This window comes from Muntiacus reevesi, chromosome 4 (genome assembly GCF_963930625.1).
Source record: "Muntiacus reevesi chromosome 4, mMunRee1.1, whole genome shotgun sequence".
Taxonomy (NCBI): Eukaryota; Metazoa; Chordata; class Mammalia; order Artiodactyla; family Cervidae; genus Muntiacus; species Muntiacus reevesi.
Window position 1 is genome coordinate 148,124,018 of NC_089252.1, and position 286,289 is coordinate 148,410,306.

General features: G+C 44.8%; 8 protein-coding genes and 1 pseudogene across 17 annotated transcripts; 5 read left to right on the top strand and 4 right to left on the bottom strand.

The window, feature by feature from the left end:
• Positions 1–3,205: 3,205 nt before the first annotated feature.
• On the top strand, positions 3,206–9,670 carry LOC136166268 (olfactory receptor 10AD1-like). Its single transcript, XM_065932349.1, has 2 exons — positions 3,206–3,336; positions 8,704–9,670. Exons 1-2 carry the CDS (start codon positions 3,332–3,334, stop codon positions 9,668–9,670), a joined length of 972 nt encoding a protein of 323 aa, XP_065788421.1. The 5' UTR covers positions 3,206–3,331.
• Positions 9,671–28,572: 18,902 nt separating this feature from the next.
• LOC136166373 (olfactory receptor 10AD1-like) lies at positions 28,573–31,326 on the top strand. The gene is made up of 2 exons (XM_065932508.1): positions 28,573–28,577; positions 30,360–31,326. The coding sequence occupies exons 1-2, from the start codon at positions 28,573–28,575 to the stop codon at positions 31,324–31,326; spliced, it is 972 nt and encodes a 323-aa protein (XP_065788580.1).
• A 12,131-nt stretch (positions 31,327–43,457) lies between these two features.
• On the bottom strand, positions 43,458–45,613 carry CCDC184 (coiled-coil domain containing 184). The gene has a single exon (XM_065932152.1). It carries the CDS (start codon positions 45,203–45,205, stop codon positions 44,618–44,620), a length of 588 nt encoding a protein of 195 aa, XP_065788224.1. The 5' UTR covers positions 45,206–45,613; the 3' UTR covers positions 43,458–44,617.
• A 12,096-nt stretch (positions 45,614–57,709) lies between these two features.
• Positions 57,710–72,667, bottom strand: LOC136167570 (ERO1-like protein alpha; annotated as a pseudogene).
• Positions 72,668–72,800: 133 nt separating this feature from the next.
• On the top strand, positions 72,801–80,955 carry ASB8 (ankyrin repeat and SOCS box containing 8). Of its 5 annotated transcripts, none has more exons than XM_065934539.1 (4): positions 72,801–72,902; positions 75,637–75,796; positions 77,243–77,347; positions 79,165–80,955. In XM_065934539.1, exons 2-4 carry the CDS (start codon positions 75,668–75,670, stop codon positions 79,795–79,797), a joined length of 867 nt encoding a protein of 288 aa, XP_065790611.1. In that variant the 5' UTR covers positions 72,801–72,902; positions 75,637–75,667; the 3' UTR covers positions 79,798–80,955. The 5 variants fall into 5 exon arrangements, with proteins under 5 accessions (XP_065790611.1, XP_065790612.1, XP_065790614.1 ...); XM_065934540.1 differs by having other exon boundaries at positions 72,806–72,902; positions 75,633–75,796; XM_065934541.1 differs by lacking the exon at positions 72,801–72,902 and adding an exon at positions 73,712–73,785.
• A 1,125-nt stretch (positions 80,956–82,080) lies between these two features.
• Positions 82,081–123,994, bottom strand: PFKM (phosphofructokinase, muscle). 2 transcript variants are annotated; one of them, XM_065934532.1, is made up of 24 exons: positions 123,898–123,994; positions 123,175–123,297; positions 103,227–103,319; positions 96,388–96,461; positions 95,528–95,605; positions 93,718–93,907; positions 93,331–93,496; positions 92,598–92,642; positions 92,065–92,173; positions 91,856–91,951; positions 91,530–91,622; positions 90,862–90,987; positions 89,697–89,761; positions 89,071–89,134; positions 88,183–88,332; positions 87,045–87,115; positions 86,676–86,763; positions 86,431–86,583; positions 85,784–85,948; positions 84,787–84,848; positions 84,446–84,557; positions 83,048–83,147; positions 82,863–82,968; positions 82,081–82,621 (listed from the first exon to the last, which is right to left on the bottom strand). In XM_065934532.1, exons 1-24 carry the CDS (start codon positions 123,977–123,979, stop codon positions 82,477–82,479), a joined length of 2,556 nt encoding a protein of 851 aa, XP_065790604.1. In that variant the 5' UTR covers positions 123,980–123,994; the 3' UTR covers positions 82,081–82,476. The 2 variants fall into 2 exon arrangements, with proteins under 2 accessions (XP_065790604.1, XP_065790605.1); XM_065934533.1 differs by lacking the exons at positions 123,175–123,297; positions 123,898–123,994 and adding an exon at positions 106,415–106,516.
• A 1,328-nt stretch (positions 123,995–125,322) lies between these two features.
• Positions 125,323–175,706, top strand: SENP1 (SUMO specific peptidase 1). Of its 4 annotated transcripts, none has more exons than XM_065934534.1 (19): positions 125,323–125,903; positions 129,801–129,848; positions 131,703–131,833; positions 133,207–133,291; positions 134,139–134,180; positions 138,294–138,453; positions 143,356–143,527; positions 150,171–150,274; positions 150,357–150,643; positions 152,046–152,100; positions 156,486–156,524; positions 157,488–157,572; positions 157,794–157,949; positions 158,937–159,068; positions 169,581–169,784; positions 171,052–171,131; positions 171,956–172,040; positions 172,554–172,649; positions 173,568–175,706. In XM_065934534.1, exons 1-19 carry the CDS (start codon positions 125,867–125,869, stop codon positions 173,628–173,630), a joined length of 2,061 nt encoding a protein of 686 aa, XP_065790606.1. In that variant the 5' UTR covers positions 125,323–125,866; the 3' UTR covers positions 173,631–175,706. The 4 variants fall into 4 exon arrangements, with proteins under 4 accessions (XP_065790606.1, XP_065790609.1, XP_065790607.1 ...); XM_065934537.1 differs by having other exon boundaries at positions 125,323–125,863; positions 173,568–175,705; XM_065934538.1 differs by lacking the exon at positions 125,323–125,903 and adding an exon at positions 126,520–126,537 and having other exon boundaries at positions 173,568–175,705.
• Positions 175,707–217,158: 41,452 nt separating this feature from the next.
• On the top strand, positions 217,159–247,305 carry COL2A1 (collagen type II alpha 1 chain). The gene is made up of 54 exons (XM_065932153.1): positions 217,159–217,324; positions 221,440–221,646; positions 223,123–223,139; positions 223,347–223,379; positions 223,481–223,513; positions 223,614–223,667; positions 223,814–223,915; positions 224,891–224,968; positions 225,600–225,644; positions 225,751–225,804; positions 226,228–226,281; positions 227,013–227,066; positions 227,466–227,519; positions 227,650–227,703; positions 227,988–228,032; positions 228,579–228,632; positions 231,051–231,095; positions 231,578–231,631; positions 233,064–233,162; positions 233,446–233,490; positions 233,581–233,679; positions 233,855–233,908; positions 234,228–234,335; positions 234,934–234,987; positions 235,069–235,167; positions 235,289–235,342; positions 235,784–235,882; positions 236,273–236,326; positions 236,694–236,747; positions 237,049–237,102; positions 237,277–237,330; positions 237,560–237,604; positions 237,810–237,908; positions 238,089–238,196; positions 238,495–238,548; positions 238,827–238,880; positions 239,261–239,314; positions 239,648–239,701; positions 239,944–240,051; positions 240,566–240,619; positions 241,025–241,078; positions 241,712–241,873; positions 242,116–242,223; positions 242,415–242,522; positions 242,789–242,842; positions 242,969–243,076; positions 243,301–243,354; positions 243,521–243,628; positions 243,913–243,966; positions 244,415–244,522; positions 244,872–245,160; positions 245,578–245,765; positions 246,086–246,328; positions 246,790–247,305. Exons 1-54 carry the CDS (start codon positions 217,240–217,242, stop codon positions 246,934–246,936), a joined length of 4,464 nt encoding a protein of 1,487 aa, XP_065788225.1. The 5' UTR covers positions 217,159–217,239; the 3' UTR covers positions 246,937–247,305.
• Positions 247,306–251,793: 4,488 nt separating this feature from the next.
• TMEM106C (transmembrane protein 106C) lies at positions 251,794–257,325 on the bottom strand. Of its 2 annotated transcripts, none has more exons than XM_065932156.1 (8): positions 257,231–257,325; positions 256,428–256,639; positions 255,252–255,315; positions 254,589–254,748; positions 254,359–254,499; positions 253,877–253,926; positions 253,337–253,390; positions 251,794–252,487 (listed from the first exon to the last, which is right to left on the bottom strand). In XM_065932156.1, the coding sequence occupies exons 2-8, from the start codon at positions 256,609–256,611 to the stop codon at positions 252,391–252,393; spliced, it is 750 nt and encodes a 249-aa protein (XP_065788228.1). In that variant the 5' UTR covers positions 256,612–256,639; positions 257,231–257,325; the 3' UTR covers positions 251,794–252,390. The 2 variants fall into 2 exon arrangements, with proteins under 2 accessions (XP_065788228.1, XP_065788226.1); XM_065932154.1 differs by having other exon boundaries at positions 257,125–257,259.
• Between the last annotated feature and the right edge of the window lie 28,964 nt (positions 257,326–286,289).

Sequence of the window (286,289 nt, forward strand, 5' to 3'; positions counted from 1 at the left end):
TCTCTTAATCTCTTGGTGTTTTGATAAACTCTTTAAAATAAATTTCATATATTGTTGCCTCTTATATTTGCTTTTTTTTTAGTTCTACCAGTTTTCCATTTGATGTAGTCCAATCTATCTTTCTCTTCATGACTTCTAGTGTGACTTAGGTAAAGCCTGAATTCCTATCAGAACATACTGCTGTGGAGTGACAAGTGTGGAGTCTTGGGACTGGGACAGGCTAGAGGCTTCTAATAAACTAACTAACTCTATTAGTTATTGATAAGAATAGGCACAGTGCAGGAAGATCTTCTGATTATTTTTCCCTGAGAAGTTTATATCTTGAGTTTCATGTGAGATGTCCTTTGGAGGAAAGACTGTGGCTTAATAAAACACATCTGTGTGAGCCAGAAGGCTGGTGATTTATCACCTTTGGCACAGATGTGCCCCTTCATTGAAAATTCAATTCTATTTTCTTCCATTCTTTCTGTGGGCTTTTGAAATATATTCAAAATTTTATACAACTATAGTTAAATTATGGTGTGAAGCTTCCTTAAAGCAAACTAAATAAAAAATTAATTAACATTCCTCAGTTCGCCTCCCTTGCCCTCAAGTTTCTCTCTTTCGTTCTTGGAAAGCAGAAGGATCAATGAAATAGTGAAGAAATATTCAGCATTATCATGTTGGTTTCTCTAATTTGTCTCTTTTTCTCTCATTGCACGCTCTCATTTCCTGAGTAATACATATTTTTTTTTATTTAAAATTAAGGTAGGAGGATACATAGATCAATTGGAATTTAAAACTCCTTGAAATGTTCAAAAGAAAGTTAAAATGCAAATTTTTCAGACTAAAATAACCAACTTAATTATGTATTAAATATTTCAAATTTGATAAATAGGAATTTCAGGTAAATTTCAATTAGTGGGTTACATAGATAGAAACTGATCAACAAAAATCACATTGTTTAAATATTCATTTACTTGTTCAAAAACCATTATTCAAAAGTATACTTTGTGCTCGAGAACCAATAGATATTTTTGTCCCACTATTACGATTCTACAGTTATTTTCCTCTCACTGTGTGGCCTTCTGATTGAGTCTATGTTAGTGAATAAAAGCATTTAAATCAGAATTATACCAGCACCATTGAATTATTGATATGACTTAATCTTAATAAATTCATTAATCCAAATTAATTCCTTGATCAGTTTTCTAGTATAGTACTTAAAATATTTCCAGTTTTGTCATGTGAATAAAAATACTGAAGTTATTTTGATCCAGACTAATTTATTTATGTTTAACTTATCAATATACTTCTATCAGTTCTTTTGTTCAAATCAATTTTATCATAATAGCTTCTGCTTCTATGAGATTTGTTTTGTGGGCCTTATTTTTATCCAGTCCCATTTTCCCAAGTCAAAATTTATAGATCTAAATCTTGTTGCATATAGTTTTACCTATTTTCAGCTTTATTTGTAGTGATTATTTCAATCAGTTATATTTAGTATTTGTTTCTTAGTTAATCTATGATAAAGATTGTCAGATATATCAGTATTGGTCTATTGCCAGAATTATCTGTTATAAAGCTAATTTAATTCTTCTGAGTATTTGGAGGGCCTTGTATTAACTGCCCACAACACTTGTGGCTCAAAGAGCAAATAATGGGATCAAAACAGCTTACTTCTAAGAAGAAATTAAGTGATTTTTCATTAAAAGAAAAGGACAGGAGAGATGATAGGTTATTGGGGAAGGCTTTGCTGAGGAGGCAGTGTATAATTTGCATCACAAAAGATAAGAAAGAATTCACCAGATGCCAATAGGAATAAAGGACAGTAACATAAAAAACGACCAGCATGTGTGAAAGTGTGGATGCCAGGACTGGAGTGTGTGCATGGTAGGCACCAAACAAAAACTGAATGAACAAATAAATGGATTTGTATATGGTAAATAGTAAATGGAGTGGGGGGTGCATAAAGCCAGTAGAGGAGGTTGAAAAGAGGGAACAAAAGGCTAATTGGATATGGAGAGGACTGAGAGTGGCTGTATCTAAATACTATTAACACACAAGCAAACACAGAAGGAAGCACAGGCTCCAGTCCACTGTGCTTTTGGACCATTTTGACCTGAAATGAGACCTGATGCACTGAAATCTGTCCTATTTGCAATGAATACAGAAAAGATCTTTCATTACGCCTTGGTCACTTTATGCTTTCAACTAGCCTCCAACTAATAAAAATAAATGAGGGAAAAAAGTAAATAAAAATTAAAAGCAAAAAAAAAAATTTTTTTTTAAATACTAAAACATTCCTTTAGTCTAACTTCATACTCTTGTTGCACTTACCTCTATTTTCTATTGTTCTGTCTTATGATCATTAGAGAGGAGCTCTTTACTATATTTGAATAGGGGTATCTCCCAGAATATTCCTTCTTAACCTCTTTAGTCTTTATTTTCAGTGTTTTGATTCAGCACCCTCCACAATATATTCTTTGTTTCAGGGATGATCTCATCAGTCTGTTCACCAGGGGTATTAAAAATATAAAGTGTATGTGCTTCTTTAGTTCTTATACTTGTCTCCAAGCCTCCAATCAATGTCTTCTTTAGTTGCTTCTTTTCTTATTTCTGGAAACTTTAAAGATAATGAGGAGATAAGGATAGCAAGGCATTATAAAAGGGCCTGTAAATATTTAACCTAAGAAAAAAGGCTAAAATGGCTAATCAATAGATCCAAATCTTAAAGAGAATTCTTCCTTCATAATATATTGTTTTTATTAGGGATTAATTTCAAAGAAGGAAGCCTATAACCATAATGAAATATGAATTATAACATATGTGTGTGTACATGGGTGTGTGTGTGTGTATTCCTGACCAAAATGTGACATTAAGTAATTGTATAACCTACAGGAGGTAGTGATATCTCTGCCCTAAGCAGCTTGGGAGAAAGTTATTCTAAGGACTTAAAAGGCCTGGTCTGAATCTCATTACTTTTATTTGCTAGACATATGATCCTGGGCAAGTTACTTTAGCTCTCTGAGCCTCAGTTTTCCTCCTCTGTAAAACGGAGATAGTACCTATTAAGAGTTAAACGGAATAATATACATGAATATGCTTTGTAAACTAGAAATTAGTATAAGTGAGTAAAGACACTTTATCTGAGTTGACATTCATCTGGAATGATTTGAGAAATTTCATGTAAGGGATCGTATAAGCTAACGGGGTACTGTTTCTTCCAGAGAGGACCCCAAGTTCCAATGTCCTGCCTAGGCTAGCTCATCCACAGCCTCCATGAGACTGTCCTTCTTACCTGTTGAAATGGTTTGGTGACAAACAGACCATTTCTAACTATAGCAACAAAATGAGGTAAGACATAACTTCTACAAGATTTTCTCATTTTTTATTTTTTCTATGTACCATAATATGCATAACCGGTGCCCAACTGAGGGATATTTAAGTTATTTCTACAGCAAAGATGAACAGTAAGGTCAAAAGTGTTTCCTGTACCCTTATCCTATCCCCTCCTAGGTAGAAAATCTGACCTCCCTGTAGGCCGAGGCAGAAACACAAAGAAAAAGGAAGGAATGCACCTAATCCTAAAAGTCTTCACCAATGCTAACAATACACCTGCAAATGATAATTCTGCCCTTCATTTTCATTCCAGTGGTATGCTCGACCCAGTTGGTACCAGCTCTGAAGAACCAATTATTAAATTTTGAAGCATTTTAAGAACTGATTGTTAAACATGGCCATTTTAACATATTATAACAAAGCATTAAATATATTATAACACAAAGGTAATAGATACTAAAAATTCATTACTTCCTAATTTTTTCACTATATTTTACTATTATCTATCCTCTCAAGGTCATGTATTTACATCTGTTGTATCTATAGGGTTGGAAAAGCATACAACAGTAATGTAACGTGCATCCCTTCCTAACTCCATGTTTAGCGGTATCACATTTCTAGCAAAGTAGGTCATATGGGAATATTAACACTATGGAAATTAGCAAATGTTACAAATCAGGTGTCCCTAGCAGAGCCATCTGTTAAACATGTACCAACATACTACCTCTTGAACTCATTTTTCAGATACTTTGGCTAGTAATTATAGGGCATCCAAAACCCTGAAGCTGTGGGGGTAGTTGACAGTGCACCTTTTGGAATCAGACTCTCGGATTTTAATTCAAGTGTCTGCATGATATTGGGCAAATTGCTCACCTTTTCTGTGTGTTTGTAAAATAAGGATGAAAGAAAGACTATCTATTCCATGTATGGTTTTGAATCTTTAAAAACTTACTATTACACATCAGAACAAATAGTACATAATGCATAGTGTGTATCATAATTATTTTAATTTAGATAAATTTTTAAATTATGACATGGAAACCTCTTTCAAGTACTGCTTTACTAAGAAATTTTAACAATCAGATATCACTATTGAATTTTTTTTTTTAAACATTTATTTTTATTTATTTGGCTGCACAGAGCTTTAGTTGTGGCGTGTGGGATCTAGTTCCCTGACCAAGGATCGAACCCAGGCCCCCTGTATCAGGAGCGCAGAGTCTTAGCCACTGGACCACCAGGAAATTCCCATCACTATTGAATTTTATCAAACATCTCATTTAGAATTTAGAATATTCTCACCTTTGACATATTACTATGGTAGTTAGAGTACTAGAATTCCTAATATAAGCAGAACCTTAAATCACTGGAATGGATTTCACTTGATCATGACGTATTTTTCTTTGACTGCACTGATGAATTCCATTTGCTAAGATTTTACTTTGCCTGACTCATCATTATTAATAAACTGTCTTAGTTATAAGTTTCTTTTGTATATTTCTCAGATTTTGGATTCAATGGTTTGATGACTTTGTAAAAGTAGTCAGGAGCCCATTATTTTTTCTATCATAAACTATCAAAAATATTTGATTGTTGCAAAATTAGAAAGAACTCAGGAAACTATCAGGGTCTAGAGCCATTTGGGGCTTAGCTCTTTGTCAATTTTCTCTGTTTTAGAAGTTCTCAAACTTGACTGAAACATTGGAGCCACCTGGGAAGTTTTAAAAACACTGATGACTGAATCCCTGTGCTTACATTGTTTTAAGTATGTCTGGTTTGCCACATAGGCACAGCAACATCACAGCAACATTTCAAAACTCTTCAAGAGATTATAATGTGAAGCCAAAATTCAGAACTGCTTCATTTCATTAAGTTTAGTTTGGTTTGGTTTAGTTTAGTTTGGTTTCTATATTTTTTTCAGTGAATTTTATTGATTTATATTAACATTTACCTGGAAAGTTATCTTTTCCTCCAGACCTTCAAACCTGATGGTCATAGGCAAAATACTGTGGCATAATTATTTTTGTTTCCTTTGTGGCTGTGATTATTAAAACTTTTTGTTTATAACTTGTGTATTGTGCTTTCTTCCTTCCATCTCATTTTTGTTGTTCTTATTATGTAAATAATAGTTTGTCTATTTTATTTACTTTCAGAGGACCAATTTCTTTGAAATTATTTATCTTTGAGTTTATTAATTACTTTTTTCTGTTTTTGCATTCAATTATTTCTTCTTTGATCTTTCCATATATTTCCTTTTGGTCTTGCTTATGTTAATTTTATCTGCTTCTAACCCCTTGAGCTATTTCACTTCATTTATCTTTATTTCTTATTCTTAATGCAAGTATTTCAGGCTATTAACTTTTCCTTTAACAAATACCTGTGTATATATTTATTGATATATGCTTCCGTTTATTATTATTATTAATTTTTTAGATAGTCTGTAATTAATCTTTTGATTTCCTGTTTGATCTATCTAAAAGTTGTTTTCAGAGGGCTTTTTATTTTTCAATGTTTACTAGATGGAGTGTTTTTCATAATCATGCCTGGTTTTATTGTTGTTACAAAATCTCTCCTGATTTAGTTGCAAAATTCTTCTAAAACATCCACTATCTTAATTGAACATGTGTAACAGCAGGCGCTTAAAGAAAATAACTCATATAATAAGTTTAATAAACAGAAAAGCAAGTGGCACCAGCTGCCCTTCCATCCCAGGCAGGTTGATCTCTTAGTCTGAGTCTTCTAATTGGGAGGGAAGTACTTGAGACTCAACCCACCAGAATCCCTGGTGTGTGATCAGGAATAAGGCCTTTTTCTCATTGCCTCCCTTCCATGCTCCTGTCGATTGGAGGCAAGTCCACTCTACAATCATAAGATTATGCAAGAGTCAGCAAACCTTTTCTGTAAAGGACCAGATAGTAAACATTTTAGCCTCCATGCATTGATTTACTAGTATTGCATGGAACATATTCGTAATAAAAAATTATTCTTTGATTATCTGAAAAATCATATTTAACTGGGCATCTAATATTTTTATTTGCTAAATCTGACAATCATATTTGCATGCTAAATGGTCTCTGGCAAATATTCAGCTCTGCCTTTGTAGTGGAAAAACAATCACAGACAATACATAAGCAGATTAGTGTGCTGTGTTCCAATTAAATTTTATTTATAAAAATAAACAATGGACTATATTTGTCTTGAGGGCTATACTTAGTCTTCACCTGCATTAAAATAGTAGTTTTTCAACATTTAATGTACATCGGAATCACGTGGAAGGCTTGTTAAAAGACTGATTGCTAGACTCCATCCCCGGGGTTTATGACTCTGTAGATCTGGAGTGAGGCCCAATATAATTTCTATGAAGTTCCCAGGTGATGCTTCTGCTGCTGCTGGTCTGCGGACCACACTTTGAGTACTACCACATTAGAAGAAATACCTACTGCCTTTTTATTCATAAAACCCACTCAGTAGAACATCGGCTTATTTATTATTATTCATTCAAAGACTTCACCAGTCTTACCAGACGAAAAAAAAAAATAAGTGGTGAAATATCCTCATGGCCACATCTTCCTAACATACATAGTATATTCCGGTTAATTTTAAAAAGTCACTCCCTCTCAGAACAGGATTAGGAGAAAGGTACCACTTTGAATCCACACAGCCCCTCACCAAGGTACATGGCTTGGTTAAGCCGAGCAAAGGCTGGACTTCAGCAGCCACTATGACCTTCAGGAGCCTTTGGGCAGTGCACAAATGGTACAATACTCCTGACAGCCCTGCTGATCAGAAGAATGCTATCCACAATTTATCAAAACAATACCCTCTATATATTCAGTAAGAGTTTACTTCTTTTCTTGAAGTTTAAAAAAAAATGAGCAAGCAATATTCCTTTTTTTTCCCACTTGAATTTGACAGGCTTTTTTTCAGCTTTATTGAGGTATAATTGAAAAAAATTATATGATATTTAAAGTGTGCAATGTAATGATAAGCAGTATTCTTAAAGAAAATCCCATACACTAGCTGACACTTGTACTCTTTTTCTCTCATCAAGGGGAGAAAATAAATAAATTTTAAGAAATCTCCTCTATGTGGAAATTTAAGAAGAATTTTAATGCCTAATTTTAGTGTGGTCAATATGATCTGAACTTTTTTGGACCTTGGGAATTCATTTAAGATTTTTTTATACTGTAATGTACCAATAATATGTTGCAAGTGTTTCATGACCCTTCCAAAGGGTACATTCCCTGTATGGAGGCAATAGAGTTTGAAATATATCTGCTTATAAATGTTTGGTTTTTATTAATATTGTCCATATGTTATATGGATTCTCTATGAGCTCACTTATCCCCCTGATTTAATGACTTGGGATATAGTATAATATCCATGGGGTCAGGGAGGAAATTCTCTGCATGATTTTATATCCTTGGCACCCAGCTCAGTATATGGAACACACTAGGCATGCATTTATTAAATGAATAAATCATTTTTGACTGTAAAGTGGAGTGGAGTGCAGTTGTTCCCAGTTCTGCATTCAAATGAGAATGAATTTTTATCCTTTTTACTTCCTCCCTATTGCATTGCATTCCCCAACCTGGAATCAGTTGTAATTACTGCATTTCTTCTTGAAAATATACTCTCCCTCAGTTAAATTCCTATGGAAGTTTCCACTCAGCCTTGTTTTGGTCTTCAAAGCTTTTGAAATATAAATATAAAAAAAAAAAACTACTGAAAAGACATGAACTAAAATATAGATTGTGGTTTCCCTCTGGTTGACTCTTTTTATTTATTTAGCTTTTACTTTTTTGGTATTTTCCAGATGTTCCACAAGGAGCAGGCATTGGTGGTATACTTAAAAGAACAAAGAAAATTTGTAATAAGAAATAGCAGTCATTTTTTTCTCTAGTATTTCTACTCTCTGGTTTGAGTTCTACTCATTGAGGTTACATAGAAAAAGTAAATTCTCTCTTCTAGATGAAAAACCTATTAACATTTAAAAAGGACCTCTTAGAGTTTCCCTAAGACTTCCCTTTAAAGTTTCCTTTAAAAGTTTGTCACGTGGTTTCTAGATCTTCACCACCTTTTTTGTCTGAACATAATCCCTTTGGTGGATAATCATTTAAAATAGAGGTCCAGAACTGGATATGGTATTTCAAGTACAGCCTGATTCATAGAAAAGGATAATAGAATCTCCCTTGGTTATAATGTGGTTCCATTATCGCAGCCTGCAATAAAACTAGTATTTTCAGTGCCCATGACAGTGCTGACTCACGTGTAGTTTACTGAAATTCCCATATCTTTCACTCATTTTCCCTTAATCTATTTTTATACAAGTGGGAAATACCTATACCCTCGTATCTTATCTGTGCTCTATCTTCCCTTCTCAAGCAGGCCCCAGATGGTAGACACAAGGAATGGCAGCACCGTGACTGAGTTTGTCCTTGTGGGCTTTGAGCAGAGCTCCCCATCCACTCAGGCATTGCTCTTTGCTCTCTTCCTAGCCCTCTACAGCCTGGCCATGGCCATGAACGGCCTCATCATCTTCATCACCTGGACAGACCCCAGACTCAACAGCCCCATGTACTTCTTCCTTGGCCACCTGTCCTTCCTGGATGTCTGCTTCATCACCACCACCATCCCGCAGATGCTGGTCCACTTAGTGATAAAGAATCACACCCTCACCTTTGCCTCCTGCTTAACCCAGATGTATCTGGTCTTTGGCGTGGGTGTGGCTGAGTGCATCCTCCTGGCTTTCATGGCCTATGACCGTTATGTTGCCATCTGCCACCCACTGACCTATGCCCAGGTCATGAGCCGGCAGGTCTGTGTGAGACTGGTGAGTACAGCCTGGTTCTTTGGGCTGATCAATGGCATCCTGCTTGACTACATGACATTTCGTGGTCCCTTCTGCAGAGACAACCACATAGAAAACTTCTTCTGTGAGGCCCCCATAGTGATTGCTCTCTCCTGTGGAGACCCCCAGTTTAGCCTGAGAGTCATCTTTGCCGATGCCATTGTGGTGCTGCTCAGCCCCATGGCGCTCATCGTCATCTCCTATGCCCGCATCCTGGCCTCCATCCTGGGCAAGGCCTTCTCCTCTAGCCGGGGGAAGACCTTCTCTACTTGTGCCTCTCATCTGACCGTGGTCATCTTTTTCTACACCTCAGCCATGTTCTCTTACATGAACCCCCGCAGCACACATGGTCCTGACAAAGACAAGCCTTTCTCCCTCCTCTACACCATCATCACGCCCATGTGCAACCCCATCATCTACAGTTTCCGAAACAAAGAAATGAAAGGGGCCATGGTGAGGGCCCTTGGGAGAAGCAGTCTTTCCCGGGCAGAGTCTGTGTAGTCAGAAGGGGCAGCTACTTCCCCTGACTTACCCTCCTGCAGCCCAAAGAAGTGGGAGATTCACGAGCTGACAAGCTCCAGGAAGGAGTACCCATGGCTTCCTTTCTGCTAGAATAAGACCTGAAAGATCCTGTTGTTGTTGTTCAGTTGCTAAGTTGTGTCTGACTCTTGGTGACCCCGTGGACTGCTGCACACAAGGCTTCCCTATCCTTCTCTATCTCCCAGAGTTTGCTCAAACTCATGTCCATTAAGTCAGTGATGCTATCTAACCATCTCATCCTCTGCCAACCCCTTCTCCTCTTGTTCTCAATCTTTCCCAGCATCAGGGTCTTTTCCAATGAGTCAGCTCTTCAAACCAAGTATTGGAACTTCAGTTTCAGCATCAGTCCTTCCAATGGATATTCGGGGTTGATTTCCTTTAGGATTAATTGGTTTGATCTCCTTGCTGTCCAAGGGACTCTCAAGAATCTTCTCTAGCACCACAGTCTTTACGGAAGATACTGGTGATGTTTAATAATGCTCATCTAATTTCCCTTCCACCAAATTTCTCTTAGTTATACATTTTCATGATTGGAGGGGCAAGTGTAATAAAATGGAGGAGTGTATTCCAAAATTTGGGGGAAAGTAATATGATCCTCTAGAGAAATTCAGCAAAGAGGATGACAAGTTCATTCTTTCCAGAGCATTTCTTCTTTCCAGGGCAAAGTCAACTGGTAGGAACCTTAAGATTGAGAAAGGAGCAGTTTGAGAGCCATGAGGGAAACAAAGGGATGTGGAACATAGGAAAAAAGCAATGAGTAGGAGAAATATGCTGTAAGGTGTGTGACACCATCCCTCTGTGCTTGCCTCAAAATTCTCCATGAAATTTGTCTCCCTACATAAGAACTGGTTAATAGGATTACTTCTCAGAGGCAGCAAGAGGAGGAGCTGTATGTCAAATACATGTGGATCATTGATGGAAAGGTGGAAGAACAGAAGCAAGAGCAAAAGTCTCTGGAGAGCACTTACTTCCCTAGGTTGTAAACTGGGGGTGGGAAATCTCCTAGAAATCTCCTAGAAATCTCCTAGGATCAAGAAAGCTTTGAGTGACATCTGCATTGCACATCTGCAAGAATATATAAAAGCACTTTGACCTATTTACATATTTATTTGCTACAACTTGTAAATTTTGACACTAACCTGGATACAGTTTAAGGGCATCCTTTTTTTCATGAAGATTCCTATCTCTTGCTTTACCTATAATATACTACATTTCCTGAAACTATACTTACAGTTCCATCTTCTGTCTTCTCCATCACTATTTCGTTTCTGAAAATCTAGAGCAGAGGTTCTAAGTAGGAATGATTTTCTCCCCAGGGGTATTTAGCAATATCTGAAGATATTTTTCTGGTTGTCGCTACTGGAGGAAAGAATATGGTACTGGCATCTAGTAGGTATAGAGACCAGAGATGCTGCTGAACATTCCATAATACAAAGGAAATCCCCTAAAATAAAGAATTGTATGACCCAAGATGTCAATAATGTCAAGGAGAGACAAGGTATTAAAACGGCAGAATCATAAAAATGATGAGAGCTATTGATATGGGGAGGGAAAAGATAGGAGGAAACCAAGGAGAATCTGGAATACAGAATTCTATCTGCAAAGTCATTTTCTGCTGGACTATGGGCAGGATTTCTGCCGACACTGCCATGGCAACAATCTATGTAAGTAGTTTTAATAAAAAACCTTCCCTAAAACCTCTTTGTTTGTCTCTATTTGAACTTGCTCTTACTCCCACCAAGTTTTTTTTTTTCAAGTTATAGGAATTTTCTAGCCAGTCATGCCCTTCTGTCTATCACTAGTCTGGATTCCTACTTAAATTCTACCCTTTTCCTCTGTTACTTCCAACCAAAATTCATCCACCCAATGTCCATCCTTCCCTTGTTCCCACCAATCTCACATTTTTGCTTAGCTCAGTCCCACCACTCATCACTTCTGCTTGTTTACAGTGGGACTCTTACAATGCCATTTAGTGAAATGTGTGGAAACCATGTAACCTATAATGAAAATACTACCTATAATTTCAATACTTTTTCTCATCCACTTTACCGATCTCCTCCTTTTACCATTGTTTATATTTCCCCACCCATATGCTCCACCCATCCTGAAGGGTACACTCTACCTTTTATGTGTGCTAGACAATTTTTTTTTTTTTTTGCCCCTCTAAAACTAAGTGCATACTTTCTCCCCTGATCTGTGTCCTGATAGACAGACTTTTGTTGACTGTATTCATTACCTTCTAAGCTCTGTTTGGGTTCAACTAATAAGAGTTAGTAAGAGTAGAAGAAAGCAGGAAGAGAGTGGGTGTGTTTATTTTCCTGTCTCCTTCCCTGATGTTCCAGAGCCCCTATCAAGTGGCCTTCTTTCACAGCTCCTTTCCCTGTTCCTGTAAGGTAGTACCTGGTCCTGCTCTTGACAGCCTAGGGTGCTTTTCCATCCCTCTTTGACTCCTGCATCTTTATAATTCCCCTTATTGGTCCCGTTTAAGTATGCCAATTATTTCCTTCCGCTGCACCCACTAGGGCTTCCCAGGTAGAACAAGTAGTGAAGAATTTGCCTGCCAGTGCAGGAGATGAAGAGACACAGGTTTGTACCTGGATCAGGAAGATCCCCTAGAATAGGAAATGGCACCCCACTCCAGTATTCTTGCCTGGAAAATTCCATGAGTGGAGGAGGCTGACAGGCTACAGTCCATGTGGCTGAAAAGTTGGACCTGACTGAGTGCCTGACTCACACCCACTGGCTGAATAACAGGTACCTAGTACAAAAACAAATGGAAAATTTCTCAAAATAGCCCATATGTTGGTCCATAAACAAACCTTAAAACATTTCAAAGGTAAGGAATCACACAGACCGAGTTCTCTAATCATAATGCAGTTAAAAGTTAGCAATCAGTATCAAAAAGATAACTCGAAAGAAACTCATATGTTTGGAAATTGAGAAATATAATTCTAATTAAGAATTAGTCTAATTAGTCTAATTAATTATGTCTATTCTTACATGGAAGGAGTATGGGGCTCAGAAGTTGTCACTTCCACCTTCATCAGTGAAAAACAAAAACGAATGAACAAACTGAAAATCAACACTTCTTAGGTTCATCAGAGAATTGAAGTCACAGGGCAAACCACCACTCCAAAAACAGGGAGACAGGTGAACACAGAGAATCACAGCTTCCTTAGGAGCAGAAGCTGCAGCTAGAGCCTGGTCAGAACACTTGAAGGAAAATTGACTAGTTATTGAGACTGAGCATGGGTTGGCTTCATAGAAAAACACTCCTGGAGGCTCATCCTTAGGGAAGCCTTCATAGTTTAATGAGTTTTACTTGCAGCATCCCCACCAGATTCTCATGATGAAGATCAGGGGAAAAAAAAAAATCCTCTTATGCTTCAGCAGTGGGAAGGGAAAATAACCATTCTGAAATAAGCTCAGACAGCTGTGTTCTCCTTAACAGACTGTCCTTAAGGAAAACTACCTTATGAGAACCTAACCCATCTGGGGAAGGATCCAGAAAAAAAGAAAATGCAAGACGTACTTGCAAAGGTCACAGCACAAGGACACAGGCTCACTAGAAAACCAAGACCTAATCATAGGACCACAGAATGCTTCCACTCCCCCACCACTCACCACCACATCAATAGGACCTGAGGATTTCAAGAATTACACCTGAAAGACCTACAATCTTCAGTCCCTATTTAGGAAGGAGTCTCTAAGAAACAAAAAGATAACAGAGGAGATGAAAACAAGGATACTAGAGGAAATTTTAGCCTCTGGCACCACAGCTACAGCAAACATAAACACTGCCTAACACCTAGCAAGATCAATATAAAACCTCTACTAAAGGCCTATTTATCTGAGTTCTTTTACCTGATACCTCACGTTTGGTTTTCTAACAAAAGAGCCAATTATGGTAAGCCCCCAAATCGTGATGAATCTACATACAAATTTGTGGAATGTAGCTAGAGCAGCACTTTCTTATATTAGAAGAAAAAATAAAAGTTAAAATCTAATAAATTAAACTACTAATTTAATCACATGTTAATAGATAATGCAAGAAAAGCAAGAGAAAATGTATATAATAGATTTATCAGTAATGCCGTCCAGCCATCTCATCCTCTGATGCCCTCTTCTCTTTCTGCCCTCAACCTTTCCCAGCATCAGGGACTTTTCCAATGAGTCGTCTGTTCACATCAGATGACCAAAATACTGGCGGCACTTCAGCTTCAGCATCAGTGCTTCTAGTGAATATTCTGGGTTGATCTCACTTAAGATTCACTGGTTTGATCTCCTTGCTGGCCAAGGGACTTTCACAAGTCTTCTCCAGCACCACAGTTCAAAACCCTCAATTCTTTGGCATTCTGCCTTCTTTACAATCCAGCTCTCACAACCATACATGACCACTGGGAAGACCATAGCCTTGACTTTCCAGACCATTGTCGGCAGATTAATACCTCAGTTTTTCAACACACTGTCTAGGTTTGTCATCGCTTTTCTGCCAAGAAGTAATCGTCTTCCAATTTCATGGTTGCAGTCACCGTCCGCAGTAATTCTGGAGTCCAAGAAGAGGAAATCTGTCACTACTTCCACCTTTTCCCCTTCAATCTGCCATGCAGTAATGGGGCCAGATGCCATGATCTTAGTTTTTCTAATATTTAGTCTTAAGCCAGCTCTTTCACTCTCCTCCCTCACCCTCATCAAGAGGCTCTTTAGTTCCTCTTGGCTTTCTGCCATTCGAGTGGTATCATCTGCATATCTGAGGCTGTTAATGTTTCTCCTACCTGTCTTGATTCCAGCTTGTAATTCATCCAGCCCAGCATTTCTCACGATGTGCTCATGAAGGGGGAATCAGCTATACACATACATAAATCCACTCTTTTGTAGATTCCCTTCCCATCTCGGTCACCAGAGAGAACTGAGTAGAGTTCCCTGTGCTATATAGTAGGTTCTCATTAGTTATCTATTGTATTTTATATATAGGAGGGTATTGATGTCAATTCCAATCTCCCAATTGACAATGTGGTTTTTATCAATTTAAGTTTGTGTTACCCTGCACTGAGCAAATCTATCTACACCTTTTTTCCAATATCATTTGCTTATATCACATTATCGTAATCCTTGCAATATTTCAAACTTTTAGTTAGTATTATATTTGTTATGGTGATCTGTGACCAGTGATCACTGATGTTACCATGATGACTTACTGAAGACTCAGATGATGGTTAGCATTTTTTAGCAATAAAGTGTATTTAATTGAATAGGTACATTGTATTTTATTTTATTTTTTTTTAATGTTGAATAGGTACATTGTATTTTAGATGTAATGTTATTGCACACTTTATAGTATAGTGTAAAGATAACTTTTATATGCACCAGGAAAACCAAAAAATTTGTGTGACATGCATTCTTGCAATACTCACTTTATTTTGGTGGTTCGGAACAGAATCCATAATATTATGGAGGTTTGCCTATATAATAGAAAAGAGGGAAAGACCTCAAAAAAATGAAAATAGAACTATCATATGACTCAGCAATTACACTCAGGTATATGTCTAAAAGAAAGGAAAACACTAATTCAAAAAGATATATGCTTCCCAATGTTAATAGCAGCATTATTTACGATAACCAAGATATGAAAACAACCTAAGTGTCCATCAACAGATGAATGGATAAAGAAGATGTGGTACATTTATATACAGCAGACTACTATTCAGGCATTTAAAAAAAAGAATGAAATTTTGCTATTTGCAACAACATTGATGGACTTGGAGGGTATTATGCTAAGTGAAATGAGTTGGACAGACAAAATACATACTCTGATATGACTTACACGTGGAATCTAAAAAATAAACTAGTGAATATATCAAAAAGGAGGGAAAATTTGATACCAATACTTGACAAAGACAAAATAAGCTAATATCACTTATGAATAGAGTTGTAAAATTTCTAAACAGAATTGTCTCCCTACGTATTAAAAATATAATACCTTGTATCATGAACAAACTTGAGTCTATCCCAGGACATTCAAAATTTATTTAACTCAGAAAATGAATTAATGTAAATCAATACATTAATAGACAAATGGAGAAAAGTCACATGATAGTAGATGCAGAAAAGGCATCTAGTTTACTGAAAATTCATACCTGTTTATAATTAAAAAAAAAAAAAACTCTCAGCCAAGCAGGGATAGATATGTACTTCCTTAACCAATAAAGTGATCACATACCAAATCTCTGCAAGCATCACCCTTAATAGGGAAACATTAAAATTACTTTTAGATTATAAGCAAACCTAGGGTAACCATTATCCCTACTTTTATTCAAAGTTGTAGTGAAGATCCTGTTGTTGTTGTGCAGTTGCTCACTCCTGTGACTCTTTGTGACCCCATGGATTGCAGCACGCCAGGCTTCCCTGTCCTTCACTGTCTCCCAGAGTTTGCTCAAACTCATGTCCATTGAATTAGTGATACCATCCAACCATCTCATCCTCGGTCATTCCCTTCTCCTCCTGCCTTCAATCTTTCCCAGCATGAGCATCTTCTCCAATGAGTCAGCTCTTAGCATCAGGTGGCCAAAGTTTTGGAGCTTCAGCTTCAGCATCAGTCCTTCCAATGAATATTCAGGGTTGATTTCCTAGATTTAAGATCCTATATAATACAATAAAGCAAGGGAAGTAGATAAACTGTATAAGAACTAAAAACAAAAATGCAAAACTGTACTTAGGGATGGCATGATTGTCTTCATAGAAAAACTTTAAAAAGTATAGATAATTTATTTAAATTAATAGAATTAAACAAGTTTATTAGATGCAAAAATCAAATTGCATTTTTATATTCCAGCAAATAAAATAGAAAAATAAATTTTAAGACCATCTTAAATAATGTCCAAAATATAAAATATATGGGAATAACCATAATGAAATAGGGCAGTCCTTCATGGAAAGATGCACATAAATTATGGAATGTCACTAGGAAAAATGTAAATAAACAGAAATACATAAACATGTAACATAACATCAATAGATACACATTTTTTCCTAACGACTCTTGAAGTTATACCACTTTTGGACAGCTTTTCTTGGTATAATTTCACTCACATTTGAATTGAGCATCATGTTTGGGTTAGAATTGTGCTAATAAAAATGCTATGGACCAGAGATTATAAGGAAGTGAGGAGACCAGTGAGCTTCTTTCTTACCATATCAATGAATGATGTAGAAATAGGTGCTGTAAAAGAGCTTGACAAATTCACTTTTTTTCAGAAGTTGAGTGGATATCTGAAAGATCATAAAAAATCTTTGTTGCAAAGGTCACTTTCCTGAAGCTTAACTTCTGTGGATTATGTTTCAAAAGCACACTTTCCTCCAAAGCCATTTATGTTACAAAAATGCCTAAATTGTAATAGATTTTGTAAGATGCACACTTGGAGATGGCGGTGGAGGTTTCTGTTATACGATGAGACTGTGGGTGAAACCACCCTGCACAATTAGAGTTAGATGCTAAGTCTCATAGATGCTTAGACTCACTCTAGAGTCAGGACACAAGCAGCATAAACTTCAACTTTAAAGGAACTCATGCACTCCAAGTAGAAAAAAGATCTACAGAGGACTGAAGGAGTAAGAGAATTACTGAAGTTCTTTGACTTATGCAGACTCTAATTCAATGTCAAGCAAGATTTGGGGGAACAGTGGGTAAATTAGGGGAAAGAAGGTTATTTGAGATTTGAAGAATAGAATTGTGATAATAAAGAGGTAGAGGATGGCGGCTAGGAAGGGAGCATGTTATCAATGATGTATGCTCCATCAGGGAGTGCTTTTCTTTCTTTTTTTGAGGGGGGGGGGGAGTGCTTTTGACTGTTTACCACACTATCAGCAGCATTTAATAAGGTAACTGTTTCACGTGTGTATTCAGCTGATCTTTATTGTTGGGTTGAACACAGTGAACATAGTATAATGATATGAAGAAAAATATTGAATTGGGGGCACAAGGAGTGATATTTAAGTCATAAGAAACCCTAATTAGAAAGTTAATTCAAACTAAAACTGTACAATAGGTGCTCAAGAGTTAAACGCTCTAAGATTTGAAGCTGAGGACATGAGGATAATGACACTTGCCAGGCCCCCTTAAATATCAGCTCATCTCATAAACAGAACAGAAACCCTGAAACTATTCTAGACCTTCCAGGCCACTTGCCATGGCAATAGCCTCACAAGGATATGAGACTATCCCCAGGGATCCAGTTAAAATGGTAAGACTTCAAGATGAGATAGTTGGCCTTATTACATTTGGCTCCGAACAGTGACCAGGCTCATGCCTGCCTCTGTGTGTGCCTGTGAGTGTGTATGTGTGTGTGTCCACGAAGCCCATACTCCCTACCCTATAAATGGCCAGCTAGTTGCAGCAGAATTCACTGGACCGTCACTTGATGTCTGTGGATCCCTCCTCTGGGCCTGAGATCAGCACAGGAAGTGTTATCACCAGGGTATGCCAAAGTCAAGGGAGAAGGTCAGTAAACGTGCTCACTTCTTCAGTGAAAACTGACCCTGACTCTAATTATCCATCAGAGACAAACAACACTCTCTCCCTCAGTGACCACTTGTGTTTAGATCACACCAGAATTCTGCACACAGTGGCCATGGAGGAGATGTCACAGATCTTAACTCCATTAACTTCCACCTTGCTCCTTTCTCTCTCTCTAGACACTTAACTCTATCTCTACTTTTCCAACTCTCTCCAGCTAGTCTGTTCTCTGAATCTCTCCTCTAAGTTTACATCAGGCTCTCAAAGACAGCCAACCAGGACTCCCAGCTCTGGCTAAAGGGCAAATGGCTTGGGTGTGTCTGATGGGGCCCTTCTGGTTAGCAAAGACCTGTCTGTCACCATTTGCTGCAGAGGAGGAGATCATATAATCTCTAGGGTTACTTTTCCTCATTTCTTTTTTTTTTTTTTAACTTCCCTCTTCACATTTGTGCATATTGGTGTCTTCTATTTATCTTACATTTTTCTTTCTTATTCTCTGGAAAAGGAAAGGCTTTTGATTCTAAATGATTCTCTTTTAGAAATTATATAAAAGCTGAGGTTCACATTTTTTGCAAATGTCTTAAGCAAAATTAAGAGAAAATGGGACTTAAATACATCATGGGGGAAACCTGAGTTAAATGGACAGGACAGGAAGAAGCAGGAACCAGTAGGATGGATTATAAAGTGTGGGTGAGATCCTTTTCTCCAGGTTTCTGCAGGGCCAGTTTGGCTTCTTAGTGGGATGCTGGCCAAGTGTTTACAGTATTCCTTTTACATGTGAAATGAAACCACAGGGAGAGGGAGAGAAAACAGAACTCACAGTTATGTGTATTTATTGTCCAGTCTGTGCCAGCACTAATTATATGTTATTTTAGTTAATCCTCATTTTATAGGAAACAAAATTGAGAATCAGCTAGCCAACTGCACATTATAGTAAGCAACAATAATGTCAAGTCTGAATTTCTGATATGCCTGCCTCTAAAGTCCTTTTGCTCTACCCTGTGCCTCACTGCCTCCCATAAAGTGATGAGATTAGATTCCAGGCAAGGTTTTTTGCTTTGTTTTCTGTTTATGAATTTATTTTTGGCTGTGCTGGGTCTGTTGCTGCGTGGGCTTTTCTCTAGTGGTGATCAGTAAGCTTCTCATTATGGTGGCTTCTCTAGTTGCAGCGTATAGGCTCTAGGGCATGCAGGGCTCAGTAGCTAGGGCATGGGGCTCAGTAGTTGCAGCTCTAGGGCACAAGCTCAATAGTGAAGGTGCATGGACTTAGTTGCTCTGCGTCATGTGAGATCCCAGATTAGGGATCGAGCCTGTGTCTCCTGCATTGGCAGGAGGATTCTTTACCACTGAGCCACCAAGGAAGACTTCAGGCAAAGTTTTTTCATCTCTAAATATGTAACTGTTCACCCCTTAAAATCATTTTATTTCTTAGTCTAAGAATCTCTCTGGGTTTCAACTTTATCCTCTCCTACTCTGTCGGTACATATATTGCTCTCCTCCTTGTGCACTCTCTCTCATTATCCCTCACTTTTTCTTCCTCTTTATTCTCTTCTCAAAGCTAATTAGAGTCACTGCAAATTTTTTCTTCACACACGTTAAGTAGCAAAATAACTTAATGACATGGAATAGCTAAAGTTGTCTAATCCACTGATGTTCAATAATTCTCCTTGATTTCTAAGTTCTTCCTGTTTCATATTCATTTGTCTTTAGACTTATACACAGTCCCTGAATGTTCAGAGAAATATCATTATGGATACTTTATGTATATTTTCCTGTCTCTTTTCCTTGATTGTCTAGTTGTTTTACTCTTTAAGTCTCTGTATTGAAGGAAGGAAGCAACAAGTCTAGAGTGGCTTCATTATAGCTTCTAATGGAATAGTGAATTCACTTTAGGACTCAGCTGGAGAACAATTAGGGATGATGGAGGGAAATCAAGTCTCACAAGATGGGGGCACTATCTAAAGTTACAATCTCAGCTATAAAGTGAAATGAAGGTTATTGTCAGCATTTTCATCATTTATGGTGGCCCTCATTAGTGCTGATCAACACGAATGGTCTTCTGGTAGAGTTTGTGACCTGCACTGATCATTTGACATCACAGGGATCTGGGTCATCACAGGCATCTGAAATGCCCTGCCATAGCACATTTATAACATTGGTCCAGGCCAGACCATTACCAAGGGATCCAGGTACTTCAGAGATCCTGTTTCAGAAAGATATAGAAAAGTTGAAGTGGATCCAGTATCAAGAAGAAGGATGAAGCAAAAAGAAAGCAGAAGACTGAGACAGTCAAGAGAATTTAGAATATTTCTACAATTTAACTCAATTGGATCTCTGTGGCAAGCCAGTTATTGGCAAGGCCCTCTGAGGAGCAAAAAGACTATTCAATGTCCATCTTGCTTAAGAAAAGGGAAATAGGAAGAAACTTAAAATAGAAAAGAGGGGGGAAACAGGTAAACCTTTAGAAACACTTCTAAGTAAATCTGTAAGACTTTGGGATGGGTCGCTAAACTGTAACAGAGTTATCAGCACAGACCTCCAGGGACTCACACTAAAGACTAGTGGTCCTTCCTTAAAAGTCATTTACATCTGTCCTCAGAATACCTCGATCCATATGCTTTTGTCTGGATGCATATGCTTTTCCCTACACAACTTTGTTAGGTAATGGCAAAAATTTATTTCCTATTGTCTCCCAATATGATTCCTAAATTCCTCAAAATTGATGTAGTTGTGTTAGTGAAAACCATGGAGTTCACCTCATATTTTAAAATCTTTAAAAATGCCATAATTCCAGGGCATTCGAATAATATGTGAAACCAGCAGGGAAAACAGTTCTTCTTTTCCGACCATTTAAGGACTTAGTAAGGGCCTGGCCTGTCTTTCTAATGACAGGTTAGTGCGATAGAATGCAGGGTCAAGATCTGCAGAACAGGGGCTCTGCTCTTACAAGGCCTTTCTAGTTCTTTTTGTACCTAGTGAACAGACCCACTGTAGTTTCCTCTCCCTCTGACATTCCTGCTGTGAGACACCACCCAATTGGGTACAACTATTTTGTTCTTTCCCTGTACAGATAGGCAACAAAATCTTCCAAACAACCCGTAATTGTGCATTCCCTCTGATCTCCAGCTGTGGATGATGGCGGTCTCACTAACAAGGATTTCTGTAAATCCTGGTTGCCCTTCTATTTTAACAGGGCTAATTCTTCCCATGGGCAGAGGAGCCTGGCAGGCTATACAGTCCATGGGGTCTCAAAAGAGTCAGACATGACTAAGCAACTAAACAATAACAACACAACAATTCAGGACTCATCCCTCGTTTTCTGGGGCTTGTCATCCTGTCTATATTTTTGAATGATGAATGGCCCTATATTGCATCTTTTAATCTGCTTTCTAAATTCTGTTAGTTTTACTATTCAGTATAATGGTATATGTTCTCTCATTCTTAGTTAACAAAGAGAAATTGATTGGCCACTTTAGGGTGAACTACACATTCTCTGAGCTGGAATTAGGAGGGTGGATGCCTTTGCCTTCTTCCTGCAGGCTGCCTTTGATCTAATCTTATTTGATTAGGAGAATTTTCAAAGATGGAAGAAGGAATACAAGCCTTATAAATCCTAAGAGCTGGCTTTTAGTTCCCAGTCTTGAGAAGCAAGAGAAATCTTCACTCAATCTTCAGATAAGCCCCAATTAGTTTACACTTCTTATTGTATATAATTGACTTCTAAATTATTGTGTATTGGCCATCATGGAATGGTTACCTCCAACTCATTCACACATTGTCAAATTGGCAGCAGGAATTTCTATCTTCCCTAACAAAGACTGAAGAGAAACTGCCTTATATCACAAAATGACATGTCCACTAAAAATTCAATTTACTAAAAGAACATCTTTTTGTGGCTATTTTCCACCTCTTAAGGTCTCCTCAAGTTTAGATGTAATTTCAGCATTATACCTGATGTGAAACATTTAAAAGTTAACTCAGGTTCTCAGGTTCTCACTTATAGTGACTATTTTTTCTTACCAAGGATGCCTTTCTCCACAAACAACCTTCTCTAATCTGTCAGTTGTTGGTAAATATTTTTCTTGCATCTGATATTTTTCCTTCTTATGCACACTTTCCTGAGTATTTTATGATTTCATTACTCTTCAGATCCCCCAGTATTTTATTGAAGCTTGATTAGAGCTCTTAACCATATGATATGATATTTAATTTATAAAATATGCCTGTCCTTAACTGTACTGTATACTCTACCAGAACTTAACAGTGCTTAAAAAGTACATTTTTTTTTTCATTTTTTCATTTATTTTTATTCGTTGGAGGCTAATTACTTTACAATATTGTAGTGGTTTTTGCCATGCATTGACATGAATCAGCTCAGGGCTGGTGCACTGGGAAGACCTAAAAAATACATTTTTAATATGCAGATTCAGTTTTTAAAAGATTTGAGGAACTCTGAGGACTGTTGTTCAGTCACTCAGTTGTGTCCGACTCTTTGCGACCCCATGGACTGCAGCACGCCAGGGTTCCCTGTCCATCACCAACTCTTGGAGTTTACTCAAACTCATGTTCATTCAGTCAGTGATGCAATCCAACCCTCTCATCCTCTGTCATCCCCTTCTCCTCCTGCCTTCAATCTTTCCCAGAATCAGGGTCTTTTCAAATGAGTCAGTTCTTCACATCAGGTGACCAAAGTATTGGAGTTTCAGCTCAGCATCAGTCCTTCCAATGAATATTTAGGACTGATTTCTTTTGGGATGGACTGGTTGGATCTCTCTGCAGTCTAAGGGACTTTCAAGAGTCCTCTCCAACACCACAATTCAAAAGCATCAATTCTTTAGCTCTCAGCTTTCTTTATAGTCCAACTCCCACATCCATAATGACTACTGGAAAAACCATAGCTTTGACCAGACGGACCTTTGTGGGCTAAGTAATGTCTCTGCTTTTTAATATGCTGTTTAGGTTGGTCATAACTTTTCTTCCAAGGAGCAAGAATCTTTTAATTTCATGGCTGCAGTCACCATCTGCAGTGATTTTGGAGCCCAAAAAGTAAAGTCTGTCACTGTTTCCATTGTTTCCCTATCTATTTGTCATGAAGTGATGGGATCAGATGCCATGATCTTAGTTTTCTGAATGCTGAGCTTTAGGCCAACTTTTTCACTCTCCTCTTTCACTTTCATCAAGAGGCTCTTCAGTTCTTCTTCACTTTCTGTCATGAGGGTGGTGTCATCTGCGTGTCTGAGGTTATTGATATTTCTCCTAGCAATCTTGATTCCAGCTTGTGCTTCATCCAGTCCAGCATTTTTCATGATGTGCTCTGCATATAAGTTAAATAAGCAGGTGACGATATACAGCCTTGATGTACTCCTTTCCCAATTTGGGAAGTCTGTTGTTCCATGTCCAGTTCTAACTGTTGCTTTTTGACCTGCATACAGAGGTCTCAGGAGGCAGGTCAGTTGGTCTGGTATTCCCATCTCTTTAAGAATTTAGTGATCACCACAGTTTGTTGTGATCCACACAGTCAAAATCTTTGCCATAGTCAATAAAGCAGAAGTAGATATTTTTCTGGAACTCTTTCTCTTTTTTGATGATCCAACATGAGGATTACAGACATTTAAAAATATAAATGTCCTATTAATATTTTTCATTTATGCAGTGACCTGCAAAAGGAAACAGTAAATTAAAATTTGTTGAGCACTTTCCTATTGCAGATATTCTATGTGGTTTGTGTGTATATTTTTATATAAATTATATATTTTTGATTGAATAATTTTCTCCTAATCTTCACAACTGTACAAATATAGTTTTCTTCATTTTGCAGATGAGAAAACAGGTTTCTAGGAGTTAATTTTTAAAGTTTTGTCATGGACAACATTAAATAATGTAGAAAGTTGGAATTCAGATGGTCATTTATTCTATTATCTGTTCAACATACATATATTGAACAACTGCTATGTGTTAGGCAGTGTCCCAGGAAACAAGAATGTAAAATCTCTGGAGTTAAGGAATTCAAGAACAAATGCAATTTCAAATAAGCTGATGTGGGAAGAGTTACTGATGACTTCACTATTGCTGCAAGAGTTGAGACTGGTCTAGTTGGAGCAGTTTGTCAAATGGAGAAATATATATGACGACTGAATTCCAAAAGAGCACTAGTAGAGTCTTGGAGGCTTAAGAAATGACAGTGTATTTGGGAAACAAAAGTTGTAGCTGGGGTATAGAGTGTTCTGTAGGGGAGCAGGGGAAGACAACAGTATTTAATTGCTGAGCAGGTAAAGAATCCACCTACAGTGAAGGAGACACAGGAGATGCAGGTTAAATCCCTGGGCCAGGGAAGATCCCTTGGAGGAGGAAATGGCAAACCACTCCAGTATTCTTGCCTGGAAAATTCCATGGACAGAGGACTCACAACGACTCAGACATGACTGAGCACATGGCATGAAAATGGCAATATAATATGGAGGTTAGAAAGAGGGGATGGAAAATGACTTCATGGTTTCTGAACTATGGGGTTCAGTTAATAGTTAACTAAGGAGGAGATTAAGACAAAGAGCCATGGATGCTCCTGGGGCACTGATAACTGTGCAGACTTCTCTCTGTTCTTATCTTTCACTAGACCAAATCTAAACCAGACTTCCACAGAAAAATTCTCAAAACACTGCAGAACAACTGCTTAAATGTCCTTGTGGGACAGGAAGTTCCTCTGGCTACCATTTCTGGTTTTCCTAACCTTAAAAGAAATTGAAAACCACTGCCCATCATAGCAGTGGGCTTCCCTGATAGCTCAGTTGGTAAAGAATCCACCTGCAATGCAGGAGACCCCAGTTCAATTCCTGGGTTGGGAAGATCCCCTGGAGAAGAGATAGACTACCCACTCCAGTATTCTTGGGCTTCCTTTGTGGCTCAGTTGGTAAAGAATCCACCTGCAATGCAGGAGACCTAGGTTTGATCCCTGGGTTGGGAAGATCCTCTGGAGAAGGGAGGGGCTACCTACTCCAGAGAATTCCACTCCTAGAGAATTCCACGGACTGTATAGTCCACGGGGTCACAAAAAGTCAGACACGACTAAACCACTTTCACTTCAGTTCACTTCACCATAGCAGTATTCCCCAGGATGGGCCTCTTTAAGTGCCTAGAAGCTCCATTTTAGTGGTGGTGTTTTTTTTTTTTCTTCATCACCTCCTTCCAATTTCATTCCCAATTAAAAAAAAAAAAAAAAGTTAGTATTCCCTCAGGTTAAGTTCTGGTTACTCATGGCCAGAGGCACCGCCTCCCTGGTGATTCAGAATGTCATCTTTTGAACCTAGGTCATTAATATTGCTATTCAGTTACTTATTGCACTCTCCCCGCCATCCCAACTCAGCTCTCTGTATTCTTGGGTCAGTGTATTCTCCTTTTAATTGTGATGGAAAGGTTGGAGTATAGATGTGGAGAAAATCAACAAGGAGGCTTCTTGGCTACTTTAGGCATTGAGGGTTTTGTAGGCTTTAAGCTACTGAGTAGCCCAGGGGAAAAAAAACACTTACCAAGTAGTCCTCCTCAAACATGAGACCTAGTGTTCCTCAACACAGAGTTGGGAGCCAAAACCCCAGATAATATGAACTGCCTGGACTTCTTTGTGATATCTTGGGGGTAGCTATAATCTCAAGAGGTCATTGGCAGTGGAATTGGATGCTCAACCATCATTCAGCCACTCTCCACAGGAGACACTTTTGGGGAAACAAACAATTTTGCAAGATAAAAGAGTATGTTCATATTCGGCTTAAAGAAGACAAGTCTACAGGACTTTAGTGACTTGAAATCTCTAAATCACAAGTTTATACCCTTTGTGAGTTCCAGCTGCTTTTGATTAAACTGTGGACATTTCAAGCAAATAGCTCTGACACACACGGTACTTCCTATAACATTTCAGAGATGCATGGACATTCTGAAACATCTATTGATTCCCCTGGGTCCATGAATCCAAGTATGAATATATTTACCTTAACAGTTTTCAACCAGAAGACATTTTTCTGCTTTAAGGTCACAAAATGAGTATTTAATCCAAAAAGCAAAGAACTACAGTATACAGAAGAGGGACCAGGCTTCAAGCTGTGTAAGATCTGAAATTACTAGAGACATTTAAAGCAAACCTGCAAAAAACAGAGGCTGAAGCTTTCTAAGAGAAGAACTTAACATGATTTTAAACAAGGCTGGTGAATTCCTTTACAACATGAGTGAAGCAACCTCATCCCTAAAACAAACATGCTCTACAGAATAAGTACGCAATACAATGCTCTATTATATTTTCTTTCCTGTAGTTATAAAATGAAAGGAAGGCAACAGAAACATACTGGCTTAATCGTTCCATTATTCAAAAGTGTCCTGGCCCCTCTGCAAAAATGACAGGAATCAGAGTCTTACTTTATAATGAGACATTTTCCCACCAGTCTAGTCTACAGTAGCACGCTTTGTTCACTGTGCTCCTGTGGTCATGGAAGGTAGACATCTCTCAATTCACCAGCACTGTTCTTTGAGAATTCAACATATGTGTTTATCAACAGAATTCCTCTCTCTCGGGATTTGCCAAACACCACTGCGGCTCACTTTCTTTTTGTTATAACCACAGCTCTATCATACTTCTTTGTTTATACTTTAATTCCATGTATGTGATAATATTACTAATAACTGGGACTTTGATGGGGTCCAATAAATAACACTACTCCTTCCTTTACTTCTTAATCAATTGAGAAATATGGTGGCACCTGTATATGGAGGGTAAAATATCAACTTTATTAATACCAATACAGAAATTTGAGTAATTGAACTTACTGATGCAGAAACACAGAGTTAGACAAACTTATTTCCTTGTTGCTGGCAGCTACAACAACACTGCCTCCCCAAACAGAGGTGGAGCCTGCCCTTAAGAAGGTTACTTACTCCAAAGGGGGAGTCTAGAGAAAAGAGACAGACACATGTGCTCGGCTTTCCTTCTAAAATCAGATAACCACTCCATCTCCCCTCCATGAGATGGTGTGAATGAAGGAAGAGGGAAGGGCCAGGGGTATGTTGCTATAATAGTTTCATCCATGTGGAAGGAAACATCAGGAATATGGAAGTTGTTATTCCTCACACACCCCTAACTATGCCTAACATTGCGTTCTCCTGTCCCATTAAGTCATTGTTTAACCAGGGATAGTGGTGTATTAAGACAATCCCATTTCTACCTTCATGTGGCTGCTCCTCTGATGCAGGGTCTTCAATGAGATTAAATCACATCATTAAATTACAATAATAAACTTGAGGTTTAAATGTGATGGTGAGTGTAAACTATTTTATAAACCATTGTTAATTTAAATGAGATTACAGATCTCCAGTCTTTACATAAGAAACCCAAGGAATTATGAGTGGTTATTTAATCTCTACACACTTGGCAAAAGAAAATCCCACGATCCTCTTCTGGTTTAACAAAGAAATCTCACAAGTATGTGTATGTTTTAGAAAACAAAGAGATACCGATCTATATATTACCATGGCCATAAATAAGACCTACCAAAATCAAAATTACATTTTAGAGGTTCAAGATTAGCTTTACAGCACATAGCAAAAATTTCTGATGTCCAGTCTTAGAAAATTCTTTGCCAGAAATATTTTCAAGGACATCTTTTATGTTATAGAATAATATGAGCTTATTTGAAGCTAAAGGAGAATTTAGCTTTATTTTTCTGCTGGTATTTCTTCAACTATTAATAGTTATAAGAAAATGTGATTTCAAATCAAGGTGCTAGAATTCAGTTAGTTATCACAGACAAAATTAAAAATCCTAAGTAAAAATAAACACTATAAAAAAAGTGAGAACAATATAAGCTTACTAATAAGTGGAATACATGAAATGTAAAGTTCCTCACCTATTCTACAAAGTGCAGTACACACATAACTTAGTGCCTGCATGCTAAGTTGCTTCAGTCGTGTCTAACTCTTTGCAATCCTATGGACTTAGCCTTCCAAGCTCCTCTGTCCATGGGATTCACCAGGGAAGAATACTGGACTGAATTGCCATACCCTCCTCCAGGGGATCTTCCCAACCCAGGGATCGAACCTGCGTCTCTTTTGTCTCCTGCATTGGCAGGTGGGTTCTCTACCACTAGCCCCACCTGGGAAGTCTACATAACTTAGGAATATTATTTAAATAAACATTCATCATCCATGGTATAGATGACAGAGAACTAACAAGGCCATCACACAAAACTTCTCTTCCAGAGTGGCCCACCAGGTCAGACCATCCTCTCTGGACAAGTTCTTCAAACACCATGAGTTTCTCTGTTATTTGTCACAGTAATTCAATGACAAACATCATTACCAGCCAAGCAACAGAATGAGGTAGGATGTGATTTTCAAGATATTACTGTCCCATTTGCTTATACAATTGTTTGATTGGTTAACTCCTGATTAACTCTTGTAGTTAACAAGACACCAGGTATCACAGAATATTCTTTCTAACGAACAAGCCACAAATAAACATTTGTACTCTTACAAATCATAATGATTCCATAGGTTGAATTTCAGTTTCTTATTGTCTGAAGTGTAGCTCACTTACTTCACTTGCCCAGACTCTGACCTCAGTTTCAACAAGTCCACTGCACCCAGGATTCAAAGCCACTTCTTGGATTAAACAGTTCTTTCTGCCCCTCCCTACTCATTCTGGGCCCCCAAGAGAGGAATTTTCAGGGGATCACTCAAAGCAGCTATGATGAGAATGGCCTACTGCCCAAACACTGCCTGGACCTGTCAGGAAACAACTACAGGGATTCCAAGCTAAAAAAAGTGGCAGTAATGGCATTGGTATGTTTTAAAGTTAAATTAGGTAACTGAAAGATTTAAAGACGCGGAGAGCAGAGAGGAGTTCAACCAGAGGTAGCTCAATGACAGACACCCACCACCAGAGATGAGGAAGGGAGAGCAAAAAGAAGAGAGAAATGGAAGTAAGTGGAAAACCATGGGAAAGACAAAAAGAGAGGAGAAATGGAGTGTATAAAAAGGAAAGGAAGAAGACAAAATGAAGAAGAGTGACTGGCAGAACTGAATGTTGAGAACAAATACACTGTCTATAAAAATCTGAAAGTGAAAGATCTGTCCGATATATCCTAACTCCAAAACAGGATGAAAAATAGGAGATATTTAATATGAACATAATGACTTCCTAAAAACTGCAGTGAGAATAGAGCGTGAGAATTCTGGGTGCTCGTTCTCTGATGACAGAGAAAAGAACAAGATTCACTCTCTATTGGTAAAGGGACAGCTGGAAGGTGTCTGAACGTCTATCCAAAACGACTGAATTTGTGCCCTGTGCAGAACTTCCCTGTTCTCAAGGGGATGGTTGAATCCTTTTACCCAGTTATGTATTGCCCTAAATTCCCACCCCAGCAGGAAAACTGTCTCCTATGAGGAAGCACGCCAGAGCTCACCACCAGGCCCATCTCCAGCATGCCTGGCGTGGGTGGTTAATGCTGCAGCAGCAACCACTGGGAACCTGAAACTGGAAAGAAGTAGGATGATTGGGAAGAGCTGAGTATGATGTTTCAAGTTATGCTAATCATTCTCATCTAAGGGATAATCCTGAGAGCTGGCCTATTTTTATTTTCTCTAAAAATTCAACCCATTCATTGTTTTAAATAGATACTATACTTGAGCTTTTTCCTTTCCTAGAAAAATACATCTTCAAATGTCTCTCAAGTGCATCTTCAATATGATCTATGAACTAACAGCTACCATTCCCTCCTCTGAAATACTCCACTCCTCTGTTTGGCATGGGTTCTAACAAACTATCTTGTTTTTTCACCTCAATTTGATTAAAGGCTAACCCTTCCACATTGAAGATATTGGAACAGATACTTGACTTGAGCCTGAGTAAATTAGAATAAAGTATAACCACCCCTGTCTTAATTTTTGATATTATGATTCCATAGATGCACCTATGGTGACCCTGGCATTTTCACTGCCCTTTAACACTGCCAATTACATAATGTTTACTTAAGTTACAAAACATTCATCCATCTTTTATGTTACATCCACTAATACTAGGTGGGTTTTTGTACTCAAGTGAGTACCTTGCACTACTCTACAGCTGTCTCTCTTGTGCTTTCTCTGTCCCTCCTCCTCAAGTGGATCCAAACCAGTGGACCTAAGGAATGGCAGCACCGTGACTGAATTTATCCTCGTGGGCTTTGAGCAGAGCTCCCCATCCACTCGGGCATTGCTCTTTGCCCTCTTCCTAGCCCTCTACAGCCTGGCCATGGCCATGAACGGCCTCATCATCTTCATCACCTGGACAGACCCCAGGCTCAACAGCCCCATGTACTTCTTCCTTGGCCACCTGTCCTTCCTGGATGTCTGCTTCATCACCACCACCATCCCGCAGATGCTGGTCCACCTGATAGTGAAGAACCACATTGTCTCCTTTGTCTCTTGCATGACCCAGATGTACTTGGTCTTCTGCGTGGGTGTGGCTGAGTGCATCCTCTTGGCTTTCATGGCCTATGACCGTTATGTTGCTATCTGCCACCCACTTAGCTATGCCCACATCATGAGCCGGCAGGTCTGTGTGAGACTGGTGAGTATTGCCTGGTTCTTTGGGCTGATCAATGGCATCATGCTTGAGTATATGTCATTCCGGAATCCCTTCTGCAGAGACAACCACATAGAAAACTTCTTCTGTGAGGCCCCCATAGTGATTGCTCTCTCCTGTGGAGACCCCCAGTTTAGCCTGAGAGTCATCTTTGCTGATGCCATTGTGGTGCTGCTCAGCCCCATGGCGCTCATCGTCATCTCCTATGCCCGCATCCTGGCCTCCATCCTGGGCAGGAACTCCTCTTCTGGTCGGAGCAAGACCTTCTCTACTTGTGCCTCTCATCTGACCGTGGTCATCTTTTTCTACACCTCAGCCATGTTCTCTTACATGAACCCCCGTAGCACACACGGTCCTGACAAAGACAAGCCTTTCTCCCTCCTCTACACCATCATCACCCCCATGTGCAACCCCATCATCTACAGTTTCCGAAACAAAGAAATGAAGGGAGCAATGGTGAGGGCCCTTGGGAGGAGCAGCCTTTCCCAGGCAGAGCCTGTCTAGTGGGGAGATGCCTGGAGAGGTAGCTTCCTCCTCCAGTCCTGAGAGTTGGATAACTTTCCTGTGCTGAGAGGTTCCAGGAAAGAGCATTCATAGGTTTCTTTGCACCAGCATCAGGCCTGGAAGATCCTATTAATGTCTAATGCTCATCTGTCTGATGTACCTTTAAGCACTGTGTTCTCTTTCCTCTTTCAGGAGAGACTTAGAGACCTTCCTGAGTAATTTTCTTCTAAGTTGTCATAACAGGATCTATAAGTACACTTAATTCCATTTCATTTTCTTTGTATAGCACTTCTATATGCTCTTCCCAGTCTGAGTTCTGCCTAGACATTTAGGAGTAAACTTTTTCTTTCAACTTAAGCTGTTTTTCTTTCTCACATTTCATTCTCACTTCCTGAATCTTCCCTCATCCAGTCTGCTTCTATATGAGAAACAGTAGAGGAAGAAAAAAGAAAAAGGTTATTAGGGAGCAGTTGACATCAAAAAAGTTAGAGAAAAGAAGAAAAAGAAAAACTAGGCATCATCAGTCTGAACTTTATCGTGTTTGCCTCCACTAGCCAATGAGGGAGAATGTGCAGCTGCATTTGGTGTTATGTTTACGCTTCTGTGTGTTAGGGAAGGGCAAGCAGGAGAGGCCGGGTATCAAATCTCCTCTTCCTCAGTCCTTTAGTTTCCCTAAGTACATGACTATTTGATATTGCTCTTTAGATTCAAGTATTGGTTTGGCCAAAAAGTTTGTTCAGGTTTTTCCATTATGGAAAGACCTGAATGAACATTTTTTGGCCAACCCAATACTAAGTACCTCTACCAAGCTTCTCAGACTACCAGTTTCCTTCCCTGTTACCCATACTCCTAAACAACTCCCCTTTCCCTACTGCCTATTTTTCTCAACCATCTTTCTTTTCATTCCAATTCAGTACTATTCCACCTTATTTCCTTATGGTAAGTGGGTCCACTCCATTCCTGATATATTGTCTCCACACTACCCCCACCACTGCAGATGGCTTGCTTAATTTGCAACCCTTCCTCTCTTGGCTTAGCTTCTCTTCTTCATGAAACCCAGTGTCCCTTGAAAGGGCATAATATTCTCAGCTGTTCTCTTTCTTTGCAAATTGCATCCTCCTCATACACCTTTCATAACAGATAGGAAAGAACGGGGCATAGGCCTGTGCTTTGTTTTCTAATGCTACTTCCTTGAGATGAAAGCACCTCACTTGGGATGCCCTCAAATAGATATAGTGATACAACCCTTTTCACATCCTGACATCACATACTAACTACCCTTCACCCCACAAAGCTCTACTCCTCTGAGTCCAACTGGTGAATATCTAGATAACAGAGAACACGTGAGCTGCACTACTCAGTCAGCAAGAAAGGAGCACCACTGTCATCAAGAAGAAACAATAAACACAGGACCTAAACATTTACATTATCAAAGAAAAACTACACCAAGGCAAGGTGAAGAAGGCAAGAAAGACTTTCTTTAAAGCTACTGCAGTAGGAAGGAGACTAATTCAAGACTGGTCAAACAAGTGGCTGGGGAGTATGAGCTGCAGTCTGGGGATCTTAGGCCTGTGAGTGGCAAGTGCTCTTACCCAGAGTACTTTGGAATGACAGACAGCGCTCACAACAATTAAGCACTTCGGTTTTAACAGATTTAAACTTCACAAAACCCTTTAATAGTACTACCTCCATTTTGGGAAGCAAAACTGAGGACCATAGAAGTTAATTTGCTCAAATTCACTGCGCATTTCAAAAGGCTTAGTTTTTCCCAACTGGTCAGCACTACCCGAGCACGCACTCCTTAAGAGGTAATCAAATAACTATCCCCAAGAATGGGGCAATCTTTATCTTGAGGAAGTGATACTAAAATTATGCCTCAAAAAATAAGTAGTGAATTAAAATCAACCCTGAATATTCATTGAAAGGGCTGTTGCTGAAACTGTGGGCCACCTGTTGCGGAGAGCAGACGACCTGGAAAAGACCCTGATGCTGGGAAACACTAAGGGCAAAGAGTGCAGCAGAGGATGAGATGGTTATAGCATCACGGACTCAATGGACATGAATTTGAAAAAACTCCAGGAGATACTGGAGGAGAGGGGAGCTTGGCGTTCTACTGTCCATGGGGTAGCAGAGTCCTCACAATTTGGCGACTTAACAACAAAGTGAATTAACAGACAGAAAATGGGTGTGGCACTGCCACGGACTTAGAATTCCAGGAAAAAAGAACTCCCTGATTCGTCATTAAAATGGTTCGTTCAACGTGTATGACAACAGGCCAGTGTGGCCAGGAATGTTGAAAAATCAGGCTGCGTGACCTGGAACTGTCTTCTCTAAGCAAAGCACTTTCTGGTTCAAGGTTCCGAGGTCCAAAGAGCCCCAGCCTCAAACGGGAACCTAGGCATGGTGGGGAGCTGGCCTTTAGCGGAAGAGAAGCCGCCGCCCTGGCCGCGTTTCCCCCGCCACAGTCTCTGCCCTGGTCCCCGGTGGCATAAGAAGAGCCTCTGGGTCCGCGAAAACTCCTGTAAATGCATTAACTAAAAGTCATCCCGAAATGCGCATCCCTACTCATCTTCCAATGCGAAGCCACTAGTCGCCGGACCGCACGACCACGCTCTAAGGTTACCACACCCCGGCCCAGGGACCGTGGGAGGGAAAGCCAGGAATTCTACCCAGAGTCCTGGCTCAGCCTGCCCTCAGCTGTAGCCCGGCCCCAGGTTCCTTTCATCTAAAGTCGGCGCCATGTTTCCCAGCCCGCTTTGGCGCCGCACCACTAAACTACCCAGCAGGCCTTGGGGCCCTGACCCGATTGCAGCCGCCGGAAGGGGTGGGCGTGGCCCGCGCTACGAACCTGCGGCCAATCAACTTTCCCCAGCCTGTTAGATCGCCGCTATAGCAACCAGTGAGCGCCTTCCCCTTAGCCTCCCCTCCGGGGCTGGAGAGCCCGAACCACACCACTCTGGGAGATTCCAGCTTTTCCGGGAGACTCCGCAGCCGCCCACCCGCGCTAGTGACGCGGGCCTCAGGCTTGGGATACCCTCCCAGCTGAGTGCCCTTGTTGAAATGCCACGCCCCTTTGACGAAGGATGAGATGGGATGGGGGCGGAGCAAGGCTAGAGGCTGGCTTGAGTAGATCTTCGCGTATCACGTGCAGTTACCTTAGCTCCCATCCTTCTCCGCGGATCTGTAACCTCGTTCTTTCCAGGCGTCATCGCCCGTTTCAGAGAGTTGCATAACTGTTGCGTTCTTCTTCCTCCTTTGGACAACGGCAGTGTTCTCTGAGCTTCCTTACCTCACTTTTCAGTTACAGGTTCCAGGAAACCTTCCTTGCTCCCTTGACCCTTCTGGGTTCACTGGACTTTCTTTACGGTCCTTTCATGTTTTTTTTCCTGACCCTGTACTGTAATTTACTTTTCTGTCTTCCCCACTAGTCTGAGATTCATTTTTGAGTTCATAGCACATTGCCTGACTATAGGTGGTGCTATAGGTCTGGTTCCTCGGTGAAATCTTAAGCAGATTCCTGATATATTAACCAAATAAAAGCAAAGCTGTACTGATAGGAGTAGAGTGTCAGTGTCCAAAGCCCTGGACCTTCAAGGAAAATCCAAAGGCACCATAATTAGTGACTTAAAGTAATCAGTTTAGTATATATGGCTGATCCAGGACATGGAAATTAAACATACCTAGAGCCTCCCAGAACACCCTTAAAAATCTCATTTTAGGATTTCAGATCTGATTACACGTGTTTATTTTTATTTTCCAGTCTAAAGACCTAGATAGCTATTTCTCTCTTCAGTTTAATTTCTGACCCTCTTCACCCAGCTCTGGGCTTTGAGGCTAAGCTGTATGGACCACATCAACAGATTCCCTTACCTCTGACTTTATTGGATTCAGCCAATGATAGCCATTCCCTTCTTCAGGGGATTTTCCCTACTCACGGATGGAACTGGAGTCTCATGTATCTCCTGCATTGGCAGACAGGTTCTTTACCAGCTGAACCACTGAGGAAGACGTGTCTAGTGTTTAGAATTGTGTTTAAATATGCCCTCGGAAAATATTTTGTAAGCATGTATTCTTAAATGTACTCCAAAGCTACTGTTGTATGTCTCATTCTGTGCCTTACTTTTTCACTGAGCACCGTTTTTCATCTCCCTCCATGCTACCAGGGGCTAGCATTTAATCTGTTGCTTCAGTTTGATGCCTGCTATTCCATGATGTGCAGTATTCACTCACAATGTTGTATCTATCCATGTCTCCACCGATGAACACCCACGTTGCCCCCAACTCCACTCCACTACAAATAACCTGCTAAGAGCATTTTCCTGTTAGTCCCCTACTGGACTTGTAAGGAATCTGTTTTATATTTCTTAGGAGAGGAATTGCTGGCCATATTCGTCTATTTAATGTATCCAAGTTATACCAATTTGCTTTCCAGAAGTGATGAGACCAGTCTTGCAGCAGTGCAAGTTTCTACATTTCTACATTCTGACATTAGTAATTATATGGATTCCTGATTTTTGCTCTTTTGACAGATGTGAACTGATATTGTTGCTTTAATTTGTATTTGATTACTAATGATTTTGATCAAATTTCCATATCCATGTTAGTGTTTTCTGTTCTGTAAATTGCCTGTTGATATTATTTGAACCTTTTTTTCCCTATCAGGTTACTGTCTTTTTCCTCTTCCTTTGCAGGAGTTCCATATATATTCTAGGATGATATTACATCTTTGTTGGTTTTAGACAAAGCACATATTTTCTTCATTTTACCTTCTGCCTACTGTCTTTGTCCATAGTGCCCTTTATAGAACATAAATCTTTAATTGTTTTGTAATCAAATTCCTCAGTTTTTGCCATATGGTTTGTGCTTTTGAAAGCATTGACATATGTGGACTACTTAGTTATGCCTCCTCTGTGCCTGGCATCTCTAAATCTGAGTTCACTGGAGGCATCTCTGTAATCCTTACACCAACTCCTCTTCATTGGACTCCAGAATATTTGCATTGACTGAGTTTTATTCTTAAGAGAATCACATGTTCCTTTAGCCTTGTCTCCCATATAATCTCAGGTTATGAAAATTGTATCATTTAACTATTTGAAGTTAAGCTTCCCGTAATCCTGGACACACATCTCACCTTACCTCCTTGGCTACCAGGGAGAACTAAAATGGCCTAGTACTGTCTTTCAAGATTTCTTTCACTCTCATTCCACTTGATGAAATTCATCTTTTGGGGTCAAAATTAGACCTTGAGTTGCAAACTCTTCCCTGCCATCCTCTTCCTTATGAAAGATGCTATTACACTAAATCAACATACCCCTCAGTCCTGGATTTTGGCTTTATGCCGGTTTCAGGATTTGTTCCTGGAACCTATAATCCAGTTTATCTGTTTTGACAGGCTCCAGCACATTATTTCAATGATATTACTTACTTTCTTCTCCTTTATCTTCACCTAAATAATTCCTTTCTTCTTTCCACTCTCAAAGACAGAAAATCCCATAAAAGACTCTATTTTCTTGATGTAAAATACTACTTTGACTTTCTCTCATTTCTTTTGTTTTTATTCCTCCTACTTACTCCTTTAAATCTCTTTTTTTCTTTCCTTCCTTCCCTCCCCTCCTTTCCATTCTGAATTTTACAAATACTGAGGGCCAGGGCTGGCTTTCTGTAGATCATAGCAAAGAAGCTACTTCTGTCTCAGAAGCAAGTTCCCCACAAATATGTGGTATGTGTCACTTGACTGGCCATTCCTTTCCAGTTGTACCTCAGAACCCAGTTCTGTTTCTTCAGAACAATGAACTGCACCTTTCTTCACTGCCATGGTCCAGGCATAGAAAGCTTGGTTGACCTCATCCTACCAAGTTTCTTTATGTACATGACATTTTATTTTCCTCACTGTGTAAAAATTCAAGTTATATTTTATATTACTTGTACTTTGAGCACTGATGTAGAGGCTATATGTACTTTTTTGTCCAACCCTTTTCTACTTACTTTTTCAAGAGAATTATGGGATGCCACCTCAGCTACTGCTTTTCTTCCAGTGTTATATTTGATGTCCTCTGTTCACATAAAATTTTGTGAACATTTTTTTCACTGTTTTCTCCATTTTATCTTGTCATCCCCTCCCACCCATCGACTCCCAACACACACACACACACACACACACACACACAAACACACACACACACTCCATTCCCATTTTGAAACCGAAGTGCTCTTAATTCAGTTAACATTGCTCATAGAAAAAATTTTCTGAAAAACACTCTATTCCAATTCAAGAACATATCATTCCCTCATCTTTAGGCTGTGAGCAAGGTAAGGACATGGACCTTGACTTCTTGGAGCCTGCCCCTGTGCCTGTCACTTTCCATGAGACAAGGTAGGCAATTGGTAAATACTTGCGGGTAGATTGACTCAGTCATGGTCCCCTTCTTGGATGTATTTTTCCATCATCCTGATAAAAATTATTTACTCAAAAATGAATTTTGAATTTCCCTTTTTATTCTCAAAGTAAACTCCAAGTCACCATAAGCTTCGCTTAGCATATTGTAGCTACTTAGAGCAGAGTAAGATGCAGAACCATTTAATAAGGGGAAAAACCCTGATTTCAGACAAACATGGTTCTGGTTGTAATGCTGTCATTGATTGTGCAAGTTTGCACATGTCATTCCATCTAATACTTTAGTTATAACCAATGATATAATGTTTATTCACTATAAACCCTCTTAAAAGGATAAGATACATTTTTATGAAGTAGTTGAGATAGAAATAAGGTAAATTCCCCTGACCAAAAGGTCTCAGTGTGAGAGAAACTATTTTATAAGCAAAAGAATTTGCTTGTTTTTCTGTAAGAATAACAGGCAGGAGTGGGAAGACAGCAAGAGAAGGATAGGGTGGAGGAGTCTGTGAAAGGCATAAACTCTTCAGTGGGCACTTTCCTTGTGATCTCTCTCCTATTCTTGCATGTGTGTGAATGTGTGTGTGTGTGTGTGTGTGTGTGTATTCAAGTTTACAGTAAAATTTTTATATGCCTAGTAAGATCATATTTCTTGTTGAAATTTCTAGTGAAAGTGCTGTTTTATGTGGCCCGTAATTGATAAGGAGGCAGCTTGCATGATTTTGGGTGTGTGGATGCAGAGGGAAGGAGAAGCACAATAGACCATAAAACATGCAGAAACTGTATTGCATGCTGTGGAATTCCCAGATTTTGGAATTGGAATTTGGGCCAGATTTAATCAGATTACTAAGAGATATGAGTAGTCTCTTCAGACATAAGGAGTTATACATAAAGTGGCAATATGATCATCACTAAGGTTTCTTTCAGCAATAACATTTTGAAGACTCTAAGAAATAGTGACCTTTTTCTCAGCTCTAAAATCCTGTAATTTTCCATTTGTCTATTTAAGACACTTTTAGACACTTTAGTGATATTAAAAAGTTCATTTTCTAAATAAGCTCTTTAAATAAGAAACTATAAAATATGTGATAAGAAAGCATGGTGATAGTTGAATTGGCAGTATTTTCTCTATAATGACATGACACACAATCAGTACTGCCTTAAAGTCAACATAATAAGATTCAGCAACTATAAAAATTAGAAGGCAGTTCCAGCTCTAAAGACATTCATAATTTGGAAGGGGGAATAACAAGCATAAAGAACAGTAGAAGTTAGGGAAAATAGAGTAACTGTCCCTCAAAGAGGTATAAACAAAAAGATTTGTATGTTTAAGAAAGAAAGAGATCACATTAGAAAAGGCCGTATGGAAGAAGTAGCCTTTGAGAAGGGCCTCAAAAAACTGATAGGATTCCAACTGGCAGAGATAAGATGGAGTAGGAATAATAGCAAAAAAATTAGCTTCAGGAATATGGGCATTTCTAGAGAATGATGAATAACACATTCTGATTCAAGTGTTTATTAACCCTTTCTGGCTTTAAGAATTTTATGGAAGCTATGAACCCAATTCCTAGAAATAAAAGCACAAATTTCATAATCAAAAAGTTTTTGCATACTCTTTCTGGAGATTCCTATTACAGGTAGCATAAGGGAGAGGAGAGGAAAGCAGCCTTGCAGTACATCCCATGAGAGCTGGTGCAGGTAATCAAGGCTGCAGAATTTCCTTTTCTGAAGAAGAAATTTGGACCTGGCTGCATTTGGGAAGAATGGTAAAAGAAATAGAATCAATATTCAGGGGGACACAGGGATACGTCTAGGTTACTCATCCAGAGATTAAAAGAGCTGTGATATCTTAGGGAATCATTTCTAGCTGACTGCATGATACAGGTTTGCGGCTGATGTCATGGGGTCTAGAAAAGGTACCTGGGAAATGAAATGTTTGGGTTTAAAAGTATGCCAGGACCTGATTGGGGAGTTTGACTACCCCCCCCCCCCGCCCTGTATTTTATGCTTAATTCAGGAAATAATGGGACATGATGCAGATTTTTGAGGAGAATGAACATTCACAGCTGTGGTTTAGGAAAATGAATATTTAGAGCTTTGGTTTAGGAAAATCAATCTTAAGGGTTATGGGTGTGTGGGAGGCCAAGGCCATTTAGGAGTTCATTGCAGTTGGCTTTTATACCCTTTAAATACATCCTATTTATTCAGTTCCCTTTCTGTCCTCACCACCCACTATTTGGCAGAGCCAGGACTTCAGTAAGCATTTCGTGGTGCTTGCTGAATTGAAAATCGTAAATTTACTTTGAGGGTCCCCTTGTAATGTCCCTATTACTCACCAGATGGCACCATTACGGCATTACTTATAGAGCAGGCTTCAGTCTAAAGCACAGTGCTTCCAAGCAGAAACTATATTTCTTTGAGGGAATTCACCTTGGGACAATCTAGAGGTGAGGGGCAGGGGGGTGACTGTGGAGTGGATGGTAGCTGGAATGAAAAATTCAAGAATTCTCTTTCTACACTGTAAATCAACTAAACCTCAACTTTTAAAAATATTCCTCTTGTACTTTTACATATCATTTCTTATTGTAACAGAGTATCTTGGCTGAATTTCTATTCCTAGGCATATAGATGGCGAAAGATGCTTAGAAAAACCTGCCTTTTCAAAGATGCAGTTTTCTGTCTTGTAAGAAGTATTAGACTCAAATATATCTGGGAAAGAACTGTCCCTTAGTTCTGGGAATAGTTCTATGTGAGCCATTTTGTTATACATATCAAGCTGAGACCATACTCTGGTGAAATTGAGGCCACCTAAAACTGTATATTTATGTTGCAAGCCAGTTTGCTTCTTAGAAAAATAATGATTTCTCTAGAACAGATTTTAGTTGCACCATGCTAAACTTACAGTTTATTTCTATAAAGTTGTATGTTTTCATTTTGAGATTCAGAGCTAACCCTGAGAGATTTCCTACCGTGAGATAGGAGTGCCAGAAAGAGAAAGAATTGTGATTACTTACAGGCAGCTTTGCGGTGAGCTCAGACCTGAAGTGCAGCACAGAGCTATAGGGATGGGGGGACCGTCACCTCACTGGCACACATCAGCAGTGCTCTGACAAACTCCCAAGTACTCAAAGACTTGGATGTGATGGTAGACAAGATTCTTAGCACATTCTAATGGGTGTCAGTATAATTTGAATTTGTTGAATAAGTGGTGTGTAATCAGATTTATGGAGACTTCAGTTCAGTATAGGAAATACTCTAGAGGCCCCAGGAGGCAAAGGTGTATCAGTTCAGGCAGGGTCATTCCTTCTTTGGTATTTTTCAAATTTAAAAGCCTCATTACCATTTATTAATAGTTAAGTGGTCCTTACCTTTTTACTTAATTCTTACGGTTTTAGAATTAAATTGAAATAATAGATCTCTCTAGAGACTATACAGACGCGGTTTTGCATCCAATTTCAAGGGGTTGTGGCCCCCTGAAATTCAACAGTGACCCCATGCACGAGTCCCAGGTTAGAAATCTCACGTGAAACTGATTCATCAGATGCATTATAAAGAAGAAATGCCAGAGGAAAGTGGGGAGTCTGAAGAAGGGAGGAAGGAGGTGGGAGAGAAACCTGTGCTGTGTCCCTCTTCGATGCTGGTGCAGGTCACTGGAGACAATTGAAGAATTGCTTTTTCTGGGGAGATTTTTACCTATTTGGACTTGAGAGGAATCGCTAGAGACATTCTGGGGGCCCTGAGCTAAGGGACTGATGACACATTTTGGAGAGTAGGCATAGGAAGAATTGAATTGGCATCAAGGGTTAAAGGGCTCAACCAGACCATTCTACAGGTGCTGAAGGGTAAGCTGCCTTGAGATTCACGTCATACTCTGCAGAATCTGAGCTACAGGCAACAGGGGAGAGGCATAAGAATGGGGCTGTGTCAGGGAATATCTGGGAACATCAGCTCCTGCCTCTAAAGAAGCATGTGCAGAAGGCCATCTTCTCTGTGCCATTATTGTATTATCACCCACTAGACTCTGAAAGGTCACTAACCAAAACCAGATCAGGAATTACTTGTTCCAACTGAGAAGATAAAAACCGAGTAAAACTAACATTACTTCCTTTTCAGGACTCTTAAGACTCTTGACTGAGGACATAAAGGATTCTCTTCTCTGAAGATGAAATAATAGAGCAACTAATGGAGTGGGTTCCCATCTAGGGTTAACTCAGAAGACCTGGTTAAAGTCCTGGTTATGCAAAGTACTAGCTGTATGACCTTGACTAAGTCTTGGAGTCTATTTCTGGAACTGTTAAGTGAAAATAATAATAGTGCCTACTTCATATGGTCATTGGGATATAAAATTGGGCACAATGTCTGGCACAGAGTAAGTGTTCAATATATGATGGCTATCATTGTTTTTGGTGCTGAATGCTGGAACTGTAACAGAAAACTATCTTCCAGTCCTCAGGGACACTTCCTCACTAATATAGCTGCCCACTTTAGCTGCCCTCTCTAAGGCCCCAGCACATATTCCCTAACCACTGCACAACTCAAGCCACCCTCTGGTCATCTTATGTGTACAAAAGTCGGCTTTAGACCTTTTTGACCCATAATTACATGACATTTATGAAGAAAGTCCATGTCAGCTTGGGAATCTCATCATCTCCTTGACTGCCGTGAATGATAAGAGTTCTTTAGGTAGGGAAGGATTATATTAAACAAGAACTTCTAGAACCTTCCCTAAATAACTGTGTTTTCCCAGAGGAGCCAGTCAACACACCATCACCCCCTATCCCAAGAGAGCTATAAGAAAACTAACATTTGCACAAGATTTCTCAGGTGTCTTATTTTTCTCAATTTTTGTCCCCATTTTACACAGACAGAACTGAGTCTCAAGCAGTCATTTACTGTTGGATCTGAGATTCATTGCCAGTGCTCTTTCCACATCTTTGTAGCAACCAGCCACAGAAACACACATACACACATACATATACACATACCTACACGCATACATACACACATATGTAGGTGCAAGCATACACACACACACACACACACACACACACACACACACAGAGCACCCCAGCTCATTATTCTCCCAAATTTTGTTTAGAGCAGCCTTAGGAAGGCTCCAGTGCCCAAAGGAGCAGACTAGAGCTGGTGTCAGGCTAAGCCCCGGGGCGGGGAACACCTTACCGGCATTCTCCACTAAAGGCCTGAGGCAGTTTTTGTGGTTTCCCTTGTGATGTGTCACTCTACTGCCAGAGATCCCAGGCAACCCCTCCTGAACAATGCCCCCTCCCTACCCCTCCCATGGAACAGGAGTCATGCCTACCATGCCAGGACTCCAGTTTGGAAATCATCTCCTGGGAACCAGGTGCTCCACTGAAAAGAAGTCTCCTGCACATCTGGAGTGCTGGCTACTAAAAAACTCTTGTTTGGGAAATCTCAACATGTACCCACTCCTTCCTCAGTCCAGCTTGAGGTCAAGGTCCAGGATGGAAGTGACAGCAGGTAGAGACGGCAATGCATATCCCACTCAAGGCAGGGACAGTCAACTCCTTGGAACCAGAGGCGAGAAGAGAGGGGAGGCATGGTCCCTGCAGTTCTCACTAAGCCTGTGTCCATGCAGTGGGTCCAGAAGCCGCACCCTGCCATTGCCTTAGTACCAGTCAGCAAGGAGGGGAGATGACGCCTCTTTATTAAGGTTCACACCAAGGAAAGCATTGAGAAGGGATACATGGAGGAAGAGGAAGGGCACACAAAGTCACCACTTGCGGAGGTGGGAGGGAGGCATATCAGTTAGGAACCTCAGGACAGCTGCATGCTTCATGCCCTGGTTGTGGGGGGGCAGAGGAGAGGGGAAAGCGTCATGAGAGCCTGGGGCTCACAGAAGGTCTGAAGCCCCCTGAACCTAACACCAGAGCCACAAGCCCTGCCCCTCAGGGCTCACACACTACTACACAGGTCAACACACATAACGCACACAAGACATTATGGAGGCAACACCGAGAGTCAGCGGGCAGGGAAGTATTGACAGGAAAAGGAACTGAAGTTAAGCAGGTATAGCCAGGAGAGAGACAGTTTTTGGCTGCGGCCCCCAAGAGTCCCTCAAATGTCCCCTAAATCTGGGCTGTTGCTGAGCAACCCCCCCCCCCAAGTCTCTGCCTGTGAACTGGGCTCTTTGTTCTCTAAGCCCCAGTGAGTGGATAAAGCAATCCCAGATGAAGTCAGTGACAAGGCAGGATCCGCTCTGCATGCAAAATCCTAGAGGTTGAGCTATAAAGTCTTCATGCACATTCAGAGCCAGCTCCTCCCAGCCCAGGGGCCCTCGGAACCCCATTCACCCAGATTCCTAGGGCTGCAGTTCCCTCCTCAAGCTTCTTTTACCAATCAGCAGCCGCAGAGGTCTGTGAGGGGGAGAGGCTTCTGCAGAACGCTGAATAGCTTGGATTTCATCAGAAGGGTAAATTTTTCTGTTGCCAGAACAGAATACCCCCAATTCCTTAATTTCTAGGTAAATCGTTAGAGATTATTTGCCATAGTCCTAGATAAGTCCTTTTTCAGAATAGAAAAAGCAGAATTTTATTTACACAAGTCAGGGGTTCTCCTGTTGGCTGGGGCGGGGGAAAGGGCAGGGTAGGGGATTGGATGGGAGTCCAGAGGTGGGCGCTTCCTCTCCCGGACGGAACCTCACCTTTCCGCAGTTTGCTACTTCTCGCTTGGTGAGGCAGAAAGAATTCTTGATGCTCCCAAAGTCCTTCACCCTATAAATGCTTCCTCAAGGAAGTCTCTTCTGCCTGACCCACAAGAGCCCCGGTCGGAGTGAAGCACGCTGCATCGCGCCGTTCAGTCTCCTCATGCACTCGGAAACCCAAAGTCAGCCAGGGAAAGTAGTGCCCCCTCGGAGTCCCCTCACAGAGAGGCCTCGCCCTCCAGCTGCAGCAGGGTAATGTCGGGCAGATCGAGGGGCTCCACAAGTGGCCCGTCCCCCCCCAGGAGGCCAGCACAGGGGCTCTCCGGGCGCTCACAGTGACTAGTGGGTGTGGCGGAGCTGGGCATCTCCTTTTCTTCTTCATCGTCGTCCTCCTCGTCCTCTGGATCGCGACCCAGCAAACCGCTGTCCCCGATCCCAGGCGAAGGGGTCTCCGGATCTCGGCGGGCGCCCGGGAAGCTCCCCTTGCTGCCGACCACGCCCAGGCCACCCTGGCGGGGCGCGGTGGTCATAATCTGGCACATGGAGACGATGGCTCGCTGGTTGGCGCACACGTCGTCCGAGAGCACCTGGATGTGCGAGGCCTGCTCGTCCAGGGCCCCCCGCATGGCCCTCACGTCCTCAAACAGGGCCTGCAGCTGGGCCTTCAGGTGCTCCATCAGTTCCTTCATGCCGCCGTTGTACTCGCCGGAGATCACGTCCCCCACGGCGGGCACGGTGGACACCTCCAGAGGGGCCGGCATATCGCCGCCGTCCTTGGTCATGATCTCCAGCAGACCTTCCTCCATTGAATGGCAGAAGCGGGCGGTGGCGGCTCGGGGTCCGGTCCAGCCCGGCCTCGGGGTGGGGGAAGGTACGGGGAGGGAGAGAGGTGCCCGGAGGGGGTGGGAGGAGCCGAGGGAAGAGGAGGCTCCAGACAGGGGTGGAGAGGTGAGTCCCGGGCGGGGGATGCGGGCAGAATCTAGGGAGGCCGGGAAGAGCCGGCGGAACAAGGACCGGGTTACAGTCCCAGGGCCGGCGTCTCTCGGGCTCGCCCCGGGGCGAAAGCGCCCTGCCCTGCCTCGACTCCTGAATTGCACCCGTGTCAGCGCCGCCCTCTGGGCGCCAAGAGCGTCAAGTGCCCGCCGGTTCCCTGGGTCACAGGAGCGCTCGCCCAGGTTGAGGCCGAGGCCAGGAGCGGGTCGACCTCGGGACTCCCCTCGGCCGTTAACGGGCAGCACCCGCGAGTGTGGTTGGAAGTGACAGGGGCGGGTCTCCCAGCGGCGCCACGGATGCTCCTCTGTTTCCAAGGCGACGCACTGCACGTAACTGACGTGTGTCTCCATGGCAACCAGGAAGTGGAGCAGAAAAGGGAGGACGGCTGGGAAGCTGCAGTGAGGCTCTGGATTCTGAGCTTGCGGGTGGAGCGGGAGGGGAGGGGACGCTGCAGTGGCCTCAGCTGAGACTGAAAGAGCGTGTGGCCGCAATGTTTAATAGGGAAGCATGAGAGAGCAGTTTGCTGCATAAATACCCAGGTCGGGGAGACATCGTCCCTCCCCTAGTCTGGGTGGTAGACACCGAGCGAGACTACCCTGGAAGGGTTTTCACCTGCCCGCAATCCTTTCCCTGAGAATGGCTTTACAGCCGAGTGCTGCTTCTCTGTCCTCCTGCAGGAAAGCAGAGAGGGTAGAGAGGCCGATGCTGTTACCCAGACTTGAGCTGGGTGCGCCGGCGCCCTGGAGCCGGCCCCGCCCGGCCTTAGCGGTGCAGAGGCGCAGGAGGGCACTACGGAGGTTTCCGTCACTCCCTTCTGCTGCTGCAGTAAATCAGCCCTCGCTGTAGTATCGAAGCCGAGAAAAGATGGAATTCCCTCCCATATGAGACCCAATCGCTTCTACCCAGGGCACTGGGGGTTCTTTCAGGACGGTGAGGCAAAGTGCTTCAGTTTTGAGAAAGAAAGCTCCGTAAGAATAGAGATGTTTGTCTCCTCCGTGTCCTTCAGCACGGAATCCCCAGCACTTAAAATAGAACCTGGCGCATAGTTAAGTAAATGCTCAGTACATTTGTTGAATGAATGTTTTAACAAGAACCACTGTGTCCCATTCCCTTGTCCAGAGCTCTCCAGTTCACAGGTAGTGGATTTTAGGAGACATGAATTCAATTTTGTTTCGGCCATTTATTAGTTCAGAGACCTTTAATAAATCGTTTTTCTCATCTGTTAGTGAATCGGACTGGATAATTTTTGGTAATATCATATCTAACTTTGAGTAACACTGCGTCCGCTCACAGTTGAAAGGGTAAACTGTCGACAATGTGTGGAACGGATGGCGGGAAGGCCCGGCGGTGTGGGGGATTATGTAAGGGTAATTCCCTGTCCTCAGGCCCGGCATTTAGGTACAGACAGGCGCTGAATGTCTCAACTTTTGTGACAACTCCTTTCTCTTTTTGAGGAGTGGAGGGGGAAAGGAGGAGGAGGAAGAAAAGTTGAATTTAATATATTTACAGATGACTTCAGATTGAAAAGCAAACAATACCTGGGCAGCAGCATACTAATAATGACCTTAATAAATTGGAGAAGCCAAGTGATCAGAAACCAAAAATGAAGTTCACAAGAAGAAATAAATCTGGGGAAGAGAAATGATGTAACACTTCAAGATGGGGAAGAGCTGGGTTTGGGTGAGTGTTTTGTATACTAGTGGTTCAGTGATAGCGGATGGGTTACTTTGAGGTTTCCCTTGTTGCATACGCCAGTGATGAGGGGTGGGGCTGGCCCAGAGAAACTTTGCTGGCACTAAAGAACTTATTGACTTATTCCTTGTCTTACTGCTATTGTCAGTCTTGTCTTACTGCTATTAAAATAGAAATAAGTAAAAAAAAAAAAAAAAAAAAGGAATAAGTGGGCAAGTATCCTAAAGAGTAGAATGTTTAATCTAAGGCATTGTTAGTATAATAAAGTATTATACAATCCTTAAAAATTCGATATTCCAAAACAAATGTATGAACAAATTTTAAAAACCTATTTATGTTCTATATATTGTATTTTCTATGATTCAGTCTTATTTGCTTGCTCATTCTGTCTTTCCTTCATCCCACAAACTTATGACTCTCACCTTGGTTATCATCCCCACCTCTACCATGTACCCACAGGTTATTCTTAAAGCCGAGGAGAAGACAGAAACGCTTTTCCTTGGTTTCCCTAAGCACAGCCAAAGTGCACTGGTATCCGCAAAAACAGACTTTACCAAAAAGGAACTGTAGGAAAGTTAGAAATATACAAGACATACAAAAACAAAAACTGAGCTTACACAGCATGAGTTTCTGATCATACTATAGCAAGCATATTCTTAGAGCTTATGGGTTCAACCCTGCTTAACCTTACATTAAACACAGTCCCCATACAGTAGTCACTCTGCTGCTGCTGCTGCTGCTGCTGCTGCTGCTGCTAAGTCGCTTCAGTCGTGTCCAACTCTGTGTGACCCCATAGACAGAAGCCCACCAGGCTCCCCCATCCCTGTGGTTCTCCAGGCAAGAACACTGGAGTGGGTTGCTATTTCCTTCTCCAATGCATGAAAGTGAAAAGTGAAAGTGAAGTCGCTCAATCGTCTCTGACTCTTAGCGACCTCTTGGACTGCAGCCTACCAGGCTCCTCTGTTCATGGGATTTTTTCCAGGCAAGAGTACTGGAGCGGGGTGCCATTGCCTTCTCCGATTAGTGGCTCAGTCATGTCCAACTCTTTGCGACCCCATGGACTATAGCCTGCCAGGTTCCTCTGTTTATGGAATTCTCCAGGCAAAAATACTGGAGTGGGTTGCCATTTCCTTCTCCAGGGTTCAACCCTGCTGTTCATCTTTCCATGGAGGCCTTTGCTATAGTCAGAAGAAAAAAAAACTGGCATGATTTTCAAATTTTTGCCTAGATCTATTGCTTCACATCTCTTGACCAGCACTTCACATAGATGATTTCACCTTGCTAGCTCCCTCACTCTTCAGAGAGGTCCTTGCCTTCTACCTACAAAGACTAAGCCTGTCCCTAATACAGAGCTTTGTACATTAGCCTTAACCTTACATTAAACACAGTCCCCATACAGTAGGACCTGGGTTATGCCATCATACAAGGCCCTTTACCACTATTGTTGAGGATACCATGTATGTCAAGGCTTTCAGCATAAGATTACATCATGTTGCCCAGAGATGCTGGCATGAGGTCTGCTGAGAGTTCGGGGGGTCTGAGCCTAGAGGGAGGGGAAATTATTGGAGAAGCACGAAAGAACATGGGAAACAGTGCAGAGATCAAGGGATGTGGCTGATCCAGTCAAGTTCCAGGTCAGATATTTGAGAGCCAAGGGTAGGGTGGGGGGGTCTGGGGGTGTGGACTAGTCACAGGACTTGAAAATACAAGGAGACAATTGGTGCCTCAGATTCAGAACCAGATAATTTTAGGAATTCTGTGGGGAGTTGACCTAAGGGGACATAGGAGAAGGGTCTAGTCTCAGAAAAGCAAGGGGACAGATGCAGAGAGTGGAGCAGAGCCTCAGTCAGCTGGCTGGGTTACGGAACTGAGCTCTCTGGAAGTCAGTGTCCTGGGGTTTGTTGAGTGAGTCCATCCCCAAGCTGAATGGGTACTCTGGCCACATCATTAGAGTATTCACACACAGCAAGAAAACAATAACCCTTGTGCACGCTTCTCTGCTTCCTGCCTTTTTCTTGTCCTCTGGGAATCAGCTTAGCTGTTCTATTTCTTCATCCCAATCTCATCAGACTATAGGGGGGAAGAGACTCCATGCTGCATCAGTAAAGGTCTCCAGCAGGTACACCTAGTTCCAAGCCTTGAATTCTCACTATACCTGTGATTCTTAGTAGTCTATGCCATTTTCCTCTGTCTGCTGTCTTGTGTATCTCCAGTCTTTATTTTATATAACTTGTGTACTTTTTGCACTATAAATCCAGCTATTGTAATGAAGCTGCTGGCTTGACTCAGATCTAGAATGATGGCCAAAGTCAAGGAACAGCTGACTGCTGAACCACAGGTCTGCAATCCCAGACAGTGCTCCCCAAATGTAAATTTTATGGAGCTGAGTTGCCCTGCAGCCCATCTCAGCATGATACCACATCCAAAAGAAACACATCTAATAACCAAAAAGAATTAAAAAGCAATTGAGATTTTTATTATGGTCTCTGGAAAAACTCTAAAGGGGTTTACATTCTTAGCACAGAGCAAAACATCTTCTCTTCCCTCCTGCTCTATTCATCTTGGTCACATGACTGTAGCGGCTGCTACCCTTCTCTCTCCTTTCTCCCCAAACACCTCCAAACTTCCACTCAAGCCCAGCTCTTGCTTTTTCACTCCCCTGCCCCTTTACTTCTTGAGAGTATTCCTTTTCTCTTCTGCAAGAAGAAGTTCCTTGTCCTTTTCAGCTCTTTTGATTCTGTCTCTCAATCCCCCGTTCTGCACAGGTACCAGCAGCCCCAGCTGTCAATGACAGGGGTCTCCTTCCAAGAGGATAAGAAAGATCAAGAGACTGAGAATACTCACACTGTTGTGGATTTTGTCTGTCACATAGACTAAATTTTCCCAGCATAAGAGAGTGGTTTGCCTGGTGTTACAGCCAACATGCTTTGCTCATCTCCTCCACACTTGTACAGAGAAATGGGCATGATCATTTGCAAGAATCCTAAACTATATGAACCTCTGACTGAAGGGAGTGGGGTCCAGCTGTTCCCACTCTCTGATGTCTCTACTGTCACAGACATGGTCATAAGGTGACATACACAGATACACACAGTCACACTAAAGGCCTGAGCTAGACTTTCAGTTGCTTGCTTTGAGGCTTCAAACTAATTTTAGGAATCCCAAAAGTCACCCTTCCCCATTTCCTTCTCACCTGTATTAACTTTACTCAGAGCAAAATTTCCAGGGGAACTTTCTAAATTCTCACACAGTTTGCAGCACCACTGAAAATAACCTGTCATTTCAATTAAACCCTGCTTGGCTGGTTTTCTTCATTGTCCACTGCAACAGCTTCTCTTGTATCAACACTTGCCAAAGCTTTTTCCCCTTTTGGTGCATGTTTAGTTATTTATACTGTACCATGCTAGACATGACTAGTTCTAGTCCAGATGTCACTGGACAATTAGCCATAGATACAGACATTCCAAGATGACCTCTGATGCAGGGTCTCATGTACCCTCCTCATGCATCCTCTCCATGTATCTTTTACCCCCAGAAAGTTGCCCATAGCTTAGGGCCTGGTTTGTCCCCAAGTCAGTATCCTTATCAGGCATGAATAAAATTGCATCACCTGAGAACACCCACAGTTTCTGGTGCCATGGTGCAATTTTTCTTGGCAAATTGCCTCTCCCAGAATATCAATCAAATTTGGAGGAAGTTATGTCCAAGTGTCTGGACAGGGTATACGGACTGTGGTGTGTCTACCTCTGACTTCTCTTCCATTTAAAGAATTCTTAGAAATTGACCTATGCAAACTTCCAGGTCCCTTCTCACCTGTCATATCCTAAGAAAGTCTGTAGACAATATATCCAAAAATGATCAGGTCTCACTCTTACTAATGCCTCTACTTATGCTCTCTCCAGACTTCTCAGAAACTCTAAAAGTACAATTGAAAGTGGTTCCTACCACTTCCCTTTTGCTTTGAGGTGGTTTTCCCAGGGCCAACAAGGCACGCCAGCTGCACTGGTAGAGCGCCCACTGAGAGGGTGCACTATGGTTCTATTCAACACACACAACTACACTAGTACTGGTGATTGTATCATGAACAGGGTCCCCCAAATGTAATCCACATCTTCAGAGGACCACAGTGGTGCTGCACCTTAGGCAGAAGTGATGAGGAGGGCCCTTTCTCCAACTTTTTCACTGAGGCCCTGAAGCCCCTGGTTTAAGAAGTCTTACAGGAAATCAGCTCTGTCTTCTGTGGTCAACTACACACTCACAGTTTATAGACGCAATGCCTGTTTTGTTTGTTTCAAGGCATAAGGATCCCCTTCACGCTAGAACTCTCTAGTCCCTCTGCTTTATACATCTCCACAGCCATTAACATCTGTGATACTGTATTTTTACTTGTTTGTTTATTTATATATTTATTTATTGTCTTTCACCTCCCACTAGGTGTGAAGTGAAAGATCCCTAAACATCCATTAGGGCAGAGGTTTGGTTTTGCTCACTGCCTGGTACCTGGGAGGTGCCCAATAAATATTTGTTGAACAGATGAATGGATGAATCCATACCAAGAAAAATAAACATCTCCCTTAAGGACATCTAGCCTGCAGAGCTCCAACTCTGCCTTATCTTAGAGAGCAGGTTATCTTTGGTTTCAGCCATCTACTTCTATGATCTATGGCTTATGGTCACACAATTCAATGGCCCTTTTAGTGGCTTTCCTTGAATAAAGGAATACTTACTACAAGACACATGGAAGTCCCCACCTCTTGCAAAACAGAAAAGTACTTGTAACTTTGACATAAGAATTACCATATAGCCAGCCACCCACTGGAATCCCCAGTGGCATATTCCGCCACCATCCCCATCAGAGTGTCAAAGGTTGGGGCCAAGTTTTAGTCCAGTGTCAAGGTCAGAGGAGTGCATGCTCTCCCCTCCCCTCAAATGTTTGAGAATGGAATGCTGCCAAGCCTGCATCCTGTATGTCACAGAGAAGTCCTGAATTATACTCTTATTCTACTAGAGACAGGCTTCAAAAAAGTACCCTGCCACTGGTTTTAGGATTGGTAGCTAACTGACAAAGGATATTATGAATAGAAAGATTACTATGCTGTAAAGTTAGGGTCTCTCTTCCCTTTGAGTTCCTGAGCTGATAGACTAGTAATTTAGTGTAGTGTTAGACCAGGGTACTTGATACTATTTTTAAAATGAGGTCTTTTTGTCCTCTGCTTATCCCTTCCTTACGTATAAAAACAAAACAAAACAAACAAAAACTCTCCACATTGATCAAATATATAAGAGAAGAGATATGAAGATCAGTTTTTCCAGGATAGTAAAATCAAATTAAAAACCAAACATCAAACATAGATCAGAAAAGCAATATTCCAGGAATTGAGGTTAGTCTTCAATCAATATTAGTAGGACAATTTCAATAAGAACTTGCTATTCTCAACAGTGTTGTCTAGGTCTCTAAGAAGCAGAGGGCAATTTCACTGGTAATTGCCCAGATCAAATGCATTAATCTGGAACTCATTTCCCCTCAGAGGGTGATCCTGAATCACATATCTAATCTCCCGTTCATCCCCTCTCATCTATCACCATATCACACACACTTTCAGGTGCCTCATATTTTATTAAAAATCAATTCCTGCTTACCAGGGACATTAGTGGCTTTTGCTTCTCAACAGAACAATGAGTACCATCTGAGACACTTGCAGGTATGAAAGACAATAAACTTCCCACAATTTTACATTATTAGATCATTGAAATCACTGGCATTTCGATTGTAATGATATCTCTGGGACGTAAGGTCTCTCTGCTTCGTGCTTGTGGATTTTTATTAGTGTTTCGGGGACATTCTTTTCATAAAAAAAGTAATTAAGGAGACAGGTTCTAAGGAGATGGAGATGGAGCATGGAATGATACCAGGGCTATAATTTGAGTCTAAGGTCTAAGGGAATAAAGGAAATAATCAACAGAGATGAGAGAGAAGGAAAAGCTAGAAGGAGATCCTCAATAAATTTAAAACTCTGAAACCAGCACAGAGGATAGAGGGCAGCATCACCCCCTGATTCTACTATGAGGACAAGAAGCAGAATGAAGCATTTAAGCAAACTTTTTAGAGTACTTCTTGAGAGTGCCAGATAGTGAGAGAAAGGAGCTTGAATTTCCTTTCTAGGAAGACTTGAAAACTGGGAGAGTCTTATTTGTCTGAGTTTAGCTTGGAAAGAAATAGGTTTATTTACCCTTGAGACCAGCCCTGTGATATTTTGGCACCCCATTGCCCACATTTGAACCACAAACCCAAAGAGTTCTGAAGTGACTGTGTATATTTCAAAACAAGAAGATGTTTAGTAATCTCTGATCCCATAGACCCTTCTCTAGTCCATTTTCTCCTCCGCTTTTCAATAGGCAGTGGCATCATTCAGGCCCTGGTTATCTCACTCCTGGAGGAATGTGAAAGTTCCATTTTCAGTCTTTCCTCTGGCCCTCCCTTCTTGCACATCACAGCATTTAGAGAAATCTACTTTAAATTCAAGTTTGAGCCTTTTTCACAGTTTAAATATTCCCAAGACTTCCCATAGCTTCCAGCCTCATTATTTCCCACTCCTTTCTGCCTCACAGCTTGCCTTCTAGATGCACATACACCTAGCGCGCTTTTATTCCTCCCTACCTCATTCATGCTGTTCTCTAAGTTTTCTCATCTTTTTTTCTCTTTCCTTTTCCTTTGGGCCTTTATTAATTGTGAAAATATAATGCAAATATATAAAAGTAAATAAACATAACACATAAAATTTAGTGAATAAAGGCAATAAATGCATAATCACTCTCCCCAGGTCAGGAAATAAGAGTATTGCAGTCATCTTTCCTCCCCGCCCCAGTGTACCTCACTGCTATGCTGGAGTCAAAGCTTTCCCTCCTGTGGGAAACCACTATCTTGATTGCCATGATAATAATTGTCTTGCTTTTCTCTGTAGTTTATCACATATTTATACATTGCTAAACAATATAGTGTAATTTTGCCTGTTTTTGAACATTATATGGATGGAATCACAATGAATTTATTCATTCACTTGAACTTTATATGAATGGAACCATACATTTTATTGTTTTGTGTCTTGCTTCTTTTTCACAACATTATATTTGTCAAAGTCATCAGCATTTTGGGGATACCTGTGCTTTGTTTATATTTGTTGTTCTACTGTATTCCACTGCATGAATATACTGCAGGTTATTTATCTATATTCTACTGCTATGTTCTACTATTGGTAGACATTTCAGTTGTTTTAAAATTTAGGCTATTACTGAGTGAATATTTTAGTACATATCTTGTGGTGCATATAAAAAAAATTTTTATAAAGTGTATGCATACAGATGGACTTGCTGAATCATAAGATATGAGCTTCACTCTATTAGAAAATATCAAATTGTTTTCAAAAGCAGTTATAATAATTTACACTCCACTAGCAGGATTAAAGATCCCATTACTCCACATTCTCTCCAACATTTGGTATTGTCAGACTTTTAATTATAAATTTCTCTCTGATATTGTAATCCGAAGTGTCTAGACAGTGCCTGGCTCATAGTATGCATGCATTAAATATTTGTTGAATAAACTAGTATTTCTTAATTTCCAAATATAGGAATTTTGTGGTTATCTTTTTATTAATAGCTTAACTCCATTGTAGTTAAAGAACCTTTCCTGTTCAATATCAATCTTTGGAAATTTGTTGGAATTTGTCTAATAGACAAGTTGTTTGTAATTGTTATATATATGCATCAAGGAAGAATATATGTTTTGCATTTGTTGGATGCAAAGTTTAGAGACATCCATTATTATAAAATTTAAAATAAATTTATAAAATGTTTATTAAAATTTTTATACCCTAAGTGATTTTTCTATACATACTACAAATTACTAAAAAGAGGTTTTTATAATCTTCCACTATGTTTGTGAATTTATCCTTCTGATAAATTTTTTGTAGTTCTGATAATTTTTGCTTTATATATTCTAGTGCTGTGCTGTAAGTGTAATTTAAAATTTAAAATTATCATATTTTCCTGGTGACTTGAACAGTTTTCATTATTGGGCAGTTTTCTTATTCACCAGTAATGTTTTTGCCTTAAAGTGACGATATGAATATAGTTATACCAGCTTTCTTTTGAATGGGGTTCATAATTTCTCCTTTTTCATTTCTTTAGTTTCAGCTTCCAAAGTTTTAAGTGTATTTCTGATAGCTAGCATATTTTGTTTTGTTTTGCTTTTTGTCCATTTTGTCAGCTTTTTCTTTTATCTAGCTCATTTAGTGCAGTTATATTTAGTATTAGTAATTTGGATTTAAACCAAATTTGTGGATATATCGATTTCTCATTTCTGTTGGGTTTTGCTTCCTATATTTTGAAGTTATTTTATTAGATGTTTAACAGTTTAGGATTGTTATGTCCTTTTGCTGAATTGATCACTAAAATCATTACGAAATGGCCTTTCTTTATTTCTAATAAAATTCATCTCTCTTTACTTAGTTCAATATTCAAGGAGCCACTTCAGCTTTTCTTTTTAGTGTTTGCATGCTATATACTTTCCATTTTTTTCTTTTGTCATGTCTGTGCCTTTACATTTTATGTAGCTTTCTTATAGACAGAATGTACTTGAGTTTTACTTTTTATCCAACCTGACCATCTCTACCCTTTAATTGGAATGTTTAGATCATTTATACTTATTATAACTGTTAATAGGTTGGGTTTCAATCTATCATTTGCTGTTTTGTTTTCTATTTGTCTTATCTTTTCTTTGTTTCTTTTTTCTTATTTCCATTCCAATGTTTAGACTAAGCGAACCTTAAAATTATTTTTTTTACCTTGGGTTTTGGCTTTTTAGTTCTTGCTTTTCTCTTTGTTTTGTTTTGTTGTTAATGCTTTAGAGCAGTTCTTTTCCAATAGAATTTTCTGTGAAGATAGAATTCTATATCTGCATTGTCCAGTATGGTAACCACTAGCCAGATATGACTATTCAAGACTTAAAGTATAGTTAGTATGACTAAAAAACTGAGTTTTAAATTATTATTAATTTTAACAGCCACGTGTGGCAAGCAGCTGTTGTATTAGACTTGTCATTCAAGAGTTTACAATATACATCCTTAACTTGTCACAATGTAAGAACCTTACAATGACAAACTTTCATTTTCTCCTTTTCGGTTTTGTTGTCACACAACAAAATATATGTATATCACTTCTATATAAGTTAAATACCTGAATGCACTTTATTTTTACTTTAATCATTTACCTCCTTAAGAGATAAAATTTGGATTTTACCTAGTATTTATCAATTTTTGCATGGTCTATTTCTTTGTGTTGATCCGAATTTTCATGTTATTTTTTTTCTGCTTGATGAACTTCATTTAGCATTCCATCTGTTTGTTTAAAATGGTCTTTGTTTCATCTTTAAGTGTGAAAGATATTTTCTCTGGGTAAAAATTCTGGGTTGACCCTTGTCTTCACCTTGCATAGCTTTTTAAAGAACTCTGTGGTTGCTATTTCCTTTGTTCTTCTGTAGTTGGGGGATGGCAAACTTTCATGTAAAGTTTCAGGTAGTCTTTTAGGTTTTTGCAAGCCATATAGTCTCTCTTGAAACTACTCAACTCTGTCATTGTAGAACAGAAGCAACCATAGTGAATATATAAATGAGTGCAATGGGGCTATATTCCAACTAAACTTTGTTTACAGAAACAAGAGGTGAATCAGATTTGACCCATGGCCATGGTTTGCCAATCCCTGCTCAGTATGTAATTTGTCTCTGGAAGATCTTTATCTTTGGTTTTTCGCAGTTTGATTATGATGTACCTTGGCCTTGTTTTCTTTAAGCTTATTATGCCTGACTTTCATTGACCTTTCAAATTTTGAATTTTTTAGCCATTATTTCTTTAAATATCTGTATAGTTCCTAGCTCTTCTGGGGCTTCCCAGGTGGTGCTAGTGATAAAGAACTCAGCTGCCAATGCAGGAGACATAAGAGATGCGAGTTCAATCCCTGGGTTGGGAAGATCCCCTGGAGAAGGGCATGGCAACTCCATATATTCTTGCCTGGAGAATCCCAGGGACAGAGGAGCCTGGCAGGCTACAGTCCATAGTGTTGCAAAGAGTCAAACATGACTGAAGTCACAACATGCATGCACAGCTCTTCTGAAACTTCAGTTACATGTATGTTAAACTTCTTGATATGTCTCACAGATCACTTTTGCTCTGATACTTTCTTTTTCAGTATTTTTTTCCTCTGCTCCATTTTGAATAGTTTCTATCTCTATGTCTTTAAGTTCTCTAATCTTTTCTTCTGTAGCCCATAATTTGTTGTATTTCCCTCATGAAATTTTAAATTTTTATTCATTTTAAAAATTTTATAATCTTCATTTTATTCAACATTAAACTTTAAAATGTGTGCTAAATTATCAAAATATTACTTTGACTCACAATAATATTATACATATTTAAACTCAGCACAATTACAAAATAAAACTGTTTACTTAAACAATAGGATTCTCCTCTAATAAAAATAACTTTAAATAAAAGGCTCAACTTCAAACTTTCATTGCTGTTTCACTCTTTGGCCCCCATTGTCCAGAAACAGGCATATTTCAACTCATTTCTTTAATGGATATTTTGCAACAACTTTCTGAAGTTTTCCAGTTCTTTCATACCTGTAGAAATTCTTCCAAATGCATTAGACAATGATACTATTTTCTGTCAATTTGGATGAATTTCATGCATGTTTCCACTTTCTGGTGTATTTGCTATCAATGTCTTTCAAAACAAGATCTTTAAGGCAGTGCCCAAACCCTGAGTCTGAATATTTTCCACAGTCAACATTTAAACCATCCAACACAATCCATAATTTTGGAAACATTTCTAAACTGTGTCCTAAAATGTGCCTATAATTAGCTTGCTTCTTTTTTTAATTCCAATCCAATAAAATGAATTCCATAAAAATGTAAAAAATTTTTTACATTATTAATTATTTCCAAGACTAATTTTTGAACCTTGTTGTCTGAGACTTAAACTTCATTTTCAGTGAATATGTGGAAATCTGGGAGCCCAGAGGATAGAAGCATTTTAGATAATGGCCTTAATTCTTTTAAGTAAGGAAAATACATGATCTTAGGCCTTCTTGTCCTTCAGTCAAAATTCCATCAAGCCCACTGGTGAAATTCTGCAATGTGTGTCCCCACTTTCCAAACAGCTATCTTGTAAAAGCTCTCTCACACTCAAACACACATGATTGCTTGCGTGTCCAGATGTGTCTGAAGTACACCACTATTTTACACAAAGACCTTCTAGCCATCTGTGAAGAATGTTCTCTTCACGTTTTCCTTGACTATAGGCCAAAATATTTAAGTATCTTTTATTGACTGTGACTTTATTTTCTTTATAAACAATGATATTCCCTATCTTCCCAGCATCTGGTCCCTTCTCACTGTGTAATGTTTAGGATTAAGAACAATCTACATATTCAGTGCCAACCTATCATATTCAGTTAATATGTCATCAGCTTCACAGAGGCTGTCTGAGGAATCATCATACTTGATCCACTGAAGAACAGTTTTATGTGTTTCCTCTCTTACAGATTCACCCCAGACTCTGTGTTACTCAGCTTGTTCATAGCTTCAGTGAGCTTTTTGGCTTCTTCAGAATACCTGTATCTTGTGGATTTAATTTAACTTTAATTAAAACACTAAAATTTTAACATTTAATTTAACATTTGTATTACTTCTTATATTGAATTTATTTGCTCTATCCTATAGCATACACAAAACAGTCTCACAATGCCAATATTAGTACTAATAAAAAAACTGCAAAATGAAGTTTAAGAGTTGTTTAGTTCTTAGATTATGACCCACTAAAGAAGGACAAATTCCTATGTTCGAAGGTCAATTGAAATAAATCTTTGTGTTTGGTTATGTTACCAATATCATACACATTTAGGTCTCTTTTGTTTGTTTTCAATTTTAGAGCTTGCCCTTTTTTCTGTTTGGTTTAATTTACTTTTTGAATATGTAAAATAATTACATGATTCTAAAGTCAAAACTACATTAAAAATACACTCAGATGAGTCCCCTTTCCACCCCTATCCCCTTATCCTAGTTCCCCCATCACCTTCTATGAATAAATATTTTCATTAGTTTCTGGTTAATCTTTCCAATGCTTCATTTTATTCAAAGGATAGCTACTATATACATTGTTCTGCCCTTCACCTCACATTAAACATGTGATGATTATTCTATAGCAACATATAAAAATATTTGTTATATATATAACATGTATTATATAATGTACATTATACATATATGTACTATATATGTACAATGTAATTATAATTCTATAATGTACTGTATATATACATTATATATAATGTATACATAAATATATGTGTATAATGTTTACAGCTTCATAGTATTGCATTGTGTACCATAGCTTATTCAGCCCCCCACTATTGATAGTATTTGGGACATTTCTAGGATTTTTACCATTAAAAATAATGCCACAACGACTAACCTTGTACACATATTATTTCAAGTTTGTGCAGATGTACTTTTAGTATGAGCACTGTGTGTGCGAGTGTACTCAGTGGTGTCCAATTCTTTGTGACCCTGTGAACTGTATAGCCTGCCAGGCTCATCTGACCATGGAATTTTCCAGGCAAGAATACTGGAGTGGGTTGCCATTTCCTACTCCAGGGGATCTTCCTAACACAGGGATCAAACTCCTGTCTCTCGTGTCTCCTGCATTGGCAGGCAGATTCTTACCACTGTGCCACTTTCAGGATGGATTTCTTAAAAATGTGATTGCTAGGTTAAAGGGTGAATGCATCTACTTGCAATTTTGGTAGATAATACAAAAGTCCCTATAAAATAGATAACTAATAACAACTTGCTCTACAGCACAGAGACCTCTTCTTAGTACTCTGAAAATGACCTATATGGGAAAAGAATTTTTTTAAAAAAGAGTATATATATATATGTATATATATATAACTGTTTGCCATACAGCAGAAGCTAACATAACACTGTAAATCAGCTATACTCCAATAAAAAAGTTATGAAAAATAGGAAATTTCCCTCCTTAAGAGCTGTACATTCTACACTTTTCTCCAGTAGCATGTGAGTCTTTTTCCCTAAAGCTTTGGCAACAAATTGTTCTCTCAAATTTTAGGGTTTTTGCCAGCACAGCAAGAAACTCTTATCCCAATGTAATGTAATTTGCTTTTCTTTTTTGAATGAGTTGAGTGTGTTTTACTATTTCAAGGGCCACTTGCATAAATCTTTTTAAACTATCGGTTTATGTCTTGTGCGCATTTTTCTACTGGACTTATGTCTCTATTTTTAGGTCTTCCCTGTAGCTCAGATGGTAAAGAATCTGCCTGCAACGCAGGAAACCCAGGTTTGATCCCGGGGTAGGCAAGATCCTCTGGAGAAGGGAACGGCAATCCACTCCAATACTCTTGCCTGGAGAATCTCATGGACAGAGGAGCCTGGTGGGCTACAGTCTGTGGGATTGCAGAGAGTCAGACACAGCTAAGCAACTAAAACTACGCTATGTCTTTTTATTTCTAGAACACCTTTATATGTTAGGGAGATTAACTTTTTCTGTAGTAGAGTTGTGAATATTTTGTCCAGTGAATTCTTTGTTTTTGGTCTAACTTACGGTATTTGGGCCATGAAATTTTTTTTAAATTTTTTTAAAAATAATTTATTTATTTTAATTTGGCTGCACTGGGTCTTGGTTGCTGCACGCAGGATCTAGGTCCTTCTCCAGGGATCGAACCCAGGCCCCCTGCATTGGGAGTGCAGAGTCTTAGCCACTGGGCCACCAGGGAAGTCCCCATGAAATTTTTAAAAATGGTGTGTAAGGGAATTTATCAAGTCTTTTATTGATTCTAGATTTTGAGTCATATGAATGCTTTCCCCACCACCCACATGGGTATATCATACAGAAATCTACACATTTTCTTCTATAACTTGTACAGTTCCCATTTTTGTTATGTTTAATTAAGTGATCCATGTGGAGTTTATCTTGGTGTGCAGTATAAGCTATATATACAAGTTTATCTTTTTCCAAATGATACATAATTGTCTCAGCAACACTTATTTGAATCCATTTTTCATTATTTTGAAGCATATAATAAATTTCTTTATTACTGGATTGATGCCTAGACTTTATATCATGTTCCACTAGTGTCTATTTATGGACCACCAGTTCTACATCCTTTCAAGTATGAAGGCTTTATAGTGTTCTACACGTCTAGTAAGACTGGCCCCTCCTCATTGTTCTTCTTTTCAGGGTTTCCCTGGCAGTTCTTATTTATTTTTTCACATAAGCATAAGCATCAATTTTGCTAACTAAAAAACAAAAATTTTGTTGAAATTTTTATTGAAATTACATTAAATTTACAAATTCCCTTAAGGTGTGTCTTTCATTGGCTTGAATCCACTTTTGTGTCTTTGGGGAGTATTATAAAATTTTTCTCACATATTTTTACATATTTCTTCTTAACTTCATTCCTACAAGTTTTGTAACTATGGTTGCTATTAAATGGGATGTGAATATTCTCTGCTATGGTACCTTCTAACTGGCTAACTGGTTCTTCCCTGTTTCTATGAAGCTTACTGACTTCTGTGAATTGCTTTTATATCCTGCTACCTTACTGAATCATCTTTTTGTTTGTAGTAGCTTTTCCATTTCATTTTCTAGACACATCATCAGATTATCTACAGTTCTCATACGTTTAATTGCTTTCTTTGTAACAAGGCTGTGGCAAATACCTTCAATACCATATTTGATGTTACAGTAGTTGTGGATAGCCTCGTTTGGTTTTAGACATTAGTATGAATGCTGCTGGTGTTTTCCCATGAAAATAGTAAGATAAGCAAGAGATGAGCAAGATAAGCAGGAGTTGGTAAACAAGAGACTTTGTGATGTTAAGAAAACAGTCTTTTATTTCTTGTTTGAAAGTTATTTTTACTAGGAATATATCTTGGATTTTCTCAAATATTTTTCCAGCACTTTGGTGATAATTGCAAGATCTTTTCTTCATATCTATAATAACATTTGAAAACATACTAATATATTTCCTAACATTGAACCACATTTATATTCCTAAAGCAATTTACCCTTGGTCATGACATTCCATGCTGTTTGATTCCATTTGGTAATGTTTTACTTAGGCTATTTCCATTGATATCCATAAATGAAATCAGTGTGTAGTTTTCCCTTTTGTAAAATATTCATCAGATTCTGATTCCAATGTTATATTTATTTATTTAAAGAATTTTTGAAGTTTGTCCTTCTGTGGTTTGGAATAGAACTGAGGTTGTAAGTCTTTTACTCAAAAATACAGAGAACAAACCAGTGAGGAGAGGGAAGCTGGTTGAGACAAGATAGGGGTAGGAGATCAAGAGCTACTATGTATAAAATAAATAAACTACAAAGAAATACTGTACAGCACAGGGAATATAGCCAATATAATCACTTTAAATGGAATATAATCTATGAAAATATTGAATCACAATGTTGTGCACTTGAATTTCATATAATATTGTAAATTAACTATTCTTCAATTAAAAATAAAATATAGGTCCTTAAAGAATCCCATTTTAACACATCTTGGATACTTTTAGGAAGTTTTTAAAAAATATTCTATCTAGTATTTTAATTGTTTTCAGAGGAATGACTAGTCTAAATAAGCTATTACTTCTTTTTCCTGAGGAAAAACTCCCACCTGCCTTTACCGTATTTTACTGCTTCTAATCTTTCACGAGTGTTCAGTTACCATCTCCTTTAAGAAGTCTCTGAACACCCCCAACCCCGGGGTTATGCTAAGCTGCCTCTTTTCTGGGCTTCTTCTGGACTTTGTTCCTTCTTGCAAAGCTACATTATATTGAAGTAATCTATTAATGGTATCATTATTTTCTGTGAGCTGAAATTTTCTTGCAGATGAGGATCCAGTATGGGCTCCACCTTTTTCACTTCTAGGGTCTAGTGTTAAACTCAGTGACTGACATATAGTAGGAGTCTCAGTAGATATTTGATAAACTGATCTTTAAGCAGATTCCCCCAACACCCCCATACACACACACCACACATAATCTGCTTATTCTTCAGTTCCTATCTTTGTAAACAGCTCCTCAATTCATTCATGAGCTCATAGCAAAACTCTAAGATTCATTCTTGGCAAGCTGTAACCCCTCCAATCTAGCTTGTAGTCAATCACCCACCAAGTTCTATCAATTCTGACCTTAAAATATTTCAAACGAACCCACCTCTCTCCCTTCCTGTGGCCAGTACTCTAATTCAACTTCCCATCATTTCTTGCCTGCATCTCTTAATTATTCTTTTCTCTATCTTACTCCCTACTCTGTCCCTTCTGTAATCCATTCTTCATCATAAAATCAAAGTAATTCTTTAGAAATACAGCTGTGATCATGTCACTTGCACAAAACCTATCCATAGCTTCCTATTTTGGGGGGGATAAAGTTTAGAATCCTTCACATGTCCCACAAACCCTGCCTGATCTGGAGCTCTTGCACCTTTCTAGCCTCAACTTGTGCCCCAGCCTACTGATTCTGACCTCTCTCTTTTCTTCCAACTTCCTAAGCTCTTTCTCTCTTCGAAATCTTTGAATACTCTTTTCCATTTGCTGGAAGGCCCAGTCCCTACACCTCCTCCACACTTTTCATCTGGCTATATCCATCTATCTTCCAGGTCACAGTGGAGTTTTCCTTACTCTCCCTGTTTGGTTGAGGGCTTCTATTGAAAGTCATGTTATCCTCCACACTTTTCCTCTATGTAACTTATCACTATTGCCATTATCTAGGCATTCAGGTGATTTTTTAACATTCATTTCCCACACTAAACTATAATTCCCATGGAGACAATGAATGTGTTGACCTTATTTTCAGCTGTATCTTCAGCATCTATTATAACAAACAGCATAGTAATAGGATTAAATAAGTATTTGTTGAATAAATGGATGAAGGAAGGAAGGAAGGAGGGGAAAAACCTATTAATTACTGAACTCAGTAAGAAGCCTGAAGGAACAAATGCTCTATTTGCCCTCCAGGGGGAGACATACTCCTACTAGAAGTAGCACAGGCCTGAAGCCAGTACAAAAGTATGAGATCAACCATAACTTGTTTCTCAACCCCCTAAAACTGATTCAGAGAATCCAATCACTTCCTTGCTAGATGGACTCTCCAGATCAGTGTGAACCACCCACCGAAACCAAGCAAGTGGGCACCTCCTCTGTTAATTTCCTTCACCTGTAGGATCTCAAAAATTCTGCTAGTTTGTCTACTCCGATCTTGGTTTGCTAGGAAATCTACCTGCGCACAATCTTGGAAAATCTTCTCCCTGGAGGAGGAAATGATAACCCACTCCAGTATTCTTGCCTGGGAAATCCTATGGACAGAGTAGCCTGGCGGGTTACAGTTCCTGGAGTCACTAAGAGTAGGACACGAATGAGTGACTAAACACAGCACATTTGTAATTTCAATATTATCATTAAAATTGTTGCTTGTACTTTTACTGTAGCATTGTTTTTCAAAATCCCTCAGGCAGTCTTTCTTTATAAAGTCTCAAAATTAGCAAAGTCATTCTGATACTGGAAAATATTGGTATATTTCTGTAGGTTCAAAAAAATAATAAAATATTGATGAAAAGTTAATTTAGAAAACAGTGATTCATAAATTTCCCTAAGCCTTGGAGAAGTTTAAAAGGAAAAAGGAGAAACAGAGTTTGAATACTGAGAGCACGTCTGCCTTTGAGCAATTCTGAAAGAAGTCCTTGTTTAATCCTGATGACATGTCTTGGGAAACTACCCCTGCTGCACATTAATGCTGTTCTTTTCCTCCCTGAACTACTTTCTCTAGGACAAGGTTTATAAAAAGTTTCACGAGGTTTACATTATACCTCCCCAAACTTTTTTTTCTATTTTGACAATCCTCTTTCAACCTTCCTTGTAAATGCACCACTGACTTCTTTCTCAAGATCAGGGACCAGTACATAGAGGCATTCTGCTACCCCAGGCATTGATAAATTGGTTCATCTTAGTTCAATTCCGTTTGCATTTATCCGCTACCTACTACATGTTTGGGGCTGTGCTGCGGGGAGAGGTGAATGCAGGAAATCTAACTGCCTGCGGTGGGGGTGCTTACAGTGTCACTGTGGGAACTAGACATTTGGTAACCTTGAACAAACACAAAGATGACATAGATAAGGACCAATGTTTATATAGTTCACAAAACCACTTTTCACAAATATGATCTAAGTTTTGTAAAATTAACTGTTGGGGTAGGTGCTGTTACCCTCATCCTATTGTTAAGTCATCAATAAATTGAGGCTTAGGTGTGTAACTTGCTTAGACAAGTAAGGTAAATAGAGCTACTATTAGAACTGGAACCCTGGTCCCTATGGTATTTGCATGGATATTTCTTGTTTCTAAATTAAGGAATACACTATGATAACCCCCAAAATTAGAGAAATTCAAAATAGAGAAAACGCACTATTATACTAATGAAAGACAGCTATTTTCCCCAACTAGTCTGACCTTTGGATCTTACTTTTTCACTCTACATTGTTAATTTTGACAGATCCCCTCTCTTTCCTTCACTCTTAGGGTCTCTCAAACTCCCTTTTGGTTCTTTTCCTTTGGTGATAGGAAAAAGCTTCTTTGGACAGAATCTCTTCTTACTTAACTCATCTTTCTCTAGGAAGGGTGTCAGGAAAACTTTGTCTCAACATTTGCCAAAGGGCCCCTGAAAAAGGATGAGGCTTTTTTAGACAAAAGAGCTATTGATGAGTTCTGGCCAGAAGCCAGAAAACTGTTGTGAAAGGCTTCATGTTACCACTTGGAGAAGTTGCAGGGCAGAATTTCTCTCCTCCAGGAATTGTCACTCTAGAGGACTGCACTCAGAAGGAAAGGGTTTGAAGCCAGCTGGTGAAAAAAAGGAGTTTTTAACTCCAAAAAGAAACAGTACAAAAAGTTCACGGCTGTTAAGTTGCTGCAGTGCTCAAGGAGCAAGACACCCAGATCTGCAAGCTTGATGGCGTCTATCCATGGACACTGGATGCTGATGCATGTTGAACGGTGATAGCAGCAATCACTACAAGCAAAACATCATTATCAAATTTCAAGTTCAAGTATATGCCAAGGTCTGAAAATAGGAACACGAGTTGTACTGTCAGTCAGCATCATCTAATGAACACTTCTTCAAAACAGAACTAGAACTAGCAAAGGCGAGAAGAAAAAATAAAAGTCTTATGAGAGATACAAAATATTAAAAAAAAAAAAAACTCAGGGAATCACTTGTCATCAAAACATGAAGATCAGAAATAACAAACTGAAATTTATAGAGATGGAGTTGGGGTATTGATTGCAAGATTCATGGGATATTATCAAAATGCCAGTTTAATTTTTTTAATTTTAAAAATTAATTTTTATTGACATTAGTTGATTTACAATGCTGCATTAGTTTCTGCTATACACCAAAGTGAATCAGCTATACATATACCAGTCTAATTTTTTCACTTTTGCTATCTTTTAAAAAGATTTTTTGGAGGGGATAATTTTCTCATGCTCCTAAATGAAAAATTGAGCAGATTCTCTGACTTTTTGGCTTATTCTTTAATAATGTACAGTATTTTAAGTAATAGTCACTTTAAGTTAAAAGAGAGAGAGAGAGTTGATTTAGTAATTAGAATGTTTCTAGTCCAAGATGGCAATCAAATCTTTCAGTCTTCATTCTAAGATGCTGTGTAAGCCCTCGTCCCCACCTCCCATGCAAGTCCTGCCTTCAGCTTTCTCCTCAACTTGCCTCGGTCTCCACTAGCTAACTGCTATTTGATCTGCTGTTTGAAAGTGGGAGGAGGCAGGACAGCTAAGGGGATAGGTCAGTTCTGTTTTGGTAGGATTGGTCTATACAACTGGGTCTGATAGATGGGTGTTTTTGTGCTTTTAGAGGTTCTTTGGAGATTCCCATCATTAGAGACCTCTTCCTTGAGTGCCTTTGGTCTAGACAGACATTAAGTGTTTGCCTACAACAACCTCTGTAGATTCTAGGAGTCCTGTGTTCATCTCTAGCTTCTGGTCACTGGGTACCTCTACACCTCTAGTCAAGTCTTTTGAATGGGCCAACAGGTCTAATGCTGACTGTCCTCTGTGTGGCCCACATCAAGTCCAAGAAAACGTGTGCACATTTGTCATCCCTACCTAATCTGGGAGTGCTGGTGAATCCCAGGGCTGTCACCTCTAGTTTATGGCCACCGCCTTCTTTAATTTATATGCAAGAGTCAGTGCAATTCTCTGTTTTACAGCTATGAAAAACAATTCCCAGACTCTTAGGTTCCACAGAGTCCCTCTTTAGGCTTCAGAAGATGTAGCACCAGCTACATTCTGGGTGCAATGGGAGCAGGATCTGAACAAAACAAACACAAGAAACCTCTCCACAGACCCTCTCTCTGCTGTCTTGATCTGACCACAAAGGAGAACTGTTCTTCAACATCAACTTTGTACATAAAATTTTAGTTGAAATATAGTGATCTTTAATTGCCACTGACTGTTCTCAATCCTTGATAATAAGGAAATATGTTTCTCCATCTCTGTCCCACCTGCATTGCTGAGCTCAGAGCCTGGAACAAAGTAGGTGCCCAATAAATGTTTGCTGAATATATGAATGAAAGGGTCTGAAACAACCTTTGATTTTGCAGTGGATTCTCAGAGACTCTATAAGATAGAGTCTTTTATACATGTATTTTATACATCTATAAAATAATACATATGGATGGGCTATTTTTCACTCCCTGGCAGACTAAGCATCCCTAATTCATACGATGCTGGGTGTTTCCCAGAATCTGTATACTTTAGCATTTAGCAACCAAGAAATTTTAATGAATGAGATAATGATCAGGTAAAATTTTCATCTTTTTTTCAAGGAAGAAATGGATACATAAATGAGATAGTTCAGGTTTTTAGAAAACTTACGGGATGTCAAGTCAAACCTCAGAAAAGATTTCTCCTAAAGCTGTGGGTACTATGGATATTGTTTGAGTGGTTTATTTCAAAACCCTCAGTTCAATTCAGTTCAGTCGCTCAGTCGTGTCCGACTCTTTGCGACCCCATGAATCGCAGCACTCCAGGCCTCCCTGTCCATCATCAAAGCCCTAGATCTGGACAAAACAACAAAGAAACACAAAAAATAGATTTAAAATATCTAGCAAAAATGTTAATGTGTACTGGCAGATGGGTACTGTCTTTCTTGTAAGGTGCTTTTAGAGGTTCTTAAACATAGGTAATGATATAAAGAATTCATCATTCTATTCGACTTAGCTTTTGTGTATGCTTGAACATTTTCATAATACAAATAACATTTAAAAATGAAAGCTTGGAAACAGCAGGCTTTACCCTGTTTTGGAAAGTAGGTAAAATTATTCTTTTAAAAAAGACAAAAATGGAACAGAAACTATATAGATTTTACCATCTTATAATTAAGCTTTCATGGGTCCTATTAATACCCACCTGACAATGCAGAAGACATAAGAGACTCAGGTTTGGTCTCTGGGTTGGGAAGATCCCCTGGAGGAGGGCATGGCAACATACTCCAGTATTCTCACCTGGAGAATCTCCATGGACAGAGGAGCCTGGTGAGCTACAGTCCATGCTAAATTGCTTCAGTCGTGTCCAACTCTTTGCGACCCCATGGACTTCAGTGCTCCAGGCTCCTCTGCCCATGGGACTCTCCAGGCAAAAATACTGGAGTGAGTTGCCATTTCCTTCTCCAGGGCTACAGTCCATATGGTCGCAAAGAGTCAGACATGACTGAGCAACTTAGCACGCATGATAGCCATGAGGCTGTTCTTATATGGGCTAAGGGGTAAAAATTCGGACGCAGGATTTTTTTTTTTTTTTTTTTTTTGCTTAGGAATTAGGCAGCTTCAGAACTTATAGAAATAAAAGGATATTTAGAGGTTATTTCTGCCAATGCTCTTACTTTTCAAATTAGAAAACTGACACCCAAACAAATGGAATGAAATAACTATCAGTCTTAGAACCAGGACACAGACCTAGGTCTTCTGTACTCCAGCTTCTCTTCCTACCACCCTGGTTGGCACATAACTTTGAACAAGAACTGCCAAAGCATAGAACCTTTGAAAAGGGATGGATCCCACCCTTCAGAAGCAGTACTTTCATTTGTTGGGTCCATTTTTGCTGTGAACAGGTGGGGACCTTCTCCTTTTGTGCACTGGCTTCTCTGAAAAAGAATGGTGGATCTCCTAGGGCTAGATTCAGTAAGATATGAAGGCCTGAACGGTAGGATAGTTATGCGGCTTGTGCTCTACTTGAGAAAGGTATGGGTGGTGCTGTGGAGAGTATCACCTTACTGGATCTCGAGAGAGAAGCCTAACAAGCCTGGGCTCACAGCATCATGGAATGGAGTGTATTACGGCTCTGCTTCTTACCTCATTAATTCCTCAGCCAAATAGGACTGAAAGGAGTTCAAGGTAGAATATGCCATTGGGTTATTCATGTCAGTCAACACAGTTCTGGATACAGGGAAGGGAGTTTAAGAGCTTAAACAAGACATGTATCCGTAGGTGGATGGATTTTTCCTGAGACATTGCCTGCTGGTGGAAGGATAGGTTCACAGAATGAACTCCCCCATTTTGGGGCAGCACCAACATAGATATCTCTTGCCCCTGTGTTTGGAGGCTAAACCTTCCTAGGGCCTGGTTTGATCTCGTTGCAGTCCAAGGGACTCTCAAGAGTCCTCTCCAGCACCACAGTTCAAAGGCATTGATTCTTTGGTGTTCAGCTTTGTTTATAGTCCAACCCTCACATCCATACATGACAACTGGAAAAACCATAGCTTTGACTAGACAGATCTTTGTCAGCAAAGTAATGTCTCTGCTTTTTAATATGCTGTTTAGGTTGGTCATAACTTTCCTTCCAAGGAGCAAGCGTCTTTTAATTCCATGGCTGCAGTCACCATCTGCAGTGATTTTGGAGTCCAAGAAAATTAAGTCTGTCACTGTTTCCATTGTTTTCCCATCTATTTGCCATGAAGTGATGGGACTGGATGCCATGATCTTAGTTTTTTGAATGTTGAGTTTTAAGCCAGTTTTTTCACTCTCCTCTTTCACTTTCATCAAGAGACTCTTTAGTTCTTCGCTTTCTTGCCATAGGGTGGTATCATCTGCATATCTGAGATTATTGATATTTCTCCCAGTAATCTTAATTCCAGCTTGTGTTTCATCCAGTCCAGCATTTCTCATGATGTACTCTGCATAGAAGTTAAATAAGCAGGGTGACAATATACAGCCTTCACATACTCCTTTTCCTATTTGGAACCAGTCTGTTGTTCCATGTCCAGTTCTAACTGTTGCTTCTTGACCTGCATACAGATTTCTCAGGAGGCGTAAGGTGGTCTAGTATTCCCATCTCCTTAAGAATTTTCCACAGTTTGTTGTGATCCACACAGTCAAACGCTTTGGTGTAGTCAATAAAACAGAAGTAGATGTTTTTCTGGAACTCTCTTGCTTTTTCAATGATCCAATGGATGTTGGCAATTTGATCTCTGGTTCCTCTGCCTTTTCTAAATTCAGCTTGAACATCTGGAAGTTCGCGGTTCACATACAATTGAAGCCTGGCTTGGAGAATTTTGAGCATTACTTTCCTAGAGTGCAATTGTGCAGTAGTTTGAACATTCTTTGGCAATGCCTTTCTTTGAGATTAGAATGAAAACTGACCTTTTTCAGTCCTGTGGCCACTGCTGAATTTTCCAAATTTGCTGGCATATTGAGTGCAGCACTTTAACAGCATCATCTTGTAGGATTTTCAACAGCTCAACTGGAATTCCATCACCTCCACTAGCTTTGTTTGTAGTGATGCTTCCTAAGGCCCACCTGACTTCGCATTCCAGGGTGTTTGGCTCTAGGTGAGTGATCACACCATCGTGGTTATCAGGGTCATGAAGATCTTTTTTGTATATTCTGTGTATTCTTGCCACCTCTTCTTAATATCTTCTGCTTCTGTTAGGTCCGTATCATTTCTGTCCTTTATTGTGCCCATCTTTGCATGAAATGTTCCCTTGGTATCTCTAATTTTCTTGAAGAGAATTCTAGTCTTTCCCATTGTATTGTTTTCCTCTGGTCTTCACATAAGCTCATTCAATTTCCTTGAAACTTTCTCAAGTAAACATATGAATTAAAAACAATGTAGTTAATACCTGGCTACGGTCTCAAGTCAATTACCCAGACTCACTCCCAATCAGTGGAGAAGGAAATGGCAACCCACTCAGTATTCTTGCCTGGGAAACCCTATGAACAGAGGAGCTTGGCAGGCTACAGTCCATGGGGTTGCAAAAGTTGGAGACGATTTAGCAACTAAATCACCACCACCACCAATCAGAGGGCTACCCCTAAACCCCTCTTCCATAGAGCTGCCAATAACCAAGTATTCCCAGGTGGCTCAACTGGTAAAGAATCCGCCTGCAATGCAGGAGACACACCTAGACACCAGTTTGATCCCCAGGTAGGGAAGATCCCCTGGAGGAGAGGGCATGGCAACCTGCTCTAATATTCTTTCCTGGAGCAGACAGGATTGAAGCGACTTATGAGGCATGCCAATGACCAAAGCAGGCTTTAGTCCCAGAGTCTGGAATTGGTGGCTTGAAAATTGAACACTGCCTGTTGTTTCTAAAATTTTTCTTTAAAACAAATATTGCCAACATTTGCAATTCACATTTTTAAAATCTAGGTTTCATCTCCTTTTGAAAAACTGAACTATCTCACCATAGCAGAGTGGTAGGAGGTGGGGGACACATTTCGGCCCAGAAAAATTCTTTTTGAGTTTGAAACTCAGAAGCCTCGCTGAACCTTTCCAGTTCACCATTTCTTCACCGATAAACAGAATTTTCTGGGTCCTGCTTCACTCTCAACTGGTAAAGTACTGTTTCTCTGAGCAAGCTTTGGGGAGTGGCCGAAGGGTAGATACAGCACTTAGTCAGCCTGTGTGGGCTGCTTCACTCTATGCATGGACTCTACGTGCCGCTTGCTTCAAAATGTTTATGTTTTGCACGGAAAATTCTTCACTCGGAGGTGTCAGCATCTCTGGTTGGGGAAGGTTAATGTTAAGCATGTACATATTTTTTCAGCCCTCAACATTTGGACTAGTACTCCTCTTGAGTGCTTGTTTATCTTTAATATAGTTTCTTTGAGAGAGAGTGGACAATGCTCGGAGAAGCATAAATACGTTCCAACATTTTATGAAAAATGCTGTTAGTCTCTTATTTGCCAAAGACACTTCTCACTAACAGCTCGGTCTCCAAACCAACAGAATCAGAGTCGCGAGTTTGGGAATAATCTGGAAAAGGGGTGTTCGGGTCCGATTATCAGATGGGGACAGTGGGAGGCAGCGGAGGATTCGGATAAACTCATTGCAAGCCTGGTCCACGAAGGCACAACACCCGCCAGAGTCGGGCCAACAGCCGACAGCTGATGAGCTCTTTGCCCACCACCGCCACGGACCGAGCCCCGCAGGTGCAGCCCAAAGCGCCACATTGCGCCTGCGCAAAAGCCTTTGCCGGGGCTAGAAAGGAAACTAATTAAGCCACGGTTAGGCGGAAGCGGCTTCGCAAGTCTGCGCAGGCGCGTTCCGCCTTCGGACTGTGGTCGGTGCGCAGGCGCGCACCCCCGTCGCCCAACCTGTAAACAGAGCAGCCCTCGGGAGACAACTTCTGCTTCCGGGTCACGCCTTGACAGCCGCTTTCACCACCCAGGTCAGCCCCACGGTTTGGTGAGTGTCGCCCCGCTGCAGGAATGTCTGCAGTCAGGTTTCCTAACCTCGGGCACCACGCCCAGCAACACTTCCACTCCCCGCTCGCGCTCTGCCAACCCTCGAGGCTGGGATTTCGTCCCGGGCCTTAAGGAGATCGGGGCGGGGATTGGTTCGCCTTTGGGGCTCCCCGACAGATTTCTTGACCCCATTTAAGTACCGGCCCCGCGAGACCTGCTGGGATTGCTGTGGTCTTTGCGGAGCCCGTGCAGAAAGTGACACCACACGTCTTCGCCCTCCGCCCCTTAGACTCGGCTAGACCTAGCTGCCGCGAGCCCTCTCTGCTGGTGCGGTGGGGCGGGGGCGCGCCTGGCCGGGTCGCGGGGCTTCCCAGCCGGTGGGCGAAAGCCCGGCCACCCTAGCACCAGAGCTGCTGAATGTCGCCTCTCCCCTCCTTTGCTGCTAGCTTCGCATTAAGAAACACCCTTTGGTGTTTTCTTCGGATCCGAAGTGGAAGAAAATGGGAGAGAGGAAGCTTTCTGCTCCAGCAGAGGAAAGGGGGCACATAGGGTCAAACCGTGCACAGCCTGCTGCCTGGCTATATGTCCTAGATTTCGTGATTCTTCCGGACAGTGAATGTTGTCAATGTGCCCCGAAGTTTCACTCTTCAGCAGGAGCTTTGAGGCAGCCGCAGAGGACTAGTGGTTGTATTCTGAGTTAGAATTTCTTAGCCTGGAGTCCAAGAGAGCTCCGAAAATGACTGCAAGGGTCTAGTGTTTTTTTCTTTCTTTCTTTTTTTTTTTTTTCCAGATAATCATGACCCAGAAATGCTTAACAGAACCACTTTGGGCTAAGCCTTCCACTTTGGATGCTCTGTTTGTTCTTGGAATTGCTGACTTAAAATGTATCTGTACCTTTTCCCCTTTTTCCTTGCAACAGAGAAGTATAAGATACAGACCCTTGTCTCTGAGGAGTTTCATGGCTGTTGCCAAGATTAAAACGTATTCCAAGTCTAAACTATTTGGAAAATTTCAGAGAGGCATATAAACAAGTGTGTAAGTTTATTTATTAAGAATAAATAAGCTTTGTTCTTAATAAAGTAGGGAGAATACCCTAATTTGAATCACTGATACCTATGAATTGATTTTTAACTTCCATTAATGAATGCTATATATATTTTAGATGGATAAATGGCTACCTGGTAGCAAGATGGAAGAGTTTATAGTATTATTACATATGTATAAGGGAAGAGTCTATCACAAAAGTTACATAATATGAAATGACCAAAATAATTTTAGTGTTTTTCCCTTAGTAATCATCATATGCATAAGATGTCTAATTACTGCAAGTCTTAAATTTTTCTAGGGTCCTAAGTAATAAGCTTTACATTGACACAACAAATATTTATTGAGAACCTGCTGTGTGCCAGGCACTATTAAAAATAATGCTGTACTTACCAGCAAGGAGCTTATGGTTTGACAGGATCATGGATTCCTAAATGGTTACACCTAGCGAGCACACCATGTTTTCTTTACAGTTTTTGATATATGCTTTTTCATAGAAATGCTCCGCCTTCTTTACTGTAATCTTAAATGTTCCCCAACTGGTATATGGCTCTTAGATAGCCAAAACTTTTTATCATAGTTGAATTTAAGTATTGTTTTGATTGTGTTGTGTTAGTCACTCATTTGTGTCTAACTTTTTATGACCCCATGGACTGTAGCCCACCAGGTCCATGGAATTCTCTAGGCAAGAATACTGGAGTGGGTTGCTGCTGCCTTCTCCAGGGGATCTTCCAGACCCGCAGATTCTTTATTGTCTGAGCCAATATTGCATTATTTTCTTCTTCCAACACAGAACTCAGGGCTACTTCTCAGTTGTCACAAATGGCCAATTATTAAATTTTTAAATTGATTTTTCACTCTTAAATCTGCTTGTTTTCCTGCAACTGCAAACATATATCATTAGTCACAACTTTTAAACTTTTTTCCTAATTTTATATAGAAGACCCCAGAGTAATTATACTTTGGCTTTCCTTTCTTATTTTAGAATTTCACCTCAAAAACTTCTCATTTTTTTTCTTTGCTGAAGACATTTTAAACTGTTTCACAGATAGGCTTGTCATCATTAACATAAATGCATCTGTTCTGTTTCTTCTCACAGGTAATAATCACTCCTATACCCTTTAGTCAATCAACCAGTATTTATTAAATACCTACTTTTTGTGAGACTCTGTGGCTGGCCTGAGATGGTCTAAAAAAGTAGAAGACAAGAACCTTGCCTCCCAGTTGATTACAGTTTAGACGGACAAACAGTATGACCATAACTGTACTGCAAGGTCAAATGTAACAAGTAACCTAAAGGGGTGCCGATAATAAAGAGCACCTAATTCAGAGCAGGAAAACGGACGTTTTGTGAAATCCTTCGCCTTTCCAGGGATCCCTTTTCTGGCTTGGTCTTTTTTAAACCAGAAAGAGCTTCACGGGCAGCTTGGAGCCTTTGGGGAAGTCCTGTGCTAGACGAGGTCAGAGAGTAGAGCCAGGGTTCCCAGGGTCAGAACCCTTCCGTCCAGTTTACCCAGCTCCCTCAGCAACTATCATATTCTCCTTCTTGTGATTAGGAAAAATGGTATTAATGAGTCCCTGACTCTTTGAAATCTGATTTTAGTAGTGGGAAGGCCTTGGAGAACCTCTAACCCAAAGACAGGTGTGCTCAGTGGTATTGTGTATGCCTAAAACATCTTTGTTTCAGGCAGTTTGGAGCATGTGAACGTACTCGGAGCCTTGATGAGTTCCAGTATGTGGTATATTATGCAGAGCATTCAGAGCAAATACTCTCTCTCAGAGCGCTTAATCCGAACAATCGCTGCCATTCGCTCCTTCCCACACGACAATGTAGAGGACCTCATCAGAGGGGTGAGTGTGCTGGGCTGACGCAGGAGTCCTTGGGAGGTGAGGTGGGAAGGTTCCTGGGGAATCCTGAAGAGTTACAGATTTTCAGCTCTGACTCACCACGGGATGACAGGGAGTTTTTACAGTTTTTACAATATTCTAAAATGTATTAACTTGCCCATTAACGTATGTTTTGCTTCTCTTCCCTTCTGCCTTTCACTTTGTGCAAATGATATTTTTCTTTGGGAATTACGTTCTAGATAACCCTAGTTTTGTGCTGTTTGTAAAATCTCTGTCTGGGTATGGTGCATGTGGGATCCAGCAAGCTTCAACTCTTCTACACATATTGTACTGAGGGAGGAAGGTGGCAAGCAAAAGCATTAGTGGTTTTCAAACCCTGTAGTTTATAATAATAATTACATGGAGAGATATCACTGGCCTTCTATCCTAACTACAGCTACCACTTCCAGTTTATTATAGAGATTATCAGTCCCTAAAATGCATGGTAATTTTTGACTTAAGGAAACACTTTAACTGTCTGCTGTCTAACCAGTCCTATTCTGTACTTCTGTTAAATGGCTAGTATCCTGGAAGGGCGTTGATGCTTTTCTGTATATTATTCCTGTTGAAGAGAAGTTACAGGGTAATTTTTTTTTTATCTCTAGAGAATGCATCCAGATGGCTACTTCTATACATTGTTTTGAACAACTCTAGAATCCCATTTACAGCCTAGAGCTCTGTAGCTGCTTCAGAGTTGTGTGGCACAGCTGTGAGAAGAAAAGTCAGACAGCATTAGCTTGTTCTCAGCAAAAGTGGTGTCAGAAGACTCAGCAGTAGAAACTTTGTCACATTCTAATTCCAGCTCTGCTGCTGAGTCATTCTGTGACTTTGGTCGGACCATGGTGTCTCCAGCTCCTTCATCAGATGTGAAACAGAAGTACCAGTGGGGGCTAGGTGGCAGAGAATGCTGATACCAAGGGGCCACTTTGTTTATAGGTATATGCTATATATGTTTATAAACAAAGACATAACATTAAGAAGACATTACTGTTAGTGACGGTCATCTGTCAGATGGCAAGAAGAGCATGCCAGTTCTGGCTTCTGCCAGAAAGACACATTCCTGACTTTTCCAGCTTTCCTGCCTGGTAATAAGGTTCCACTGCTTTTACATCCTTAGTGATGTCCATCCCCATGGCCATCTTTCAGGCTAGCTTGTGGAGAAACTTGACTTGATCTAAGGCATCGACATGTCGTTTTATTCATCTTCAGTGTATTCTCTTGGTTTGGATATTGGCATTGTAATTTCATTTAATTAATAGGAATAGGCACTGGGGCTGGTAGTATATTTACAATACAGTCAGAGTTAGACCCTGTCCCCACCGCCACCCCCACCCCCGACATTGATTTGAGTCTTGTCCTGTATGGTGAGCTGGAGCTGAGCACACCAAATGAAGTTTCCTTTGTCCATAGGGAGCAGATGTGAACTGTACCCACGGCACGCTGAAGCCCTTGCACTGTGCCTGCATGGTGTCTGATGCGGACTGTGTGGAGTTACTGCTGGAAAAGGGAGCTGAGGTAATGTTTTTTAACGCTGTCACATCAGTGATTCACTAAAACTTGGGCTTCACACTTCCTTAAAATGTTTTGTCTCTTCTCCTATCTCTTCCCACCTTCTTGCTCCCACCTTCTAGGTAACTTTGGTGTGGCCAATATTCAAACAAAATGTAATGGTAAATCATCCAAAGTACTTCATTCCGTTGCCTTTCTTTCATACACTGACCATGGCTCCGGAAAGAGGGAATTTTTATCTCCCCTTAATCTCCCTGCCTTCCTTCTGGGGTTGTTTGTATTTCTATTTAATCCTCTTTTGACTGTTCAGTCCCCTCAACCCTGATTCAATCTAAACCACTTGAGACCTGCCACCAGCGTGCACTTCTCACGTGTGTATCACTGGAAAATAAGTCAGTGGGTCAGTCCCTTCCTCAGGATTGAGTTACTTGTTCTCTTTCTGCCCATTCATTTTTTTCTGTTTTACCATATCTTGTTATCTTCTTTCTAATGTATCTTAACATAAAAAAAAATAGATTAACTTTTATTGGCATTAGCAAGAAGCAGCATAGTATAATGAATAAAAGAATAGTGTCTGGACCCAGACTTCATGGATTTGAATTCCAGCTCTGTCACTTCCAGCTTTGTGATCTTGAACAGGTTACTTAACCTTTCTTTTCATCAGCTTCCCCATCTGTAAAATGAGGATGACAAATGGTGTGTTCTTCATAAGGGTGAAACTGTTTGGAACACTGGCATGTAGTAATGATTATGCTAAGTAAGTGCCTGTTAAAAAAATAAAGTAGCAGTTTTGACAACTTTCGTGGCATCTTCAGGGTGCACAGGTTGAGGCAGTCATTTGAATCAAAGATGCCATGAAGCAGGTGTGCAGGCCCCAGACATGCTGGTGGGTAAGCCTGTTCTAGCCCCCAGCATCCCCACCTCCACACAGCCATGCTGTTCTCTGCCTGTCCTGAACTATCCTATAACTTTTGTGAGTGACCCTGAAGTGAAAGCCAGTGATTAATAGCAGAGATGAAAGTGAGACTATCCCCGGGGTGAGGGGGCAGTTTTTAGCTAATAGAAGATTGAACTCAGTTAAATATTTCAAGGATGGTTTTTTTTTTTAAGTGCATTTTATGGGGAGAAAATTCACTATTTAAACCTAGGATGTAAATTAAATCTTTGTAGCCTCCAAATATTATAGGAGATGCTGAGTTTAGCAAGCTAGCGGCTTTTCAGCATCAGAGGATTTGTGCTGTTTCCTCGGCATGTTTTCCTCCAGGTTCTCTCATGACCCCACAACATATGTTTGCAGGGGGCTGACTTGGATGAATAGTTCTGAGCTGCTCTGTGTGGTTGAAAAACACAGCAGAGCTACATGGGCAGAACCTTGACTTCATTATTTTTCAGTCTGGTTGCCATTAGCCACAGGATAGAGAGTGAGTCAGGATAAGTAGAATAATGCAGAACCTTTACTCTGACCAATATGTTCAAGCTGCCTTCCAATAACTGTCTTTCAGAGTAGTTACAAGGACTTAGACTTCTGTTTCTTCCCCCTTACTGTGTGGTAGAGGTCCTAGGGAACATTAAATAAGAATGTGGCAGCAAAACCCTAGATGATGCAGGCCAGCTAAGCAATGGACATAATAGAGGGTTGGTTGTTTGGGGACTATTGTTTTCCTACTTGCTTCTTAGCTCCATCCTGATCACAGCTCCCTGGGAATTGCTTGTTGACCTGCATGTTCGGAAAATTACATAGCAAAGACAGTGGATAGGCACATGCAAGCCTCTTTGCCCGCCCACCGTCCATACACCGTAATATAGTCACTCCCTCTTCACAGGTGAATGCCCTGGATGGTTACAACCGAACAGCCCTCCACTATGCAGCCGAGAAAGATGAGGCTTGTGTGGAGGTCCTGTTGGAGTATGGTGCAAACCCCAATGCACTGGACGGAAACCGAGACACCCCACTTCACTGGGCAGCCTTTAAGAACAATGCTGAGTGTGTGCGGGCCCTCCTAGAGAGCGGGGCCTCTGTCAACGCCCTGGATTACAACAATGACACCCCTCTCAGCTGGGCTGCCATGAAGGGAAATCTTGAGAGCGTCAGCATCCTTCTTGATTATGGTGCAGAGGTCAGAGTCATCAACCTAAAAGGCCAGACGCCCATCTCCCGCCTGGTGGCTCTGCTGGTCAGGGGACTTGGGACAGAGAAAGAGGACTCTTGCTTTGAGCTCCTCCACAGAGCTGTCGGACACTTTGAATTGAGGAAAAACGGCACCATGCCACGAGAAGTGGCTAAAGACCAGCAGCTGTGTGAAAAGCTGACTGTTCTGTGCTCAGCCCCCGGGACCCTCAAAACACTCTCTCGCTATGCTGTGCGCCGGAGCCTGGGACTCCAGTATCTGCCGGATGCCGTCAAGGGCCTTCCTCTGCCAGCTTCTCTAAAGGAATACCTGTTGCTTGTAGAATAGCCTGGAGGAGACATCAGGCCGGCAACTCTGCGTAAGGTTTTGCCCTGCAGCACGGTCTGTCTTGGAAAACAGGGAAAGCAGTTGTTCCTGTTGTGTGGTTTATATTTCAAGGCAACATGTCACAACAGTAACCTTCACATCACCTCCCCTCCCCAAACCAAGCAAACAAACAAAAAAATGTCCCTCACTTTTGTTTCTGTTTCTTGCTTACTGGGCCTTTTATATTGCACCCTGCAAAGAAAGAGGTCTCCCCAACCCTCATTAGGGAAAGAAATCAACAGTGAGACTGTATTTCTCTGGGGAGATGAAGAGTATTTATAGCATGTGCATTTAGTTTGCCTTTGGGAACATGATTAACTTTCAGAAGAATCCCTCTAGAAACATTTTAATTGATCTGCGAAGAAGTTTACGAAAACTCCAGCTAACAGCTGCAGCCCAAAGATGAAGATACTACCACCTCAGATGGTGCACAGGTTCAGAACTGGGCCGAATGTCCCTAGAATCATCCCCGGGCATTCAAAAGGGACTGGCCCCTTCTTTCTCACCACTGAAAGGAAGGGAGTTTTTGCTGCTTTTCCATGAGTGTGCCCAAGGCTTACAGTAGTTCAGCAATGTTATTTTAGAAAGATTATCTTGCTGCTCTCCATGCAGTAGAAGAGATAGGAGGTTCTAAGCAGTCCTACGAACTTTTCTTTGAATGCAGTTCTTTCTCTTCCTGACAGCCAGTTTGTGCTAGTGGGCTTGGCAGGCTCTTCCTGCACCCGCCATTGAGGGAGGTGTCTGCTGTAGCAGGGGAGGACATGAGCCGGGCTGCCTTTTCTCATGGGTCTCATTCACTCTGCTAAGAGTTTGGAGTTTGTTTTCAGTTGTTTTGGAAACTTTGCTTTTTACTGATCTACACAAAAAGACATTGGTGGTGTGGGTGGAGTTGGGGAGTGGGGGAAGAGCACTTACAAGAGCTTTCTCTGAGATGACCCACCTACCCAAAAGAGATCTGTTTTAGTGAACAATAGTCTAAGTACTCTTCCTCTTCATGTTCCTAAGCTAGATCAAGTTGTTGATTCTAGACGACCTTATGCAATGTGACTTTTTTTTTAACTGATTGGGAACTATAAATAAAAAATGAACAGAATCTGCTGACACAGCTAATTTGAAAAAGTATGTCTGCTTTTGTCCTTTTGTTATTGGTGTTTTTTGCTCACGTAAGGAAAAAAAAGGAAATAAAAAGGTCTAAAAGCAAGTTTGGAAATTTCTGCTGTTCCTACTTTTCTCTACATTATCGCCCTGAGCCCCAGTGTCCTCATCTCTGAGGCTGTCACACCACCTGTAGGAGCTGTTTTGAAGAATCAGTGACAACGGTGCTTGATGTTTATTAATTTCTGTTCCCCTTAAAGAACTGTACAGAGAACATTTGGCTGCTTTAATTAATGTTGGACTCTGACAAGACCTCTCGGTCATTTTTTTGAACTGTTTCTAGGGGGTAGCAGTTATACTTTGGACAGCCAGCAAAAGTGAAGTACTAGACAGTCCTTTCCTCTGTTCCTCGAAAAACCCCAAACCTCCTTCCTGCTTCAATAGGCAAGTGAGGAAGCTGTGTTAGTGGGAGAGAGATGTATGCTTGTGCCAAGAGCCAGGATCTGATTCTTGGAGACTAATCTCAAGCCTCTCATTGACAGGGCAGCAGCTCAGGGCGCAGTATGTAGACCCAGTCCTGAGGACCAACTGTATTACATGGGCACTTGCTAATGAGGAAGCATGGAACAGAAAACAAACTGAGCTGAACGAGAACTCATGGTTTTCCAAAGCAGTATTTCAACCAACCTACCAAACTAGGTCCAGAATTGAATGTCTCTGTTTTCCAGGCATTCAAAATGTACATGTCACCCCACCGGGATGGAGTCTGGCTTTCATCCAGGAAGGAGCACAGAGGGGAAAGTTGAGAAGGAAGAACCCTGGATTGTCAGAGTAGAGATTAGGGAATGGCTGGAAAAAAAACAAACTTGGGTAATGGGTGTATGATGAAGAGGTAAAACATAACTTTATGCTTAGGGAAGATGGGAGTGCCCTTGGCTACAGAGGATGCGGGAGGGATTGCTTGTGGGATGAGGGCGAGGATGGTGTCCTGTGTTCTGGGACCCTGCGTACAGAGTCAAGAGAACCCAAGAATAGAAGTACAAGGGGTGAGCAATGGGCTGCCTTTTCCCGGGTGTCCATCTGGGCAGAGTCCATTGCTTGGGGCTGACAGGAATGCACTTGTGAAGATGCTAAGAGGAGAATCCAAAGCACAGTGACCAGTTGGCATTTATTAGTGTAGTTATGGTGTGTCGCTGTCATAATAGTCATAGAGGAACCATGACTTTGTTATCACAAAGAAATAAATAAAGCTTATTTTTAGGAAAATTCTAACCGAATAACTGAAATTGAGCAGTAGTACTAGAGGAGTCCAGCCTTGTGTGACATGGGAAGCTGGGGTCGAAGTCAGGAGAAACTCCACATACAGGGAGCGTCCACTTATGGCCCCTGCCCCAGCTCCCTGGCTAGAGCTGTGATGGCTGCAGTTACAGAATAAAAGGAAACCTAATGGAAAATGAGCTGAAACACGTGAGAATACACGGACTTAGATCTGCTGGGGTGAGCTGACCATGATCAGACAATCCGTTCCTCTCTCTGCAAAGAGGCTTAGACGTTAGCTTCTCCGGACCGCTTCCGAGAGATGTGCTCCAGGTGGGCATGCTCTGTGGTATCCAAGTCAATCTCGTACTTGGCGAGGATCTTAAGGATAGGCCTCAGCTTCAGCCACCACTGTTCCTTGGGGATGCGGTGCCTACAGAGGAACGAGGTAGATGATGATTTAATCTTCAGCACCCCAATCAGCTTCTATCCGAGGCTATGGGAAGAAGGGGAGCAGCAGAGGCTGAATTTGGGACCTGAGCATCAGATCTGAAGTAGGTATGACTACAGGTGTTAATCCTAAGAAAAAAGGACTGAAGACGTGAACAGCCTGGGAAGAGTAGATCTTAGCAAATACTGGGGAGGGACCCACCCCAGGAAGCAGATGTACTCACTCAAAATCCGTCTGTTCCTTCAACTCAGTCACTGGTTGGAAGACCAGGGCCCTCTTACGCATCCCCAGAACACAGCCTGAGTCTGGGGTATTGGCAAAGATCCTCCCTGCAACAGGGATAGTCAGTCAGCTTCTATGCTGGGAACCGGCCTCTAGGAAAGCGACTCACCCTCTTACCCCACTTACCGTTACGGTAACTCTCTTTGATTTTCCCTGACATCCAGTTCATAGCCTTTGCACCCATCTTAGTGGCAAAATTTCGGTCGAATGGAGTTGGGCTCCCACCCTGGGAAAAGAGTGATAAAAATTACAAGGGGCAGGACTCTTAATGAAGTGGCAAAGATACGCTAATACACAGAGAAAAATGAAAGGATGGGTCTCAGGTTTATAACCAGAAACAGGAATCCAGAAATCTAACTGTGAAAGGAAATCCTGAAACCGGGCAGGGAACCAGGGTATGCTGGGCTGGCACGTCTGGCAGTTTATCAGCTCCAGAAGTAACCAGTAAGAGGGAATGCTGGGTCTCCCCATTGCCTCTTCTACCTCCATGGCTGCATGACCCTGTTCACTTACTCCTAATCTTACTGGCCTCTCGGTCAGCTCCCTGCCCTTCACTAGCCTAGCAGCTTCTGTCAGTCACTATCGATGAACAAGTATTCCTTGTTACCTAATTTGGGTGCCCTGGTAGCACCTCAGAATAATATAAAACATGATGCAGTTTCTCTGAACAAAGCAAAAGTAAGTGGGAAAATGGGAAGGAATGAAAAACAGAAAAGAGGTCTTCATACTTTATCCAATAGTACCCCATTCCTTCAGGAGCTGATAAGCCCATTCAAACTGAGGTAATGTGAATTCAGCTGTGGGTACAGAAAGGTCAAAGGTCAACACTTAAGCGGCATCAGTGGGGAAGGTGTGGGATGGGGCAGGTCTCAGACCACTAGCAGCATCTGTGAGGCAGGCCTGCCTTGGATGCAGATTCCTTTCCCCTGGAAACCCTAGTGAGTGGAGACAGAGCCCAACCCTGGCAAGGGGCCCACACTCATCTCACAGGGTGCCCACGAAGGCAGCGTGGTGTGTGGGAAAAGACTGGGCCAGCTCATTTTGGCCTCACTCAAGTCTGATTAGTGGCCCTGGGAAAATTACTTCTCCTCTCTGAGCCTCATTTTCTTCATCTGAAGCAGTGGTTCTCAACTGGAGACGACTTGGCCCCCCAGGGGACATTTGGTAATGTCTAGAGACTTTTTTTCAATCACACAAGCGGGGAGGGCACGCTACTAGTGAGGGCATCTAGTGAGTAGAGTCCGGAGGGGTTGCTAAGCCATCCTAAAACACGCAAAGCAACCACAAAAAATTTTTTCCATCTCAAAATGGCAGGAGTGCCAAGGTGGAGAAACTCTGCCCTAAATAAAAAGGATGAACCACAGAATCTCTCAGGCCTTTCCAAGGTAGACTTGTGATTCTGTGACTGCAGAGCCTGCAGGCCCGTTCGGGGGCGGCCCCGACAGCATCCAGGAGGCGGGAGGTCAGAGGGAGACTGGCTGCTGGGTGGGGGTTTTCTATGGCCGCACGGTGTGTCTGCCCCACCTGCTGCATGTGGCCCAGCACGTTCTTCCTGCTGTCGAAGACGCCCTTCCCCTCCTCGGAGTACAGGTTGAAGATGAAGTCAGTGGTGTAGTTCTCATTGCACTTCTCGTTCCTGCAGGAGAGGTGGAAGCCTGAGGCGGGCGCTGGCCCCCTCCCTCCCCCGGCCTTCTCCAAGCTCTGTGGGCTCTGCCCCTCCCAGTTCCGTCTCCTCCCGTGGCTCAGGCTCTCCTGCTCCGTATCCACAGACTCCGCAGGGTGTGCCAGCCTGGGGTGCAGTCTGACCAGGACTGAAGCCTGACTATTGCTCCTCTTCACTCAGGAGCAAACCGGGGATGAGGTACCTTAACACCAGGCCCCTCTTCACAGTTGTTTTCATCTTTTGTACCAGATGTTCCACGTTCACCTGAAAATGAAACGGAAAATCCTAAACCCAGCTGAGCGTGGACATGGCTGAGCAGGCCTCTAGCGGAGGAAGAGGGACATGAGGAGGGCAGGCTGCTGACAGCTCAGGGCTGACCGGCACCTAATCCCTTTAAGAAGGTCAGTGCAGACAGATAAGTGAAGACCCGGCTGAGATGGGCAGAGCAGGCAGAGGGAACGCTGGAGAGAGTGTGGGAACTGTCAGTTTGAAGCCCCTTCCCACTCCCTCCCGATCTCCCTTTCTAGGGGTTTCGGCTCTTCGGCCCTCAGAGAGCCACCCCTGCTCGTGGTGTCGGCCTCTAAGCGGGTGGCGTTCGTGGACAGCAGAGCCTCGCTGCGGAGAAAACACCCCATCTAGGCTTTGAGCCGGGCGTGAAGGAGGGAAAGGGTCACCCTCCACTGATGGCTGGGCCCTTGGAGTAGTGAGTTCCCGCAGCCTGCCACCCTCCTCTCTGTGGCTCCAGTGAATGAAGACCTTAGAAATGAGGATCATAAGGGAATCCCCTCAAAAATGGAGTCAGGGATCCGTGTGGTAGCAAGGAAAATCTGAAGTAAGGGGGGCATGACTTTTTCAATCAGTTAAGCCACCTGCTCAAAGTTTAGAAGTTTTATAACCTCACTGAACCTTGCCCATCTGTAATATGGAGATAATCCCTCCCATGCATGGCTGTTGTGAAAATAAAATGCAAAAAGACACATAAAGGGCTTAGCTGCAGCCACCCCTCAAACGAACGCTCCAACAGGAGCGGCACCACATACAGAATGTCACGCCACAGCACGTGCCCGGTGCTCTTCCTAGGACTCCACAGACCATCAGCTCTGTCCTTGCCTTGAGCTCTCACAGCTTAGGTCGCCACGGGGACAGGGGAACCAATGGGGCAGGGGAGAGCCTCCTAACAAGCTCTGGTAGCCGTCTACCTGCAGGTCTCGAATGGTGAAGGGCTCCTCAAAAATATACGCAGCATCAGCCCCGGCTGCCAGGCCTGCCATGGTGGCCAGGTAGCCGCAGTAGCCGCCCATCGTTTCAATGATAAACACACGGCGCTTGGTGCCTGCCGCTGACTGCTTGATGCGGTCACACGTCTGCAAAGACAACACGTCAGAGAAAGACAGGGTCAGGGATGTGACTCTTGTCACTTCTCTGGCCCCACCATCACCTGACTCTGGAGCGATGTCCCCCAAGGCCAGCAGGGCCCCAGCGCCCCCTCCAGTTCTCGCCAACAAGGATGGCGGGCATGTCTGGCAAGTGCAGTGCGGACCGCCTCCCCCAGAAGGAAGCCGTTCCTACCCTTCTGTGCTTGGGCTAGGGGAGCTAGGACATAGGGCCTCAGAAAGGAGAAACCACTTGGTGTGCAGAGTACAGATGCATCTCTAGGCTAGAGGACTCACAGCGAGGAGGATGGACACAACATGCTAAGTGCAGTGTGGGCAAATGCAGAGCTTGAGAAGTATTCTCCTCACACTGCCACTTGGCTGGTACAAATCAAGTGGCTCACTTCCTAGTCCAGACTCGGTCCAGGGACTGGAGCCCCAGCCAGGGGCTGGGAAGCCGCAGGCACCCTCACCATGCAGATGGTGTTGAGGGCAGTGTCAGCCCCCACGCTGAAGTCCGAGCCAGGCACGTTGTTGGAGACTGTGGCAGGGATGACCACGAAGGGGATGCAGAGCTCATCATACAGCTTCCTGCCCTCCATCAGCTCCAGGCCCCCTGTGTAAGCCTGAGAAGACAGAACCGCGGGGGCAGGAATGAGGGGGAGAAGGCGGGGGTGGGGGCAGCAGGAGAGGAAGAAATGGCAGCAGGAACACTCACCTCAAAGCCCCCGATAAGGACAAGGCCCTGAATGTTAAACTTAGTGATGTTGGCACTGATCTGCTCGAAGCTCTTCTTGGGTAGAGTCCTAGTTGGTTGGGGTGAGGGGAAGGGAATAGAATTGGGGGAAGAGACAGCAAAATCGAGGGAGAAAAAAGCGAGAGTTACACTTCTCACCCGGTCCAAGGACACACGCTGGGGCTCTGAGATGCCAGAGCTGCTAACGAATGTCTAGATGGACACGTCTGCCCTCTGAGGACCCAGACGACAGCACTGGTCTCAGCGAACCCAAACCAAATGAACTGACACCCATGTGCAAGGGCTGCCTTTAGGGTGATTAGGTGGAGGTAATCCTGGAATGCCACTCACCTTTTAGTCCCAAGTTTAGAACCACCTTGGCCAGTCCAGCCCCCAACGTAGCTCCATCCAGCTTCCTCAATCTGTGGGGAGAGGTCACACAGGTCTGCATCATGGTCTGACACCACTGCTCAAGCCCTGAGCCCATCCCCTTGGCAGAGCTGTGCCAGGCACCACCGGCTTCTCCCCCTTCACTGATCATCCTTCACCCTTATGGCTCACTCACAAATCTTACACCGGGCCCTGTGCTGAACTCTGGGATAGAGAATTATATCAGACACGTTGTTTGCAAAGGGCTCATTTCAGTACCTCCTGCCTCTTCCCACTGCCCTAAAATTAAATATAGCAGCTCCCCCTTTATCTGCGATCCTACTTTCCAAGCTCTCAGTTACCCATCGTCAACCTTGGCCCAAAAATACTGAGTGGAAAATTCCAGAAATAAACAGTTCCTAAATTTTAAATTGTGGGTTCTGAGTAGCGTGATGAAATTTTGCACCATTCTGCTTCATCCCACCTGAGACGTGACTCATCCCTTTGTCCAGTGTGCCCACGCTGTATACGCTACCTGCCTGTCAGTATAGGAAAAACATGTAGTGCACAGCTGACCCCTGAACACATGTGGCTAGGGGTGCCCACCCTCTGCAGAGTCAAAAACGCACATGTAAATTTACAGTCGGCTCTCATGTTCACCGCTCTGAATCCATGGGTTCAACCAATCCCAGATCATAAGGTACCACAGGGCTTGCTATTGAAAAGTTCTGAGGAGTTGCCTAGAGGTCCAGTTAGGACTTAGCGCCTTCACTGTCATGGGCCCAGATTCAATCCCTGGATGGGGAACTAAGATCAAGGAAGATCAAGGAAGATCACAGCCAAATTAAAAAAAAAAAAAATTCTGCATACACATGGGCCCACACAGTTGAAATCCAAGTTGTTCAAGGATCAACTACACATTGGGTTTGGCGCTATCACAGTTTCAGGTATCCACTGGGAATGTGTCCCCTGCAGAAAATGGGGGACTGCTGTATCTACTTCTGCTTGAACCCCAAGAAAAAGGTTGTGAGGGACAGGGGAGCATGAGAGAACAGCCAGGTCACCGGCTGCATGCCTCCTCTGCACAACCGCTCCTTGTCTGGCAGCAGTGCCCTCCTACCTGCCCCTTGGCCAGGCCCTCGAAGCCATCGTGCACCACCAACACCCGGTTGCCCTGGATGAGGCCGATCCTCACAGTGGAGCGGACGGCGGCATTCATGCCTGCGGCTGGCGCTCCCACGTTCATCACAGCCACCGTGTGGGAGCCACTCTGTGGAAGAAAGTGGAGAGGGACAGAGGGCAGGTCAGTGAGGGGAGCTGGCCTCTGAGTCCCTCACGGTTCTGATGGCACATCCCTTGCCCAGGAAATGCCAGCACAGTTTGCCCTCTCCCCTACTGCAGGGAAGCAGAAGTCTTCACCACAGATCAATAAAGCTGCAGTCCCTGATCCCAGACATCACTGCGCAATGAACATGAGACCCTCCAGAGTAGTGTTGCTCAAAGTAGGATCCTTGGACCACCTGCTGTATCAGATTCACCCAGGGAGCTTATTAAACCTGCATATTCCTGGCCCCACCCCTGATCTGATCTCCCTCGGAGGGAGGGAATATGCATGTTTAATAAGCAACCCAGATCACGCTAGTGTAGATAAAATATTAAGAACCACTACACCAATGGAAGAGATGGCTCAAAATAAACTTAGATGTGATTATTACAGATTCGCCCAGAGAAATAACACATGAGCTTCTTTCCCCTTCCTTGCATGCTATCTTGTCAGCCCTGAAGTAGATGTGGGTCTTGAGTTCAAGACATCCAAGGCATACTAAGAACATAGGCTTGTATCTGGGGTGAGAGAAAATTAACTTCTTGGTGTCCAGGTCTCCCCACTGAAGACACAGGCGGGCAAAGAAGTCAGCAAGGCTGAAGGCTGCGTGGACTGAGGGGAGCGCTTCCCAATGGGAGGATGAGGGAGAGAGACGGCCAAGGGGAGACAGCAGCGTGCCAGTACCTTAGACACCGGGGGTCTGACATGAGCCAGAAGCTTGTATACCTCCCAGTTGTTCATGAAGCTCCTAAAAAAGGAGAGAGCACGCGGTGTTTTCAGGCCATTCCCCAAGGCCAGCAGCCAAGGGGATCTGGTCTGAAGTTCTGTTCCCAGGGTGAAGGTCCACAGGGCAAGCCTCCAAGGACAGATGTGGAGCCTGAGCAGGGACTGGGGGCCGGGTGTGGGTGGGTATAAACCCCCTTGAAGTTCCACAGGGCAAGCCTCCAAGGACATGAGTGGAGCCTGAGCAGGGATTGGTGGGGTGGGAAGCAGGTGGGTATAAAGAGGCCATAAACTCACCAAACACCGCTGAGCACCACACACCCCCCCACCTTGCCTAGAGACCCTCATGACCTAGCTGGGCCCACATACAGCAATAACAAGCTGTGAAAAGCTAAGGCCAGGGAAAGAATCCGGGGGTGAACAAAGCCTCCCGGCCATCTCACAATTAGTTCTCTAGGGAAGAAACGATTGCACAGCAATAAGAGAAGAAAACAGAAGCTCCCGTTTTGGGTCTGTGCTACATCGATTTTTGGCTTCATTCTGACGTCTGATTTTTGTGGCTAGCGAACTCCTGGTCATTTCCTCACCGGCCCCTCAGCTTCATGGCTTCATCGAATTTCCTCTCATTCATGGCCCTGGTCACGTCCTTGGTCTGAGAGAGGAGAAGGGCAACAGTCAGAATCGGGGCAGGGTCCCGCACACAGCTGGGTTCCCATCCCACACTGAGGCTCTGCCCGGCTCTGGGCTTGTGACTGGACCCTGCCCATCCAGTACCCACCCCCCGGACAGACTTTCACAGAAGGAGAAGTGTCTGTGTTTTTCCTTCATTTTCTGAGTAACGAGCAGCAGAAGAAAAGGGCTAAAGCTATGCTCTATTTACTAGAAGATATGCAGGATGGCAGAGCCACACAAATAACACAGCATCTCTCTCCATTCTACACCCAGGGCTCCAGCCTCACGGTGGCCTCTGAGCTAGTAAGAAAATTAAGACTGGTCATCTGCAGGTGACCATGTAGCAAGAAAGTCTGATCCTGCCCCACGCTTCCCAACCACCGCTCTCTCCTCTGCGAGCCAGTGCTTTGGCTGGGGGGCTTTCAGAGATACGGTTCCAGGCCAAGGCTGGAGCTTGTCTGGCCTGTAGGTCATTAGGACTCCTGAGTCTCAGAGAGAAGCATCCAGGAGCCAGGCCTGAGAGGCAACCTGACACCTCAGCTCCCAGCCACTGCATCTGCTCTGTGGTATCAAAGGAGTGATTCCTCTTTAATTAGAGCCATAATTCCTGAGCGCTCAGCATCTTCTAGAGCACTACACATCTTCTCTCCAATCCTTACACTCACGCTCAAGGTGAACACTTATCAGTAACCTCGTGATGGTTCAAGGGAGAAATCAGAGTGAGGGATGAGCTATCCAGCCAGACCTTGATAATATTCCACTGCTTTTAATAAGGTTTGGAGAGAGATTGCATGTCTCCTGAAGTTGGATATTAGGAGATATTGGGCCTCATTAGGTAGGATGTAGCGGTCTGCATCTTCTTTAGGAACATCTGTCAGATGGGGAAACTAAGGCTTGGAGGGGGGACAGCTCCTGCACAGAGCACCCCGAGTGCCGTCCCCGCGTGTTCCTTCCTGTGGCACACAGCCTCCCCACCTGCACCCACCTTGGCAGCCCCGGAAGCCGCTCTCTCTCCCAACCAGATCTCCCACGGACAGGGGCTGGGGGCTGGTAGGAAGGGGGATCGGGGTCAGTACTCACCACCTGGACACACTCCATGAGGGGCAGGCGCACAGCCTGGTTACCAGAGAGGCTCACCACACAGGCTGGGGTATCCGGGGTCCCCTCCAAAAGCGCCATGACTGCTTCCACACCCATCCTGCTGCCCTGCAGGAAGCAAAGCCACTCTGGTCCAAGCCTCCCATCCAGTCTCGGCCTGGAGGACCTGGGCATTCAAGGCCCTTTCCAAATCACAAGCTGAGTTCCACATTTAAGGACTACAGCCAAGAACTCACTGGGCTTTACCTTCTGACCCACATTTCATCTAAAGCCTGATGATGCTTCCTCCTTTTGCCAGAAGAGCCCCCAAGGATTCTTCCTGGTTCCAGGGAACCATATCCACTATAGTTATCAAGAGGATTACCGGGGCTGAGTAAGATTCCCTTCTTGATGAAAGTAGGATAGCGGGTACAAACTGAGTGTCTAAGGCTAGATCTTAATCTTTCACTCATGCTGTAAGATATTCGACCCTAGTGAAGCATAGGTCTCCCATCATTTTTTGCAACAAAAGAGAACTCTTGAGCATATGGCAATGAGTCAAGGCCCACTGCAGTCCAGAGGCTGGTGACAGAGCGGCGTGAGCAATGGTTGAAGCCCCTGTGCTGGGGACAGACGGCAAATTGAGGGTTCCACAGAGCCCCATGACTTACCAGGATTCTGTCAAAGGCCGACGGCGTCCCACCCCGCTGCACATGCCCCAAGACAGTCACCCGGGTGTCATATCCCAGACGCTTAACCACCAGCTGAAGGGAGAGAGAGAAAGACAGAGTCGAGGAGAGGAATCAAGCAGGGACCCAGATAAACCAAGGATGACTCAGCCTCTTATCTTGTAATGATTCCTGTGTGGGAGGAAACCAGGGGGCCGGACACCTAGGGAGAGATGTGCACAAGAAGTAAGGGGAGACTCAGAAAGGACTGGGGAATGGGCCCGGGGCTGGTGAGGTGTCACGGCCCCTCTGGCTCCATCCATACTAACGTTTTTGATGTCTTCAGAGGAGATCGATTTCCCACTCTTGTCAATCGCACCCTCAGCTACGATGATGATGTTAAGACGAGAACCACGGTTCCTTGTCTGGTTGAGAACAAAGGGCAAAATGGTCAGCGTCATGAAACTGATAGACAGGAAAGCCATCGGAGCGGACCAGGGCAAGGCGGCTTTTGAAGGGCAAGACGAAGGGCCAGTACCTCGCTGAGCCGGCGACAAAGGTGCTCCTCCCAGTCGTCATCGGGTGGACACTCGGGAATAAAGACCCAGTCGGCCCCACAGGAGAGGGAAGTGACGAGGGCCAGGTATCTGAGATGAGAGCCAGTAGTGTCACGGCCGGAGTCACAGATCACAGCCAGCCTCCCCGTTCCCGACAAGGCCACCGAGTCCCACTGGGGGTGAAAGGTCTGCGGAGCTCCTGTTTCACTCTTGGGGAGATGGCAGGAGCCCCACCGAGACAGCGGCTCAGCGGGGTTCTGTCCCTCAAGAGGCCCTTCTACCCACACTCGTCTGCCTCAGTGGCTCCCAGTCTCAGAGCACTGTCTGCTCTTCCACACTGCATGCGCATGTGCACGTGTGGGTGTGTAAGGGAGGTGGGTGGGGATGAGGAAAGGTGGCCACACCGAGAGAAATGTGTAGGCCTCCTGATCTGCCCCGCAGGTCTCCGGAGAAGAGGAAAGAGCTATTGCTTGTACATGGAATAAGCGAGTTAAGATGGTTGGGGCAGTCTTACCCACAGTGCCGGCCCATCACCTCCAACACAAAGGTCCTCTGGTGGCTGCAAGAGAGACACAGGGCTTACACAGTCCAAATGTTCCTACGGCCAGACCTGCAGGACCCCACCCACATCAAGACCCAGGAACCTATCTACGGTGTATGTTTATGCGGAAGACCCAGGGGAATCGCTTCAGCCACAGGGTGTCCTCCCCAGGCCTGAGAAAGCACTGCAGAAACGGTGTCAGTACTGAGGCACTGTGTCTGGGAAGGAGGGACCCAGGAAGGGAAGGAGCAAGGGGAAAAGAAGTGGAGAGAGGACTCGATGACCTGGAATCCTCCAGGATTGCCCTTGGGAGACTGCCACCCCTCTGTACCCCCATTCTCCTGCACTGCCTCCCCTGAGTCCCTCCCATCTGACCTGTGGCATGATGGCCTCTACAATCTCTGTGATATGGCTAGAAAGGTTTGAGGGGCCCTGGAATTGTCTTAGTCACTTAGGAGACCCCACTGGTGTTAAAGCCCACAGAGCAGCACGTGTGGGTGGAGTGGCCAGAGGCAAGTCTTACGGTATTTACGGAGCAGTAAAATTAAGTGCTCCAGGGATAATTCTTATTTAAAAACAGTGTTCTAGTCCCCAGAAAACTGATCACAATAGTACCACAGCTCAAGCACTTTCATCTTTTCTAGTTCTCAGCCAACTGATCTGTTCCAGCTCCATCCTCCCATGCCGCTTCCACTTGGGCCCTCACCTCTGAGCAGTAGTAGTGATGGCATCTACAATCTCTATGATCCGGTGCAGGGCAGAGTCGGTGCCGATGGTCATATCAGTGCCACAGAAGTCGTTGTCAATTGAGCCAACCAGGCCCACGATGTTCAGGTAGCTGGACTTGGTAGCCTCCTCTGCTGTGATCTTGCCTGATGAGGGGAACCAAAGCAGGGGGCCCTGGGTGAGGTCCCCAATGCCAGGGAGCAGGTGGCTGGAGAGGGCAGGGGCTGCAGTCCATGGCAATCATCAACAATGGCAGAAAGAGGAGGGCAAAGACTGCCCTCTGTGTCTGGGCAACAACTTTCTCCCGTGAGAGGAGGGGGGTGGTGTGCACACGTGCAGAAACCACATTGATGAAGCAGCATCTTACCTGATTTCTGAAGGTCACTCAACAAGTCACTCCACTCAGAGCGGAAGGTGTCGGCCCCAGTGAGGCTGCCATCTCCCCCAATGACACACAGGTTGGTGATCCCACGCTTCACCAGGTTGTGGGCAGCTCGGAGCCGGCCTTCCCGTTCCCGAAAGTCCTTGCACCTGGCACTTCCAATCACCGTGCCTCCCTTTGGGGAAGAGGTGGGAGTCAGCTCCCCAGGTGACAGGCCAAATTTGGGCTCAACAGACTGGATTCCCCCATCCCAACATCACCACATGGCTCTCTGGAACTTCAGGAAGTTCCCTGACATCCTAAAGAGTCATTGGCCCCTTCATGTGTGTGAGTGTGTGTGTGCGTGCGCGTGTGTGGTTTAAAAGTTTTATTCTTCATGAAAAGGGTTAATGAAATTCACATGAGTTTCAAACTCCAGAGTCATGAATACTGATGTTTAAGTCTGTTGTTTAATGGCATGTAATTGTACAAGCTTAGCCATTAGTGGAAGACATGTGAGTATCAATTGCCTTTAACACGTTTCTATTTCATTTGCCTACCTAGCTTCTTTGACTGCATTCAAGGTTATTCACTTTATCTTGATTTTCACCTTGATTTGCATGAGCCTACGTGGAACTTTCCCTGTTTTTCACCTCCTTGTAGTTCACTGAGATTTTTTTCCCCACTGGTCCCTTCTAAAGGAAGGTGGGATGGTGCTGGCTGAGGCATTGTGGGGTCATTCCCATGTTCTGCTACACCTCTTGGAAGATGGTTAAGATGGACCCATGCCACTGAAGGCTATGTCATGGTGACTGTCCCAAAGAGACCTAGGGAATACACACATATCTGTAGGCTTCTAAATGACCTCCATCTTTCTCATCTTAGACATGTAAGAAGCGGCAGCAGTGACTTCAGCAGGGGCCAAGCACTGCCAGTCCTTTCCCCTTTGCGCCTGCAGATCTGTGTGCCAGTGGGAGGACCCACAAGACCCAGGCGTTCACAGAAAAAACAGCTCTGAGTAGAGAAAGCCCTAAACTCCCAGGAGCTTGTAGACACCCCAACAGAGGACAGCACACCGAGGGTTTTCACAAATGATATGAACTCCAGGCATCCATGCCTTCATGGGTATTGATGCAAAATTTTGGCTCATTCTCAGACTGCTTTATGGAGGTGCCATTGCCTGTTTAAAATCTTCACTAAGTGCTGTTCATTAAATTTCTCCTCCTGGATTTTTTTAGGGGATTGAGATAAAGAATGAGGATACAAATGTAATGTGTAGATTTCTCAGTAAATCAGAAAATGGGTATAGAATGACTTAGAGAAAGTAGCAAAAGGAGCTGTGTATACAATCAAGATCTTCTCAGGGCTTTTTTTAAACTCTAAAAGGCTATCTCGGTTCCTTCCTTCCTTAAAAGGTCTGGTTTCAGGTCACCTCATCGTCATCACATGAGGACTGGCAAACTTCAACACTACTTCTGGCTCTGGCTCCAGGCCCCTGATGAGGTTATTTTCAGGGCCTGACCTTCCCCGTGACCCCAGAGCAGGACCCATTACATGCCAGCTCCTCAAGTCTTACCTATGACCTTTCTATACAGAACAAAGCGTCCTGTGATCACATCGCAACCCTACATCCTGCCCCAGGAAACCAGGGTGATGTTTTCAAGTGCAAAGAGTAAAGGGTAAATGTAGCCCCTCTGTGGTCATAGAATCCCCTCCTACTAAGCCACATGGCAGGGAATTCGGGAAACCACGAGCCCCACCCAAATGGGTGGGACAAGGACAGCACAAACAGGGGATGGAGCCCTCTGGAACATACCAGCTGCAGCATCATCGAGACACTCTCCCACGTGGCTTCCCGGATGTTATCTCCACCATCCACCAGGCCTTGATAACCCTGTGGGGTACATTACATCCATTCAGCCTCTGACAGGCCTCCCCCAAACCCCCAGGATTAAGACAGGGTCCCTGGGAAGAGGTTCTCTGAGAATCAAGTCACCTCCCATTACTGATGCCTGGGTGCTTCTGAGAAAAACACAGTCCAAGGAAGGAGGCATCAGTTGTTCCAATACCCTCTTCTAGTTTCTCTCATTCTTGAAACATCAGGATGCCCTTCCTAACGTTTAATCTTGATTTCTCTTATTTATGGCTCATCCCATTTCCTCCCAGGGGCACTAGATGACAGATGGTTTTGATAACCAGCAAAGGAGCAAAAAAGAAGGGGATGTTAGAAGGAGAAAAGGAGAAAAATGTGACTTGAAAAGAGACGATAACACTTCAGAGAAGAGAGGGAGACAGACCTTATGGACAAGGGATGAGAGGAAAAGGAGAGGAGGGAAGCAAGGAGGAGTTAGAACCTTGCAGAAACAGAGTGGGACTTGTCCTCCTGAGGCTCTGACTCTGGATGTGAAATACTAAGTTGCTTCAGCTTCCCTCTCTGTTTGGAGGGAGGTGAAGGGAAGGCAGAATTACTTCTTACTTTAAATTGAACAGGCAACACGAGGACCTGGTCTGCAGATCTCTGGGCCCCACCATCATTACTGGAGCCCGGAGTGGGAAGGAGTGATTCTTGGGGACACAGAATCAAGAGTAATTAGACATATAACCAGGAGATAAGGAGAGAGGGTGGGGAGAGGGAGTAGAAAACAAAGAGTGATGGGAGCACAGCAGAGAACCAACCTCATGGACAAAGAAGACACGGGCACCAGTATAGATGCCAACACGAACCACAGCTCTGACAGCAGCATTCATACCTGCGAGGAGGAAAGAGTCGGAGAGAGGTTATTCCTAAGAAAAGCAGCCCTGGGCTCTAAGATCTGAGTCAGTCCTTTTCCAAGGCTTTTCTCTGAATCTAGAATCCCCTCATCCAAGTCTTCTGTGCTCCTCATTAACCCTCAATTACTTCATTCAGTGTTAACATTACACAACTTACCTCCATTCACCTCCCCAACCTCCCCAAATTCCATCTTTCCTAAAACATTTCCATGCCAGGGCAACCTGGGGAATAAGCATCTCACATGCTTTTTGTGGGGTTAGATGCTGCTAGATTCTTGTCAATCATCAACTCATTTAATCCTTCCCACAACCCGGGAGCTGCCTCCATTTTAGACTTGGAAACTGAAGCTCAAATAGGTCGAGGTTACAAAGCAAGGATGAGGGCAGCTTTTAATCCAAATCCGAAATGTCTAAACCAACACTGCTGACCTCCATGCTAATCCCAATGGCCATACTAGGCTTCTCCTTGTCTTCTACAGTGAATCTGGCATCCGGCTTGTTTAGGCTTCTCAAGACAAAGACACAACTCTCTGGGCTCAGTGACTCAGGTCAGCCCTTTGCAAGCTATTCACGAGCATGTCCATTACTGGCTGGTGGATCCTCCCAGTCCCCACACATACAGAGCTTTCTAGTGGTGTTGCGCTGGTGTGTGTTCCAGTGTGCGCCACGCAGTGAGATCCTCTGGCTCCCAAACTACCAGAAGAGGCTGTGACCCAGTGTGGAGGCACAGTTAGTGGAGACTCCACGCTCGCCTTCTCCCGTGCTGATCTTCTCCTGTGACCCTGTGTGTGGCATGTGTATGACAAACCTAAACATCATGCTGTAAACTATTGTTTCCACTGGGAGAAACAAGTAGGCCTGAAACAGAGGGGAGAGCCTTTCCCGCATCCTTGTCTGTGAGTACCGTCCTTCTTCTAGCAGCTGCTCAATGACAAGAAGCCTGTCTTCCGAGAATACAGGGAGGAGCTGACCTGTCACAACACACACATAGGGCTATGCAGACAACCACAGCAGAAACGATGCCACAGCCAGCGCTCAGCGTCTCACTGGTGAGACAGTCCTGGGTCTTAACCTTGGTCACCCTGTCCTACCTTGTAATGTAAGGAAGGGCTCAGAGTGATGCCGTGACAGATTAACTTCTTGTGGACCACTTTCATCACCCTCCCCCAGGTAGCCCTGTACACATTACACATTTTTGTTTCAACCTAAAATCTGTTCAGATGGTCCTTAACCTGCCCGGAGAAATATCAGTGAGTGATAGAGAAGCCAGTAACTGTAAAAATCTGCAGCAGCAGACTAAAACCCATCATGAACTATTGCATAATCCAAATAGAATTTGAATAGAATCAAAAAGGCCAGAATATCTATTTTTTGGGTTAGTTTGTTTGCAAGTCGACAAAAATTGGTTTTACATGGCTTTAAGCTCCAAATCAAACTGAATACCTTACTATTCACTTACTTAGCAAATATTTATTAAATACCTCAAATGTTCCTAACTCTATGCAGACACTGGGAAAGATGCATCAGGGGATGACAGAGTGTCTAGGGATATAAAGATAAAGGACTTGGGAATGGTCCTCAAGACAAGGGAAGAGGGACTTTCCTGGTGGTCCAGGGGTTAAGATTCTGTACTTTCACTGCAAGGGGCATCAATTCTAGTTGTGAAACTAAGATTTCACATGCTGCTTAGCAAGGCCAAAAAATTAAAAAATTTTTAAAAAAGACAGGAGGAATTATAGTGTGGTTCTCATTTGGATCCATATGGAGGGGATCTGTACAAAGTGCAATGGGGACAAGGAGAAGAAGCATCTATAATGCCAGGAGGAAGTCAGGGAAGGTGATACAGAAAAGACTGCATTTGTCCTGAGACCTAAAGGATAATTTCCTTTCAAATCTTTTGGTCAGATGGATGAATCTGGGCAAAGTGTTACAGGCAGGATGAATAGCACAAATAAAGTTGAGGGTCAAGCAGTAGCTTTCCATAACTCTATATTATAAAGAATAAACTGGAAAACTATAGAGAGATGAAGCTGTGCAGCAGGGCAGGCACCTCTGTGCCCATTGAGGGAAGGCTAGTTTTTATCCTGGAAGCCAGGGTTTGACTGGGGATCCACGGGTGATGGTTTCAGGGAGTCCATGAACCCCAAGAAACTGTATGAAAACCTTTGTGGGCAAGGGCATTTCTTCTGGGAGAAGGTCCACAGCATTCATTGATTCTTAAAGAGGTCTGTAACTTAGAAAACATAAAAGTTATAGTCAATAGAGAATCTCTGAAGAGTGGAGGGACATAATGCGATCTGTGGGTCAGAAGGATCACGCTAGCAGCAATGTGGAAGACATACTAGAAAGAGGTGACACTAGGCTTAGATGGCCACCTGGCAGTAGTGACAAAATAATCAGGGCCTAGACTGGGCATTTGGGACGAAACAGAGACTGGACAGGAAAACCTAGGAAACAGAAGCAACGGGACTTCCATCTAATCAGTATGTGATTAGATTTCAAGGTGTTGGAAAGGAAGGAGGACATGCCCCATGACTGCCTTGGGCCCCAGGGAAAACCGTGGTGCAGTTAGCTGAGTGGAGGCGGGTTTGGCTTTGGGAAGATCGGGGTGGGGATGATATAGTCATATCTGGATCTACTGAGTTTGAAGTTCTTGTGGGTCATCCATGTGGACCCGGAAGACCATCTTGAGAAAATAGATAAAATTAGAAGGGAAAGGGGCAAGGAATGGAACCCTGAGGGACATCAATGTTGAAGGAATACAGAGCAGCAAGAAAGACAGGAGAACCAGGGCTCAACAACATCTTAGAAGCCAAAAGGGACAGTTTCAAGAAGTGGGAACTTTGCCATATGCGTTTGATAATTGATCCGAGATGAGGACTGGAAGGTTGGGCTTGCCAATAAGAGGTCATTGGATAGCACTGATGTCAAAACATACTTATTACATCACCAAGGCAAAGTCTAGACATCTAACTGATGGACTTGAAGGAATCAAAAGTGAAAACATCTGTGAAGGAAGAGGCCTTCTCAGAAGCTTTAGGAAAAGCCTGTGTGTATTAAAAAAACATAAAGTCAGAGTCAAGGGAAAGCCATCAGTGTGTTAGGAAAAATGAATAAATTAAATTTTAAAAAATCAGGACAAATATGAAACTACTGTTTATTTTCTAGACTTTCCCAAGGTCTATCAGATTCTCTTTTGGATACCTGGAGTCCTGGAGTATACATCTGTAATCTTACGAAAGAAGGAAAAAGTATTTCTCTGAAATGTATAGGTTGGAGTGCTCTTTCCTGTACCTGAGCTGAGGAAGGGTAGGGGAGAAAAAAAATTAAAGGAAAACAAATCACTTCAAAGGTTTCAAGTGTAAAGCAAACAATATATGGTGGGCAAGAAACAGCCAAGTCTCTTGGGCAGAAGAAAAATTCCACAAGAAAAGAAGATTCTCCTTTCCCCTCCCTCTGCCTTTTTATCACACCAACCTTCAGAGGTCATCCTCTCTGCCTCAGAACTGGATATCTGAGTGTTTCCTAGAAATCAAGTTCCACGACCCCTCTTGTGCCCTTACTTCCCTAGAAGTCACAGACTGGGCTGTATAGATTATACTAGAAAGTCCCAGTAATGCTTTGGGCTCTCCTACTTAACGTCACTGGTCTGCTCTGGTCCCAGGCCAGTCCTTGGCTGTTCCACGTTGCCCTAAATAACCCTCCATGAGCAGCTGTCTGCCTTATTAGAAGCAAGACGAAGGATAAGATTACAGGCACCACGCAGGGTACTCTGGGCACAGCCACGAGGGACTCTGGAGAGCATCAGAAGCACGTACTTTGGAGTCTCCAGTTACAGTCTGCTGGGAAGAGGCTGTGGGGAGGACTACAGGTGATTGGTCTATGACATGAGATAGAAAACAAATAAATGACTTGGTCACTATCTTTTTGCTAAAATTTTTCTTTCTACCTTAACTGAACTTTGAATAAGGAAAAAAAGGACATGAGGAGCAAATGTTTGTTAGATGTGAATTATACTTTCTGACAGCTACGTAATTTAAAAGTTGTAAATCCTACAACAGCCATGAAGAGGGACTAGAACCCTATTCCAATGAACCTTTAAAAATAGGATAAACATGCTTTGTGAATAGACTGCCTGTCTGAGGACAGAGGGATAGAACAGGTGACTGAGGTCCTTTCCAGCAGAATATGCCCATTTCATCAGGCCAAATGTAGTGTGGTTTCAGGAGGATTGGGACCACTTCTGGGCTGGAAAGGGGGTTAGGATCTGGCATCTAATCAGCCCAGTTTCTGAGTTCAGAATGTCTGATTCTTGGTCACTCTTCTATTTTAAGACACTATTAGCCTTGCTAATAGGTGGCGCTAGTGGTAAAGAACCTGGTTGCCAATGCAGGAGACCTAAGAGACGTGGGTTCGATCCCTGGGTTGGGAAGATCCCCTGGAGAAGGGCAAGGCAACCCACTCCAGTATTCTTGCCTGGAGAATCCCCAAGGACAGAGGAACCCCGCAGGTGGGCTACAGTCCACAGAGTCACAAAGAGTCGGATGCAACTGAAGCAACTCAGCAGCAGCAACCTTGCTGGGGTCAGGGAACAACAGAGCTGAGGCTCCTCCAGATCTTACAGAGCTGACTCTCTTTGCCACGTGGCCTACAGCCTCTAGGGAAAAGCCTTCCCGGGCCTCTCCCTGGGAGAACGAGGGCCCCACAAACCTATCTCCAGGCAGGCCACTTCTGCATCTGAGCGGTTATAATTAAACACTTGTTCAAAATGTTTCACTTGGGACCTTTCAGTTGGGACTCTCAAATCTACTTTGAGTTTGCTGTTTCGCTTCCTTCCTCCCAAGAATTCTATCCTACCACTCTCAGTCCCTACTGACATGCACCTGTGACATTATATGGCTTTGCAGTGGGATGTGTCCCTGGGTACACTGTGCCTGTCTCTAGAATGAAGGTCTCTCTGCTCAGGATCAGAAGTTGTAAGGGCTCTGCTGCTCTTGGACCCATGTTAAATCCTAGACTTCTTTTTTTAAACCTCTTTCCCTCTCCAGAAAGCTCTGCTTCTTCATAAATTCATAACTCTGTGGACCTCATCTGGATTTTAAGCGGGCTCTTGCTTCCCCTAATCTGACGATCCAATCCCAAAGGCCATCCTACCAAGGTTTTAGGATCAACACTCAGCGTTAATGTTGAAGAACTCAGTACTGGCATGAGATTCTTTCCAGGAGAAAGAGAGAAGCAACAGAAACCAGGTCTGTGTTCCTAATCTGGCTACTATTCCTAAACTCAGGCCCCTGTGTTTTCCTGTTCATAATAGACATCACAATTATAATTAAACATTAGTTTAAAATATACTTAAAGTCTAGCTTTACTAATACACTAGTTAGAAGAGTCATAAGAACAAAGACAATGGGTGAGTCTTCCACTGATGAAGCTGTAGCGTCTTCCATCCTGTTTGGCACACAGCAGATGCTCAACAAATCACTTTTTATTGAATTAGTGTTGCATTTACTGCATCATGCACTGATTTACGCACTTTACTTGAAGAGTTCAGTTTCTCGAAATCTATCTTATCCACGAAGCCTTCCCTGGTTAGTCTAACCAAGGCCTACCATTTCAATACACAAGTGGATTCTATTTGGGCTAAGACACACTTGATTATTGCTATTTATGTTATTATGTTATTTATTAAGAATTTTAGTAATGTATGACATCTTTCCTCATTAAATTACAGTTCCCAAAGGAAATCAGCTTCTCCACAACACACAAGACAGGGCTCTATACAAAGTGGGTGTTTAAAAACCTGAGGGAAGAGCGGTTCAGAGGAAAGGGGAGGCCAGCTGAGATCCCCTTCTTTCTCTCTTCATCTTTCCATATACCTGACAGTTCTGACTCCCAGGTCTCCTGGACTCAAACCAGAAGGCTTTGCTTTCTTCTGCCTGCCGCCCCCCGCCCACCTTCCACACCCCTTGGTATGTACTGATTAACTGCTGCTGTTCTTGTTTGTTTAAGGGTTAAAGGAACGGAAGAGCAAGGGGGTCAGAGAAAACAGAGAATGGCAGAAGGACGCAGACATGCGCCTAGCAGAAGGAAAGGTGTTGTAAGAGGCACCTGACCCTGGTCAGCCCTGCTGACACCGGAGTTGGCTCCTAAAGATTTGCTAGAGCCCACCAAATACCAGTTCCAAATCTCCTCCTTTTCCCAACATTTCCAATGTACTTGAAGTGAATCCACCTACTGCCTTCTCAGCAATTTTATCTCTTTTTAGTCTCCTGTCCAATCCTGCTTGAGAAAACACCAGTTTTCTGAGTACCCAAGGACCCAAATGGTCCCAGATCTTCAGAGAAACTTGTAAAGAAGCTTTATGAAGACCTAAGTAAGTTAGGGGAGAATGGATACATGTATATGTATGGCTGAGTCCCTCTGTTCCCCAAAACTATAGCCCAAAACTATCACAACATTGTGAACTGGCTATAACCCAATATAAAATAAAAAGTTAAAAAAAAAAAGTAGGGCAAGTGAAATACAAAAGTACTTGTGAACTTAGACCTAACAGAGATTCTGGGGGGAAGCCCCAGGTCCCTGTGTAAACGTAAAGCAGGAGAACCTTAAGGAGGATAGTTCTGTTCTACAGGCTCAGGCTAAAGGAGTCAGGAAATTCAAGGGGTCCTCCCAACTATGGTTTTTGTGGGTTTTGGAGAGCCTCCCAGCCAGGCCCTCTCCCCAAGCTGGGCCCTCTTCCTTACCTTGGGCATCGCCACCAGAGGTTAACACGGCAATGGCTTTGCCGATTCCCAGAGTTTTGGCTGCATGGTGCTCTTCATGGGTCATGATCCACTCTAGAATTCAAAAAAATGGCCAGTTAGGACACAACGGGATCAAGGTGCTACGAGCTTGGAAGATGGCTCTATTAGACTGGCTAGAGCCACCTCAATCAGGCTCTCCCACTATATTGAGTCTGAGGTTTGTAGCCTGGGACCTTTGGACTTCTTCCAGAAGAGAGCCACACCCTCGCAGAATGACAGGCTGAAATGTCACAGAAATCTAGCCTAAGACCGCAAAAGTCCTGGTTAATCCCTCCCACTCCAACTGGAGCCTATTTGTAGAAGAAGCTAAGGTCAAGGAGAAGGGTGGGTGACTGAACAGAAATGAGAAAAGAGAAAAGTTAAGCTAGCCTCACAGAGTCCACCCTTTTAATGAAAGGAAGGGCTATTGCAGATGACAGGAATCAGATGAGGCTTAGGGCACAGCAAACCAAAAAAGCAGAAGCAGAAAAACAAGGGTAGTTTGGGTTTTGGTTAAGGTTTGGGTTGGGTGTTATGGAAATGGGCTAAGTTGGAACAGGAGTTCCAGGTCATACAGGCACATTGGAGCTTGGGCAAAATAATGGTTCGGGCTTAGGAATGGTGAGGGACTTTCTCTGGCTTTTCCCATCCCTCTCAGGGTTTCTGCCTCCTATGCATCTCTTGATCCTTTATCTTCAGGCCTTGCCCCTTACACTAAACACTACCAAATGGGAAGAGTAACACAAAATCACTGTCACATAGACACAAATATGTACACATAACATGTGAACACCTTCATAATTTTGTCTTTAGGACTTATCTCTCTCAAAGGAAAATACAAGACATACTTTTGCATCCATAAAAATGCCGACTGAATCATCACTCTCCCAGTTATCCAGACTAACCACTCTTATTTTTAAAATTTATCTCCTCTTTACTCTCAGAATCAAAACAGTTACCAAACCCTACTAGTCTCCTTATTATTATCTTCCTTTATCCTTCTTTTCTGTCCTCATGGCCTCTTTCCATCTGAATTGTTTTCTTCAATAGCTGGTCTCCCTCTGCTTGTGCTTCCCTTCTCCACTCTATTTCAGACACCAAATAAACCTCCAAGGAAAGGTCACAGGCCTCTGAGGCCTCAGTGGAGAGAGGATTCATTCACACGATCAGGAGCTGATGACCTTTAAGTACAGCTCATGTTTCAGATGTGAACCCTGGGGCAATCAGGGTAGCTGCTGATAAACACACAGGTCACATCCTCATACAAATCCATACACATGCCAAGAAAATACATGCAATGAGACGATCATGAAGAAAACATACACAAACATATATAGTGTTGTTAACAAACACAGGTTCACAGATATGCTGCATATAATCAGTACTGACAGATAAACCAAAACTTCTTGGGTTGCATTCAAAGCTTCCATGACCTAACTCTTGCCGGGAGCTCCAATCCTGGCTCCTGCAAATTTTCTGCTCCATTAACATCTCAGCATCACTCTGTTCCTCCCCACTTCTGTGACTGTGCACACTGCATCACTTGTGTGGAAGGCGACCCTGGCTCTTTCCACAGACCAATATCCTACTCCATTATTTAAGGCCTGTCCTAGTCACATCCCTGTTAAACCTATTAAGCCTTCACTGATTACCACAGGTCAAGGAGTGCTGCTTCCTGAACCTCCTCAAATCACATAGTGTTTCTGAAACCAGATCACTCGCTTAGCACTTAATTATTGCTTTATGTGATATTTTAGCTGCTTCTTATGAGTTGAAAAGGTTGAGCTAAATAAGGAGTCAGCTAACTACAGCCCAGGAGCCAAGTTGAATCCTTGCAATGTCTTTGTATGGCAGCAAACTAAGAAAAGTTTTACATTTTGAGTGGTTGAAAAAGCAATTTCATGACATATGAAAATTATATGAAATTCAGATTTCAGTGCTCATACCACTCACATTCTTTTGATAATTATCTATGGCTGCTTTTGTGCTACAAGAGCAGAGTAGATTATTGCGACAGAGACCCTAAAACATTTACTATCTGGCCTTCAGAAGAAAAAGTTTGCAGATACCTGGGCTAAACATTGCTAACGTCATTTTCCCTAACTAGACTGAAAACTCCTGGGGGGTGGGAGGATCATTTTCATTTTTTAAAGCTTCCCACAGCCTACGAAAGCCTTAAAAAGCCTATGCACATAACAACAGACGTTCAGTAAAGCATCAGTGAACTGACAACAGGAAAGGCACACAAATATAGAAAAAAATTTAAATATGCTTGGATACATATTCCTTCTACTTCTAACACATACAGATACAAACAGGACTTAAGAAAGCAGATAGCAACAAATAGTGAGAGGAATACACACACACAAGAAGAGACACTCTCCTATTTAATGAGTGTTCATGTGCAAATTTCTGCAGTTCTCAAGAAAAGAAAGCCTAAGTGGTTGCTGCAAATAGGAAGGCAAAATTTCGGAAAGAAAAGAACAAAACGTTTGAGTACTGTGCCAATCCCTTTTTCCCTGAGTTTTCCTCTGCTTATTCACTCTGGGAGCTCATCCCTGATAGAAATCCATACAGGGATCTTCCACCCACAGAGGCTTCAGTGACGGAGAGAATGCATCATAAATGGGGGGAAGGTTGGGAGTGCTGACCTGCAAAAAAAAAAACAGCTCAAATTCTTCTGCTGCATCTCTAAAATTGTTATAGAGGCACAAGTCATAGATATACAAGCAGAGTCATAAATAAATGGATCAACAGTGACACATATGTAGAAACAGACATGTTAAAACCTATATATAAAATCACAGGTGCGCAGAGAAGCACGAGGGAGGCAGAAATACAGGCAAGGCAGCATCATAGGTGCACTGACTTGAATTGGATGAGTGCCAGGTGAGAGTCGGGCTGCCGAAGGCCCCTAGGTCGGAGCACCACCCACCCACCCCGACTCCCAGGCAGAGAGGCAGGGTGTGCACCCGAGGGGCTAGGATTCGTCACCCATCCCCCCCCAGCTCCTCCTTCCGATGCCGCACCGCCTCTTCTTTCCCCGTCTGCTCCCTTCTGTTCTCCCACCGCCAGCTCCCAGCACGTTCATCCCCGCCTCGCTCGTTCTCCGCTATCCCCCTCGCTCTTTACCCAAGGGCCCCCCTTGCCTTATAGTCTTAGCTCTCCTCCGCCCGGGCTTCTTTGCAGATTGTCCTTGGGGAAAGGGGGAGGGGAGCTTGGCGAACACGGGGAGGAGCCAGGTGGAAGCAGCCGGGGAGGGGAAAGAGGAGAGGCTTTTCAACCTCCACTGAGCTGATGCCGGCCGCGAGGCTCCTCCCGCTTCTGGTCGCCTTTCTCCTCCCCTTCCCCCTCCCCCCAAGAGCACAGCACAAATGTGACAGGGGCTGTTTCTCCGCTCCCGAGAGGGTTCCCGCATCCAGCTCGGGAGGCATCAGCTCCGGTACACAGTAGGAACCAGAATTTATTTAGTTGCTCCTCTTGTTGTCCTCGGAGACACTGTTTTCCTAGCCGGGGCTTCTCTGCATTCAAACATCCTCCACAACTAAAAATAAGCCTCCTCCTGGCCCTGTCGACTGTCTCCCACCTCTGTCACTTTGCTAAGTGTTAGTCGCCCAGTCGTGTCCGACTCTTTGCGACCCCATGGACTGTAGCCTCTGTCCATGAACTTCTTCAGGCAAGAATACTGGAGTGGGTTGCCATTTCCTCCAGAGGATCTTCCCGACCCAGGGATTGAACCCGCGTCTCCTGCATTTCAGTCAGATTCATTGCCGTCTGAGCCTCCAGGGAAGCCTTCTGTCACTTTAAACAAACATTTATTGGAAGTCTGTGTGCCAGGTTTTGTATTAGGTTTTGAGAGATGAAAAGATAAGTGAAACTGAATCCCTGCCCTAGAAGAACATTGATCACTGGTATTGACATTTTCTATGTAGTTGTTCAGTCGCTCAGTCGGGTCTGACTCCTTGCAACACCATGGACCGCAGCACGCTAGGCTTCCCTGTTCTTCACCATCTCCCGGAGTTTCCTCAAACTCCTGAGGGATGTCAAAAACTCCTTTTGCATTTACATACCTTTCTCAGAGAAAATACAGAGAAGCTAGCGAGGAATGAGAGTTGTTTTCGTTGTTTAGTCGCTAAACTAAGAGGCAAGAACCCTGCCTTGACAGCCTCATTCTCAAACCTGCAGTAGAAGGGGATGCAGGATTCTGAGAGTGAGGCAATCATATCAGTTGGGCTACAAAGCAAGAAGAACATGGATCCTGGGAACATGTATCAGTACTACTTGAGCAAGATGTGCACCCTTTTACCCTGCTCCTCTTTACTCTTTCCACTGCTCCACCCACGCCTTGTTTCAACCCCTCTCATCTCCTTGCTGTTTTTACTGCCCCTCCTCTTGCTTACTTTTGTTTCTGCACCTGCACATACTGCAAACAATAAGTAACTAGGAGATCAAAACAAATGACTACACAAAATTAACTTTTGTACTGCAAATGTTTCCATCAAAAAAGTGAAAAGACAACCCACAGAATGGGAGAAAATATTTGCAAATCATATATCTGATAAAGGACCAGGTATTGAGAATATATAACTCTTGCAACCCAACCATAAAAAGATAATAAACCAATTTTAAAATGGGCAAAAGATCTTAACAGATGCCTCACCAAAGACAATAGATGGATGGCAAATAAGCATATGAAATGATGCTCAAAATCATGTCATTGGGCACTGCAAATTAAAAGAGAGACCACTACCATCGAAACCTGACAGTACCAGACACTGACAAGAATGTCAAGCAACAAGAACTCTGTTGATACAAATGTAAAATGGTATAGTCACTTTAAAAGATACTTTGGCAGTTTCTTACAAAGCTAAATATAGCATTACCATATGATCCAGCAATCATATTCTGAGATATTTATCTAAGTGAGTTGAAAAATATACCTATACAAAATCCTGCACATAAATGTTTAATAGCAACTTTGTTCAAAATTGCCAGAAACTGGAAGCAACCAAAATGTCCCTCCAAAGGTGAATGGATAAACAAACTGTGGTACATCCATCTGATGGGATAGTGCAAAAAAACAAAATGACCTACCAAGCCAAGAAAAAGACACTGAGGAATCTTAAAACATACTGCTTAGTGAAAGAAACCAGTCTGAAAATACTACATACTATGTGATTCCAACTATATGACATTCTGGAAAACGTGAAATCATAAAGACAGTGAAAAGATCAGTGGTAGCCAAGGGTTCAGAGTAGAGATGGAGCAATAGATAGGTGGAACACAAGGGATTTTTATGGGAGTAAAACTATTCTGTATGATTCTGTAATGGAGGATACATGACATCATGCATTTGTCGAAAGTTATAGAGTTATAAAACACAAAGTGTAAACCCTAATGTCAAGTATGGAATTTAGTCAATAATCATGTATCAATACTGGTTCATCAATTGTTAACAAATGTACCACACCAACACAGGATGTTAATAATAGGGGAAACTGAGCAGAAAACAGCCAGGATATATGGAAACTGTGCAATCTGCTCAATTTTCTGTAAGTCTAAAATTTCTCTAACAAAGTCTATTAATTTCAAAAAATATATTCTGTTCAATGAAATATCAAATAAAGTGATAGTAACAAAGAAAATAGGCAAGCATTTGAAAAGACATATATTTAAGAAAATATACAAACAACCAATAGGTGCATGAAAAGATCCTTTCTTTTTTAGAAGGTTATTAATTATTAATTCTATTTCTTTAATATAGACCTATTCAAATCATCTATTTCTCCTTGTGTGAAAGTTGGCAGATTGTATCTTTAAAGGGATTGGTCCATTTGACCTAGGTTATCAAATTTGTGGGCACAGAGTTGTTCGTAGTATTCCTTTGTCATCCTTTTAATTTTCACGGGATGAAGCAATGTCCCCTTTCATTTTGGGCATTAGTAATTTGTGTTCCCTCTTTTTTTTTCCCCTTAGTTAACCTATCCAGAGATTTATGAACTTTATTGACCTTTTTTAAAAACTAGCTTTTAGTTACATTAATTTTCTCTATTGATCTTTTTGTCTTCAATTTTATTGATTTCTGTTCTTCTTTTTTATTTTTGTCTGAGTACTTTGGATTTAATTTGTTCTTCTCCTAAGATGGAAACTTAGGAAACTATAAGAGATTTAGATCACCTGCTTTTCTAATATATCCACTCAATGTTATACATTTCCTTCTAAGCACTGCTTTCTCTGCCTCTGAGAAATTTTAATAAATTGTGCCTTTCACTTTATTTAGTTTAAAATATATTTAAATGTATCTTGGGATTTCTTCTTTGACTAAAGTGTTACTTACATTTGTGTTGTTTAACATCCAAGTATTGGGGCATTTTCCAGTTATCTTTCTGTTACTGATTTCTAGTTTAATTCCACTGTGATCTGACAGCAGCAATTATATAATTTCTGTTCCTTTAGTTAAGATGTTTTTTATAGCCCAGAATGTGGTCTGTCATGATGAATATGTTATCATGTATGTATGAATGAATGCATGGGTGAATCAAATCACCTTGAGAAAAATTTATATTCAACTATTGTTGGACGAATTGCTGAAATCAGTATTATTCAGTTCACTGATGGCTTTGATATCTGTATTTTCTGTATGCTGTATCTGTCCACTTCTGAGAGAAAGATGTTGAAGTCTCCAATTGTGATAGTTAATTCATCTATTCCTCCTTTTAGTTCTATCAGTTTTTGCCTCACATAGTTTGATGTTGTGTTTTTTTTTTTTTTGATGTTGTGTTGTTAGACATATACACATTAAAAATTTTGATTAGTGCTAGTATGGGACATTCTTCTCATCCATTTACTTTTTAATCTATAAATATCTTTATATTTAAAGTATGTTTTTTGTGGACAACACATAGTTGGGTCACGTTTTCAGATTGACTTTTAACAATATGTCTTTCAATTGGTACATTTAGACCACTGACATTCAAAATGAGTATTGGATTAGTATATACCATATTCATTACAATTTTCTATTTGTTGTCCTTGTTTTTTGTTTCTATTGTGTCTTCCACTTTTTTTCTGCCTTTTGTGGTTTTAACTGAGTATTTTATATGACTCTATTTTTCCCTCCTTTCTTAGCATAGCAGTAATACCTTTTACTTTTTTTTAGTGGTTGCCCTAGAGTTTGCAACATACATTTGCAACTAATTCTAGTCCACTTTCAAATAACACTATGTCATTTCACAGGTCATATGAATACCTATAGCAACAAAATAAGCCTAATTCCTTCCTCCCATCCCTTGTGTCATTTCTGTCATTTATTTCACTTATATATAAACATAAATAAGCATATGTATGATAAACACACGCATACATGCATGCTAAATCACTTCAGTTGGGTCCAACTCTTTGCAACCCCATGGACTGTAGCCTGCCAGGCTCCTCTGTCCATGGGGTTCCCCAGGCAAGAGTACTGGAGTGGGTTGCCATGCCCTTCTCCAGGGGATCCTCCCAACCCAGGGACTGAACTCTTGTCCCTTATGTCTCCTGCACTGGCAGGCAGGTTCTTTACCACTAGTGCCACCTGGGAAGCCCATGATAAACACATAAGTGTACATAAGTGAATACATTGTCGCTATTATTTTGAACAAATTGCTGTTAGATCCATTAAGAAAAATGAAAGGTTTTGTTTTATCTTCACTTATTCCTTCTTTGATGCTCTTCTTTCTTTAAACAGATCTGAGTTTCTGACCTATATTATTTTCCTTCTCTCTGAAGAACTGCTTTTAACATTTCTTGCAAGGCAGGTATACTGGCAAAAAAATTCCCTCAGTTTGGTTTTACTGTTGCTGTTGTTGAGTCAGTCAGTCGTGTCTGACTCTTTGCAACCTCATGCACTGCAGCACACCAGGCTTCTCTGTCCTTCACCGTCTCCCAGAGCTTGCTCAAACTCATGTCCATTGAGTTAGTGATGCTATCCAATCATCTCATCCCCTTAAAATCTTTATTTCTCCTTTACTTTTTAAAAATTAATTTAATTGGAGGCTAATTACTTTACAATATTATAGTGGTTTCTGCCATACGTTGACATGAATCAGCCATGGGTGTACATGTGTTCCCCATACTGAACCCCCTTCCCCCCTTCCTCCCCATCCCATCCCTCAGGGTCATCCTAGTGCACCAGCCCTGAGCACCCTGTCTCATGCATCAAACCTGGACTGGTGAGCTATTTCACATATGGTAATACACATGTTTCAATGCTATTCTCTCAAATCATCCCACCCTTGCGTTCTCCCAGAGTCCAAAAGTCTGTTCTTTACATCTGTGTCTCTTTCGCTGTCTCGCATATATCTCCTTCACTTTGAAGGATAATTTCACAGGGTACAGAACTGTAGATTGGGGGGGGGGGGGGGTTCTCTTAACATTTAAAATATTTACTCCACTAGGTGGCACTATTGGTAAAGAGCCCGCCTGCCAATGCAGGAGACATAAAAGACACAGATTCAATCCCTGGGTTAGGAAGATTCCCTGAAGGAGGGCATGACAACCCTTTCCAGTATTCTCGCCTGGAGAATCCCACGGACAGAGGAGCCTGGCAGGCTACAGTCCATGGGGTCACAAGGAGTTGGACATGACTGAAGTGACTGAGCATGCATGCCACTCTCTTATTTGTATGGTCTCTGAGGAGAAGTCAGATATAATTCTTATCTTTGTTCCTCTATAAGTAAGGTGTTTTTTCCCCCTTTCAGGAATTTTATCTTCAGTTTTCTGTAGTTGAAAATGATATGCCTAGGTATAGGGGTGTTTTTGTTTGGCCTTTAGCTTGTTTGGTGTTCTATGAGCTTCCCAGATCTGTGATTTGATGTCTGACATTAGTTTGGGAAAATCCTGTTTTTAATGTTTCAAATAATTCTTCTCTTCCTCCCTCTCCTTTTGGTATTCCCATTATGTATATGTTACATCTGTTGTAGTTTTACCACAGTCCTTCAATATTCTGTTCAGTTTTTTCCAGTCTTACTTTGTTTTTCAATTTTTGAGGATTATATTGATATATCCTCTGGCCCAGAGATCTTCCTTTAGCCATGCCCAGTCTACTAAGAAGTCCATCAAAGGTATTTTCCATTTCTGTTACAAGGGTTTTCATTTCCAGCATTTCCTTTTGTCTCTTTCTTAAGATTTCCATCTCTCTGCTTATATTGCTTGTCTGTTCTTACATGCCATCTATTGATATTTTATCCACTAGGACCCTTAGCACATTAATCATAGGTGTTTAAAATTCCTGGTCTGATAATTCTAACATCCCTGCCATGTTTGGTGCTGATGCTTGCTCTGTCTCTTCACACTTTTTTTCCTTTTTATATGCCTTATACTTTTTTTCTTGGTAGACAGACATGACATACTGGGTAAAAGAAAGTGCTGTAAATAGGCCTTAATAATGTAGTGGTGAGGTGTTGGGGAGGGAAAGCATTCTATAGTCCTATGATTAGATTTCAGCCTTTTACTGTGCCTATGCCTCTGGACTATGAATTTCACAAGTGTTTCTCGGATTTTTTTTTTCCTCCCTGCCCCCCTTAAATGGAATAGGACAGCTAGAGTGGGTTGGAGTTCGGTATTACCCTTCCTCGATCAGTTAGACTCTGATAACTTACTCCAGTGTTAGGCTTTGGTTAACTAGTTTCTCCTGAAGGCAGGCCTTGTTAAGAAGAACAAAGTGTTCTTGTAACAGGGAAGAACAAATCTGACTCCATATTGGATGTTTCTTTTACTTTTAACTTTTGTACTCTATTGCTTCTGCTACAAATTACTCACTAAAGGGATGTTGTCTATAGGCTTAAACTATACATAATGATTGCCCATCTCTGAAAACTCTGCCTCCCGTGTAATAAATGTTATGCCAATATACCTTTGTTTAGCTCACATGAAACCCCCTGACCAGGCTCACCTGTGAATGGTTACAGCAAGGAAGAAATTAATATATGTAAGAAATTGGAATTTACCCCCCATTTACTATAAAAAGAAGCCAGAATTCTAACGAAGGGAAGATGTTTTCTTTGGGACACTAATTCACCATCTTCTCAGTCTTCTGGTTTTCCAAATAAAGCTGTTACTCCTTGCCACATCAACTCACCTCTCAATTTATTGGCTTGTCTTGAGGTAAGAAATACAAGCTAAAACTCGGTAACACTCTGGTTTAGATCAGAATGGTTCCTCTCCTCCTCCGCCTGCTGGAAGCCCAACCAGGTTTTTCTCTGATACTTACTGTGCGAATCTGGTCAAACTCCTGGGAGTAAATCTCACAGTATTGGGAGGCCACCCCTTTGACTGGATCCTCCTATAGTTTTTAACTCCCAGAGTTGTCTGCACTGAGTCTCCAGCAGTTTGTCAATTACAGTTCAGGTTTTCTTACCCCTTCACTGTTTCCCAAGGTTTCCACTCCTGGGTCTCTGCTCCAGTAAGATGAACTGTATTCACTTGCTTGCCTCTCCAATTTTGGAGTTAGCAGTTTGCCCTGTGTCCTCCCCCTCTTATGGATTCAAGAAGAGTTATTGGCTTTTCAGTCTTTTTTTTTTTTACTATTACTTGTTGTTAGCATGGAGTGTGCTTTCAAGCTCCTTGAACTGGAGCTGGGGGACTGGAATGGGGAACTGGTGGATAGAAATCCAAATTACACATTTTAAATGGATAAATTTTATGATATGTGATTTATATCTTGAGAAATCTGCACTTAAAATTTGAAAAAGGAGAAGCTGGAAGAGCTGCCCATACATTCTGGGCTTTTTAATTCCAAAAGGGAATCTAAAGGCTGAAATTTAAGTCAATCCACCCCTTCCCCTTTCTACCCACTACTAACTCCTACATCTTAATGTAGGCGTTCTTAATGAATTACTGCATTACTGAGTCTACCTTACTTAGGTGAAGACAAGGAAATGTCATTTACTCATAGCCTTATCCCCAGATACTTGATCCTTTAGATCACTTTTTCTGTTCAGGGAGCAATCACCCCCAGGAGGACCATTCAAAGAAATATCGTCTCAAAAGGCACCTAGGGAAACTTCAGGTCAGCTGGAGGTGGGAGTCACAGAAAAGAATTTTCTCAGAAGTACTAGGCCTTGCCTATTGTCATTCTAGTGCAATCTCCAAAACTGAAGATGCTACTTTCTGAGAGCTAAATTAGTAAAAAGCCAACACAAAATAGAGAGTAGCTAATGGAAGAAATACATCATATTAAGAAATGGCTATCAATGTCTTCCTGATAAGAATTTTGAGAAACCCCAATTTATAATTAATTTATTCATATAGTCAACAAATATTTATTGAGGACTCATTATGTGCCAGTCACTGTGCCAAATACTGAGGTATAATAAGCTCTCATGAGGCTTATCATCTAAAAGGACTATCAAAGGTTCAAAGGAAGTTTATATTTCACTGGACCTGGGAGATAATTGAGAAATCAATAATTCAATCACAAATTGTAATATATCAAATTTTTATGATAAAAATATATTAATTGAGGGCATGTGGAGTTAAAAAAAAAAATGGAGCCTGGATAGTAAGACTCTAGCAGTATTTATTTAGTACTGTTTGAGAAACGAACACCAGAGGAAATATATTCTGGCATTAGAGAGACAGATGATATGATAAAACCATGATAGCTCCTTATAAATGGATTTCCCTTAATCTTAAATTCAAAGACCACACATTTTACTTTTTCATAATTTTCTGTTTATCAAACAACTTTTAAATTTCAAATATAGTTTCCCAGGAACCTTAATGACGTGGAAGGGACATGTTAGTGAGCTCTGGTTGACTAATGATTCAAAATTTGGACATATAATTTGATGGTAGACTGATGATAGAAGAGAATTTTGAGATCTGGGAAATTCTTGAAAACACTTATATATCTTATACCTAGTCCTCAGGCCTCTAATGGGGAGGCTGAGAAGCACCCTTCGGGGCAGGGTGCTGGTGTGTGGAGCTTGTGGGTAAACATGGTCTGGTGGCTGAGGAAGAAGACTGAGAAAGGGGTCTGAACATGTCATACCTCAGGGCGCCCAAGGAAAGAGTAAGGAGTAAAGTGCACAGCTTGGCAGAGGTAAGGACCAGCAGTCATAAAACAAAGCAGCATATTAGGCAGTCAAACAAGAGCTGGTGCCAAACACATCTCAAAGCAACCAAACTAAGCCAGTAGCTGAATTTGCTTTCATCATAAGATTATTTTCATTGCTGGTAGAGTTTAAGGGGACTGGAAAGGACACTGATGATCCCTCCTCCAGAGAACACTGAAATTTCCTGAGTTTGCACTCAAAAAGAACCTGGGGTTCTCAAACAAACTTCTCAAGGGGTGAGGGGTGGGGGCTTATGTCCATTCTAATGACTTAAGGATAGAATTAGTTAGGGATCTGCTGGAAGTCTAGAATTTTTTCCAAAGTATAATCAGCTTTATTCAGTTGTTCGGATTGGTAGCTAGAATTCAGGCTTTAGAAAACTTGGCACAGAGCAAGGGGAAAGTAAGAGATGAACCCATAAGAAGAAAGTCATTTGGATGTATAAGGCCACGTGATTAAAAATCTACTATTTCTGCACTGTATCCTATCTAGTGGTGGTCTTTTTGTTTTCAGCACATCAGGTAAAGCTAATGTGCACACAGGAAACTACTTTATACGAGAGCTCACCTTATATGTCATATCCTGCTATTAAGCAATGAAAGACATATTCTTTACACAGATCCCCAAAGTACAGGGAGGCATCCAGAAGGTCCTCTTAAGACTTCTCAGAGCTCTCTGGCTATCAGACAGCTATTGGGGTGCTGGCATGAAGTCCAGGCAAACAGTAGGGGCAAAAAGTCATAGTTATTATAAAAGAAGGCATTCTAGGGGAGAGAAGTATAAGATGTTTGAAGAGAATTCTATAGTACCGAGACAGGAAGAGCACTTGAATAAACCAGCTGAGGTATTCTAAAGTACCTTGGTTCATATGCTCTACTGCATTAACCCTATTAAATAATGGTAGAAAATGAAGAGATAGACGGCTTTGGAGAGGACCCTTCAAACTAGGATAAAATTAGACAGTACTGAGAGGAAGCTGAGCAGTTCTTGAAGACAGATCGTTTGGACACTGATTACTAAAGGCCGGTATAGATTAAAGACAATAAAGAGGATGTTGTATGGCATACTCCTGAGTCCATTCACTTCCACTAGGATGGTGTCATGACTATGGAAAGGACACATATCTATCTTTAGACCACTGTGATGAGAAGATAGCTAGTGACAGTATACCAGGACATCTAGGAATGAGAAGTAGGCATGTCAGTTATCCAGGTGTGATTCTAGCCCTGGAGAACTGGAAATAGCACACTATAGGTTTCATGTGCTCAGTCAACAAATACTGAGAACCTATTACACGTTAGACTCCATTCTAGACTCAAAGGGATCCAGGATTGGAAAAACAAATCCCATTTGTCCTTATGGAGCCTATATAACAGTGAGGAAAGCAGATAATGAACAAATTATTCAAGTAGTGATGACAAATGCTTTGAAGAAAAATAAAGCAGGGCAAGGAAGGGTAGCAACAAGGGTGCCATCTTAAGTAGAGTATTCTGGGAAAATCTTGCTGAAATGACATTCTAGGAAGAAGTCCCAATAAACAAAAGAGAAAATCATGCTGCCATTTGGATAGGGGAGAATAGCAAATGCAAAGGTTCTGAGGCTGGAAGAAGTTAGGAGTATCATACCAGCGGATCACCAAGATATTCTTTGGACTAGAACCAGAATTGAAAATGAGTTACTATGATTTGGTGGATTCATACTGTGAAACCTCTCTCTGGGTTAAAACAAGTATCCACCTGGTCCTCTCACTTCTACACAAGCCCTGGGTCTCATCTGGTCATTACCTGACTAACATGCTATTTGTCTGTTTTCCTCCACTAGAATGCAAGCTCCCTGAGGACAGCCCCTGGGTATAAACAAGAAACCACTGTCTACACTGGAGCTTGATTGTAATAGGATGACCCCTGGACACACTGCAGCCTCTACTAGCAATGAATGTTAAAGTTTCTGACCCAGTGCACTGATTAAAGGTTCTCAGTTCCAGTCTAGCAGATTCAGCATCACCTGGATCCTTGTCAGAGATGAAAATTCTTGGGCCCTACTTGGAATCTACCGAGTCGGAAACTCTGGGGCTGAGGCACAGCACTGCACTTTAACAAGCCCTCCAAGTGATTCATATGTGCAAAAAAGTCTGAGAACCATTGTTCTAAGTTGTGGAGGTCTAGGAACACCAACACTTGAAGAATGCAGCTGCATGTCTCAAAGGCCTGGGTGGCTCCTATGGAGTCATTTCTGCCAATGAGGATCAACTTCTTGAGAAAGGTAGCTCAGGCAGTGGTCACAGGTAACAAGATGACCCCCACCACAGTTGAAGCACCACCTTCAAGTCTTGATAAGGGCAGGTAAGTGAAGTCTTTAGCTGAGGTATGAAGACTCAAGCTTGAACCAGACATACTTTTTCTTTTCTTAAAGAAGCAAATTTTGAGGGTTATCAAGGAAGAGATGACAAATAATCATTATATAAGACAACACTGGGTGTCAGTCTTCTACTTCAGATCTACTGACACCTCATGGACCATAACGTGAAAGGCCGAGCAGTTTAGCAAGTCCAAGGGATATATCTTTAGACTCTTAAATACATTTCCCTGAGGGAAATGAGAGGGTTAGCTGAGAGGTAGTTTAATAAGGAACCATTCAGAGTAGGATGCTCCAAGAGAATAAATAAAATTATTTCTATTAATCAGTGGAAGATGAACAAAAGTGTTCCTCAAGTCTACTGGTATCCTTGAATATTTGACTGAAAGAAACGCATCTGTAAGGCTATTTTCCTACTCAAAGATCTTTCCAATTTAGTTGACACTATAAAAGCTCTGAGAATTTTAGCTTTGCAAAAAACACCAGTTCTTTGGAGTTGTTCCTGGGAGGTTGGGATTGGGAGGTCAATGTTGAATGGTGACTAGGTTGAGATGAGGGTAATCTTGCTGGAGGCAGAGCTCCTACTGATTTTCCTTTAGCAAGGATACAGGTTCTGGGATCATGATAGCATAGCATCTATATGTGGAGAATCCTATCTGTGAGGCAGGAAGCAAGTATGCCTGTTTGGAAGGAACTTAGGTTGTGGGCAGCAAACACTTGTAAACAGTGTGCTCGCAGTGTAAACAGCTGTGCTTACAGTGTGGGGGCAACTTCACATCCTGGCCTGCATAAACTGCCAAGGTTTAAGTGTATTATCAAAGGAACTGAAGGTGGGGGCATGGGCAATGTGGTGACAGACAGCTTAGACAAAGCAAAGAATACGACAGGTAAGTCTTCTGCTTCTGGGCAGGGGGTGGAAGGAGCTGTGACAGGAGAGATAGACGGGGAAACACTGCTCCCCTGGCATTCCCCCCCCGCCATTTGCAGCCCAGGAAGAAGTGGGCTCAGCAGTCACAGGTTACCAAGTTTTTTGCCCAACAGTGAACAGAAGAGGCTTATGCACAGTTCACTTCAGTTCAGTTGTTCAGTCGTGTTCGACTCTTTCTGACCCCACGGACTATTGCAGGCCAGGCCTCCCTGTTTATCACCAACTCCCGGAGCTTATTCAAACTCACGTCCATCCAGTCAGTGATGCCATCCAACCATCTCATCCTCTGTCGTCCCCTTCTCCTCCTGCCTTCAACCTTTCCCAAAATCAGGGTCTTTTCTAATGAGTCTGTTCTTCGCATCAGGTGCCGAAGTACTGGAGCTTCAGCTTCAGCATCAGTCCTTACAATGAATATTCAGGACTGATTTCCTTTAGGATTGACTGCTTGGATCTCCTTGCAGTCCAAGGGACTCTCAAGATTCTTCTCCAATACCACAGTTCAAAAGCATCAATTCTATGGCGTTCAGCTTTCTTCATAGTCCAACTCTCACATCCATACATGACCACTGGAAAACCCATAGCTTTGACTAGATGGACCTTTGTCAGCATACTAATATCTCTGCTTTTTAATATGCTGTCTAGGTTGGTCAGAGCTTTTCTCCCAAGGAGCAAGCGTCTTTTAATTTCACGGCTGCAGTCACCATCTGCAGTGATTTTGAAGCCCAAGAAAGTAAAGTCTATCACTGTTTCCATTGTTTCCCCATCTATTTTCCATGAAGTGATGGGACTGGATGCCATGATCTTAGTTTTTTGAATGTTGAGTTATAAGCCAACTTTTTTACTCTCCTCTTTCACTTTCATCAAGAGGCTCTTCAGTCCTTCTTCGCTTTCTGCCATAAGGGTGGTATCATCTGCATATATGAGATTATTGATACTTCTTCCAGCAATCTTGATTCCAGCTTGTGCTTCATCCAGTCTAGCATTTCTCATTATGTACTCTGCATAGAAGTTAAACAAGAAGGGTGACAATATACAGCCTTGACATACTCCTTTCCCAATTTGGAACCAGTCTGTTGTTCCATGTCCAGTTCTAACTGTTGCTTCTTGACCTGCATACAGATTTCTCAGGAGGCGTAAGGTGGTCTAGTATTCCCATCTCTTTAAGAATTTTCCACAGTCTGTTGTGATCTACACAGTCAAAGGCTTTGGTGAAATCAATAAAGCAGAAGCAGATGTTTTTCAGGAATTCTCTTGCCTTTGCTATGATCCAACGGATGTTGGCAATTTAATCTCTGGTTCCTCTGCCTTTTCTAAATACAGCTTGAATGTCTGGAAGTTCACACTTCATGTACTGTTGAAGCCTGGCTTGGAGAGTTTTGAGCATTACTTTCCTAGTGTGTGAGGTGAGTGCAATTGAGCGGTATGTTGAACATTCTTTGGCATTGCCCTTCTTTGGGATTGGAATGAAAATTGACCTTTTCCAGTCCTGTGGCCACTGCTGAGTTTTCCAAATTTGCTGGTATACTGAGTGCAGCACTTTAACAGCATAATCTTTTATGATTTGAAATAGCTCCACTATTTCAAAGTTAAGCTTGAGGTCTAGTGGGCAGTTGGATCTGCTGAACTATAGTCTGGCCCACCAAGCTGCCTACTGCCTCTGCGTACTTGTCATGGAAGTAGTCATCCCACAACCTCAGCTGTCTGGGAATACTAACCACCTTTCTTTACAAAAGTCAGGGGCCTAGGAAACTCACTCCCTTGCTGTGCCCCAGTGCAGGATCAAATGACTTCCTTGTTTAGGACTAGTCCTCTATAGGCCAGAAGCACACACATACACATTCAGCCTGCCTCATTATAGCATAGGCTGATTTGTCTATACTGATGGGCAGGGACGTGAAGAAAATAACAGCTGCAGCTGCCTGCCTGCCTGGTGTGAGACGGGAAGCAAAATGTATTCCATTTTTCTTGAGGATCAGAGCATAGCACCTCCATATAGAGCTTCACTTAAGCAAGGAGCAAGACATCCTGAATGGAGTCCCTGTGAATTTTTCAGCCTGGCAGCAGCAGCAGCAGAGGAACATCAAGCCAGGGTCTGGGGATTTTATTTGGCATCAAGAGCTCTGGGACCACCTCAATGCTATTTGACGGTTGACTTCCTCACTCATGCCCTACAAGGCTGCATTGCCTAGATGTGAGGAACTGAGCAAGACAGGGACATTACCCATCCCACCAAAGCAGGTAGCCACTCTTGTCTGCTCCAATGCATCCTCAAAATAATTATTGTTTTAAAACATGACTATGACCCTGTCACTCTGCAGTGACTTCCACTAGCTTGGGAGTGGTAAGACCTAGAAGAAGAGCATGATTTGGCTCTTCTACTATTTTCAGAGTTGGTGCTACAGCTACTCCTCCCCTCCCTCAAGTTGCGCTGGCCTCTCTACTCCTCCAATGAGCCAAACTCCTTCTCATTTCAGAGCTTACAGTCCCTTTTTCTAAAAACTCGTTTTCCCCCTTTCCCTGGCTTATGCATACTCATCTCTTGAGTCTTCCTAAGAAAGGGTCTTTCTGACTTCTCAGGCAAGGTTACAGCCCATGTTTTACACTCTGATTATAGAGTATTATTTTCCTTCACTGTACTAGCATCATTCTATCTAAGCATGTGTGTGATTATGTGATTACTGCCTTACACCCACAAGACCAAAAACTTCATGAGGGTGGGCAATGTACTAATTTTGTTTACTGGTATGCCCAGTGCCAAGGACAGTGCCTGACATAGTATATCCTTAACAAGTTTTCTTGGAAGGAACAAAAAGGAGGAGGGTCAGAATGAGGGAGGTAGAGAGGAAAGAACAAAGCAGGGAGGGAATAAGGAAGGAAAGAAGCAGGGAATGAGGCAGGAAGAAAGGCAGAAAAGGAGGATTGAAGGTCCCAATGGGGCAAACTGGGAAGATATTTGATTCTCAGTCTCTAATGGGAGAGCTGGAAGGGTTAAATGTAGCTCTTACCTGAGGCCTCAGTGCTCAAAGGCAGAAGTTGAACAGCAAAATATTGTCCATGGGATAAGGCTGAGTTCAAACCACAGAGGCAGGTCCAAGTGGGTCATCAAAGCAAAGGGGGTCTGAGGTGAGTATTAGGTATAGAGCAAAATGAGAATAGGAAAAGCAGGGAAGAAGAAGGCAAATAAGAAATAATCTATACAAATTCAGGAAACTGTAGGACAAGTCCACCAGCTGGGCTTATGTCTTGACTTAGCAGCTTTTTATGCATGGGCAAAGCAAGTCTGATTAAAGGGACACAGACCTCACATAGTTGCCATATATGGATACATATTGTTCCAGTAGCCTAATAAATTGGGACTACTGTATACAAACCATTTTTCTGTGAGTCTGGTTAGCTCTCGGAACCCTGAGGAGACTGAATTAAGACAGAGTGTATGCCACTGCAAAGCCTAGGACTGGATCCTGCCCCATGGTGCCCTGCCAACCTACTGGAGCTCGGTGAAGCTCTGCCAAAGCAGTTAGCTGGCCCCTCTCTTTTCTACATCTCCAAGGCAGCCTTTTGAAATTCAACATTTTGAACCAAAGTTATCAAGCTCTTTGAGTTACACACTGTCTCACATTATCTCCCTTCTTGATCATCAGTTTCTGGGCGAGAGGGAAAACATCTAGTTCATTTTCTCATCTCCTATTGAGACTAGTGTTAATACGTTATTTCAAACATAAGTGCTCAAAAATTACTGAATAAATATTGCTATATATTTCATAGATGCTGGGAGTGATTACACCAAAGAATTTATTAACTTCTTGAGGAAAACCTTTTTAGACCTGAATTCTTTTTGAAAAATATAAGGAGTTGGACTAATTAATCTCTAAAACATTTCCAAACTGTAAACTACTGAGGCAATGACAAAGTTATGTCATTGTCATTTATGTAAAAATATATATTTACAACATCTCTATCATTTCTAGTATATTATTGGGCACATAGTGGGAACTCAATAAATGTTTGCAGTGTACTGACTCCACTACAGATATAATTAAGCTGAGAAGAAACAGAAATGTGTTTCTGAAGTTTCACATAAATTTCTTAAGTTGTACACTACTTAAAATATTCAAAAGAAATGTGTTATTAAATGCAGTCCAAAGGTGAATTTTTTTTACAATATTTGGAATAACTTTGTGATATAGTAACTTAATTTAATCTTTTTAAGACACTTAAGAGTGTCTTTCACATTTTTATATATCAAAGTTCCTAATAATAGGATAAACCAGATTAGCAGTTTACAGTTATGAGGGAGCCAAATGACTTGCTATTGATTAAACCAAGCTATTCTTCATAGAGGGACCTGTCCCTCTTTTAACAGTTTCACAGATTCCACTCCCCACCCACCCTACACAATTTTCTCTCTTGTGTCTTAACTCATTTTTCAAATTTAGTATATCTACCCATATTTATAATGATATTCACAATTTTTTCACTTTCCAATGTTCCCTTTCCACATTCCTCCCCCATGCTTAACCACATGCCTCACCATTTGCAAAAATGGATATGCCTTCCACAGTGTCTGGATCATCCACAGTATCTAGATTCTTCAAGGCATCGGTCCCAGATGGTGGCTTTTGTATGAGCATGCTGGAAGTTGAAGCTTCCTCAGCTGAGAAAAAACATTTCTAGGTTATCCTCAAGGTGGGATTCAGGGAGGAGAGTGTTCTTTATTCTCTTTCACTTTCTCTATGGCTCTCAGCTAGCTATCCAGGGCACTTTACGTATAAATCCAGTGAAAAAATTAAAGAAGTGGTGGCTCTTATCAATAACTATCTTACCTCCAAAAAGTTATACTATTGACATAAAAGAGGTGAAAGCAGAACACATACCTAGGAACTTTAAGACTGGGGTGGAAGAGAACGCCATTTTCCTTCAGGATTATATTTACCTTATAGGTTTTGGAGTGTTCATATATTTAATACACCTACTACCAGCAAATGTGCTATAAGTCTTGTTCTCTCTCAGTTCCCAAGTCCTTGTTATCTGCCTGGGGACTATCCTCGCATAATAGGCCAAAATCTCACCTGACACTTGTGAAGGGAAAAGACAGGATTCAGTCATAAACATTTTATCATAGTGAGAGTGGAATAAACCAGATCAGTTGACTGCTAAGGATTGCCTTTGCACTATTAAGTCTCATATCCTATACTGAGATTCCTGGCAAGAGAATCCATTCTGTTACTGGAATATGATCAGGAGACAATGGTACCTGTTCTTTGAGGAGTCCTGACTAACTGGCGAGACTGAATTACACTTATGAAAAGTTTCAGATGCAATTCCACTTTACGCATGGTTGCCTCCTAGAAATAGAATATAATACAAATCAACAGATCTGTGGAATGATTAAGATGGACAAAAATGACATGGACCACGTGTGTTCAATACTAACAGGCCTTAGATCCTGATAGTACAAAATGTCAGCATATTAAGTGATACATATTATCTACTTTTATACATTTGACAGGGCAAGATATCCTGAACTCAACAAGTATTTTCTCCAGCAGCTGAGAGGAGCTAAAAGGCTGGAGGCCTCCAGCTCAGCCAAGTCCGACCTCAGACTGTGGCTGTCATCTGGGTCTAGAGTGTATACTCAAAAGCACTTCTCCAAGACTTCTAGACGGGCCTGGGTCCTGAGGCCTGCCAAGCTGAGGGACTTGATGACAAGTCTAAATGAACAAACCTATGCCTTCTCATTATTTTCTTTTTTAAAAATAGAAAATAAAAGTTAACCAATTCCGTCCCACTAACAACAACATGGTCATCTAGCTCTTCAGAGAGCAGAATCCTGGGATGGATCTCTGGATCACTTTCCTCACACCTCTTGGAGGAGCGTTTCAAACTCGTCCATCGTTCTGGAAGTTTCTTCACTTTTCCAGAGTCTAGCCTAAGCCAATACCAAGCTGTTCCCCACCCCCCGCCCCACCCTTTCCCCAATAGCCATTCATGCATGATAGGCTGCAAAGAGTACAGGACGGCAAGTTAAAAAAACTTGTTTCCTAGTCCCAGATCTGCCATGTACTTTATAACTTTGGGAAATGATTCCACTTCTCTGAAACTCGTAGGCTAAATGATGGCCAATAACCTCTACAAGCGCTAACGTTTTGTGATTCTCGCTAAAACACGAATCTTGCCCAAGCTAAATTTAGCTCTGGTCTACATCTGTCAAGGTGGCCACCGGTTCCTGCTGTTCAAGGACCACAGAGAGAAGCTGCCATGGAAACCAAAGCGTGAGCAGAAATCGCCGAGCGGAACCAGAAGGCGGCGGGTAAGGGGGCCGAGGGAACAGAGAAAAGCGAAGGACGATGGGCACACTAACAGTATTCTAATAAGGAGAAGGAGAAAAAGCCCAAACTGAAAGAGGAAATTATGACTACAGCCTTAGATGATTCCCCTGGCGTCTCGGGCCTCGCCACACTGCGCAGGCGTTCCGCTCAGTCCTCAACTCTGCTCTTTGACCTCTCGCCCCACCCCCACCTCCTCCGCAGCCTCGGAACAGCTCTTCCGGTGTTGTGAAGGCGGTTCCGGTTCGCGGCGGTTCCCGGGTTTTGCGTTCCGCGCCCGACCGGAAACCCCTTCGCATAGCAGCCGGTTCCGGTTCGGTGAGTGGCGGCGGGAAGCTGGGGGAGGGGTGAGGATGGAGGGAACCTTGACCGGGAGGCAGAGCGGGCCCGGGCCCGGCAGCCTGGGCTGGGCTGGACGGAAGCGGGGACAGCTCTGGGGAGTGCGCTTTTTCCTCTGCCCCGCCCCCTGGGACCACCTCCCCTCCCCCCTGCTGTCCGAGGCCGCGATCTGGCGGGTGGCGGTTAGTTAGCTTTCCCGAGGCCGTTCCTTGAGGCCTCATTCTCCGGGGTCGAGGAGAGGCCGTCTCCCTACGGTCACGGCCGGCCCCATCTCAGCGCCCAGCCCTACTCGTGAGGAAAAGGCCGGTTGGGATTTCGGGGCTTTCCCGCCAGAGCAGGTCTTCTCTCAGGGGAAAGCTGTTTTCATCGGGAAGCTCAGCTTTTCTGTTATACGTGCTTCACCTCCCGCCTTCCTTGAGGCTTGAAAGATATTTCTCGACTACTTCTGCGTCTCATGTAAACAGTTCTCCAACTCTTTTACTCTGTGGTATCTCCCAGAGATGTGATACCGCTAGTGCCACCACCAGAAAGAAACGTCTGGACCCTCCTGCCCAGGTTATGAAAATCCCCTTAACTGCTGCCGTTTGCTTACCTGGTAATTCCCTTGAACCGTCTCTTTCTTGGCGTCCCCTATAACGTGATCTCTCTGGATATATGCCCAGTTTCTCTTGAGCTTGGTGATTTCTGTTTATCGGTGCCTCTGCAGTATTTCCACTATCTTCTTGGCAATAACTCGCTGCTTTATCACTTTCTCGTCAGTTTTGTTAAAGTCATTTCACCTCACGTTTGTTTGCTTTTTATATTTGGGGTGGTGGTGATTCTTGTGAAATTTATATAATGCCTTTTAGAGGTCCCCAACTAATTGACTTAGGGTCCTTCTTCCAAGTGGATGATTTTGGATGATTTTAGATCGCATCATCTCCTAAATCTTTATAATTTGTGTTAAGGACTCCTGTTGAGAGCTAGATTACACTGAATTTGGAATTACAGTTACAGTGAAACTTTAAGCATATCTTTAAGAATTATCCTTCAACTGCTAGTTTAGAGATTATCTTTTCTCCTTTAGTCCCTTATTGGAAGTCTCATTTGTTGTGGAGAAGCCTCACTCACTCTTACTTAATTCGAATTAATTATCCCAGCTGCAAAGATGGTCTTCCAATCACCCATCTAATGACAGATCTAGAGACAGCAAATGAATTAAAAAACAGGTTCTTCTACCTCAAGCTAAGGTGATGTAATTCTTGACTACTGCTTTGGAAGTCTTTCCTTTTCTGTACCTGACTCCTACACCTTCTACCAGTTGCACCAGCTTTATTATCCTGTTTTAAGTATCTGTTGATGAATCTGGTTTCCTCCCTCTGACAGTGAGATTCTCAGCAGCAGGACCAGTTCTTACTCATCCTTGTATCCCTAGTCCACTCTGAGTTACTGGTACACAGTAAGTGTGTGTGTGTGTGTGTGTGTGTGTGTGTGTGTGTGGAAGAAATCGAATCCCTAGTCCACTCTGAGTTACTGGTACACAGTAAGTGTGTGTGTGTGTGTGTGTGTGTGTGTGTGTGGAAGAAATCGAATCCCTAGTCCACTCTGAGTTACTGGTACACAGTAAGTGTGTGTGTGTGTGTGTGTGTGTGTGTGTGTGTGTGTGGAAGAAATCGAATCCCTAGTCCACTCTGAGTTACTGGTACACAGTAAGTGTGTGTGTGTGTGTGTGTGTGTGTGTGTGTGTGGAAGAAATCGAATCCCTAGTCCACTCTGAGTTACTGGTACACAGTAAATGTGTGTGTGTGTGTGTGTGTGTGTGTGTGTGGAAGAAATCGAATCCCTAGTCCACTCTGAGTTACTGGTACACAGTAAATGTGTGTGTGTGTGTGTGTGTGTGGAAGAAATCGAATCCCTAGTCCACTCTGAGTTACTGGTACACAGTAAATGTGTGTGTGTGTGTGTGTGTGTGTGTGTGAGAAAGAAATCGAATCCTTTTTTTAAGGATTTTAAGGTGTTAGAGTCTAATTTGAGTGATGACTTGTAGAAATATGAAAGACAACCAAAAATTGCATAATGATATAGTGCAGACTGTTTTCATATACATAATTTTCCAGAGTTTGTAATAGGATGATTCACATGATCACTTCCACACCCTTGTCATATCAGAAATTTTTCTTACTACATCTTGATCCTGCAAAAAGCTAATTGTACAGTGCCTCTCCTCAGTATATACTTTCAAGTAGCTTCATGGTAGCTCTAAATGTTCAGTTTTATAATCACCTTTTTGCATATATGTCTTACTATACTCATTACGTTCTGTTATTGTCAGGACTTTGCCTTTTTTTTTTTTTTTTTTTTTTTTTTCAGATTTTTTTGTCATCTTGTGCTCAGCCGTTTATCTGATTTCAACTGAATACCTGTAATTACTTATGTTTTTTTCGTAAATTAAATGACTGATGTGAAGTAGAAAATGAAGTACTAGAATACTCTTAGGGGGAAAATTTTCTCATGCTTGAAAGAATTTGTTGGCATCAGAAGTTCCAGGTCCAACATTTCGTGTTGAATTTTGGGGTAAAATATCCTTTCTCCCATTATATTTGCACAGTGGCAAAAAGAAAGTAGCATAAGCATACCAAAGAAGCTGGATGTGCCTGGGAAATCCCATGGACAGAGGAGACTGGTGGACTACAGTATGTAGGGTCGAGAGAGTCAAGACTTGGTGACCAAATAGCAGCAGCAGCAGCAACATAAAAAAGTGTGGATTCCCCAGATTTAGCTAGGGATTACTTTTATCTTGATAAAGTGTATGACTCCTTGAGTAAGGATATGTTGAAGGATGTGAAATATTGCGATGTTTGTTGAAAGAGCATCTGCTTACAAGTGAGGATGCCTGGATTTTTGTCTTTCCTTTGTCCCATTTTTGTGATTTCAGGCAAGTCACCAAACCTCCCTGGACATAATCCCCAATGTTCTTTGACTTCTTGCTTGCTTTCCTTTCACCTCTATCTCAGCAGTGCAAAGGACGTTAACACAGGATTGTTCTAATGGGCACCAGGCTTTTAAATTGGCATTCCTCTTAATATAACAGAAAGGACTAGTAGTAACTCCTGGCCCTTGGGCCCTCAGAACTGGGGGCAACTGGGGGACAGGAAGAAGAGAGAGGCAGAGTGTCCTAGAGACCTTTGAAAGTGCTGAAATGATTGGACAGTAGAAAATGAGCAAATATTTTAAAACTAGCCCTGAAATAAATGTCCCCTCACCCCTCCCCACCCAAGCCAAACAGGTGGGTTTTGAAACTTTATAAATACGATAAATATTGAAAATACAGCTTTGTGTTTTTTGGTGTTGTTTTTTTTTTTCCTAAAAAGACTAGTGGTGACAGTTATGGAATGGCTTGAAAGAGTGAAATGTTAAAAAGTCACGCTAGTTTATTGGTTGATAGGATTTTTTTCCCTTAATAGGGGACCCAGGGAATTTGGCTTTATTGAAAAAGAAAAAAGGGAAAAGAATAATCTGGAGAATTACCAGATAGAAACGTTATAGTAAGTTGAGCATTTGGAAATATATTTGAAGCCTTAATCTAAGGCTTAAATTCTTTGGGAAACTCCCCTGGCAAGTAATCAGATGATTACTCTGCTTAGTCTGTACCTATGCCAAGAAAAGCTCAAGCAGCCTTCCTTAATGTGTGCACTTTGGTGTTGGGACCATAAAGGGTTCCTGTTATCATCATTCAATCTCCTTAGATTGAAGCTCTGTTAGTGCTATGTGGTTGGTGAAGTGCTCAGTCTTTTGAAAAATATGTGATAAGATTATGAATAAATAAGTGTACCACCCCTAGTCAACTCCTTGTAAATCTGCCAAGAAGCCTTGGTACAGGGATGTGTTTATTAACCTAGTTCCACCAACTAGGCTTTTAACCTCTTTTTCTGGGCAAATTAGACATATCGAGGAGAAAATTTCATATAGGCAAAGGGGCTTTGATTTGTAACCATTAATGATGGGGGTGGGGGAGTATTTAGTACAACTGTGATGAGTTCCTTGATTGTCCTCATAATTTTCTATTGCTTTTTGTTTGGCCTGTAAGACATGGGGAAGAGAAATCTTAATAGGACTACTATAAGATCTGTTACTTGTTTATAAAATGGTTTAGCATGAGGTGATAGAGCAGTGGATTGGGAAGAACTTTTAGGTTGTAATTTCGGTGCTGTCACTTACTTTATGATCCTGTGCAAATTAACCTCCAGAGTGTTGGCTCTCCTCACCTGCTTTGTGCTGTAGTATTCTGTGGATAGTTCATAATTACTCTTTAGTATAGCACAGGTTGCAGAAATGTTTGAAACTACCTTAGGCTAATTTTAGTTTCCATTCTCTTCCCATCAACTTGCCTTACCATCTTATTTTTTTCTTCACTAAGAATAAAAGCACCACTTCTGAGTGGCTTCATGTTCTATAATTATATGAAAGAGATGTTTCAGAATGTAATATTTCTGTTTTCTGTCTTCTTTTATAGGACTTTGTATCTTTGCTGAAGTCAGTGATGTGAAAACACCTGACATGGGTAAGACTGATTATGAAGTAGTGTTCAGTCCTTTTACTCTAGTTAGTTAAGCTGGAATGAAAGAATATTTGCATCTGTGCTTAATATTTTCAGTATTTGGATTTTTGTGTTAATAATTTTAAAGGAGATCTCATCCTAATTATATAATAACTATATCAGTTTTCTTTTGATTGGGCTATTCTTTATAGCAACATTTTAAAGCATTTTTTCATTTGTTGTATTAAAAAGCCAAATACATAGTACCAAGTATTACTATGTGCAAGGCCTTTTAAGTACTTAAAATACTTAATAGTATCTAGTAGGTGTGCTTCACTGGTGATTCCGTGGTAAAGAAATCCACCTGCCAATGCAGGAGACAAGGGTTAGATCCCTGGATCAGGAAGATCCCCTGGAGAAGGAGATGGCAATCCACTCTACTATTCCTGCCTGGGAAATCCCATGGATAGAGGAGCCTGGTGGGCTACAGTCCTTAGGGTCACAGAGTCAGAAACAACTTAGCCACTAAAGAGCAGTAGCATCTAGCAGGTACTGTTATTATCTGAGACACCGAGATTAAGAAACTTGCCTAGGATCACACAACTATAATTGGCGAAGCCAGGATTTAAGCTCAGGCAGACTGGTTCTTTAGTACTGTGTTATACTGAGTGTTATGGGCTTCCCTGATAGCTCAGTTGTAAAGAATCCACCTGCAGTGCGAGAGACCCTGGTTCGATTCCTGGGTTGGGAAGATCTGCTGGAGAATGGCTAGGTTACCCACTCCAGTATTCTTGGGCTTCCTTTGTGACTCAACTGGTAAAGAATCTGCCTGCTTTGCGGGAGACCTGGCTTTGATCCTTGGGTTGGGAAGACCCCCTGGAGAAGGGAAAGGCTACCGACTCCAGTATTCTGGCCTAGAGAATTCCATGGACTATATATAGTCCATGGGGTCGCAAAGAGTTGGACACAACTGAGTGACTTTCACTTCACTTCATACTGCTTATTCATATGATAAATAATTTGATGAAGGTAAAATTTTAATTTCATTTAGCTAGTAGCATTGAGAATTAATTGTGATTGGAACATTTTCCTTTGTTCATAGTAGTTTATGTCTGTAATGGGAGCAATATAAATAAGGTCAAGACTAGTAGTCAGTTTAGAAATAGGGTGAAAAACCTATAGTTAGATCTTACAACATCGCATGTGTTTCTTTGAAGTCCACGTTAGTCTTTCTCTACTGTCTTCTCCTTTTGCTCAGTCTCTCTTCTTTCTTCTGGTCATTTGTTTCCCTTTTCTCTCATTGCTGATAGCAGTGTGAATCAATGAATTCCATTCCTCTCATTTGTTTCTGTTCTAGCCCTTTTATAGTAATAAAGCCCTCAAAAATGGTTATAGAAGTAAGGTTCTGCCACAGTATTACATTAATTGAGTTGATGTCTATTAAGAGCTATATGAATAAATTATGCTTTTTGCAGAAAAAATTTTCACATGGATTAAATTTTTGAGTTGAAATAAGAAATAAACTGGGTTAAGAGTATTTGTTTTGAATGGTAAAATTTTCCCTATTGTTTTAATATTTAAAATTTTCTTTTGGGAAGATTTCATTATTTTTAAAACTTTGAATTAAGCTCTTTTTATTCTTGTACAAGTCTTGAACTGTTTAGTAGATGTTCTCAATTCCAAATTAACCAATTTCTGCACATGGGCCTTTTTTTTTTTTTTGACAAGGACATTTTGAGATTTCTTGCCAATAGTTGTGAAGGAGAGGTTTTATTTGACTGTAGAGGTGTTTGGGTTTTTATTAGGTGAAAAGATTGGTTCATGGAAAAATAAATACTGAAGCATTATGTGACTTGAACTAATCTGGACTCTCCCCAGATGATATTGCTGATAGGATGAGGATGGATGCTGGAGAAGTAACTTTAGTGAACCACAACTCCATATTCAAAACCCATCTCCTGTCACAAACAGGTTTTTCAGAGGACCAGCTTTCACTTTCTGACCATCAGGTTAGTAATAATTTTCTTTCCTTAATTAATGAATTATTTAGGCTTAAGTTTTCATCTGATAGAGTTTAAATGCCACACTTGAAAACACAGGCAAATATGTAAACTTTTTAGAGTCGGTTATACTAGTGCTTCTAGCTCAGCTGGTAAAAAGTCTGCCTGCAATGCAGGAGATCCTGGTTCGATTCCTGGGTCGGGAAGATCTGCTTGAGAAGGGAATGGCTACCCACTCCAGTATTCTTGGGCTTCCCTGGTGGCTCAGCTGGTAAAGAATCCGCCTGCAATGTGGGAGACCTGGGTTGGATCCCTAGGTTGGGAAGATTCCCTGGAGAAGGGAAAGGCTACCCACTCCAGTATTCTGGTCTGGAGAATTCCATAGACTGTGTGTTCCATGAGGTCACAAAAAGTTGGACATGACTGAGCAACTTTCTTATACTAGTATTTGGAATTTTGTTTGATATGTTAAAGTTAAGGTAAGAACCAGACTATGTATGAATTCTTGGAGAATGGTACCTTTTAGAAAACTCTTATTCCTCAATATTTTATTACCAGTACACAGATCAGTGATCTTTTAAACTGATGTCTTAAAATCACTGAGTGATAAATGGGAGGAAATTGAAAATATACAACAGCTCTGAGATTTCTCTGTTATATAAAGCTTAGTTTCTCAGGGATCAGGAGCATCAGCATCATCTGAGAGCTTATGAGAAATACAGAATCTCAAGCTTTACCCCATACCTACTGAATCAGAATCTATAGTTTAAAAAGTTTCCAGGTGATCTATATACACATTAAGATTTGAGGATCACTGTTAATAAAGCAGTCTTTCTCAGTAGGAAGCCATTACTAATTTGGATAAGACTGTTCTTTGATGTGTTCAGAATGTTTAGCATCCCAAACCTCTGGACACTTAATACCTGTAGCATCTGACTCCAGTAATCATTTTGATAACTGATTATATATCTCCACATTTACAGACTTGTGCTGGGGTACAGGAGCACCCCTGATTAAGAACTGTCCTGTTATCAAAAGGATCAAAACCAGGTTGATTTTGTCAGCTGCTTTGTTGTGTGATACACTGGCTTTGAGAAGAGGATATTCTAGATACATATTACCTTGTAATGAGCATTCTTTGAACTAAGTTGTTAACAAATATTTTCACATTTTTTCCCCTTGAAGCCTTAGTCATTTCATCAGATTGTCTATGTGTCTTCCTTTCTTACTAGTATGCAGTTTATTATATATATATGTATATTTAATTATATTGTTCTGAAATGTGTCTTAATCTTGTCTAATTGTGTATGTTTCCTAGTGTCAATCTTTATTGCATTTTATTGTTAAAAAATATGGCTAAAAAATCTTTTTGTTTTGTTTAGATTTTACCTTCCAGGCAAGGAAATTTGGACCGGTCTTATACTTGTTCTACAAGAAGTGCAGCTTATAGTCCAAACTATTATTCAGGTATGACACATTACTTGGAGTCAAGGCATTCCTACCTTTCAGTCTTCTTAGTAAATCGTTTGTGTTTACTGTCTCTAAAAGTGAAAACATTGTCAAAAGCAAAATGGTGTTTTCTCCATTAAAACATCATTTTAGTAAGCTATTTGTGGTTGCTATAATACTTCACTAATCTAGTCTCAGCCAAACATTTTTTAAGGGGAAATTGTTTTTTTGGAATCAGTTCTCCTACTTGCCTATTATGCCATTGTGAAAAGCAGTACAACTCTGATTTTGGATTTTTTTTTTTTTTTTTAAATATGTGTATGTAATGTGATGGATACTTGTTTTGTACTGATTTAAAGCACAGAGCTAGCCTATTTGTATTTGGCTTAAAACCGTAAATTCTGAAAACTTATTTCTACCCAAGCTTGTCCCTCCTTTAGGGCAGGAAATGTTCACTACATGTTTCTGTCTAGCACCTGCCACAGCCATGCTTGCATTTTCAAGGGCTTGCCTTTTCAACTTGTGATCCATAACAGAAATAAGCATTCTCTAGGCTATTCCTGGCCCCTGGCCTGCCTTACTTTTCATCTGCCCCCTTCTTAAGGTTTGGATTTCCAATGATCTGGCTCTGTCTTAGGAAACTTATGAGTTTTTTTTATTGGTTAGCCTCCTGGCAGCATGACCCAGGAAGATTGTAGTGGTCTTCCAAAGTTTTTCACTCCTCATGCTTTCATCTCCTCACCTGACCAAAGTATGGGAATATTAGCCATACCATTGAACTTGTTTCAGTGGGATTTTTATAAGGATAAAATGAGATAATAAATATGAAATGCAAATAATAATTATTGTTATTTGGCTTCCTCAGGATTCTTTGTCAGCAAGATGAGATCTCCTCCCCTAAAAAGACGTTAGTATGATGCTCTTTGAGATTTATATTATATTTAAATATCATTTAGTGGGTGGTACTTTACCTTGGGCACTGGATTTTCTCTCCCAGGGTGGGAAATGGTCTCCACATAGTATGTGCTTAATTGTCTAGAAAAATCAGTTAATTTTTTCAGAAAGTAACTCTGCCGTCATTGTTGTTGAAGAGTTCTTTCTGATGAGCAGAGAGCCTGAAATCTGGCTTCATAGGTCATTAGTATTAATATTATGAATAGGACAGTTGAGTGGATAATGAAATCAGATCATTAATATTTTCATTTGAACTCAAGCTATATATGCTTGCAATTTTGTTTCCAGGTTTACCATTGGACAGAATATTTGGTTTCAGTTTAAAGTAATTACCTTTAATATTAATTACATTTAATAAACAACATTATATAAAAAATTATACTCAAATTATATTCAATATCTCCTGGCTAACTCAATTCTTACTTAATTCTGTGGTCATTTCTGTTTTTTTGTCAGTATATATCCATGTACACATTGTATGATTCAAAAGATACGATCTTTTGTTAACCCAGTTTTTTAAAAAATTTTCTGCTTACCTGTTACTCTTCATATTTACCTTTTTCTGTTGGTTTCTGATAACCCATAGAATTTATATACACATTCACAGTCCTTTACGTCCAATCCCAAAATTCCAAAGCCTCTGAAAACCAAAAATTTTTATCGTGATTTGTTTGACATCAAGACTGAGCTGTATTCTTTTCTTAGCAAAAAACTACATGAATTGATATTTAACTATTTATGTTTTGCTTTTTAAAAAATCTCTGTAAATATGAATATTTACATATTTCACTATAGATATATTGATTTGTTTGATAACAAGGTGCTGCTTCAGGTTATACTTAGAAGCACTGCATAGTACATGCCAGATTATCTTTGTAAAATTTCAAAAATTTTTTTAGATGTAGAAATACAACTGAATCCAAGGGGCTGTGATTTAGGATAATGGGCATGTGTCTTCATTTCCTTCATTTTCTTTCTGGTTTAGGTCCCCTTCATCTTCATTGTTTTTAGCTATTATAAATACATAACTTAAAAACATTTGTTTTTAGCTTTTTTCTTTTAAATTTCAGTAGACCCTTGATATTCACAAAGGATATTTCTGAGATCATCTCAGGTCCCTATATTCTTGACTTGCTGGCTTTCTACTCAATTACATGATTCTTGAAGGTTATTTTTCTATGTTTGTCCTTACACCACAAGTTGATCCCTGTGTCAGAGTTTTTGTCTCTCACTTGAAAGGCCATTTTTTTTTTAGGAAAAGAAAAAAATTCGTAACAGTTACTTTAAATGTGATGATGACTAGAGAATATTAACAATGAGTAATGAAACCATATTGAATGGGGATGCTGAGCCATTAGATTCATTCTCTAAATTAAAACCTGAAGCAGAGGATTCAGATTTATGCCTCTGCCAAATTTAATCTAATCTGTGACCAAACAAATTTATGGTGTTGTACAGACCGCTAAGGCTGCTGTCTGACAATTAGAAATTTAAATTTGTGAATGTCAAAGATCTGTATACTTTTTTTCTTATACTGAAGACTGTAATTCAAATCTTTTTACCGTGTACTTTTTTTTTTTACTTTGTTATCTTGCTACACCCATTCTTGTTTATTGCCAGTCCTGCAGAATATTGTTTCTGCTATATCCTTTTCTTTTCTGAAAATTTCCACATTAATTTCTGTGGTCATTCACCTTGATTTGATTGGGCTAGACATGGGTCCTCAGTTTACTTGCCTTAGTCTCCTCATTATGACTGTATTGGTTTTTCTCTCTTCTTTTATCTTATCATCTACTTCTCCACTAAAGTGAAAACAAACAGGAAAACCTCAAACTAGGATCTAGAGTCTACAGCTTCCCATTTACACTTTACTGAATCTGCCTCTCTGTATCAAGCTTTTAAAATATTTCCAAGATCAGACCATTTAAAATGCTGATTTTTTTTTAAAAAGCTGATTTTAAAAGAAAAATTTAGAAAGAGAAAACGCATCATTTTCACTTTAATAACTTATTATTGACCAGACGTAAAGACCTTTTGATTTTACTAAGAGCACAATTGGAAAACAAAACATTCACAACCTTAAATAAAAGTAGCTTAAGATGAAAAGAAATGATTTCGCTCATGCTTAGAATCATCATCAATGTCTTATCTTTGTAAAATATGTTAAATTAGGTTGCCAAATGATATTTAGTAGGTAAGGTGAATTGAAGCATCCTGTATTCATAAAAACTAAATAAACCTGAAACTTAACAGGAGCAACTGATGGTTACTTTCATAGTAAATGATTGCCTGACACACTTTTTTTTTAATATGAAGTTTCACTGTGTCCATAAAAATACTGCCTGTCTCTATAGAAAATGTGTATAGAAAAGTAGAAAAATACCCGTAATTCCATCACCAAATTAAAATTTTGGTGTATTCCCCTATAGTGCTGTGTGTGTACACACACACATAGGTAATCTTATTTGCAATCTGACTTCTTAATGATGACAGAATACTAAAAGAGTGCAGCCTCCTGTTGGTGGTCCCTCTGTAGCTTTGCTTGATCACATCAGCAATAGAGCCCTGTTCAGTAATTTCACTGAGTGATTCTGGTGAAATAGATTGCTTGATCCTGTGCTTTTTCCTTTAATTTTAAAGCCAGAAAACCTGTGGCATCTGTTAGATGCCATCGAAGAGGCTACTCTGGTTTATCCTTGGTCTCAAATTTGCATTTTTTGGTAGACTTATTCCTCAAGTAGACATCTCAAGTTAGATCATTCCCTAATCAAATTTTAGCAAAAAGTATGAGAAACAGATTTCTATCATTATTACTTTGCTTAAAGATAATGATTTTCTGGTTCTTTAATGAAACTCATTTTCATTAACCTCATGTCTCTGTTTTTACAGTAGTAGTAATAGATGTCAAGTCAAGCATAGTTGTTGACTGCAGAGGGGAAAAGTTGTAATTCATTATGAAAATAAATTTAATTATTAGATTAGGTCATATATTGGTATAGTAATGGTAGTACTTAATATCACCCTTGACTGTTTCTTTTATTTCTCTTATTTACCCTCAATTCTGATAATCCTGATCAGCTTCAAAAAAATCCACAATACAAAACTAGTATTTTTGTCAGTTGCCTTACTTTTTAAATAAAAGTATCAAAAGCTACATTAAGTAATTTAAACAGCAGATACATAATATTGTGCAAAATTCTATAGTAATATGCTTTGAAAGAGGATCTTCAAGTGATGTGGGCATTAGACAAAAATTCTGGAAGTAGAGAATTACATTTTCATCTTTCCACTGGTGCACCTCAGTCACATAGGCTAACATCTGAACTTATTTTGAAGGTGCTGTTTTAAATTGTCCCATCCTGCTGATAGACTGAAAGTTTTTTATCACCCCAGTTTGTAAGCCACAAGTCATAAAATTGAAATAATAGGTAATCCTCACTTAGTCTGACTGCAGTAACAAGTATCTGAGTTTTGATATGTTTGATCATAACATTCAGTGATTGAAGTTATCATACCAGAACCAAATGCATATGATGAGTCATTCCTGCCATAAGCCGGCCAGAATAAGCAGCAATTAGGTTATCTCTGCTCTTAGAGCCCCAGAGTCGTGAACATGGTAATTAAAAACAGAGTGACACCAGCTGCTTATTAAACAATAACTGTTGTTCATTTGAATTACAATTCTCCTTGGCCCTCCACCTGCTTTCTTACTGGTCTGGCCTACCTTCTTTCAGGCCCAGGCCTGGGAGTGCTTGCAAGATATAGTTGGGGTAAAATGTTGACTTTTGGTGGACACCACGGAGTCACATTGATGCAGATAAGGCACATGGCTGTGGCAGGATTCAGCTCCTTCATCAATTTTCAGGTTAGTATGGCTGAATCACTTATAGTTTGTAGAAGTTCCCTTACTGCAGACTTTGCTGGCAGTTGAGACTGGTATCTTTCTTCCATGAGAGACATGGTGATATGCCACATTACTTTGGAATACAATGTTGGACATGGTTGCAGTCGTATGGAGAACCACTGTAGGTATTTGTTTAATTTATTCAAACTTTTATTCTTCTAGACAACACTTCCTCAGACAGTTTTATTGGCTCAGGAGACGTAAGAACCTTTGGCCAGAGTGCAAATGGCCAGTGGAGAAATTCCTCTCCGGTATCAGGTTCAACTTTACAAAAATCAAGAAACAGCCGAAGTCTTTACCTCGAAACCCGAAAGACCTCAAGGTAAGTATTCTGGCTGCTTAGTTCACAAGCACTTTCTCCATTATAAGGGAAAATGGCCCTAGGATAGTTGTTACTTTGGCACTTTTAAGAAGTAACACCATTTTTTAACTTTGAACCGTAGTGCATACGTGTGCATGCTAAGTCACTTCAGTCATGTCTGACTCTTTGTGAACCTATGAACTGTAGCCCACCAGGCTTCTCTGTCCTTGGGATTCTCCAGGCAAGAATTCTGGACTGGGTTGCCATGCCGTCCTTCAGAGGATCTTTCCAACCCTGGGGTTGAACCTGAATCACTTACATCTTCTGCATGGCAAGCAGGTTCTTTACTACTAGTACAAAGATGTGAACAAATTCATTTTGTACTTTCAACTTTTAATTTATTTGGTGCTGAATTTTGATGACAGCCAAAGTGAAAATGGATCAATTTCTGCAACTTTAATAGCAAAGAAACCACATTTTACAGACTTCTGACATGAGCAGAGACCTGACTTCAACCAAAGCAGCCTTTTACTTTGGTCCACTATTTCTATTAAATAATAGATGCATAAAGAACTTCATCATAGTTAACCTAACTTAGAAGCCCTGCTTATTCCCTCACCAAATTTATACTGATTATTAAAGGCAGATGAAGTTTGGCTTAGAAACTTTCAATACTTTATGAAACCTCAAATACTTGATGTTGGTAAATTTTTTATATGGTATTTATCATTTCTTAATTACTCTGGTGATAGATTTTAGACATGTAGTATCATTTAGTTTCTTGTTTAGTCAAAGCTAAGCTTTCTGGTGTTGATTGAAACCAATCAGGTAGTTTTTATTTTATGATTATTAGCACATGACCTCTGGAAACATGTGTGAGTACCCCTAGGAATTGTCTTCCCTACTTCTTAATATTTAAAAAAATTATAAAATAATTCATTAATATAAAAAATAATTCATTAATACAGTTGCATTATAAAAATTAAAACATTGCCAATAAAGCCAAAAATTCCTTAACCCCTACTCACAGTCTTACTCCCTTCCTCTTCATGTGTTTCCTTCCATATCTTTTCCTGTGTTCATTTCTCTTTCACTCTGTCCTACTTAGATATAGATGATACATATGCTATGTAATACTATAGAATGTATAATGTATTGACTTCATTAAAGATATTCTGTATGCATCATTTGGCAAGTTGCTTTTTTTACCCAAGAATGCCATACTGCTATTTTTTAAAATAATGTTATTATAGAAACAGGGCACATGCTTTGTACAAAATTGGAAAATACAGATAAGCACAAAATAAGCAATAAAAACATCATATTCCCACCAATCAGTGATCACCTTTGTAATGTCTTACATTAATATATATATCCTTCCAGATATTTTCCTCGGTTTACACTCATTTTTTTCCAACAATGAGTTCATACTGTGCATGCTCCTCTGTAATCTTTTTCAGTCAGTCGTCATCTCCTTTTTCATTCAGTAAATTTTATCTTGTACACTGAATAAATTATATTTAAATTTTCCTAGTTGACCCAAAATTATCCTTTACAACTAGTTTGTCCAAACCAGTGTACAGTCTAGAATTCTATCAGTAGTTATCCCCCTTTAGTTTCTTACAGGCTTGAATAGCACTCGCTTTTCTTTATAGTTCCACCATGTGTTATAATTATTTTTTAAGTAGATAAATTAAGATTTTTGTTGGAGTTTCAGTATCAAGTTCTCAAAAATTAATAGAATGAATATACTGAGAAGTAGAAGGATATAGCAGACCTGAAAAGTGCTATGAACCCATTCAACATAATTAAGATTTATACAATTTTCACATGGTAGTAGGATACAATTCTATTCGAGTTCCCATAGACTATAAACTAGGAGACACTGTATACATATATATATATATATATTATATATATATATATATGTATCCAGGGACATAAGATTAGGTGCAAAAGTTTCATGGTCTAAAAGTGTTGAAGTCATATAGAGTCTGTTCTCGTATCACTATGGAATTATGTTAGAAATCAATATCAAAAGATATTTGAAAATAACCCACATATTTTCAGGTACAATGTGACATTTACCAAGAGAGTTCTTCAATTTAGCCGTTGAAAGCCTCAATAAAGTTAGAGGGTGATTGCAGAGAAGAAAGCACTTAAATGGGAAATTAGTATCAAAATGAGGAATTAGTATTAAAGATACTTTAAACAAAATCCCATGTATTTGGAAATTAAATGCCCATTTTTTAATGATGAGTATATCTAAGAAGCCATAACAAGGAAAATTAGAAAATATTTTGTGATAGCATAAAAATGAAAAGAGAATTTACCAGAATTTATTGCATGCAGCTGATGTTGCTCAATGCAGTTGAATACAACGTAGAGTCTTGAATAAGACTATGAAAGCAAATAGTGGACACTAGCATAACATTTTGTGAAATTTGAACAAAATCTGTAATTAATAATACTCTTATCATTTGTTAATTTATTGTTTTTTTTTTTACAACATAGCATTTTTTTATATTATCAGAATTGGATTAGAAGTTTCAAGCCTCATTCACATTTTTTAAAAAATCACTAAGATAATAAATTTTCTAGACTTTCAGCAGTAATATTAGATCCCAACATACATGGAACTATATCAAAGTTTTCAGACTGTAAGTTAGAAATCTAGCATTCTGTTCATTCTAAGTCAAACAATTACGGAATCAAAATATCATAAATTCTTTTAGCTAGGCAAAAACTCATAAATCTTCTAAAATATGCATATTATGCATGCTGTGTGTGTATATTTATATATGTATATATATATATATATATGTATACCAAAAGCTTTTCTACTACAGAATAACACCCCTTTTTTATGACATGTTTTTCTGCATAATTTTTACCTTTTGGATTTGACAGCTTGTTTCCTCATAGTATCATTATTTTGTCCTTTCTCCTGCATGTATTTTATAAACTAGATTTTTTGCTTGAATAAAAGCTGATACTGTGTTACATCACATTAAAAAACCTACAACCATATTGTTAGTGATGCTGGGTTGACCTCTGGATTAGAGTGATAAAACTGGTCCTGAGTTGTTAGGTTTTCTTCCCCCCTTTGATTAAAATGTCACCTAAATGATGTTACTTTGGCATTTTATGAATGACCAGTTTCAAATCAACCTAAGGGTTATTAATATTAAATGATAGTCCTTATCTGATAATTTTTTAATTGAGTTATAATTGATATAATGACATTGTATTAGTGTCAGGTGTGCAGCATAATGATGCAATATTTGTATATATTATGAAATAATCACCACAATAAGTTAACACCCATCATCATACAGAAAGATCTACTCTATTAATCACTTTCAAAATATGGTATTATTAACTACAGTCACCATGCTGTATATTACATCCCCACGACTTACTTATTTTGTCACTGAAAGTTTGTACCTTTTGACCCCCTTTGACCTGATAATAATTTTATTAGAGTTAATGAAATAGTATTTTTCTGATTTTATCATTTCTTTTGTACTAATTAATTGGCACTCTGCTATAAGGGAGAGCTTTTTTTGTCATTAGTTAGGGCTGTTTGGTTACCCTCTGGGAAGGCAGAGTATGTGATAATATCTTTCTTTTCTGTTACCAGTTTTCAAAGTTTAGCCACTTCATGTGGTTCAGATCAATTCAGATGAATTCAATCCATGGCAATCGTTATTCTTCTAATGCTTACATTCTCACAACGTTGGCCAGTGGGAGCTCCTTCACACTTCCATCTGTGTGTGATTCAACCTCGGTTGTTGGTAGCTCCCTTGCTTTCTGGCATTGCAGGATGCCCTCATACTGTTTCTTTAGGTAAAAGAATCTTTGCGTTCAAACACACACACACACACACTCTAGGAAGAATAAATACAAAAGACACTGTGGGGAATCCATTATATCCTTACCAAGCAAACTGTATTGTCCTTGCCATCTTTTCCTGGCTGCCCCATCCTAAGAAAAGAATCTTGTTCCTGAGTTTCTAAGTTCTTTCTCCTTTCCCCACTCCATCAAGGATAGAAATCATCAGAGTTTGAAAGAGTTAGAGTATATGTACATTTTTATTTTCTTTAGACCTAATCTGATTTCATTTGGATTCAGACCACATGTATTGATTTAAAAAGTTCATTTCAATAAATTCAGCTTAGTTAGCTATGTACATTATTCATCCTCAGCAGGAAGAAAATTATATGAGTGCAAGTAGCTATGCTGGGTGATAGTAGATGAACACATAGGAAATAACTATAAATTATTAACCTAACCTTAGAGATAAAACTGGGTTTTGAGTCCACAAAAATATTTTTATTGTCAGTTTTCTGCATTATTTGAAGCAGATATGGCACTAAGAAACAACTCCTCCAAAGAGGTAAGCAGAGAGGCCAGAAGTCACAGTGATGCAGCCTCATAATAAGCCTTCTGGTTGTTTTTAGTGATAGATGGGAGCCCTCTGTTGGCCTTTTAGGAAACTTTAAAATTCAATTGAAAAACTCATTTGAGCTTCAGCTTTATTCATCTTTGCATATATAATCTGAAAATATTTTCCTCCAAAAGGCTGGAAGAGGGCCTGCAGGGAATAAAGAGAAAATGTGTGCATACTAACGTGCCTTGAACCCAGATTTTCTGAAGAAGTCTAATCCAGCGTGCTTCCTGTCATAGATGGCGAAACTAAGAAAATTTTAGGTGTTTGATAATTATATAGTTTGGCAGTTTAAGACTTCATAAATGGCAGAACTTGAGACAGCAACTCATGTATCATTTCCTGTGTATTTCCCTCACAAGGTGCATCTGTCATTCTACCTGTTAATTTTTTGTTTCTATTATTTCTTGAAAGTGGAAATAATCACTTGCTTAGAGTTTCATGTCTTTTCTTACAAACTTTTTTTTTTTTAGTGGATTATCAAACAATTTTACAGGAAAGTCAAACCATCACTGCCACGTGTCTGCATATGAAAAATCTTTTCCTATTAAACCTGTTTCAAGTCCATCTTGGAGTGGTTCATGTCGTCGAAATCTTTTGAGCCCCAAGAAAACTCAGAGACGACATATTAGCACAGCAGAAGAGGTAAGGAAAAGCTGCTAAAAGTTAAACTTGCCCTACCTTCAGCTATTTGTTCCCTCTGACTTAGATGTTTATTAACCATTGCATTTACTTAACCGTTACTGTGTGTTTTTTTTTCTTGATTACTCTTTGAGTGCTGTCATCTTTTCTAAAAAGATTAAGGAGATAATTTAGCAGTATTTTTCTTACCATCTTCTGTTCCTGTTGGATAGCAGACTTAATCCTCAGTATTATCTGAGTGGCTTCTCGTACATCAGACTATCTCTTTTCTCTTTTGGACCCTTTGTAAAACTCTAGCTTCATGTAGCAAAACTGTTAACCTTGCTGGATTTGATAAAATACCTGTCTGCCCTTCTTACCAGGATAACCTTTCCTCAATATAAAACAAAAATCAAGAAGACACTTAAACAATTTACATCTTTTCATTATGAGTAAAATCTTTGAGATCATAAACTTTCTTCACAAAAAAGATGTGTTGACACTGTGTTGTTATAGTCATTCAGTAAACCTAAAGGAAAAAATCATTTCTGTAAATATAATTTATACAGTAAGGAAATGTACTTATACCTGTTCAATTAAATATTATGCATCTAGTCAGCTTTGAACTCTTTGCTGTGGAGATACAAATGAATAATAATGGCCTCACACTTAGATAGCATTAGATTTTCTAGTGTGCTTTCCACATATATTACTGTTTTGAATTCTTTTAATCTGTGAAATAGGTAGAGATGAGGTAATAACCCCATTTTAGAAGGTTGGAAAGTAAAGGTCGGAAGTCACACAACTAAAAAACGGTCAGCCTGCAACTCAGTTCTGCATGAGTCCAGTGTGGTGTGATTTCTGGTACACAACATGGTGATGTGGTTCCTGCCCATTAAGAGCTTCCAGAGCCTAAAGTCAAGAATACAGTGTTATATGCTAAACAGTTATGTAATTTGGTGGTAAAGATCTCTTAAGTGGCAAAACTTGATTATTTGTGACATGGTTAGTTAAAAATGCTGTATGTTTTTTGGTTTTAAATTTGTATTGAATCTACAGTATTCACAGAGGGTGACAAAACTAGTGCATCACCAGGGAGAAGGATAGACAAAACTGGCAACAGTTGCCTTTGGTGATAGCTGAGCAACAGCTATTTCTTTTTCACTGTACCATTTGTAACATTGAATTTAGTACCATCAGTTACTGCATATATACTTTTTTTTAAATTACTGGAGTTGTAGGCGTTGCACTTCTGCTAGAGCCTAGGCAGTCTGCAGATACGGAGAGACTTGTGGGGAAAGAGTGACAGTATGGCAGCGGGACGCAGGCCTCCCAGACCCCTCCTCACCCCCCGTGGCGGCTGGAGTATCCTTCACACTGTGTGCATTGTAAGCCCACGCCATCACCCACTAGGAACCAGTATTTGGGACAACTCAGCCCCTCCTCTCCTTTCACCTTCGCTTCCAACCTGAGGACTTGGGCTGACCAAATACTTTCATCCTTCCAGTTTATCCTCCAGGCCACAGGCTGGGTCAATGGAGGATGGGAGGCTGATTTCTCTTTCCTTCTACGGTGTCAAGAAGATGCCAAGGCTTGAACCTGTCCTATGGAATAAAAGTTGCAGAAAATTTTACCTCAGTTGTTTTTAGGCCTATTCTCTGCTGTGAAAAGCAAGGTACTTGTAGTATAGAAATAGGAAGTAGTCTGTATTATATGAATAAGATAAAATATTGGACCAAACTTAATTAAATGAAACTCTCAACAGATTATTTAGATGTTTAGTCTTAGGTGTTACAGATAATACAGATTAAAATATTACTTTTTTCCCACTGAAGTAAGATTATTGATGGGAGCTTATCAGTTCAGTTCAGTCACTCAGTCATGTCCTTCTCTCTGACCCCACGGACTGCAGCACACCAGGCTTCTCTGTCCATCACCAACTCCCAGAGCCTACTCAAACTCGTTCATTGAGTCGTGATGCCATCCAACCATCTCATCCTCTGTCATCTCCTTTTCCTCCTTCCTTCAATCTTTCCCAGCATCAGGGTCTTTTCAAATGAGTCAGTTTTTCACATCAGGTGGCCAAAGTATTGGATCATCAGCTTCAGCATCAGTCCTTCCAGTGAATATTCAGGACTTATTTCCTTTAAGATGAACTGGTTGGATCTCCTTGCTGTAAACTTATAAACTGGAGGAAAAGTTATTTTCCATGGAAATATTGGGATCTCCAAGGGAGGTACTGTTGCTTATGTTTAAAGAAGGAGAATTGTGTATACTCTTATGTCTGGAGTTGTCTGACATCTTCAGGAATATGAAGCCATCTATAGAATGAACATGTCACCACTGTACTGTTCAATCTTACAACAGGGATTTGAAGATAATACACAAGGAAGAGGAATTTGGAAATATGCATGTGGTGGCTGTACTACCACTTGGCTGATGGCTTATTCAAGGGCAACATTAAAGAACAATATTATCTAATTAATAGTAACCTCTAGCCATGTGTGCTGTTTAAGTTAATTTAAATAAAATAAAAATGTAGTTTCTCAGTCACATTAGCCACATTTCAGGTACTCATTAGCCATACATGGCTAGTGGCTACCATATTGGATAGTGCAGATTAGGAACATTTCCATGATCACAGAATGTTCTCTTAGTACTGTTACAGAGGATGTGAGTTTCTGTTTGGGAAAGAAAAAATACTAAAAAAAAAAAAAATAGAAATGTTAAATGGCAATAACACAGGTAGCTTCTTTTCAGTTATATGTTGCTTCCAGACATGCTTCTGTGCTACATGTTAAGCAGCATTTTAAGATGTTGGGCTGCCTTACAGATGACACTGGTGGGTTCATTCTTTTTGTTTTGTTTTTTTTCTTAAGAAAAACATACTTTACTAATTAAATTTATTAAACTTTCTTTGGTCATGTATTAGATTTATAACATAACATTAGCCAACTTCCTTTGCTCTAACATTTTACCCAATTATAGCTTCCTTTCCTCTTAATTTCTTAATTTGCTCACTCAATAGAAAACGGTTTAGCAAGTAATATTGTTCACTCGCTAAGTTGTGTCCAACTCTTTGCAACCCCATGAACTGCAGGACATCAGGCTTCTCTGTCCATCACTACCTCCTTGAGTTTGCTCAGACTCATGTCCGTTGAGTCAGTGATGCCATCCATCTCATCCTCTGTTGCCTCCTTCTCCTCTTGCCCTAAATTTTTCCCGGAATCAGGGTCTTTCTAATGAGTCAGCTCCTCACATCAGGCAGCCAAGTATTGGTGCTTCAGCATTAGGCGTTCCAGTGAATATTCAGGCCAGATTTCCTGTAGGATTGACTGGTTTGATCTCCTTGCTGTCCAAGGGAATCTCAAGAGTCTTCTCCAGCACCACTATTCCAAAGCATCAGTTCTTTGGCATTCAGCCTTCTTTATGGTCCAGCTCTCATATCCGGACATAACTACAGGAAAAAACATAGTTTTGACTCTATGGACCATTGTTGCCAAAGTAATGTCTTTGCTTTTTAATGCACTGTTTAGGTTTGTCATAGCTTTTCTTCCAAGGAGCAAGCATCTGTTAAATCATAAATAAGTTTAAACTGAAAGTATGGGGCTTGAAGAGATCTCAGATAATTGTTTGAAGTAGAGAACTTTTTTTTTAATATGTTGTTTAGGTTTGTCATAGCTTTTCTTCTAAGGGGCAAGTGTCTGTTAAACCATAATCAGTTTAAACTGAAAGTATGGGGCTTGAAGAGATCTCAGATAATTTGGAGTATTAGGCATTTATTTCTGTTCATTTTTTTTGTTGTCTAATGACTGTGAGGTTGTTCAGACTCAGGCAGAAGCTTTTCTTTGAAGATATATTTATTGAAGAAAATGATTGGTTGGGGAATTTTGCGTGTGTTAAATTATTCTTAACAGTCAACTTTGTGTTGAATTAATCTAGATTTGTTATAATTTGCATTAGATGAGTCACTTAATGGCACGTTGGTTCTTCATGTTTTATTTATAAGTATAAAAATGTATTCCAAGAAAACATTTTTTATGTGATAGGAGGGAGGAGGGAAATGTTTCTAACTTTCTATGGTTTAATTCTTTTTTAAAAATTTGTATTGAAGTAATTGTGATTTACAATATTGTGTTAGTTTCAGGTGTACAGCAAAGTGATTCAGTTATACATATATTTATTCTTTTTTCAGATTTTTTTCTCATATAGGTTATCACAGAATATTGAGTAGCGTTCTCTGTGCTGTACAGTAGGTCCTTGCTTGTTGTATGTCTTGTAATTGTAGTACATATATATTAGTCTCAAGCTGATTTATTCCTCCCCCTACTTTTCCCCTTTTGTTTGTAGTATTTAGGGTACCACAAAGATCCTTTCTATCTCATCTATTCTTGGTGTTCTCTTGAGGTCTTTTAAGTGATGGGGATAATTCTTTGCCTTCCCTTCATATGCAGAGTAGCCTCTTACACCAATGCATCTGCTTTACTTTTCTTCCTGTAGTAAGATAATACAGTCAGAGCTTTTTAAGATGTAGTTTGTTGGGACAGTGGAAGTGAACTAAAATGATTGAGTTAATATCCATGATTCAGGTGTAGTTCTCTACTTCTGATTTCCCTTCCCTCCCTCCATTTTACCACCCTTGAAAACAACATATTGTTAACCCCATAGTGTTGCGGATTAGGTTATGTGGTATAGTGGGAAAGTGGCGTCAAGATTTATATTGAGGCATATTCAGAATTTTAGTCATAAAGTGCCAGATAGCACAGCTTTCTTGTATATAGATCACAGTTGAGTTAGTTGACAAAGATCTCTCTTACACCCTGATAATCTGTAATGATGCTTCTTTCTTTCAATTATGTACTTGAAGAATTTTCATAATAGCAAATTTATGTTTTAATAAGGGCTTCCCTGGTGGCTCAGATGGTAAAGAATCCTCCTGCAATGCGGGAGACCTGGGTTTGATCCCTGGGTTGGGAAGATCCTGGAGAAGGGAACAGCTATCCATTCCAGTATTCTGGCTTGGAGAATTCCATGGACAGAGGAGCCTGGCAGGCTACAGTCCATGGGGTTGCAAGGAGTCGGATAAAGAAGCATTTATTTTAATTATGATTTTTAATTATAAAAATATAAAGACAGTCTCTTCACAAACACTAAAAAAAAAAAGAGGACTACCATCATCTTGAATATATTAAGGTCTAAGGAGTAAGATAATGGTGTTTATTTTCTTCATAGAGAGCATTACAAATTTGTTCCTTCTCTTGGTTCTATTTTCCCACCAAATGCTCAACTACTTCTTTCTTTTGTGATCACTCAACTATTCAGATTTAAGGATAACTCTTATAAGGGGTAGTCAAGTTGTTCAGTGCAAGGTGTATCTTGTTAGATCGGTAACATTATACTGACAATGTAACTGAAATTTACTATGTACCAAAAATGGATTGAAGAAGAAAAAATTTAGTGTCTCTTTACCTTTGCCTGGATCATTGCTTTATTCACTGTGCTTGTAACAAACTTTTGTAATTGAATGAAATGCTTATGTGCCTATTGAAATGTCACAGTGTAGGATGTTGCTAGCACTGGCACGAAGTGTAAGATTATTTTGTGAAGATTGATGGTTGTATTAAACTGTATATAAGATTTTTTTAAATCCTGGGGCATGTTATTTAATGAATGCAGCCCATTACTTCAGGGGATCTGTGCAGAGTAGGTACATGATTACAGTTACAAGTTCTCATATAAACTGGTTCTCTGCTAAATGGCCTCATTTCTCACTGTTGTTCTCCTGATTCACACTGACCTTACTATTCCTTGAACACAAGCATATTCCTGTCTGAGGCCCTTTGCATTTGTTCTGCCAGTACGTGGACTACTCTTTATAAATTTCTATGACTGATTTATTCCTTTGATTTAGGTTTCTGTGGAAATATCACCTTTTTAGAGAAGTCTTATCTGTTCTTGCTGTTCTTCCTCCATCACTTTCTCTTCTCTTCAATTTTCTTCATACTACTTTTTTGTTTGTCAGTCCTTCAACTTTAATGTAACCTCCCAAGGCACAGGCTATTTTATTCAGTGCAGCATCTCTAGTGACTGGAGCGTAGTAGGTGTTTAGGTCGGTAAGTGAACTATGCTGTGGAATATATGCTTTTCCCTAAATTCAGTATTGGAACTTCATGGAAAAAAAAGAGTAAATAAAAGTTGCCAATGAAAACCGTCTCTGGAAAATATTTACACTCTGAAAAATTGGGTAGACTATGAAGCAGCGCTGCTCTTGACTGTTCGGTCACTTCCCTGTGAGTTTTCTAACAGGTGTCAGGAGTCAAGGACTTTGTTGGAGTCATGCTTAGAGGTCCTCATTTTTTTTTTAATGTTTTATTTCTGGGACAATCAGTGATGCGAAAATGGCCTTCTAGTTTCATATCCTACAGTTTCTGTGTGCTGCTGTTTACATATATGCCCCATAGTTTTCCAAAATATACTATCGAATATTTGCTTCACTCACTTCTCTTATATGTGCTTTATGATTTTGTAGAATATTATTAATGAACCATAATTCTTAATTATTGTCAGGACACTGCCAGAGCTTTAAGAGAGCTCTGGGAGTCTAGATATTATTTAGAGAAACATTGCCTCATTCAATGTATTTAAGATTTTTTTTCTTCTTTTAAAGACAGTTAAAGAGGAAGAACGAGAGATTTACAGACAGCTGCTGCAGATGGTCACAGGGAAGCAGTTCTGTATAGCCAAACCCACCACACATTTTCCTTTACACCTGTGAGTCACAGAAACATATTTCAAATGAATTTTATTCTGCATTTTGTTGTTGGATGTTGAAATTGTTTTCTTTTCTTGCTAGGTCTCGATGTCTTAGTTCCAGTAAGAATACTTTGAAAGACCCATTGTTTAAAAATGGAAACTCTTGTGCAACTCAGATCATTGGCTCTGATACTTCTTCATCTGGATCTGCCAGCATTTTAACTGCCCAGGAACAATTGTCCCACAGTGTGTTTTCCTTATCGTCTTACACCCCAGATGCTGGTACATTTGGATCCAAAGATTCTGATCCTGTGCATCAGCCCGAACATGACCACTCTCTTTCACATCAGCCAGATAACTTACCAGCTTCAAATACAGAATCTGAAGGTAAAAATGGAATTGTATAGCTATAGTTTCAATAACCAATTAACGGTTTATTGGATCTATGAGAATTGTATAAATTATAGGCAAGGTAGTAATACACATGTAACTTAATTAAGATACAAGATACCTTAAATACATTTAATTTAGTTAGCCATGCCATGAGTAAATAAAACATATAAGTAGCTTACTTTTTTCTTACATGGAGAGGCAAATGATTTCATATAATATTTAAAAGTTTAACTTCCTCAACAGTCTTGTGTCAGAGTATATTAAGCCCACTTACTTTAGTACTTTCTCTGTTTCTAGTACTTTACAATGAAAATTAAGTACTCTGAAGTTCTAGGAGTTTTGAAATATCAATTAAGAATTGAAGTAAAAGTTCTTAAATAAGCAGTACTTACAAAACCTGTGTGGTAGGTTTATGCATTTTGGAATGGTTGTCAGTAAGTTTTGAAAACAGAATTTTCTGTCTAACTTTCAGCTAACCAAAATATTTAGTCTCTTGGAATTTCAGTTAATTAAAGATTTTGCTATGATAGTTTTTTGTTTGTTTGCTTAGTTTCCCCCTCCTTAGGTATGTATTATGTGTGTATTTATGGTATATATTTAGGTATATAACTTAAAACAAGTGTTTTAATCTATTCCTCACTTTCTTAAAAGTCTCACTTGGGGATAAAAATTGTTGGTGTCATCATTATATGGCTACACAAATTCACAAAAACTTTGTGAAGTGATTTACTGAGAACTATTATTAAAAGCCTTTAATTTCAGAAGCATTTATTTTATGTCAGATGCTTAAATACAGCTAAACTGGAACAAACATACAGTACTGAATGGTTTAGTTACTTCCTTATCCCATTAAATATTCTAAATGAGATTCTAATCATAGTGATTTAGAAAGACATGATTCCTACCTTTATCAATAGAAAATAAATGCTAGAATATTGTACTGTTTGGACTCTGCTGCTTCTCACATAGCTGTTGCTTTCTTTCTTTCTGCCTTCCCCCTCTTCCCTTTCTCCTTCCCCTTCCCTCTTGCACCTTGTTCAGTCTCATACTGGTTCATGAACTAAAGACTTTTGTGAAATCTTGGCACGTTCTTATTTCTCAGGAATAGAAGGAAAAAGTACAGGGAACAAGCACAGCCCAGGAGAAGATGCTAAAGGGCATATATACTTTTTTTTTTTTTACTTTATTTATGAGACAGGCTCTTCACTAAGCCCTATTTGTGGCTCAGTGAAAATGGACCTGCCTGTCTTTCTCTTCCATCTTGCCTTTATCCTTATGCTGTGTTGTTTTTATGGAAATAGAATATAACAAAGTATGGTAACTTAAGCTGCAGACATCTAGAAGGTACAGCCATGAGGAATTTTGTTAATGATAGGCTCTTGTGTTTTTTGTTTAGGATCAGACTCTGTGATTTTACTCAAAGTGAAAGACTCCCAGATTCCAACTCCCAGGTAAACTTTGGTTAAAGGACGTTCTTAACATTGTTTTCCCTCTCTTTAATCATGATTTCTTCACTAAGAGTTAAGTAATATAAAACAGCCTCAACTCAGACCTCTCTTATGTGTTGTTTGAATTACTTCAATAACTACTTAATTGATCTTTTTTCCTCCAACCTGCAATTTATTCTTCATGCCATTTTCCACCATGTTCTCTAACCCATTCTTTGCCTTGTTTGTTAGTCCATCTTCAATTCTACTGAGTGAACTTTCTAAAGTGCTTATCTAATCATTCATTAAACCCCCTCAAGAGTGGCTGATAAGATGTGGAATCAAGCCCGAACTCCTAGTATAGTATTCAGCACTCTTCCTTCACATGCCTTGCTTCCTGTCATACATTTTTCTTTAACAAGTATTTATTGATAGCCTAGGGGTGCAGGTACTGGTACAGACATTAGAAATAATAGCAGTTAACAAAATGAAGTTCCTACTCTGAAGAAATTTACATCCTAATTGTACCGAAAAGACCTTGATGCTGGAAAAGGTTGAGTGCAAGAAGACAAGGGGGGGACAGAGGATGAAATGGTTGGATAGCATCACCTTATCAGTGGACATGAATTTGACCTATAACTCTGGGAGATAGTGAAGGACAGGGAAGCCTGGCACACTGCAGTCCGTGGACTTGCAAAGAGTTGGCCATGACTTAGTGACTAAACAGCAACAAAGGAGAGGGATGGGGGACAAATAATAGCAAATAATCAAATATACATATACCTGGTGGTGATAAGTACTATGAAGAAAAATAAAACAGGATAATACATAAACTGGGGATTGGGAGTGCTATTTATCTAGATGGTCATGGCGAGTTTCTGCTAAGCTGACATTTGAGGAGAGAGACAGTGGAGGTGAGAGGAGGAGCCATGTGCAAAATACTGGATTCTTTCATGTGTTTGTTATATGCTAACTTACAAGATGATAGGCATTTTCATACTTTCACATGAATATGTGAAGTGTTTCTTCTGCCTGGTATGTTCCCCCTCTCCTCCTTCAACTTGTCTATCAGGCAGTAGTCTTTTTCTTATCTTTTAAGTCTCAGTTCAGATGTGATCTTCTGTATGAAATTTAACCCCTCTGAGAGGTACCAAGTATTTCTTCCTCTGTAATCCAGTAGGTTACTGTTAATACTTAGATTACTATATCTGCTATATTGGGCCTTAGCAATCAGTTGCTAGGATAATAATAGTATCAATTTTTCATTGAGATGATTAGGGATAATAAGATTTCTTTCTCAATTCCCCTATATCTTTGCAATTTCCCAGTATGTTCTAAACTTTTAGATATTTAAAGTGTTCTCAAAAAAAAAAAGTATTCTCTAGTTAGTATAGTTTCTCAAGGAGACTTTACAGTTTAGATTCTTTAGTTTTGGGGTGTTTTTTTTGAGTTAAGACCTGGGTTCTGATCTTGCCTCTTCTAGGCTTCATGTAACTTTGAACAAGTTGCTCTTCTAAACCTCAGTTTCCTTATCAATAAAATGCCAGTATTAACACTATTGAATTGTTGTGAAGGTAAACTTAATAGATAAAACACTTATAAAAGTGTTTTACATGTATGCACAAAAATAGGTGTTCTTTCTTGGGAAAAAGTTGATTTCAGATAATGAGTGCTGTCAGTTTTTCTTTACTGAATCTGTCTTTCCTTTATGGAGAATTTCTTCTGCTGATGACTGAACAGTGAGATGGATGAAAAGTAGTCTTGGGTGAGGCCCATTGGATGATGCTGTCTGTCAAAGTTGGAGCCTGCTCTCTGAAGGCTTGGTTGATTGGCTCTTTATTCTTAATCATCCACCACTGCCTCTTAGTTAAGTTCCAGCAATGAAGATCTGCCCTTATTTCCCAGAATATGCCCATGCATTTTATGCCTTTGTGGTGTTATACATTCCAACCCCTTCCCCTTCTGCCTGGAGTTTGCTTTCTCTCCTTGTCCACTTGTTACACTCTTATCTTGCTTTTTAAACTCTGACTCAGGTATTGTTTTTTTTCTCAAGACACTTCTTGGGCTTCTCCAGATATCATTAGTCTTTTCCTCCAGTACTTCTGTCTTTGTACCTTGTGTTACTAATATCTTTGCACTACCACCTGCTTTCAGTAATAGCACATGACACTAAAAGTACTTAGGAAATAAATCTTTGTTAAGTAACAAATTTCCTAGAAAGCCTGAAATACTCTGAGTAGTGCAAATACTCATCATCTCTATTGTGGCTTAATGCTTTGCTTTATTAGAAGACACTTTACAATAATAGAACACAGTCTTTGGAATTGGACTGAAGCAGTTTCTAATCCTGACTCATCCAGGGCAAATTATTCTTTTGAACTCAGTTTCCTTTTCTGTACAGTATAAGTAATATATCCCTACTACACATTATATTGAGGCTTAATAATTTGAGGATTATCGTTAAGGCTTTGCCAATATGAGTTTGTACATAACCCAAAGAGAGTTTTGTACATAAAGCACTAAGTAGGTGCTTATTGCATCAGTTATATAAGAAGTAATATATAATCTCTGAAAAGCAAAGAGGTTTTGCTTTTCCTTCTGTGTGTTGCTTTCCTATGCCAATAGATACCTTGATCCATTAAAGAGAAGTGCTTGTCCTTTACATTATTTATTTACTCAACACATACTGAGTGCCTGCTATCTGTCAGGCACTATTGGTACAGAGGATACAGTAGTAAATACAAAAGACAAAAATTCCTATCCTCATCAAGTTTATATTCTAATATGGGGAGCATTGGGCTTCCCTGATAGCTCAGTTGGTAAAGAATCTACCTGCAACGCAGGAGACCCTGATTCTATTCCTGGGTTGGCAAGATCCACTGGAGAACGGAATGGCTACCCACTCTAGTATTCTTGGGCTCCCCTGGTGGCTCAGCTGGTAAAGAATCTGCCTGCAATGCAGGAGACGTGGGTTCAGTCCCTGGGTTGAGAAGATCCCCTGGAAAAGGCAAAGGTCACCTACTCCAGTATTCTGACCTGGAGAATTCCACGGATTGTGTAGTCCATGGAGTCACAAAGAGTCAGACACGACTGAGCGACTTTTTTTTTTTTTTTCACTTTCATGGGTAGCAGATTTGAATAGCATGATCCAGTACCATGAAATTCTGGGTGACTTCTTGTCATGTAGTCATATTGTGCAATAGATGTGCTCTCACATTCATTTATTTTTAGTATCACACACTAACTAGTCTCTCACAGTGCTTCCACTGATCTCTGTGACTTTCTTTCTTGGCTGTTACATCAGTTGTTCACTGCATTAAGGAGATAGGCTGCCTTCTTTGTGTTCTCTTCTTATTGACCTCAGTGACAGTGAATAGGTAGTAGAACAGCATTTTATCACTAAACCCCAAAACTAAGGGTTACTGGGAATACTGATTCTCAGAAGTTAGGCTTAGGAGCAAAGGATTACCTCTGAACCCTTATTTTTGCTTTTACAGGACAGATTGTAGAAGTTTAAAAACTGAAAGGGACTCTTCTCTCCATATTTACAAACGCAGAAATTGAGGCCCATGTAAAGGGAAGTGACTTGCTCAAATCACAAAGCTAATCAGGGGCAGCTCTAAGAGATTCTGGTCTCTTAACTTTCAGTTTGACACTCTTGTTAACTTGTTCAGCATATCCAAAAGTTTTCTTTGGAAAAGTACTCACTTGCCTTTCATTTGGTGCTGTGAGAACTCCTTCAGTTAGAGGGGAGATGAGCAATGAGATAAGAAAGTTTGAGAAGAGCAAAAAGGCTCTAGAACAGATAGCATACCTGTGACTCTGCTAGCATTATTCCCTTGGGTTGTCAGCAAGAGCTGCATGGAATAAAATTGGTCTCTCATCTTTGGAAGGGAGTCATATCGCTGATTACCCACATTGGTTCATTGGTTTATTAGCCATTTGATATGGACTATGCTGTGAATGGGGATTTTCAGTATCTACTGTGATGTGGTTGAATGTATTCTGACTCAGACAGACCTACAAGAAGTCCAACAACCCATATTTTATTAAAGAATCAATAAATGTCAATCTGAGCCATTTGGAAAGAGGAACATTCTAGTTTTAATATATTACCTTGATAAATGTTGTATTTTTCACATCATGTTGGTCTCTCTTGCAAGTAAGGAGCATGCTGAACTTAATTTCTCTGCTGAATATTGGGTCATCTTTTTAGCTATATGTATGCAAATGACTCATTTGTTTTCCTTTGCTTCCCAGTTAGAATTGTTTTATGTAATTTAGGTCCTTTTATTTATCCCATACTTATAAAGCATTTGTATTTAAATGATTGTTTTTCTTGATGAAAATATTTGATATTCTTTTAAGTCTCCTGTTCATTTGTCACATTCTTCTTTTCCTGCCCATAGTCCTGCTTTTTTCCAGGCAGAGCTGTGGATCAAAGAATTGTAAGTAATTATTTTTAGTATCATTTTGCCTCTTCACCACTTTCTTTTCAGTTAGAAGAAATCAATTAGCCAATCTTGCTACCTATTTTTAGTCAGTAAAAATTTCCTATTTATTTATAAAATAACTTCTAAGTTACTGACTTTCAGAAGTTTTTTGGAGATGGGACATTTCTATGCTCAGGTTTATTAAATCTGTAACAATTGTTGAAACTAAAATGAATTGCAAAAATATTTCAGTTAGCTATTAAACAGAAAGGAAAATAAATACCTTTATTTTCATACTGATAAAACTAATTTATTGGATAATATTTATTTCTGGAATTTGCAGAATCACTGAAGATTTTAGTTTCTAGTTTCAGGCACTCACTTTGGTTATCTCACTTGGTTTGGTAGATTTTTTTTTTTTTAATATTTATTTGGCTGTGTTGAGTCTAAGTTATGGCACGCAAGATCTTTGTCATGTCATATGGGATCTTTCATTGTGGCATGAACGCTCTCTACCCTTGACATGAGGCTCCAGAGCAAGTGGGCTTAGTAGCTGTGACATGTGGACCTAGTTGTCCCAGGGCATGTGGGATCGTAGTTCCCCAACCAGCAATGGAATCCACATTTTTGTATTATTTTCGTCTTTGGGATTCAGTCTCATTTTTGGATTTCCAGAATGAAGCTTCACTTTCTCCTTAATTTTAGAAGCATGGTTTAAAAAAAAAAGACTACACATTTACAAATATCCACAAAAGTCACTTGTTCATGTTTAGCAACAAACTAAATTTTCATCGTTTCAAAAAACTAGTAAGGTAATTTTAGTAACACCGTGTAGTTTCACTTCGTCTTAAAGCAAGTGTAGTGATAAGTTAGTATGAGGGTTTTAGGCTTTTACTCTGAGAGTTTTATATTTAATGCTCATTGTGCATCAGCAGTGTTCTTGATGCTAAGCGAGTGGTCTGCATTTTTTGTTTGTAGAACTAGTGTTTATGATTCTCGAGCACGGGAAAGATTGCGCCAGATTGAAGAGCAGAAAGCACTGGCATTACAACTTCAAAACCAGGTAAAAAAGGTTTTTTGAGATACAAATGAATAGCATATCCAAGTTGAAACTAATTTTGGAAGGTTACCTGAATTTGGAATCAAAGCTGTTGAATTGCAAGATAGTATGGTAGCACAGCCTTGCTGTGCTGTGTTCTTGGTCTGTCCAGCTAGTCCTACTCAGTGTACGTAGACAAGCAGTAGATTTCTGTACTCCACTTATTTTGAAGGTCTGTCTTTCAGAGACTGCAGGAACAGGAACATTCAGTACATGATTCAGTAGAACTGCATCTTCGTGTGCCTCTTGAAAAGGAGATCCCGGTCACGATTGCCCAAGAAACAGGGAAAAAGGGTCATAAATTGACTGACAGTGAAGACGAATTTCCTGAAATTACAGAGGTAAATTATATAGTATAAATTCCTACACTGGCAAGTGTTGTGTTTCAAGAGAATTCTTTGGATAAATTTCAAACATAAAAGTGATAGACCAGGGACTCCCCTGGCAGTCCAGTGGTTAAGACTCAGTGCTTCTACCTGCAGGGTGTTCGATCCATGGTCAGGGAATTAAGATCACAAACGCTGAGTGGTGCAGCCAAAAAACAGTAATAGATTCACCTGGTGTTTAAATTGTATTCCATACTCCTGCTTTCATTTGTATTGCATAACAATATTGGCTTTGTTTTTAAAAGATTACTGAAAATTCAGGAAAGAATTATGGGTGACCTGTGGTGATTTCAGTGAAAAAGCATTCAGTAAATTTGTTTCAGTTTCTATGCATTTTTATTTAATACATATGTGTAGTACTTTTACATCAAATAGTAAGTTGAGCCTTACCTTTTTTTTTAAGTAATAAAAATTCAGTATAAAAATTTGGAAAATACATAAAAGTCTGCATACATTTAAAAATAATCTGTTTCTTAATTCATTCGTCTTTGAAGACCTGTCATATAGCTGGTGAGTATAACACATTTATTAACACTATAGTTGTGCTGAATTCTACATTTTTACACTAAAAAAATCACAAATTTTTCTGGGAAAATGTGTCTAAAAGACATCACTTCCTTATTACCTTTGAGAAAGATTCTGTTTCTCAGGAAATTAGACTGAAGATATATAATTAGGTCTTTTCATAGGCTTAGGAAATTTGATAGCAGAAAGTTATTTCAGACTCAAGAAATAATATGAAATAAGGGTCTGAAATGTGCTGAAAAAGAGAAGGGAGGAAGAGCTAGGATGGAAGGAAGTAATCAGGAGATTACTGGAAGGAATAGAAACCAAAATGTTAGGAGTAGTTGATTTAAGTGTGGGGATTGCATGGGGCTTGATGAGAAATTGGTATGATCAAGGCCATGTATACCTAATCTCTGACACTTCTTGGTTCCCTAGGAAATGGAGAAAGAAATAAAGAATGTATTTCGTAATGGGAACCAGGATGAAGTTCTGAGTGAAGCATTCCGCTTGACCATTACACGCAAAGATATTCAAACTCTAAATCACCTTAACTGGCTCAATGATGAGGTAATCTCACACTTGTTTTTATATTCAAATAGAAAGTGAACATCAAGTGCAGTCTAAAGACATTATTTCACTGTTTCTCAAAGTGTGGTCCTTGATGACCTGCTTCAGAATCAGCTGTCATAGCTTTTTCCATTTTCCTGCCTAAGTATGAAGCAGTGTGGTAGAGATACATATTTTAAACAAACATCTCAGGTGATTTTTTTTTTTTTTATGTACCTTAATGTCTGGGAACTGACATTAAGCTGATTTACCTTTTTATGTATTGACAATTTAGATACTGATAGGACATTTATTCATTGGTATTTTTACTCTCTTTAAGCCACTTGCCATGCAGTTCACATCTTTTGTTAAGCAAGTATTTAATAGCTGACCATGTTACAGCACATGAAGGAATACTTTGGGATTTCCATATAGAAATCCATTTCTGTTACCCTTTCTCTGTATTTAGGTCCCTTAGGTTATGAGTGGTAAGCTTTCTAAAATAGCCTACATTTGTACATAATATTTTTTAAACTGACATTGAAGAAGTTTTATTAAATATTTGAGGTATTGAGTTAAAAAGTGTTATGGGTCTTAGCTCCCAAGTGTTCTAATTATTTTATGTAGATTAGTTGCATTGGAATCTTCAAACTGATCTTTCCTATTCCTAAATCTATAGGAGCCTGTTTTATTTCACAAGGATATTTTCACAGCAAAAGAAGACAACTGGGTTGGGGTTTTTCCCTAAGTACCTGCCTCCTTACTAAGAGCATTCCTGCCTAAAATCTTGGGTGTACTCAAGTTTCATTGCTATGGAAACTTTTTAGATACTCAATATAGTACGCACTAGATATTCTAGGGGGCTTCCCAAGTGGCTCAGCAGTTAAGAATCCTTCTGCTAATGCAGGAGATATGGGTTCAATCCCTGGGTCAGGAAGATCCCCTGGAGAAGAAAATGACAACCCATTCCAGTATTCTTGCCTTGGAAATCCCATGTACTGGCAGGCAACAGTCCATGGGGTCACAAAAGAGTCGGACCTGACTTAGCAACTGAACAAAAACCAAATATCCTAGATACCAGTATCCTGGCCTTGTATGTTTATGACCTTCCAAATACTAGTATTTGGCCAACGTCTGTTGGACATTTACCTTACGTAATCTAAGTGTTTTATGTGTTCTGCTCATGCCATAGTCACCACAGCTCTTGGAGATGGATGCTATAGTTTTATCATCTCCATTTAATAGATGAAGAAATAGGACATAAAAAGATTAAGAAACTTGCAAAGTTACATGACTTTGTAATAGCAAGCCAGGATTCAGACTCAAGCATTGGTTCTTATCTGTTATATCATACTGCCTTAGAATCTTAAGTTGGATCCTGTTTCAGGATTAGATACAGAGAATTTTAGAGCCATATGTCATGTCCAGTAGGTTGATTTTCTGTGGGATTTGTTGAACTAGCCCATTCTCTTTGCCTTTGGTGAGTTTATAAGATAAAATTTCAGAAGTTCATCAATCCTTGAATAATATCTTTGACCAAGAATAGTAAAGAAGGCATGGTTTGAGATACCATCTTGCTTTACGGGAAACAGCTCTTGCTTCTTGTGGCCTAGAATAGTGGTATTAGAACATTGGGTCAAAATAGCAGGAAAAAAAAGAGCTCACGAAATCAAAGAGCAAAATGAAAATCAAGAACAGTCAAAAGTATCCACCAATTAAGTATTTTTCTTTGAAGATATTAGTGTGAGGTCTCTTGCCAGTTTTTACCTGCTACTTTTAAATGGGGAAGACCCAGTTATTCTATTTGGATTGCAGCTTCTTTGTTGTAAATTATCCAAAAACTTCTAGGGGGCAGCAGTGAGCAGGACATGAGCTGAGTTCTTGCTGTATTAATGTGGTAGTTACCTCAGTGAGCTCCCTTACAGAGGCAACATTCATCAGGACATATTTTCCATTCCCTGGGTCCATCAGAGGATTTTTAGCAAGCAGAGTTAATGGAAATTACATTATTTAGGAGAGAAAAGGGGAAGGACAGATTCCTTGTCTACTTTATCTCTACCACATTTACCCATAACTTTTGTAAGGAGTCCTTGTCTTCTGAGTTGAGAATAATGTTAACTTTGAAAGCAGGTGCCAGTTCATTTGAGAATAATGTTAAATTTGAAAGCAGGTGCCACTTCACATGTCCATGATGATGATAACTGTTTTAATAAGTACTTTAATAACTTTTTAAAAGCATCATTTTCAAAGTACTATACTTCTCACACTTTCAGAGTTACTGTCCTTAAAAAACTGATAACATTCTGAAGGGGAATTAGTAGATATCCTTAAGTATTCATACTCATTTTGAAATACTTAATTGTTTCTCAATTGTGAACCCTCCATATTTTGCAAATAATTTGCTCTCTCTTCAATCCTGTTCTCCTTCCCTCAAATAGATATTTTCATTAGTAGCCTTTCTTTTATTTTTGTTTCTCATGTCAGTTTTATAGACTTCATTAAAATTTTCTCCCAAGAAGGGTGATTGACATTTTATAGACAAAGAATATAAGATCCTAGAAATAAAAGGGATCAGATTTATCTTATAAGGAAAATAAAATCAAGAAGTCCTATATTTGAGATATGTACAAATAGCCATTAGGCTGCTCTTTCTCAGGTTGTTTTTCTAAAAGAAGAGTAGGCCACAGTGCCTGTTCTTGGAGTAAGCTTTCCAACATATTTGCAAGAATGGATTTATATATAAATGAATAGCTAAATTCTATACAAATTTAAAGGACTAATGACAGGATTAACATTGTACCTCACTGTAAGAAAATGAAGCTTCTCAAAATTGGAATGTGGGAACTGGCTGCCTTGTAAAGAATTACAAAATGAGACTGGAAAGGTGAGAACATATAGATGGAGATTTCTATACCAGGTCTGGTGACTAGTGATAAAAATAATTAAGGGAAGGAAGACAGGGTTAAAGAGAGGAGGAATTAGTTGCAAAAGTAGATTGAAAGTCACAATTAAGAAACAAACGGAAGTATTTTTAAGTAAATGTCACTTGAAATAACAAACAGTAGAAATTGTGTATTATTTCCTGAAGATAGAGTTGAATAACTTATGGAATCCAACTCTAAGATTTTAGGTTAATGATCCTGAAATGAGGGCTACTTCAGGCTTTGTGTTTCTCTTTATGGCCTGCTCATTCTGCTCTTAGAGGGCCTAGTAGTTGTTTTATAAAGCATCAGATAAGTTTAGAAATATGTGAAAATTATTTAGGCATACAAATAAATTTGACATCTTCTGATCATGATAGAATAAAGTAGATGAGATTTATTCTCTCAAATAGAAAAGTAGATTAAACACTTGAAGCAGCAATTTTCAGACACTGGATAACAGTGATTCCTGAGAGGATGGAAATGAAAAGCATGAACCTGTGATTCCCACAGCTTACTGGGGTGGTGTGTTAAAGAGAGAGAGCTGGTAAAAACCTGGCCGTGCCTGGCAGTCTTGCTGAGTAGAGGAGACATTTTTCATTGAGGCCAAAGCAGCTAAGGTTTGTGAGATAAATACTGGTGGGGAAGTTGCTGAACAAAGAGAAAGCTCCAAAGATGTGCAGAGGGCCTCCCTGGAATCTGGCTAAGTGCTGATCTATACATATATGGCAAGAAACCACCAGTGGCTGTGGAAAGAACACCAGAAAGAAGGAATCATAACAAGCATGAGAGCTAACAGAGGTACCAAGAATAGTTTATGTCCCAAGCAGCTGGAGTAGAAGAGTTGTGGGGCATTGAATAGTGAGTCCTCAAAAGGGCATTGCGTCAAGAGTGGGGCCAGAAAGGCAGGCCCTAGAGTAAAGGCTGCTCTGGACCCATGGTAACAAACTTAAATACAAGTCTTAAAAGCTTGGAACTGATCCAAGTAACTTAACTGTATCACAGAACAAAACCCAACAATATTTAAAGGAATACAACAAATTCTGGTAACAACAGAACCCAACAACATTGAAATTCACAAAGTCTAGCATCTAATTAAAAATTCCCAGGCATGAAATAGAAGAAAAATATAACAAAGGAAAAAAAACAATCACTATAGAAATACCCAGAAAAGAAAAATATGTTAAAATTAGCCAACAAAGATATTAGATACTGTAAATAATATTCCACATGTTCAGGTAAGTAGAGGAAAGTGGACATTATGAAGAGAAAAATGGAGAATATAAAAAAAGATCCAAATTGAATTTCTAGAGGTGAAAAATACAGTATCTGATGTTAAAAATACATGAAATGAGATTAACAGTTTAGATACTGTGGAAGGAAAAATTAGTAACCTTGAAAATAGAGCAGTATAAACCATCCAAGTGAAATAGAAAAAAGGCTGAAAAAAGATGACTGGAGCTTAGTGAGCTCAGGGACAGTATCAAGTCTAAGCATGTAATTGAAGTCCCAGAGGGGAAGATGGAGTGTAAGTGGTACAGAAAACAATGTTTAACATTGTTAAACATTCTGTTTAAACAGAAAAAAACATTTAAATAAATAATGGTGGAAGATTTTCCAGATTTGGAAGCATACTGACAGATTCAAGAAATTCAGCATACCCCAAGTAAGAGAAATACCATACTGAAATGTATAGTATTCAAATTGCTAAAGACCACTAATAAAGAGAAAAATAATGAAAAAAGCAGAAAAGACATATTATATACAGAGGAACAAAGATCTGTCAGAAACCATGTAGGCCAGAGGACAGTGTAGCTGCATCTTTAAAATACTGAAGGAAAAAGAAAACCTAAATTCTATACCAGCAAATATATCTTTGAAGAAATAAGGCTATACTTTTTTAGGCAAGCAAATGCTGAAGAATTCATCACCAGCAGACTTCTTCTTTAAGTAATATTAAAGGATATATTTTTTAGGCAGAGGAAAAATTTGAGTTGAAAGTGTCAGTCTACACGGAATGAAGAGCAGTGGAAATGCTGTCATCCTTTATTATCTCTGGAAGACAATGAACTGGTCAAATAAAAAAGAAAACAATAATGTAGGGTTTATAACATGTTAAAATATATGATAATCATAACACAAAAGAGGGGGAAAATGAAAGTATGTACTTGTCTAAGATTCCTGCACAATGTATGAAGTTGCATAATGTTTTGTGAAGATGGACTACAATAAGTTACAGACATAAATCCTAGCTGCTAAGTCACTTCAGTCGTGTCCAACTCTGCGACCCCATAGATGGCAGCCCACTAGGCTCCTCTGTCCCTGGGATTCTCCAGGCAAGAACACTGGAGTGTGTTGCCATTTCCTTCTCCAATGCATGAAAGTGAAAAGTGAAAGTGAAGTTGTTCAGTCCTGCCTTAGACTCTTAGCGACCCATGGACTGCAGCCTACCAGGCTCCTCCGTCCGTGGGATTTTCCAGGCAAGAGTACTGGAGTGGGGTGCCATTGCCTTCTCCAATAAATCCTAGAGCAATCAGTAAAAAACAAAGAGGTATTTTAAGAAGCTGGTAATGGAGATAAGATGCAATTAAAAGATACTCAGTCCAAAGGAAAGCAGAGAAAGGATACAAAGAACAGATGAGACACATAGAAAAAAAAGAACATGATGATAGATTTAAAACCAACCATGTCAATACTCTGATTGCTCAGTGGTAAGGAATCTGCCTGTCAGTGCAGGAGACTCAGGTTCAGTCCTTGGGTCTGGAACATCCCGTGGAGGAGGGCATAGCAACCCACTCTGGTATTCTTGCCTAGGAGGTCCCATGGATAGAGGAGCCTGGTGGACTGCAGTCCCTGGGATCCCAAAGAGCTGGACGTGACTTTGTGACTAAACAGCAACAATCTCAGTGCATTCAATGTGAAGGACCAAACTCAGCATACCCAGTAGAAATATAATGTGACCCATATATGTAATTTAAAGTTTTCTAATAGTCACATTTAAAAACAGGAAAAGAAATAAGTAAAACTAATTTTTATGTTTTATTTAACCCAATAAATCTAAAATATGTTTATTTTGGCATGTAATACATATTAAAATATTATTAATGGTATATTTTGCCTTTCCTAAAATATATGTATTTTACACTTAGAATGCATTTACACTTACAACACAATTTGAATTAGTCAAATTTCAAGTGCTCAAGAGTTACATTTGGCTAATGTCTACCATACTGGACAGTATAAGCATCCAGTTAAAAGGCAGAAATTACAGATTAGATATAAAAATTTATCTACAGAAAACATTTTAAATGTGAAGGCACATAGAGGTTAAAAGTAAAAGGGTGGAAAAAATATACCATACAAACAGTAAAGAAAGGAAAGGTTAAGTAATTATATTAATATCACACTGGTAGATTTCAGAGCAAGGAATATTAATAGTGATAGACATTTCATAATGGTAAAGGGGGAAATTCATCAAAAGGAGTAACAACGTAAATATGTGTGCACCTAATAACAGAACTTCAAAATACATGAACTAAAAACTGAAAAAGCTGGAAGGGGAAAGAGACAGATTCATATGTAAGTATGAATGTTGAAGATTTCAGCACCTCTGTCTCAATTATTAATTGCTTCCAAGGAGATGTTAAATCTAAGTGATGCTCAGTAAGAGAAGCAGCAGCTTATAAAACATTAAACTCAACTAGACAAACCTAGCACAGGAAATAGAGTTTTCTTAGGAAATAAAAACTGATTGAGTCAGAAGGGAAGAAAATTAGACAAGATGAAATAAATTAGTTAAGTTAATATGATGGAGTCTCCCATATGCTAATGATCAGAGTGGAAGTTACAGTGTAGTCTTTCTAACATTACTCATTGGACGATTCCACATCATTATAGATTACCTCTTTAAAGTGTTTCTTAATAGAACTAGTCCTTTTGATAAACTAGGGATTTATGTCAGGTCACAGGGAGAATAGCAATTACAGTTGTCATGACTCCATAAAAATAGACGCTGCTTGTCTTTTTCTAAAACTTTTGCAGCAATTCTAATCGTTTGTTACTTTAATTTGCGTCTGAGAAAAGTCTTGGGCACAGTGAGGGATGCTGTAACTCAGCTTCCCTGAAGTCTGCTATCTTGGTTTCTATAGTAGTATTAGGTTAGGTCTTAAGAGTGAGGGACCTTCTGATTTATAACATTCAGAGGTTGTTGCTTAGTTAGTCTTTTGGGTTTTGTGGTTGACAAGGATAAGTCTAATTTAAAAATAAGAATGAGGAGGTAGAGGGGAAAGTCTGGAGAGATAAAGTAGGAAAACAGTTTGTTTGTTTTTTTTTCCTAAAAGTTATCTTGATCTCTGCTTCAGAACATTGTCATGCTCAGGACTTTTAGAATACTTTTTTCCCAAAGTCTGTTAATAAGGGTTCAGTGTGTGAAATTGGGAAGGGTTAAAAGTTAGACTTTACTGTTAGTATGTATTTTACTTCTAAATGCATGAGAAAACAATAGTTTGGCTGGTTTACTGCTTGAGAAGGAGGATACAAATAGCAGTGGTCATTTGTGTCATTGTGGTAACATACAGGCAAGGGATTGAGTCCTCAGTTTGAAAACATTGTAGACTTTTCTTTTAAAGAAACACTTTTTTCAGCTTAGCCTGGCAGCTCTTCACATAAAATCACAAAGGAACAAGACACCATAAACAATCGTTCCACCCCCAAACAGGATTGCATAGACAAGTAGACGCTCAGGGCCAAGGCTATGAAGGCAGCAGGAAAGGCAGTTCTTATAGGCACCAGGGACTGCAGCAAGCAGAGGCAAGTGTGGGCCCCCAAAAGAGTGGTGAGTGCAAGACAAACAGTAGGCACAGACAAATAGACATATTACTCTTCGTCTCCAATTCCAAAGGGAATTCAAGATCTTCTGGAGCTAAGAGAGTCCCATGTACAGAAAGACTCTACTATAGGAGGGGAGGGACCCTGGCCATCACAAAATACAAGCAACTGCTCTGACCATCATTGCTTTTCTTTCATCTTAGACCCTGATCTCCTCTCATTTCTTTTTCATTCATCTTTAGCCCTCCTCTGTCAGATGATGTGTAGGATTCTTTTTGTTCTTCTAACTTCTAGCTTTTTTTTTTTTTTTTTGATGTGATTGTGTCTTGACTGAACAATGGCAGTTTTCCTTATTTGAACTGAGTAATAGCTGAAAAATTGAGGAGAGAAACTTGGTTCTAAATTCTGCTTCAGATGTCAGATTACACATCCTCAGCTAATGGGAGGGAACTGTGAGGCCACCAAGCCCCCTCCCCCTAGGATGCAGGGCAAATGAAAAAGAGCCCAGATGACTCCCTAGAGCTAAGTAATGAGCTGACTTTGGAGGACGCCATTTCCCTCACGATGGAGAAACCTTGGGAGGGAGAACTAAACAGAGAGGGGTTCTCAGTGTGGTGCCCTGATCTCTGGGTCTCTGTTCCTGTTCAGCTGGCTTGGTCTTTAACTTTATAGGACCACTCTGTCAAAATAACATAAGAAACCAGACAACTCAGGCTATGTAGGCCCAGCTAAACTTAATTGGTTTCTGGCACTCTTTCCCCCTGAAAAATAGGATAGTCATATGTAGCATGACGCTCATTTATGTCACCCTTTTCACTTCAGGGTAATGATCCCAGATACACCCCTCTGATCGGCACCTGGGAGAGATATATCTCTGTGGCTTTCATGTGCTTGGCTGTCCTTATCTCTCTGGTTCCTTCCAACTCCATCTTAAGTCCTTTTTGCCTGTTGCAGCATTTAACTTGTCTTCCCCCGTGGAGGGTTTGGCTTATAGTGATTGACAGGTTGTCTGCCTATTTGCTTCACCCCTTGAATTGAAGGGTTTAGCCTCATGGCATGGGTAATGTCATGGGATAGAATACCAGAGGAATCAATCCCTTTTTGCTAATTTTCTCTCACCAGAGGATGTAGATTATAGCCAAGAAATCTGTATTTGCTGAGCAGGTAGATCCTCCTGCATTCCTGGCTGCCTTCACAAGCCTACAAGCATCCTTTAGCACCATTAACCTCAAGGATAGAGTGAGATTAAAAACCCGAATTGGCGAAAGCTACGCTCCTAATTGTGTCCTAATTCATTATCATTGTTTTATATAACTGAGCTCTAGTTACCTGTTGGACATCACACTAGGGAGAGAATCAACCACAACCTGAGCTTATTGCTCTATCTTCAGAGATGCAGGAAGAACAGTGTCTTTCTTCAGTTCTGACTTTCCTTACCACCACCCTCAGAGTGCTGCTTCTTGGTGAATGTGGTTTCCCTGCAGCTGCCTAGGCATCCTCATCTATAGGCCCTTTCTCTAGTCTAGACCACGCTCCGGTGTGTTCCTGGCTGTGTTCCTTTCTGCCTACCCAGTATGTAGTTGCCTACTGTTGGGCAGTAGCTCACTGCTCTGGCATCTTAGTGTGTAAATATTTGTCAAAGGACGGGGGTGTTTTCCCATTCCCCAAAAAGCATTCTGAAAAATGTGCCTGTTTTCTTAGTCATATTTCCAAGCTTTGAATCAGTTAGCCCATTCATTCCTTGCAGTTGACAGACACTGGCCTGACCTCAGCTGGCCACATAAAATAATTTTGCAGTAACTTCCGGCACAGTAACTTTGAGGCTTTAGTACCAAGGAGTCCTAGACCTAAAGGAACTGTGGACAACGTAGTCACTATTACAGAACACATCGTTTCATTAACATATCTCCCATGTCAGGCTTTTTAATTTCTTTCACTCATACTTGATATTGAAGAAATAAGTGGAATCAACAAATATGAGGCAGCTAACCTTATAGATTCTGGGAGAAAACTTGACTTTTCATGTTTGTGGTTTTACTTTCAGGTCTTACGTAATGTGGGTTATAGTATATCCATGTCTGCCTGGATAAAGGTGTTGTTTCCAAGCTATTACAAGTTTAGAAATGATGTTTCAATATAGTTGATGGTTTATTCTGTCACTCAATTCTACTTGAAACCAAAACAGTTTGCTTCTGCTAAGTAACTTGTTAGGCTGAAAAAACAGTCTTTAGTCATGGAGCAGAGTTTTCTATCTTTGTGCAAAATCAGGAGACCTATATAGAAGGATTGAACTACTAATGTTAATTTTTATTAACACTAAACTCTGAGCTCAGAGTTTAATTGCTAGCACAGTCCCAGCAGACTAAAGGAACTGCTGATGTGTGCCTTGCTGAACTCCTGCTTGTAATGTGTACCTGCATATACTCCCTTCTTTCCTTTTCTCTGACTCTCCTCTGTAGTACTTCTTCCTCCTCATTTTCCAGGTTTTTTTAACCTAATCTTCAGCCTTCTACAAGTCTTGCCAACATCTTTCCATATGTATCCTGAACCATATATGTATATATCAGCCTTTTATGTTTTCACTGTTTATAACCACCTCAGCCCCCCTCTTATCTAGTCAGAATTTGATATAGGGATATTAGGCTGTTGGGTGTTGAGGTCATAGCTGAATTGATTAGGGAACTAGCCTATGCTGTGCAGTATAGCAGCTGTGTTTCCTTCTTACAACACAACTGTTTTGAAAGGCTGGAGTATCTGTTTTAATACATATACTTTCTTTCCGCAGATCATCAATTTCTACATGAATATGCTGATGGAGCGAAGTAAAGAGAAGGGATTGCCAAGTGTACATGCATTTAATACCTTTTTTTTCACTAAGTTAAAAACGGCTGGTTATCAAGCAGTGAAACGTTGGACAAAGAAAGTGGATGTCTTTTCTGTTGACATTCTTTTGGTGCCTATTCACCTAGGAGTGCACTGGTGTCTTGCTGTGAGTGCCTCTTTTATTACTGATAAAATTTAAAAGAAGTCTATATACACCAGCCCAGGTTGGATGCATAAGACAAATGCTCAGGGCTGGTGCACTGGGAAGACCCAGAGGGATGGGATGGAGAGGGGTGCAGGAGGGGGGGTCGGGATGGGGAACACATGTAAATCCATGACTGATTCATGTCAATGTATGGCAAAAACCACTACAATATTGTAAAGTAATTAGCCTCCAACTAATAAAAATAAATGGGGAAAAAAAAGAAAGAAGTCTATATAATAGAATACACACAGAGAGCAATGAATACTAGTTCTACATAGATGATTGAAAGAGTAGCATTTAATTATCTAAAAATTGGATAGATTAACAAACTCCGTGTCAAGAGTGGGAGATACTTAGACTTTGAAAAAAGCTATGAAATTTCCTTTTCTGGAAATACTTAAAAATGGAGTGATAGTCAAAGCAACCTAAAGGCAAGGAACACATGGGGAGAAAAAGTTACTTCTTAATGATGCTGCCAAGTCAGATTCTGTGACTATTATTTTCTGCCTAATCATGATTTGCCTTTCTTACTTGATAATTTATTATTGCTTCCCTGGTAGTTCAGACAGTAAGGAATCTGCCTGCAATGTGGGAGACCCAGGTTCGCCCTGGGTAAGGAAGATCCCCTAGAGAAGGGAATGGCTACACACTCCAGTATTCTTGCCTGGAGAATTCCATGGACAGCGGAGCCTGGCAGGCTACAGTCTATGGGGCTGCAAAGAGTCAGACATGACTGAGCAAGTAACACAAACATGGCTCTGAGAACATGGATACATTAGCTTAATATATTAGTAAAAGTATAAAGTTACAGCCTGTTTTGAATTATATTTGAAAAGCATTAAAAGGAAATTCTCCAAGAAACAAAACCTAGAATCTTTTACCATCTTTCTGATAATGGGTGGAAATGATCTCACTTAATTTACATTCTCTGAAGAGCACATTGTGTCTTCACTGTTGACTCCATTGCAAATGGGGACCCTGGAAACTAGAAAAAAGGTTTCAGGGCAATTACTGGGCCACTTAGTCAGTCAGCCCCCAGCGTAGTTCTGAGTAAACAATCACCCTGTTCTTCTTTCCTCTGCAGATGAAGTATGGTATAATGCTAAGTATCCATCACACTTGTCATGATGTCATAGGAAATCTGGCAGAAGGTTCTAAGTTCCAGGGAAGGGAAAAGCTGAGATTTTCTTCAGTTCATAAACACACAGATTTTTTTTTTTATTCCCAGGTTGTGGACTTTAGAAAGAAGAATATTACCTATTATGACTCTATGGGTGGGATAAACAATGAAGCCTGCAGAATCCTCTTGTAAGTAGGGAGTTGAAGACTAAGAGTTCAGTGTTGGATGTATGTTGTTTTTCTAGCTGTTGAACTCAATTCTCTGATACCTTCAATGGAGTGGTTAATAAAGGAAATCTTTATATTGATTAAGATGGGTATTTTCCATCTAAGTAAAGTTTAATAATAACATAATAATACCAAAAATACATCCTGATGGGCATAATTACTGTCCCAGTGCATGAAAATAAAGAGTGAATGTAGACATATAGATATAGAAACTACTTAGAAGTCATCTACCCCAACCTCCTAATTTTTCTGATGAAGAAACCAAGACCCACAGAGATGACTTTGATTTGCTCAGGTCCTACTAGTTAATGACTCAACTGGGAACCAGAATGCAAATCTCTTTACATTCCACCTGTTTCTCTTTCCAAAACATCTGTGGCCAGGAGAGGGTGGGTTCCATGAGGTGGATTGATCGATTTGGCTTGAATTTTTATACAGAAGAATCAAGACTATAAAGAAATATATACCTCAGCATTGCTAGAGAAACATTTTCCTTCCTTCCATTAGACTGAATTCTAAAGGACCGTAGAAACCAAAGAAAAGATCAAAACTCGTTCCTCAGTGGGGACAGTAGAAAGAAGGACCCTGGGTATTGAAGGCAGAGGTCTTGCTTCTCTGGAGCTGACAAAGTGAGCATGAATTGTGGGAGTTCTAAAGATTCCCTGCCCAGCAATATATACTGCTTTCCTTAGACATGGCAGAAGAAAATTCTTCCTGAGGATTGTCAGCTCCATTTTTGCAGTGGCAGCTCCCCAAGTTCATTTCATTCTCTCCCAATACCTTAGGCAATATCTGAAGCAAGAAAGCATTGACAAGAAAAGAAAAGAGTTTGACACCAATGGCTGGCAACTCTTCAGCAAGAAAAGCCAGGTATGTTTCATCTTGATGAGATGGAAATCCGGAGATTAGAGTATTGGTTAGAAAAGGAGTATACTGCTTGGGCCCTGGCGTCCTTCTAAGTGTCTGGCCTGACCTCAGCCAGGGAAGATAAAGTAGAGTTAGCTCTCTGTGGGAAAATCAGTAATGTATTTCTTATGAAGAACTAGGTTTTCTAAATGCCCAACTATTTTGCTAAACTTTCATCTGTAGGAGAAAATGTTTGCAGACTGCTTGGCCCTTGTGGGAGAGAACAGCTTTTACACCCTTGGGTGTCATAGAAATCTCAGACAGTCTCCTGTGTGATAAAAATGAAGTACACAGGCTGGACTGAGACTGAATTTTTTGCTCTCTGATTCTGTGTTGTTCTGAGAGGGGGACCAGGACCATCTCTTCAGAATTCAGGGAAACTTGGAAAATTTGTATCCTTTGGTTCTTATTTGTAATTGAATAAGAAGGAAGGAAGCTTGGAAAGATGTCACCTTTTTGTTATTTTTTGCCTTTCAGGAAATTCCACAGCAGATGAATGGAAGCGACTGTGGCATGTTTGCCTGCAAATACGCTGACTGCATTACCAAAGACAGACCGATCAACTTCACACAGGTGAGCCGGGCCTTCGGGGGCAGCTGCGTGACCACCCTGTCTCCAGGCTGCCTGCTGGGTGTGTTTCTCTCCGTTTGCTCCACTTACGGGGCTCTACTTCAGTCTGTGGCTCATAACCCGGGGTGGTTGCTACCTGTGCCACGTCGTAGGAAAAGGAAGGATAATGATAGGCCACATCCTGGGTCACCATACATCATATTGTAGTTAAGGAATCCCGGTCAATAAGAGGGCCTTCTCTGGTCATATACGCCGTCTTCCTCAAATCCTGTAAGAAGCAGAGAACTGGGAACAGAGCAGGTTTCCTCAGTCTCCCTTTATTTGGTAGCAGTGACGTTTTGGAACAGGCCACGCCTTGGTCTAGTTTGTTATGCTGCCCTTTTCCCCTCGCTTTATGCAGCTGATCAGTCTTCCTTACAGTTTGTGATCGTTAATTTCTGTCCACGTGGTCCTTTGGAGACCAGAGTGAATTAAGACTGGAGATTATAGTTCATTTGGTGTCCTCCACTTAACCCCTTGCTTCTTTTTAAAGTAATGACTTTACTAGATTCTCCACCACAGCCCTTGGGTTGAGCTGACTCTTGAAGTTCATTTAACTCTTTTGGGGCAAAGTGAGTTTTGATTTTCAAGTCTCAGATCTCATATCCTCTTAAAAGTTCAACACAGAGGACTTTGTTGAATTTAGACACCATTCTCAAAATTCTTGGAGACATTTGAGGATAGCCTGGGTTTACAACAATGAAAAGTACCAATAGTGATAGTAATCGGGAAAAAAAAAAAAAATCACACATAATGAAGAATGAGCAATTTGAAAGACCAAAAATGCAGCTGAGACTATTTTAGGCGAAAACTTCAAGAAGGAAAGGAGTGTTAGGTCTGCATGCAAGAAATGAAAATAAAGGTATCTCTGTGTCCCTACAGCAACACATGCCCTACTTCCGGAAGCGGATGGTCTGGGAAATCCTCCACCGAAAGCTCTTGTGAAGACCATCTCAGTTAGCAGACATGGACTTGTGGGGGACCAGCTCTTTGTTGTCTACAGCCAGAGACCTTGGAGACAGCTGCTCCCAACCCTCTCTTCTTGTAAAGTCCTTGATCCTGGACCAGGCCCTGGAGAGATGCACTCACAAGCACATCTGCCTTTCCTTTTGTATCTCAGATACTATTTTTGCAAAGAAACTTTGGTGCTGTGAAAGGGGTGAGGGACATCCCTAATCTGAAGAGAGAGACTGCTTTTCGCTTCTTCAGTTCTGCCATCTTGTTTTCAAAGGGCTCCAACCTCACTCAGTCTCTTAATTAGGGGCCTGAGAGAAGTTTGGAAGTACTCTTGGTTTCGTATAAACTCTTGTTGTTAGGCCTTACTAAGAGGTAGGAATGGATGTGGGTAAAAATGTAGGGATGAAAACCACCAGCATATACACGCACACATACATACACACAGGATTTTCAAAACGTGTCACCAGGATAGTGACTGTAAACTGGACTTTGGGGCACCTGCATAAGGCTGTCCTCCAGGACTTGTCCTTTTTACGTGCCCCTTGTGAAGTCCGTCTGCTTCTGTACAAGGCTGTTCTATTATCTGTAGCTTCTTCCCCTCCTGAGGCACCACGTGTGAGCCCTGGGTGGACCCCAAAGTCCCAGGCAGTCCCTTCCTTAAAAGCAGTGGTTTGCATGTGCTCACAACACATGATATGGGGAAGACCCACCCAGGGAGTGGTTTAGTGGAGCAACAAAGGCGCCACTTTTACTGCTACCTACTTCTGACCAAGAAGAAGAAGGACCTCAGTCTTTAGCATAAAATTCCAGCTTTGGATGAATGCAGGTCTAGTTTGGTCTGTGGCTAGCTAGTTTAAATATGTTTCTAACCACAGAGAATTTAATATATATATATATATTTCACAGGGATATGCTTTTTTTTTTTTAAGGCTGAATGTGTTCACCATTTTAGCCTGTAGATTTATTACCATTTTCCAAATTTAGCTCCAGCACACACAGATCCCAGCCCCTATGTGTAGGGTGTTTGTGGACTTCCTAACAGAGTATTTTGAGGCCTGGACGAATTTCGGCTTGGGGTAGAGGTTACAGAGGAAGGCAAGATTTTCAACTGGAAAACGGGTGGAATTTGGACTGATCAACTTGAGATTGAAAAACTGCTATTCTTTTTGTTCCTTGTAGCATCTCCCCCACCTTTTGAGCGCTCCTCAGGCTAGATAGTGAAACGATCCAATGCCAGTGTCATTTTGTACCTAAGTTCCAAAATAGGAACATTTTATACTTTTTTCTGTATTGTTAATAGGTAGTTTTGTATGAGATCTTTTCTCCTCTTCCCTTGTACCTCATCCTTTCCAACATTGTGCTTTCTCCCTGGGCTTATTTGAAAATTTTACTCTGTTTTATATCAAACTTGTTTAGTACATTTTTCTATGTGTTACCACAGGTTACAATTTGAAAAGAAAACTATTTTTTTTAAATATTCCATTGTTAACTGAATGTTACTGTTTCCACTCCAGCAACTAGATGTCCTACCTTTTTCATACTGCCTGCCTTTGGGGGGGAAGACCACCTTTTGTTTATTTTCTTTTTTTTTTTTCTTTCTTCCTTTTTTTTTTCCCTCTTTTTCCTTTTATTTTATTATTATTTTTTTTGTGTGTGTTTTCTGTAGGTAATAAATAGCTTTCTACATATGAGTTGCTGGGACTTTCCACATTCTCTTAGAAAGCTATGGCATGCAGGCTAATTGTGGGACTCCTGTACATTGATTCTTGGTACTTAATGTATTGAAGTGACAACTTGAAAGGTGGCAATATGGTATAGATTTTGGACCATGAATCAAAAGACCTGAGCTTTTCAGGCATGTTTGCTATTGTCTGGGGAACTCAGAACAAGATAGTTCTCTGTATTTATTGTTTGTCCATTTAGATAACATCTGTCTTACCTTCTCACAGACTTTTTGTACAGACCAAAGCAACAAATATTTATTGCCATGTATAGCAGAAAATGAAACATGCAACAAAAGCACTTTGAAAAATATATAAGGAATTGTTAAGCCTGTCTGAATTTGGCCCCGCTTTCTGACCAGTATAGTTTTGTATAAGGTGAAGTTAGTGATCCTGAGACCACCCCGTGAGTGGACCAGGCTGAGACACAGACTGGGGTCCAGAGTGGGAACCAATAGTGGGGGCCATTCTTTCCAGAGAGCTGCCTAAGAAGAGCAGAATTAGCATCTGGAAACTGTCTTCTTTTTAAGGGTGGGCCTTGATGACTGGGGTGGGAGGGTGGAGGAATGTGGTGTTCCTGCCTTCCATGGCCAAGGGCATGTTATCAGCATCTTGTTTAACCTGCTTTAAACTAAAGCCTATTACTTTTCTCCAATCTTCCCCTCTCTCCTGTGCCCAGTGCTCATATTTACCTTGTTGTTTGTCATTATTTCCTTACTGAGTCATGTTCGACTCTGTGACCCCATGGACTGTACAGGTTCCTGTGTCCAATGGATTTCCCAGGCAAAAATACTGGAGTGGATTGCCAGTTTCCTCCTCCAGGGGATCTTCCCCACCCAGGGACTGAACCTGTGTCTTCTGCATTGGCGGGCGGATTCTTTACCACTGAGCCACCAGGGAAGCCCCATAATTACCTACCTCCCCTAAAAAAAGGAACATTGATGGATGATAAGCTCTAGATGCCAGATATGTAACCTTCAGTAGAAACCATAGTCTCACAGATCACTCCTGGACCCTTTACAGAGAAAGACCATTCCTGCCTGTTTGAGAATACATGGTTCAAGACTAGTTCCATCCCATTTGTCACCTGGGCCCCCTGAGACCCACTGTTGCTCCCTGGAGCCCTGTTGAGGGTTGAATGCAAGAGTACTTCGTCATCTGGCCTGGCAGCTATGAAAATTGACTCCTCTGTATATGAGGTGCTTCATACTTCTCTGTGGTGTCAACTTCTTTCTTGTTTAGCCCCTGTAATTGCGCTAGCATCTTCTACCCACTACCTCTAGTAATATTAGCCCCAAAGTTCTGGACTAGAAATAGGAAGCCTGGAAAAGCACTGCCAGCAACCATATTCCATAGTCTGTCCATCACCACCTGGTTTTATGTGTTCCATAAAAAGCTCCAGTGGGTAGAGACAGAGCGTTCACTTCAGAGCCCCAGTGTTTGTAATGTTTCAGCCTCTGGTCCTTCTCCCATGCCATCGCTCCAGCTCTCGAATGTCTTGACCCAGAGTAAGAGACAGCTGATACTTGGGCTTTGTCTTCTCCCTTGTTCCACCTGGATGGGCTAAGGTAGGGGGGAGGAGAGGGTGGAATATGATGCTTTCATCCTGGGAGCTCAGGTACCCAAGAGCATCAGAAAAGGATGTGTAAGACTACTGGGCCCTGTTGAGAGACGACATGCTGAGCTCCTGGCCAAGTGGCCATATTTCCTTGCCCAGGAAAAATCTATCCACAGCTTCAAATTCATCCTAACATTTGGGAAGGGATGAGTAAGGCTCAGCCCAGTATCTTTCCTAACAGCCCAGGCTGATTTTGCCCATGCAGAATTCTAACAGTAGTCTTTTAAGAGTCCATAATTCCTATTCCCAGCTGTGGAGGCGGGGAGAGACGTAACATGAGGTAAGTTGGGTCATGCTGGTCAATACTAAGGGAAGGGAGTGCTTAGACATGCATGTGAGAGAGAAATGTGAAACTAAAGGACTTGGAGCTGGAGGGTAAGCCTTGAGGAAATGTTAGTGCAGGCTGCTGCTCTGGCCTGTCAGAGGATGGGGTAATTCCAACTGGGAGTGGTTGGACCGATGTCCAGGGTCTTGTCAAGGTCTAAGATTCTTAAATGTTACTGAGGCCCATAATGCACCTTGGAATAGAAATTAGTCAAGGTAGAGATTCAAAGTCAAATTTAAGGTCAGTATTAGCACTGGCTTAATCTTAGAGGTGAGGCCCAGGTCAGTCCTCCCTAATGGAAGAGTTTGTAGCTGCTGACTTTTCTCCGTTCTAAACTGAGGGATAACCATCAACCGCTTTTGACTTCTGGAGAGTTTGGTTCCATCCTTTGCAGAACTTTGGTGCTGGGAAAGGACAGCGTGTGGGGGAGCAGTGCACAAGGAGCCCAGAGCACCCCTTACCAGTTTACACTCACTGCTTTCACAGACTCCCAAGTGCACACACACCCAAATCCTGCCTCCTTGAAACCTTCCCTGGTCACATTATCATAAAATCTCTTACCTGTACATCCGCAGCCCTTGGAATCAGCAAACAATAAAACTCCACGCGACATATGTATTGTCTGTCCTTTATATCAGAAATGGACTGAGATCTCTGTAACCACTGAAGGCAAGTGAATAATTTGATGCTTTTCTTTCAAGCCAGGAGTTCAAGCTGCTGCTGTCTGGCCAGCTAGGGAGGAGTAGGGGCAAGTCACTAAGCATTTCCTTAGCATTGCGGGAGTCAGGGTAGAAGGTTAATTCACAGAAGCCTGCAGTGAGGCTGTACCTCCTTTGTGCCCCAAACCTGATGCCTCACTCCACACTTAAGAAAACCCACTTCCTCAACAGTTCAGCATGTCCTTCAGGGTCTTAGTCTCTAAGCCAGGGGGCTAATCAAATATTTTTTCCCTAACCACACATCTTTCTATTATATATAGTTTTCTCCATCTTTTTATTTCCAGTACATCCATCATGGATTGTGGGTCCCCTTCTGTTAGCCTTGTCCCTTAAATGGACTGTTTCACATGCTGCCTGTGTCTTGTCTATTGGCCAGAACCAAGTTCCTGGAGGGCTTTGGCCTCATCCACTTCTGGGGAGCCCCTTATGCTAGGTGTTTAAATAGGCCTGTGTTTAAGCACTAGGCTTGGGGGGCCCTGGAGGATGGAGTAAAGAGATGGTTTGACCAAGGAAATAAAAGTCACCCATCCTCAAGAACCTTAGAACCTAATTTAGAAAACCAGGCAGGTACCAAGCAATGGACATTATCAAGAAGGCAGACACAGTCATATGGTCCAGTTTGAAGCTGGGTGTAGATGATGGAGGGCAGATGTGGAGAGAGGTCAAAGATGATGTTGCCTTAATCTGACTATCCATGTGTGACTCTCTCCCTAGTTTTTATGGGTTGATTTATTGAAAATAAGTTCTGTAGATTTCGTATTCTTGCTTTGACTGGAAACTCCCTGGTAAAAAGAACTTGATGGTGTTTGTCTCTCTGACTGTCTCTCTGTCTCTTTGACTGTTTGTTCTGTCTCTGTCTGTGTCTGTATGTCTCCTGATCCAAGTTGGACTAGTGATTGGATCCTCAGTGTGGTCTGGATTCCCGAGTCCACCCCTTAACCAGGAGTCTGAATACTGTTCATTCATTCATTTCATTCCACATACCTGGAATTGAAGCCTGAAACACAAATAACATGCAAATCTGTGGCTCCCTGGCACTTTTTAAAACCAGACCTGTCTGTGGAGTTGGCAAAAGAGCCCTCCTGAGCCAAGCACACCAGTTGGGACTTCCAACCCACCCTGCCGACCGTGTCCCTTGTCTCCTTGCCCCCTCCCGCACCTCTTTCTCCTCCCAACCTAACCCCCAGGAAGTGCTTCCCCCACTCTACCTGTTAAACTCACACTCCAGAGAATCAGACAAGAATCCACCAACATCTAAAAAGTCTTCTGCTATCCTGGTGAAACAGTTTTTTCTTTTTAGTTTTGTTCTGATTTAATTCATTTATTTTTAACTGGAGGATAATTGCTTTGCAATGTAGTATGAGTTTCTGCCACATATCAACATGAATCAGCCATAGGTATACATAAGTTCCCTCTCTCTCTGCCACCTCCCACCATGAAATAGTTTTATCTGTGGTTGAGTTAGAAGAGTCCCTTGTCATCTTCAGGGCACTCTTGAGTTCTAACATTTTTCCAACATGGTTAAAATTTTTCAGCCATATGAAAATGATTGGAGTGAGGAAAGAAACCTTAAAGCCACTCTTGTTTTCTGATCTCCCAGTGTGGTTAAAGATAGCTGATGATTAATTACCTGGGTCTACAAAGGGAGAGAACTCCGTCACAGTGGGGTCCTGGGCCTGATGGGGGTCAGTCAGCCTCTGCCAGCAGGTGCTGGGATTGGTCTTGGGCACTGCAGAAAGTTACAAAGGGAAGTGGGGATGGGAGGCACATTCCTTAATGAACTTGTGTTCCAGATGCTTTTTATTTTTTTTTTCAGACTCTTTTCCATTGTAATTTATTACAAGATATTGAATGTATAGTTCCCTGTGCTAGATAGTAAGTAGGACCTTGTTGTTTATTTTATATTTAGTGTTTGTACCAGATGCTCTTCTGAACCCCAGAAAAAACAGTTTTGCTTCCTTGTATACCTGTGCCTCATTTCCCATCAGCCCGTCGCCAGCCAATTTATCTATGCCTACCATGGCTCATGAGGCCTGCATGTTCAGCTCACCACCTCTCCTACAGCTTCCCCTACCACACAGGCTGCACAGCCTCCTTGGTGTTTGTCTAACAAACCCACCTTGCTTCTCTCTCATGGTGGTTCTTCTTGTAGCTTCCTATAGCTGGAGGTCTTGTCCCCAGACATCCTTCTCCCTGAGTCACCCCCCTACTTCCTCCATCATCTCCACACCCCAGTTCTCACACTCCCTGGCTCCCTTCATCTTTTCTCTGTAGCATTTCATATCTGGCTATATTGTTTACTCATTTGCTTTGTCAGTCTCTCACTAAAATGTCATTTCTGTTTATGCTGGATCCCAGGTGCCTAGAACAAAGGTTGCAGGAGAGAAGTGTTGAAGGAGTGAATGAATTAGTTATTGTGCATCTCTGAGCAGGGCTTCTCTTTTGTATTGAGAGCCTCCACCCTATTCAAGTCCTTACTCACTTCCTCCTTTGTGGTCAAGAGTGCACCCTCCCCAGGGCCTCTGGCTTCCAATTCATCATCCACTTAGTACTTAGAGCTGTCTTCTTCCAATAATAATAATAAGAGTGAGCATTTACTGAGGTCTGGCCCCAGCCTTGTGTACCAAATCTTTACATATATTACCTCATTTAATCTACAAGTGTATGATGTAGGTTCTGTTATCCTCATTTCTCAGATGAGAAGACGAGGAGTGTAGAGAGTGAATAGCTTGCCCAAAGTCTCACAGATTGTCACTGACAGAAACAGGGACTCCAAACCAAGAGCCTGAGTTCCAGAAGCCTGTGACTTGCCACTCGTCCATCTTAGGAGGGTTCACGGGCTCCACCAGCATGAAGCCAAGGAGAGCCTCCAGTGATGAGGTCGGCCCAGGCCAATCCTTCCTCGTCTCCCTCAGGAGCAGGGTTGAGGCCCTTACTTGTCTCCTGACCTTAGGAGGGTCAGGGGGAATGGCACCTCTCCTCTGGGGTTCATTTCCTCTTCTTTAGAAAGCAGTACTAAGGAATTTCCTCACCTCGCCTTTGATAGCTCTTTCCCCACCTGCCCTTCTTTTTGACCCCAACCCTCAGCCCCAACCCCAGATCACCCATGGTATTGGAAGGTGGTGAGTAGGGAGACATCAAGCAGACCCCATGCACCCCCACTGGGGCTCAAGGATTGAGGGGGTGTGCATGGGGGACATTGGGAGGCATTCCGGGTGCTCTGTGCTTCCCTGGTAGCTCAGCTGGTAAAGAATCCACCTGCAATGCTGGAGACCCTGGTTCAATTCCTGCGTCGGGAAGATCCACTGGAGAAGGGATAGTCTACCCACTCCAGTATTCTTGGGCTTCCCTGGTGGCTCAGACGGTAAAGAATCTGCCTGCAATGCAGGAGACCTGGGTTTGATCCCTGGGTTGGGAAGATCCCCTGGAGGAGGGCATGGTTACCCACTCCAGTATTCTTGCCTCGAGAATCCCCACGGACTGTAGCTCGCCAGGCTCCTCTGTCCTTGGGGATTGTCGAGGCAAGAATACATGTCACAGAGTTGGATGTGACTGAGCACAGCACGGGACACTCCATTTTATCCTCTCGCTTTTGAGTGGGACAGAGTCCCAGGCTCTGTCCCTCAGTATGGAGTTTCCTCTCCCAACTGGTTTGAGAATCTCAGGAATGTGGAGCCCGGTGCCCTCCTGCTCTCCCCTCCCGCCTCCGCCTCCGGACACAGAGTCCCTGTCGAGGCCGAGGGGGAGGGGTCCTCCTGTCTTCCAGGAGAAGAAAGACAACACACACTTAACCCTTCCTCCCACCCTCTCTCTCCCTGGTTTTTTCCCCAAAATCTGTCTGCCACTTTCTGCTTCCTCTTAAACAGACGGCCTTTCCCACCCTCACCCCTCACTGGGGGCCGCTCTTGATGGTAATTACTCCTAATTGTTTTCCCTTGGCGCACTAGGCCTTTTCTTGCCAGCCCTGAACCAACAGTTCTGTGTCTGCTCAGAAAATGGGCTTAGCACAGGCCAGAGGCAAGCCCTCTCGGGCCTCAAAACTCAGACTTTTCAGGTCTAATTCAGAGGACAGGGTTGACCATGGATAAACTATTAAGGGAAGGCTCCACTAGACTCTCTCAAGGCAAATTGCAGCAGGGAATAGTGATTAAACTTCAGGAGTCCGTTCCAGCGACAAGAGCCCCTGAAGAGCTCGGAGTACTTCCTTCCATGGAGATCTCAGCACCAGAGATCTACTGGATCTGGCCAGGGGCAGAACCCTTGAAAGGTGTCTCTGAGCTCCATAGCTTTTGGTGGTGTGGAGCTGGCCATCTCATCAGTCAAGCTCCCTCTCTGCCAGAGGACCAACTGCGCCCGCCCCCCAACAACCCTCAGCCCCGTCCTGAGTGGACTGAGGAAGCCCTTTGCTGAAGCTTGAGCTCTTCACAGCCACTCATGCATGCACACACGCACACAGGTACACACGGCTGCTTTGTGTTGCTCCCTCCTGTCACCCCCAGCTTCTGGATCAATACCATAGCAGCTAATGGTGGGACTGGAGGAGGAAGATGAGGGAGTGGGACCATGAGTATTGGAGGGGGTGGTGAGAAGAGTTCGAATGGGGACAGAGACATCCTTAGTGGTCTAGCACTCTTGAGAATTCTATATACATTTTTGGGAAAGGACTTGGGGGTATTATCCAGAGTAAGGAGGACATAGAAATGTTTTATTCATTCATTCAAAAATTACAAGTGACCTACATCACACCTCTGTGTTGGGTTCTGGAAAATTTTGTCCAACTCCTGGTCCCAGCACATAACACTTCTCTAGCCCCAGCCTAGAAACATTTTGTCCCTGGGGCCCTGTTTCATGGCAGCCCTATCAGCCTGAGCCTCGTCTCTCCATCCACCTCCTCCCAGACTCTGAGCCACTCTACCCAGCTGCAGAGCACCTTACCTGGTGGGCAGAGAAGGCTCTGCAAGAAGGGGCCTGAAGGAAAACATAAGGATGGAGGAAAGGCCAGTTTCACCCAACCCAGCCCTCCAGGAGTGTCTCAAAGACATGCTATAAAGGGTCTGGGAAGAGAAATTTCCTTGAGACTCAGGAATAAGTTGGCTGCACCTTCTAGACCCAGATTTCTTCTTTCCCACATTTGGACCAAAAACTTGGGTTAGTTTATCAGAATGTCTACTTGGATCTAAGAGTCTTTACTTGTTCATTTATCTTTCTACCCATTCACCCATCTACACATCTGCTTATCCATCCCTTCATCCACCCAACATTCACCCACTTATTCTTTTAGGACCTACTCTGGGCCAGGCACTGGGGAGACAGGGATGAATATGACTGGTCACTGGTCTCTGTGGTCCTGTTCTTTGGTCCCCAGGGCATCTCTCTCAGCCTCAGCTATTTCCACGTGGAACCTAGATCTCCCTTCTCCCCTCACATAAGAAGCCAGACTCCTACTGAGGACTTGTCCGGTGGCTAACTAGAAGTCCTGAACCAAAGGTAATCGGGGCCAGCAAGGGGAATGGAGGCCAGGCTAGTGGTTGGAGGGATGAGGAAGGCTCCCAGCCAGGCCACTGAGCCCATCACTGTGGTCTGGCTCTTATGGTGAAAAAATAGCAAGTTTGGACAAGTGTCTCCCTGTGTCCTGAGCTCTGGGTTGCTCCCAGACAGGAGTCACTCTATTACACAAGCCACAGCCAAGGGCAACAAGGGCCCAGGGAGGACTGGAAGGGGGGGAGGGCGGGAACATGGGGCTCAGGACAGGACTTGTGCCAAACCTGCCCATCACAGGCACAATGGTGCAAGTGAGGCTTGAGGGCTGGGTTGGAGGTCTGGGCATGCATCGTGGGAGCTGCAGGTGAGACAGGGGAAAGAGAAGCCCAGACTCACAAGACAAGGAGAAGACAGACACACACCATACAAAACCGAAACCACCACAAAAGCAAATAGGGTCAGCTCTCTAGAATCTGTTTTAAGGTGTTATTAGTAGACAAAGGGCTCAGATGGGCAACAGGAGGGTAACACTAGGGATGAGAAGAGGAGGTCATGACAGGGCACCAGAGCGTGTGAGTGTGCGTGTGTGTGAATGCGTGTGTGTGCCCGGGAGCTCTATTAATATGTGAGTTAGGATCAGTATAATTTTCTTTCTTCGGTGTCTTCTGCTTCATTCTAAAATCAGGACTCTGAGTGGTTTGGGCTTCTCCAGGCCTCTCCTCTTTCCACGTGTGGCCGAGGGCGAGTTAATGGGACCTGCACACACAGAGGCTCACACAGCCTTGAAGACAGAGGCCCATTCATCTCAGGACACGGCGGCACCTCTCTCCCAGGCTGGCCTGCTGTCCCGGGCCGTAGCTCCCACACACACGACGGGAGACGTGCGCCTTCGCACACGCCACCTTGCCCTCGAGCACACACAAAAAGCCACACTCGGGCTCTGTTAACCCTTCATCACCACTTGTGGGTGCTTCTTGGCTCCTAACCTGGGCTCCGGCTTTGCCTGTCTCAATGCCTTTTACCCAAGCCTGCCCCTACCTGATTTAACCCTGGAACAACCTCCTCCACGTCCCCAGGGAGCCCACCGTGGCCCTGCAAAGCCTCGGTGTATCAGGGAGAGAACTCAGCCAAAGAACTGGATGGAGGCATTCCTTCAAGTGGAGGAAGAGAGAGGACTCTGAAGTTCTGGGTTCAAGTTACAGCTATGCTGTCTGCCAGCTGTGTATCCTCGAACAAGTCATTTAACCCCTCTGGGCTTCAGTCTTTGGACTGTGATAAAATTAAGGTCCACAGCTACACTTAACGGAAGTTATATGCAAAACATGTAGGAATTTTATATTTTGCTGGAAAGAGTTTTCCTAAGTTTAGCTAGCTTCACATAGGTCCCTTTAACTCCCTCAAACCCCCAAATCAGTGAATTTTCTGAACTTTCAGGACTCTACATGCATGAGTTATGTGCTTTGTAAGTGTCACAAATGTGGCCATTGTAAGTCCACTTATCATCTAAGGTCAGTGTCTGAAGTTCTCCCATATGACCGCTATTTGCATAAATCCAGGTTGAGAACCCCATGCCCATTACCTCCATGAAGACTCAAGATCAGGCTCAGACTGAGATGCTCTTATCTGATGAATCCATGTACTGGAGTGGGGTCATCAGATTGGAGAGTCAAGCCTGGTAGGGGTCATGGAACAAGAAAGAATGGAGGATGGGGTGGGTATTAGAAATAATATCCATGAAACTGATGTCTATTTAGTGTTTTCTGTGTGCCAGGCCTTGGGAAACCAACCAATTATCAAAGTGAATAATATCATTATTCTCATTTTACAGATGAGGAAACAGGCTGGGGGAGATTGTCCATTGCTCAGAATCACTTAACTAGCTTAATGGTGGAAACTAACACTGAAAGCAAGACTCCCTGAGTCCAAGGTCTTTGCTCTGTTTTTTAAGCAATCTTTAAAATACAAAACAAACAAAAAAAAACCCTTGTCCATGCTACACGGCATGTGGGACCCTAGTTCCCCAATCAGGGATGGAACCTTGATCACTGGACCACCAGGAAAGTCCCCAAAGGCTTTATTTTTCTTTTTTGTTTGTTTTTTTTTATTTTTTTATTTTTCGAGGCTTTATGTTTCAAACAAAAGGACATTGAGGGGATAAGCCCATCACCAGTGACATTTCAGAGGAACTTGGCACAACACTGCACTGTCTGGGGTTCAAAGCTACACAAGAAACACTCTTTGGAGAGAAGAGCTGGAGTCTGCAGTCTGTCTGACCCGGTCCTTGGGGGTCTGAGGGCAGCAAGAAAGCTGGGCCAAAGGCACTGGCTCTTCAGAGCTGTCCCCAAGGCCTGGTGCAAAGGCCTCTTTGTTCACTGCTCTGACTTCTACATGGTCCTCCGTCTCCATCCCCAGGAACCTTGGGCTGCTTCACCAGACTAGGGTGGTCTCCGGTCCCTCCCACCCTCAGTCAGCACCCGTCATGCCTTGGGGTCCCTACGAGGATGGGTGGCTCAGGAATCAGGGGCAGGACTTCAGGATATGGGGCGGGCAGGGAGGACTGTGTCGGGGAGAACCAGATATTGCAGGGACTGTGTGCCTGTTGCTCCCCCATACAAACACCTTTTACTTCTTTTGAGGCAGAGACTCAAAGATTTATTAGCTGTTTATTTCTGCATGACTTAAAAAAGAGTTTTGCAAATTCCTATTAATTTCCTATTCAAGGGCTGAGAACTCCTCCGCTCACTTGTTAATACCACTCCCCATCTTCTTCTGCCTGTAATCCTTCCCACTGCCCCCCTTCAGCCTCTGCAGCAATGAAAAAAGATAGGGAAATATGCCAGTTGGATTCTTTTTAAATATTTATTTTTATGTATTTATTTGACTGCACCAAGTCTTAGTTGCAGTATGCAGGATTTTTAGTTGCGGCAGGCGAATTCTTAGTTGCGGCAGGCGAATTCTTAGTTGCGGCATAGGGGATCTAGTTTCCCAAACTAGGATTGAACCTGTGCCCTAGGAGCTTGGAATCTTAGCCACTGGACCATCAGGAAAGTCCCTGGATTCTTGATAGATATCCCAGAACTTAATTTCAGCTTCCTTGTCCCTGGACTGGAGTCTAGAAGGAATCTGAGACTGAATGAAGGAGGTTCATTCATTCCTAGCGCTAGGAAGGAGGTCTACCTCTAAGGAGTTCTGGAGGATGGGGTCCACTCCACTAGGGATTTGGGGGTCAGGGAATCTCCACCCCCTTTCCTGGTCCCCTTGCTGGACACTCCTAAGACTCCATTCTTCTCACACTGTTACCTTGGCCCTTCCAGATTTGGGCTCCATCTTCTTCCTGAGGGTAGGGATGGTGGTCATGGTGGCATTTCCTAAGTCCGGGAAGAACGTGACTGAGAGCTTGGCAGGAACCTCCATTTCTGAGGCCTCGTTTCCCTGCCCCCTCTGCCAGGGAGGGCACAAAGCTGTTTCTAGACAGGCTTTGTTCCTCCTGCTTACCTGACTGCCAACTCCCACCGGCCCCCACATGCAGCATCCCCTTCAAGTACCCCTAGTCTCCCTTTAGCATCACCTCCTGCTCTGCACAGGCGTCTTCCTGCCCTGACAGCCTGGCCCAAGTCCATAGATCGAGAGATTTCTTCTCAGTGCAGAGCAGTGTGTGACCTAGGGGCCAGGGACCTGTAATAGTGGGATGTCCTCAGGGCTGTGCAGTCCAAGGTGAGCTAGAAACTACTTGGGACACCAGTGGGGCAGAGTCACTAAACAAAAAATCAATCATGTAACTTCTGATATTTGATTTTTTTAAAAAAGCACACAGGTTGTCATCATGATAAAAGGCAAAACTTTGTTGGAACTTCTTTATACTTAGTTTACCATTTGAGTTGCTTTTATTTTGAATACCTATCTTTTCAAAGCTGGCACCTGTCGAAGTTTTAATCCAGCTCCAAGGGCTCTGCATTGTCCCTAAGCAGGAGGAAAATCAGCCTGGAAAAGTCAGCCCTCTGAGGCCCCCAAAATGAGGGTGGAGGGATGGCAGCAAGCCAGAAATAAGGGGCATAGGCTTTGGGGCCAAGGGCCTTAGGCTCAGGCTCCTGAAGCACCGTCTGCTACCTGAAGGGCCTCGGGCTCACCTGCGTGCTCCTCTCTATAGGCAGCGTGGCATTATCTGACTCCACTTGAGTGAATTGTGATGAAGGTCAGTAGGACTGCAGATGTCCAAGCATGTTGAAAATAGTCACCACATCAACAGGAGGCATCATTAGAGCAAAGGGTGGAGGAAATATCCCAGAAAGCCCCTCAGAAGCTTCACGATAGTGTCTTGCTCAGCTCTGGGTCTCTAGTCCAACCCAAAGATATGCAGGGAAGGAGACCCCAGGCCTTCTCAGCCCAATTCGCCTCACCACCTCGTGAGGGAGGTCTCTCTATATTGCTGAAATAAACCCTTCTGGGTTACATGAAAAACAGCAGTTTAATTCAAGGTAAATTTCCAAAAGGATTCCCTTTGCTAATTACAAACACAACCCCAGGGAGCCTCCAGAAGGAGTGGACCCCACTGGAAGGAGCCCTGTGCATGTAAAGGCTTCTTGGTCCTTGTGGGGTCTGTCGGTGGGGACCGTCATCTCCACGCTCACCCTCTTTCTTCTGGCCAGGGCAAAGCGCAGCCCCCCATGTTCCCCTGCTGGCGTGTGAGCTCACTGTCCCAGCCTGCTGACTGAAGACTGACTCTCCTTGGATGGCCCTCAAGCACTGCATTTTTTTCAGCAACTCTCACCAGACCCACAGATGGATTTATCTTCACTGCGTGCGCTGTGTGGCTGTTTCTGTTTCAGGGACCCGCTAGCTCAATGAGCTGCACTGTTCTATGGAGTCGGCCAAACAGCCACGGCTCTGTTCTTTCAGCCAGACCCTGGGGCCTGGAGTCCTGCCTCCAGGAATTCCAGGCTTTGAGAATGTTAGAGCTGGAAGACACCTCAGCCATCACCTAGTCCTGCCCCAACCTCTGTACAGATGGGGAAACTGAGGCACAAGGAAGGGGAGGCTCTCGGAGAATGGCAGCCTTTCCTTTTAACCTTGGCAGGCACCACTCCCCCTGGCCCGCTGGCCTCTCAGCCATGGAGAGCTCGGACTCTTCCAGGCAGCCCACTCCACTGCTGGAACAAGAGGAATGTTCTTCCTAGTATTGAGCTAAAGCTGACCCCCAGCCTCCCTTTGTGGTTCATCTTTTTGTGCAGCCTCCATGGAGAGATACAACTGACCCAGAGGGAACAAGTTAAAAATCAGTTCATCCTCAAAGAGATTGGAGCAGACCGTCCTGGGTCTCTCCCGGGCAGCCTCTGCCACCAACTCGGAGACCAGACCTGGCAGCCTCATCACAGACACTTAGATTCAAATGGCACTCTCCTGCTTGAGAGCTATGTGATAGTGAGCATGTTAGAACCTCAGCTCCCTCATCTGCAAAAACAGGGGTAACAGTAGTTTCTACCTCTAAAGGCTGTCGTGAAGATGCAATGAGATTACTTGAACAGTGATTAAGTACAGAGCTGATGTAGCCATCAGAAGACAACCAGTACAGTTTTGCTGATGCTGTTGGAAGACCCTAAGCTCTGGATTCACATTGCGAGTGTCTGTGCCTGCGTGCTAAGTCACTTCAGTTGTGTCTGACTCTTTGCCACCCTATGGACTATAAGCCCACCAGACTCCTCTGTCCACAGGATTCTCCAGGAAAGAACACTGGAGTGCGTCACCATGCCCTCCTCCAGGGGATCTTCCCGACCCATGGATTGAACCAGCGTCTGTTAAGACTCCTGCATTGGCAGGCAGGTTCTTTGCCACTAGCACCACCTGGGAAGCCCCTGGATTCACAGCTGCCATTTAAATCCCAGCTTCATCACTTTTGTATTATACTTGACTTTGAACAAGTTGCTAACTTCCCTGGGTCTCATATTCTGCATCAGTCTGGATACTTGCAAGTTACAAAATAAATAAATAAATAAATAAGTTTAAAAAAATCCAACTCAACTATCTAAAGTAACAATGGACTTCATTAATTCACATAACAGATAATCCTAAGGTCATGAGGGTTTCAGGAGTAGTCTGATCAAGGCTTCAGCTTGTTCTCTGATTCTCCTGGCTTGGCTTGGCTTTGCTGATGTGTTGATTTGACCTCACCTATGATAACTGTACAATGGCCACCAGCAGTTTCGGGCCCACACACCTGCATCACAGTCTAACATAAAAATGAAAGAGAAGAGTGGTCTTTTCTTTCTTCATCATTAAATCAACTTCTGCCTATACTTCATTTGGACCATCCTGAAGGAGTTTCTCAGGCATGAGTGACAAGATTACCCTGATTGGCTCAGATATTATCAGGTCCTACCCTTGAAACTGGGCCTGGCATCAACCCTACCAGACTGCAAGTCTGCTCCACAGTGGGGGTGGGGTGTGATGGATGCTGGGGGAGTCCTCGGCAGAGGACATCTGCCAGGGCTGGATAAGACATGCAGTGTTCAGAACAACACCTGACACGCAGTAAGTGCGAACCACTTCATTTATTTATTTATTTTTGGTTGGAGGATAATTGCTTTACAATGTTGTGTTGGATTCTGCCATGCATCAGCACGAATCAATCATAGGTATACACATGTCCTCTCCCTCTTGAAACTCACACCCGCCTCCCATCCCATCCCACCCCTCCAGGTTGTCACAGGGCACCAGACTGAGTTCCCTGCACTATATAGTAACTTCCCATTAGCTAGCTATCTAAGGCTTCCCTGGGTGGCTCAGACAGTAAAGAATTCGCCTGCCAAAAAGGAGTGAAAGTGAATCTCACTCATTCCGCCCTTTGTGACTCTATGGACTATACAGTCCATGGAATTCTCCAGGCCAGAATACTGGAGTGGGTAGTCTTTCCCTTCTCCAGGGGATCTTCCCTACCCAGGGATTGAACCCAGGTCTCCCACATTGAGGGCAGATTCTTTACCAGCTGAGCCACAAAGGAGACCCGGGTTCAGTCCCTGGGCTGGGAAGAGCCCCTGAAGAAAGAAATGGAAACCCATTCCAGTATTCTTGCCTCAAGAACTCCATGGACAGAGGAGACTACAGTCCATGGGGTCGCAAAGAGTCGGACAAGACTGAGTGACTAAGACTTTCACTTTCTTTCATTAGCTATCTAATGTACACATGGTAATATACATATTTCAATGCTGCTCTCTCGATTCATCCCACCCTCTCCTTCCCCCACCGTGTCCCTAAGTCTGTTCTCTTTTCCTGAGTCTCTAGTCCTACCCTGCACATAGGAGCGCTAACCACTTTCTTTTTTTTTTTGAATGATCATTGTTATTAGCATCCTGAGCACATGCCGTGAATCAGTTTTCAGATGCATTGCTGATGACCAGTTTGGGGTACAGACCCAGAAGCATCACCAAGCCTTCTCCTTTCTGTTTCACAGCAGCCCTGTTGCGGCAGCCCCACTCCCTGCTTCCTTCTTCCTTAGGACTCTGTTCAGCCTCAGACCGCAGGGACCACTTTAGGCCCTGCAGTGCCAACAGCCTGCCTGTGGCCGAGCCCTCTGCTAGCTTTGCTGGACAGCTGTGCTGCCTGGCTCTTTGTTCCCAAAGTAGAGCTTCCTCTATAGACTTTCCACATTCTAATTTCTCCCTCCAGAAGTTGCTGTAAGGTATCCTTACAGAGGAGACTCCCCTCTCCTCTCTGATCCATGTCACTCAAAGAACACCAGCTCCAAGTCCCAGGGAGATTGTATGACCCCCTTGGCTGGCCCCATAAACTTCCCTCCTAAACAGAAGTTTCAAGGGTGTCTTGGATGGCACGTGTCCTACCAAACTCTGATTCTAAGTGGCTCCATCCCAAGTTTTGGTGATGAAGAACTATGGGTGATTTCTTACAGCAAGGGACTTCACTTACATGGTTAGTATTAGAACCTATTCTTTTCCAAATGACTGATGCTGGAGGCTCCTCTTTGACCTTCCTGCATCAGGGAGAGCCTCTCCTGCAGCTTTCAGGTGGCATGAGTGGTCTGGTTACTGACTCTGATGATTTCTAGGTCAACATCAACCCATTTCCAGTGCCTGGAGAAATGTGTCCAGTTGGGCCATCCCCTCTTGTGGTCTTGCTGGCACCGTACAGCTTAGTCCATTGGATACCCTTCGGTGGATCTGCCCCATGGCCCTGGGAGTTTGGGGCGGGGGGACTTGTTATTTTTCTGCTTTACAGATAAGACTTTAAATGGTTTGTACAAGACCACCCAGCTCAAAAGTGGGAGAGCTGTGACTTAAACCTAGGCCTCCTGAATCCAAGGCCTCTTCCCTTTACTCCCATAGGATTCATTTCTTGCCTTTGGACCTGGCTCTGGGGAAGGAATACCCTAAGAAACCCGAGTCAGTCTCGTCTTCATGCCTTGCCCAGTCTGAGCCAGAGCAGCTGAGCAGAAATGGGCCAACGGAGCCCAGGTCTACCCCGGCCCGGCCTTCCCCCTTGCAGGGTGGGGGTGGGGGGATGGGGGGCTGCACACACAGTACGGATCCCAGGAATTGGACCAGATCCTTAGCTTCATCTGAAAACTTTGCCACGGTCTGATCCCTCGAGCTCCAGGTCTATTTCTCATAGCATTTCTCACTGCTTTCTTTCTGCTTTAACTTCGGTCTCCTCTCTGTGTCTCTCCTCTCTACTGAACTTGATTTTCCTCTTTGTTCCTCTCTTGGTACCCAGAGTATCTCTTGTTGATTTCTTCTTTCTCCCCTCTGGTCCTCTGTCCTTCTTTAGAACTTCCTGGGTTAAGCAGGCATGGAGATGCTTCAGCCTGCGAGCAGAGAGGCTGCTGACTGCCTCCCCTCCGCATTCTCCTCCCCCTGCCCCTTCCTTTCCTCCCTCGCCCCCTCCTCCATGCCCTCCACTGGCAGCCCTCCCCCCGCCCCTCTCACTTGGGCCCTGGCCCCCCATCGCCTCAGCCAGCTCCTCCCTGATGCGCGGGGCTGGGACGAAGGTACAGGGAGGCCCTTAGAGCCACTTCTTTGGATACAAAAGCTTCTTTCTCCCCCTCGGAGATGAGGTTTCCAGGCAGGTTATTTTTATAGCAGGGCTCAGGCAGGATCCTTTAGAGAAAATAAACAAAGTCACACACACCAGTCCTTCACACCCCGCAGCCCCTTCCCTGGAGAGGGGCCCAGCCGGGCTGTGCCGACACTGGGACGCCCACCGCCCCAGAGGGGCTGCAGAAGCTGCTGCCCGCGTGGAGAGAGGCCGGGAGGTCCGCGCTATGGGAGGGGCCCCTGTGAGGGGGACAGACAAAGGTCCTCTGCGGCTGGTCCAATGGGGGGTCCCGGAGAAGAGGGTTGAAACCCTGGGGCTCCATCTCACAATCTGAGCCAGGGGCTCCAGTTCTGCTTCCATAGGGCAGAATCATTCGAATTCAGCTTTGACTCCCATTTGCTAAATGCCTCCCAAAAGCCAGGCACTGTGCTTGGAGCTTTCATGCACATTTCATTTCTTCATCATCATAACCCATAGAATTCAGTTCAGCAAACTGCTGTTTTGCATCCACTGCTGTGTGCCGTTTCAGATGCCTGAGAGACAAGAATACACAACAGAGGTGTGCCCTCACGGCACTTTCTGGATTGGGTGGGGTAGGGGGTAGGGGCGAGATAACAGGACCACAAGAATCTGAGGTGGTTGCCATCATGCTCATCTTGCAGATGAGAAAACTGAGGCTCAAAGGAGGTGAAGTGACCTTCCCTTGGAAGGTACTGTCCAAGGGAATGTGGGCCTTGAAAATCAGGGCATCGGGGATGTCTGGGGGTGGGCTTCTGTGAAGAGGATGAGGAAGGCAAGAAGCCTGAGCAGGGCTGAAGGACAGGCACGAGCCTGCCTCCAGCTTTCCCAGGGTCCCCGGTCCCCAGCGTTCCAGACCTAAGGTGGGGCACACAGGGGTCCCAAACCTGGAGGACAGGCAGGCAGGCAGCACTGCCTCGGCTCCCAGATCCCCAGAAAGGAGGGCCTTTCATAACTAGGTGCCCTGCAGTCTCCTCAAAGCTCCTTTATGAGGACGGCTCAGGTTAAAAGGCTTCATAAATCACACACTTTCCCCGTTGGGCAGGGCAGAAATATACAGCCCCTGAGCATCCCTGCCCAGCGAAGGCAAACAGCTCAGGGCTGTGGCCAGGAGACCCCCCCAGGCCAGCGCTGTCCTCCCCGCCTCAGCACAGCCCGACCCTGACCAGGGGGCGCCACGCCTCCCCACTCCCGCCCAGAACATGGAATTGCAGATCCCGGCATTCACACTAACTCTGAGCATCAGAGCTCCCTCAGCCCCAGCGCTCATTCTGCCTTTCTTTTTTTTTTTTTTTTAATATTATTTTATTAGTTGGAGGCCAATCACTTTACAACATTTCAGTGGGTTTTGTCATACATTGACATGAATCAGCCATAGAGTTACACGTATTCCCCATCCCGATCCCCCCTCCCACCTCCCTCCCCACCCGACTCCTCAGGGTCCTCCCAGTGCACCAGGCCCGAGCACCTGACTCATGTATCCCACCTGGGCTGGTGGTCCGTTTCACCATAGATAATATACATGCTGTTCTTTCAAAACATCCCACCCTCACGTTCTCCCCTAGAGTTCAGAAGTCTGTTCTGTACTTCTGTGTCTCATTCTGCCTTTCTGTGGCTGATTGTGGAGTGAAGGAATGTGTCCTCGGTTCAAAAGTTTCAAGTGTCAGGAGGTCGAGTTCCAGTGAGTTCCTCAAGAGCCAAAGGAGCTCCCAGGAACTCATTCTGGTATCTCGACTCCCTTATCTCTAAAATGGAACTAATGACACTTAGGTGGTGGGGTTACCAAGAGTATCTAGACAGGCGGGACTTAGCATGCACGCACACCAGAGGTCAGAGCTGCTGCCAGCGCTGCTCCCGATTACAAGCTGGTGCTGGCAATGGAGGTTCGGGGTCCCCTGAGGCCCCGCCTCCCTCTCCAGATGTTCACATAATGGAGGTTGTTTGGACCTCGCCTCTGGGACCCTCAGGATCAGGCAAGAGAGCTGGCAGCCATTCCAGGACCCTGGGCCTTCCCTTTCCGGCCTGAGCCCAAGGCATCCCCTTTTAACCCCCCAGTTCTCGTCCCACCCCCTCTCCCAGGTCGCAGTTGATTATTTTCATTCGACTGGGGCTGACCTCAGTATGGTTTAATGGCCTTTTCCTCCCGCGGCCACTCTCATCTGACACCTGGAATGCCGCTCTGAGCTGCTCGCGCCTTTCTGTCTCTGCTAATGAGGTTTTCTAACAAAGCCCTGCGTCACTGGAGTCTGCTCACAGAGGGACCGCTGGACTGCTGCCTGGGGACCCGGGCTCTGTGGGAGGAAGGGGATGTGGGGGGCGGGGGGAGGGCCGAGGGAACACAGCACTTCTTTCAGAAAAGGCTGAGGGCTGGGCGGGGGAAGGAAGGCACGCTGCTACCTCCAGGCCGGCTCCAGGGTGGCCACGAGCCGGGCCAGTTGCTGGAGAATTCTTCCTAAGCCTCAGGCTCTGGAACTGCTTCTGGAGCAAACCTGAGCAAGGGTCGAGAGGCCAGACCAGGGAGCAGGGCCTGGAGCTGGTGGGTATACGCAGCACAGGGCCTGGGAGGAAGAGCCCTTGGGTAGATGCAGATGGCCTTGCATGTTTCCAGGCAATGTCCTATCTCCACCCATCTGCTCTGGGGACCCTTCCTGTGTCATCTCCACTGGCCTCACCTGCTCCTGGGAAGACTCCAGCTGTCCCACCAAATTTGAAGGATAAGAGGAAGGTAGTTTCACAAAGAGCCCTGGAGGCTAAAGAGAACTTGGTCCAGAGAAGAGTCAGCTACAAGATGGCCCAGGAATAGATGTTCCTCAAGGCTCCAAAGTGTCCTTAGAGCCAGGAAAGGGTTTCAGACTCCGTGGAGCCTACTATCAAGAGAAAGTATGAAAACACATCACAGGACAGTCATGATCAATCAACAGATTGATCTATCAAGCACCTACTCCCTGGAAAACCAGTGCCAAAAGGCTGCTCTTGGCAAGAACTAAACTCAGGTTCAAGGAAGGTGCAGCTGCCATAGTTTACTTGCTCTCACTGTGTACCTGGTGCTTAGCCAGGAGCATCTCACTCAGCTCCCTGACAAACCTGGGAGGGAGTAAATGTTGCTGTCATTACCCACTCATTACAGATGAGACAACTGGGTAACAGAGAGGGTGAGTAGCTGATTCAAGGACACACAGCTGGTAAGCAGCAGCGCCAGGATCAGAACTCATGAGCACCATGCTGTGCTAGCTGTCCTTCCCCAGGGAGGAGGTGGTTTGGGGGCCTGGGAGGAGGTTGAAGGAGCAGGACAGGTTGGAGGTGGGTGGGCGGTTCACCTAAGTCAAGCAGTATGAGCAGAGAGACCAAAGGAAGGAGACCAGATGTCTGGGCAGTGAGTACACTGGGCCTGGGGCAGAGACTGGAAAGATGGATTAAGCAGGGCCTTGAGTGCCAGGCTGAGGAGTTGGCCTCCATCCTGAAGACAATGGGGACTTACAGAGGGCTTCTGAGCAGTCTGAGATGTGATGAGAGTAGCAGGTCAGGGGACAGACAGAACCACTATCCGGGATGTTTCCAAGTATCCTGTCACTGGAGCTGTTTGGACACAGGGCAGCCCCTCTCTGCCCAGCCCAGGGTAGCACCCTCCTGTTTAGACCAAAACCTTGTTCATCAAACCACCATGTCTAGGAAGCTTTAGGGAAGGGTCGAGATCAAGGTTGCTGTGTTCTCAGGTGGATTTGCCAGATCTGAGGTCTACTATTTTTTTTCTAACTTTGTATTTTATATTGGAGTACAGCCAATTAACAATGTTGTGATAGCTTCAGGTGAATCACACCTGGTCCGCCTGACGGGTGGGCGGTACATACATATGTATCCTTTCTCCCCCAAACTCCCTTCCCAACCACCTAGACTACTATTGATGTAATTGTTTCCTTAAGTCAACTCTCATTCTCTCTTGCTTTACTCAAGTTTACATGAACTGAAAGTTTTATATCATAGCACTGATATTCTACCTTTTCCTCCAATGCACATCAGAATAAATACATTACCAAAATATATAAGTATAAAACCAAAAATATTTACCTGTGTTCCACCTAAAATCACCCCAGAGAGCTCTGCACTTAGGAAATATTGGTGACCCTCCCCTTGCTCCCCCACTTGGAGTGACCTCATTCAAAGATTTCGCATTTGGAAAAAGCAAGTCAGAAATCACTCAGAGCCAAGGGAGGGGAGGAGGCCAGGCCTGGGGTGGGGGTGGGGCTCTGTAAACCAGGCCCAGCAGGGAGGGGGTGCTGAGGGCTAAGAGACTGAGGGGCTGAGGGCAGGGGAGGGAGCTGCCCCAGGGAAGTGAATGAGGCCTTGTGAGAGCCGTGGCAGCTAGGCAGTGTGCAGAGACCATGCTGCAAGTGTGAAGCTTCCAACAACTTTTATGGATGATTTCGTAATAAACATCTGAGCCATCTGTCTGGACTGGGACCTGCGTCGTCCCGGGAGCCTGGAGATGGGACTGGGTGAGGGGCTGGTGTCTCGTGCATGTCCCATGGTGTCCTGTCCCCATCCTCGACTTGTCCCCTTGTTCTTTTTTGTCATAATTAGGACAGCTTCCATATACTGAAGGCTGACTGAGCCCAGCAGCTCCTGTTGAAATCTACATTCTGTCATTTTTAACCCTCGCAATTACTTTATAAGGCCGGTGCTACAACCGTGCCACTTTAACATGTCAGGAAACACGTGAACTCGTCAGGTGGCCGAGCTGCTAAATGGCAGAGCCTGGCTAGCCCTTTGGGTCCAGATCTGAATGACCCCCAAGCCCATGCTCTGAGCCACCTGACAGCTTCTCTGTCTTACTCTTTCTTGCTCGTATCAGCACACTGCTTGCCCTTTCCTCCTCTCTTCTCCTTTCAGAGTTAGACTCAGCTAGTGCCTCCCCTCTCAGACATTGCCGGGGAAATACTTGCACGCTCCCCCACTGCCTGGATGTCAGAACTGGTACACTCATGAATATAGCAGGCCGGTCCATAAGGCAGCTGACTTTTCTGTGACGGGACTGACTAATCTAGTGCTGAGAAACCTTCTTAGTCATTGAAAGCCACTTGGATTATTGGCTTTGGCTTCAAATAAACAGATAAACTGCAGCCTAAAAGGAAATGGTTTCTGAGGTCTTTCTCTGAATTTGGTACATCAAAGACAACCAAGTTCTAGTTGGAAGCATGAACTTCTTACAAGCATCTTCCAAAGGTGTCCCGTGCTTTGTTTAGTTGCTGTATATGAATTGATAATTATTTTTAAAAAATTATAGATGCTCAATGGCCTTGTTGGGTCTATCCTAACAAGGAGAGACCTATCCTACCCATTCTAAAGATAGAATGTTATAGGAAAGGAAAACATCTTGAGAAGAAAGGTTCTCGGGTGTCAAGAGGCAGAAATGGCAGCCTTGAAGCACTCCATTTGCAGCCCTGGTAAAACCTTAACAACACAGCTCCTAATGAATCAACCAGTCCACTAAAACTAGCCAAACTGACTTCATTCCTGTATTTCTAGGGTCTGGAGCTCTTGTAGGGCCCATTTGATCTGTAGATATATAATTTTCAAAACCACCAGTGAGGAAGCAGTTAGCTGATAGTAATAACCCATGAATAGAAGGTACTCTGATCCTCTGTGCAGAAAAAAGTCAATTTAGATTATTCAAAACCATGGATCGACTGATGCCTATATGTGTGCACTCAAACGCTGCCTTATGGCCTCCCTCAGTCTGTGTTTGCAGACTGTAAGCTTCCTCAGGGTGGAGAACATGGACCAGAGGAGTCCTTCTCCCTCCAAGATGGAGATCAGGAAAAGGGGGCCTCAGGGTCCAGGGGATGCTTCACACTCTGATCAATGTTTGGCTTAAAGGGCAGTGGGCCTCCAGGGTTGGAGCACCCACATTAGTTCTACTCTAACACAATCAAGAAAGAGCAAGCCTGGAAAGATATAACATTAGCTAAGGAATCTCAGCAAGTAACGAGCCCAGGCACTGGCCATCTACTGCAAGGGGGTGCAGCCCTGGCTGGGAATCAGGCCTGAGAACCGGCCCAGTTCCTCCCTTCGCCTGGTCCGTGAGGGCTGCTCAGAGAGGAGAATCACGGAGCAGGCTCTAGACGGCGACTTCCCTGAAGGACAGAGAGTGCTTGTTACAAGTAGCTCCTCAGGGTTGAAATTCCACTTCAGGTCTCAGCACCTAAAGTCATTTTTCTTCCTTATTTATGTTTCCTGTGGAAAGTCTGAAGAAAAATCTGTGGAGCATCTTTTGAGCTTGCATTTGGAAGGGAGAAAATATGCTCCCTTTTTGCTGGGCAAACATAGCAAACATTGGCGCTTTCACAACCCAGACACAAGCTGGTTTTCAAAGCCTCCCGCTTGGCGGCCCCACATAGCTCATCGGAGGGATGAGGGGTGTAGCACCTGGGCCGAGGAGGTTTGCTTTGGGAGCAGACCTTGGAATTTGTGAATTTTCTACTCCAAGCACATCCAAACGGAGCAACCAGAGCCCCCTTCTGCACAAGCTTGCTCGGGCAACTGGGGCTCCATCTGCTTGGGGTGGAGCTAGAGAGCCAAGGGCCTCGGATGACCAGCTCCCTGGCCCCCATGAAGACCGTGGTGGGGTGTTGGAGGCTTAGCAGAGAGGATGCAGATGGATCAAGATGGCCTCAGGGACTCTGGTCCTTTACTCTGGGTGATGCTGAGATTAGAGGGTGGAGGTGAGAGTGAAGGGGACATGCTTCTGCACCCACAGATATTTCCAGGCTTCCAAACACTAATCAGGGAGACCACTGGGCAGAGGTTCCTTTAAAGCTAGAGCTGTGAGAGTGCAACTGCCCACTGTGGGCTGTCTGGTTATTTCATTGTGGTCTGTAACAAGGATTTCCTTCCCTCCGTCCCTCCTTCCGTCTCTCCCTTCCTCATTTATTTCATGAGAGAGATAATATAATAAACTCCCAAGCACCCATCAATAGCACCAAAAATGATCTACTCAAGGCCGATCTTGTTTCATCAATTGCTACACCTACTCCACCCACTCTATTCCTTCCAACTGGAATGTTTTGAAGCAAATTCCCAACACCAACTTGGAGGAGTGTCGGTCACTCAGTTGTATCCTGGTCTTCAAGACCCTATGGACTATAGCCCTCAAGTCTCCTCTGTCCATGTAGGATTTTCCAGGCAAGAATACTGGAGTGGGTTGCCATTTCCTTCTCCAGGGGATCTTTCCAACCCAGGGACTGAATCCATGTCTGTTGCATCTTATACATTGGCAGGTGGATTCTTTACTACTAGCGCCACCTGTGAATCCCTGACATCATCTTATCCATAGATATTTAGATTTTTTTTTTTAAGTATTGGACACTGAAGAACACCAAGAACCCTCCCCTCACCCCAGGCCTATGTATGTGCATGGTGTGTGCTCAGCAGCTTCAGCTGTGTCCAACTCTCTGGGACACCGTGGACTGTAGCCTGCCTGGCTCCTCTGTCCGTGCGGTTTTCCAGGCAAGAATACTGGAGTGGGTTGTCCTGCCCTGCTCCAGGGGATCTTCCTGATCCAGGGATAGAACCTGCATCTCCTTCATTACAGGTGGATTCTTTACCACTGAGCCCCTGGGGAAACCCAGGCCTATGTATAGTTTGCCAATCATGGCAGGGGCTCAGGGAATGTCTGAAGTGCATCTAAAGACCTAAAATTGAAAACCTCTGTTATACAGGATAATCTCTGACTTGGAGACAAAAGGAACCTTTCCTTTTGGTATCTTGGAACTCACAGCTGTTCCTTCTAAGATGAACTTCCTTGTTTTGTTTGCAATGGCTGTTTTTTAAGTGTAGAGGACCATGCTGGGTGATTGTAGGGGAAGGCAAAAGAAGGCAGGGCAGAGCGGCTGCCCTTCTGGTCCTTTCAGTTCAGTGGTGGGGGTGGGAGGAGACATGAGAAGGAGCCCAGTGGGATGAGGGAGCAAGGACTCAGCCTGAGAGGAGGAAGAACCTCTTCTGCGTAATCTCTTCTGGGGGGTTGTTTATTGGCCGGCATGAGTTAGGTCTCTTAGTGGCTGTTAATGTGTTTGTTTAGGATCTCTTGTAATGCCTCTAAGATAAGGACCAGCTCAGTTTACACTCCACCTTCAAGAACTGGGCTTGGGGTGTAGGGAGCTTATGGGGGAAGCGAAGAGGTGATCAAAGTCCTTCCCAGGCTGCTGAAACTGGAAGGGAAGACACTTGGAGAGAGAGGATCCGCTGAGCGCACAGGGGAGAAGGGCTTCCCTCTGGGCTGGACAAATTGCCAGATTTTTTAATGAGAAAATGAGCTTTGTTCTCTTTCTGATTTTCTTTGGAGAGGAGGTATGGGAGTAAGGCCATTGTTTATGTGGGGCTCTTTGGAAAGATCTTAGAAGATTTCTGACCTTCATATCCAGCCTTTTTGCTGTTCCCCAATCCTGACCCCATCCCACACTAGTGTCTGCAAACCCAGAGACCCGAGTCAAGTCCAGGTGGCACCTAAAGAAAAGACAAGAGCCTGGTGCCTGGGGACGTGAACCAGTGGGGCAGCAGGGGCAGCACGGAGACAGGCACAAACACGCTATGAAGAGGCAACATAGTAAAGACAGCATTTCGACCTGTGAGGAAAGACAGATTTCTCAATAAATGTTCTAGAACAACTGAGTACACACTTAGGGAAAAAAAAATTAAAGTAAGATTTATACCTTACACATTTAAAATGAAATAGATTGCCTGTGGATCAAAAGTTTAAATGTTAAAAAAAATTTAAGGAGTTTTAAAAATATTTACCTATTTAATTTATTTATTTGGCTGCACCAGGTCTTAGTTGCAGCCTATGGGATCTAGTTCCCTGACCAGGGATTGAACCCAGGCCCTGTGCAATTCGGAGCGTGGAGTCTCAGTCACTGGACCACCAGGGAAGGCCCTACATGTAAAAATTAAAACTACATCTAAAAAAAAATGCAAAGAAACAATGAGAAAAAATTTAAACCTATCAATTAAGCCAGAGATAGAAATAAAATAATGATCAATTTGACCATGAAAAGCAGAAAAGAATTTTTAATGGCAAAACCAAAAATATCACCATAGGCAAACTCAAAGATGAAATGTCAAACCATGAGAAAACATTGACAACTATTATTGCAGCATTATTTCAGCAAAAGACTAGAAATAGTCCAAATGTCCATCAAACGAGGACTGGTTAAATAAATGATGGTATATCCACACAATGAAATTTCACATTTCACAATGAAATACTAAGCAATCATTAAAATAGTCAGGTGATTTTTATTGTGCTGATATGAAATCATCTTTAAGACACACCAAAAAAGACTCATGCAGACCGGGGCCTGGAGTATGTTACCATTTGTGCTGAGAGGAGGGATGGTATTTATCATTTATAATGGGAGGAGAGGAGCACAGTTGCTTAGCTATGCTTGGAATTCCTCAGGAAGGACACCTGAAAACCAGTCACGTTGGTTCCTTCTGGGAGGGGTCATAGGTGGCTGGGAACGAGACTTCACTTTTTGTACCTTTGAAATTTTGAATCATGCGAATGAATTACCTATTACAAATAATATTAATGCTATGATTTTTTTCTTTAAAAAAAAAAAGGAAGAGAAAAGAAGGGAGGAAATGGTACGACAGAGGAAGAAGAGGAAAACCCAGTAGCATGCAAAGCTGATGCAGCCGGGAGCTGGTGGCACCTCACTGCAGTCCTCTCTCCTTCCTCATGGGCTCTCTCAGCAGCAGCGCTCACAGGGAGTTTTAGGGAACAGTTGTAAAAGCCCACCCCGAAACACAATTTCCTCTGAGTGGGGGACAGTTGATCCTTCAGCTAGAGAATGTGAATCCCAAGCAGCACTGATTCTGGGCACAGACCACATACCCACTCTGAGAAAACTGTGCTCTGCATGGCTGTGCAATGGAGAACCCCAGAGAAACAAAACTGTGGCTTATCCCCAGTCAAAAAGGTAGGTGGGTGGGAAGAGAGAAAGAGAGATTAAGAGAGAGAGGAGGGGAGAGGAAGCAGAGAGAAAACAAAAAGAAGCAACCAAGTGTCCATCAGCGCGTGACGGGTGTTGGATGGTATGGTGACTGGTATGGATGCCACAGTGCATCCATACAGAGGAATGCTGGGTCTCGTGCCCATACAGGGGAAGAAGGGTGCTCCAGACTGCCCAGGTTGTATATTGTTCACCCTCGTGTGCCTAAGGTTGTGGTCTATGCCATAAGCGTAGGCTAAACAGAAGGACCACAGGTGTGGGGAAGCTTGATCAAAGTAACAAACTCTTTTGAAGACCACCAGCCTGCATTTGGAAAGGATGGAAGGGGCTTTCTTGCTTCCAAGACAGTGTAGGTGAGAGAGGTTTGGGCAAGGGAGTTAGCCCACATTTTAGCCTGTGTTCCTTCCTGTATCTCTTCTAACCTCACTGCAGCATCACCCTTTTGAGACTGTCATCAATAGTAGCTTATTTGGGGAATAATTCTGCAGTTTTTTGAATTTGCAAATATCACTTCTTTGGCTGGGTAATAAGCAAGTGACAGTGGTATTACTCCACCAGTTCAGCTCCCTGCCAGTCGGAGTGCTCCACTTTTATGGAGAAACGGGATCTTGCACTTGAAGTCAACAGAGAAGAAGGAGGTAGACGTAGCTGGAAGACCCGAGCTCTCTTTTTGCTTCTGGTCAAAACTAATGCTGCCTTGGCCAAGTTCCTACCCTTCCCATCAGGGCCAGCCAGGCCTAGAGTGAGAGGGGAGCAAGGCACTTGCTTTGGGTGCAAACTTTTAGGAACACAAGGCTCAGACAGTAAAGAACTTGCCTGCAATAAGGGAGACCTAGGTTTGATTCCCTGGGTCTGGAAGATCCTTTGGAGAAGGCAATGGAGAGAGAATTCTTGCCTGGAGAATTCCATGGACAGAGGAGCCTGGTGGGCTACAGTCCATGGGGTCGAAAAGAGTCGGACACAACTGAGTGACTAACACTTAGTAAAAAAAAGCCTTGGGAATCAAGATAATATTTTAAACATAAAAATCAATGCAAAAAATTTCATTATGAAGACAAAGCCAACCTTTCAAATGAAGACAAGAGAAGCACTGCTGGTTTCTCTTAGCTTTAGGCTCCACTGGGGCTCATAACTCTGTTCCCTAGGCCACACTGCTCCATCTCTAAATCAACAGGGTTGGACCGTTTGACCTCCTGGGATCCTGCAGGGCCCTGATGATTCATGACTCAGGAATGAAGTGTCATTGAAGAACCAGGGAGCATTTAGCAAAGTGCTAGTGGTGTAGCCTAGACAACAGTGCGGGTGGGTGACGGGGAGTCTTCATCAAGACAGCGGGACAGCGGTACCATCGAGACTGTTGCAGGGGACGGCATTTCGCCAGCTCTCTCTCTGTTTCCACTGGGCACAGCCTAACCTTCGCAGCCTCGGAGAGAAGAAAACCTTCCCCCTGCCTCTTTTCCCGATCCTCCCCCTGGAAATGGGTTCACACCCAGTCAGATTCAGGTGTGGCTTGTTGGTTAACAGAGCCTCCTCGGGTGTCTGTCTGGATGTCTGTGGGATGCCTTTAACCTCCAGGGGGAGGGGGACGTGGAGGGGACAGGAGAGGCGCTTGCTCTGGCTGTCCTAGGACTCTCCCTCTGCTGGTCCTCCTCCTCCCTGGCCCCAAACGGGCAAAGCACGTGGCTTGTTCTCTCATTCCTGAGGGCTCTTTTGTCTTGACAGAGTCTTCTAAGGTCGACATGGAGGAAAGTCATGGATACAAAGCTTTAGAAATCCTCTGGACACTTCACGACAAAGGGGCTAATGATCACAGCGTTGTGGATCCCATTTCCATGGTGAATCACCTGCATTTCCATATCACCCTAGTCAAGCATGGTATTCCTCAGTGAGGCTCTGGAAACTGTCACTCCACACAGGGTCTGCGGCTCCATCCCTTGGCATAGCCATGCTATGCAGGGGACCTAGTTTTCTCAGAGCCTGAGTTCAGATGTACTTTTCCTGAGCCTTTGCCAACTAGGAGTGAGTGAGTGAGTGAAAGTCGCTCAGTTGTGTCCCATTCTGTAGCCCACCAGGTCCCTCTGTCCATGGAATTCTCCAGGCAAGAATACTGGAGTGGGTTGCCATTGCCTTCTCCAGGGAATCTTTCCGACTCAGGGACTGAACTTGAATCTCCCACATTGTAGGCAGATTCTTTGCCGTCTGAGCCACCAGGGAAGCCTGCCAGCTAGGAGAGGAAGAGTCATCTCCTAAAATCTCACTCGTCACTAGAAAGTGACAGGGGCCTTTAAGGTCCTGCTGGAATCAACAGGATGAGAAAGTCTGGTTCTTCAGGAAAACCCACCTTTTCTACTTGGCCCTAGTGACCCTCGGACGCTTGCTGAGCTTCAGGGAAGGGCAACTGAAGACAGTGGCATTGGAAAAACCAGCTGCCTCCACCCTGGAGGGGAAGAATAGCTCCCTTCATGGGGCTGCTCCGCGATGCCAGGGTTATCCAGGTCGATGAGTGAGGAAGTGAATCAGCCCTTCCCAGCCCTCCAGTCAGAGGCCCGTTCAAGTACCTTCTGGTGGTGTGGCATTTGGATGTGTTTTGTCAAAAACTAATGAACATCTCACTTAGGCGTTGGAAACAAACATCAGCCCCAGCCAGTTCTTACACTTGCTGAGCATGAATAACTCTCTTTGGCTTCCCAGTCAGCCGGGCCCAACAAGTGAATTGAGAGGCTGAGAAGTCAGTCGCTAGCCCTCACACAGACTCGTCCATCAGGGTGGGACCCAGGCTGGCCGCATGGCCCAGGAGAAACCATTCTCGCCTTGGGTGCACATTGCACTCACATGAGGAGGGGACTTAAAAAGCACCAGTGCCTGAAATTTTGGCTTAACTTGTCTGGGGTGCAGGCACAGCATTGAGACTATTAAAAGATCCCCATATTAGGAATTCTAATACACAGTCAAGTTTGGGAAGCACTGCCCTGAATTAGTGCTTCTCGGACTTCATGTGCAAACACATTACCTCATTAAGAAACAGATTCTGATTCACTGTGTCTGGGGTGGAGCCTGACACCCTGCATTCTAACAGTTCCCCAGGTGGTGTGATGAGGCTGATTTGCAGACCATACTTTGAGTAACAAGGATGTCATACGTGGTCCAACATGGTAGCTACTAACCACACACAGCTATGATTAAAATTAAAACCAATTAAATGTAACAGTAAGCTTAAAAAGTCAGTTTCTCAATTGCATTAGTCATATTTTATTTATGTAAAAAAATTTTATTTGTTTATTTGGGGCTGAGCCAGATCTTAGTTGCAGCACACGGGATCTTAAGTTGTGGCAGGTGAACTCCTTGTTGTGGCATGTGGGATCTAGTTCCCTGACTAGGGATCATACCCGGACCCCTTGCATTGGGAGTTTGGAGTCCTAGCCACTGGACCACCGGAGAAGTCCCATATTAGCCACTTTAAGTGCTCAATCATCACATGTGACTGCATGCATGCTCAGTTGCTTCAGTCGAGTCTGACTCTTTACGATCCTATGGAGCCCACCAGGCTCCTCTGTCCATGGGATTTCCCAGGCAACAATAATGGAGTGGGTTGCCATTTCCTTCTCCAGGGGATCTTCCTGACCCAGGGATGGAACCCGTGTCTCCTGCATCTCCTATACTGCAGGCGGATTCTTTATCGCAGAGCCACTAGGGAAGCCCATCACATGTGGCTCAGTTCAGTTCAGTTCAGTTCAGCAGCTCAGTCGTGTCTGACTCTTTGCGACCCCATGGACTGCAGCACGCCAGGCCTCCCTGTCCATCACCAACTCCCGGAGTTTACTCAAACTCATGTCCATCGAGTCGGTGATGCCATCCAGCCATCTCATCCTCTGTCGTCCCTTCTCCTGCCCCCAATCCCTCCCAGCACCAGGGTCTTTTCCAATGAGTCAACTCTTCGCATCAGGTGGCCAAAGTATTGGAGTTTCAGCTTTAGCATCAGTCCTTCCAATGAACACCCAGGACTGATCTCCTTCAGGATGGACTGGTTGGATCTCCTTGCAGTCCAAGGGACTCTCAAGAGTCTTCTCCAACACCACAGTTCAAAAGCATCAATTTTTTGGTGCTCAGCTTTCTTCACAGTCCAACTCTCACACCCATACATGACCACTGGAAAAACCATAGCATTGACTAGATGGACCTTTGTTGGCAATGTAATGTCTCTGCTTTTTAATATGCTATCTAGGTTGGTCATAACTTTCCTTTCAAGGAGTGTCTTTTAATTTCATGGCTGCAATCACCATCTGCAGTGATTCTGGAGCCCCAAAAAATAAAGTCTGTGGCTACTGACTACCATATTGGACAGCACAGATACAGAATGTTTCCATCATCTCAGAAAGTCCTGTTAGGCAGTTCTGTCCTAGAGCATCTCTTTGAAACTGTATTGGAGCAGCCATCTCTTGAAATGTGGGTCAAAGCTTTCTTGGTGTGGGGACTATAAAATACTTCTTTTGCACTCCTCACAGTGTGCCTGTGCACTAGGCCTATGGAAAATGCTTGATTAATGCCCGCTCAGGTTAGCACACTCATGCTTTTGTCCACGGGCAAGTGTCACATCAATACTGGCTGATTGATGTCTACTTGGGCATCAATTAACCTTGTCCTGGAGTTTTATCCAGGACAGCTCAATGGGCACGGCAGAGCCGTATGACTAGGTTGCACTGGGAATGTCTCCCCTACCTCTGGCCGGCCCATGATTCAGGCAAGAAGGTACAGGGTTCCAGGTGATCACCTCTCAGAGCGTTTGCTGTTATCAGTCATTAGTCTGGAGGATGGACTGGGACACACAGGTGTAGCAGATGGGGTACTTCATCTTCCAAGCCCAATTCAGACATGACAAATCTAGACAGATTCTCTTTTCTCAAGGGATTTTTTTTCTGGGTCTTGGGGAGAGGAGAGTGCTGGAGACGGCCTACTTCCTATTCCTGAGTAATCACTCTGCTTCTCCTCAGGGAACCAATATGGACCCCAGCAGAGCTGGGAGAGAGGTGCTGAGCCCGTTGGTAGAGGAGCTTCCACCTGACTTAGTCACACTGGGTGGGAAAGCTAAACCCTTTGCCTGTTGATCTCTTAGCTTCACAGTGGTTGATTGTCAGATCCAATTTAGAAGTTGCTGACAGTGAAAGTAGGAGTACAGTGAAGTGGGAGAGGAAAAGAAATCAGGTGCCTCTCATCACAAAACCACAAGCGGGGACTTCCGTGGTGGTCCAGTTGTTGGGACTTCACCTTCCAAGGCAAGGGGTCCTGGATTGATCCCTAGTCAGGGAAATAAGAGCCCACATTCCTCGCAGCCCAAGAAACCAAAACATAAAACAAAAGCAATATTGTAACAGATTCAGTAAAGACTTTAAAAACCATCCCCATCAAAACAAACAAACAAACAAACCACATGCAGCTACTTCATTTTACAGATGAAACATCTGAGCTCATGGAGTAAAGCAATTGGATCAAGATCACAAGGCAAGTTATTTAGTTGCTAAGTCTTGCCTGACTCTTTGCGACCTGGTAGACTGCAGCACAACAGGCTTCCCTGTCCCTCACTATCTCCCAGAGTTTGCTCAAACTCATGTTCATTGAGTCGATGATGCCATCCAACCATCTCATCCTCTGTCACCTCTTTTTCCTCCTGCCCTCAATCTTTCCCAGTATCGGGGTCTTTTCCAATGAGTCAGATCTTCATATCAGGTGGCCAAAGTATTGGAGCTTCAGCTTCAGCATTAGCAGTTAGATGCATGGGGAGGTGTAAAATTTGTTTCCTGACTTCAAGGCCAGTGTTTTCCCACTGCTCTATGCCCAAGAGATTTGCAAGCCATTCAAGAAAAGAAATAGAATATTACATAAATTTGTATCTCCAGTAAAACAGATAATATAGGTAGATCTTCTTTAAATTTTCTAGTAAGGATGATAATTAAATTGCTTTTTTTTATTAATTTATTTTTAACTGGAAGATAATTGCTTTACAATGTTGTGTTGGTTTCTGCCATACAACAACGTGAATCAGCCATAATTAAACATATATCCCCTCCCTCTTAAACCTCCCTCCCACCTCACCTCCTCATCCCACCCCTCTAGGTTGTCACTGTGAAATCGCTTTTTTCTCATCTTCTCACTTCCAGCCACCACTTCCTACTGCTAGATTCACCCTGCATAGACTGCTTCTGGGATAAGTGAAATTCTCCCAACCCACTATTTTTTCAATAGCAAATATTACAGAATTACACAATCTGAAATTGTTGAATCCACAGATGTTGAGCTGTATATATGGAAGAACCACAGATAAGGAGAGTCAGCTGAAAATTATATGCTAGTTTTCGATGGCCAGAGAGCTGGAGCCCCTAACCCCTCGCCGCTTCAACTGTACGGCATTGGTGCTATTGAGACCTGAGAAGAACCAGCTTCTCTCTCTCCAGAGCTTCTCATCAAACTGGATCAAAAAGCCTTGAAGGGAAATCTCTCTCCAAATCTTGGTCTTTTCACAGTTAAAGCAAACTGGGCTTTTTGTTTAAACTGATACTCATAGAGAAGATTAATTGCTATCCTAGTCTTCCTAGCTTTCATGATAAACTGAGAAGTTTCTGTTCTCTTTCTTAGGCAGAGGTTTTGCCCAAGTATTGAGTCCATGTATCATCAGCGCCAACTTTCCTTTTCAGGTCATATAAAAGTCTGTGACCCCTGAGTTTGTGTTACTGACTTCAAAACAATGAAAACACTTTCAGTTCTACACTTCACATCCCAGGATCTTCATCAGTCAATCTAGATCCTAACTGTTGTCATCCAAACGCTAGGAAACATAATGGGTAAGACAAAAGTGTTAATAGGACTCAATTAAATTAAAAAACAGAGACATGAGATTGCTTCTTGATGGTGCGGTAGGCAGGTGGGGCAGGGGGAAATAAAAAGGTTGGAGACCACGGAAAGCAGGGATGAAGATAAGAAACATGACTCTGAGCCTCCTCTGTGGAGCACGCTGCTAAAACTCCACATCTGTATTGCATTTATGCTCATGATGAGCCCAGAAGCAAATTGCCGTTATCCCTGCTTTCTGGATGAAGTTCAGAGAAGCCGAGTAACTTGCCTAAGGGAATAGACCTGGGCAGTGCAGTCGCCTATTCCAGCCTGGGCAAGTTCAAAGAACCAGTGTAAGGTATGCACGTTTCTAAGAACTTCTAGACTAAACCTAGACAGGCATCCTGGTGGGCTGGCAGAGGAAGGAACAGGGGTACAAGTGGGACTCATTTCTCTTTTTCCCATAAGAATGGAGTCCTTGTACAACCGGCTGAGGATTCCTGGGCAGGGTCCCCACAGGACAAGGAGCAAAGCCGTTGTGGGGGCCTTGCTGGTGTCTCAGTTGAGCTGCCAGAGGAAGAAACTTCTGTTTAGGGATGGAGGGGGGTGGGTGGCAGATCTCTGGAGATTCTGAACAGTCACACTGAGGCAGTGATGTGACCAAGCTGCTTCTACCACCCAAAATTGTGCGAAGAGCTATTCTCGGCTAAATGCCAGGGCAGAGTGCATGCACAAATGGCGCTGCGCTGAGCTGCCTCGTACCAGATATACGTCCTATTGCAGCCTGTTTACTCGTAGTTTGGCTCCTTGTGTGACTGTCTCCACCCCCCGAGGCGGTGATCTGCCTCAGGACAGGGTCCACATCACATAGATCGTTCTGTGTTGGTGCTCAACACAGTCCAGTGACAGGAACACCCTCCGGGGCACAGGAGGGGGAAGTGGCGGGAGGGGGACAGAGTAAGGGGAGACAGTCAAAGAGGAGTCCCTGGCTTTGAGCCCAGGAGCCTGGGGGGCGGGTGTCAGGGGCGGTGGGTGGGTGTCAGCAGAGGGGCTGGCCTGCAGGCGGGAGCGTGGGGCGGGTATGCGGAGCAGGGTGGTGTCCTGTCTGGCCCTGGACAGGTGCCTCCCTCAGCAGGGCACATGAGGTGCCCTCACTGGGTTTGCGGGTGGGGAAGGGCTCACACATGTCCTTCTGCTCCCTCCTGAGGTTGTTTTTGGCAGAGGAATCCACTAGAAGCTTACCACACGTTCCCTTGAGCTTTTCAAGGACTTCCTGGAGGGCTGGTCCACCCACACCCACTGGGGTAGAATAAACTTGGTTTCCAGGAGCCTGGCTTTCTCTGAGGGGTATATACCCTGCTAGGCCCAGAGGCTCCTTTCCATGATAATTCCCATCCAGGGAGAGTTCATCGGTCACGAGACCCCGAGAGGTGGGGAAGAGGTAAGACACCAGCCTCCATCCGCTTCGGCTCAGCTCCAGCACTCTCTCCATGGAGTTCAGGACTCGAGTTCGAGAAAGTGTTCATCTCTTCCTGGCTCCAGCTCCACTTCCTATCAGAGAAATGGAACATGGGAAAAGTGACCCCTCACCTACAGCAGAAGAAGACAGCTTTTGAGAGTTACCACACTCACGGCCCCAGCAGCAGTCTTTCCAAAGTCCTGCATCTGTCATCTCCTCTCCCACCTCTGTCCATCCCTCTCCCTCAACTCCCTTCTCTCTGGCACCTTTTCACTCAGGCCCCCTCCTGGCCATGATGGCAAATGCAGTGCATGCCTGATCGCGGCCATCTGGAACTGCAGACAACACCCGCTCTACTAGGGCCACAAATCACCAACTTCAAACCAATATTTAGGCCGGCACTTCTCTACCCCTAATGGGCACATGAGTTATCTGGAGATGCAGTAAAATGCCAAATCTGACTGAGAGGATTCTGTGGACCACTCTTACCATAGTGAGAATTTAGAACACTTACTACGTGACCACACTATACTAAATAGACTTTGTGGGTGCTGTGCTTAGTCAGTCAGTTGTGTCCAACTCTTTACAACCCATTGGACTGTAGCCAGGCTCCTCTGTCCATGAGATTTTTCATCCAGGAATACTGGAGTGGTTTGCCATTTCCTCCTCCAGGGGATCTTCCCGCCCCAAGGATCGAACCTGCATCTCCTGTGTCTCCTGCACTGCAGGTGGATTCTTTTCCTGCTGAGCCCTCAGGGAAGACTTCATGGGGGGAACTGTAAGTGTAAAAATGATAGCTCCTGTTCTCAAGGAGACATGTGAATAAATTCACACAGGATTTTTCTCCGTGGTTAAGGGATAGAATGGAATGAATAAGGAATGAATAAGGGTACAACTGCATGCGATGGGCTATATATGAGTGCAAGAGTTCAAGGGAGGGAGACAGGAGATAGAAGCCACCCACTTTCACACATTTGGCGGGTTGTCGGTCCCTCAGAGTGTGTCCCCAGGAGCCACAGCGCCATGCCATTGCCAGACAAGTGCCCAGAGTCAATGCCTCCTGGTCCTTGGAGACAGTTGTGGCTGGACAACCACGGTTGCTTCACATGCAACCCCTTCTGGGAGTGATCTAGCATCTCTGCATTGAGTCTCTGATGGTTCTCCCTTCACCCCAGAACCAGCAAGAATTAATGAGAACACATATGTTCCTTAAAGCCAGAAAGCCATATGCTTCAAGAGAATGTGAGATATTGCATGAATGGGTTATGCCTTTAAAAAAAAGGGTGAAGGTGGAAATATGAAGGTCATGTGCAGATAAAACACAGCTACTTCTTCAAAAAGTAAGACTTTAGAAAGTTTTAGAAAGCCAGATGTCTTTCTCTTTTGCCCCAAAGGTCTCTCTAGTAGAAGATAAGTAGAAGAGGAAAGAATGAAAAGTAAGAAAGGCAGGTCTGAGCCAGACCCAGTGACAAATAGTGGCACTCACAGAGTCCTCTGTGTCTGGCCTCTTTCTCATCCCTAGTACTACATCTTACTCCCACTGGCCCCCATGACTGACTCCACACTGGTCTGGACCCCCTGCCATGCCTTCTGGTTCATCTGCTCTTTGCCTTCTTATAGGTGCCATCCTCTCCTCTCACTATACCTCCACATTTCAACACTCCTCTCCTCCTTGGAGACTCGCTTCTCCTAGGAAACCTTCCCCAGCTTGCTCTATGACTTCCAGAATATCTGTTCTTTCTGGTTTTGTTTGTTTATTTTTTAAGGGGATGATGCCACGCTTGCAGCATTTTTCACAGTCTTTTTTTCTTATTTCCCTTGAAGATGAAAATCCAATGTTTTAATTCTCTCCATATTCTCGTTTCATACAGAAATGAGTGTTCAGTATGAGCACTTAAACCAAATGTGGATGGTGCTGTGACAGGACGGAAGAGACAGGGTTGGATTCTTAACACTGTTTGCGCTGGGACTACATAGTAACACATTTATGCTCATGAAATGAAATGTACACCATAAATCTAGAAACCCTGTCCTGGACAGTCCTGATCCTGTTACTCTGCCCCAAAAATGCCAAAGGAAAACATAAACACATCTTGAAAGGATGTCTGAACTGAGTCAACCAACAGAAGCAGGCTGGCCCCGTTCTCCCTCCACCGTGGCTGTCTGAGTGAAGTGTGTGCCTTCACCACCTGCCATATTTGGGGCGGGTTTACCTCTTTGGAATGTGAATCCTTCCACACTCTATCACTATTTTTAAATGGGATTTGTGTAGAGGGAGAGAAAGAGATCTTTTCTTTACAGTTTACCTATAAATATCTTTCCCAATAAGGAAGGCTATGTTCACTATAGGTCTAAATTTAATATTGCCATAAAAGAGAGAAAAACAGTGAAATGGTTATTTTGTCTATACAACACAAAATGATGGGTTGAATCCACCTGCCTCACTGAATGGATGTAATTTGGGGTAGATACACTGATGGTGTCTGTTTGATTTCTAACTGTTCTAATATTAGGCCTGCCCTACTTAAAGATGTAAGTGGACAATGATTGCTACGTGGGACCTTCATTCTTAGTCATCCATGCCCTTCCACTAAGTGGGGGAAACAGCAGCTCTTTGATTCCACTTCTATAGTTGTAGACACTTTAGCGCTTCTCATCTATCTAACACTGCCAGGATATAAGATTTTTCACATTAAACGAACAAACATTTATTTTCATTATGTTTAACGGAGACTTTTCTAAAATGGAATACAGACTTCCCTTTCTCCCCGAAGAGACCATAATAAGCTTGCGTTAACATTTTGTTGGACATTTATTATTATGAACCACAGGGACAGCAGCAGAGGCTGCAAGCCAGGACACTCCCTGGAATCATTAAGGACTAGACTACCCTATCAGGGTTTTTTTTTTGTTGTTGTTGTTCCTTTTCTTTTTTTCCTTGGCACAGGCAAAATTGCACTTTATTTTTAAAAAAATTTTATTGGAGTTGCTTTACAGTTTTGTGTTCGTTTCTGCTATACAGAAAGCCATATATATGTGTGTGTATATATATCCTCTCTTTTTTGAATTTCCTTCCCAGTTAGGTCACCAAAGAGTATAAGTTGAGGTCCCTGTGCTATACCGTAAGTTCTCATTAGTTATCTATTCTATTGGTTCTTTTTCTATCTCCTGTCTGCTTGTCCCTTCTTGCTATCTTACTGTGTTTCATCAACTACTCTCCTATCTGACCTCATTTTTTCTGCATCTAACTGGTGAGGTCAGATGACTATCTGTTAACACACTGTTAACAAACTATTCATAGTGTACTATGAATAAACATGGACAGAATAAGAGGGACTCTACCACACATAAAATGCATAAGCTTTCTCATGTAACAAATTCTGGCTGCCCAGAATTCTGCCTGCTGCTTCTCCCCCAGCTCACAGGTTTATTTCTCCTTCTTTTCAGTTTCTTGGCTAAGTTCTGGATATTGAGATTACTAGGTAAATAACCTCCAAATCAATGATTTTTTTTTTCTCCCCACATAAAGGTTCAGTCCCAGTCTGAGTCACAGATTAGAGGTCTTTAAGTTGTAGTTGGATTCGTGGGTGGGTAGAATATTGGTCTTGGTGTTTAGCTGACTTTAGAATTTGAATAATTTCCATGGTCTATTTTGGCTTTGACAATTTAATTTTATTTTGCTTTTGTCAGTTCTCATCTCTGATGAAAAAAACTTTTTTTCTCATGAGGAGCAGAGAACTAAATTTTGTATTCACAAATAAGCCATTATTACTAGACAGACTCCAGAGCTCTTATATGTAGATATAGTTTACTGCAAAGATGAATCACACAGAGTATGAAATCAAAAGCAACTAACCAACAGAAGTACGAATCACTTTTTTGCCCACTGAACTAGATCACTTTGAAACAGGCTTCAATTTTTTCATCTATTTGAGTGTCTTCACCCAAACTTTTGTTGTTGTTGTTGAATTTTTATTGCAGATTTTTAAAAAAATCAGTTGTATAAATGCCTTGCTTTATAGATGTCTGTGGATTGCTTGTATCAGAAAATAAATCAGATTTTAAATCTAAAAGCATTCATCCAGAGGGGTTTACTTAAATACTCCTATGTGCTAAAATTGTGCTAGGCACTCTTCTTGTCCCCAAGGAGCGTCTAGACTCATTGTTAATATAAGACCAATGAATACAGAGTGGGGTGGGGGAAGGGAATGAAAACCACATAAAAAAAACATATGTAGCTTAAAATATAGGATGTGGATACAGGCTATACATGCCAGATGGATTCAGAAAGGCAGGGAGCCATTGAATTCTAGAGTTATCAGAAAAGACCCTCAGATGGGCTTAAACATAGGGGGTCTTGAGAAATGTGTGAAATTTGGTCTTTCTACCTTCCAGATGTAGAAGATAAAAGCCATGGCTCCAAGGAGGGCATGGGACATTTCAGGGGTGTAAGACTGGCTTTCTCTGGCCAGAGGCTGGGGCTGGGGAAAGGCTCAGAGATTAACACAAGGACTTGAACAGGAAGATGGGAAAATAGCCAAGGAAGGCTTACAGCAGGTAGAGAAGTTGGAACCAGTGCTTTAAACCTTCACCCACCTCCATCCAGACAAAGTATGGATGTATTTCTTTAAACAATGTAAGCCCCTTCACCCCGTGCAAGCACACTTGCACGGAAGTTAAATTCTGCACACTTGGAATTCAGGGCTTTATTCTGAGAAGCATCAGAGCATGAGGAGGTGGAGAGAGAGGGAGAAGCCCAGAGCCTCCTGTGAAGACTGAGGCCTGGGTGGGAAAAGCAGCTTCTAAGTGGCTTCAGCTTCAAGGAAGAAAGTGCTGTAGAAACCCCATCGCTGGGGAGGGGAATACTGATTAAGTCAAGCTCCACATTCTGAGTTTTGTGAAAGTTCGCCTTTCTGCCTAAAGTTCCTTGGGGGGACCTTACAATCCTCAGGAATAGAAAACCGTTTACTCAAGAGGAAGGAGGTCTGTTAGGGAACTTTTCCTCCCCGGTATTAATGGAGACACCTGGAGCCAAAAGACAGCACAGCTGAGCCCAGGGGAGAAGGCAGCATTTAGGCCAAGGTGAGATGAGGTGGGAAGTGAGGGCCAGGGGGCCAACTAGGAACTTCTGGCTTCTCCCCCGGCTCACAGAACTCGGTCCAGCTGGAGCGGCGTCCTTTCTCCAGGGCCAGGGCTGCAGCAGTGGCCGACCATCCCTGGCCAGAGCTGCTCAACCCCGGCCGGCAGCGCCCACTCCCCCCAGGGACTACCGGACCCTGGCCAGGGAGAGCAGACACCCAGGCTGAGCCTGGAACTGGACAGCCCCCCACCTCAGCCGCGCGCAGGGTGTAGTCTCGCCTGACGCCCCCCACCCGTCCTCTGTGTCTCCTCGCGCCCCCTCCCCAGGGTCTGCGCCCGTCCCCCACACCTTCACACAGGTCTCCGTCTGTGCTGTAACACCGGCCGCATTCCCGGCGCTCGGCTCGGGTCACCGTCTGCTGAGCTTCCAGAGGAAGCTCATTCACCGCATAGTTGGATGGGGGAGGAGTTGGGGCGGGGTGGCGGGGGGCTGTCGTTCTGAACCTCCAGGTGTGAGTCCAGGGGCCAGGTGCTCCAAGAAGGGGCTAGAAAATAGATCGGGACGACCCCACTCCCCCAAGCTTGGCCCTGCTTGCTAGTCTCCAAGATATAGGACTCCTGATACTTCGCGGGCTCCCCTTGCGCCCTTCCCCTCGCCCGCCACCCAAGGACCCAAGGCGATGCCCCTCTCTCCCTCCCCCTCTGCTTCTTTCTACCGCTGCCCCTCCTCCCTCCCGAGTCTTTTCCGTCCACGGTCTAGGGCTCGCGGCCTGCGCCTCTGCAAACACCCCCACCCCTCCAATCCGGGCAGAACTCCGAGGGGAGGGGCCGGAGGCCCCCCTTCCCGCCTGTGGTCGGAGAGGGCAGCGCCGCAGCCCGGGATGGGTGGGGGGCGGTAGACAGGGGCCGTCTCTGCGCCCCGCCCGATCAGGCCACTCTGCACACTTAGGGTGGGGGGCGGGAAGCAGGGCTAGCGGGAGGGGGGGTCCGGTCCGGGCAGGTGCGGGCTCTGGCTGGGCCCAGGCGGGCTCCGGGGCGGGGTCTCAGGTTACAACCCCGCGGGGGGCCGGGGGCGGCCCGCGGTTTGGGCGAGTTGGCCAGCCTCGAGAGGGGCCGGGCGCATATAACGGGCGCCGCAGAGGGGAGAAGACGCAGAGCGCTGCTGGGCTGCCGGGTCTCCTGCCTCCTCCTCCTGCTCCGAAGGCCTCCTGCATGAGGGCGCGGTAGAGACCCGGACCCACGCCGAGCTCCTGCCGCCTCGCTGCGCTCCGCCCGGGCCCGGCTCCGCCAGGCCCCGCGGTGAGCCATGATCCGCCTCGGGGCTCCCCAGACGCTGGTGCTGCTGACGCTGCTCGTCGCCGCTGTCCTTCGGTGTCACGGCCAGGATGTCCGTAAGTCGTCCACAGTCCCTGCCTGCCACCCTTCTGTGTCGACCCTCAGCATCCTCTTCCCTGGCCCTCTCGAGCTCTGGAGCCCGCGGGTCTGGATTAGAGCGGCTCCGGGGTCAAGGCGCGCGGAGACGGGTGCAGGATGCGCAGAAGCTCATCGAGTGGAATTCTGCAAGTCGGGGGCTCTATACGAGCGTCCTCCCTGCGGGTGGTGGTTGGAAGCATTTGCCGGTCCTTGCGTTGCGCAGGAATATTAAAGAAGCAAAGCGTCGGGTCGGAAGTTTGCGCTTAGATTCAAGCGCGCTCTTTCACCAGCTTTGATAATTAAAGCGCACACGCACACTGCTTGCCTCACCCAAGCACTCAGGGTTCAGCAAAACAGGTTGTGGCCCATAAATCTTAGGGAAAGTAGGAGAGAAAGAGCACGAGCGAAGAAGCGAGCAAGCGCCAAGGGATTGAATTCCCAGTCGTGTCCAGGGGTCGGTGTCTGGGGTTCAAAGGGAAGTAAGTTAGACAAAGGAGATGCTCTGAAACTAGTAGGCTGAAACCTGAGGCCACGATGAAGGGCTTCAGAGAGACACCCTGAGATCTCAGCGCCCCTCGTGGGTTTTCTGCCCCTCATGGCTGGCCCAGGAGCAAGGTGCAGCCCTCTTGGCATCTCGACTTTCCCCTTGCCTCTAAAAGATACAGAAACTTCCCGCAGGAGAGGCCATCTGAAAGGCGAGAACATTCCAACCAGACCTTGCTTTTGAAACGTCTGGGAAAATAGCGCCCCCTCCCCGCCGTCTTCCCCCCATCCGCCCCCTCCCGCACACGCCCCCACCCCCCAAGCCCAGGTACTACAATGAGTTACTTTTATAAAAGTTTCTGGAACTAGCCGAGGCTCTGCCGGGAGTGAGTGAGCGAGTGTGTGTGTGTAGCAGAGGAGTGGGACACGGTTGGTCGATTGCTATAACACTTTCAACCGTATAAAGTTAGAGATGGCAGTTTTACAATCTGGTCCATAGGCAGTTCGAACCGCACCTTTCCATAATCTCCTTTGGTAAAGTCACTGTCTGGGATTATATTTAGGACAAATGAAACCTGGAAAGTGTATTAAGTAGAGAAGATTTTTTTTTTCCACGTGTTTGGGCACGTTTCCGACGGCTGGGATTCCAGCCCTGTCTTTGTATGTTACAGATTGTAAATCAATTGCAGGGGAAATTTGGGGGGAAGGTATGGAAATCAAAGTCCGTCTGCCGACGATTCTCTGCACTCTCGCCTGTCACCAGGCTATCTCTGGAGACAGTTTAGAAGGCTGCGGGCCCAGAAGGACTTTCCGTTCGTTAGGGTGATCGACAGGGGCAGAACGGGAGCCCGCGGCGCAGCTGAAAGGAGCCTCAGGCCGGAGATTTTGGCCAGGGGGTCGGAAGGTGCTCTAAGCTTGGAGGCGCGCTCAGGGCACTTGTTGGAATACGGTGTCTCTAAATGGCCTCAGCTCGGACTGACTATATATTTGTCCTAAATTTGCACGTACACACTCACAAAGCTGTCTTCTTGACTGATCTCTGCCATAGTGCGCAATGGAATTAGCTAGGTGACTCTCAAAATCCCCAAACTCTCCATCTGGTATTAGAGGCGCTCACTTAAGTGGCAGAGTATTCTCAGCGCCGCCACTTTCCTAGGAGGGAATGAATTCCACAGCTCTTTGGGCCCAGATCTTCCAGTCGCGCTCCGCCTCCCCCCCCCCCCCTCCCCTCAAGGGCAGAGCATTGGAGCCGCTGGCTTTGCGCCCTAGCGCATCCTGGCCGGGTAACCCACTCCCCTGGGTCAGCGGACCCAAAGACGTGACGTGGGGAAGGACGCAGTCTGCGTGGACGTCAGGAATGTCAGTAACCTAGGGCTCGGGCACGCCCCTCCTCCCCATCTTTCCACAAGTTTGAGAAGCTTATTGGCTGCTGCGTTTTTGACCCACATCTGCATTTCACAGCCCTTGTCTCTGAAAAGTGCCCCTCGGCTCGGGGGAGAAACCTCAATCCGTCTTTGTGAGGCTTGTTTGCGTTAGGAGATTGGCAGCGATGGCTTCCAGATGGGGCTGAAACGCTGCCCGTATTTATTTAAACTGATTCCTTGCGGAGACCTGTGAATCGGGCTCTGTGTGCGCTCGAGAAAAGCCCCATTCATGAGAGGCAAGGTCCGGTGGGTTCCCCCGTCTCCCCGACCCCCTCTCCCACAATGCCCCCCTGTGCCCGCCCGCCGCCACCTCTCAGGCTCCAGCCCTGCGCGGAGCGGCCGCGAAGCAAAACAGTTCCCCAAAAGAGGTAACTTTTTAATTGGCCTGCTACAAAGAGTCGCTTATACGGCCCTGCGGTAATGAGGGGAACCTGATCAGGCGCGCCGGGATGCTATCGGCCGCCGTTTCGAACAGCGATTATGGAGGTGCTGGGCTCCTCCGTCCACACCTAAGGGATCCGGTTACGGAGCTGGCTTCTTTCTGGGGCAGTCATTTAATCGCACTTTTCACCCTCCCAGTGTCCGTGGGCGAGCTGCGTCCAGAGCCGCAGCCACAAAGAGTCACCGTAGGGTTTTCACACCCAGCGCTGCCGGCCCCGCCCCTGCGCCCGCGCATCCCGGGACCGCCCTTCCGAGGGAAATCTGATCTGCCTTCTGGGTGAACCCCCTCGTCCAGCATTTTACTCTTTTCCCCCTACGGCCCTCCTGGCTGAGAGTGGGTTCTTCTTTAGTCCAGACCCCTCCCCTCGCTTTCTGCAGCTCCACCTATTTTAGCAGTGGGTGTGGCCCAGTAATTTTGATACTTTACCTAGGATTCCCTCCGCCCCCCCACCCCCCACCCCGCATGATTATCTTGCCTAAAGGCTGAGTGGATTTTTTTTTTTCCTAGTGGAAAAAAAAAAGGGGGTTTATCTTTCAGAGTCTCCTTAAAGAGCAGGGGGCAGGCCCGTTTCTCTCTCCGCCCACCTGGTTTGTGGCCCTTTCCTATTATTCATCCCTTGCTGCCAGTGCTTTGACGATTTTGATGAGAAAAACAGCGCTGGGCGCTCCCTAGCACGTGGTGCGGGCTCTGCCACGCTTGGCGCTCCTCGGAGCGCTCTTGTCGGCACAGGCTTCGTTTGCAGGGTGAATTCCAGACGGCAGGGCGCTTATGGAGGGGGACTACTTCGTGCCCTTCTTGGTCTGCATTCTTGGAGGGGGCCGGGCCTGGACTGGCTACTCTTGGCCGGCACCAGGCATTCAAAGCCTCCTTCCATATCCCCTCCGTCACGTTGAGCCGTTGTCTTCAGGTGGAAGCAGAGTCTCTCCAGAGGGGGCTCCTCCAGCTGGAGGTCAGCACCCGCAGAGGGGTCTTTAGCCCTGCTTGCCTCCCGGGGCATTTTATCAGCCCTCGTGTGTTCCATCCAGGTGTATTGTTTGACTGGCCCAAACCCCCTCCCCAAGTTGGTCCTAAGACTAATATTACTTAAAGAATGGGACAAGATCCTAGCTCTAATAGCTCCTTCTTTCACATACCTCCACCCCCATATATCCACTTCTGGAGCCTGGCTGCTGATAGAGTCTAATTTTTGTGGGTAGAATTTTCTCCACGCCTTCTGAATTTTAGCTGTCAGTTGTATTCAGCAGATCCCATAATTCCTAGAGGCAGGCAGAAGAAAGAAGGCTTCTGTCCCTGTGTTGAGGGTGGGGTGCGGTGTGGGCGTCTCTGCATTTTCCCCTCCCCTCTGTCTTTGCAGTCCTGAGTCCCCCAGTTCACTCATCCTTCTCCTGCTCCTACTCTAACTTGCCTATGACCCCCACATCATCATGTCTCCCCACTATGAGATGCATGAAGACAATACTTCACCCTCGGTGCTCTCCCCGCCACCTTCCCTGCTGGGTCAGGATTTTCACTGGTGAATAGAGAGCAGAGTGCAAAGTGGACAATAATATTTGTTGACTACATGGAAGAATGAATGATGTCTTAGAAAAAATAACAAGTTCTCTGTGTTGGGTGGCCGGAGTCCACACGCTTCAGCATTTGAATGATGTCAAGTTGACCTGCAACCTCTCTCTTTTTCTCTTCTGGCTCCTCACCCCCTCCTTCCCTTGGCTCTCTGCTTCCCCCCGCCCCCCCCTCGGTGCAGAGAAGGCTGGCAGCTGTGTGCAGGACGGGCAGAGGTATAATGATAAGGATGTGTGGAAGCCCGAGCCCTGCCGGATCTGTGTCTGTGACACTGGGACTGTCCTCTGCGACGACATAATCTGTGAAGACATGAAAGACTGCCTCAGCCCCGAGACCCCCTTCGGAGAGTGCTGCCCCATCTGCTCAGCTGACCTCCCCACTGCCAGTGGTCGTAATTTATTTATTTCCTGTCCCACATAAATAAATTACTCGCAGGGGCAGCAAATGCCCTGCCATGGATGCTGGTCATCTCTGTGAAGCAGAGGGACTGGTTATCCATGGGACCCCAGCAGCTGAGGCTGAAGGGAAAGGCGACTTCTCGCTTGCAGGATGACAGTGAGCCTGACACACCAGAGGGGTCCTTCCTCACCCGACACCTCCAAAAAATATGCTCCTAAGACCTGGAGGACAGAGGGGATGCCACACTAGCGTCCTCGCTGTAAGCACCTCCGCAAAGTCCGCGAGCCACTGTGGAGATCCAGTGCTCCTTCTGGCCAAAACACAGATTCATTCCTCCTCTATTGCCCACACCTTGGCCGCTCTGTAGAAGGCCTCCAAACATGTGGTCTTCAATGTGGAGCAAGCTCTGCAGGCCCACGGGGCGACAGAAAGGGCAGGCCCCCTTTTGAAAAATATGGAGCATTGGTGGCAGTTTCCTTTTGGTTTTGCCTCTGTTGGTGTTAACTGCCAATCAAGAAGCAAGTTCCTAGCAGAAGGAAGAGCTGGGCTCTGGGAGTTCTAGTGGTGAAGAGCGGACCTGGACCCAGGACAGAGCCCCAGGTGCCTACATTCTGGAGCCGGGGCTGGTGAATGTATAGGTGTGCAGGTGACCCCTCCCCAGCTCTGGAACCCATGCCCTATCCCCCTGAAGGGGAATGGGGACACACATCTAGGCCTTTTGGGTGGCCCTCACCATTTTCTTCCCGATCAAGCAGAGAAGACAGTTGAAAAGGAAGCGAGCAGTTGCCTTTCCTTAACACTTCACCCACCGTGGAAAGCTGCTTGGGGAAGCTGCTTTGATAGCCCAGTTCCCCAGATCATTTCTGAGGGGGCCTGTGTGAGTGAAGCGTTGGTCACCTTTACTATTTCGCTGCTACAAAGGGGGAAGGGGTTATTGATTCGGGGGGCACTGACTCCAGTGCCCTCTGTAACTTCTGTGCTCTGCTGTTTTTTTTTTTTTTTTTCGTGCTTGCTTCATGGAGACCCAGCTTGAATGTAAGACCTTTCTAACTACCTAACTCTTCTTCTGGGGTGGGGGATGTGTTGCGGGGTGCTTGGGCTCCGGGAGGATCTTCTAACCCTCTAGGGAAGAGAAGAAATTAAACTGTTTCTCCATTTTGGGTGCTTTCTCTCCTGGTGGCTGATAGACCTTGAATTCTTTGTATTCTTTTTGGTCCCTGCATGCTGATTGCCTTTCAATAACAAATTCTGGCTCATCTCTGTTCTTCTTGGGACCTCAGCAACTCCAGACCCCTGTGAAACTTAACACCCCAACAGAGGGCTTCAGTGGAGTAACAGGAAGCTACCTCCTTCCCTGGTTGGGTCCCTTTCTATGATCCCTTCACGAAAGTTTGAGTGATAAGAAGTTGTACTTTATCCATCTCATGACTCTTACATTTTCCTTCTCTATTTCTTCCATTTGCAGGGCAACCAGGACCAAAGGTGAGGATTGTTGTTGTTGTTGTTTGCTTTTTTTTTTTTTGCTTTATATTTTCTTCATTAAAAGCAAAGCTGTGCTCCTTAGCATTTGGTTTTTAGGCACCAGCAAAAGATCTGTTTCACTGGGCACCTTAATGCAGGGGCTGCTGGTTTGTACTGGAGGCTTGGTGAGCTTGCTTGACTCAATCCTGACAATGTTTCATGTTTCAGGGACAGAAAGGAGAACCCGGAGACATCAAGGATGTAAGTACACTTTCTACTCCCATGTTGCATCAACTCTTCTAACTGGGTCATCTCCTTGAGGTCTCTTCTAACTTGCCATTTTGTGGGTGTCTCTTTCACAGATCGTAGGACCCAAGGGACCTCCTGGACCTCAGGTAAGAAAGAGAGAAACCCCGTTTTCCATGCTTTCCTTGAGTTATTGATCAACAGGCTCTCCCGGTCTTGCTGTCATCTCAATATTTTCTTCATTTTCAGGGACCTGCAGGTGAACAAGGACCCAGAGGTGATCGTGGTGACAAAGGTGAAAAAGTGAGTAGAGAAACAATGCTGTCTGACCCTTGTGGACTCCCCAGGTTCTCTAAGGACCACCCCCCAAATGCCTCAAGGGCAGCCCATACACAGATGGGTCTTGTATAAACACTGCTTCACATTGGGGCCTTTTTCTTTCTGCCAAGGGTGCTCCTGGACCTCGTGGCAGAGATGGAGAGCCTGGGACCCCTGGAAACCCTGGCCCCCCTGGTCCTCCTGGCCCCCCCGGCCCCCCTGGCCTTGGTGGAGTAAGTATCCTTATGTCCCCTTCCTTCAGGCGTCCCTCTAGAAATGTGGCTTCTAAATTGCTAGTCACACTCACCTGGCTGGCTCCCAGGGCTGCCAGAAGTGTGTCCACAGCCTGTCTTGAACATGGACTTCTCCCCCAGGCCTGTAATTTAGTGGAATCACATAGCGGGCATGAGACTGTGGCGCTAAGAACTGACTTTGTTCACTCTCTGGGTTTCTGTAAAGAAAGTCTTCAGTTACCTGGCTTCCTGGCATCTCTACTGTGTGACTGGTCCTTGGGAGTGGGTGTAGGGGTTGGAGGAGAGGATGACTGGGCACTTGCGGTTCCCTGGAAGAAGAGTGACCACTGTCCTTGGAAGACATTGAAGCTTCATCTTTGCCAAGTACATTCCAAGCAACTATTTATTCTCATGAAAGAGCCCCACTGAGTAAAGGTGTGTGGCTAAAGTTGTTTTTGGAATCAGACCAATCAACAAATTATATTATTGCCCAGTTTTTGCAGGTTTGCCATTTTGATGTTTGCTGTGATTTAAATTTTTAAACTTGAGTGACTCATAGATGCCTACTATATCCTCTGCTAAAATATTTTAAGACTATTGATTTTAGTGTTTTGCTGGACATTAAGGTCTTAGAAAAGAAAAAAAAAGAACCTTTAAAAGTGATATTGTTAGTTATATTTTTCAATTTCTGTGAAATAATATATTTAATATTTTAGAATTAAAACTTACAAAATGAAATGCAAGTAGTGGATATTCTTCTAAGTAACACTTTATCTCCCAGGGAAATGGTTATGCCAACTGTCATCTGATAAGCCATTTCCAAAACTATTTTTCAGGAATCCTTAGTATTTCTGATCAATGCTAGGTTAGTTTCCAACAATTGGAGGTTTTTTTTTTCTATCCAGGTATAGCTTACCTAGCCATGTAGGGAAAACATAGAGCCTCTCAAGCTTTTAATGTTGGGTTTATTTGCAGAACTTTGCTGCGCAGATGGCTGGTGGATTTGATGAGAAGGCTGGTGGCGCCCAGATGGGAGTCATGCAGGGACCAATGGTAAGAAAAGGCACCTGTTCTTCGCAGCCAAAATGGCAGGAGGTGGCCCTCAGCAGAGCCAGGGACTCTGACAACCTCACTTTACAGATAATTACTTAGGGCGGCCCTTCCCCATCAGTTACATAACCTCCCATTTAGCTAGCCCAGGGCGTTTGGTTTTTAATGGCGATGGATGCCAGTTTTAATGATGCGCTGGAGTGACTAAGAAGAATGAGGATGGAGAGAGGCATATAGGCTGATCTCTCAGAAGGCCAGTTGCTATTGCTCTTGGAATGAGAACTGAAGAATGCAGACAGCAGCCACTGTTCTCCCGAATCCACAAGACTTCCAGCAGGAAATCTCAGCCCTGCAGCTCCCACTTGGCACATGCTAAATGAAACTCAGACTTTAGTAAACATGGCTGCCGTCCAGGGGAAAGCAAGGCCAGCTTCTCTGTCCAAATGGTACCTATAAATAAAAATAGAATGTTGCGAGGGGAGAGGGAAATGAGAGGGAGCAGCCCCTGCAGGCCCTCTGCTCACAGAGTAACTCCTTGTCCTTTGTCTGGGCTGTTGGCTGGGCGGCGGCTGCATCGTGGAGGCCGAGGGTGAAGCCTTTCCAGTAAAGCTTCTCATTTTCTGTTCCGATGCAGGGCCCCATGGGACCTCGGGGACCCCCAGGCCCTGCTGGTGCCCCCGTAAGTATTGGGTTTTTCCTTTTGGAAAGTGGAGTCACAGATGCTTTCAAGCTCTCTGATATCAGTTCTGGGGGGGCCAACCTGGTGTCCTCACTTTACTTTTTAGGGACCTCAAGGATTTCAAGGCAACCCTGGTGAACCTGGGGAACCCGGTGTTTCTGTGAGTACTGGCTCTGGCCCTGCCCTGCTGGGGGGACCTTCCAGTGATGCACCATTCACACCCTAGTCCTGTCACCTTCTGGGCTCTGCCCAGCGCCCTCTACAGTGGAGGGCTCAAAGGAAACTCAGATGTCCCCTCTTAGCTCTGGGGGAGTCTTCAGGGAGCCAGATGTGGCAGGAGCCACCCAGGATTCTGTCATGTCAGCCCTTTTTCTGGGTCACCCCTGCTGGCCTGTACTGTCCACTGCCCCCTGCTATGATCTGCTCTGTGCCTCTGCGCTCTCTCAGCACACATTGGGCTCCTCCATCTTTTTTTCCTTTTAGATGAACTAGCTTCCAAAAGCTATAATCCCCGAGTTTTGCCCACTGATTAGGTGTCTTCCCCCCTCCAACCATCTCTTAAGCTCACTTATTTTGTTTGTAGGGTCCCATGGGTCCCCGTGGTCCTCCTGGCCCCCCTGGGAAACCGGGTGATGATGTGAGTACACCTGAGTCAATCAAGTGGCTGCCTCACTTGAAAGGGCCCGGAGAGAGGGGGTGCTGGGTGGTGATGGGCGGATGCACCCTCGACTGGGCCCAGGGGGCGGGGCTAGTCAGTTGGAGACTTGGACACTGCACCATCTGCATTTCCACCGGCAACTTAGCTTGCAAGTGCCTTTGGGGACAGCTTTGGACCCACTGGGAAGGGAAATAATTAAAACATCATTAGCTCCAGGAAGGGAAATTGAGAAGGGAGAGGGAAAACACAAGGGGAAAGATGCAGAGAAGGAAAAACAAAAGAGAAACACTCAACAGCCCAAGATTATCTTAATTGTAAATGAGTTGGGGAAGGCTCAGGCTGAGTCAGGATGTCTGCAAGGGATGTAAACGAAGGGGAGAGAGGAGAGCTGGCGCTGAAGCTGCTCCTGAGAATCCCATTAGACAGTGAATGTCTCCGTAGGTCAGGGAACACAGGCCGGTCAGCAGCGCCTATGAGAGGAGACAGTGAGCCCACCAGGGGAGGCTGGAGGCTGTGGGGGGTGGAGCAGCTTGCCCAGGGCCCAGGCAGGGAAGGCATTCAGGGAAGTCGGGGCCCTGCAGGGGCCGGGGGAGATGAGGAAGCAGGTGGGCAGAGGCACAGCAGGCTGGGAGGAGTGATGACATGCTGGAGTGCACCAGTGATGCTAACGTGTCTTCTGAGGATGCTGAGGTTCATCTCTCTCCCTTCAGGGTGAAGCTGGAAAGCCTGGAAAATCTGGCGAGAGAGGCCCTCCTGGCCCTCAGGTAAAGCCCACCTTTCCCCGTCTCTAGTCTCGTTCCCAGCTTCTCCGTCCTTGCAACAAACGCAGTGGCCTCCCACCCAGCTCGTCCAGCTCCGATAGCTCGCTCCTAAAGTTCCAGCGGTCCCCACATATGTCACGCTTTCATGCTGATGACCGTGTCTCTGATCCTAGCACAGGCTAGGGGCGTCCGGGGGGGCTGGCAGATGTTTACACCCACTTTGCCTAAGCTGGGGTGAGGCATAGAGAGAGGGATTCTGGGAGTGACCGAAAGATGTTCCTGGTGCCGGGCCTCTACTTCCTGGTCCCCCAGGGTCCTGGCTCCAAGGCCTCTCCCATCAGCCCAAGGCAGCCTTTACCTGGTTCTGCTGAGTGCTCTGAACATCTCTTCTTTGGATTACAGGGTGCTCGCGGCTTCCCAGGAACCCCAGGCCTTCCTGGTGTCAAAGGTCACAGAGTAAGTATCATGGGCGGAGAGTGCGGGAAGGAAAAGATTGACCAAGGGAGAAAAAAGTCCTGGGGGGGACATGAATCGTCCTCTTTGGCTTCCCCAGAAGTGTGATTGAAAGTCTTCTCTTGTCCCGTAGGGTTACCCAGGTCTAGATGGTGCTAAGGGAGAAGCTGGTGCTCCGGGTGTGAAGGTAAGGACCAAGAAGCACATGGCGTGGGGGACGGACGACGAGGCGATGCTGCTGAGCTCAGCGGAGTTAGGCCGTGAACAGCTTGGGTTAGGAACACCCACTGCTACATCCAAACAAACGAACAGCAGGTCCGGAGAGATCCAGGGATTGTCCCTAACAGAACTAAAGCTTGGAGGTGTCAGTGCTAGCTGAGATGACCAGAGCATTCGGCTTCCTCCATGGAAATTGTCCTGTGGGCTGGCAGTGGGGGCCCTGCTTGCTGACCCTCTGCATCTTTTTTCCAGGGTGAGAGTGGTTCCCCAGGTGAGAACGGTTCTCCAGGCCCAATGGTGAGTATGAGCACCACCCCCAGAGAGCCTCCAGACACTCTTGAGACACCTTCTAAGGCCCAGCAGATGGCGCCACTGGAGATGCCACAGGCCCCTTTGGGCAAAGTAGATGTTCAGTTTTGTAGACTGATTCGATTATGAGCAAAAAGTAAAGTGTCTCAAGTGGATGGTTTGTGCAAGGGCTCACCAGCATTTCTTTGAAATAACCCTGTTAACAGACTTAAGGTGTACTTCAATTTTTACAAAGTCTGTTTATTTTCAACATTTGGGGGAGTTCATCTATTGCAAGGAGCAAGAAGTGCCTATAACAAAGCTCCTAATAGGTAACAATGGGAGCACCTGTGTGTTCTGTCATGGCAGAGAAACCTTTGGTGTAATAGGAGGGTCTTGAATCAGGAAGGCAGGACCAGAGGTGTCCATGCCTTTGACTCTTGGGTGCTACCGGCTCCCTCCCCTCCAGTGTCTGCGAAGGGCCTGCAGGTTAAGTGATGGTGCCGAGCGGTCCTTGAACCAACTCATGCTTGTGCCTCTTGGTGTGTGTTCCAGGGTCCCCGAGGCTTGCCTGGTGAGAGAGGACGGACTGGCCCTGCTGGCGCTGCAGTGAGTAATTGACAAGACCCAGAGCCACCATTTGCCCAGCTCTTTGGAGTTCATGAGGCACTTGCATTCAGGGTTATTTTGCCTGACCCTCAAAGCAACCCCATGAGGTGTAGATAATATCCTCCCGTGAGGATTCACTCTGAGTGTGCCTGTCACAAATCCCCAGGCTGGGTCTGCACAGTCAAAGGACTGGGTAGGGGAGGCCACAGGAGAGCTGGTGGGTAAGGGCAGGAGTCTCTTTAACCAGTCTAGATTATTCAGGTAATCCCTCGACAGTCTCACCCACTCCCCAATCAATCCTGTTTGAATTTATGGACAGACTTTAGTTGGCTATAGTACTGTGTTCCTTTTAGTTCTTTCTGGTCGCTTAGAAGCTGCCCTAGAAAAGTGTAACAGTCTGGGGTCAACTCACATACTTTACATTACTGTTGGTGACACTGTGATATACCAGTGGCCACCGCTTCATGGGCGTGTCCTCTGTTTAATACCCAGATGCTTTGTTTCATCCAAGCTTCCCTCGAATCCTGCCGGGTGGATTCTGCTGTCTTCCCCCTTTTAGAGGAGAAGAAACTGAGGCACTGAATGGTTAACTAGCCTAAGACAAGCTGTGCTTTGCAGCCTCAGACTCCAGTGGCCTCTCGTTAATGGGGGAGTTAAGAGCGTGGGGATTTGTAGCAGTGGAGGGTGCAGGTGTTTAGCTCTGATCCCTTAGCAATAGAGAGCCCTTGTGGGCGCCTGGTCAGGCGAGTGATGCGATGAAAGCTGTGTTTAAGAAAGATTATGCTCTCTGTTGATTTCACACCCCAGCCACCCAAGCTCTGAGGCCCCTCCTCGTGGGTCCTTGCAGGAGCGGCCAAAGTAAATCAGCTTCCCTCAGTTGTGCTGCTGTCCAGATAATGTATCTGTTTTGGCAGAAATTTCCCTCAGAAGCCGATCAGTGAAATAGCACGCAGTCTCGACCCCCATTTGTCAGCCAGAGCTGTTGAAGTGGCTTGTCCCCGGGTCACTTTGTGTGAGGGGATTAGAGAGCCCCAGGCCTGCCAAGAAGCACTGTGATTGCTACAGACTGTCCAGACCTGGCTTGTGCCTTTTTGGCCAGGCTTGAGTCATGGGGGCCACACTCCATGAGGGGCACAGATGACCTGCACCCCTCTTCTCCTTCCTCCTGCAGTTGGCCCTGCTTCTTGCTTCTCCTTGCTGACTCCTGTCCCTATGGTAGTTAGACTGGCAGGGTGCGCATAGGATTTGGCATGGAAGATTGACAACGTCACACAGTTCCCAGTGCAGGCCTGGTGTCCAGGCCTAGCCAGGGGCTGGGCTGGGCTGTGGTCATGTGCCCCCCACCTTGGGCCAGATGGTGCCCACTCCCCAGCTTTCCTGCAGGGGGAGCCCTGGATGCCCGTCCAACTCTGGCCTCTTGGGCAGCACCACACTCCCCTTGCTCACAGGCAGCCCAGGCCTCTCCTCTGGCTGACCCCTGCAGGGAGGGTGCTTGGCGAAGCAGCCAGCCCAGAAGGGGCTCTGGCCAGTGCTGAGGCTTTATGTTCCTTGTGACATTTTCTTCTGTTAAGTGTTCTCCTGTTTCCCTGGTTAATGCCAACCGGGAGAGTCTCGGTCATGAGAGACGGACTACAGCCAGGAGAAAGACTCGAGTCTTATTTAAAATAGGAGCTCCCCCTAAAGCATCCTTCTTCAGTTTCCTGGGAGAGGCAGAGGCAGGCAGGCGGGGCTCAGCTGAGGTTTTCCAAGGACCAGGTGCCTGGCCCAGCTCTGCCCAGCCTGATAATTCCCAGGACCCGGAGGGGCCTTGAGAGAGAGAGGCCCTGGAGGTGCTCACCCTCAAAGTGCACGGTCTATAGAGGAAGAGCCAGCAGCCTTACTGTCTGTGAAAGAAGTCTCAGGACAAATTCGGTCCTCGGGCTGTGCCCGGTGCCCTGTCCCCATCGCCAGGCTTCTTCCTGGGCTGGTAGCAGACACCCTGCACTTCTCTGTCTTCCATAGAAGCAAGTTGTTCTGTGAGTTAGGGATGGGGACACAGATCCAGGAGTTGACCAAGGAGATTAACCGAGTCCTGAAAGGGCTTTCCGCTGTGACAGGCAGGAGGAACTGAGTCAGAATTGATGCTTGGCTGTTTCATTTTTCCTGAGTCTTTAAATAATAACATGGCCTTGAATTTGAGGATACTTGGGGTCTCAATGGAAGTTTAAGAAATGATGGAGTAGCTGGAAAATTACCCAAGCTCTGTGAGGCTGAGAGCAAGCCCACTGCAGGCCCAGTTCTCAAAGCCACCATGGAGGGTCCTGGGGCTACTTCCTCCTGCAGCGCACACCTGCCAGCCTCCTGCTCGGCCCTGGGGCACCGTGAGAGGGATTGGACCTGTGGTATCTCTCATAAGGGCTGCTTCCTTCTTGCTCACAGGGTGCTCGAGGCAACGACGGTCAACCCGGCCCTGCAGGGCCTCCGGTAAGTTCACTTCACCCCCGGCAGGTTCACCCGCGTGCCTGTCAGCCGCCCAGTGAAGTGGCAGGGTTTACTCAGTATCCAGGCCACGTTCTAGATTCTCCTGGAAAAACAGGAACAACCTTTCATTACTGAGGGAGTATGTTGGTAACAAGCTTTGAAGTAATGGTTCATTTTTCTCAGCTACACTTTCGGTAGTTTTTTCTGGGGAGGGGTAGAGAGGGAGGTGAAAGAGCTACTTGCTTCTCAGCATGTATATAGTCAGAAACCATATACCGTGTCAGAAATGCGGTTTCCCCAAGCCAGGCTTGGGGACACTGGAGTGGGGACAATTTTCATCCAGGGACTTTAGGCCACAGTGGATGTAGAGCAGTATCAGTATAAAGGTGGGAAGGCGTGGGAGGTGAGGGGGTGGCTTGCTTTGGAGGCTGGAGGTAGTCTGCCCAGACTGGGCCTTCATCTCTACATCTGGTTGCTTCCCCCAGGGTCCCGTGGGTCCTGCTGGCGGTCCTGGCTTCCCCGGAGCTCCTGGTGCCAAGGTGTGTGTCCTGCTTGTCGAGTCAGGACCCCCCCTTTCCCCATAACCCTTGCTGACTGCCCCCCGCCGGATGACCCCCCTTCCCTTTGGAGGAGTGTCCCCCGCCCCTCACCCCACCCCTCACCCCACTGCTGCTCTCCGTGGAAGCAAGCAAAGAGTCAGGCATTTTGCAGAGCCACCAGCTGGAAGGGAAAGTAAGATGGAATGATAAAAAGCTGGACATAGTTACAGCTTCAGAGTGGGACAAGGCAGAAAAAGATTGGGGAGTCCCCTGAGACCTGGGAGGGGACCAAAGATCAGGAAACCAAAGGAAAAAGGCAAAGCTCAGCCGACTTAGACCTGGAAGAGAGTTGGAGGGAAGTGGGCGCAGAGATGGTGCCATCCTTCCCTCTCACCCCTGCTTCATCTTGCGGGGCGGGGCCTGTCTCTCCCAAACCGTGTTAATAGAGTTCTTCCAAGGATTAATAGAGGCCAGTGGGAGGCCAGCCAGTTCAGGGAAAGGCCCCTGTGGCCCAGGAGGGATTCCAACACGCGTGCGTCCCTGGGAATTCTCTCCTGGTGCCGCCAGGAGATGAATAAGGAGCCTCCATGTGGTCACTGGCATCAGGTTGCTTTTCCCCTTCTGGGGGGTTTCCATGGCAACCAGACAGTGTCTGAGGCCCCAGGAGCTGGGTGAAGGAGACCCATTGTGAAGAGGGACAGCGGAAGGTGAGGGGGCCTGACCTTTAGAAAATAATAATTACAAAAGTAAAGCAAGAACGTTCTGAGAAGAAACCTGAGGAGGCTGTGCCCTCCCCTCCAGGTCAACAGTCCTCCCCAGGGACTCCGCCATCCAGAGAGCCCAGCTCACAGCCAGCTGTAACTTTCAGGAAAAAATGAAAGTAAAAGCAGAGGCCATTTTGGGAAAAGTATTGTCGGGGCGCTGGTCCCCCAGCTTGCTTTTTGCCCTGGCTTGCTGGCTTCCTTCAAATAGGCTTGACTCAGAGCCTGGTTCACATTAGCCAGATACAAGCCCAGTGGCGCCCCGAGCTGCGATGTTCAAGAGCCTCAATAAAAGAGAAAATAGGTGGTGAAGCGGAGGTAAAGGTACCTAGCCATCTCAGCCATCTGTCCGTCATCCCACAGTGCTGGACTGGCAGGCTGCCCAGCTCAGGCTTTTCTGATGGGTGCTGATGGAATTAGCATGAAGCCCAGCTTGTAACATGAACCTGTGTGCCTGCTCGTGGTGGTCACCAAGTAGGGAGATGGAGAGTAGAGTGGGGCAGGTAGAAAGTCGTCAGTCCAGCGGGCTCAGCCAGGCAGCCTGTATGGGAACCCGGGTGCTCCCGTGCAGAACTTTTTGTTATGTTTGTACAGATTGTCCTGAACTGTTGCCCACGGGGTCTGTGTCCCTATGACCTGTCCTCACTCCTTCCTTCCCTGTCTCTTTCCAGGGTGAAGCTGGCCCCACTGGTGCTCGAGGTCCCGAAGGCGCTCAAGGTCCTCGCGGTGAACCGGGTACTCCTGGGTCCCCTGGGCCAGCTGGCGCTGCTGTAAGTGTAGCTCCTCTTTTGCCTGAAGGGTCTGGGGTCTGAGGCCTTGGCACATTTGACTCTGCTGAGGCAACTGGCACCTCAATCATCAAACCTTCCTTCTGGCTCAGTGCCTGCCACCCTCCACCAGCCTCTAGAGACACCTCTCCCTCCATCACCCATCCTCCCTTGAAGTGTCTGGCAGGGCCAAGCCTGGAATGGACCAGGGGCCTTGGGAGCGTGATGAGGGGTGGGAATGTATTCTTCACTGCTTATCTTTTAATGACACTGTCTCCTTTTTCAGGGCAACCCTGGAACTGATGGAATCCCTGGAGCCAAAGGATCTGCTGTGAGTGCTGCCCTCGGACTCAGCTCCTCCAGGCGGGGGTCCCTCCTCCCACCCCCCTCCTAATGCCCTTCTCTCTGCTCATGCTGACAGGGTGCCCCTGGCATTGCTGGTGCTCCAGGCTTCCCTGGACCCCGTGGTCCACCTGGCCCTCAAGGTGCAACTGGTCCTCTGGGGCCGAAAGGTCAAACGGTAAGATCCAGGGAACTCCGAGTCCCACCTACAGCCCCAAAGTCAAACCCGCCGCCCCTACTTCCCACGCTCGCAGTGTCCTCTAGCAGGCTGCCTTTAAGGGTGGGGGTGGTGGAGGATTTTTAGGGCCGTGGGGAGAACAGAGTGTGAGAACCTAATTTTTTCCTTTGTTAAGGGTGAGCCTGGTATTGCTGGCTTCAAAGGCGAACAAGGCCCCAAGGGAGAACCGGTGAGTACCCAGCTGCCACCCCTAGCCCACTGCCCACCTCCACAGCTGGCGTGTCCCCTACCCTGGGTCCTCTGAGGGTGTACCCAGAGATGAGATGTGATGGAAAAGCTGATGCAGTCTCGGCTGCCATCTTTGGCTTGCCAGCTTGACTTCCCACTGGGCCACTTCTCCTCTCCCCGCTGATCCTTTGTGACCTCACTTCCACAGGATCCCCAGCCCTGAAATAGCAGCCATAGCTACCTCCCCCTCGTGCCAGGCCCGTGCTTGCCCCAGGGCCAGGCAAAGACTCACCCTGTTTCTCTGCTATGCTGGTTCTCAGGGCCCTGCTGGTCCCCAAGGAGCCCCTGGTCCTGCTGGTGAAGAAGGGAAAAGAGGTGCCCGTGGAGAGCCTGGTGGTGCTGGGCCTGCCGGTCCCCCTGGAGAAAGAGTAAGTGGGCCGGGAGTCCTTCCCCCCACTCGTTGGGGTGTGCCCTGGAGATGCAAGTTGAGTTCCTGTGGCTCTGGGTCTTTGCCAAGTCTGTGGACCTGATATTCCTTTTCTCCACCCACCTCCACACTCCTTATTTGTGTCCCTCACCCCTGGGTGACATGAAGCAGTGGGAGTTCCTTTCCAAAAGGTGGGGGCAAACCCAAGAAGTTAATCTCTCAGAATCTTGCTCCTGGAGCTTCCCAGGTGGCGCGAGTGGTACAGAACCCACCTGCCAATGCAGAAGATGTAAGAGACACGGGTTCAACTCCTGGGTCAGGAAGATCCCCTGGAGGAGGGCATGGCAACCCACTACAGTATTCTTGCCTGGAGAATCACCATGGACAGAGAAGCCTGACTGGCTATAGTCCATAGGGTCACAGAGTCAGACACAACTGAAGTGATTTAGTAGGCATGCAAGCACATAGCATCTGCTCTGCAGAGACTGTGGTTGGAGGGTTGGTGGGATGGACACCTAGATCCTGACTAGGCTCTCTGCAGCCACAGTCGGGTCAAGGGCCTCTCTAACTCATTGCCTCTCCCCTCCACTTCTTCCTAGGGCGCTCCTGGCAACCGTGGTTTCCCAGGTCAGGATGGTCTGGCAGGTCCCAAGGTGAGTGGGGGAACAGGGACTGGGGTCCACATATCACTGGTCAAATGGCTTTCTGCTGACCCTCTGCCTCCTCTTGTGTAGGGAGCCCCTGGAGAGCGAGGACCCAGTGGCCTTGCTGGTCCCAAAGGAGCCAACGGTGACCCTGGCCGTCCTGGAGAGCCTGGCCTTCCTGGAGCCCGGGTAGGTAGCAGAGACACTTCTGTTTTCAGCTTCCAACTCTGAGAAGACTCCTCACGCCCTACCCAACCTGGTCCCTCCAACCCTGTGCTGACACCCATTCCCTTCTCTCTCCTAAACAAAGGGTCTCACTGGTCGCCCTGGTGATGCTGGTCCTCAAGGCAAAGTTGGTCCTTCCGTAAGTCCATCCTCTTGGGTCATTGGGAGAGGTTGGGGGGTACTCTTGGGGAGGCAGGTGGGAAAAGAGTCAGGAGACAGGTGGGGGCAGCCTGTGGATTTTGAGAACTGGGGAGGAGAATGGATGGGATGGTAGGTCCTGTGGCCATGTGCGGCCTATGCAGTGACTGCAAGTTCTAAAAATGCCACCCCTTGTGCATCTGGGCCTTCCTTTGGGGAAGACAAAGCCTGATGTGCACTTTCACGAACAAAACTTCTAAGCTAAGCAGTGCCTTGTCACTGATGAGGCCCGTGTGTGATGTGGGCTGCGGGCTGCCGGTTGCAACCTTGGTCAATCCTACATGCTGTTTGCCTGGCCGGTGACCTGCCCTAATCCTGCGCTCAGTAGATGGACAAATGTGGTCTCGTGTTCATGTGCTGAGAATGGTGTCCTCTCTTTCAGGGAGCCCCTGGTGAAGATGGTCGCCCTGGACCCCCAGGTCCTCAGGGAGCTCGTGGGCAGCCTGGTGTCATGGGTTTCCCTGGCCCCAAAGGTGCCAATGTAAGTAATCACCTGCCCTTCCATTTCCTGCCACATGGTGCCGCTATCTCCCTGCCCCTGGGGAAAGGGCTGGGTCCCAAACAGTTAACCCAAGGGCTGTGATGAGCGAGACCCATGGTGCTCTGGGTGGCTCGGACCTCCACGCCCCAAGGAGTGCCTGTGATCAGGGGAATCCCAGGGCTCTTTAGAGCCCTCAGAACTTCTCGGCCATGACACTGATCCCCGGGGCAGCGCTATCAGCTCACACCTCTGAGCATAAGAGGTGCTGATCCTCGACTTTAGCCTTTGCTGTCCATCAGGCAGTGGCCCCACGCCCCTGTCTCCCCAGCCGGCCATACCCCTACTCCCACCAAAGCCCTCCACCTCACGGCCCTGCCCTCTTTCTTCCAGGGTGAGCCTGGAAAAGCTGGTGAGAAAGGACTGCCCGGTGCTCCTGGCCTGAGAGTAAGTACCTCCCCACTGCCCACCCTGGGTGTGCGTTGGACACTGTGGGGAGGGAGCATCCCTGTGGCATGCTCCTGGGACCCCTGGTTGGCAGCATGATGCCCATGGCTGAGCCTGTGTTGCTCTGGGCCCTGTGGGGGTCCACCCCAGGAGACTTTGGTGGCTGACAGCAGCCCTGGAGGCTGAGACAGCTCCTATGCTGAGAAGGACTGAGGGAAAGGAGGGGGATGGGAAGGGAGGGCGGGGAAATGGAGTTCAGGCGGAGGGTTGGCTGGAAACTCTGGGCCACATAGTGCACCTGCCCGGTCCTGGGGTCTGCAGAACTGGAGAAGTGTATCATGATATCGCCCCTCTCTCGCCGCACTAGGGTCTTCCTGGCAAAGACGGTGAGACAGGTGCTGCAGGCCCCCCTGGACCCGCTGTAAGTACCCGCCCAGCCTCTCCAGGTAGCCTGTGGGCAGGGGCTTGGGGGGCGGAGGTGGGGGGTGATGGAGCTGACAGATGTAGATCTGGGCTGATCCAGGACCCCTGACCCAGCCTGGGCAGAGGCAGTGTGGACCCCGCCCTGGTGGCCCAGGGTGCGGGTCACTCACTGGTGGGAGAACAGTGGGCAGTGAGGGTGGTGTTGCCTGCCGTGGGTGGCCCCCTGGCCCCTCTAGTCCTGGATGTGGCGCCCAGGCTCTCCAGAAGCTGGCTCAGCTCACTGTTGTCTTCCTCTGCAGGGACCAGCCGGTGAACGAGGCGAGCAGGGTGCTCCTGGGCCATCTGGGTTCCAGGTAGGCGGCTGGACCGGCTTCCTGTTTATTCTCTGTCCAGGGCTCTGGGGCGGCAGCAGCGCCCCCTCGATGGGGGCCAGGGGATGGGTCTTCCCTGCACCCCAGCTTTTGCCCTGTGCTGGCCTCCCCAGAGGGTGGGGCAGCAACCTCACTCTAAGTCACCTTGACTTCTAGGGACTTCCTGGCCCTCCCGGCCCCCCAGGTGAAGGTGGAAAACCAGGTGACCAGGTGAGTATGGGGCTCTGCGAATCTGCAGCCTGTTTAGGTGAGAAGGTCTATTCTGATGCCCAGGAGGCAAGGGTGGGAGGGGGAACAAGGAGCCCAGTGGGGCAGGGAGGGTCTGGGACCCGCAGCCCAGCTCTCTACAGTCTGAGCTCAGCAGCTAGCAGGAGGGGCACTTGGCCAAGGCTCCGGGACAGAAAAACCTTGCTCTCTCACATTCTTCTTTGATCTTCAGGGTGTTCCTGGTGAAGCTGGAGCTCCCGGCCTCGTGGGTCCCAGGGTGAGTGTCCTGTTGGCCATTCCCAAGTGGCCTCTCTGAGTGGGTTCTGCCTGCCTGTCCCAGCAGAACCGCAGCCCCAGGTCCTGGCCCACCACCGCCCCCCTTCCACCCCCCAGTCCAGCTCCGCTCCTACCTCCCTGCATCTCCCTGGCTCTCCATTCTCTTCTGGCCTCCGCCTGACGGGTCCGTGGTGTCTCCGCTCCAGGGTGAACGAGGTTTCCCAGGAGAACGTGGCTCCCCTGGTTCCCAGGGCCTCCAGGGGCCCCGCGGCCTCCCTGGCACTCCCGGCACTGATGGTCCCAAAGTAAGTGAGGCCGGTGTGGTCCTCTGGGTGGAAGGGGAGGGGGCTTGGGGGATGAAGATGGAAGGAGGGAGGGATGGAGGGTGAGACCCAAAGGGGTCTGGGCAGAGGAAGAAGGGGAGGAAAGGGGGCTTGGGGTGCCCGGAGGAGGAGCTGCCCACCACAGAGTCCTCTCCCCCACAGGGCGCAGCTGGCCCAGCCGGCCCCCCTGGGGCTCAGGGCCCTCCAGGTCTGCAGGGCATGCCCGGCGAGAGGGGAGCAGCTGGTATCGCCGGACCCAAGGGAGACAGGGTGAGTACCAGGCTGAGCAGGCCTCCCCCACACTCCCTCCCACTCCCCACGACACCCAGTCACCCTCCCGAGAAACTTGGCGGCCCCTCCACGGCTCTCTGACCTTTAGTGACATGATCCTCTGACACATCCCTCCATCTCACTTCTCTTACTGCTCGTCACCCACCCTGAGACCACAGCAAACCCCTCTTGGCCAGGCTCTGACCCCCGCCTGGAACCCCATTCAGGGAGGACATTGAGCTGGCAAAGGGGGTCTTGGAGTGCCTCCCTGAGGTGGCCCGTTTTCTCTGTTCCACAGGGTGATGTTGGCGAGAAAGGCCCCGAGGGCGCCCCTGGGAAGGACGGTGGACGAGTAAGTGGATGCTGGTGGCAGGTCCCTGGGGTTGGGATGGGGACGGATGCAGGGATCCCATGCACTCAGGGGACAGAGGGGCCGTGTGTGACCATGGTTATGTGGGCTGGGCATCCGCAGGGACTTCCCTGCCAACACTGGGACCCTGGGTGAGAGGGCGTTCTGGGGGCCATGGAAGGATACACCAAGGGCCCCTGGGTGTGGGCATCCCAGGCTCCCTGCTCGGCGCTGCGTCCCTGGCTGCCTCTCCCGGGCCCTCACTCGGCCTTCTCTTCCAGGGTCTGACCGGCCCCATCGGCCCCCCTGGCCCAGCCGGTGCCAACGGTGAGAAGGTGAGTCGTGGGCCCCTCTCTTCACTCTGCCCCCATCAGATCTCCTCCTCACCTCCTGCCGAAGACTGCTCTCTCTCCTCCCCTCGATCAACAGCTCTCACCCTCCTCCTCTCCAACTGCTGTAAGGAGTGAGGGTGGGGGCCTTCTAAGCAGCGAGTCCTGGCGGTGCGCGCCATTGAGGGAAGCAGAGGGGTGGGGCACAGGTGTCTTTCTCGATGCCCTGAGGAGGCTGCAGGTGTGGCTGCGGGTCAGCTGGGGAGACCGGAGCCCCCACCCGCCGTCAGGGCTGCTTCCTGGGTGCACTTTGCCCTGGAAGGGCCCCCTCTGAACCCACAGCCCTCATCTCTGGCTTTTATCCCACCCCCCGCCCCCGACCTTAGGGAGAAGTTGGACCCCCTGGTCCTGCAGGAACTGCTGGTGCTCGAGGTGCCCCGGTGAGTATCTGCCTGGAGACTGGCCCTGCAGGGGTGTGGCTCCCTCCCTGCAGTTCGGGTCTGGGGATGGGAGGAGAAATGAGAAAGGAAAGAGAGAAGGCACGCACCCCCCTCCCATGATGTGATCATGGTGGAGGACCTTCAGGTCCCCAGACCCTCTGGTCACAGGAGGCCTTCTGACCTGGGTCGGTTTGTTTAGGATGGAGCTCCCTGACCCCTTTACTCTGGGGGTTACTGCGCAGTAGGCTGGGCCAGGGCAGGCTCTGGGCTCCCAGGAGGGAACCGAGCAGGCAGGCAGCTAAGCCTCCGCGCTCCGGGCCTCTTTCCTCACAGGGCGAACGTGGAGAGACCGGCCCCCCTGGACCCGCTGGATTCGCCGGTCCCCCTGTGAGTGTCTCCGTCCACCTTCCCTGCCACACCTCCTCCTCTGGTCATTCCCCAGCCCACGGGGGAGGGTGGGACAGGGCTTAAAGAGGAGGGGAAGGGCTCCTTTCCCTCCACGCCAATGTGACAGTCCCAACCTCAGAGCAGGCGCTCAGACCCAGGGTGGACACACACTCACACAAAGTCTCTGGCCCTTTGGGAGGAGTTGTTGCCCCCACTCACTGGCTTCCTCCTCCCCGAGCCAGGGTGCTGATGGCCAGCCTGGTGCCAAAGGTGAACAAGGAGAAGCTGGCCAGAAAGGTGACGCTGGTGCCCCCGGTCCTCAGGGTCCCTCTGGAGCTCCTGGGCCTCAGGTGGGTAAAACTGAGCTCCCCTGGGAGCTGACCCCCAGGACAGGGAAGCGGGGTGCAGGAGGAGGGGCCTGGGCAGGCCAAGGGCGGCTGGGAGGCCTGGCTGCTGCAGCCGCGGCGGAGGGCAGAGGCTGCAGGAAGGAGGAGTTTGTGCTCAGGGATGAAGGTTCAAGGAGCTACGCTACCCTGACTTTTGTTGTCAAGGGTGTGGGTGCCTGGTGGGGGCTGGAAGAGGGAACACAGGTACCGTTTGTGTCTCCCTGAGTACATACGGCTCAGGCCGGAGCAGCCAGTCTCCTGGGAGACCCTGGTTGGGCTCTGAGGATGCCTGATGGGCTTCTCCTCCCAAGGTCTCCGGGAACATGAGTCTTCTACTGGTCGGGGTAGCAGGCCTGCCTGTGATAGCTTCTCCAGGCTGGGATGTTCATGTTGACAAAGCTGCATCTTTGTGGTCCTGGCTCTCAGGAGTCTGTGGTCGGGACGACTGGGCCTCACTGTCTCCCTTCTTCCTCCTCAGGGTCCTACTGGTGTGACTGGTCCTAAAGGAGCCCGAGGTGCTCAAGGCCCCCCGGTGAGTGAGGCCCCCATCCCCACTGTCGCTGGGCTGGGTGGAGGGCACTGGGGAGTGGGTGGTAGCTTCTCTCACACCCATTCTGGCCTCACAGGGGGAAGGCCCGGCCCCAGAGGCTACTCCCCACCTCCTTCCTTCTTACCCACTTTTGCCCCCACCCATCCCACAGCCAGGTGGAAGAAAGGATGCCCCTAGAGTCTAAATGCCCCAATCCAATCCTCTCCTGCAGAGGCAGCAAGAGGCAGCGGCCACACTTTGGGGGCCCTTTCTGCCTCTTTAACTCCCCTGGCTGCTCTGCACCCCCTTGCCCCTTTCCACTCTAGCCTGTGAGACCAACCCCCCCAACCTTTGATTCTGGGGCCTCCTGAGGGTCCAAGGTGCTGAGTCTCCCCTCTCCTCACATAGGGAGCCACTGGATTCCCCGGAGCAGCTGGCCGCGTCGGACCCCCAGGTTCCAATGTGAGTGCCACCTTGGCTGGTTTCTACCTTACCCCTAGCAGGAGGCACAGGCAGGGGTCACAGAGGCTGGCCCAAGCCCATGCACACCTTGTGCCCAGGCCCACACCTGGGAGGAGCAGTTAACTGACCGTGGGGACCTGTTCTCCACGTGGAGAGCTGGGAGCAGGGGCTGTGCCCTTTTGCTGGCCATGGGCTTCTGCCTCTACTTCACCGTGGACATGCGTTTCTTGAACACACTGTGCTTTATGAGAAAGTCTGCATCTCGCCCTCGGGGAGCTCACAGTAGGGGGAGGAGAGATGATAAGTCACCGGGCTCACCAACATGGTCTAGTGCGGGGGGGTGGGCGCAGAGGCTCCCGGCTGAGGGGATCGAGGTTGGAGCAATTCCCTGAGGACTGGTGGTGGGAGTGAGGCCACAGGGAAGGAAGCAGGAGAGTCAGAACAGGGAGAGTGTGCAGTGGCTAGAGAAGCCAGGCTGGCTGTCCAGAGCTCACGTGGAGTGAAGATGGAAGAGATGGACCAAGGGGGTCAAGCTGCCCTTGCTGTGGAGGAAGCCCCCAGAGGGTCATGGCAGCCTGGAGGGACGGGGAAGGGTGAGAGGAATTCTCACTTCCTGTGATTTGCTTCTCCTAGGGCAACCCTGGACCCCCCGGTCCTCCTGGTCCTTCTGGAAAAGATGGTCCTAAAGGTGCTCGAGGAGACAGCGGTCCCCCTGGCCGAGCTGGTGACCCTGGCCTCCAAGGTCCTGCTGGACCCCCTGGCGAGAAGGGAGAGCCTGGAGATGATGGTCCTTCTGTAAGTCCCACCCCAGGGCCACAGTCCCTGGGGAAGGGGTGCAAAGGGCCTGGGCTCCCAGAGCCTGGAGTTGGGGGGAGCAGGGCTGTGGGGCTGCCGGGAGGGGGTTGCTGCAGAAAGTGGTCTGCAGGGCAGGAGGAGCACTGACCCTGACCCTCGCAGTGGGCAGCTGGCCACAGCACAGATGGGAGGCAGCTGCGTGTCACCTCTCAAGTTCTCACCTCCTTCCTCTCCTCCCTCAGGGTCCCGACGGTCCTCCAGGTCCTCAGGGTCTGGCTGGTCAGAGGGGCATCGTTGGTCTGCCTGGACAGCGTGGTGAGCGAGGATTCCCCGGTCTCCCCGGCCCCTCGGTAAGTGGGGACGCCCCTTCCTCCAGGCGAGCCAGCCCAGCCTGGCTCAGGTGGAGGGTCTACATTGGGTGTTCTTGGTGGCCCGGCCACCTGCTCTGCACCCGTGGAACTGACCCCCGGTCAGCCTTTTCCCCGGAAGGGCTGAGAGGGGCCTCGGAGCACACACTCACCCTCCTTGTTGCTGCCCCCAGGGTGAGCCTGGCAAGCAGGGAGCCCCTGGAGCATCTGGAGACCGAGGTCCCCCTGGCCCTGTGGGTCCTCCTGGCCTGACCGGTCCTGCTGGCGAGCCTGGACGTGAGGTGAGCAGTGGGTCCCACTGTGGGGACAGGGGAGCCCTGGAGGAGGTGGGTGACAGGGTGGGCCAAGCCCAAGTATCCAGATGTGATGGGAAGGTCGTGATGGGAGAGAGAAGGCCAGGGAGGCTAAGAGCCGGGTGCTCGGGAGGGCGGCAGGAGGAAGCTAGGTGGGAAAGCGTTGGCTGGACGGTGGCGGGAATAAACCTGGGCTCCTGAGGGAGGACGGGGATGGTGGGCAGCTCTGATGGCGTCTGCTCCCCTTTACACAGGGAAGCCCCGGTGCTGACGGCCCCCCAGGCAGAGATGGCGCGGCTGGAGTCAAGGTGAGTGTCTCGTGCGGTAGGGTGGGAAGGACACTTCTTCGGTCTGGCAGGGTCGGGGGCAGAGCCACGTCCCTCCTTGCCTCCTCTGGAAATTCCTCTCTGAGCCTGGGACCTCTCTCCTGACAGGGTGACCGTGGAGAGACCGGCGCCGCGGGTGCTCCTGGAGCCCCCGGGCCCCCTGGCTCTCCTGGCCCCGCCGGCCCAGTTGGCAAGCAGGGAGACCGAGGAGAAGCTGTGAGTATCTTGAGTCAGTAAAAGGCCAAGGTGCAGGAGGGTGGCTGGGTGGGCAGGGGGCTCCTCTCCACCTCCCGCCCTCCCCTGCCCTGCCCCAGGCCCCGGGCACAACGCTGGGTCTGGGCTATGGAGCAGCTGCCTCGGTGCCCAGGCCATGGGCAGACGCAGAAGTGGGCCATCCCTGCCTCTGCTGCTCTCTGACGTTGCCCCCACTCTCCCCACAGGGCGCACAAGGTCCCATGGGACCCGCAGGACCTGCTGGAGCCCGGGGAATGCCAGTGAGTACCTGAGTGCCCCGTGCTGGGTCCTGAAGGGGAGGCTCGGTGGCGGGGCAGGGGGGGGTTCACGCAGGGACCTGGGGCTCCTTGGCTCAGGTGAAGCCGGCAGAGGGCTCTTGCTCTGGGCTGAGCTGACCCAACCTGTGTCTGTGTGTCTCGTTCCCAGGGCCCTCAAGGCCCCCGAGGTGACAAGGGAGAAACTGGAGAGGCTGGCGAGAGGGGACTGAAGGGACACCGTGGCTTCACCGGTCTGCAGGGTCTGCCCGGCCCCCCTGTGAGTGCTGTTGTCTGTGCTTGGCTCCCCAGGGCCTCCCACTCTGCAGGGACCACTTGAGTTTCCCAGGCTGCTGAAGTGACTTGGGATGATCCTAAGAAATGTCCGGGCCTGGACCTCCTCCGGGTCGGAGGGAGGAGCCCGTGGAAGGGGCACGTGGCTGGGGGTGGGGGAGCAGATACATGTCCCAGCCAGCTCCCAATGCATATACCCATTCAAGAAGGCTTCCCAGCCTGGGGCTGGTCTGTGCTGACCTCTGACCTTGGCCTCTTCCTTCCGCACAGGGTCCTTCTGGAGACCAGGGTGCTTCCGGTCCTGCAGGTCCTTCTGGCCCCAGAGTGAGTGAGAGGGAGTGAGCCCTCCCTCGGGGTGGGGCCGGGGTGCTGGGCAGGTGTCTGAGGAGGAGGGGAGTGTGGCTGCTTCTGGGGAAGCCTTGGCCTCAGGGGCCCTCACCGGGCAGTGGAGGTGGGACCAACTTGGTGAGAATGTGGCCAGAGAAGAACCTGAGACCCCAGGATGAATATATGAGTGGCTCTCGGCTGTCAAATAGCTCCCCCTGGGAACAAGATTTACAGAGAGGATTGTAGGAGGGTAGGAAAGCTGTCAGGCCACCCTGCTGGTTCTCAGCCACACATGGGCCAGCGTGGGGTTCCGTGCCTGAGAAGTGAGGAAAATCGGGAACAGAGTGGCTAGTGCTAGGAGGGCCCCCTCCCCAACCCCAGGTCCTCCCCACCTTCCCTTTGTTGATGCTCTTTCCTCACTGCCTGCCTCTCTCCTGGCCTGCAGGGTCCTCCTGGCCCTGTCGGTCCCTCTGGCAAAGATGGTGCTAACGGAATCCCTGGCCCCATCGGACCTCCTGGGCCCCGTGGACGTTCCGGCGAGACTGGCCCTGCTGTGAGTGTGCAGACCCCAGCCTGCTGTGTGGGGCCTTCCCAGCACTGGGCGGCTAAGGGCTTCTTTCGGGGTGTCCGCCTGCAGCTAATGTGACAGCACCCTTTATCCTGGGAGCCCCCTGGAGGTTCAGAGGGTCCACAGGAAACAGAAGAGAGAGGCTAATGAAAGAATAAGGCGCATTCTGTGTTTTTCTTGGTCCTATCCCATTGCACGTACACACACATCCTCAACCTCAGGGGACGGGCAAAGACATTCTATTGATGATACATTCTAGAAGGTGGGGATGGATGGACACAGGAAGGGTGGCGTCCCTGTCATTCCTGGCTGATTTCTCTGTTCCCTGCTGCAGGGTCCTCCTGGAAACCCTGGACCCCCTGGCCCTCCTGGCCCCCCCGGCCCTGGCATTGACATGTCCGCCTTTGCTGGCCTCGGCCAGAGAGAGAAGGGCCCCGACCCCCTGCAGTACATGCGGGCTGATGAGGCAGCCGGCAACCTGAGACAGCATGATGCCGAGGTGGACGCCACACTCAAGTCCCTCAACAACCAGATCGAGAGCCTCCGCAGCCCCGAGGGCTCCCGCAAGAACCCAGCTCGCACTTGCCGAGACCTGAAACTCTGCCACCCTGAGTGGAAGAGCGGTAAGGACCCCCACCACAGAGAGCAGGCGGTCAGCCCCCTGGGCCCAGCCCCTCAGAACACAGGAGCAGAGTCAGACCTGGAAGGGTCTAGCATGGGTGTCCCCCTGCACCCACATCTCACAGCAGAGAAACTGCAGCCTTGGCCCTGTCCTGCCGTGGCCACACAGCGGAAGTGACGTCAGGGTCAAGTTCCATCCACAGGCTGGCCCTTCTGCGCGCACCCGTTTAGCCCTGGATGTTCCCCTGGCCCGTTCCCTCTCCTCCCCTCCCTTTGGCTGCATGTGGCCCTCACACCCTGCTCCTCTCCCCCTGGGTGTTCCCATAGGTCTGTCTGTCACTCCAGGCAGGGCTGGCTTTCTCAGGAGCGTGTGTTTGTGCCTATCTGAACCCCGATGGGGTGTTGCCTCCCCACTGTAGGAGACTACTGGATCGACCCCAACCAGGGCTGCACCCTGGACGCCATGAAGGTTTTCTGCAACATGGAGACTGGCGAGACCTGCGTCTACCCCAACCCAGCCAGCGTTCCCAAGAAGAACTGGTGGAGCAGCAAGAGCAAGGACAAGAAACACATCTGGTTTGGAGAAACCATCAATGGTGGCTTCCATGTGAGTCCTCCTCTTTCTCTAGGCCATGGAGGGCACCTCAAAACCTCCCTCTGCTTTCTTCTGGGGAGTTTTCAGCACCTTGTTCACATTCCCACCAGTTCTGGGTGAGAGAGGGGGCTTAAGAGGAAGGAAGGAGGAGATAGGATTCCCGTCCCCCCATTTAGAGGTGGAGGAAGAGGTCTCGGAGGCCTGCTCCACTTTCTGGAAGCAAAAATGTCTTCCCAGTGACCCCTCCCCTAGCCCCCTTCAGCTCCTCCTCACCCCAGTCAGCTGGCAGCCCCCATCCCCGGGCCTCATGCTGCTGCCTTCCATCCTCACAGTTCAGCTATGGAGATGACAACCTGGCTCCCAACACCGCCAACGTCCAGATGACCTTCCTCCGCCTGCTGTCCACCGAGGGCTCCCAGAACATCACCTACCACTGCAAGAACAGCATTGCCTACCTGGACGAAGCTGCTGGCAACCTCAAGAAGGCTCTGCTCATCCAGGGCTCCAACGACGTGGAGATCCGGGCTGAGGGCAACAGCAGGTTCACATACACCGTTCTGAAGGATGACTGCACGGTGAGTCAGGCGGGCTGGGCCACCAGAGAGAGAGCTTCCCGGGGCCCAGGGCTCAGGCTGGAGCAGGCTGAGGGCTGGTCCACAGTGGGCGTCGTGGTCCTAAAGGGGCACGCGTGTAAGGAGCTGTGTAGAGACGACACACCAGCGACAGCTGGGGGAGAGGAGCGTGTCGGTTCTGACTCCTCCCCTCCCTCGGTCAGTGTGTGGTGACTGGTAGGAACAGTCATGCAGTGTGTGGGGTCCTCTGCCCTTGCAGGGGGGGTGCTCACTGTAGGGGATAGGGAGGAGAAGGGCGGGGGGCAGGGGAGGCTCTGCTGCTGAGAACTAGAGTCTGGAATCAAGGTGGAGGTCAATCCATAAGAGAACTAGAGCCCCCCAGGGTGTTCTGCACTTGGTGTTCTGTGATGCTGGGTTTTCCCGATCACAAGGCATCCACTGACTCTCCTCTTGTTCTCCCCTAGAAACACACCGGTAAGTGGGGCCAGACTATGATCGAGTACCGCTCACAGAAGACCTCACGTCTCCCCATCATTGACATTGCACCCATGGACATAGGAGGGCCTGAGCAGGAATTCGGTGTGGACATAGGGCCTGTCTGCTTCTTGTAAAAACCCGAACCCAGAACCAACACAATCCATTGCAAACCCAAAGGACGCAAGTACTTTCCAATCCCAGTCACTCTAGGACTCTGCACTGAATGGCTGATCTGACCTGACGCCCATTCATCCCACCCGCTCACAGTCTGGACTTTGCTCCCCTCTCTAAGAGACCTGAACTGGGCAGACTGCAAAATAAAATCTTGGTGTTCTATTTATTTATTGTCTTCCTGTACGACCTTTGGGTCAAGGCAGAGACAGGAAACTAACTGGTGTGAGTCAAACGCCCCCTGAGTGACTGCCCCCAGCCCAGGCAAGAGGCCCCCTGCAGGTGCCGGGCGCGGGAACTGTGTGTGTCCTATACAATGGTGCTATTCTGTGTCAAACACCTCTGTATTTTTTAAAACGTCAATTGATATTAAAAACAAAAAAATTATTGGAAAGTACATTCTGGCTTGTGCTTCGTGCTTTATTTATTTTCCACGAGTCCTGGATTCTGTGGGCAGGACAGAACGGCTATCCTCAGGCCTTCTCTTGACTGAAGCCACACTGCCTGGTTTAGCAACCTCACACAAACTTGCCTTTTTTTCGTAACCCCTGGCACTGAGTAGAGCCCAGGGGTGGACGAGAAACAGAGACCCAAGGTTTGGGAAGGAAGGCGCTTAAGGCGGAGGTGGGGGGGGCTTGTTCTTGAGCGTAAACCTGGGCACACTTCCAGGGTGGATTAGTGCAAGAGGAGAGATGCGCTCTGAGCTCGGATGGGGATTGGGGGGTGGGGGTGCGGGCTGCATCCTGCTACTAGGGAGAGATCAGAGATGCTCCATGGGAGGAGGGGGTGCACGATGTGGGGAGGGGAGTGAATCCACAGAGGCCCATGATAAGTGCACATAATCAGACAATCTTGCTGACCTACTTATCTATGTCTTTCCCTAAGACTTTAGTTCAAGGAGAAGTACTAGGGCTAAACACTCACCCCTTATTTCTTTTTCCTGGCCTCTATTCCTCACTTCCTGGGCTGGCACTTGAAGCTTCCACGGATATCTTCTCAACTGTGGGCTTTTGAATGGACAGCCTTCCACTCTTGCTTTTCAAAGACTTGTGTATGTGGGGCAAAACATGAGGAAGTGGACATCTTTTCCACTAGAGGGGGCTGGTGGATGACAAACCAAAAGAGTACTACGCAAGCATAATTAGAAGAGCTCTCTCATAATTTAAACAACACTGCTAAATACCAAAAGAGCTAATGGGGGCAGTGTGGAGCGGTACACGGGTGCATATGAAAACTTCCTCAGGCCACAGGTGGAGCTGATAATTGAGTTTGGTTCCAACGTGTCAGCCACACTCAAAGCCCATCCTGCCCCTTGACTCACTTCACTGGCCATGGTGGAGTCAGAGCTACTCACTGTACAATCGCTCAGTAGATCCCGACCATCAGTTCAGACCCTGGTAAGAGGAGTCCCCTGTGCACCAGGATATTGAGCTGATCCTTTGCAGCCCACCCATTTCCCGGACACCCAGTTAAAACCTAGAAATAATAGCAACTGCTGCATAGGTAACCGGATGAATGGACCAGAAGGTGGAGCTCAAGGGAAGAGAAGCAGCAGGACAGGAAGCCCTGCATCTACGGTCAGATCAAAACCACCCTGGGCGGCGGTGCTGCAACGCAGTATTACTGCCCCTTGTCTTAAACTGGGCCAGAGGCTTGCCGCTGATTCCCATGATCCCTGATGCCCCCAGGAAAGGCAGGTCTCTCCAGGCACAGTAACCTCTCAGATAACATTTTGACCCCAGCAGGACTGGGTGGACAGACCTGGCTGACTAGCTATAGTCCTCAGTCAGGTTATTGTCTGTTTTTGAAGCTTCCTCATCGCTATGAAAGTGTCCAGCCTCAAAGGGCTTTAGTTTCTGGCACTGCGTGGAACCCAGGAGTCTGACTCCACTGAAGACTTACTCAAGATCCTGGGTACATCACAAACTTCTAAAATAGTTTCCTCTTCTAAAGAAGAGAAGAAACAGAATGAAACTTGAGGTAGTGAAGAGTCTTACTTTAAAAGGCAAAGAATAAGGATTATTTTTGCCCAGAGAAATATTTAGGACCCCTAGATTCATGTAGAACTTTTACAAACAGACTGATTCTTTCAAAATTTGTTTCACATCTGGGGCTAGAAACCCAGCAGGACAGCTGACCTAGAGGTCTCAGGGATCCTACTTTGGGGTAACTAGTGTTGCAGAACAGATAGTGGAGGTATAAGGGACCTGGGATTGTTGGCATATAATTGTGAATAGTGTTCTTGTGGTTTGGGACCTAATCAAACCTATAAGCTTTTGCACAGCAAAGGAAACCATAAACAAAACACAAAGACAGCTTATGGACTGAGAGAAAATACTTGCAAATGATGAAACTGACAAGGGCTTAAGTTCCAAAATACTCAAACAGCTCATACAAATAAATAACAACAACAAAAAACAGCCCAACTGGAAAAATAGGCAGAAGACCTAAATAGACATTTCTCTAAAGAAGACATACATGTGGCCAATAGACACATGAAAAGATACTCAACATCATTATTAGAGAAATAAAACTACAAAGAGGTACCACCTCACACTGGTCAGAATGGCCATCATTAACAAGTATACAAATAATAAATGTGGAAGAGGGTATGGAGAAAAGGGAACCCTCCTACACTGTTGGTGGGAATGTAAATTGGTACAGCCACTATGGAAGACATTATGCAAATTCTTCAAAAAATCTGGAAATAGAGTAGCCGTATGATCTAGTAATCCCACTCCCGGGCAATGGCCAGACAAAAATGTAACTCCAAAAGATACACGCACCCCTAAGTTCATAGCAGTACTATTTACAGTAGCCAAGACATGGAAATGACCTAAATGTCCATCAACAGATCAACGGATAAAGAAGGTGTGCTATGTGTATGTGTGTGTGTATATATATATCTCACATGGAATATATGGTAATATTACTCAGCCAAAAAAAAAGAAAAAAATAATGTCATTTGCAGCAACACAGATGGACCCAGAAATTAAATGAAGTCAGTCAGAAAGACAAATACCATATATCACTTATATGTGGAGTCTAAAGTACAACACAAATGAACATACTTACTAAACAGGAAAAAAGACTCGCAGATGTAGAGAAGAGGCTTGTGTCTGACAAGGGGAAGGGAAGGAGGTCGGAAGGAACAACTGGGAGTTTGGAATTAAGGTGCAAACAATTATGTATAGGATGGATAAACAATAAGGTTCATGGCATAGCACAGGGAACTAAAGTCAATATCCTGTGATAAACCATAACGGGAAAGAATATGAAAAAGAATATATACATATATATATGTGTATAACCGAATCACTTTGCTGCACAGCAGAAATTAACACAAATAGTAAATCAACTATACTTTAAAAAAATTTTAAGAAGAAATACATTCCTTCCGAATCTCAATCCAGTATAAATACAAAGGTGATGGCAATGACACCTGAGCCAACCACTTCCTCTATTTTGGCGTTGCTGAGAGAAAATTCTATATGCATTTGTTCAAGTATTAACAGAGAGCATGACACAACTACTCAGAGCATCCCACAGTGCAGGAGGGGATACTGGGGACATAAACAGATATGAGAGCTTACAGTGTCATTAGATCACTTATTCTTTTATGTTTAAAAATGTAACTGCGCTCATTTGAATATTATAGCTGTATTTAAAGACAATGTTATGATGCAAGAAATGCTACTGAGGCATACGGTCACAAAAAGTTAACTCAAAACTGAAGTACTAATAGGAGTAGCTTTTTGAGAATCACATGAAAAATATGCTGGAGGCTGTTTGGAAAATGGGAAAAGAAAAAATGAAGCAATATGAACATCGTCAAGTATTTCAGGCATGTTCTCAAAACTGGTGCACATGTGCCTCCATATAAGTCATGTTTCATCATTTACACAGAGAACAGTCATCACCATCATGTACATACAGACCATTAAAGGATTCAGGTTAACAGGGAAACTCAGCTTTTAGGTTACACAATCATGGTCAGAATCAGCCAAACAGCCAGGAAATTTAGCCTCAGTCTGAAGACTCAGAGTACAAAAATCATTAATGCTGAAAATCAAGCTATGGGAATGGGGGTAAAAAAAACAGACCCTCAGCCACCACCTACTGCTATTAGGTATTTCCCGAAGCACCAGAGCACGTGAAAGACCTGGAGCCTATCTTAGCGGAGCTCTGAAACCGACTACTCAAGCTTCCCCCAGACACCCTGCCATCCTGGGGCTGGAGCCTGCTCTGCAGTGGCCGAGAGAGTGGAGGTCAAGAAACTTGCAACTTCACACCAGGTCCTCTTAATCAGCAAGTTACTCCTCCTCGGACTGTAAAGAATCTGCCTGCAGTGCAGGAGACCCAGGTTCGATTCTGGGTTGGGAAGATCCACTGGAGGTGGAAATGGCAACCCACTGCAGTATTCTTGCCTGAAGAACCCCATGGACAGAGGATCCTGGGGGGCTACGGTCCATGGGGTCGCAAAGCGTCAGACACGACAGAGCGACTAACACTGCTGCTACTATTCCTCCTCAGAGAAGCAGCTTCTCACTTCTCAGACACCACTGCGCTACCTCTTCCAGCCTCCAGGGGGCACTAGAGCAGCGCTAGGACAGCCTGTCACCACCTGAGGCAGCCGGGCAGCAGCGAGGCTTCCCGGGCAGGGGGCTGCTTTCCGTGACAGGCGCTCACAGCGACAGGGCTTCTCTTCCCTTCCCATCCCGTGCTGACCCTCTGCAGAGGAAACTGTTCTACGGTCCCCCAGAGGTGCCTACCTAAGACATCCAGGAAATCAGAGGACACACAGATCAATCAAAAGCAGGGTTTATTTTATTTTTTTACCAAACTCCCCAATCCATGTTCCAGCCAATGGAACATAGACTCTTAGTAAAAACAATTTTAACTTTCTACAGAAAAAAAAAAGTGTATTTTTTTTTAAATAAAGTTCCTAGGCATTTGGAAACAGATGAAAAACTTTCACATGTTGAATGTTCTGTGCATTCTTCTTCAACGTATTCAAATGCTCCCTCCCTGCTGCTGCTTCTGTGCGGAGGCTGCACTGACAGTCCTAGTTCCGTATCATTGTATCATCTGATAACCTAGAACCGTGGTATGGTTTCAATTTATAACGCCAGCCCCCTCCCCAAACAGCTGAAAAGATCTCAATCAAACTCCTCAAACCTTCTCTGAGTGCCTACTAATTTGCTTGGCATCGGCTAGGTGCGAGGCAGTGATTCCGCTGGTTCTGAGAAAGGTCAACGGTGCTACAGGGAGGACTTTTCCTCCCAAGTGGCTGGGGATTGAGAGAACCAATTTCCCCTCTGGTTCTACCACTTGGAGCAGGAACAGGGTTCAGGTCTTGGGAAGAGAAGCTGTGTCTCTTCTGACAGGTGCTGCCATGGAAGAACCGAGAGCAGTTTCTAAACAGTTGTGGAATTTACTCCACAATCCACATAGTGATGTGTCTCCAAGGAGCTCTGGGTCATGTGGCCAATGTAGGAAATCTTCACCGAAGTTCTAGGGAAAATAAAACTGAGAAGAATTAATTCTGTTTCTGAGATAAATTAAGTAAGAGAGGTTGCCTAAATAAATTCTTGCAAGCTCAGGCGATAACACACAGGTCTCAGATGCATGTCTTCATGGTTACACAACCAGGAAGTCAGAGGATCTTTTCATATCCCCAGAGACTCTCTGCCCTGAGATGACCTTCTAAATAAGTGGTTCTCAGCTGGGGACATTTTTACCCCACAGGGAACTTCTGGCAGTGTCTAGACATTTGGGGTTGTTACAGCTGAGCGGGGGAGGAGGTAAGCCTCTAGCAGGTAAGGGCCAGGGATGCTGTAAAACACCCCTAAAATGCACGGAACAGCCCCTCACAACAAAGAACTGTCTGGCCCAAAATGTCAACAGTGCCAAGGCTAAAAAACCCTACTTTAAATCCTCATATTTCAAATGTCTGCAGCAGACCCTTGTCACTTGCAAATTTAATTGTTACGGTTCTAAAAATAACCCTACAGGTCCATGACATGTGGTAATTTGTGTGGTTACAGAGTAAGTCTGGCTAGATGCCCTGGGCTTACGCCTTGAGAAAGCCTTTCTCCTCTTTACTTGTCCCATGAGGATTCTAAAGCAATCACACAACTTGACCCCATTTTATGGAGAAAATTCTTTATCTAACTGCTTCCTGTGAGTCTGGTGACACTTGGACACTGCATCCAAAGGACAGCAGGGCTCTGCCGTGACTGAGCCTACAGTACTTCCAGCATAACCTCTTTGCCTGTGGGTCCCACAGGCTCTCAAGCAAAGCTGGCCCGCTCACGTGGCCTGACAGTCCAGGCCCTGGGCACAAGGAAATGAGCAACATACCGAATGAAGACCACTATGTTGTGCACTCCGATATAGGGTAACGTGCAGAAGAAGCTGTCAAACAACAAAGAAATGGTCAGTTTAAGTGTTTTAATTTGAGGGAAAAAAAAAAGGAGAATCAGCAGGAATGCTGAGTTACCCTGTCAAACTGAGGAGCAGTCAGCCCCATCTGGGTGCTTCCCCTGCCCCACACCCGCCCTCCTGGCCTAAGCACTATCCTGGCTCACTGGTTCTGGGTCCCCACAGTGTTCTTCCATCCTCCCCCATCACTATCTTCTTGGTTTGCTTCTTTTTTTTTTAAATGCCCATCACAAATGCTGGAGTTTGGAAATGTTTCTAGAGGCCTAATGTTCTCTTTTCAGAAATCTGAGCACTTGAGTCACATATCAAATACCACACCCTCCAAAAAAAATCTCAAGATAGTGAACTTAGAGGCTAAAAGACTGAAACTTTAGGCAGGACCAGCTCCCCTCAACTGAGCTCAATTCTGAACCCCTTTCATCCCATAAAACGCACACATATAGAGAACACAGTCCTTACTACACATAGGAATATGGTCCTCCCATCTCGGCTTTTGCAGTAAAATTCACCTGAAAACAAGACACCAGAGTCAGTCCGTGGCCAGGCAAGCTTGACACAGAACAATTCTATTACTAGCAACCCAAGAACCTGAGAGCATTCTTCTATCACATATAAAATATTTCCCCCAGATTGTCACTAATCCTAAGATCATGCGCCTCTAACAAAACATCCCACCTCTTCCCTTTTGAGAGGTCAATGGGCCCCAGATTATCATAAGGCCTCTTCTTGATTGCTGGTGAATTGTTTTCTCCTACAAATTTTTGTTTCTGTAACACTTAATTCTTAGCTGATTTTTTCCCCTAGTTTTTCATAATTATAGAGCTTGTCAGATCTTCCTCATCACCTAGTTCCTACCCGTAGAAATGAGGAGAGGGAGAGGAAAGAACGAGGCAACAGCATTCCACAGCCCAGCAAGGCCAGGCTCCTAAAAGCAGGCATACCAGGTGCTCGCTCCGAGGTGGAATGTGGGAGATGTTAGTTGTCATGTACGATCCAACCACGGTGTTCATGTACTGAACCTCGCTGGACAGGCTGGTCACCGCCACGGAGTAGAAGTTGGAGTTTCTAATTTTCAGGGTGGCCTGCGTCAGTGCCAGTGAGGAAACATGTTAAGTGTCCTGGGTACAAGACTTGCAGGTGCACAACCCAGGAAGGGCAGCCCTAATCTTACCGTGATGGCGAGGATGACAAGGGACCTCTGCTCATTAAATGTGACTTTTACCACTTTGATGCCATCATCATCCACGAGGACTGAATGTGGAAACAGGAAGAAAACCACCAAACCGGACGCCAGGAGGCAGAGCAGGATAGACAGGAGGACATACTGCTTACTGCAAATGACAAAGTACACAACCAACCCAGGAAGTCAGATATCAATGGCCAGTGAGATGAGATAAAATGCAAAACCAGGAATGAGGAGGTGGGGGACAAGAAAGCGCACAGGGCCAGGAATCGCAAACCAGGCAAGAAGGGGTAGAGCGGGAGAAGGCTTTCAAAGCCCTCTGAATGCTGTCTGCAATCTGGGAAAAGAAGCTCATGAGAGGAACTGTGTGGACACACACATCTCTTCCTCTGCCAGGACACCCTCTTCTCCAATTCCTTCCAATTCAGCTCCTTCACTTGAGCCTCGACCCTCAGAATGTTTCTAGCTTCAAGTTTCCTTCCCCAGATTGCGATGAGGACAGAGACATCTTGCTTGAGCAAAAAGTATTAAAGGACGTGGGGAGTTTTACAAGAACAGATAACATTTTCCAAAAGTGAACTGGCGTTCATACACGGAAAAAAGGACTAGGGACCGCTGTAGGCATTAACAGGCGAGACTCAGATGACTCACGTTCTCTGAGGACGCAACCGCTGATCGCTGTGAGGGATCAAAGCCACCAACTCATTAACTTGCTCTAGAAAAGAAACAATTGACAATTTTGGCAAAATAAATCCCACATGTGACAGTACTTTCCTTCATATACACAGTAGCCTGTCACAACGTATACTCATCCGGGATTATTTGTTTCTAAGATACTAGTTTCACATTTTGGGTCTCATGAACAAGAAACAAACAAATCTGTAGAGAGTACTACAAATTACAAAACATCTATCAGTGCTGCCAGAGCGCTGACATGGAAGCTGAGAAATCTAGGATCTCGGGACTTCCCTGATGGTTCAGTGACTGAGACTGGGTGCTCCCAATGCAGGGGGCCTGGGTTCTATCCCTGGTCAGGGAACGAGATTCCACATACCGCAATTAAAGATGCTGCATGCCGCAACAGACCCGGAGCAACCAAATAAATAAATATTAAGAAGAAGAAGAAATCCTGGATCTTGTTCTGGCTTTACTGCATGGCCTTGAGCTGAGGCACGGTTATGAACTGCTAAGTCATTACCTCTCTAGGCCATTGTGTCCTCATCTATAATATGAAGGCTTTGGATTGAATGATTTCTAAGATTTTTACCAACTTTAAACCTCTGTGACCCTCCATCTACACTGCTAAGACTTTTTGAGAGCCAACTTAGTGATGGATAATTCTATACCCAATCCAGGCTCCAGTCCTGGGCATGTTTTTCACCCCCGACTTTGACTTGATTTTTTTTTTTCAGACCTTAGGTTGCTAATGATTCACTATCTGCTTCCTTGAATAGAAGCTTCCAAGATGGTGTCTGCTCCTCCACCCCCACAAAGCCATGCCAGGCCCTGAGTGCCAGCAATGGAGAAATGTACTTGTCAAACTGCAGAATGTAGAGCAAACCACGTGTTCCAAACCAAGGAAGCAACAAACAGAGGAGTGAAAGTGAAGAAAAGTAAGGCTTTCAAATATCGGGAAACCCAGAGAAGCTGTGGAACCTGCCCAAGTTTATGAATCCAGCTGAGCTGACTCCTACTCAAGGCATGGTCTGTGACCGTGGAACTGCTGCAAGGAAAAAAGTTCAGTCTGGGAGAGAGGAGAAGTCTTGTGGGTATCCTGGCATTCTCCTTGTGGAATCATCTTTTACCATGATCACCAAAGACTCTCACCTGGAATGTAGCCTGTCCCCTGACACGTAAGACAGGTAATGCTATCTCGCCCGGTGAACTCCACATAGGGGAACTGAGCAATGGCCTCCTGCTGCTCCCGTTCGGCCAGAGAATCCTCAGTGTCATCTGCTTTCCTTCGCTTGCTGAAAGGCCGGTGAGCATAGATGGAATGAGGGGACCCCATGGCCAGGATGTGTGCCTTGTGTCATGTCCTAGGATGCAAAGAGGCAAGTGAGGGCGTGTTACTGGCTGTGCATCTCTATGCGAAAAGTGTAACACAAAAATGACCAATTTCCCCTCCCGAGTGTGATCCCAAATACCTGAACAATTTCTACCAAGCCCCTCATTTTTTACTAGGGCTCCCTAACCCACCACCGACTCTCGACACATAGCCTGGGGGAACTGGGGCCGCGTTCGCCAATCAGCCCAGCTCCTCATCGCCCCAGGAATCGGGGCACCCCAGCTCCCACAAGGTCCAGGTTCACCCCTTCTGTCTGCTACTTGCAAACTCTGTGTCTTCCTGGAAAAAAACCTTCCCGGATAACAACAAGCCCCAAATTAATAACAGGCCTCAGAGAGTCCCCACTCTTCCGCCCCCAGCTCCAGGAGGCGGGCTCAGTTCACGCCCCTTGTCAAAAAGCGCGCTCCGAGCCCACCAGAGTCGCCCAGGCGGGAGCGAACGCCGAAGCCCCCAGACCTGCAGGACACGAACTCCCGGCAGCTCCTCTCCGGGCCGGCCCCTGCTGCCTCCCGCCGGATGCCGCGGGTTTACCTGCCTCCCGAGTGTTTAGAGCTGTACGCACCCCGTGCGCATGCACTCGGCGCGCGAGCCGGCTCGGGGACGCCGGCGTGAGCGCGCGCCTGCGCTCTTCGAAGCCCAGCTGGCGGCGCCGATAGAGGGCAGCAGAGAGAGGAGAGCGGGGCGGGGTGGCGAGCGGCGCCTCTCGGGGCTTGAAGCTGGTGGAGATGCTCCACCAGCTTGAAGACCAGTGGTGATGCTCCGCGGTCCCCCAGAAACACCGGGAAAGGTTCCAGTGAAGGGTCGAGTGAAGGCTCCAGATGAAGAGGGAGGCGGAAAGCGCTGGCAGCCAAAACCATTCTCAGCTAATCTTTGAGCACGGAAATTGTGAAGACGCTGAGGGTAGAAAGATGCATCACAGAACCTGCCCTCAACCTGCTTCAGGGCGTCCCCAGCCCTAGAGACAGACAGACACACACACACACACCATGCACGTGAGGGGTTAGAGGACACTTTTTAAAGGGCGAGTTTCTCTGTAGAGACTGCCTGGTTGAGCTTCCCCTGCCATTGCTGCTCCTGCTGCTAAGTCCTTCAGTCGTGTCTGACTCTGTGCGACCCCATGGACAGCAGCCCACGAGGCTCCTCTGTCCACAGAATTCTCCAGGCAAGAATACTGGAGTGGGCTGCCATTTCCTTCTCCGAAGCAGACGTCAACCACATGAAATTATAAAGATGATGCTGGGGAGAGGAGAGATTCTGAACTGAGGGCGTGCCCTGCAATGGGGAGTGAAAATAGCGACCTGTGAGCTCTGTGCCACCTCCATCCCTCTCTGCTCCTTGTCTTGTGAGGAAGGCTGATGTCCCTGCTGCTCTCTAGCCACCTGCCAACTACTGGCCACAGTCAGCCCACAGAACATTTATAGTGAGAAATGTTATAGAAAAAAAACGGAGTGATACACTGAAGACAGTAAGGCAGACTTTACTCAAGGGGGGATAGAGTGATGGGTGTGGGACGGCTGCTACCGATGCGGTCTTGCCAGGGGGCAGAGAGACTGGGCTCAAGTCTGAACACAGCAGGGCAAGTGGGAACTTAGAGCCAAGGAGCAGGTGAGGGTCAGTGGATGGAAAATTACTAAGAGACGGCATCATGGGTAAGGGGAATCCTGGCTAAACAGACCTAACAGGATTCTTGCTACAGACAGGCCATGGTGATTAGACTTCACCTGGGGGTTGGAGGAGGACAAGGAATCCAATCAGATATGGAAGGTGATCAGATTTTGAGGGCCTGGGATTCCTGCTAACGTGATTTATCAGGTGGTGTTGGTTGAGTTGCTAAGTCATGTCTGACTCTTGCAACCCCATGAACTGTAGCCTGCCAGGCTCCTCTGTCCATGGGATTCTCCAGGCAAGAATACTGGAGTGGGTTGCCATTTCCTTCTCCAGAGGGTCTTCCTGACCCGGGAATCTGCATTTCAGGCAGATTCTTTACCGACTGAGCTATGAGGGAAGCCTTGATTTATCAGGGTTCATGCCAAAACTGGATTTTATAATAAGTGCACAGATGGACCTGGGAAAAGGTTCAGGAACCTGACTAAAGTTTGGTCAAGCAAAGATTATTTGTCAGAAACAACAAGGAGCCACTGCTCCTCTTTTTCCATTTCTGGCCCACACCTTCTCCTTCATGAAATTGTTCTTCACTTCTCTCCATCCAACCTCTATACCAGTTTACATTCCTTGTTTACACAATTCTGATTTCGTTGAAGGCAGCAGTATATTCAGTGAAAAATACATTTCCCCACCTTACTTGACATATGACACAGTTTGAGTCAATGAGATGTGTGGGACTTCCAGGAAAGCTCCTTATAAGGGATGAAGATTCAACTGGTGCTTTGACTTCATTCTTCCTGTTTGGAGTTTGGACTTGAGGTTGGAGATGGGGCAGCCATTTTCTGCCCATGAGGCAAGAAGTGTGTGCTAAGGAAGGCTGCGTAGAGGGATTAAAAGAGCTCAGGTGGCTGATGACATTTGGAACCACAGTCAGGCTCTGGACTAACTTCCTTCTGACTTTTCATTACATGAGAAAAATAACCACCCCCACCTCTACAAATTGTGGTGTGTGTGTGTGTGCACGCATGTGTCTTTCCCATAGTGGGGTGCAGTCTTAAAAGATATAGACATGGAGCTAGTTGAGGGGAAAGCCGGGATTTTCACAAGGCAGTGTGACTGCTTTACCAAAGCCCCATGTAGGCCATCCTTAGGTTTCTATTATCTTCTAACATCTGCCTTCAGGGCACAGGCCTTTAGAGAGAGGGAGGCCCCTTGCCTGTCTAAGGCCCATCTTCCAAGTTCAGTGTTCCCATCTGAAGATCCCCTTTTCACAGAGAATTCACATGGGGCATCTGGGGAATGAGCCCATCCTTCAGTCACATGGAGCCTCACTTTGTGGCTTCTGCTGGAAGCCTGCCAAGGGCAAGGGGCAGTGAGTCTAATGTCCGCACTAGGGATGGACACTGCAGAGGAAATGCAGGCTGTCCCAGGAGTAGGGAGGGTGAGGAAGGCAGCAGAAGAGAAGGCCAGGGGAAGATTGAGGGCTGTGGATGCTTCGTAAAGGAAGGGAGCCAGGCTAAGGGCTTGAGCCCATGTGAGGAAAACCGGTGCTCAGGTTGCTGGGGAATATAAAGGGGGCCTGGGGGTTTAACCAGCAGAACCCCTGAGGCTTTCTGACAGCCTGTTGTCTGGGACAGACTGTACCCTCCTATTCCTCCTTGTCTCCCCAGCACCCAGCTCGAAGCCCAAGCCTGGTGTGTGGTAGGCCCTCAATAAATGCCTGCGGAATGACCTCACCTGGAGTCTGGCCTGCACTGCCTGGGGGAGTAGTTTCAGCATCCGTGGCCATCCGGGTGGCTGTTTTAATTGGGCAGCACATTCCTGAGGAGCCACCCATCACTTCTCACCTGTGCCTGGCTTCCAAGGTTATCTGAGCATCTGGTTATGAGCAGTGAGGTTACTGCAGACGTGAGCTCACCGGGGCTCTTGGTGGTGGGGGCGGGGGGAGCGGAGTGGGACCAACCAGAGCTCCCTGCCCTCCCAGCCCCTCATTTCTCCATGTGCCTCATGTACCCCTGAGCCCACAGGCTGAGGGGAGTCATGCATCAAGGGGCTGAGGTCCTGAAAGGCCCTGCACACGAGGAAAGTGAGCGCTTACAGTTGGCGGAGTCCTTCATGGTCTTCATCCTGTGCCCTTTGTCAGTTCACACAGTGGAGACAACTTACTGTTGTTATTTAGTCACTAAGTCCTGTTGGACTCTGTGACCCCATAGACTGTAGCCCGCCAGGCTTCTCTGTCCATGGGATTTCCCAGGCAAGAATACTGGAGTGGGTTGCCATTCCCTTCTCCAGGGGATCTTCCTGACCTAGGGATGCAACATGCGTCTCCTGCATTGCAGGTGGGTTCTTTACCACTGAACCACCAGGAAAGTCCAGAGAAAACTTGCTTGAGGTTAAAAATACAGACCGGGACCAAATATGCCATTCCCTTGTTCTGTATACTTTCCAAAGAGATTTGGGGACTCAGTAGAGTGTAGAGAGGCTGCTGTAGACCCTGTGGCCACGGGCAGATTTAAGGGGCACACAACCCTTTTAACTTAAGGATTCTGTGTTTATTCTAGCTCAGAGATTTCAGTGCACAGAGCACTGGCGCATGTGTTGTTCAGACAAAGAGGAATAATAGGCCCCACCCTCTAAGATTCCAGGTCCAGTTCTAGTGAAATGGAGCAGGAAAGTATGGTCTTTGCCCTGCCCCCCATATCCTCTGCCTGCCTATTGCCTGTGGAAAACTTTAGTCAAAAAATAAGTTTAATCAGAGAAGTGAGAAATGCTAAAACAAAGGAAAACAATCAAAGGAACCTAAATATTAATAATGTAGTCCTTAAGCATAGTCAAGGACCTTTAGTTCTTTCTGAAGGGCTATAGATAGTATTCTGAGCCATATCCTGTGAGCTGTCTCATGTATACCAAAACCCCAGGTGGAGAAGATAACTACGTTATGACCAGACCGTACCCAGGACATGAGCTACCTTAATTCTAAGAACTGACCGCAAAGAAATAGGAACAAACTGACCCTGGAGCTGAAGATTAACTGTACCTAAAACGATCAAGATGATGCTGGTCAGACCACTGATGACCAATTTAAAGAGGACTGTTAGAGATGACTGTGCTGTTTCTACACATAGACCCCACCCCACCCTATCTTTAAAAGCTCTCACCCCCTGCTTATTGGGGACAGTGGCAGGGGGGTAGTCGGCCTTTGGACAGACGTCTGCAAACTTCCCCTTGCCCAACCCCCAGTTGCCCCCATCTGAAATAAAGCAAACTTTCCTTTCCACCAACCTGGCCTGTTTATTGGCTCTTGAGCGATGAGCAGTGGGACCCACCACACAAATTCCTTTCGGGAACGCTAGGAAGGTCTAGAGGGAGAAGGGGGAGAAGATGGGCCCTTGCCTTTAAGAAACTGTTCTAGCAGAGGAGCATTTTGCCACTTACCTGGCACTTCCTTAGATGGGAAACAGCTGTTATTTCCATTTTAGGCTGAGTTCGGGAGGCTGACTGCCCTAGCCATAGTGGTAAGGTCAGAATTGGATCAAGAGTGTTCTGCTCTCAAGCCCCACCTCTTTTTACTTAACTGTGCTTTATCTTATGAAGACCCAGAAGGTGCTTATATGCAGAAGGGATCTGGGTGGGGGGCTTCCCTGTGTGCTGAGCCCACAGCAGCCGCAGGCAGGGAGCTCTGCCTAGAGAGGTCCCCTTGATGGGAAGACACCGGGGATGCAGGGGCTTGTGTGTTTAAGGAACTGATAATCTACTGTATACCACTGAAGGTCAGCGAGGCCAGGGTCTTCTCAGCTCCGTCCCCAAGGGCACAGAGGAGGCTGACTGTGGGGCCCACACTCATCTGGCTCAGGGGTGCACTCTGGGACAGCCAATAGTGTTCTGAGTGCTGTCTGCATGGGAGGTATGAGCCTTTCTCCAGAAACCCAGGTGGACAAAAGATATCCTATTGAGGCAGGAGATAAATGGGCTCAGGGTAAGCATTTACAACGAGTCTCCTGTTTACATTTCCTGAGGAAGGAGCAGGTGGGCTCAGGGCTAGACATTTACAATCAGCCTCCTGTTTGCACTTAGAAATAAGCAACAAAAACAGGTTGAACAGCCAGGCTTTGTCTCCTGAGGACACTTGAAGATAACAGCTATGGCAGGGATGGAGGGGGGCTAAGCCCTACCTGAGTAGAAGATCAAGAGGTCACATATTTCTCATCCTTGGGGCAGGGGAGACACTGCACGTGTGTGGAGAGACTCCTTGGTGGTCGAGAAGGAGGGGTATCATCTTAGGACAAGTGATGCCAAGGTCCCTCTAAAAGCTTCTGGGCTGACATTCATCTTGGAAAAAATTGTGCATGCATATTGGGGAGGATCCTAGGTCAGGTCAGGAAAAAGAAACCAGGTAATTGGCCAAAGATAAGCAAAGACTCCCCATATAAATGACTTAACCTCCTCTTTACTGTGCTCCTTCTCATAGCGGGGACACCCAACCTCTCTCTCTGGGCGTGTATCTCTGTCTTGCTTCTGTCTTAACTAAACAAGCTGTTTCTCTGTGTACTCTCCCATTTGTTGTGCTGTCTCTCTAATAATACACTTTTAATATATTTTTACAGTTTTTCCCTCCTTGAGGAATGCACTTTTCAGTGGAGGCAAGGGCCAGGGGAATTTTGCTTCTAGTCTCTAGCCCCTGCTGTACTAGTGGCTAGGATTCCTGGTTTTCATCCAGGCTGCCCAGGTTCAATTCCTGGGCAGGGAACTAAGATCTCACTTCAAGCTACTGTTCACTAATGCTGTTTCTCCAAGATCACTATTTAAAAAAAAAAAAAATATGTGTTGGGGGGGGGACCAACCTAAATCTAACTCAGAGTCCCAAACTGCTGGGGAATTTAATCTCCTTGATCATCAAAGCTTCTTCTCTTCCCCAAGATGTCTCAAGAGCCCCACAGACTTGCTTCTTAGAGTCAGGAAGCAGGGGCAGGAAGGGCCTCTCACCCTCGGCCCACCAGGTTGGGCTCTCTCCTCCTCATCCAGCACTCCACAGGCCTCTGATGATGTGGCGGCCACCAGTGCTTTCTCGTGGTCTGGGAATCACTGCTCTGGCTGGCACAGCCGATGCCCAGGGTTCAGCATGCCCAGTGCACAGAGCAGACCCAGGGCGGACCCCTCGCCAGTGGGCTTGCCTGCAGGCGGTCCTTTCAAAACCTATTGATGTCGCTTCGGGGGCTCTAAGAGCTCTGGTACCACTGTCCTTTACGCCTCGGTGCAGAAAAGAATTCAGCAAGAGCAATGTGGTAGGTGAGAAGTGATTTATTAGAATAGGATGTTTGTCAGGCTTACAAGCAGGCGGGTGAGAAATGCTGTGCCCCAAGAACTCACTGGGCTACAGTTTTATAATCAAAGGAAAAGTGTGTGTTGGGGGGGGGAAGGGCCTTCTTTCTCTTTCTTGAGTAGACGTCACGTTTCTATCATCATTTCCTCCCCCAGGTCAGGCAGGGAGGTTTACTTGTCCCTGTGTGGTCAGGCCAGGACTGTCATATAGCACTTTGGAAAAATATTTTCAGGTTTCAGTACTATGAGGGTTTTTTAATTTTGAAAAGTCACCTTTCCATAAATGATTGCTTTTTGTGTGCACAGAACCTGTCCTAGGGATCATTAACTTATTGAGCTCACTGGGCAGGATGTGGGTCTCACGCCACCTTTGTTTTATTGTTTGGGGGCATGTCCCATGCTTCTGTTGTATGGTTTTGTTGCTAAGCAAGCCTGCTTGGTTTTGTGGTTAAGCAAACCTGCTTTTTTGAGTAATCATTAACTTATCAGGGTCTCCCATATTTTTCTACTTACAATTCCCTAATGGGATTAATGGACTTCCCAGGTGGCACAGTGGTAAAAAATCCTCCTGCCAGTGCAGGAGATGCAGGAAGTGCGGGTTTGATCCCTGAGTCGGGAATATCCCCTGGAGAAGGAAACGGCAACCCATGCCAGTATTCTTGACTGGGAAATCCCACGGATAAAGGAGTCTATTGACCTACACAGTCCATGGGGTCGCAAAGAGTCAGACATGACTGAGTGCACACGCAGGCAGGCAGTGGGATTGACTAATTACTTATTTTGTCCCTTCATCCTGTCCCTATCACTTTCCCCATTCTCCCTGCAATCCCCTCATTTTCCTTTCTCCCTTCAACAGCACCTCTGGGACACCTAGTATTATCTCTGTCAGCTCAATAGCTGAGCCACTAATGAAAGAAAGATTAAGGAATAGTCTTAAAGCAGTCTTTTAAGAAAGCTTCTACCCCACAGAAATCAAAGAGCCCCAGAGGGCTGATATTTAACTGGAACAGGGGACAGACATACAGGGAAAACCAAAACACAAACTGACATCTTTGTCAGAAACCCCAAACTAGATTCTCTTGTAGGGGGACTTGCAGATGAAGGAGACAAATGCCTGCCCCTGAAGCCTATTAACAACTGTTCCCAGGGTCTATGTAATGGCTGTGGGGGCCTTGATCCTTATAACTGCCAAAGTCCTGATGACGACCTGAGATGAACACACTCTAAGTCACATTGACGTGTGCTATCCACACGTAATGTAAACTGCATGGCCCTCCCTCCCCTCTGGGAATTAACACCCCTAAGCAACGCCCCCCTCCTAAGAAGGTGATAGGAATAAGAGAGCCCCAGAGAGAGCCTGAGGGCAGGAGGCAGAGATGAACTCCAAGAGGTTCTCAGAGAAACAAAATCCACACCAACCCCATCCTGAAAGCCAACTGTCTGAAGTAGCTCTGGGTGTCTTCCCTCCTGTCGACTTAAAAAATAGTCACAACCTAAAAGTGGAGAGTTATGCTTTATTTGGTGGAAATTTTTAGGACTTCAGACCCAGAAGACAGCATCCCAAGTAATCCTGAGAGAACTGCTCCAAGGAGACATATCATATAGAAACTCTGCTAAGGACAGGTAGTTTGGACTTCAAAAGATTATTGTCAATTGAAGAAAATCAGATATCCCAAGTTAAGGAAATTAGTGCTTTTCTAAGTATGGGAAGATGCAAGAGTCTGGGCTCACTGAAATTCATTTCATATGCATCCCAGCTATCCTGGGCCAGTATCCTCTGTTTTTTCACATCCTGAGCTCCTTTGGGGCTCACCGTAGGGAGTGTCTGCAGTCCTGATGGCTGCTGGATCACAGGTATTCTCCTCCTTCCTGAGTGCCCTTAGGGCTCACCTGAAGTCACATTGGAGGGCTGTGACTGCTGATGACTGTTGTTTACTGATATGGCAGGAAGGGCTCCATCTCTCACTCCTCATCCCTCTGTAGTCCGTGGTTGGATCCCGGCCTCCACATCTGTTGCCTAAGCAATTTTAATAGCCTGCCTAGTAGGCTTTCTGATTTTTTTTAAAAAAATTATCATTTACTGAGTGTCTATTACGTGCCAGGCACTGGGGAAGGCACTACCTGCACAGTCTCATCTGGTCCCCTCAACAACTCTGCAGATGGGGCATCATTACCGCCTTTGATGGATGAGGAGTCTGCAGCTTGGAGAAGTGAACCCATGTCACCCAGCTGGAGTACAAGGGCTACTCGAGCCCCTGTTGCTTGCTTTATAGCCCTTCCTCCACATTCCATTGGTCTAGTGGTCCTTTTCTAAATAAAATGCAGGGACTTCTCTGTGGTCCAGTGACTAAGAAAGACTCTGTCCTCCCATGCAAGGGGTATGAGTTCAATCCCTAGTCAGGGAACTAGATTCCACATGGAGCAACTAAAGATCCCACATGGTGCTACTAAGATCAAAGATCCTACATTGCCGCAACTAAGACCTGGCACAGCCTAATTAATTAATTACAATAAACAAAATGCAAACATGGTAGTATCATCTTGTCTCTTAAAACCTTCGGTGGCTCCTCACAGGCTGCAGGAAGCGACCCAAACCCCTTCCACAGCTTGCAAAGCCCTTCCACTGTCCTGCTGCCCTCTTCCCTCTAACCACACGCTCTGACCACAGCAGACTATTTGTAGCTCCCTAAACATGCTGGGACTTCTTGTGCTCGCTAGTTCTGTCCTCTTTGTGTAGGATATTCTTTCCTCCCTGCCCCACCCAATCCACACCCTGTTTCCTACTCCCAGAGAGATCCTACACAACCACCCAAGCCCAGCCCAGATGTCACCCTGAAATCTTCTCCTGCCACCCCTACACACACTCTGCTCGGTGTCAGCACTGCTGTCTTTACATCTATCTGTCTCTTCTCTAGCGCCGGCACTTTCTCCATTACAATCCTCTGTTAACCAGGCTGAATGTCTTGTTAGACTGTAAATTCCGTGTGGGCAGAGATGGTGTCTCTGGAGCCTAGAGGAGAGCCTGGTGGAGAGTGGAAGCTCCACAGATATTTGTAGAACGAGGGAACGAGTTAAGTGAGTAAAAGGTGAGCGCCTCAAGACAAGGACAGTGTCACAGGCACAGGACACGGTCTGCATCCCCATCTCATGGAGGTGCTCCGCCCCCAGTGGACGTACAGTCAAGGGTGAATGAATGAAGGTGAGAAGAGGAGAGAGGATGGAGGGAGGAGAGAAAAGAGAAGGTTGCATTCACAAGGCAGTTGCAGGCATGGGCACTACTTGGTTCCTTCCACCAGGGGGCGCAAGAGGCACAGGAGCCTGACCCTCAGTTCTTGAGGCTCAGTCTTAACACCGGCTGAGGTTTGGGGTTGTTTGCTTCCATAGAAGGATTCAGGAGGAGCCAGGATCCGAGGAAAGGAGCCCACCCAAAGCTGAGGTACCACAGCAGCAGACCTGGCACTGACCTGGCCTGTCCTGCCTGGTGGGACCAGAAGGAGCCAGCTACCTGTCCTGGGATCTCCATGCACCCAGGCGAGGCCCACCTTGGGACAGGTAGGTACTTGCAACTGGAGTCGAGCTGGCCCAGAGCTGAGAAAGGACTCAGAGTCCTTCAGGTCATGGACCTGGGGCAGATAGTTTTCACAGATTCCTGGACAGGAGGCAATTGTTTAGAATTCACAGCTTTGTCTTCACACAGCTCCTATGCTAGTAAAGGCCAACCTTGCAGGGACTTGGGGCAGAGAGACAACGGGGAACAAAACAGTCATTGCGCTCTGGGTGCCCCCTCCCTCCCCCGTAGAAGCCTGGAGTGTGACCTTGGGCACCGCCTTTAATCCTTCCTGGGCCTCAGTTTCCTCATATATTGTTGTTCAGTCACCAAGTCGTGTCTAACTGCAGCACGCCAGGCTTCCCTGTCCTTCACCACCTCTGGAGTTTGCTCAGACTCATGTCCGCTGAGTCACTGATGCCATCCAACCACATGTAGCATTGTTAAAACGATGAAATGAGCTAATCCGTGAGAAATTTCTAGAATACTGTCCATCAGGCAATAAGCATTCAATAAACGGCAGCTATTATCAGATATTCGGAGAAGGCAATGGCAACCCACTCCAGTACTCTTGCCTGGAAAATCCCATGGCTGGAGGAGCCTGATAGGCTGCAGTCCATGGGGTCTCGAGGACACGACTGAGCAACTTCACTTTCACTTTCATGTATTGGAGAAGGAAATGGCAACCCACTCCAGTGTTCTTGTCTGAAGAATCCCAGGGACGGCGGAGCCTGGTGGGCTGCCATCTATGGGGTCTCACAGAGTCGGACACAGCTGAAGCGACTTAGCAGCAGCAGCATTATCAGATATTACAGTGATGGTGATTCAGTATCAACAAGCTCTTAGAAGCTCGCATGGAAGGCCCACAGTAGACTGGCCACTGCCACCAGCTTTGAATTAGCCTTGAGCATCCAACCAGCTGGTCTTTCCATGGCAATCCTTAGGGATGGAGAAGAGAAATGAGTACTCTGTGCTCACGAGGACTTCAGACCTGAAATGGAACACACCAAACAGATCCAGAGAGAAAGCTGAGACTCAGATCCCATGACTGGAAGAGGCCACAGAGACAAGTGGAGGCAAGGCAGAGAGAAGAAGGGTCCAGCCCAGTGACCTGCCACCCTATCTCTTGGGGCCTTGAGGCCATGTGGCTGCATGGCCACCCTCCTAGGACATTCATTCCAACCAAGATAGCTTGGTGACTTTGGTCTAAATTAAATGCCACCAAACGTTTGTATTCTAGAGAATTTTTAGAGTGCTGTAGTTTTCGCCTCTCACCCACCCCTGTGAACAGCTGTGCAAGGGGACCAGTACAAACAGGAAGAGTGAGAGGATTGGATGGCAGGTGTCAGAGGAAGGTGAGAAAGCAGCCTGGAATGCTGGAGAGATGGAGGGGGAATCTGGACCATGGCCGCTGTGGCCGGGCCTGGGTTCAGTTATGCATTCTTTCTCTCTGGGCACTGGGCAGGGTTGGGGGTGGCCTCTTGATGGTGGGGGTCATATGGCGGGAGTTGGGTCCCTTGGGTCCTGTTTTTGTCTGCTCCTGCCACAGCTTTCTCTGCTCTATACCTTCTGCCCCCGCCACTGAGCATAGACTCAAAGTCCCCACTCTCCTTCCAGAAGTAGTGCTCATGCTACTTCCTCCACGAATCCCTCCTTGATTCTGACCCTCTGCCAGGGACCATCTCTGAATTTGCATGTTAACTTGTTTATACTGTCTCATGGGGCTCTTGTCTTGCCTTTGCACGTACAGAGGTGGCAGAGGGCAGCACTGAGAGCGTGGATTCTGGACTCCCTGGGCCAAGATTCTGACTCTAGCCTTTGTAGTTGTATGGTGGGGCGAAAGTTTCCTAACTTCTGTGTGCCTCGGTTTTTCTCCTCTACACGTTGGGGAGAACAACAGTACTTTCTGTACAGGGCGGATAGGATTTTAAAATTTTATTTAAATATTTGGCTGTGTTGGATCTTGGTACCTACACCTGGGTTTTCTCCAGTTGCAGTGAGCGGGCTTCTCCTTGTGGTGGCTTCTCTTGCTATGGAGCAGGCCTTCAGTAGTTGCAGCACTCGGGCCCAGGAGTTGTGGCTCATGGGCCCTAGGGCGTGCAGGGTTAGGTAGTTGCTGCTCGCAGGCTCAGTAGCTGGGGCACACAGGCTTTATTGCCCTGTGGCATGTGGAATCTTCCGAGACCAGGGATCGAACCCATGTCCCCTGCGTTGGCAGGTGGATTCTCAGCCACTGGACCACCAGGGAAGCCCTGATAGGGCTTTGAGCCACACATGTAAAAGTACTTAGGCCTGGACCTCGAACGTAGGAAACACTCTCTAAGTGTATGCTCTTGTTGTCACTGGAGGGCTTATGCCTTACCTCCTGAAGCCTGTCACTCCTTGAGGAGAGGTCTCTTTACTTAAGCTGATGTGTGTCCCCTCAGGGCCCCAGCCCAGGGCCTGGCCACCGCGGGTCCTCACTGACCTTGTGTGGAATGGTGATGGGACCCGAGGGCCCTCTTGCTTGGTCTCCTGTCCCTCTGGGGCCCCCAGAGAGCCGGGCTGCCTCCGTGGCTGGGGCCCTGCCTCCCACAGCCCCGCCTGAGCTCCGGCAATTTTCCCTGGCAGCTCCCACGTTCTGGACTAACTTTAGGGTTGGTTTCCAGCTGTGGTTGGATTTTTCTGTTTGAAAAATATTTTAAGCAGCTGGTGGGGAAGGGGTGGAGAGGTGGGAAAAGAATAATAAATAAGGTCATGAAAGGAAGATTGTCTACATGGCTTGGAGTGGCCACTGCCTCCAGCGTGGTCCCTGGGCTGTGCCAAGGACTGGGAGCTTCAGGTGATTGGGGGTGGGGAGGGACACCCTGGTGGCTTTACAGGCTGACGAGAAAGGCTCTCTCTACCCTTTGCAAACACCTCTTGTTCCTGCTTTCACTTTACTCCCTGCACAGGCTCTGATGATGCAAGAAAGGAACAGAGGGGGAAGAGCTAGTTCTGCAGCAGGCAGGCTTGAGATTAGACTCCGAGAAGAAAGTAGTCTCAGAATTTATCCCAGAAACCCACCCTTACGTCATTCACAGCTCTGTTTTCCTGCAGAACTCAACTTCCTTCTTAGCTCTAATTAGACAAGACCTCAGACAGCCCCCCACCCCGTTGATCTGCATTCTCCTAACAGCAGAAGTTCCATCTGCCTGCACCCGTTTCATCAGCTTCCTCTTCCCTTTCAGCTAGGCTCTACCACTGAGGCTGCTGTCGGGCTCTTTTCACCTCGGGGGGTGGGGGTGGTGGTGAGGTGCGGAGACCTCCGAGAGGAGCTGGCAATGGCTCAGGTTGGGGGCAAGGATCAGAAGCCCAGGGGCTGCCCCCCTGCAAAGCAGATGGAAGGTTCCTGCTGCCCGTGTGCTGGCTGGGCAGGATGGAGGAGACAGAGGCCCACAGAAAATCAGGGAGGGGAGACAAACTAAATCACAGAGTCGAACAGAAGCCGAGTCAGGAAGAGACAGGGAGCAAGTCAGACGGGGGGGGTAGGGAGCTGACGGTCACCGGGCTGAAGCCCTGGCCAGGCCCCACAGAAATTCCTGTGGCCTCTGATGGCAGGGTGGGCTCAGGCCTGAGGGCCATTGGGGTGCTGTGGCCCAGCATGGTGTCTCTGGCCTGGGAGGGCAGCGGGGGCCCTGCCTGCGTGCCCAGTTCTCCCGAGGGAGCCCTCCACTGGAGTCAGAGCCAGCTGACTCTGACTCGTGGGGGACGCTGGGGGACGCTGCTGTGCAGACTGGGCCTTGGAGCCCTGGGGTGCTGTGGGGTGGCAGAGAGTGCCTCACTGTCTAGGAGAGCTAGGAGCAGGGCCAGGAAAGGCTGGGAAGTAGGGGGGCAGACCTTCCAGGCATGAGGAAGGACCCCAGTGAAGCAGGAAGTGGTGGGCCTGGGGACCAAGGAAGCGGCCATGCTGCTGAGGAATGCGCTGTAGCAGCTGGGTGCGGAAAGGAGGCTCTCTGGGGTTCAGGGAACTTTGCAGGGGCGAGGATAATGCCAGCCCGGAAGGTGGGTGGGCAGCGGTGCACATAGCTCTCAGCCCTCTGTGGTGGGGAGGAGCTGTGGGGAAGGGCAGGCTAGTTTTGAATGGACCTACAGCAACCCACACCTCTTAGACACGTCTGCCCTCCCAGGCCTCCACCAGCAAAGAAAACACTGGTCTAGGTTTATAAATGAAATCTCTACTTGTTGGGTCCCCCTTGCCATACAGCTAACCCTGACCTCAGAGAGTATGAATGAGAATGGGAACTTATACTTGCTCGTATTATTTTACATTTATGCTGAACGTGAAACTTTTTAAAACATTTTTTCTTATTATGAAACATAGCATATATCTGTTAAATATATACATATATGAATCGTTTAATAAATAATTATAAATTAAACATCCTTATTCCCATAGCCCAGAATTAGAACACTCTCAGCACCTCAGAGGTCTTTGTGTCCTTCCTTGATCACAGCCTTATCCTCTGCCCTGGAGGGAGCCAGATCCTGACACCTAATCATTTCCTTGTTTGTCTTCCGAAGCATTTTGTCTCATAGATATTATCATCTTTGAGTTTCACAATAACCTTATTATTCCCATTTTACAGATGAGGAAACTGAGGCTCAGAAGGTTTTAATAACCTTAGTCCGAGATCACCCAACATGTAAGCAGCAGAATCAGGATCACATTTGGACTGGCTGAGGCCCAGGTGGTTTCTTAATCAAACCGGGATCCAAAGGAAACCCTGGGACAACCCCGGTTTTGGAGATGGGTGTCCCAGTGCCCCAGAAGAAGGGGAGGCCATCTTCATGGCCAGGCCACGCTCTCCTCTCCTGGATTTGTTGACTCCCCTGACTGGGCAGGGTCCTGCTGTGTGAATACCTGGCAGGAAATGATGGAGGCCTGGGGGGAGTTGGGAGGGGAGGGGAGGTGAAGTAAATGGAGGCTGGGGAATCAAGAGGATGGGATCGGCGCCTAGAGAGAGCTTCAGGCCCTGCCAGACACAAGCCAGGGGAGCCCAGGTCTGTGGGGATGTGCCTGAGCCTGGTGTGCACCCAGGTGTTTGCCAGATTTACCAGGTGTGTCCTCCTTGGTGGGCCAGATGCGCTTGGTGTGAGCATGCGCACAGGAGTGTGTGTGTGAGTGCGTGCACACACCTGGCATGTCTATGCCTGTGCCCAGTTCTACACACTTAGACTGCCGTAACCACCTCCCCCACCCTCATCTTTTTTTTTAATTATAAAATTATACATGCTTGGGGACTTCCCCGGTGGCCCGGGTGGGTTAAGTGTCTGCCTGCAATGCAGGAGACCCGGGTTTGATCCCTGGGTTGGGAAGATCCCCGGGAGGAGGGCATGGCAACCCACTCCAGTATTCTTGCCTGGAGAATCCCAAGGACAGAGGAGGCTGTCAGGCTACAGTCCATGGGGTCAGAAAGTGTCAGACACATCTGAGCAACTAAGCAGGCACGCACATGCTTAGTATAAAAATTCAAATACGAAATTCTTTCCTTTAATTCTAGTCTAAATGACCCTGGGCATAAGTTTGGACATTTATCTTTCTATACTTTGTTCTAAGCACATTCAAAGTGAAAGTGAAGTCGCTCAGTCGTGTCCCACTCTTTGCGACCCCATGGACTGTAGCCCGCCAGGCTCCTCCGTCCATGGGATTTTCCAGGCAAGAGTACTGGAGTGGGGTGCCATTTCCTTCTCCAGGGGATCTTCCCGACCCAGGGATGGAACCTGGGTCTCCCTCCTTGCAGGCAGACGCTTTACCGTCTGAGTCACTATAGTTATTTAGATACGGATATCCAAGTGCAGTGGTTTGAAGTCTAATTATTTTTAGTAAAATGGTTTCAGAATCTACTTATTTTTTTTCCACTTACTGTACTGTGGTCATCCTCCCCGTCTGGATACATGGGTTTATTTGACATTTTTAAAAAGTTGAAGAGGGCTCCATGACATACCATCATGTGTGTAACTGGGTGGACCTCTCCCAGTCCCGGATTGCCTGGAAGCTGAGAGAGTCGGGTGTAAGTGGAGGCGGGGGCCACGGAGACGAGCCCCCATGGGAGGCGGCCCAGTCCAACTACACTTTGCGCGCTTAGCCGTTCAGCCGTGTCCGCCTCTCCGCAACCCCATGGACTGTAGCCTGCCAGGCCCCTCTGTCCACGGGCTCCTCCAGACGAGAATTCTGGAGTGCGTTGCCATGCCCTCCTCCAGGGCATTTTCCCAACCCAGGGATTGAACCCAGGTCTCCCGCAGTGCGGGCGGATTGTTTACCAGCTGAGCTACCAGGGAAGCCCAGCTGCCCTTTGGCCTCCTGCAAATGAATTCCCTTCACCCCCACCCACCCAAAGTCCGCACCTCCTATGCTCTGTCACTTGACCTCTGCACGGGGGTGCAGGTCTGGGGGTGCCGCTCAGTGCGGTGAGCTCCTGAGCTCTCAGGCTGTCTGATCTTACAGAGCTGGGAGGACTTGGGGTGCAGGACCCGGGAGTCAGGAAGCTCTGCCCCACCCTGCAGGGAGTGAGAGTGCCGCCTACCCAGTGGCCCCAGCAGAGGGCGCCACGCTGGTGGTGAGCCTGGCGCTGCCCTAGGCCCAGGTGGTAGCTTCCTGCTTCCCAGAGGGCACGGTGATGGGAACCGAGCCAGACAGTTCAGCCGGGCTCGGTGCCCCCGCCCCTGCACGGGTGTCATGGAAAATCCGAAGCCTTGATCTTTGTTCTTGATCGCTCCTCCCCGACGTTTACAACTGGAAACTTGCAGCCTCTTTGTTCCCATCTGCTTGGGAGGGAGGTGGGGGGGAGGGCGGTGGCTGAATCAGCAGCGGGGGGTACAGAGCCTGCTGCTTCTGAGGATCAGCCACGACCCCTTCTCTCTTTCACCCACACTCACAGTTTGTCTGTAAACAGAGGGTACTCCTGTGCTGGGAGGCAGGAGCGGGGATGGGCCTGGCCTTGGGGTCCTTCTTGGGTAATAACCCTAACCCTAACCCTCGCTGAGACCAATCCCCCAGGGAACCAGGGTCTGAGTCCCTTGCTACCAGTACCCCTAATTCCTCTAATGTCCTGGTGGCACATTGGCTCCCAGCCCTGCTCATTCCTCAGGCAGATCCTGTGTGTCTGTTTCTACCATGGGATTCAGATCCAATTAGAAATTTATGGTAAGGGAACCACTAGGAGAGCTACTGCCTTCCCCTGTGACTTGCCTGCTTGTGCGGGCCTCTCCCCCTCTTCCGGCATGGCCAGAGTTCATGGATACGTCTCAGGTCAGTGATTCTCACCTTCCTTTCCTTCCCTGGGAGAGAGGGGCCCAACCCTTGTGCTCTGGAGCCTGGCACCTTCCTCTCCTCAAAGCCCTGCTTTCCCGGGGATGGTGTGCTATGGGGGAGGAGCGGCAGGCCTGGAGGCCTCACCCCATCTTCCGGCACCATCTGCTCAATGAGTTGTGTCTCTTGCTTCCTGCGGTCTTAGAAGTAAGCCTGGAGGTAAAGCAGGAGGTGAAGAGGTAAGCAGGAGGTGAAGCAGAGAGATGGAGGCGTCCTTGTCCCGAAGGTGAGGGAGGACAGGAGGGAGAAGGACCAGATCCTTATTCAGCAGGTGCTGCACCCCAAACCCACCCATCACCCAGCAAGTCATAGATGCTGTTAGATCAGCCTTCTCTCTGAGGACCCTGTCATCTGCTGTGTGTGTGAGGGTGTGTTGGGGGCAGTGCGTGCATAACCTTTTGGATCTTGGGCAAGGAGACCTGAGGGAGGCCGGGGTGGTCGAGGCCAGCCTCCTGAATTACGGTGGGAGGCGCTGCCCAGGTCACGGCTGGCTGGCTGGGGCTCAGCGGGGCTGGGCCTGCTTGTCTGTCTGTGTGATGTTCTCATCTGGGGTCCGGAACAGGCAGTGCTGTGAGGCAGAGGGAACCGAGCTCGCTGGCCTGGTGCATGGCCATTAACTGAGAAGGCCCTGCCTGCCAGGACCCATTGCTTCTGGCTGGGCCAGAGCAAGACTGAAGAGCTGAGCCCGCCCCTGCAGGCCAGAGGGGTGCTGGGGGCTGAGGGACCACAGGCCGGGCCTCTCCGTCCCCCACATCCGATCTGCCTCACCGCCCAAGCAGCACAGATTATTTTTGCTCCTTCAGGCTCTGCCAGGCCCTTTGCCCCATCTCTAGGAGTTACTCAGTCACCAGCATTGGTTTTCTATTTCCAGAGCAAGGCAGGCCCTCCCCTCCCAGCTTCCTTCACCTGGCTCCTGGCACTTCCTCTCCATGCCGCTCAAGGGGGGGCCCGAGGGGCATAGGTCCGGGTTCGAGGGTGGGTGGTGATAGTCGCTAAATTGTGTCTGACTCTTGTGACCCCATTGACTGGGGCCTGCCAGGCTCCTCTGGACTGGAGTGGGTTGCCGTTTCCTTCTCCAGGGGATCTTCCCAACCCAGGCCTCGAACTGGGGTCTCCTGCATTACAGGCAGATTCTTTACCAACTGAGCTATGAGGGAAGCCCCGTTCGGGGGTAGAGGTTTCCTCAACTTTACTGGAAGAGGCAGGGGTGCCTGAGGAAGGCCTAACCCCCCTCTCATTCACACCTTCATTCTCTGGCTTCCACCCAAAATGAAGAACAGGTCTTTTAAAAATCCCTCTGCCAGATCCACACCGCCTCCCCTAGAGCCGTAAGTTGGCGGGAAATGACAGTTGCCTCTACTTCCTCCTCAGCCATCCCCTCTTCGCCACGCCCTCCAGCCTGACTTCTGCCCTTCATTCTGCCACCATTCATAATAAATTCACCAGACTCACCTCACAGGCTTCCTCTGTCTCGGCTGCTTTAACTCAGCTGACCCCACCCTGATACCCTTCCCTCTCCCGGCTTCCCCACACGGTGCTCTTCTGGTTTTCTTCCTGCCCTGGTGGTGGCTTCAAAGTGACTCTAAAGCCAGTGCCCTTGGATTTGGTCTGGGGCTCCTCTCTGTAGGTTTCCATGGCTGTACTTACCACCCACAAGATGGCAAGTCCACATGTCTGACTGGCCTTGTCCTCCCCTTGGAGGCCCAGTTTCCAGAGGTAGGTCCCACGTGACATTCCTGCCTGAGGTGCCTGGTCATTTTGAGCTTAACCTGTCTTGACAAGAACTCGGGATTCTCACCTGCTACCTACACCCCCAGGCTTGCCTATGTCACCCCTGCCTTCCTCATTGCTAAGGACTGTGGTCCTTGATTCCTCCTCACCTTCCACATCCATGTTATCATCAGGTCCAGCAAACCCTGCCTCCAAAGTGTACTGCTAATCCCACCATTTCTCTCAATTGCCATGACCACCCCAGTTTCTTCTAAATTACCCTCTTCTCCTTACCTGGACTCTACCCTCATGACTAGTCCCCTGCTTCCAACTTGGGACTCCTCCATTTCAGTCCTGATGAGCATTAAGAATCATCATTCAGACCATAGTAGCCTTTCCCCACAAACCTTTCAGAGTGTGTGTGTGTTTGTGTGTGTGTGTGTGTGTGTTACTGTAGACTATAACGCAGGTCCTGAGTAATTCTGGACTTCCCCATGTCCCCAGCTTCATCTTCTGCCCTCCTTACTGACCAGGCACTTGGCTCTTTCAGTTCCTAAAGGTTGAAGTTCTTTTTCTGCCTCAGGGCCTAGAACCTCCACTCCTCCTGCCTGCCCGTCCCCCTCCAACAGCCAGCCCCATTCTCATCCTGTCTGTGGGTCTGAGCGTCATCTCCTCAGAGAGGCTTTCCACACTGTCCTGTTCACACTAGCCCTCTAGGTCTCAGCTGGCAAAGCCAGGTTAGTCTGCGAGGCTGGAGGAGACGAGTGAAGGGGGGACTCCCTGGGACAATGCTGCCTGCCGCAAGTGGAGGAGTTTCTTTACACTCAAGCCTAGGGGATCTGCCTGGACTCAGGATAGAACCGGCCACCAGCACATGTCCAGGGGTGTCCTGGCCTCACCAGCCTCTCCCAGTGACATTAAACATATTGTCCTCCGTCCCTTGGAGGACTCCAAGGTCTGGGGAGTATGAGCAGTATGGGAGAAGGGGCTGGTGAAATGCTAGCCCTACCCTGACCCCCGCCCATCCCAAGAGTCTCAGATCCTTCCAACTCTGGGGCTCTAGTTGGGCTCATATTACTCTTGCCTGGAAACTCCCATGAACGGAGGAGCCTGGTAGGCTGCAGTCCATGGGGTCGCAAAGAGTCGGACACGATTGAGCGACTGCACTTTCACGCATTGGAGAAGGCAACGGCAACCCACTACAGTGTTCTTGCCTGGAGAATCCCAGGGATGGGGGAGCCTGGTGGGCTGCCGTCTATGGGGTCGCACAGAGTCGGACACAACTGAAGCGACTTAGCAGCAACAGCAGCACATTGCTTTGCTTGGAAACCCCAGGTCTCAGCTCCAGTCAGGTTGGGCTCCAAGAAGGTATCCTTGCCCTCCTCCTTCCTCCAGAAGGGCCAGGCCTGTCCCCCACTTGGCTCCTGTGGCATCAGAGGTCTGTGCAGCTCATCCTCCCCAGGGTCTTCTCTGCCTAAGAACTAGCAGCGTCTTCCCAGCTTTGCCTCTTCCAGTGGCATTTGTGGTATATGGAGCCCAGGTCTCTGAGAACCAAGATGATCTTGTTTCAGCTAACTCTTTTTCTGGCTTTCCAACTCCCCACGGCTCTGTCTGTTTCCTTTGTGTCTCCCTGTGTGTGTTGTCCTTAGTTGCTCAGGTGTGTCTGACTCTTTGTGACCCTGTGGCCTGTAGCCCACCAGGCTTCCCTGTCCATGGGGATTCTCCATACAAGAATACTGGAGTGGGTTGCCATGCCCTCCTCCAGGGAATCTTCCTGACCCAAGGATTGAACCCAAGATCTCCCGCATTGCAGGCAAATTCTTCTCCAGCTGAGCTACCAGGGAAGCCCAGTGTCTGTCTATTGCTTCCCAATTAATTGATAATTTTCAAGGAGATATAGCTTGGGTATGGGAAATCCCTTCCTTGAGTCTTCATGGGACTGACATGTGGGATTTCCCAGCATCGGTTCCAACACCTAAGGAATGAGTCTAGACACATGCTTTACACATTTCCCTAGTCACATTTGACCTAATTCATAGGGCTGCTCTCCACCTGTGCAAATACACACATAGTCACATGTATGCACACTTACACATATATATTCTCTCAGCCATGCTTGCACATACATTGACACACATGCCCTAGCACCTGGATGCCATCCATCTATCTATCCTGTAATGGAAGGCGTTGGTGAGCATGTCAGGAAGGAGCCCACTGTTGCTGACATCCACAGAATTCATCCTCTGGCCCTTTGTTGAACAAACCTCACAACTAAGGATGTGCCGTTTGAGTCTTAGAAGGCAGTCCTTGCATGAGATGGCTTATTGTTGTTGTTCAGTCACTCAGCCGTGTCTGACTCTTTGCAGCACACCAGGCTTCCCTGTCCTTCACTGTCTCCCCCAGTTTGCTCAAACTCATGTCCATTGAGTCAGCGATGCCATCCAACCGTCTCATCCTCTGTCACCCCCATCTCCTCTTGCCTTCAATCTTTCCCAGCATCAGGGTCTTTTCCAATGAGTTGGCTCTTTGCATCAAGTGGTCAAAGTATTGGCACTTCAACTTCAGCATCAGTCCTTCCAAAGAATATTCAGGGTTGACTTCCTTTAGGATTGACCAGTTTGATTTCCTTGCAGTCCAAGGGACTCTCAAGAGTCTTCTACAACATCACAGTTCAGAAGCATCACTTCTTCAATGCTCAGCCTTCTTTATGGTCCAACTCTCACATCCATACACGACTACTAGAAAAACCATAGCTTTGACCATATGGACCTTTGTAGCATATTGAACACTGGGGAGAGATAGGCTTGTTTGTGGGTGAGGGCTGTTTAGCTTAGAGTCCAGATGGATAAAGAAGGAGCCACAGCATGGTAGGAATCCCAAGTAGAAGACAATTCCCCTTGCCAGGAATGCAGGGAAAGAGAATACTGGAAGACTTTTTTTTTTTGGAAGACTTTTTAAAGATACAGATTCTAGTAATCAGCATTAGGAGCTATTCTGTTGTGTGGCAAAGAACAGCCCTTCTGTTCCTTTTCCATTCACAGGGCAAGTTAGCTACATCCACTGACCTTGGTGAGTGATGTTTTGGAGAAATCAAGCAAAATGGAGTGAATTTGATACTCGAATCCATGCAAGTACAAAGTGGAAATGTCCACAGGAGGCTAGACATGAGAGAGAAAATCCCACAGAAGCACAAACTTGGAGCCAGAAGTGAGCAAAGTGGCTGGGGTCAGGGTGGGGGGGACCTAAGGCCAATATCCACTCCTAGACATACTGGGAGGGACCTTGGATTTCCCACCTCCTGTGGGATGAATGTTTGAGTTGATATCTCAAAGAAAAAATGACCCAAGCCATGTTCCATGTAAATCACATGTTAAAACATGTGTGCTCACACTCACGTAAGAATTTCTTTCCCCTTAATAGAGCATGAATCAAGCAGTGATTTGGCAAGTAACAGGTTAACTTTATAATGAAGACAGCCAAACCAGAATATTTAGGTTCAAAAATCTGCCACTGGCCTGAAGGATCTGGTTTGGCCTTCCTGACTTAGCAAATTAACCAGAAAATTGCCAAAGCCCTGAACTTGTGCTTGACAGACACTCTTTTAACAAGGCCTGCATCCTTGTAGATATATAGATATCTCTCCACACATTATTATTAAGTGTATCTCTCCACATGTTATCACATCTAATTTATATTTGTAACCCACTCAGTGATTGTCCCAGACTATCCAGAACCAAACTTTCATAGCAGGCTGGTTTTCTACAACTGCCTAGCATGTGACTGAACCATAGGTAGAAAACACTGGAAAAATGGGACATGCCAAACAAAGAAAAGGCCATGATTGCTTCTGTTATTGTTACTGTGATGACGTTTACTATTAGCCTAAATTGCACATAAATTGGCAAAGAAAACCTGCTTTTATAACAGAATCCCGAGTAAAAAGCACCAAATAGGAAACGAATTTAAAGTAAAGAAATAGGGGGCTTCCCTGGTAGTCCAGTGGCTAAGATTCCACAATCCCAATGCAGGGGGTCTGGATTCAATCCTTCGTCAGGATACTGACATACTGCATGCTGCAACTGAGACCCGGTGCAGCCACATTAATATTAAAAAAAGAAAGAAAGAAAGAAATAGGAAGATGGCAGGTTTAATGGAAGCCTTTTGAGTCAAAAGAGATTTTTTGCATTTTTATCTTATTTTGTTAGAGACTTGCTTTCAGAATGTGTCAGCGTCATCTGTACCACGATGAAGTAGGTGTAAGTGCTTTAGAGAAGTCCTTCCAGCTCTAAAATACTGAAACTCCCCCAGAGTGGGAGCCTCAGTACTCAAGTAGGTCATCAGGTGTTTACGAGAATGGTCAGATAAGGTGGACAAGTGTGCTCAGTCACTTTAATCTTGTCCAACCCCATGGACTGCAGCCCACCAGGCTGCTCTGTCCACAGGATTCTCCAGGCAAGAATACTGGAATGGGTTGCCATTTCCTACTCTAGGGGCTCTTCCCCACCCAGGGATTGAGCCCACGTCTCTTATATCTCCTGCATTGGCAAGGCTGTTCTTTACTGCTAATGCTACCTAGGAAGCCCATTGGTGAACATGGTATGCCTCAAATTTTAATGTGAATATTAAAATGTGAATCACTTAAGGATCTTGCTCCAATGCTGATTCTGATTCACCAAGTCTGGATTTGAAATTTCTTATTTCTAACAAGCTTCCAGAGTGGGCTGATGCTGCTGGTCCATGGACCACACTTTGAGAAGCAAAGGCATTAAACCTCCAGGGTCTTGGAGTGAAGTCCCAGCTCTGTCCCTAGTTTCTTATCTTTGCTGAGCCTCAGTTTCCTCTTTTGCAAAATAAAAGCAGTCTTAAATACATCCTCCCAGAGGATGTTGTGAGGCTCATGGGAGATAACCTATCTGAGCGATTGCTCTACATGGTAAAGTGTCTTACAAATGATTATTATTGTTTCGGGGTTGCCTGACTTTACCTTCAAAGACTTTGGAGTGGAGCTGACATGGTGGGTGGACTGATGGGGTGATAGTAGAGAGCATTCCTACATCCTCGCATCAGTTCCACAGCGCGCTCACGTGAAGCTCTTTCCCTGGAAGCTGTAATTTGCAAAGCCAGATGCTCTGTGTTTCTCCCTCCACCCCATGATTGCTGGTCCGCTTTTCTCCTGGCCCAGAATCCAGAGAGGCCACATGGCTTCCAGCTGTGCTGGGGCTTCCGGAACACATTCCTCCTCCTCCACCCCCATCCCCCTGGCGAACTCTCCCTTAGCTCCTACGCTCAGGGCTGGCCGGGGCAGAACTCGGCACCAGGCAGTTTGAACTCCCTGTTTTTGCCTCAGGCAGTCAGTGTCCTCCTGTCCTCCTGCCTCCAGCTCACTCCGCCCAACCCGCCCCTAGTAATCTTCCTGTCAGGAAAGAATCTGATTCTTGAATTCAGGGTTAGCAATGGCTGATAACCTTAGGGTGACCTCTCCTTAGGGGGGCCTCCTGGTGGCTCCATGATAAAGAACCCGCCTGCCAACGCAGGAGACAGGAGTTTGATCCCTGGCTCAAGAAGATCCCCTGGAGAAGGGAATGGCAACGTACTCCAGTATTCTTGCCTGGAAAATCCCATGGACAGAGGAGCCTGGTGGACTACAAGTCCATGGGGTCGCAAAAAATTCGGACACAACTTGGCGACTGAGCACACACACATACACTCCTTAGGGGACAAAGCCAAGATCCCCTTAGCACCACGAGGGAACGGTTCAGGCCTCAGCGCCTGGAAAGGGCATTTTTGGAAGGCTTAGGAGGCCTCTCTACAACTTCTGAGACCCTAAACTTTGGTGTCCTGCATATGTCAGCCTCGCAGTGCTCCATTTTCAGCCACAAACATTCCAGCCTGGCAGTGTCCTTGCTCCCGGCCCGCGTGGTGTTTGTGAAAGCTGAGACCAATTCCTTTGATTTCAGAGACTGATATGAACACCTGGCCAGTCCAGCTTTCTTGGCCACATAGAAGCTTGGACACAGATGTCATGATGAGCTATGGGTTTCCAACCCACTTCCCCACTTAACAGCCTTGTTGTTACGTATGGGAGGGCCTTGTGGTCACGTATGGGACACGATCTCCTCCAGGTGCTCTGGGTGATGAATACCGCCCCTAGCATCCTTGCCCCTTCTCACTGTTATTCAGACCAATCTCATCCAAGTAAGGAAGATGAATATTATTATAAGGATAACTTTAATTTACTCTGATTATTGTTATTTTTAACTACGGAGTTTCTAAACTGTGATGCTTTATGTAACAGTAAGAACAAATAGTGACATTGCACAGTTGTTGGGAACGCTGTCCATGGACTGTTTGCTCCAATATTGGGGCCACAGACTGCCTACTCAGGAAGAGGACTTGGTTATATATAACAAACCCACTGAATATCTATTTTGTACCAGGTTGCCAGCCTTTGAAGATACAAAGATAAATAAGACATGAGCCCTGTAGCCAGCTGGAAAGGGGAGGGAGAGCTGGCTCCCCTGAAGACGTGCTATCCTTTCAGGCTTTTGTCGTTTCTACACTGTCTCTAGTTGCCATTAAGGTTGTTTCTGCCACCTTTTCCCCACTTTTCCTTCCTAAATGAATCTTGCTATTTTACTTTCCTTAAAGTTTGTCAGGTTCGGTAATCTTCTTAGAAACCAGCTTTGGAATTTTCCCATTATTGTTAGTCTCTAGACTATTAATTTTTGCTTTTATTTTTATGCTTCTACTTTCCCTGTTCTCTTGATTTTTAAAATTGAATATCTCACTAACATTCAGTCTTACGTTATTATCGGTATATTTTAAATTATATATTTTCCAACAGAGAGGTTTCACTGCATCCACAAATTTTCATGTGTATTGTTTTAACTATTAGATATTATTTTCATACCCATAATTATTTTTCTTTGGCCTATACATTATTTCAGAGAGCATTTGAAGGTTGCCAAATAAAGATTTTGTTTATCTTTTTGAAATTGAAGCTTTGTTTTATTTCTCTTTTTATTGAGATACAGTTGATTTACAATATTGTGCCAATCTCTGCTGTTCAGTAAACTGATTCAATTATATACCTCTGTTCTTTTTCAATATTCTTTTCCATTATAGTTTATCACAGGATATTGAATGTAGTTCCCTGTGTGATACATTAGGACCTTTTTGTTAGAAGTTTTGTTTTACTTCACTGTGGTCAGAGAACATGAAAAAAAAAAATAGTTGGTCTTTTTTTGAGATTTGGTTTATGGTCTACTTTTGTGAATATTTTGTCATGTGTTCTTGAAAAGAACATGTATTCTCCAGTTTGGGGTTCAAGATTTTATATATGACCTTCTGATCAAGACTTAATAATAAGTTCTATTGTAACGATTTATGATTTATGTTCTTATTCAATTTTTGACCTTTTAAGCTTTGAGTTTCTGAAACAGGTAAATGGAAATCTCCCATTCTAATTGTAGTTTTATTAATTTCTCCTTGTAATTCTGTCGATTTTGCATCATGGATTTCAAGACTATGTTGCTAAAGGGATTCAGATTCAGTTATTTCTCTTTATCTCTACAGTGTTTGCATTTTTTTGTTTGTTTTTCTCTTTAAAGTCAGAGGATGAGATGGTTGGATGGCATCACTGATTCAATGGACATGAACTTCGGCAAACTCCAGGAGATGGTGAGGGATAGGGGAGACTGATGTACTGCAGTCCCTGGGGTCTGAAAGAGTCGGACATGACTTGGCGACTGAGCAACAACAAAAAGTCTATTTGATAATAACTGTTAATTAATAACATTATTGCTGCCATTAATATTGCTATGCTAACTTAATTTTTTTTAATGTTTTGCTTTCAATATTTTTGTGTTACTATTAATTATGAACAAAATATAGACTGGCTTTTAAAAATCCAGTCTGAGAGATTCTCTATCCTTTACAGACATGGATGTATGTATATCAATTAGCATTATACACATTTACTTTGTTGTATCCCTGGACTTTAAACAGAAGGTGTCCAGAGGAACTGAGAATGACACGGTTATCTCCAGAAAGATGAATGTGAATTATTCTCTCGCGATTCTCCTGAGCATGGCCCGGGAGTTACCTTATCCTGTACTTATTTCACCTTTATCATCCATTTAAAGAGCAGTCACCTTCACGGCCGCCTGCACCTATGAGCCCTGGACCTGTCCTTTGTGCTCCTTTCTCCTACTGCTTGGTTATCACAGTCCACAGGAGGGCATTCTCCGGGTGGCCCATTTCCTTCAGCACGTATGAGGGCGGTGTGAATGGGCTGACTCAGTTCTGTGCACAGTGAGCCAGAGGCACCTGCAAGTCTGAGCCAGGCGCATTGCTCTCCCAGGCTCTGTCCATCTGGATCTTCCTCTGGCCTCCCCTGCATGCATCACTGTGGTTTCTCCTATCTCATAGGTCCCTTCGCAAACCTCCTTTCTTGCACGCTCAGGGGCGTGCACATGAACACACGCACATCTGCCCACAGATTCCTCTTCTGGTTCCAGTAGAGACTGGTGAGGGAGATTTTGCTCTAATGAGTATCACTGTTAGTAATGTCTCTGTTTTTCCTTGAAGTCAGCAAAGCAGATGTTTTCGTTTGGGGAGGGGAAGCGCAGGTAGGGACACTGACCCAGTGACCAAATGGTGTTGGTGGAGGGGGAGACATAAGAAGCACTCGTATTTACTCAGTTGTGGCTCCCACAACATGGTTGGGCTTGGAGTGTCCAGGGTCTCCCCCACCCAAGCTGAGGTCAGACCTCAAGCTGAGCTGGAGTTGGGGGGAGGAAGGTGTGTGATGTTGTTTCTGAAAGTCCCATCCCAGTGGTTAAGAGGCTGGAAACTGTGGAGGCTATATGAGTGTCTGTGGTCTGGGGAAAGCCCTGCAACGTAGGAGGCAAGGGGCCCAGAGTTGCATGCAGCACAGCAGGAGTCTGTAGGACCCACGTGGCACGTCGAAGGAAGCCCCAGGAGAACTGTGAACAGAAGAGCACCTAGTCTTTCACAGCCTACGCTCCCTTCTGCCCAGAAGCAGGGCTCTCTTGGGGCTGACCAGGGGCCAGGTGACTTGCAGGAACCCAGGGAGACAGAGGTGGCAGACCCTGCAAGTGTGAGTATCAAAGGGGACTTTGTAAGTATCATCAGGGTCATGGCTACCATCCAGCCTTCACTGAAGTGGCAGGATCTGAAGACCAGCTCATCAGAGATCCTACCAGGGGGTGTGGGCAGGGGTTGAGTTCCATTGCTTGCAAGCCTTCCTGCTGGGAGGAAACAATGGAAGGAACCAGGTTTCCTTGGTAACAAGAGGGTTCTCAGAAACTATAACCCAGGTTAGGGACCGAGCAACCCAATTAAAAATATATGTTCACACAAATACACAAATCAATTACCCAAGATGATACATCATAACAAATCCTAAGCAATGTCCTATGGCCAAACATCTGAGTTTTCAGGGCTCAAGGGTGGGACAGAAGGGAGCAGCCTCATGAGTGGACACGTTGTACAACATATTCTGCTGATTAAGCCGAGATCAAAGCTTCACTGTGTGCTGATCCCCAGCAAGTTCACTGGCCCTCTCGTCACCCCAGCAATGGGGACATCCTCTCACTTGGGTTGTCCCCAAACACACCCAGGTATCAGCAAGCCATCTGGCACCAACTGGTTGAGACTGACTTGGACGAACAGATCTAGATGAGGTTGGCATCCTGGGCCAAGAGCACAGGGGTGAGGGCAGTGGTCCATAGCACAGGGTATGGACTCTAATGGACTCTGTGCAGACATCACCCCTTGAGACAGGCTCAAGGCTCCTCTGTAGCATCTTGAAAGTGCTCTCTGCCTGCCCTGCCTCAACTTGCCGCCGTGAGTCCTATTTCCTGTGGAGGGGGTAATGGGGGAGTCATCAGGAGCAGAGGGGACACTCAGTTCCCGGAGAGCACCCAGGTGTCGGCCCCACTCAGAGGAAAACAGCTCTGGAAGAAAGTTTCTCAGCGGCGGGTGTGTGGGTGGGTCCCTTCCTCCCCGGCAAACGGCAGTTAGAGTAATTGGCCAGATTACTGATTACCAACATGGTGGGTGGGGTGTGTAATTGGGCTGGTGGTG

Bases quoted from the DNA above. Each gene is read 5' to 3' on its own strand.
- ASB8 (XM_065934539.1), top strand. From the start codon at position 75,668: ATGAGTTCCAGTATGTGGTATATTATGCAGAGCATTCAGAGCAAATAC. The intron at 75,797-77,242 runs GTGAGTGTGCTG...CTTTGTCCATAG, and splicing joins TAGAGGACCTCATCAGAGGG to GGAGCAGATGTGAACTGTAC. The intron at 77,348-79,164 runs GTAATGTTTTTT...CCCTCTTCACAG, and splicing joins TGCTGGAAAAGGGAGCTGAG to GTGAATGCCCTGGATGGTTA.
- PFKM (XM_065934532.1), bottom strand. From the start codon at position 123,979: ATGCGTAAAGTGGAATTGCATCTGAAACTTTTCATAAGTGTAATTCAG. The intron at 123,298-123,897 runs GTACCATTGTCT...GTTTTTTCTCAG, and splicing joins CAGGACTCCTCAAAGAACAG to CTGAGGAAGCTTCAACTTCC. The intron at 88,333-89,070 runs GTACTGGCACGC...TTTCTTCCACAG, and splicing joins TCAGACCCCCGGTGTCTAAG to AGTGGCTCCCACACGGTGGC.
- COL2A1 (XM_065932153.1), top strand. From the start codon at position 217,240: ATGATCCGCCTCGGGGCTCCCCAGACGCTGGTGCTGCTGACGCTGCTC. The intron at 243,967-244,414 runs GTGAGTGAGAGG...CCTGGCCTGCAG, and splicing joins CAGGTCCTTCTGGCCCCAGA to GGTCCTCCTGGCCCTGTCGG. The intron at 245,161-245,577 runs GTAAGGACCCCC...TCCCCACTGTAG, and splicing joins CCACCCTGAGTGGAAGAGCG to GAGACTACTGGATCGACCCC.
- TMEM106C (XM_065932156.1), bottom strand. From the start codon at position 256,611: ATGGGGTCCCCTCATTCCATCTATGCTCACCGGCCTTTCAGCAAGCGA. The intron at 254,749-255,251 runs GTGAGTCATCTG...TGTCATTTGCAG, and splicing joins CGGTTGCGTCCTCAGAGAAC to TAAGCAGTATGTCCTCCTGT. The intron at 254,500-254,588 runs GTAAGATTAGGG...GCACTGACGCAG, and splicing joins TTGTCATCCTCGCCATCACG to GCCACCCTGAAAATTAGAAA.
- SENP1 (XM_065934534.1), top strand. From the start codon at position 125,867: ATGAAAATCCCCTTAACTGCTGCCGTTTGCTTACCTG. The intron at 150,275-150,356 runs GTGAGTCACAGA...TTTTCTTGCTAG, and splicing joins ACACATTTTCCTTTACACCT to GTCTCGATGTCTTAGTTCCA. The intron at 157,950-158,936 runs GTAAATTATATA...TTGGTTCCCTAG, and splicing joins AATTTCCTGAAATTACAGAG to GAAATGGAGAAAGAAATAAA.
- CCDC184 (XM_065932152.1), bottom strand. From the start codon at position 45,205: ATGGAGGAAGGTCTGCTGGAGATCATGACCAAGGACGGCGGCGATATG.